The 254,895-nt window shown below is 34.3% G+C and overlaps 3 protein-coding genes and 1 long non-coding RNA gene across 12 annotated transcripts; 1 reads left to right on the top strand and 3 right to left on the bottom strand.

The window, feature by feature from the left end:
- Positions 1-7,630: 7,630 nt before the first annotated feature.
- On the bottom strand, positions 7,631-60,650 carry LOC105217886 (sodium/potassium-transporting ATPase subunit beta-1). The gene is made up of 5 exons (XM_011193125.3): positions 60,193-60,650; positions 58,108-58,314; positions 9,358-9,615; positions 9,034-9,296; positions 7,631-8,957 (listed from the first exon to the last, which is right to left on the bottom strand). The coding sequence occupies exons 2-5, from the start codon at positions 58,238-58,240 to the stop codon at positions 8,679-8,681; spliced, it is 933 nt and encodes a 310-aa protein (XP_011191427.1). The 5' UTR covers positions 58,241-58,314; positions 60,193-60,650; the 3' UTR covers positions 7,631-8,678.
- A 15,179-nt stretch (positions 60,651-75,829) lies between these two features.
- On the bottom strand, positions 75,830-99,096 carry LOC105217885 (sodium/potassium-transporting ATPase subunit beta-2). Of its 5 annotated transcripts, none has more exons than XM_029043807.2 (7): positions 98,945-99,096; positions 98,501-98,778; positions 80,094-80,234; positions 79,914-80,033; positions 79,541-79,833; positions 79,293-79,461; positions 75,830-77,686 (listed from the first exon to the last, which is right to left on the bottom strand). In XM_029043807.2, exons 2-7 carry the CDS (start codon positions 98,643-98,645, stop codon positions 77,583-77,585), a joined length of 972 nt encoding a protein of 323 aa, XP_028899640.1. In that variant the 5' UTR covers positions 98,646-98,778; positions 98,945-99,096; the 3' UTR covers positions 75,830-77,582. The 5 variants fall into 5 exon arrangements, with proteins under 5 accessions (XP_028899640.1, XP_011191420.1, XP_054082786.1 ...); XM_011193118.3 differs by having other exon boundaries at positions 98,872-99,003; XM_054226811.1 differs by lacking the exons at positions 98,501-98,778; positions 98,945-99,096 and adding exons at positions 86,731-87,110; positions 91,805-91,955.
- Positions 99,097-110,899: 11,803 nt separating this feature from the next.
- Positions 110,900-209,029, bottom strand: LOC105220054 (ADAMTS-like protein 1). 5 transcript variants are annotated; one of them, XM_054226629.1, is made up of 20 exons: positions 208,881-209,029; positions 207,438-207,872; positions 190,354-190,426; positions 177,764-177,868; positions 176,248-176,579; positions 175,250-175,415; positions 168,383-168,527; positions 163,448-163,577; positions 160,815-160,917; positions 160,211-160,306; positions 156,201-156,386; positions 155,796-156,076; positions 147,711-148,879; positions 147,512-147,590; positions 146,172-146,274; positions 145,019-145,153; positions 123,697-124,191; positions 123,123-123,494; positions 122,880-123,030; positions 110,900-121,172 (listed from the first exon to the last, which is right to left on the bottom strand). In XM_054226629.1, the coding sequence occupies exons 3-20, from the start codon at positions 190,402-190,404 to the stop codon at positions 121,048-121,050; spliced, it is 4,224 nt and encodes a 1,407-aa protein (XP_054082604.1). In that variant the 5' UTR covers positions 190,405-190,426; positions 207,438-207,872; positions 208,881-209,029; the 3' UTR covers positions 110,900-121,047. The 5 variants fall into 5 exon arrangements, with proteins under 5 accessions (XP_054082604.1, XP_054082606.1, XP_054082607.1 ...); XM_054226631.1 differs by having other exon boundaries at positions 145,019-145,150; XM_054226632.1 differs by having other exon boundaries at positions 176,248-176,567.
- LOC128920126 (uncharacterized) lies at positions 187,926-188,314 on the top strand. Its single transcript, XR_008470255.1, has 2 exons — positions 187,926-188,072; positions 188,127-188,314. It is a non-coding gene; the product is annotated as an uncharacterized LOC128920126 (long non-coding RNA).
- Positions 209,030-254,895: the final 45,866 nt, after the last annotated feature.

The raw sequence follows: 254,895 nt of genomic DNA, 5'->3' as shown, positions 1-254,895 counted from the left end.
GTCCAAAAATGAAAGAAATCGGATAGTAACCACGCCCACCTCCCATACATAGGTTAGGTTGAAAATGACTAAAAGTGCGTTAACTCACTAACGAGAAACGTCAGAAACACAGAATTTCACAGAAATGATAGCAGAAGTAAGCTGCACTCAGATCTTTTTACAAAATGGAAAATGGGCGTGGCATCGCCCACTTATGGGTCAAAAACCATATCTCAGGAACTACTCGACAGATTTCAATGAAATTCGGTATATAATATTTTATTGACACCATTGACATGTGTGGAAAATGGATGAAAACGGTTCACAACCACGACTACTTTCTTTATAACTCAATTTTGAATTCCATCTGAATCCTTCACTTTATAATATATACATTAGGAACCAATGACGATAGCGAAATAAAACTTTACACAAATACAGTATATGATCTGTGGCATCACTTGTGAAAAAATTGTCGAAAACGGACTATAACTTTTCAAGGCCCCAGATATCGAACATGTTGAACTTAGCGCCTAAGGTTAAATTTTAACCGAAAATATGGGTAAATCTCTCAGCTAATTTAATATAATTCAGAGGAAATTGTTTTCTTCCAAAAATTATTAAAATCGGGTCACAACATCTCCTAGTTCCCATATACCTAATTATAGGTTTTTCAAAAATTCGTTGGGCTTTATTACTCATATATGTATTGGTTAATATGTGATATATCTTAGCAAAATTAAGTGAGCGTATAGTGTTGGATATAGTGTCCCTTGCTGGTGAAATTGAATGAAATCGGTTCAGGAATTACCTCAGCCCTCATACACTATATATAACGATTTTCGTTATTCTATTAAACTTTATGCCGAATTTATGGGTAAATTTGTGCGTTATCTTAATAAAATTTCTTCATTAAATTGCGAGAGTATAAAATGTTCGGTTACACCCGAACATAGCCTTTCCTTACTTGTTTAATATAATATAAGAACACATTTAAAGTTATGTTATGTGATTTTAAGTTAATTCGAAAGCAAGTGTTTAAAAAGTATTTTGAAGTATCACGAAAGTATATATATTCAACTCACTTAACTACAGTTCACACTCTTTTTATGTAAGATCCTAACCACGTAACTTTTAGTTAGTACTATAAAAAAGATAGGCGATAAATATCTGACCGAAATATAATTTATAGAAAATACTTTAAAAGACAAATATATTCCTATTTGTACGATAGTGATTTTAGATTATTAAAATAATAATTAACAATCACACCACTGTATAACTAAGTGACGATGAAAAGTACTTGAAATAAAATATATATATATGAAATTAATGTACTTTAAAAAAAATTAGTTAACACATGTTGATGATAACGGTGAAATATTATAACCAAAACTGTGAAAATCATGTTCTAATTTAAAGGCTTTAAGTAATTATAAATAGTAATGTTTAATTATTGTAATTATACTGAAATAACCTAAAAAACAAAAAAAAAAAATATCTTTTGTGAGCCACGCATAGGCCTACGTAGAGTTCCAGTGGTACTTTAAGTATTACTTGATAATCTCCTTTTTTAAATACAACAATGCACGCTGAAGTAAATGGAAAGGCTTCTCCTAGTTCTTTATATATTGAGTATATAGAGCTATTTTCGACGACTTCGTTGACTAAGCAAATATATATCGCGGAAGTTAGAAATGAGTTTTGCAGGATACTGGATCCATCTGGATAAATAAGTTAAACTTATCTTTAAAAAAAATATTGTAATAGGTCTATATTTCCTTCAACCATCCATATAATGTCCTGTAGTTAAATGTTAACATTAAAACAGCTTAAGTCGACTTAAACTAAACTACCAATCAACTAAAATTTACTTCAGCGTGTATAACTGTATGCAATTAATACCACAAATGATATTGTAAAAACAACAATACCCTTAACCTTAGCGCGTAAAAAACCAAATATCAAACAAATAAAAATATCCTGTAGGTTTTCAGGTTTTAAAATTTTATTTTTACGATATTGTACAAATAACATGAATTGTAATTTTTCAAATTTTTGAAATAACTAAATAAATATTTTACTTAATTAATTCAAATAAACTATTGTGGAATTATTTAACATTATTTAACTGTAGTTGTATGTATATTTGAAAATTGCATATTATTGATTTATAACAATTTAATATATTTGTTTCGCAATATTATATGCGCTAACTGCACTTAGTGTGTATAAATGTTATAAATTAGCCGGCGCTGCACACTTTATTTATTTTATTATTTTTATTTTATGTTATTGGTGTTGCCAGATTTTTGAAAAAATGAATAAGTAATAATTATTTGTTTTAAAAGCTATTTAATATTACAAGTAAAAGCATATTAAGCAGTTTTGAAAAGTAAATTGAATATAAAACGAAGAAATTAAATTACCTGTAAATATAAAATAATGCAGAAAATACTGTGGTAATTGTAAACTAAATTATTATTTAAGTAAATTGCTGATATTTTTTTTTCAAAGAAAAATTTTATAACTTTGCTTCCACCGTTTTTTTGTAAATTTAAGTTTTTTTTGTATAAAAACGGTTACAAATGTCGAAGAGCTTCAGCCGCACTTTTCTTGGAATTAAAAAAGAAAAGCAGAATTTCCCACAAAGGTCGAGAATTCGACTCACTTTTTGAGCCATTTCATAATATTTTCAGTTGAGAATAAGTTTGGGATGCAAACAGATCTCTACAAATATTTTTTTGGTATAATATTGACACAAATGTCCAAGATCGATAAAAACGATTTAATTGATTTAATCGACCAGTGCTTGACCCTAGAGACATTCCCGCAAATGTCGAGAATTCGGCTCAAAAAGTGACATTTTCAGTTGAGAATAAGTTTGGGATGCAAACAGATCTCTACAAAATTTTGTTAGGTTAATGTTGACAAAAATGTCCAAGATCGATATAAAACGATTTAATTGATTTAATCGACCAGTGCTTGATCCTAGAGACATCTATTGGAAAACGGCGGAAGTAAAGTTGTAGACCTAATATATAAATATTTTTAAACAAAAAATTTAATAATTTAATTAGTTTACATTTTTTAATTAAATTATTTTTGTTAATTAGTAAATTATTTAATTAGTAATTTTTTAATTACTAATTTATAAAAATAAAATAAAAAATAATAAGTAATTAAAAAATTTATAAAAATCAATTAGTAATTAATTGAAAAATTAAAAATAAATTAGTAATTTATAAAAAAAATAAAAAATTAAAAAATAATTAGTAATTTATTAAACAAATAAAAAATTAATAAGAAATTAGTAATTAATTGAAGAAATTAAAAATTGTGAATTAATAAAAACATAAATATATATAAGTAAATAAAAAATAATAATGATTAATTTAATGATTAATTAAAAAATTAAAAATAATTAATTATTTATAAACAATAAAATAAAATAATAAAATATATGAATTAAAAAAATTAAAAATGGATTAGTATTTAATTTAAAAAATTAAAATTTATTAGTTAAATGGCAATTAATAAAAATATAAAAATAAGTAAGTTAAAAAAAAAATAAAAATTAAATAAGAAATTATAAATAAATTAGTAATTTATAAACATAGAAGAAAATGTATGAATTCAGAATTTTAAATTGATTTAGTAATTAATTTAAAATATTAAAATTTATTAGTTAAATGGTAATTAATAAAGAAAATAAAAATATTACTAATTAATTAAGAAATTATAAATAAATTAGTAAATAAAAAAGAAAAAATAAAATATGAATTAAAATAAAAATGAATCTAAATAATTAAAAATAACTAATTAATTGGTAATTAATTAAAAAATTAAATATGAATGAGTAATTTATAGAAAAAGTAGTAATAAATAATGAAAATAAAAATAAATTATTAATTAGTTAAAGAATTAATTCTTCTTCTTCTTAACTGGCGTAGAAACCGCTTACGCGGTTATAGCCGAGTCCACAACAGTGCGCCACGCATCTCTCCTTTTGGCGGTTTGGCGCCAATTGGTAATACCAAGTGAAGACAGGTCCTTCTCCACCTGGTCCTTCCACCGGAGTGGAGGTCTCCCTCTTCCTCGGCTTCCACCAGCGGGTACTGCATCGAAAACTTTCAGAGCTGGGGCACTTTCATCCATTCGAACAACATGACCCAGCCAGCGTAGCCGCTGTCTTTTTATTCGCTGGACTATGTCTATGTCGTCGAACAACACGTACAGCTCATCATTCCATCTTCTGCGGTATTCGCCGTTGCCAATGTTTAAGGGACCGTAAATCTTCCGCAAAACCTTTCTCTCGAAAACTCCTAGTGCCGTCTCATCGGATGTTGACACCGTCCACGCTTCTGCACCATAAAGTAGGACGGGAATGATGAGGGACTTGTAGAGTTTAGTTTTTGTTCGTCGAGAGAGGACTTTACTTTTCAATTGCCTACTCAGTCCATAGTAGCACCTGTTGGCAAGAGTGATTCTGCGTTGGATTTCAAGGCTGACATTATTATCGGTGTTAATGTTGGTTCCTAGGTATACGAAATTATCTACAACTTCAAAGTTATGACTGTCAACAGTGACGTGGGAGCCAAGACGCGAATGCGCTGACTGTTTGTTTGATGACAGGAGATATTTCGTCTTGTCCTCGTTCACCACCAGACCCATTCGCTTCGCTTCCTTATCCAGGCGGGAAAAAGCAGAACTAACGGCGCGGGTGTTGTTTCCGATGATATCAATATCATCGGCGTACGCCAGGAGCTGTACACTCTTGTAGAAGATTGTACCTTCTCTATTTAGCTCTGCAGCTCTTATAATTTTCTCCAGCATCAAGTTAAAGAAGTCGCACGATAGCGAGTCACCTTGTCTGAAACCTCGTTTGGTATCGAACGGCTCGGAGAGGTCCTTCCCGATCCTGACGGAGCTTTTGGTGTTGCTCAACGTCAACTTACACAGCCGTATTAGTTTTGCGGGGATACCAAATTCAGACATCGCGGCATAAAGGCAGCTCCTTTTCGTGCTGTCGAAAGCAGCTTTAAAGTCGACAAATAGATGGTGTGTGTCGATCCTTTTTTCACGGGTCTTCTCCAAGATTTGGCGCATGGTGAATATCTGGTCAGTTGTTGATTTTCCAGGTCTAAAGCCACACTGATAAGGTCCAATCAGTTTGTTGACGGTGGGCTTTAGTCTTTCACACAGTACGCTCGATAGAACCTTATAAGCGATGTTAAGGAGGCTTATCCCACGATAGTTGGCGCAGATTGTGGGGTCTCCCTTTTTGTGGATTGGGCAGAGTACACTGAGATTCCAATCGTCGGGCATGCTTTCTTCCGACCATATTTCGCAAAGAAGCTGATGCATGCACCTTATCAGCTCTTCGCCGCCGTATTTGAATAGCTCGGCCGGCAATCCATCGGCCCCCGCCGCCTTGTTGTTCTTCAAGCGGGTAATTGCTATTCTAATTTCTTCACGGTCGGGCAATGGAACATCTGTTCCATCGTCGTCGATTGGGGAATCGGGTTCGCCATCTCCTGGTGTTGTACTTTCACTGCCATTCAGCAGGCTGGAGAAGTGTTCCCTCCACAAACACAGTATACTCTGGTCATCAACCACTAGATCACCGCTGGGGGTCCTACAGGAGTGTGCTCCGGTCTTGAAACCTTCAGTTAGTCGCCGGATCTTTTCGTAAAATTTTCGAGCATTACCCCTGTCGGCCAGCTTGTCAAGCTCTTCATACTCACGCATTTCTGCCTCTTTCTTTCTTTTTCTGCAAATGCGTCTCGCTTCCCTCTTCAGCTCTCGGTATCTTTCCCATCCCGCTCGTGTTGCGGTCGATCGCAACATTGCGAGGTAGGCAGTCTGTTTTCTCTCCACTGCGAGACGACAATCCTCATCATGCCAGCTGTTTTTTTGGCTTTTCCGAAAGCCAATGGTTTCGGTTGCAGCTGTACGTAAGGAGTTTGATATGCCGTCCCACAGCTCCCTTATACCGAGATGCTGATGAGTGCTCTCAGAGAGCAGGAGTGCAAGTCGAGTAGAAAATCGTTCGGCTGTCGGTTGTGATTGCAGCTTCTCGATGTCGAACCTTCCTTGTGTTTGTTGACGTGTGCGCTTTTCTACACAGAGGCGGGTGCGTATCTTAGCTGCTACAAGATAGTGGTCCGAGTCGATGTTGGGACCACGAAGCGTACGCACATCAAAAACACTGGAGACATGTCGTCCATCTATCACAACATGATCGATCTGGTTGCGAGTGATTCGATCCGGGGACAGCCAAGTAGCTTGATGGATTTTCTTATGCTGGAATCTAGTGCTACAGATGACCATATTTCGGGCCCCGGCGAAGTCGATCAGCCTCAGACCGTTTGGTGATGTTTCGTCATGGAGGCTGAATTTTCCGACTGTTGTGCCAAAGACACCTTCTTTACCCACCCTAGCGTTGAAATCGCCAAGCACGATTTTGACATCGTGGCGGGGGCAGCGCTCATATGTACGTTCTAGGCGCTCATAGAAGGTATCTTTGGTCACATCGTCCTTCTCTTCCGTCGGGGCGTGGGCGCAAATCAGCGATATGTTGAAGAACCTCGCTTTGATGCGGATTGTGGCTAGACGTTCATCCACCGGAGTGAATGCCAGGACTCGACGACGGAGTCTCTCTCCCACCACGAATCCCACACCGAATTTACGCTCCTTTATATGGCCGCTGTAGTAGATGTCACAAGGACCCACCTTCTTCCGTCCTTGTCCCGTCCATCGCATTTCTTGGATTGCGGTGATGTCAGCCTTTACTCTTACGAGGACATCAACCAGCTGGGCAGAGGCACCTTCCCAATTAAGGGTCCGGACATTCCAGGTGCATGCCCTTAAATCATAGTCCTTTATACGTTTGCCGTGGTCGTCATCAAAAGGGGGGTTTCTCATCCGAGGCCTGTGTTTCTTATTCACTGGTTATTCGTTTTTATGTGGTGGGTCCCAAGCCCTACGCACAACCGCATAAGCGGGATTCGCCTTCTCACTTTAGCTCGCTTCCAGACGGATGTCTGTTGGCTACCCAGAGGATACTTGGTCTAAGACCGGAAGTTGTGAGCTGCTTGAGCCACATGTAAAAGAATCGTTCCTGGCCACTCCCAAGTGAATGGCAGTCAGAAACTTTCCTCACTTACGTGAACTTCTACATATGACTCCATCCTCCAGTCAGAAACTTTCCTCACTTACGTGAACTTCTACATATGACTCCATCCTCCTAATTAGTAATTAATTTAAAGCATTAAAAATCTATGAGTAAATAAAAAAAATATAATCAATTAAAAAAATAATAATTGAAAATAAATAGTTAAAATAATTATAATAAGTAATTAAAAAATTGATAAGTAAATAATTAAAAAAAAATAAAAAATCTTTATTTAATTTTGTTTCAAACTAAATTTAATTAAATTAATTAATTATTATTTTTTGTTTAAAAATGTTTAACCAAATTTTAACACCTTTAGCATATTAAATAAAAAAAAAATTAAATTAAATAATTAATTAAACAAAATTATTTTTGTTTTTAAGAATTAAGAATTTTTTTTATTTCAATTTCGAAAAAAATATATATTTATTTATAACATCACAATGTAGTAAACAAAACAGTTCAGTTTTTAGATTCAGTTTTTTTTTAATTGTTTTTTATTTTATTAATAATTAATTTACATTTTTTACATACATACATAAATACTCATAAATTCAGCTTAGAAAGTACATAATTATTTTTGACTAAACCAAAAATAAGAGTTAAAAATTTAATTTATTTATTAGCAGCCTCTCACTGCTGTTGGTGTTTGTTTTCGTTTAAGTGTGGGTGTGGGTTTCTGTTTGTGTTTGAGTGTGTGTGTGTATGCGTATGGTACGGAATTCGCAAATGCATACACAAAGCATGCAATTGCGTATAAAGATCGCTAAAATTATCTACAGATAATTATTACTAATTTTAACTTTTATAATTGTAATCAACTTTTATGTTTCTTTAAGAATATTTTTTGTATTTGCGTATGCGAGTTTTAATACAATTTGTTGTTGCTTGTAAAATTTGTAATTTTAGAAAACAAATAATACAATACAATGCAGTATGTATGTATGTATAAGTGTGTGTGTGTGTTGGCGTGAGCGCATTTTTTATCTTTTTTGTTTTTAAGCTGAAAAATATTTTTTACTTTTGCATTGATTTCTTTTTTGCGCACATACAAAATTTTGTTATAATTTTTAACATTTTTACAATTTTTTTATTTTAATATTTTTTGTATTTTCTAATTTTGCTTAATTTTACACTTTTAACTCGCTTGAATAACTTAAAATTACAAAAAAAAAAATACATAACATTTCACAATTCTTTTGCTACTCACAAATTTTCGTTTACAAATAAATTTGCTATTTAACGATTTTAAACGATTCAATAATTACTTTATGCTCACTGCAACAACACTTGCGACGTTTTGAAAAAATATTTTCATTTCTACTTTTCTATTAATCTTTTGCTCTTTTTTGTTTTAAACTTTTTTTCTTCCTTAATTTGCAAAACTATTCTTCATCAAAGCACTCCCTCTCTCTCCTCCGCTCTCCTCACAATATTTCTCAAGTCGCTTTTATACTTTACAAATCTATTTTTTGTAGCTTCTTATTGTTGCTGTTGCTGTTGCATATATGCATCACAACATTTAATCGACGAACAGCTGGAAGGTGACCGAACCAGTTCGTGCATTCAAACTACCGCTGTAGATGATATTCTTAGCCCATGCGCGGCACTCGATATTCACCAATTGATTTTGTTTCACTTTTTCGAATTGAACAGCAATCAATGGACTAAGATAGCCAGGTTGGTTGAGGTAGGGGTAGTAGAAGGTGGGGAAGCCGCGGCTGGGATAGTATTGCATTTCGCCAACACTCTCCTCATCAATGGGGTGCAGACCCTTGCAGGAGACCCAAATTTGTTTGCGCTGCGTGGAGTAAGAGAAGAAAATATTAATTTCAAATTTTGTAGAATTTAAATTTTTAGGTTAGAATAAAACTCACCTCAATCGCGGTTAAATTGCCAATATGTTCCTGGAGATCGGCAGGCATTTCTTTAGGCAGATCATTGACATCTTCAAAGAACTCGGGCACCCAGTTGAAAATTTTATTTAATTTCAAGAAAATGCAAGGACGTCCATTTTGATAACCGTAACCAGTTTCTTTCGAGCATGGGCCAAAGTTGTCCACATCAACAACACAGACCTTATTGGCGCCAATTGTCTGATTGAAATTGCAGAATTTCTTCTCACCGGTGCTGCGGTATTCTGAAACAATAGATTTGTTATTTAAGAATTTTTTAGATTTTTTAATGTATCTTAAACTTACTATCCAGAAATTGATCCACCAAACCAGTCCAATAGGCACCCTCTTTTGGCTTCTTGGTATCGAATTGTATCACCGAGCCGCGTTCAGTTTCCTCACTCAATGGCCGAAAACCCAAACCGGGATTTGTGCCAATCAATGAACTTTCCAACTTCCAAGTCGGTTCTTTGTCGCTTAGAGAGGCGAATAGACCTTGCATGCAGATGGCAAATAAACCGGCGAGCACGATGTAGAAAATGGTGTAGAATAGCATCAATTGACCTGGAAGTACAGATGGAATATATAAAATTAGTTTAGGTTTTTAAATAACATAAGTTATTATCTTTGAAACTCCGTCATATATTTAATATTGGTCTTAGTACTTGGTTTACTTGTCGGAACTAACCTTAGGCTCCTCAATATAATGCCCCGATAGGCCATAAAAAGTAATTTGACACATCGGAATCGGTAGCGACTTCCTTAACCAATTACCATGTCTAAATTAGAAACGGTCTATACATGTTTAATATCTCCATATATGAAGCTATACAAATCTAATTCAATTTCGTCGAATAATTTTTCCTTATCTATCTGTGTATGAAAAATGGACAAGGGCGCTTGTGAACTACGCCTATCTGCCATATAAATTTTTGCTGTATTATGGAGCTGCATAGGTATTGATAAAGCTATTGGCCAGAAACATGGTTTCGACGTATATTTTTTGTATTTAATTAATGTATATCAAGATCAACAGGATCCAGCGGAAGCCTCACCTATCTGCCATATAATTTTTTTGTACAGTGATAACGCTGACATTTGTTAAACTATTGGGCTGAAAATTGGTACTGTCGAGTATTTTTATACTCTCGCAACAACAGTTGCTAAAGAGAGTATTATAGTTTTGTTCACATAACGGTTGTTTGTAACACCCAAAACTAAACGAGTTAGATATAGGGTTATATATACCAAAGTGATCAGGGTGAAGAGTGGAGTTCAAATCCGAATGTCTGTCTGTCCGTCCGTCCGTCCGTCCGTCCGTCTGTGCAAGCTATAACTTGAGTAAAAATTAAGATATCTTGATGAAACTTGGCACACTTATTTCTTGGCACCATAGGTAGGTTGCTTTCGAAAATGAGCAAAATCGGACCACTGCCACGCCCACAAAAAGGCGAAAACTTGAAACACATAAAGTGCCATAACTAAGTCATAAATAAAGCTATGGAAATAAAATTTGGTATGAAGGATCGCACTATAAAGGGTCATATTTGGATGTAATGTTTTTGGGGAAGTGGGCGTGGCCCCGCCTCCTACTACGTTTTTTGTACATATCTCTAAAACCAATAGAGCTATATAAACTAAACTTTCTGCAGTCGTTTTTTTAGCCACTTCCTAATACAGTCCAAAAATGAAAGAAATCGGATCATAACCACGCCCACCTCCCATACAAAAGTTAGGTTGAAAATTACTAAAAGTGGGTTAACTCGCTAACGAAAAACGTCAGAAAGACTAACTTTCACATAAGAAATGGCAGATCAAAGCTGCACTCAGATTTTTTTACAAAATGGAAAATAGACGTGGCATCACCCACTTATGGGTCAAAAACCATATCTCAGGAACTACTCGATCGATTTCGATGAAACTTAGTTTGTAGTAGTTTCTTTACATCCCAATGATATGTTGTGAAAATAGGCCAAATCGCTTCACAACCACGCCTATATACCAGAACTTTGAAGACGATCTGAATCGTTTACTTTACAATATATAAAGTAAGCACTAGTGAAGATATCGGTGCAGAACTTTGCACAAATACTATGTTAGTAGTGTGGCAGCCCCATTCTAAAAATCGCCGAAATCGTACCATAGGTTTTCTAGGCCCCATATATCGAACACGAGGACCTCGGTGCTTCTAACCTAATATTAGGGTTTCCAACTTTCAATGGACTTTATACAATATATATGACGAATATGTGGGTCAAATTGTGTATTATATAATATAAATAAAGTTAAATAAATAAATTGCGAGAGTATAAATTACTTGTGTATATCAAAATAATGTATCAAAATATGAGCTTGATCGAATGGTAACCACGCCCACTTTTCATATAAAGATTTACAGTACCAGGGTTCCTTATAGAAAAATCCAATGATATGGACCCGAAATATGTTTGAATGAATACGAGATCAATTATAAACCAGCACTAGAGCTCTGTTTCGACGAATATTTTTTTTACATAGTTATTGGAGGTATTTAACGATTTACTTCCAGAATATATGCAGAGAGGGATACTAGCGAGGTTTGGGTTCCGCAAGGTAAATTTCTAGTTGTAGTGGTTCTGAATGAATATCTCCTTAAGTTGTATACAGTTAGTTAGATAAATTGATCTCAATACTTCTCTATCGAAATGCCTCCTTCTTGAAAATATGGTTAAAGCACCCTGGTCTCACTCACTTAGTCATTTAGGAAAGCTCTCTTCTCGAAATTAAACCACTGAGTGGTGTTGTGATGTACCCAAACAGTTTGGCGATCTAGCGTTAGTTTATTTTGTTATCATATAAAGTTCAGTTTACCTATTCCGACTTATATTCTAACTACTCAATATATGTGAACTGGTCTACGAAAAGGGAGCTAACGTGCGAAAACTAGTTTTCTGGGAAACAGCTGTTAAAAATAAACAACTCTCATCTTCCATCCGAATCAACTAAAAAGTGAAAATTGATTTTTTGACACCTAAGCCCCCTTTCCGAAGACCAGGTCACATATAATATATTTAAACCGCAAATTATTAAATTGTAGAGTACCTGAATTCATTTGCAACATTGTTATGATTTATGTCTGCGACAACTACGTTGAATATTTGCTCATATTTGCGCATTTAAAATTAATATTTCAAAAATGCTATATATACATTCATATATTTTTTATGAATTTGTGCCATTTCACAGTCACAACGGCACTTTACATTCGAATTTAACTTAGTGGTTTTTATTAGCTTATATACTTATAGACTTTTGTATATTCTTATAATGTTGTTCTTGCTTATTTATTTATTGTTGTTGTTTTTGTTGCGTTGTTGCTTGTAATCTGTCAATGTAATGCACATGAGTTATTTGTAATCACAAGTGAGGTGTTTACTTCGCAAATGAAACGTGTGCACGGGCGTTTTATGCATAACAGACGACAGTTTCTTGCAATATTTTATAATGACAGCAAACTTAGAGAATGCAGTCAATAAATATTGTAATGCACATGTGACATTTATTTAGTTTTAAATGCAGATTGAAGTGTATATATGTATGTTTTGGTATGTACAATCAATAGCGCTCGTATTGGCGTAGGCGTATACGTAACAAAATATTTTCTGTACATATACAAATTTATATCATGCTACATAATAGTAGTAATATAAAATCTCATATGCGGTTTTTAGTTGATTTCCGCTATTACTCATGAAATATTCAGCGCTTTTAAATAAATATCTGTCTACTTGCAGTGTTTGCAAAAATATCAGACAATTGCTTTTCATTGTCATTTTCATAAGTTGAAATAGTCAGTGAGAGCTGCTAAAAAGGTCGTGCGGCTGTTAAATGCTCGTAAATTACTAAGTGGTTCTATTTAAATATTTATTATTTATCATTAGTACCGTAAAATAGCGGAAAATGAGAAAAGCTAGCAGAAATGCTCATAAACAAACTTGAAACAAGTAAGGAAGGGCTAAGTTCGGGTGTAACCGAACATTTTATACTCTCGCAATTTATTTATTTAACTTTATTTATATTATATAATACACAATTTGACCCACATATTAGTCATATATAGTGCATAAAGTCCATTGAAAGTTGGAAACCATAATGTTAGGTTAGAAGCACCGAGGCCCCCGTGTTCGATATATGGGACTGCCACACTATTAACATAGTATTTGTGCAAAGTTCTGCACCGATATCTTCACTAGTGCTTTCTTTATATATTGTAAAGTAAGCGATTCAGATAGTCTTCAAAGTTCTAGTATATAGGAAGTAGTCGTGGTTGTGAAGCGATTTGGCCTATTTTCACAACATATCATTGGGATGTAAGGAAACTATTACAAACCAATTTTCATTGAAATCGGTCGAGTAGTTCCTGAGATATGGTTTTTGACCCATAAGTGGGCGACGCCACGCCCATTTTCCATTTTGTAAAAAAATCTGATTGTAGCTTCCATCTGCCATTTCTTATGTGAAATTTAGTGTTTCTGACGTTTTTGGTTAACTCACTTTTAGTAATTTTCAAATTAACCTTTGTATGGGAGGGGGGCGTGGTTTTTATCCGATTTCTGTCATTTTTGGACTGTATAAGGAAATGGCTAAGAAAAACGACTGCAGAAAGTTTGGTTTATGTAGCTCTATTGGTTTGCGAGATATACACAAAAAACCGATTTGGGGGCGGGGCCACGCCCACTTCCCCAAAAAAATTACATCCAAATATGCCCTTTCATAGTGCGATCCTTCATACTAAATTTTATTTCCATAGCTTTATTTATGGCTTAGTTATGGCACTTTATGTGCTTTCGGTTTTCGCTATGTGGGCGTGGCAGTGGTCCGGTTTTGCTCATTTTCGAAAGCAACCGTCTTATGGTGCCAAGAAATAAGTGTGCCAAGTTCCATCAAGATATCTTAATTTTTACTCAAGTTACAGGTCGCACAGACGGACGGACGGACGGACAGACAGACAGACATTCGGATTTGAACTCCACTCTTCACCCTGATCACTTTGGTATATATAACCCTATATCTAACTCGTTTAGTTTTGGGTGTTACAAACAACCGTTATGTGAACAAAAGTATAATATTCTCTTTAGCAACTTTTGTTGCGAGAGTATAAAAATATGTGCAAGATGTTTACAAGACTGTGTAAAGGGTGTCTTTTTAGGGAAATATATTTTTTATTTGTTATAAAAAGACAAGAAAAGACATGGAAGATATCTTAAAAATAAGTCTACTGGCTGCAGATGATTTGAGGATAAAAACTTGAGTGATAATTTTCCATCTATACTATAACTCAAAAAAATGACCCTTTATATACGTAAACTTGCTGCAAATATGTTTTTTACTCAAATTTTTGCTAATTAAAATAATTTCTACTTAAAAAGGTAAATAAATATTTATTTAAATATACATACATATGTATCTACGTCAATATTCTCTACAACTGCAAGTAATCACTTCACTCATCCTCATGTGTTGTTGAGTGTTGTTGTTAAGTAGTAAAGTACATAAATTAAATGTTGTCGAGTTAAAATAGCAACAATAAGGCGTTGGCAGCAAAACGTGCCATGAATCAATAGTCAAGTCACTTTACCACACATTACTGTAGACATTTTATCACAGGTAAATGGAAGCCAAATCATTTAACCGCACTTTAGCTGTACTTACACGTATACTTGTATATTTGCATATATGTGTGGTAAAAATAAACGTATACTCGCAGTACGGTACTTGTTTTCTTACACATATTCAGATTTATAAGCATTTTTACACATTTAGATATGAGTTGCTAAAGCAACCGCATTAATAATTACTATGAAGCGGGATAAATATTTTTAGAAAAACCCTTTTTAAAAATAAAAAAACAGAGCCGAACTAATTTTTGTATTTAATATGAATAGATTGCCAAAAAATTTCAGAAATATTAGAAATATATTCTTTTTTGATCAACACGTGCCGAACTAATTAACATTTTCTGTGGCTGGCTCTCGAAATAATTCGAAGAAAATAAGTAAAAAATAAAATATTAATGAACTTTTGTAATGTTAATTATTTTCATTTAATTTCCTTCTTGATGCAAAATACCCTTATAAGAGTTTGGTGGAGCCGAGTTTTATCCACAACAGTTCAACTAAAATGTGTTAAATCAGTTCATAAGTCAGGTCGAGATCTTTTTCTGCCTTTTCAGACCTATTGGGTTTCTTCACAATAATGTACGTGACATCTCTTTGGAAATATCAAAAGGAATCTCCTATAATTTTTTAAAGACATATGTTTAGAAATATTAAAAAGATTTTCTCTACAAATATATGAAGAACTTCTTATTGAAAAAAATCTATGTAGATATCAGCTCATTTTTGTTCTATTTTATTAGGTACTTTTCGCTCTGTGTATAATACTTGTCAAAGGCAATTTTATCAAATGGAATTGAAATTGAGGTTCATATCAGATTTGTGATTTTCATTAATATTTTTTTATCTATAGCCCCATTTTTTCTTATATTGCAAACAAAAATAAACACCAAATTGGATTTTCTCCGTTTCAAAACCAATGATTCACTAGTCACCTTGAACTGGTAAACCACAAAATCTATTTTATTTTCGTCTTGAATACTGAGATTATTTTATATTGCACAATTGAATATATTAAATGCAAAAAAAAATATGTTTACATACATATACAAGTATATATGTATAGTATATGCATAATTACTGCTTTAAATATATATTTGCATTGTTGCGACAAGTAGTTTAGCCACTTTTTCTTTCAATTAATTAAAATTATATGCACCGAATGTTGTAGAACACAACAAAATTCTACAAAATATTTCGCAATTAAAATATTATAAATACAAGAAGGGTGCCCTGAAGGAAAATAATGATAAAATTGCAGCTCAATGTCTGGTGCTACCTGTTATTTAAGGGAATCCCAGGTAGAGCAAAAAACAAGATATTTAATCTCACGATTTGGTGTTTTCTAAAATACTTTTACTTTTATTATTACTTAATATATTTATTATATATTTTATTTATATTTTCTTGCAGCCGCTTATTTTTAGCAAAACTAAATGTCACTTTTGAAGCTTACAAAAATTCCTACTATTAAATTTTCGTCCACAAAAATTAGAACAACTTTTAAATTGTATGTATATGGATCATATATGATTGTTTCAATACAAACTATGTACCTCATTATTATAAGCCATTTAAAAAACAGCTGTCTAAATTTAATTAATTATTTTATAACAAGCAATATTTGTAAACAATTAAGAGTTTATTTGTTTTAAAATAATTTTTTGCTTAAATACTTGTCTATGTTTAAATAGTTTAAATTTCACAGGCGAATAAGCAACACCTGTATTTGCAAAAATTTATTACTTTTCTTTCTATGAATATATTCATATGCAAATTCAAGTTTAGTCACGTACTTTCTATGTATTCAACACACTTTTAATTTGTTTTACATTATTTCACCTGATTTTTGTTGCTTTTTACATTAAAAAATATAATTTATTTAAATTAAATAGCAACATATATAGTATATATTGCCTTTAATATTCCTTTTCTTCATTTAATTGTTTCAACGCAACATTTGCTCTAGCAACATGTGTCTGCATTGTTTCACAACAAAGTGTTTGGCGCACAGCTGTCAACACGTCACTTTAAACAGCAACAACTTGCTGCGTGCGATCAGCTGTTCGGTTTATTATTGAATTAACTCTGCTGTTGAATTTTTGTGGAACTTTTGTGCAGTGAGTTTAGAAAGTGTAAAATAAATGTATTTTAATAAAAGTGAAGTGTAAATATTGATAGAAAATGTTATATGGGTGATGTGAGGAGATGGGAGAGTAAAATATATGTGAAAAATTGTGATAAAATGGTTGGTTCATATAAAAGTTATTGGGATTCGTGGAGCTGCAGCTCAGTGAAGAATAAATGCAGGAATAATGTGAAAGAGCGATAATGATGATGGTTTATAGTACAAGGTATTCAAACATTTTGGTATTTTAGATCCAATGTAGTTGTTTTATTAATATTAGAAATGTTGTGATGACAAGTGTTGGGCGAGTGGAACTGTGAAATGGTGCGTCAGCGCCACAGCCAGTGATTACGGTTCTGGAGCGTAAATAGCTAGATTAATATCATAAAACAATACTTCTGTGCATTATTAAGAGCTCGTAGCAGATCTATAAATAGTTAAGGCAGTAGTCTGCCTTACAGGCTTCAAAAAATCGATTTTTTTGTTTTGTTTTAAATCTCTTCCAAAACTATCCAAGAATATGTCTTTAAAATTCCGGAGGGCAATTCGACATATTTTCGAAGCTAGAGCAGTTTTAGTGGCCGAGCGTCGAGCAGGTGCGAATGCGCAGGCAGACTTTTAAAGCGCGTTTTCTCGAGTTTTCATTTTCACAAGTGTTAGAAAACGGTGCCGGCGATAGCAAAAAGAATATATGTCCGATCGAAAAAAAAACAAAGTGATCTAGCTTCAGTATTAAATTACCTTCTATTTGAACTAAAAAAGTTGGACAAAAGTATTATTTAAACTACTTGTTTTGTAACTTAAAGTCAATTTTTTTCTTAAAAAAGTTAATTTTTTTTCAGACTTCGAAAAAACTTGTAATTTTATAACTTCTTCGGTATTTTTTTAGTTCATAAAGAAAAGAAACTTATAAAAATTAAAAAAAAAATAAATTGGTTCGACTGTTTCAGATGCATCGCACGACCTTCATCACCGGCACCGATTTACAAGTGCAGACTCCAGGCGCTCCAGAAAAATACTTACAGCTTTGAAAAATACTTACAAATTTCAATATTTTTTAATAATAAATATTGTTTTTTAAGCCTTAGATATAGTACACTATCGTCTTAAAATTCCGTTTACCGCAATCATTTCCTTCCCTTTCAAAAAAATTGCTAAAAAACGCTTTTTTCGCCTTACGAAGGCTAAGCAGACACATAAAATACAGAGTTTTTATATATAGAGTTTTTTATTATACTTTTCGTATAAAATACAAAGGGAGTTTTTTATTTCACTTTTCCTGAAAAGATAATTAAACTTAATAATCTTAAATTCTGAAGAACAAAATAAAACAAAAAATCTTAACTAGTGTGAGTACAAAGAATAAATAATTCAGTTGATTTTTCGAATGTGTCTTCTGGTCTGTGAATTAACATAGCGAGACAGCAGCAATCATTTATTCTACATCAACAAAATTATACTGAACGCTCACCTTACTAAAGTTCAACGTTTTTTTGTATTACAATAACAAATTAAACATGTATTTAGCTAAAATTTCATTTGTAAATATATATGTAAGCCAAACCAGTTTTGTCCGGGATTTTTTGTGCAACCAATACTTTTGTAAAGTGCTGCCTGTACAGCCACAAATTTAAGCCAAGCTCAGCGCAAATAAACGAAGTCAGCACAGTTTTTAATACAATTGTATGAAGTTCTGTATACGATAATTTATTTAATATAATTTTTTTTTGTCATTTATTAATGTTTTTTGTGTGTTGCTCTGGAGCGAATTTAAATAAAATTTTTAGGTAAATAAATTTTTCAATGGATTCTGTTTCTAGGTAATATTACAAAGAAAATAAACGCAAAATGAAAAAAATCCACTTGGCGCTTTTTTTGGCAGCGAAAATAAGATTTTGATGTTTGAACAAATCTGGTAAATTGTGCACAATTTGCTTACGCACGTGCTATTTGTTTCGACCCATCTTAATCTTAATAATTGTGGACCCGCTAGGACAACAGAAAATTGTTAAAAAAAACATCAGAAGCTGGTGCTCGAAAGGGAAAGTTTTTAAACATTCTAAGTTCTTTAAAAATTGTGTAAACCCACCACACTTTTTGGCGAACGATGATAAAGAAGTGCTACATGTCATCCCTCCTCCAGAATTACACTTATTATTAGGTGGTGTTAATACTTTATTCAAACATATGATGTTGGAAAATGAAAAGGTCTGTTTACAATGGACCAAAAAATGCAATGTTGAACGTCAGTGTACATATGGATCTCCGACTTTTGCAGGTAAAGCGTGTAAAACTTTATTAAACAAGATAGACGTATTAGATGGCATGAAATATTTGAGTTTGCGCAAAATATGTTGACATGTTTCGAGCATTGAAAAAAGTTGTTGACGGGTGCTTTTCAATCGAACTAAATTTCATTTTCAAAAACATATCGACGCTTTTAAAAAGAGTTACGAATCCCTTGTAGTTGCAGTTACACCAAAGATTCATGCCATATTTTACCATGTATCAGAATTTTGTACGAAAACCAATAAGGGATTAGGATACTTTAGCGAACAATCGCGTGAGTCTGTTCACGCTGATTACAGTAAAACTTGGGAAAGGTATAAAGTCCTAAAGAGTCATCCTGAGTACTCCAAAAAATTATTACGCGCAGTTTGCGATTACAATAGTTTGAACTTGTGATTAATATGTATGTGAATACTTGTGAAAAATAATGTAACTTTGTTTGTATTTTTATACTCTAGCAACAAATGTTGCTAAAGAGAGTATTATAGTTTTGTTCACATAACGGTTGTTTGTAACACCCAAAAGTAAACAAGTTAGATATAGGGTTATATATACCAAAGTGATCAGGGTGAAGAGTGGAGTTCAAATCCGAATGTCTGTCTGTCCGTCCGTCCGTCTGTGCAAGCTGCAACTTGAGTAAAAATTAATTAAATTAAATACCACTGCCACGCCCACAAAATGGCGAAAACCGAAAAGCGCCATAACTAAGCCATAAATAAAGCAATGGAAATAAAATTTGGTATGAAGGATCGCACTAAGAAGGGGCATATTTGGATGTAATTTTATTGGGGAAGTGGGCGTGGCCCCGCCCCCTACTAAGTTTTTTGTACATATCTCGCAAACCAATAGAGCTATATAAACCAAACTTTCTGCAGTCGTTAGCCACTTCCTAATACAGTTCAAAAATGAAAGAAATCGGATAATAATCACGCCCACCTCCCATACAAAAATTAGGTTGAAAATTACTAAAAGTGGGTTAACTCATTAACGAAAAACGTCAGAAACACTAAATTTCACATAAGAAATGGCAGATGAAATCTGCACTCAGATTTGTTTAAAAAATGGAAAAAGGGCGTGGCGTCGCCCACTTATATCTTAGGAACTACTCGACCGATTTGAATGAAAATTGGTTTGTGATAGTTTCCTTACATCCCAATGATATGTTGTGAAAATAGGCCAAATCGCTTCACAACCACGCCTACTTCCTATATACCAGAACTTTGAAGACAACAATATATAAAGTAAGTACTAGTGAAGATATCGGTGCAGAGCTTTGCACAAATACTATGTTTATAGTGTGGCAGCCCCATTCTAAAAATCGCCGAAATCGGACTATAGGTTTTTAAGGCCCCATATATCGAACACGAGGACCTCGGTGCTTCTAACCTAATATTATGGTTTCCAACTTTCAATGGACTATTACAATATATATGACGAATATGTGGGTCAAATTGTGTATTATATAATATAAATAAAGTTAAATAAATCAATTGCGAGAGTATAAAATGTTCGGTTACACCCGAACTTAGCCCTTCCTTTCTTGTTATCTTTTAAGTTGCGTTACATTATATTACATTGTAAAAAACACTTCAATAAAATATATTGATAATTAAGAGATTTTGTTCATAATACAGTTAGTCTAGAAAATATTTAATATTTTTGTTAGTAATTCATTTTCTTGATTAAGTTGGTCCTAAAAGTCGAAAAATGATAAAACTTTCTAAATTTTCAGAAAAACATAATTACTACTACAAACAAGCTTTTTTTGACAGCTGACATTTACTACTTCCAATATATACTGGAAACTTTTGTTTTAAAATGCATTGCTAGGGTGATAATATTATTTTTCAAAAGAAGCTGTAGATCAAAGTTTGAAAATGAAGCAAAAAATCTTATTTTCGCTGCCAAAAAAAAAAAGCGCCAAGTGGATTTTTTTCATTTTACGTTTATTTTCTTTCTAATATCACCTATAATAACAGAATCCATTTGAACATTGTATTTACCTAAACATTTTATTTAAATTCGCTTCAGAGCACCGTCCATTATATGTAGACGAAATTAAAGTTGTAAATCATCCTTGACTTGCAACAACACGTGTTGTTAATGAGAAAGGTTTTTTTATCTTACAAAAATAAGGAAATAAGCATATGCATATATAGAAACTGACAACCTAGCATTAATTTGAAGTTAGTGATTTGTAATCGACAATCAATTAATCAGCGTCAATGCAATACTATGCCGTACTATTTTCGTCTCATTAATGTATTGAAAACATTTTAGTGCGTCCAAAAAATGAATTACCTATCTCTGGTTGGTCTGATTTTGTTTATAAATGCCGCTTACAACCATTACTCCTACTATAAGCTAATTAGTTGTTTCTCGTGAATATTTTGTTGCCTTTGAACATTTAACCCTTACCTAGAGCAACTCAAAATGGCTTGTGTGCGTAAGTCACACATTTCTGCTGAAACAATGAAGTAACATTAACTTATAGAATTGACCATGAAGTGTATACAATTAGATTGCATAAAAGCCACAAGCAAGCGAGTCAGTCAACAAACAATGGAATGACGTTGGCTTGCTTACCTATTGAATGTAGCTAGGTACGTGCCACACATGAGAAATGTGTCTTTTACTCAGAAGCAACCGCATACATCTGTATGTATATTTTCATTATTTATATACGTGTATATCGCCACATTTGCCATGTGGTGTGACCTCGTTAGTCACTTTACGCATCGTAAAGGATATTTGTATCCCAGTACAGTGAAAATATACCTACACACATACGTACTACTATATTATGAGTGTAGACCCTGAGGGAGAGAGCGCAAGTTGTGCCTTTGTTGCTTCACTGACACCACCAATACGCACCGGGTAACAGCGTCCAAGGCGCCAAAGTGTCGTTTAAATGATATTCTAAAAGCTGTAAAGCAGCAAAAATGTGTGTGTCTATATGTATATATTATTACGCATGATTTGTACCTACAGCGCGGAGACGTGGCTGAAGTTGCAAAACAAAGTGTTACATTGAAAGTACTTAGTGGCATTTGATTATGAGCTAATGTGTCCTGGTTGGAAATATATTGTTATACTAATAGGTATACTAATTAACTCTGAGAAAGTTTGTAGGTGACCTATAAGATACTAATGTATTAGTGCTGGAGTAAATATTCTTCATAACGAAGAAATTTTAGGTTCATTAACTGAAAATAGTAATTTATTCGAAATTACTTTTTATTGTCGTAATAGTTTTATCAGCACAACTTTGGATAGTCAATCTATTAAAAGCATCTCCTCTTAGATGACATCCTCACTCACACCAATCCAATATTCCTAAGGGGGTTAAAGCATGCTTTTATCAATGCTGGTGGGGTCAACGTACTTCAACGCACAATTTTTGCGAGTGAGGCAAGGACACTATCAGCTTCATTAACTTACGTATTACAATACTATTCTTTTTATAGACTTTAGCATAGTCAAGTAGAGCAATAATTTAAATGCCGCAAAAGTTTTGATTGCCTAGAAATTAGTTGATTAATAAATGGTATTTAAGATTTATGAAATTACTTAGTGGGTGAGTTTGGATTATATTAAGGTATATGCTGTGTACAAGTAACGTACACATAAATAATTTCTCGGCTCTTAATATCTTAGCACAATAAGTAGGAACAACTAAAAGCATTCAATCACTGCCAATATTTATTTGTCAGTTGGCTCCACCTTCAAAAAGTTGTGTCGCATTTTGATACTTACACTTATATAATAAGATATATATATTAACGGTTATGTTGAATGTAGTAAAAAATGAAGATAATTCTGTTATTGGGGTTAGGTGGAAAATGGTTAGCCTTGGATAAAATAATTCACCTTCACTCATAATATGAACTCTGAACTCATGAATCATAACTCGAAGAAATCAAATTCAACGAAATGTATGATCTTAACATATTTTAAACAGAGTTGCCAATTAGTACGAAATATGGCACCGTGCACGTGCTATCAGTTTGAAGGTTAAACCAAAAAGAATGATTTATTGGCATATAACAAATTAGTACAATAGCATAAAAGATAATACAAAACAAAACGTCAAAATGCATGGTTGCATTAGTAATCAAAAACTTTTAAGCTTTATGTGGTGTTGCCACAGATTGATAGTGCTGTCCTTGGGTGTTAGGTGTGTTCGCGTACTATACTGCCACAACCAGCCCCCCTTTCAATCTGTGTGTATTTACAGACACAGACGTTTAGGGAATCGAACTCTTCTTCCCAGGCGAGTTGTGGTTTTTACTTGAGAGTCGCTGATCTCAGCTGGAGTCGGCCCTGCGTTCTCGTCGATAATGTTGTTGTCGTCGGTAAATGCCGCTTTCAGCCTGTCGATTGAAATTTTTCTAATTTTGTTTCGGATGTCCAGCGTGAAATATTTCGGATGACGTTTTATTACTGTGAATGGTCCGTCATACGGCTGCTGCAGTGGTGGTCCCATTGCGTCGTTTCGCACGAAGACTTGCGTACATTGATGGAGTTCCTTTTGTATGAATGGTTTTGTTTTTGTGTGGTGTGCCGTTTGCGTCGGTCGTATCGATTCCATTGCATGTCTGAATTTTTGAACAAACTCTGCTTCGTTTGGGTACGGCTTCGGTTCGGTAAAAAAATCTGCTGGTAGTCGCAGGCTTTTTCCGTAAACTAGTTCCGCTGGTGTTGCCTGTATGTCCTCTTTAAATATTGATCGAAGTCCAAGCATGATGAGCGGTAACTCGATTGCCCAGTTTCGCCGATCTTTACATTTTAGTGCTGCTTTTAGTGTACGATGAAAACGCTCAACTAAACCGTTGGCTTGGGCATGATATGCGGTTGTGCGGAGGTGACGTATACCTAGTCTTTCGTTGAGCTGCTTAAAAACTTGACATTCAAATTGTCGCCCCTGGTCCGTTGTAATTTTAGAAGGTACACCAAATCGCGTGATCCATGTATCTATGAGTGTGGTGGCGACAGTTTCAGCCGTTATGTTCTTGATAGGTGCTGCTTCTGGCCATCGCGTAAATCTGTCGACGATCGTTAGTAGGTATCGGTAATCGTTTGAAGGCGGTAGTGGGCCGACTATGTCGATGTTAATATGGTCGAAACGTGACTCTGTGGTATCGTAACGTCCAGGTGTGGTCTTGTTATGCCGCTGAATTTTCGATTTTTGGCATGGTATGCACTGCCTTGCCCAGGTTGCAACGTCCTGGTGAATGTTGGGCCAGACGAATCTTTGTTTGATGAGTCGGGTAGTCGCTCGAATACCAGGATGTGCAATGTCGTGTATAGCGTTAAAAATTGTTTTGCGACATGACTTCGGAATGTAAGGTTTGCATTTATTGTTTGAGATATGGCAATATATCTGTTTTGCTGAATTGAGCACGGGCATCTTAGTCAAAATTATGCTGTAGCGGTCGTTTCCTTGAAGAATGGATTTCAATTCACTGTCCGCATTCTGTTCTGCCGAAATGACCTCGTAGTCGATAGGTTCGCGTTGCATTACATTGATGCGTGAAAGGAAATCAGGAACTGTGTTTTCTTTACCCTTTACGTAACGTATATCAGTCGTAAATTGGCTGATGTAATGCAAGTATCGGAGATGTCGTGGCTCTGCCTTTTCGGGTTTCTGTTTAAAAGCGAAAGTGATTGGTTTGTGGTCGGTGTAGATCGAGCAACATCTACCTTCGAGTTGGTCGGCGAAGTATTTAACGCTTTTATACACGGCGAAAAGCTCTCTTGAGTATGTACTCCAATTACGTTGAGATGTTGTTAACTTGCGGGAAAAAAATCCTAGGGGTTGCGCTTCGTCGTTTTTTATTTGGTGCAGCACGCCTCCGATACAGTTGTCTGATGCATCGACTGATAGTGTGAGTTGTGCGTTTTCTTGTGGATGCGCAAGCAGGGTTGCATTGGCTAATTTTAGTTTAAAATCGTTGAATGCTTTTCGCGACTCTTCGGTCCATTGAATTTTGCGTTTGTCGTTTTTGATGTTGCCCGGAATAAGCGCTTGCAGGATATCTTGGGTACGTGCGGCGCCGGGTATAAATCTTCGGTAAAAGTTGATAATTGCTATGAAACGTCGTAGGTCCTTTGCGATGGTTGGTTCCGTGTAAGCGTTTATTGCCTCTACTTTTTCAGGCAGTGGCAAAATATCGTTGGGTTGACTAAATGACCGAGATACCTAACGTTTGACTGGCCAAAAACACATTTATTGCCATTAACGGTTAAGCCGTTTTGCTTTAAACGCTCGAACACAATTCGAAGGTGTTGCTTATGTTGAGCTTCGGTGCAGGACGCGATGCAGATGTCGTCTAGGTATGGTACGACAAAGTCTAATCCTCGAAACACACTGTCGATGTGTCGTTGAAATGTTTGGCCCGCGTTGCATAACCCAAATGTCATGTATCGAAATTCGAATAAGCCGAACGGAGTTGTTATGGCCGTTTTTTCGATATCGTCGGGATGCATGGGTATCTGGTGGTACGCCCTTTCTAGGTCGATAGTGGAAAATATGCTTTTGCCCGCAAATACTTGATGAAATGTCTGGATATTTGGAATGGGGTACCTGTCCTTTTCGGTGACGGCGTTTAGTGCCCTATAATCCCCGCACGGTCTCCAGGTATTGTCCTTTTTAGGGGCCATATGAAGTGGCGAAGCCCATTGACTTTTGGACGGCTGGCAAATACCCTTCGCCATCAGGTATTCGAATTCCGCTTTGGCGGCTTTTAGTTTTTCGGGTGTGAGGCGACGTGGTTTTGCGTTCACTGGTGGACCGCTCGTGACGATGTGGTGGAACGTTGCAGTTTTGGCAATACGTTTATTAGGTGACGGTGCGAATAGTTCCTTAAATTCTGAGAGTAATTCTGTGTATTTGTTTGTACCCGTAACAAGTTTAATGCCAGTGGTAGCTGTAGCTCGCGTTATACCATATGTATGTAATCTCGTCGTTTTATCGATTAATAATTTGTTTTTTAAGTCTACTAGCAGTTCGTAGTGCGCTAGGAAATCCGCGCCGATAATTGGCGATTTTACGTCGGCTATGCAAAATGTCCATTCGAATGGGCGACGGAGACCGAAATTTAGTTTAAGAGTTTTCTGTCCGAATGTTTGTATTGGCGTTCCATTCGCCGCGTAAATTGACTGGGTAATCGTCGGTTTATGCGTGTTGTTTGTTGCGGTTGCTGGGATCACCGATATATCTGCTCCGGTGTCGATGAGGAAATGTTGATTGTCGTAAACGTTTTTTATGAAAAGGCGGAGGTTGTTGTTGCCGTGGCCGAGCTGGCAAGCGCCTCCAATGGCTTGAGCTCGGGGTACTAGTTTTTTGGGTCCTCCTGTGTGCTGCCGGCCGTACGGTCAAACTTGCATGGTGGCCTGCACTTACGAGCGCTCGCTCATGTGTCGTGGTGTTCGCGACTTCGTGAACCCGATCGTGTAGGTGTTGGTCTTCGTTGGTTGTCGCGGCGTGGCCATTTGATGTCTCGGAGATCCCGTGAGAGCACATTGATCTGGCGTTGCATTTCTAGAATTGCTTGACTTGCAGGTTCATTGCCGGCGCTTTGCTGTGGGTGTTTGTTTACTGTCTGCTGAGGGCTTTGTTGAACGGCGTGTATGAATGAGTTACTGTCTTTAGTAGCCTCCATGATACGATCGGCCATTGTTGCTGCGTTGACCAATGTTATGTGCTCGTCTGCGGATAGAATTGCGCGTATTTGTTCAGGCAGATTCCGGAGCCATAACTGCTTTAGGAGCTCGTCTGTAACCGGTGTAGCTGCGGCCCTTGTCCGCATTTCGGCTAACAACTGTGACGGTTTGCGGTCACCGAGTGATAAGTCGCTGAGGAGTTTTGTTAGTTTGGTCTGTGTGCTATCGGCAAACTCGTTAATGATTCGAGCCTTTAGGTTTTCGTACATTTCGTTGCGTGTTGGTGGATTGGTACGGAAATCAGCTAGTTTGTACATAACGCGCGTAGGAAGTTGTCCAATTATGGTATAGTATCGTTTTCTGTCGGACACGATACCTGCCGCTTCAAATGCCGCCTCGACTTGCCAGAACCATAGGTCGGTATGTTCCTCAACGAAATCTGGGAGCTTAACTTTCCCTTGGTCCAGCGTGTCCACCCGCATTGGTGCCTGTTGCTCTGGAGCCGGTGTCTCTTGCTCGTCGTTGAGCATATTTTTATTTTCGAAAGATTTCTCACTTGTGGGGGTAGCCAGTATGTTCTGCCGCTTCGTCGGGGTCACCAGTATAGCACCGTGCACGTGCTATCAGTTTGAAGGTTAAACCAAAAAGAATGATTTATTGGCATATAACAAATTAGTACAATAGCATAAAAGATAATACAAAACAAAACGTCAAAATGCATGGTTGCATTAGTAATCAAAAACTTTTAAGCTTTATGTGGTGTTGCCACAGATTGATAGTGCTGTCCTTGGGTGTTAGGTGTGTTCGCGTACTATACTGCCACAGAAATATACAAAGTGAAAATCATGTGTAAAATATTTGTAATGCTACTGGAAGATATCTTGAATATCAAACACAATGAGTACACTCCACAGAGAGCGCAGTCCGTAAACGAGCCGAATTGCCAAGTCATAAAATAAGGTTCCAAACTGCCTATATGAATGAACATGGGAAATAAAGTTAATGTCAGATCAGAGGAATGTACTACAAATTGATCTATGAAGGAATATTATGGCAAGTATTTCTCTATGACTGGTGAGTGTAGGCAGATTTATAAGTTTTAGACGACTAGTATATGGAGAAGGATTTGCAATCCCAAAGTAAACATTGCTTTTGAACGTATTCTTATTTATCAGAATGGATTTGGTAACTAGGGTTCCTAACTACGGAGCTATACTATTAGGTCTTTATCTTTGCTTCTGTCGTTTTTTTTATACTCTCGCAACAAAAGTTGCTAAAGAGAGAATTATAGTTTTGTTCACCTAACGGTTGTTTGTAAGTCATAAAACTAAACGAGTTAGATATAGGGTTATATATATCAAAAAAAAAAAAAAAAAAAAAAAAAAAAAAAATGTAAAAGTGGGCGTGACCCCGCCCTCAAATAGGTTTTTTGTATATAACTCGCAAACCAATAAAGCTTTATAAATCAAACTTTCTGCAGTCGTATTTCCTTATACAGTCCAAAAATGAAAGAAATCGGATCATAACCACGCCCACCTCCCATACAAAGGTTAGGTTGAAAATGACTAAAAGTGGGTTAACTCATTAACGAGAAACGTCAGAAACACTAAATTTTACATACGAAATAGCAGAAGGTAGCTGCACTTTTTTTACAAAATGAAAAATGGGCGTGGCATCTCCCACTTATGGGTCAAAAACCATATCTCAGAAACTACTCGACCGATTTCAATGAAATTCGGTATATAATACTTTCTTGACACCCTGATGACACATGTGAAAAGTTGATGAAATCGGTTCATAACCACGACAACTTCCCATATAACTCAATTTTGAATCCATCTGATTCCTTCACTTTATAATGTATACATAAGGAACCAATGAAGATAGCGGAATAAACCTTTATACAAATAGTGCATATCATCTCTGGCTTCAATTGTCGAAAACGGACTAAAACTTTTCAAGACCCTAGATATCGGACATGTTGAACTCAGTGCCTAAGGATAAATTTTAACCGAAAATATGGGTAAATCTCTCAGATATCTCAATTTAATTCAGAGGTAATTGTTTTCTTCTAATAGTGTGTCTCTGTTCCAAAAATGATTAAAATCGGATAATAACATCTCCTAGCTCCCATGTACCTAATTATAGGTTTTTCAAAAATACGGTGGGCTTTAATCTACATATATGTATTGGTTAATATGTGAGATACTATATCTTTGCGAAATTAAGTGCTGGTGAAAATGAATGAAATCGGTTCAGGAATTACCTCAGCCCTCATACACTATATAGGACGATTTTCGTTATTCTATTAAACTTTGTGCCGAATTTATAGGTAAATTTGGGTGTTATCTTATTAAAATTTCTTCAATAAATTGCGAGAGTATAAAAAGTTCGGTTGCACCCGAACTTAGCCTTTCCTTACTTGTTTTTGTATAAAAACGATTACAAATGTCGATGAGCCTCAGCCGCACTATTCTTGGAATTAACAAAGAAAAGCAAAAGCGAGAATTCGGCTCGAAAAGCGACATTTTCAGTTGAGAATAAGTTTGGGATGCAAACAGATCTCTACAAATATTTTGTTGGGTTAATGTTGACACAAATGTCCAAGGTCGATATAAAAAAAAATCGATTTAATCGACCAGTGCTTGACCCTAGAGACATCTATTGGAAAACGGCGGAAGCAAGGTTGTAGACCAATAGAATATACATAGGTCTCACCAATATAATAAAAATATTTTTTATAATATACGGATCTCTACATTCTTGGGACCAAATTTAACAAAGCTAAGGACATCTTTTGCTGCTAATATCCTTGCATTAACCTGAAGATTAAAATTAAGTTTAAGGTCCATGGAAACTCCCGAATCAACAAAGCTAAATACTTACTCTGAACTAACATTTTGTATTACATGGGAAGAAGGGTATACGAATTCACTTGAAAAACACATAGGTTTACATTTTTAAGATTCAGTAGCATATGAATACTGTCTCACAAAGTAGCTAAATTATTAAAGTCTATTTGCAAATCATTAATTGAAGTAAGGAAAGATCTACCCGAATCTACATATCTCAGTTCATATTATATTTTCATAATAGCGTTGCCTACGGCTTAGAAAAAAATATTATAACTAACAAGTACATTTAATATCCTGAAAATCTATTTAAGGAAAAGGTATTCAATAAAGCGAGGAAATTTCAACAATTTTTTTTTTATGTAATAACTTTTCCTGAAAAATAATTTAGATGCTCCAAGGATATTATGAGTATTTTAAGAAGAAATATCAACTTGATATGTTCCTGCCGCGTTTTTGCGATATATTTGGAACATTTCAAGGCATGAAATTTAATTAAAAAATATTACGCATAGCAAATGAACATTTTCATTTAATAGGGTTGCCATCAATATTTGTAAATTAAAAATATTGGAAAATAAAAAAATAAGTCACATTATCGACTAAAAACTTTTTATAAAATCAAATTTCTAAAGGTATATATCAAAGTTTGGATATCAGCATAAAATAAGCAATATTTTTTTATATATTCATTTAAGATTTTAATGGTATATTTTAGTGCTTTTAATACCGTTTAAAAGCGAGTAATGTTTTCTGAAATATCGCTCAATCATTTATTAATTCTTAGAGTTCTTATACTCATTTCTATGTAAGTCAAGATTACACAAACATTTATATAGAATTGCATGCATCATTAGCCAATCAAATTTTGACGGATTAATTTGGCAACATTTGGCAAAAAAGTTCTACATAAAGGAACACAAAAAAGGAAAATATATGCAAAAAACTCAGGAAGAACAAATCAAATTTGTAGGTTAAACGCACCCCCCCATACACACATAAAGGTGACTATCCTAGTTCTCCTTATTAGATATACGCGCATTTTGCGCTGTGATGCCTGTTTATTTATTGGGAAAATGTGCGCACATGGCAACATTGAACATTAAATATTTGTATAGGACACATACAATTCTATGTTTGTTGGTTTTTGTATGCGCTAGAATTAAGGATATGTTTACGAATAAAGAATTGTTCGAAAGTTTTATATTGATGACGTAAGCTGGCACTGCAAGGGAATGCTAAGTTCGCAATGTTAACGGCGTTTCTGGTTCAATTGAGTTCCATACGGTTGCTTTAAGCGCTAAAAACGGGGAGTGTACACAGTGTTAATGACAGCTTGTGTAAAGGAGGACGGGGGTTTATGCGTACATAGGTGTGTATTTTATGTAGACCACAAAAGTGAACACACTAACAAACAAATGCGGCGAAAAAGTATTAAATTACATGCACAAAAAGATCGATTGCCTTGCCTTAAATACGCACAACGGAACAATGCAACAATAGAAATCCGCTTTTAGGCGCTTTAAAGCGGGTTTTTTTTATTTCGTTGCTACACAAATGAGAGTGTTTGTAAATCTCCAACGTCCATGAGCGTCAATCAGTTGCGTTTTTTAGAAAAAGAGGCAATAATTAAGCATAATTGAAAATTAACATCTGCGAAATTAGCGCATAGCTAATAGCAACAACAACAACCTTTGAAAACCTGCAAAAAATCTCAGCATTCCAATGCTTGCCACCATATCACACACTCTTGCGGTGTGTCACCAGTGCGCCGCCGGACGCAAGTAATTAACAGCCATTCATTTGTAGCGCTCCATTGAAACACATACACACAGTGTGTCCATCTAATTGTCATACTAAATAGTATCAGTGTCATCAGTCAGTGTTAATCACACCACACGCCGCTGAGGTCAAAGTATAAGGCAAACTTCAAATGAAGCTTTTTCTTTGTTTTTTCTTATAGCAAGTTCAAGCCGTCCTTAAGCGGTTTAATGCAGCTTAAACTCGCACAGGTAAGAACAAGTTGGTTAACTTGTAAATAATATAGGCCAGTATATAATTAATGCCGCACGATTTGTGTCTAAGGTTGGTAGGGATAAAAGGCCTCAGTTTCACTGCAAATACAAAAAGCAAACACACGAAGCTTTTTTATGACCTTAGAAAGCTAAGCGAGCTGGAAATAAATTAATATGCGTTTGTTTCTCATATTTCCGAAGAAATGCTGTGTGATAAGAAGTTGCTGCATTGGGTCGTGACGCACAGTAAACCAGTTTCTCGGTTTTTGGTAAGTAAGCAAAAAAAAAAAATAATAATAATAAACCAACGAATATAAATATTAGTTTGTCATTGTATTTCATTAAAAATTTACATATATTTGGGAACACTTTTATGACAATCTTCGTGACTTTTTATTTAAAAATAAAATTTACATATTTTATTCAACTAACTAATTGTGTATCTAAACATATTAATTTGGTTAGAGTTTAGTGTTGATTTTTTTCGTTTGAGTTTTTGGCTTTTAAAGCCATTGTTTTTATTATTGTTTGCTTTGAACATTTTCGTCACAAAAAAAGAAAAATCCCCGCTAATTGGTATAAACTATACATACATATATATTAGTTATTATAAAGCTCTTCTGCGCTCTCTAAATAAAAATTAAATAGGTTACGTAAATGTATACGAAATGAAATTAAATAATTTAAATTTTTATCAACAAGAAATATTTAATACAAACTTATTTTTAAAATAATATAACAAAATCGTATTTTTGAGTTTTAAGATTTTATATGTTACGAGGTGTGTTCAGAAAATAACGGGAAATTGAAATTTTTCAATTGTCCAAAAGTCCAATTGTCTAAATTTTATTTCTATTCTTTAACCGCTAATGCCTAAGACAGACATATGGTTTCTGTACTACGATGTGTACTACAATAAAAGCTGAAGAAATCATGTACCAGCATACTGACACACATGTAGTATGTTTACATCCATCAGCTGATACAAATTAATTCAAGCAAAATATAATTATAAATAACAAAATATAATTAATAATAACAGAAAATTGATCCTGACTTAGTTATAACTTCAAGCAATCTTAAAATATTATTGTCTATTATAATTATAATATTACAATTATTACATAATTTTCACATAATTTTTTAAAATTTTGTTTTTTGATTTCAGTTTATTTTGAAATTAATTTATTTTCTGTACGTCAAAATGTCAGAAAACATATGATTGTGGCAGAAGAACTTAAAAGATTCGGTGTGTTCAATGCAATCCATTGTAGTACACACAAAATATCAATGGTTTCTAGAACTCAATTGTTGTACGGAACACCATTTGCTTTCAAACAAAACACCGGTGATACACATATGGTTTCTGAAGCAAACTACAATAGGTACTACATGTCTGTCTCAGGTATAAGGTTATATGTGTATTTTTGGCGATTTTCGTTTGTTAAAAGCTTAGGAAGAGTAAGTAAGGAAGTAGCTTCTTCGTGAATTCTTGGCTAAAAACAATACTGTAACGATGCTCCAACCTATTTATGCGCCAGACATGGTTCCATGTGACTTTTTTGATTTCCAAAAATTAAGAGAATCTTAAAGAGTCGTCATTTCGCAAGCATAAAAGAAATCGCTGAAAGAGCTAAAGGCTATCCCCAAAATCGAGTTTTAGAGGATTTTAACGATTGGAAGAAGCGCTGGAATAAGTGCATAATATCGAATGGGACTATTTTGAAGGAGGCATCATTAATGTGGATGAATGAATAAATATTATTTTCAAAAAACGAAAATTCCCGTTATTTTTTGAACATATATTGTATACATATTGAAATACAGAAATATTAAAGAAAGTGTTCATATTTTGGTTTAATAAGTGTATAAATTTATTGGTAAGACCATATTGCCGAACAATTACATCGCTTTTATAGTAATCAATCTCGTCAAAAATTCTGATAGTTCACATTCGTATACTCTTCAATTGAGAACTAACCGCAGGAAAATTTTGCTTATACGCTTTATAATTTTCAAAACTCTTTATATAACCTTATAAAATCCTTTTCAGTATTAAAATCAAGGTATATATATCATTTAGTTAACATAAACCTGCCGAGAATTTCAAAAACTAATCTTGTCATCGAACGAACTTGTAATTTATTACAACAATTATGTGCTCAAAGCACATACATAAATTTGTTCTCAATATCTTAAAACTATATCACCACTGAAACCTTCTTTTAAAACATAATTTCATAAAAATTCTAATCTACATTGTAAAATCAACGGCTTGTTGCCAACGGCTGTAAGTGCGCAGCCACTATACAAATCGACGTCAATGACAGCAGATAAAATATCATTAAGTATATTTATTTAAGTTTTATGCAATTAAAAAATTTAGTTAGCGCGAAAAAGCAACAACGACTGATTTGTTCAGTGAGCAAGTGAATAATTGTCAGCGTCGCGCTCTAATGACGAATACATTGAGCGCGCATGCTGCCAGCTCGGTTGCATTGTTTCGTCTCTCTAATGAATATTCTTTTTATTGCTCTTTATTGTTTCATAGAGTCTGTGCTGTGTGTTTAATTTAATTTATTCATTGCGGTTGACGATTAGCGTCGATTAAGCGTTGACTGCTTGATGTGGCGGGCGTTTGATTTGCGCGTTGTGGGCGGCATGGTGTGTGTGACGCAGTTTTTATTTATCGAGTTTTGTTTTTTGGTTTTATTTTATTTTATTGTTTTCTTTTAAATTTTAATTTTTTTATTATTTTGTTCCTTTCTGTTGCGTTTTTCAGTTCAGTTTCATGCAAATGCCGTTACGCTCTTCAATTTGCCAATACCTAAGCAGTTAATTGAATTTCTTTGAGTGCCAGCAAAGCATTTACTGATCATCTGTTACGTATGCATTTGTTATTTTTGTTTTCTTCGCTTGCCTTTTTCTTATTTCCATTTTCTTTAAACGTGACGTTCTGTCCACCTCATCACGCAATGTGTTACAATTTTGTTCAGTAGTATCTCAGTTTGTTCAATTAGCATATTGAAAATGTATTCGTACTACAGTGGTGTACAGAAAAATTGTGACTACTAAGAATCTGAATTCAATTATAAAATTTTCTGAATTTTTTATACGTTATTTATCGTTGTAGTTGGTTAGGTCTATAGTAAACTTTTAGTTCATTAGTAAACTTTTAGTTCATCAAAACTTCTTCAAAAGACCAAATAGAATAAAAAAATATATTAATTAATTAATGACAGAAATGAATTCCTCCAGATTTTACATGATCTACAAAGTAATTTCTTTCCATTCATAATTAAACTATGTACAAATTTGATTCAAACCTTGTGTAACACTGTGAGAAACCGATTCTATATTACTCCACAGTAAAACTCACACTTCCATAAATATCGATGAACTGTTATATAAAATTGATTAATTGCAGAATATTCTCCGAATTTATGAAGGGTTCAACTTTGCTGGGCTTTACTGAAGATCTCTTAATTATAGAAGTTACCTATGATGACAATGTTGATGATTCTCATTTTTGTCCATAATTAAGATTGTCTATATGTCTAATGGTTAATGTCTTTGATATTTTACATTAAGTGGGTCTGATCGAGAAGTTAGAAAACATAGTTTAATTAATCCAGCTCATATTAAGTCGTGTTTCTTATTCCTTTCCTTTTGTATAGTATTGAAGTAGAAGAGTTTGAAGATGAATATTATATGGAGAAAGAGGTATCGCAAAATCAAGTGGCCGCACTTTAGGCATCATTAGTCTATTTGTAGCCATACTTCGAAATACTTCATAACGGATTCATTATAGCTCCATTAGGGTCAAATCGATATTTATATTATAAAAAGAAGAGAAAATAATTAATATTTTGCTGCCTTAAGCTTTTGTATATCTCATTGGTACATATATATCGAAAAACTCGAATTCATAACCTCATTTTCTCTATAGACACTTTACTGTCCTCATTTTTGTACCCGCCACTGTAATCACTTCAATGACGTGTGGCGCTACGACGTGTGTTCGCTGATTAATACCTATGAAATGGTATTTTGCATTTAGCTTGTTAGCAATTCGAGCAACACTTTATGTGCGTGCGCACAAAGAACTAGTGGTGAGTGTGAGAGATTAATGTGTGAAGAACACATATGAAGACATATGTATATTATGCAAAAAATGTATCTTTAATAAAAAACTTATAAATTAAAAAAATAAAAAAAAATATATATTTTGTCTTTAATTAAAAATTTAAAAATAGAGAAAATTAAAATATAATATTTTAGATTTTTTTGTAGAGCTTTCTGTTAAATCGATGTACTTTAATAATAAGCGTTACACTTTTAATTATAGGCATAAGGAAACACCGTTAAGAGTGCTCCATAACTGTCAATTGCCAAAATTGCATAGATATTTGTATCGAATTTACGTCTCTCCTTGCTGTAATATACGTTTTTGATTAATTAGCGCTCATCCATTTTGGCTACCCTTCGAATAAATTACTCTACTGACTTACTTGGCTGATTAATTCTTTATTTGGCTTACGTAGAAACGTTAATATTTTCTATTTTGTTGATTCTCGTAAAATTTCTTTTGCCATATCAATGTTAGGCCGCTACTTAGCGGAATTCTTGTTTTCTTTTGTTTTTACTTCGATGTTTTTGTTGCTTAAATGGCATATTGTTATTGTAATTGCGTTCGTAATTAATAAAGGAGTGCTCTGAACGTCATTGAAGGACTTGAAGTATAGATTGCAGTGAAATTTTTTTTTATATATACAAAAATACATATATAGCTACATATTATTATAATTTATAAATATTTATTTATTTATTATTATTTATAAATAAACGTATTTTTTTTTAATTTGTAAACTTCCGCATTTTCAGTTTAGTAAAATAAACATTCCTCACTTTCGTGAACACCCATATTATAATATTTCCGCCACACGGCACTGCCAACGTCTCAGCCTTCATTTGACCTTGAAAATTTCTTTACTACACTTTAGTATTTATCAGTGCATTATCAAATCTTCAATTACAATATTTATTTTTTCCATACATATACGCTAACGTAAACAAAACTCACATAAACACCAACAACTGCATTGCATAAACGTATGACTTTACAGCGGTAAGGAAAAAGAACAAGTGTTTATAAATTATTTATTGTTGAATAATGGAATTTTAGGTGGATATTTTTATTCTTATTTGATTTGAATTGCTTGTGTAAAAGAAATATTATAACAACAATGATTATGATATGACATATACTTAACAACCATAAAATAAAGTGATGACTGTGATAGTATAATAATATGCGGTGATTACATATGTATATATCGCTGTGTAGGTGCCGACAGAAATCTAAAATATTACCATCGCGAAGTGAGAGGAAAACGGAAAATTGAGACACAAGTGTTGGAAGTTTTCCACTACCGACAATGTTTAGTCAACTGAATACATATGTGAAAGTATACCCAGTAGGAAATTCTTTGGTAGAAAACAACTCCACAAACTAAAAATACATGAAAATTCTTTCTAAATTGTATTGAAATAATTTTTAACGATGCTCAATACTAGAGTTGATAAGTATGATAACAATAAGCCCAATTTCGAAATTCGAAGTCGAATTTTCGATTTCGAAAAATTAAGAAAATATTTTTTTAGTTGTGACTCAACCTATTGAAAAAAATGGTTAAGTCCCATATCCAATATTTATTTTTAGTATTTGTGATAAATTAATGACCTCAAAAATTATAAAAAAAAAAAATTATAATTTTAACATTGGCTAAAAAATGTTTAAGAGGAAAATTTAGCGCCAGCTGTTCCTACATTTTTTTTGATCGATATTAAAATTACTATTACGAATTTCGAAGTCGAAATTTTCGATTTCGAAAAATGAAGAATTTTTTTTTTTATTTGTGACTCAACCTTAAAAATAAATACTTGAGTCCAATATATATTTTTGGTAGATTGCATAATTAAATGACCATAAAAAATGAAAAATATATATATAAATTTTAAAATTAGCTGCCAAGTCTTTAAGTGGAAAATCTTGCAACAGCAGTTCTAAATTTTTTTTTAAGTAATACAAAGATATTATAGAATATTTTACTTAAGATTCCACGGTTGCATTAATAAATATGTATTTGTGTAAATGTTTGTTAATGGAAAAACAAAGCATTATTATCATCACAGCAATGTCAATATAATAGACTCAATGTTTAAGCAGCCAAATGACTAGTCAAATGCTGTCAGCTTGTTGTCGCCGATTTGGGGACTTTACACAAATATCATACATACATACATGCAGCATACAAACTGAGCTTAGCTACGCAAAGTGACGTTGAACTTGACTGCTCATCAGCGAAAGTGCAAGTTTTGTTTTCGCTTTTAGTGATTACATTTGAATTTGAATAATGAGGATGTGTGCACTTATGTTCTTGTGTATTAAGAATGGAAGAATTATTAGAAAAAGACAAAATTTCGTATTTTTTTAAGTAGACTGTCTGGTTTAATACCATAGAATATTTATTCAAGTGCATACGTTTTCCTTGTATTACTTTGAAAATATAATGACAGGGCACTTTAAAATTATTTAAGTGAACTAAAATTCCCACGCCAGAGCTGATTTCATTTAAACTCTGGAGAGTGAAAATTTTCCCTTTCGATAGAATCTAATTAATTTGCTCAGAAATTACCTCAAAATTTGTGTTTAGTCACGGTCTACATTTTTTTATTCTAAAAATAATTTAAATCCATTAAATCTCGTTCAGTAGCAATTGCTATTCCATTATATTAACATTTTTCAACGTATTTTTATTAAAATAAAATCGATCGGAGAAGGTCTCATTTTCATCCAAACCATTCCTCTCCCATTCCTTTCAGACAACTGAAATTCAAAATCACTTTTTTAGTGTCCGATCGAAATCGAATATTTGATCGGGTGTGAATTCCATAAGGATTTGTGAAAATTGTAAAAGTTAAAGCAGAAATTATTATTTATTGTACTAATTTAAATATTATTGCACTTTTTGAGACTGTAACCAATATCAATTAAATTCTTGGAACGGCTAAGGAATATAATTTCGATAAATTATTTTAGTATTTAGAACTTTCTTATTATTGGGAAGTCTCTTTTTGATCATAGGAGATACAAGTTTCATAACCTAATTCAACAGCTCCATCCCATTACTTTGTTTTAGAGCCATTTGACAGGGAAATACATTAGTTTGTAATATCCTCAATGAAAAGCGCTGAAAGTTTGACAGTTTATGACGTCATTTTAGCGGATCATTACATTTTTTTTTTAAATAAATGGTACGCGAAGACAGAACTGAAGGCAGCTCACAAAACGACACGTATCTCAAACTCTTATGAATATTTTGACATGAAATTTGACATAAATGTGACTGACAGTACTACCAACCTAAAAAAAAATAATTCTTCAGATCCTTCGACGCGCGCAGTTTAAATTCAAATGTCACCTTATTTTTTGTGGACAGAGTATAATCGAATTTTATTAATTTTTCTTCTCTAATTTATTCTCTTCGAAGCTCTTTAGAAAATAAAATATAATTTATTAATTTATTTTTCTTCAATTTTATTATCATATTCTTGGAATTTACTTGAGTATTAACCACTTATTTACAACAAACAAAAGCAGTGCTAATTCATATCTCGCTAGAATTTAATTGTGGTCAATTCTTTATTTACATTTTTCACTGGAACTGCTGATAGGCTTCCAAAGAAGGTGGTTGCGTACTCACATTTATATACATACTATATATGTATGTATGTATGCATAACTTTATTAGAAATTTTGCAATTTGCAGGCGTGAATGCGTATTTAAAACCGGTTTATGGCACATAAACGTGTGCTCCCGCTCTTCTAACTAACAATAATAATAAATGTAAATAATAATGTGTTCCATAGCAGCTCTAACAGGTTTAGGCCGAACTTTCCTTCGTAAGTAGGAATTATTTTTAAGACGCTCTGGATGCATATTTAATGGAGGAAAGCATTATTACTTGTTATTCGATTATTATAGCATATAAGAATATCTGGAAAGCATTATTTGATTCTATAATAATATTTAGAAATTTAATTTCACAATTTTCTTATTTTTTAATATTTAATTCCCAATCCCGATTCCATATAACTTATTAATCGGCGCGTATATAAATTATCGCCCACAACTGTAACAATAATAAATATGAGCGCTAAGCTCTGCCAATGTTTGCCTCTCATCGCGAAAGTAAGCAGTCCGTCAGGCATGTCCAAATAATTTACATAAAATATTAGTATAATAATCATAAACAAAAAATAGGTGTTTAATACCCGTGTATATATGAATAAGTTACTGCTTATCGCTTGAAAACCGCAACTTTTCAACTCAACTAATAGTAAACAGTTGTGATGGCCAAGTACATATAATTTAAATATAATTATTATATACATACTTGTCATATTTTATATATATCTACATTGTACATATAAAGTGTATTACAAACAGAACCGGCGAAATTTGGAGTGAAGTAGTGCAAAGTTCAACTGTTAGAATTTCGACGTGAATAACTGCTAGAGGTAAAAAATGTGATTTGTGTTTTACAACTTTTCGTGAAGTTTTTGGCACCAAATCTATTTATATTTTTTTGGTAATTTTCAAAAAAAAAAAAAATCCTGAGAATTTTGCATATAAACCAGTTGAGAAGTTTGGAAAAATCTTAAATGAACGAATAAAGATTTTTAAACTGTTCTAATTGAAATGCTTTTAGCTTTTTTCGAAAATTTTCGAAAACGATTTTTTTGATTTCCGAGAGTCTTACATACAGTTGAAAATATCTCAATTTTTCACAAAAATTTAAAAAAAATTTAAATTTTCGAAAATTGTTTTTTGAAACTCCGAGAGTCTTGCCCAGTCGAGTATTTTAAAAACTCTTAAATGTACAAAAGAATTTTGGTCATAGAGATTTAGGTATTTCTTTTATGAATTTCAATCATATTCGAATGTTTTGAAATTTTCGAAGTCAACAAAGTACATCTGTTTGAGTATTTTTCAATAATTTTAATATGAAGTAATGCTAGGAAACACATTTTTTGATAGTCGAAAGTTCGAAAATTTTAAAATTCAATTTTTAATATAAATTTTATGATTTCGAAATCTCAAAAGCTAAGCTTTATTTATAAATATAGTTGAGAAATTATTTAGTTCTACTCAGACTGCAGATTTTAGTAATTAGAATCATGAATTCGTCGAAAAACTTTAAAAAATAATTATTTAAAAAATGTTTTATATTATTTATTCCAAAAATTTTGAAATTTTCGAAATATTTTTTTTTTTTGATTACTCGCTAATACGTCATTGCGAGTAAACTTTCTCTCAAGACTTTCAATTCTGTCAAATAATAATATTTAAATTTGGAATGAAAATGTTCAGAGTAGAAATACTTCGGAGAAATATTTTCTTCAGTGTATATATCGTTCTTACAACTATTCTGATATTTATTAAACTAAGATATGCGAAATAAATTTATTTTGTTTTACACTTTCTAATACTTACTTAAACGAACTTGAACTTGAATTTGTTGTGTCGTGAGCTCTATCGATTGACTGCAAATAATTACAATTAGTTTAAACATTTTATCACTTTGTCAACGCCAATCAAATACTTAGCCACCCATCAAAGCGGAATTTCATAATAACGGGTGATTTTTTTGAGGTTAGGATTTTCATGCATTAGTATTTGACAGATCACGTGGGATTTCAGACATGGTGTCAAAGAGAAAGATGCTCAGTATGCTTTGACATTTCATCATGAATAGACTTACTAACGAGCAACGCTTGCAAATCATTGAATTTTATTACCAAAATCAGTGTTCGGTTCGAAATGTGTTTCGCGCTTTACGTCCGATTTATGGTCTACATAATCGACCAAGTGAGCAAACAATTAATGCGATTGTGACCAAGTTTCGCACTCAGTTTACTTTATTGGACATTAAACCAACCACACGAATGCGTACAGTGCGTACAGAAGAGAATATTGCGTCTGTTTCTGAGAGTGTGGCTGAAGACCGTGAAATGTCGATTCGTCGCCGTTCGCAGCAATTGGGTTTGTGTTATTCGACCACATGGAAGATTTTACGCAAAGATCTTGGTGTAAAACCGTATAAAATACAGCTCGTGCAAGAACTGAAGCCGAACGATCTGCCACAACGTCGAATTTTCAGTGAATGGGCCCTAGAAAAGTTGGCAGAAAATCCGCTTTTTTATCGACAAATTTTGTTCAGCGATGAGGCTCATTTCTGGTTGAATGGCTACGTAAATAAGCAAAATTGCCGCATTTGGGGTGAAGAGCAACCAGAAGCCGTTCAAGAACTGCCCATGCATCCCGAAAAATGCACTGTTTGGTGTGGTTTGTACGCTGGTGGAATCATTGGACCGTATTTTTTCAAAGATGCTGTTGGACGCAACGTTACGGTGAATGGCGATCGCTATCGTTCGATGCTAACAAACTTTTTGTTGCCAAAAATGGAAGAACTGAACTTGGTTGACATGTGGTTTCAACAAGATGGCGCTACATGCCACACAGCTCGCGATTCTATGGCCATTTTGAGGGAAAACTTCGGAGAACAATTCATCTCAAGAAATGGACCCGTAAGTTGGCCACCAAGATCATGCGATTTAACGCCTTTAGACTATTTTTTGTGGGGCTACGTCAAGTCTAAAGTCTACAGAAATAAGCCAGCAACTATTCCAGCTTTGGAAGACAACATTTCCGAAGAAATTCGGGCTATTCCGGCCGAAATGCTCGAAAAAGTTGCCCAAAATTGGACTTTCCGAATGGACCACCTAAGACGCAGCCGCGGTCAACATTTAAATGAAATTATCTTCAAAAAGTAAATGTCATGAACCAATCTAACGTTTCAAATAAAGAACCGATGAGATTTTGCAAATTTTATGCGTTTTTTTTTTAAAAAAAGTTATCAAGCTCTTAAAAAATCACCCTTTAGAATCAATAGTAGTTTACATGCTAATACACGATAGCACCCCTCACTTGTCGCTGTCTTAACATCATGTTCTCTGTGCTATTAATCTGCATGCGTGTTCGTACAATTCCGTTACACTAACTATTTAAATTCACTTAGTAAGTAAGTTACTTTAATGCGCTGACATAATTAAATCGAATGGAATTGTTATGTGGACTACATGCATACATATGTACATATATACCCTCGACTTTTGTATATACGTATGTATATAGTGGAAAATGCGACCTTCCCTGTCTAAATGTATGTTTTTTTTCAGCAAGTTTTTTGCAGTAAGCTTTATATAGTTTTCAACAACAACACTTTTATGCAAAATGAATTGCAAATAACAATTTCTATGTACTTTTATATGTATTCTATGTATAAGTATGCGTATACGCATCCAAATCGATCGCGTCTATTTGTTTAAACAATCGATCGATAAACGATCGGTGTGAATAGAAGTGCAAAAGCTTTTCAATAACGCAACGTCGTCATACGTTCGGCTTAGTTCTGATGGCAAATTAGTATTTATTTAGAGCAAAATATCTGCCTTAATATACACAAATATATTAAATACTTAATACGCTTAAGCATATTAAATACTCATAATTTCAATTGTGAATACAATTTTTAACGTTTGTTAATGTAAATATTAGTATAAGTACAAACGTGCTTACTAATATCATATTAAAATTATCCCTATGTACATAAACATATTTGTATAAAATTTTATGAAACGATTAGTTTTGATAACGATAATACCGTGATAACGTCAACATTCCATATCATTCGCAATGTCTTGCGCTTTGTTAGTATCGAAATGTACACGTTGAGTTTTGGTAATAACGCATAAATCCATTACAACAAATGTGTTCGATTCGTCACCTGGCCGTTAGTTTTGTTTGAAAGCTGGGCCTTTAATAGAAAACTTTGCTTTGAAAGTAACACAAAGTTCAGCAGTTTAATTCAGCACAAGATAGTATATAAGTCTGTCTTTTGAAGAACATTAAACAAAGTGATCGATAAACCCAAATTGACTAAGAGCCTAAAATGGAAAAAATATTTTTATGAAACTCGTATAAGCATTATTGACATTATAAGAATTGCCACCTTAACGAATGTTACAAGCATATGAATAGATCCAATATTCCAATATCAGAACAGTTAGACGAACAAATCGAATATTCGAAGCACTATAATCATTACTGAACTTGATCAAATGAACTTGTAAAAAGAACATAAAATTTTAATTAAAGTCAAATATAGCGATATTCGGGTACCAGCTAACTCATATTTGGAGATAATTTACAGAATTGTGACCTTTAAACGAATTTTTCGATCCACTATTCGAGTATTACTGGAGTTAGAAGGAAAAAAACGTATATTTGTATGTCGAAATCATTATTGAAATCAAGATGTTTTGGAAAACTTCTTTTGTTTCGAATTTCGAAAAATTATGGTTAATGATATTCGAAAATACGTAAATGAATCGCATATTCGAATATCCTCTTACTAATATAGATTATTAATAGATTGGAATTATATTATTGGTAGATTGAAATATCGAAAAGATTGCACAAGTAATTACTGATTGGTTATTTATGGATAATCACATATTCGAATATGCCCGATAAAGGGATAAAAAGCTATCTATAAAACAAGTAAGGAAGGGCTAAGTTCGAGTGTAACCGAACATTTTATACTGTCGCAATTTATTTATTTAACTTTATTTATATTATATAATACACAATTTGACCCACATATTCGTCATATATATTGTATAAAGTCCATTGAAAGTTGGAAACCATAATATTAGGTTAGAAGCACCGAGGTCCTCGTGTTCGATATATGGGTCCTTAAAAACCTATGGTCCGATTTCGGCGATTTTTAGAATGGGGCTGCCACTATTAACATAGTATTTGTGCAAAGTTCTGCACCGCTAGTGCTTACTTTATATATTGTAAAGTAAGCGATTCAGATAGTCTTCAAAATTCTGGTATATAGGAAGTAGGCGTGGTTGTGAAGCGATTTGGCCTATTTTCACAACATATCATTGGGATGTAAGGAAACTATTACAAACCAAGTTTCATTGAAATCGGTAGAGTAGTTCCTGAGTAGTTTTTGACCATTTTGTAAAAAAATCTGAGTGCAGCTTCCATCTGCCATTTCTTATGTGAAATTTAGTGTTTCTGACGTTTTTAGTTAATGAGTTAACCCACTTTTAGTAATTTTCAACCTTACTTTTGTATGGTAAGTGGGCGTGGTTATTATCCGATTTCTTTCATTTTTGGACTGTATTAGGAAGTGGCTAAAAAAACGACTGCAGAAAGTTTGGTTTATATAGCTCTATTGGTTTGCGAGATATGTACAAAAAACTTAGTAGGGGGCGGGGCCACGCCCACTTCCCCAAAAACATTACATCCAAATATGACCCTTTATAGTGCGATCCTTCATACCAAATTTTATTTTCATTGCTTTATTTATTGCTTAGTTATGGCACTTTATGTGTTTTCGGTTTTCGCCATTTTGTGGGCGTGGCAGTGATCCGATTTTGCTCATTTTCGAAAGCAAACTTCCTATGGTGGCAGGAAATACGTGTGCCAAGTCAAGATATCTTAATTTTTACTCAAGTTACAGCTTGCACAGACGGACGGCGGGCGGATGGACGGACGGACGGCCAGACAGACATTCGGATTTGAACTCCACTCTTCACCCTGATCACTTTGGTATATAAAGCCCTATATCTAACTCGTTTAGTTTTGGGTGTTACAAAACAACCGTTATGTGAACAAAACTATAATACTCTCTTTAGCAACTTTTGTTGCGAGAGTATAAAAAAACTTAAATTTACAATAAAACGGCGGAAGCAAAGTTGTAGACCTAATAATTTTTGTTTTTTTTATTTGCAATTTTGTTACGTATAATATCTCAAAAATATTCTCAGAAAATTTGAAGTTGATCCGATAATTACTTTTCGAGTTATTCGACACATAACAAAGGGCACTCTAAAATGCTAATGTGAAACTTTAAGTGAGTTTTATTCGAAACTATGTTTTTGAACTGGTGACAACTGTAACTCGAAAACCGTTCAGTAGATTTTAATGAAATTTCTACAGTTTTTAGAATACATAATAATCCTGGGCCTGATCGAAGCTTTTTTTGTTTTTCAAACAATTTCGATTTTTTTAGACCAATTAACTGTTGGTTTTTTTCCGAAAATCTAGAAAAAAAGTTTCTGAGGCCGCCATTTTATTAATTTTGAAAAATAGCAAACAAAAATACCGAAAATTCTCATCTGTTCGTGTCTCTGACTACCCCTAACCCCTCAAAGCTACTAAAAAATGTATTAAAGTAACTTAACGAAGTATTCGCTTATGTGTATTATGTGTATTCTTACTGATAATCACTTCCAAATAAATCCATCATGTAATTTATTTATATAACTCAAAACTTAAATAGCACATTAATGTGTCTAGTTACAAAAATATACAGTTAAATCAATCTTTTACCAAATTATGTAAATTCATATAATATATAATTCTGTATGTTTATTTGCTACGATTGCGTTCATCTCAATTGGCGGCTGCCTAAATTTATATGCTTATTAATATTTAACTTGAACTGTCGAATTTGTGCCAATTTTCTTTCCATTATTTCTCTGGTTTTTCTACCCCACACCAGTTTTCCGTACGTCATAAGTGGGCGGCGTTTTTTGTTTGCTTTTGAAATCAGCACATCTCCAAACTGTTGCTAAGTTCAACGCACACTTTGTTTGGCATTGTACGCACCAGACATGTGTTCATCTACATATGTACATATGTAAGTCTAAATGTATCTGATTTTCAAAAATATACATATATATGTATGTATACACTTAAAAATTGTATGTGTTTTGTATGTCGATGTGCCGAATTGGCGTTTAAATGGGAGAAAATAATAATTACACATTTCTATTTTTGTATTGAGAGGTTAGATGTTCGAAGAAAATTTTTTGTGGCGGAAAGAAATTACATTTTTTACGGAAGAAAATTTTATGGAAAGCAAAAAAGTTTTAGGAAAATTAGAAAAATTGTTTTTAAATATTTTTAAAATAAAAATATTTTCCATTTAAATACCAGAAAATACAGAATTTCAACTTTTTTTTTCCATATTTATGCTTTTGTAAAATTTTCAAAAAATGTCTGAAAGATTTTTTTTGATAATTATATCATTAAGCTTTGTTCTAAATACTTGTTAAAAACTAACATCTCCCGCTTTTACTATCATGTCACTTGGCCGCCTTTCAACGCCACAATTGACGCCGTTAATCCTTCAGATGAGCGCGATATTCCTTGTTTTATGTCGAGTTCAAAGGACCTTAAATGGAATAATGCGCGTATAAATCTTCACACATTACTAAATACAACTAGTTCATACTGCGAACCAATGCATCTACATAGTTATTCGCAATAACCGTTGTTTTCATTCGCGTACATTGCACCGTGCATTCGCCGGACGCATGTACAATGCACCAGAAACCTCAACAAAGCGATGCCATGCGAAAATATCCTTGACACGCTCAGCACATAGCCATACGCTGTACTCATTTAACGCTAGTAAATGAAATCATGAATGGGGTTGCTACTGTGCATGTGGCCTCAGCGTGCACTTAACCCTTCATACATATCTATCAATATCTATATACATTCGAAAAAAGTTGCACTATATGCTGCTCAGGGCTAAAGCGTCTGGTTAATGTTTTTTGGAATTTACGTACACTCGTTAGCGACGTGTCTCAATTTGTTTTTGGCGTTCGTTTGTCTTTTATGCTGTAAATGCCATCAAACAAATTCGTTTGAGACTGATTGGATTCTACAAGTTTTGAATTTTGCAGACTGCATCAATCATTAGCCATATGTTTTGAGGTTTTGTTCTCATAAAAATCGAGTCTGTTGTTGTTCGAATTGTTCTCTTGATCCTTCATTCGAAATATAGTGATTATCTAGAGTGAACATTCTTCATCAAATTTGCACTACTCTCAAATGGAGCAATTATAGAGTGTATCATACGGTTGACCTTCACAGTTCTTCTTTCCTAAAATAAGGTACTTTACTCTATTCTAAAGAGCTTGATAACTTTTTAAAAAAAAAAAACGCATAAAATTTGCAAAATCTCATCGGTTCTTTATTTGAAACGTTAGATTGGTTCATGACATTTACTTTTTGAAGATAATTTCATTTAAATGTTGACCGCGGCTGCGTCTTAGGTGGTCCATTCGGAAAGTCCAATTTTGGGCAACTTTTTCGAGCATTTCGGCCGGAATAGCCCGAATTTCTTCGGAAATGTTGTCTTCCAAAGCTGGAATAGTTGCTGGCTTATTTCTGTAGACTTTAGACTTGACGTAGCCCCACAAAAAATAGTCTAAAGGCGTTAAATCGCATGATCTTGGTGGCCAACTTACGGGTCCATTTCTTGAGATGAATTGTTCTCCGAAGTTTTCCCTCAAAATGGCCATAGAATCGCGAGCTGTGTGGCATGTAGCGCCATCTTGTTGAAACCACATGTCAACCAAGTTCAGTTCTTCCATTTTTGGCAACAAAAAGTTTGTTAGCATCGAACGATAGCGATCGCCATTCACCGTAACGTTGCGTCCAACAGCATCTTTGAAAAAATACGGTCCAATGATTCCACCAGCGTACAAACCACACCAAACAGTGCATTTTTCGGGATGCATGGGCAGTTCTTGAACGGCTTCTGGTTGCTCTTCACCCCAAATGCGGCAATTTTGCTTATTTACGTAGCCATTCAACCAGAAATGAGCCTCATCGCTGAACAAAATTTGTCGATAAAAAAGCGGATTTTCTGCCAACTTTTCTAGGGCCCATTCACTGAAAATTCGACGTTGTGGCAGATCGTTCGGCTTCAGTTCTTGCACGAGCTGTATTTTATACGGTTTTACACCAAGATCTTTGCGTAAAATCTTCCATGTGGTCGAATAACACAAACCCAATTGCTGCGAACGGCGACGAATCGACATTTCACGGTCTTCAGCCACACTCTCAGAAACAGACGCAATATTCTCTTCTGTACGCACTGTACGCATTCGTGTGGTTGGTTTAATGTCCAATAAAGTAAACTGAGTGCGAAACTTGGTCACAATCGCATTAATTGTTTGCTCACTTGGTCGATTATGTAGACCATAAATCGGACGTAAAGCGCGAAACACATTTCGAACCGAACACTGATTTTGGTAATAAAATTCAATGATTTGCAAGCGTTGCTCGTTAGTAAGTCTATTCATGATGAAATGTCAAAGCATACTGAGCATCTTTCTCTTTGACACCATGTCTGAAATCCCACGTGATCTGTCAAATACTAATGCATGAAAATCCTAACCTCAAAAAAATCACCCGTTATAAGCTAAAATCCATCCATATTATATTGGCATCGAATTAGATTCTAAACTATGTCCTAAGAGTTACGGGATCACAACGTTCGGATTCATATTAAATTAATTTATTCACTATTTTGAGGTTATCCATGAAACTCGTACTCAGGTTAGCTATCGAAATCAAAATCACTTATGTTATTATTATAACTATTCAGTATCATTAGTTACTATGATACGGTCACAGATCTTGGGACAGTCGAGGCTAAATTGATTTAAAGTAAAGGAGTTGTAATGATATTTTTTATTCAGTTTACAACAACAACAATATATTTTTAGACTAGATAGATTTAAAAAACCTTCGGAAGTGTTTTAATACACTTAAGACAGAGTAGAATTCGAAAGAGGAATCATATTATTCTTTCATTGACGATTTAGTCTAAACTACACCAATTATCTCTCCAAATTATGGGTCTTGCTATATTTTGGCAACTACATTAGTATATTACGATAAATATAAAATAGCCCGTCTTCAGAAAATTATTTAAACTACTCAATCCTCAAGTAGAGGCAGCTTACGGAAAATGTGTCGAAGAAATTTGATTGATAGTTCTCAAATATTTTGAAACGATCTTTGAAAACTTTCGAAAGTTGAAGTTTCGAAGCAATTCTACTTGAAAAACACTTTTCTGAATATCGTCAAAAAAGAACTTTAAATTGAAACAAATTACGAGCTCTACGCGAGTGTTTAAAAACCCTCGAGCGAATTCAATGCTATGACGAGTAACTTCAAATCTGGATCCATGGGTTAAATATTGTGATTCCAGTCGATCAATAAATCAAAAATTTTCAATAAAACAGACTTTCGAAAAAAAAAATCAGTGAAACGAATGGACAATATCGGGTAACCAGAATTTTGTTGGTATTTAGATATATAAACCAGTAGTACCCAAATATAGTCTCACAAATCTTTATTTATGCTTGAGAAGTATATATATATTGGCAAAGGCCTGCCTCTGAAACCCAATCTAAATTCTTCACACACAATAAATTGCATTAATAATGTGCTCCAAGTGTCAAACGAACCATAACCGTAAAATGTATATTTCCTTTTAGTTACTTCATTAACAAACACATTCATGTATCAATAGTCAATTACTAACGCCAGTCGGTGGTCCTTTACCACAACCTGTGACCCATTGGTCCTTATGATAATAAACCAGCATTTTATAGACATCAATCAGCTTTTGAAAACTGAAAAAATATAATCAAAGTTGCTTGCTACAACTTAAGTCAACAAACAGCTGTCCCACATGTCCTCGCACTAATGACCACTAATCAGTGATAATTTTCCTACACCAATGACTGGCCTGAGTCATCAACTGAGTGAGTGACTGTGTAAATATGAGTATAAATGCCATATTTTTGTTAGCGCAACATACGGTTAATACATTGACTTGGATATTTATTTGTCATTCAAGGCGATTTGTCACTATTATTGTTAATGTTGTTGTTGTTTTTGTTGCAGGCGCGTTCGTTATTGTAGGCTGACAGGTGAGGACGAGGTGCGCTGTGTATATACTTTCACTATTTTCACTATAATACCTTTATATATACATATATATTTAACTGTATGTATTAAAAAGTGATATAGTAATATAATAAATAGGCAAGTCCTTGCAAAAATGTCCTGGCGCTCATATTGCATTCGCCATTCTCCAACTTGGCTGCACTGTTACAGCAGCACTTGTATTCAGTGTCGTAGTGGCGTAGTAAAATAATTTACGTTCATGAGTACTGCACATCTGCTTGTGGGGATGTGGGTGCTTGTGTAGCTGTACTCAAGCAGGATATGCAAACGTTGTACAGTCCCGCCAAGACAGGTTGTTAACCTTTTGGCGCATGTCTACAGCAGCATTTTGTTCGTACAACAACAGTAACATAGTTCATAACAGTGAATGTTAATATTAACAGCAAATCTTTACAGTAAGAGTTAATGTTAACAGTAACAGCAAATTTTGTTATTAACAGTCACTCATAGTATTCTTCCCTCACTTCATTTTCGTTGCATGCAAACGTTTTTGACACGCTTTATTTTAGGTGCGCCACCACCCACTGACCCACACCAACGCTAAATTAGTTGCTACCTTGTAACCTCATATATTTTCATACATACAAATGTACCTGTTCTAAAATTCTTACACGCTGACCACCTGCTTTCATGTTTTCCTATACACAATGTGAAAAAAAAACTATTTGAGGACACTGCCCTAATTTTGAAGCCACATTGATAACCGCATATGTGTCAAGTTTTTTGTTTACAAAGTTTTGTATTGCTCTTTTACTACATGATAAGGAAGTTGGTCGGTTATTAAAGTGACCGCAGAGTAATTGCGTGTTACATAAGTAAGAGTAAAATTTTTAATTGTGAATGCATTCCACAACTTGTATGATTTTGATATAAAATTCTTTGTGGTTTATAAACCTCAGAGCCATTTCTCTAGTAATTAAATTAATTTTATTATATTAAAATATTTAATAAATTAAATTCAATAATTCTGTAAAAATGAAATTAATACATTTAAATTTGCTTAAGATTTCTTAAAAATCTGTTGATTAAAGAATGATCCTCAGGATTGAATGAAGAAAAAATATTAAAAATTTTTTATTATTTTTTTTAAATTTTTAGGGAAAAAGTCAGTCATTTCTATGAAATTAAACCAACGGGAAGCACTTATTGTTTAGTGTCATAGTTGTAGAATTTGTTGTATCGGCATAAAACATTTTACAATTGGTCTACAACTTTGCTTCCGCCGTTTTTTTTTTTTTTTTGTAAATTCAAGGCTTTTTTGTATAACGGTTACAAAAATATTATTCAAATATTGGCCGTCGCTAGCAACTACTTTTGACCATCTTTCTGGCAGCATGCGTATTCCGTACAAATGTCGAGAATTCGGCTCAAGAAGTGACATTTTTTCAGTTGAGAATAAGTTTGTGATGCAAACAGATCTCTACAAATATTTTGTTGGGTTAATGTTGACATAAATGTCCAAGATCGACATAAAACGATTTAATCGATTTAATCGACCAGTGCTTGATCCTAGAGACATTCCCGCAAATGTCGAGAATTCGGCTCCAAAAGTGACATTTTCAGTTGAGAATAAGTTTGGGGTGCAAACAGATCTCTACAAATATTTTGTTGGTTAATGTTGGCACAAATGTCCAAGATCGATATAAAAAGATTTAATCGACCAGTGCATCATTTGAAAACGGCGGAAGCAAAGTTTGTAGACCTGTAGAATTTTAAGGAATGCTGCCGATTGGCCAGTACTTGACCGAATTAAAATCCGCCTCTGTTTGCTTGAATATTCATAAAAGTAGTCTAAAAACGGTTTCTATAAAAAAAAATATTTTTTATTTTATTTAAAAAAATACAAATTTGTTTACTAAGGCAAGAACATAATTATAAAATTTAAGGAAATAGTCTATAGTCGATTTTACTTATTTTTATTACTTTAATAAATATTATTCGCACACCATTCACAAATTTTTAGAAAATGGCGGAAACAATGAGCAGAACTCGTACGAATTCAAAGAGTATCCTGCAGCTACGTTGGCTGAACTTTTTAATTGTCCCATCATCTAGCTTTGAAATGTCGCTAATATTAATTTTCATAATATCGATTTTTAACTTGGAAAACATACTTTAACCAAGCATAAATAGCTTCTTCTTCTTCTTGACTGGCGAGTCCAAAACAGCGCGCCACGTATCCCTCCTTCTGGCAGTTTGGCGCCAATTGGTTATACCAAGCGAAGCCATGTCCCTCTCCACCTGGTCCTTCCATCGGAGTGGAGGTCTCCCTCTTCCTCGGTTTCACCAGCGGGTACTGCATCGAATACTTTCAGAGCTGGAGCACTTTCATCCATTCGAACAACATGACCTAGCCGGCGTAGTCGCTGTTTTTTTATTCCCTGGACTATGTCTACGTCGTCGAATAACACATACAGCTCATCGTTCCATCGTCTGCGGTATTCGCCGTTGCCAATGTGTAAGGGACCATAAATCTTCCGCAAAACCTTTCTCTCGAAAACTCGTCCACGTTTCTGCACCATTAAGTAGGACGGGAATGATGAGGGACTTGTAGAGTTTAGTTTTCGTTCGTCGAGAGAGGACTTTACTTTTCAATTGCCCACCAGACCCATACGCTTCGCTTCCTTATCCAGTCTGGAAAAAGCAGAACTAACGGCGCGGGTGTTGTTTCCAATGATATCGATATCATCTGCGTACGCCAGTAGCTGTACATAGCTAAAAATAGCTAAAATCATATAATAGTACCATAGGCTTGGCAGAGCCCTTCTGAATTTGATTAAAACAGTTCATTACATTTTTTCCAACATTGTTAAAGTAATCTCGTAAAGGAGATCTCCTTATACATTCGCTCATATAAAAAATATATTCAATATCTGTTTTATGTAAAGAAAAAATAGGTTTGAGACCCTGTCAAGAAAGTTCAACTATTTAGATCCACTCTATAAAAAAGTTCAGTCGCCAAAAGGTTCTCTAGACGTTGGATCGTAGCTTTAGAAATATTGCTATTAAAATATCATTGTTACTAGGGAAGTTCTCAAGGAGAAAAATTAACCTTAAATAACTTATCTACTAATTACGGAGATTACGGACAAGCCGAATTTTGTAACTGGAATACAAGTTCATTAGCGGTCTCAGGGTTATCAAGTGGACATATGACAGGTTCTGCGGTCTGGAGTCAACTTTAAAACCTGAAAATTTATCGTACAATCTTTGTAGAATAAAGATTAATTTCTTGGCTTTCTTAATTTCCACGTTAGAGTTGACTCTATTCTTTACACTATTATTTTTGGCGTCCTATCAGAAATATCGATTTATAAGAATTCCTCTATGCCACTAGTCAAACAAAACAGTCATAATTTAATTGCAAAACCTTTGACTAGGTCATATGCAAAGCTAGTGGGACATACATAATATGTATAACATATCCACTTGCATACATATTTACATGCATACGGCTGTCTTGTCTAATGACAACACCTTGTGACTTGTGTCCATGGCCAGTCGTTAGCCATAGTAGAGTACATGCCTGCTTTGCGTGTCGCCAAATGGACTTGGAAACGTCGCTGACGACATCGGACGGGCTGTTATTTCTTTTTTTTTTGTACGCGCCGATAAATGACTGGTCAAGTGGACTTAAGGCATTCATATCACCGGCTTTTGCATGCCGTCTCCTTCCTTATGACATATAAATGTATATATAAATGTTTCGTTACTGATAAAAGCCAAAGGGCGGCCAACCCATACCTCAAGCCTGACAACTTGTCGGCTGTCCAGTGATTCATAGGCTATTCAAAAACGCGCGTCAGCGTTACACACCCGCTTTTGTTGCTGAGCATAAAGCGCTTATGTTTGCATATATGTATGTATGTCTGTATGTATTTGTGTGCAATTACTCTACTTTGCTGTTATGTTGATTTTGCTTTTGTTAATCGACAGTAATCACTCGACTTGTGGCTCCACGATGGCAGATAACACGCATTGCAACTAACAAGCCATGTGCTATGGTGACTGCCTGAGCGGTACATGTATATTTGTATGCATTTTCCGCTATCATTTCCTCATGTCATCATGCGCTCAAACAGTCATTCATTCACACAGATGTGTGGTGTGTCGGTGTGTCGTTGCAGCAATCCATCAATCCAGCCACATCTATCAAAACGATGTTCATGTAAGTGCTCGCCCTTTTGTCGTTGTCGCTTCGTGCGCGTTGAATTTCCTTATCAGCACTTTTGATAATTTTTCGCTTCACTCGTAATTATTTTATTGTTTCCCGCCCTGCACCCATCGTCATATAGTGTGTTCCACGAGAGGCGCTTGTTTTAGGGAAGGCAGTGCGGTTGTATTGAATTTCTGTTGATTTAGTTTATAGTTTTTGCTTTTGTTGTTTTGGTTTTAAGTTATTGTTTTTGTTTTTTTGTTGTTGTTTTTATTTTTGTTTATTATTTATTTATTTTCCCATACATTAGTAACTCTCTTCGTTTTTGTTTGTATTTTTATTGTAACCCTTTCATTGTGGTTTGCATTTTAATATTTTTACTGTTGCCAAGTACGTTAATTATAAAATCGTTGTTGTAGTTTTATTTGTTGAATTAATTAGTACACTTGTAAATCTATTAGTTGATTTCACATCTCAAGCCCGCATGTTGGTAGTACTGCATACTGCTACATATGTTGTAGTGTTTGCACGATATGCATTCGTATGAGGAGGCTACGGTATTGTAAAATTGTAAAACCCCAACTGGAAGCAGACTACTTTGGGAATTATAAATTTGCCTCATATAATTTAGTTTATGTTTTAAACCTAAAGCTAATTGTTTATCTAATTTTTTCTGAATTTGAGAACAATCCAGTGAGAGATCTAGAGTGATCCAGACATTTTCAGTTTTTTTTTAAGTTCCAATTTTGAAGAACTTATTATACCAGTAATTTTTAGAGAATTACTTTGTTTTTAGTCAAACTGAAGCTATCATAAATCCCAAAACATTATTCCCATTTTCGCAACAGTACGTACCCCATATCACAGTACGGTAAAGGACTCCAATAAATATTATAAACCATCTTAAAGGATACTGACTATCACGAAACCATATACAATTTGAAAGACAAAACTATAGCTAATACCCAACAAGATGCTCAAATTAGAGTCGGGATTTCATATAGAAAAGATTTCGATATGCCTCCAAAAATAAGAGAATATTATTGGGCTTCATAATATGGCGATAAAATACTTTCTGAATTTCGATTTTAAGAGTGAATAAGTCCTAGATACATACATATATAAATGTAATTTACAGTATGAGATCCTACATTTCTGCCAGTCAAATGGTAAATTAGCTCATGACTGCTGAATGATAGAAATTTAAGCTGATTTCGTGATAGAAATTTAAGCTGTTATTCAGTTGGTTCGGTGTTTCAAAAAGAGGGGATAAAGTCGAAAGCATAGAATGTTACAGTATTGGTTGCTTTTTTATACTATATTGCAATATCTACAGTCTCCTATTATATTAAAATATCTAAAATAAAATCAGTGGCGGACCCGGAAAAAATTCAGTTATTATAGCACACGTTTTTTCCGTTTTGTTTTTTTTTTTTTTGTGTATTTTTTCCAAAGTATGAATTTGACGTTAAAAAACTCGAGAAATATTTTCTTTTTATGAAAGGGTGATCAACTGTTCAGAACAAAACTTTCTTGCGGAGGTGAAAATGTGGAAACAGCGAACTTCAGGCAAGCATTTTCAAAATGCTCTCGAAGCTTTAGAAGCTGTGAACAAAACGTCTTTTGGGAATGTTTTCAAGATTTTATGCATATTGGCGTTATTGCCTGTTTCAATAGCATCACCGGAAATAAGTTTTTCAAGTTTAAAGAGAATTAAAACCTATTTACGAAATACGACTGGTCAAGATAGGCGTAATGGTCCTATCATCAATGAATATTCATAGGGATATTGATCTGTCAGTTGATGAAGTACTAGAAGAATTCTTTCAAAAACCAAGGAAAATATAACATGGAATGTGAGATACACGGGGTCTCAATCCTCAATTAATCATCCGAGCTTCAGCGATACTGCTTGTACAAATGTAGAGAAAGTTCGAATTATAGGAATAACAACAAAAATCTTGTAACTTATTATAATTGCTTATAATTTGATGTGATTTTTTTGATCAATGATCAATAATCACATTCCAAAAACCCCCCGTGGAGCCGCCACTGAATAAAATATATAATTTTTATTCTCCTAAGCTCTGAAGAAATCTCCAAAAATTTTAAGTATCGAATAATTTTACATTTGAGTTAAGCGAAAGAGAGAGTTTCCTATCTGGAAAAGTTTTGTTTTATATATAGTTTCATAAAGAAATGAATACTCTGAGCTCTCTTTAACTTTCAAGTATAATATAAAATTTTGGTTTTCATAAAGTGACTTGAGGGAAGAATAACTATGAACTTTTATCGATTTTAGTCAGTTCCTTATGGTATTGTATATCTCTCCATAATTCGAAGCTTCAAAAGTCAATGATCCGATCGTAAAAACAATGTTTTGAAACAAATAGCTATAACCTCCAATTCTATATTATTTCTCCTCGATTTTTTCCTTTTAAACGTCATAGTATTTCTCCAAGTCATCGGAGTAAAAAATCAAAAATGTGCATAACTAACTAACAGCGATTATTAATTTTCTAGAGCTATTCATGTGATTCAAAAAAATTATGTCTCGAAATTTCGGGATTCAGCAACATTTACGGGATTGAAAATATGTATTCATTTGCCACTCGATTTCCTACCAGGTCATCAAATAAATGTGTACATATGTATGTCTGACTATTGAAAACTACAGTGTTTTCTTATCTGCTTCTATAATTTTTACAAAAGCGACGATAATAAATTTGTTGTATAGTATATGTACATATGACTATTATTACACGTATGAGTATGTATGTGATATTTCTAAAGACATGTGTGGATGCCAAGCAATATACATATATGTACATGTGTCTAAAACCACCTACATTTGTTTATATTTCCACTGCATTTTACGGTATATTATTTCCAAAGTAGAAACTAATATGAATTCCTCATATTCGTAAGCTTTCGCTTTACATGACATTAGCAAAAGATAATATGTTGCTAAGCGATTAAACCATTTATTTACATTTTCCTCCATTTATTTGCACTTTGCTAGGCATAATCTAGATAGTAAAAGTTTTAAAATTATTTGATTAGTTTATCTCATTCCATATTTCAAAACATTGTATACTAATTAATTAGTTTAAAAGCTTGTTGCTCTTGTTGTTGCTATTTAGTTAAAATGTATGGCGATGACAATTGGTTAGTTCTTGCGGGAGTGTGGTAACTCCCAACCGGAGAATTTCATGTTATTGTTGTTTGTACTAAAACTATTAGCAAATTTTTGTTATTGTTGTTCTATCAATAGTTAAAATTTCTTTCTATTTACTAAAATATTTACTTACCCCAACTTTTGGGTGTACGTCCAAAATAGGTGCCATCCTTGCTATTGTGGATAATTTCCATGCATGTCTGCTTCTCTTTGGGTTGTGGGAATTGGAATTCCGTAACGGCATTACCATTCTTCTTTGTCGACATTTTGTTTTTGTACGCGTTTATTTAACTAATCACACACAAAATTCGTTAGTTGTTGGTGTTGTTGTTGTTGTTAACTAGTAGCACGATTTGTAGTGTGAAAGGATATGCCACAAACATACGAATTTAGATGAAGGCAAAAGGAGGAAGAAAATAAAGAAACAAAATATGAGACCCTTGTAAATTTTTTCTTCTCTTCAGCTTACTTTTTTGTGTTCTTAAAAATATACCATAAGTGGTTAGAAAACATTAACGGAATTAATAGAAAAAATTTTTAAATTGGGAAATTAAAAAAAAAAATTCGTAAAAAAAATAAAATAAAAATTAAAATTAATTTTTTAACGGTTTTTAAATAAAAATTTTTTTAATATTGATTTTATCTGTTATTTTTCATTAAACTATTAAAATAATTTTTTTTAATACCGAAGTGTCTTTATTCAGTTTTTTATTATTTCCTTAATCAAATGTATTTTTTTGAACTTAAAATTAGTTTATAACAATTTTTGTTGTTTATCTTTTATTTTAAACATTTTTTTTAATATAATAATGTCCATAAAAAAATATTTTTTTATCTTTTTAGCTGTTCATAAATTTCTGTTTGCCTCTGAAAAATTAATAAATTTAACATTTTTCTTAAACTGATTTTTTTTTTTGTTTTTATATAATATTGTATTTTATTATTTTTTTATAAAATTTTTGTTTTCGTAAAATTTGTGTTAATTTTTTTTTTAATTAACATTTGCTGTAAATATTTTATTTTTCTCTGTTTTCATAAGCCCTTCCAAAGTTTATTTTTGAACTAAAAAAACAGGACTTTTAAAAATAATTATTTTTTAAATTTTTAATCTTTACACATATATATATGCATATTTTTTACATTATTAAAAAAATAATTTAAGATGTATAAAATTATATTCGATCCCAAATAGAATTTGAATCATAATTAATTTACATTTTTTTTCATTGGCAACACCTTTGTTTAAATATTTTTTTGTCGTCTAATAATTTGCTTGCAATAAGTTTTAAATTTTTAAAATAAGAAACAAATTTTTTTTTTTTTAATTTTTAAAATAAAAAATATTAATTTTTTCAATTTTTAAAATAAAAAAATTATTTTTTCAATTTTTAAAATAAAAATTTTTTTTTTTTTTTATTTATAAGCGAAAATTTTTATAAATAATATATACAATAATTTTTAATATTTTTATATTTGTATGTTTAATGTAAAAAACAATTTTTCAACAGCACTCAAAGTAATTCTGCAGTATTTTTTATTTTTATTTTATATATGTGTTGTAGTATTTATATAAAAGCAATGGCAGGAGTTTAAAAATATTTTGAAACATTTTTGAAAAATTTTATAAATTTCAATTATATTAAAATTTGTATTTGAATATTTTTTCTAATCCTTTGGAAATTGTTATTTTCAAATACTTGTTTATGTTTCTTCATTGGAAACAAATTTTAATTTCTTTAATTTTTTTTTAATTAAATTTAATTTTCAAGTACACTTCCTTTCCACCAATAATTCATTAAAATTAAAAAAAAAAAAAAAACTAAGTATTTATTTTTCTTGCGCTCAATTTCAAATATGAATTTTCGCAGTTCAGCTATTTTTGCACTCTTCACAAGTCTGTTTTCCTGTTTCTCTTATTTCTTCAACTGTTTTTATGTAAATAATACAAGCACAATAATATCGAAAATGCGAATGAACAATAAAACCACAGGCACATAAGAACACCAGAGAAAATGCACACAAACAAAACAAAATAACACAAAAACAATATAAAAAAAATTTAAAAATAAATATCGCCGCTCGCACACTTCTTTTGCGCTTTTTCAAAGTGAAAACCAAAGCAGAATTATTTTCTCGCCACTTTTTGTTTAAGAAAAATTCATATTATTTTATATAACCATTTTGGTAATTTCGAAAACTTATTTTTAGTTTTATTTACTTGGCTTTTTCACGGTTATGGCAGCGATATATAAAATCAAATTTGTAAAAATACAAAAGTGATTTCGTTGTAGTTGTTGTTATTGGTGCTAAAATATTTTAGTACGTTGTGTATATTTGATTTCTATTTATTTTAATTTTTGAACGTCTGCGAGCTCGCGAGTTTTCGAGCTACCGCGCGTACGTCTAACACGAACCGACAAAGATCACTGACTGAACTGGCTGGTCGCGCGTATCCGTCGTATAGCACAATCGAATATATTGTATATTGTTAGTTGAACTCAACGCTACTCAATGCGACTCCAAGCGTCTCGCTGACACTCTGCTGTGCGCCTTTGTCGATTGCTGCTTTTAATGTACGCGCGCCGATGTCTGAAAGTGCTTCGTATTCGGTTTTTTGGGATTAAGGCGGCGCGAAGATGTTGCGTAGTGTCGTATTAAATGGATTCCGCGGTGTGCAGTTCCAATGAGCCACGATAACTGACTACTAGCTGCCAGACGACATGCACTTACATAGGTGTGTTGATGATAATAACGTTGATTGCCAGTCTGTGCGTCGTGTAAGCGACCTGTTGTCCGTCCACAGACATACCTAGACAATGGCACAACAGGCCGGAGACTATAAACTCTGTTGTTGCGGCGCGTCGCGTCGCAGCTAATGATGTTTATTGGGGAGCATAAGAGTCCGCGCACTATGCGATGCTTTGCAATCGTTGGAGGTGATGGCGTCGGCGTAAGCAACAGCTGTTGATACATGCACACAAAGAGAACTCGTATTGTTGATAAACTCAAGAACTCACCAATGCCCTGTTGGTGAATACTCTACAGTTGCTGTTTTGTTGACTGCGCTGTCGTTACGCAGATTACTGTGCAGCGAAAAGCATTAAGCGAGCACCTCTGCCCTGCTAGTAATCAGGCAGAACGATAGAAGCTCTGCTCAATGGCTTCTTTGGGACTTGCGGTGGTACAGTGGGACGTTTAGACTGAATGCGTTGTGAAAACATTAGTTATTAGTTCTGCGCCCTGGAGCAAAGATCTTTCTTTGGTCCAAATAGTTCTTTCTGTAATGGGTTTAAAGTTTTTATGAGTCTCAGAAAGGAGCACTATATGCGATCTGACCTCTAATAAAATTACGATAATTTCATTATAATGTATCTGAAGTGTGATTAATTTGAGTTCTCGGACTTGTATCTGTCCTCTATAAAGTTTGAACCGTATTATTACAGAACTCTGTTACAGGCCCACGAGTCCTCCAACTTTTGCCGACAACTGATGTCGAATTATTATGGTTTCTGTTTCCATAACTTTAAAATCTGATAAGATCCGATACCCAAAGGCTTACTGGTTCTTTGAAAGCTTACACATATATTATCTGCGGAACTAAATTTTGGACCCTTATTACTTATTAAGCTACATCCAATATGAACAAGTTTTTTTTGTGCCTCAAATAGTTTTTGGGGAATACTAGAGCTGTGATAATCCGCTGTGGAATAGTTATTGGACTTGGAACACTTATGGAGACCCGATTTTCTTGTTAGCAAAGATTATGGTTTATGACTTTGAGATCGCACATTTTGCGAGCTGATTAGGGACTTGGAAATAAGATATTTTGGGAGAAAGTTTTACGAATTTCGAAGTACTATGATTTTTTAAGAACCCAATATAACTCTGAAAAAATTGTTCTAAGATTTTCTCTAACTCAGCTAAATTTTAAGTAAATAATACTTTAGTTCCACACACCGTATTTGATTCTCACTTTATTTCTCTGCTCTAGCAACAACAGTGCGTCGTCGTCGGCTTCGCAACTCAGTTGGCATCGGTCGTCGACGTAACGCACCACCCGCTGTGCGCCGAGCCGTCAGTTGGGTTGCAGAGTAATGTGTAAGCGTATCTCCCTTGCTCCACTTTACTATGCGTACATGCCGATTGTAGTGTAGACTCAATGCAGTCGTACACAGTGCATATGGTAGGGAAATACAAACAGGTTGTTTGTATAAAAAGAGATAAGTCGAAATTATCATATTTAGAATACTACTTAACAAACTTTATCGGAACTCAAACACCATCGTTAGTTTTAATGTAGAAACCGAGAGTTAATCTTTTACACTAAACATAACAATTCTGGAAGAGATTGTATGCTACAATTCGCGAATTCACTCTGTTACTCTGATATATTATAAAAAGCTCAAGGAAGACTACGAATTTTGACCGCGTCGTTAGCTTTGGCCAAGTTAGAATGGATTCCGAAGAGTGGCAAATGGGTTTGGTTTGGAACGAGACCCATAATTGTTCTCAATTCTTGATTGGACGGATATAAATGCGGGTCCATTCCGGTTACGTAAACGCTTTCGGCGAAGGCCAGAATTATATTAATGGGCCACAATATTTATTAAGATCTCAATAGTCTCCTCACAATCTTCAAATTTCGACTTTCCCAATGACTCATCGCTAGGTAATTCTAAAATTTTGTTTGTGCAAATTTGCAACGGAACGGAATTTTCCCGTAATTGCTTTGTCTGCTCATCGTACAAACTTTTACTTTTTTGCTGTCGCTATTTAATGTGGAATGTACTTAATTTATAGAATTAACACTTCCGATAAGCTGAGAATGTGCATGCGCTACAATCTTTAACTTCAAACGCACAGCAGCGACGCAGCAGATAATACCGAGTTAGACCATAAGTAGCCAGCTATTGCTAGTTATGAACGGCTCTGAACTTGGACGTCATTACAAAGTCGCAGCTGCTTCCTCCACAAACTAGTCGTTCGAGTTCCGTGTTATCTCTTAAATTGAAGTAATAATCCATAGAGTTCACTGATTATCACTGCAGAATGCCCAGTAGTGCGATAATGACGATTAAGTGTATTACATCTGTATTTACATGTGGTACATATGTAGTAGTTTCTTACAGACCTCGCGGCATTTTTATGAGCGCCTTCATTTTGATTTAATTTTTAAGATTTATTAAATTATACACATGATCACTTGAATGCGTCTGAAGTAAATTGAAGATAATCATAAAGTGTACTGACGCATACATGAACTAGTTGGGCATCACTTAGTAGCTTAAGTATGCGGCTGCCATTCTGTAGAGTTGAGTTCGAAGCCAAGTCGGCGTATTCATATGTATATTTAACCTGAAATTATGCTTCTTAAAAATTATTTCTCAGAAATTCTTTCATGGGGATAGTTGAAATCTTAGATTGTAGTGTACCAACAAAAACTATATAACTTATTGCGGGAAAAGCTTGGCCCAATATCTGCCAATATGTAATTCTATTACTATGATAGCTACATATGTGTATACTTGTATATGCGAGTGGTAGGGAGTAATGACTCAGAGGCAAAAAATGGCAACAAAGTGGTGAACAAATCTACAGATTGGCTGTAATTTAGGGGAGTCTCGGGCGTAAACGAACAAAAAATCTAAAAACAAGTGCATTCACCTGACTCTTTAATAAATATGTACATATTGGGTCTTGTGGGACATTCAATTCATTTTACGGAGAGTTAGGAAGCTAGACCTTGCGAATATATTTTTATAATTTTATTGGATATTTGATAACAAACCAGTCAGTCTGAGTTAAATATGGAATATCACATGTGTAACAAGTAAGGAAAGGCAAAGTTCGGGTGTAACCGAACATTTTATACTCTCGCAATTTATTGAAGAAATTTTATTAAGATAACGCACAAATTTACCCATAAATTCGGCATAAAGTTTAATAGAATAACGAAAATCGTCATATATAGATATGAGGGCTGAGGTATTTCCTGAACCGATTTCATTCAATTTCACCAGCAAGGTACACTATATCCAATACTATACGCTCACTTAATTTTGCTAAGATATATCACATATTAACTATGATGCCACAGATCATATACTGTATTTGTGTAAAGTTTTATTTCGCTATCGTCATTGGTTCCTAATGTATATATTATAAAGTGAAGGATTCAGATGAAATTCAAAATTGAGTTATAAAGAAAGTAGTCGTGGTTGTGAACCGATTTCATCCATTTTCCACACATGTCATCAGGGTGTCAATAAAATATTATATACCGAATTTCATTGAAATCTGTCGAGTAGTTCTTGAGATATGGTTTTTGACCCATAAGTGGGCGATGCTTGATACCACTCAAATGATTGTTTTTTCGTTGAAGTAAACTCCTCAAATCAAATTTATTTTATTCTACATTTAACTGTCAAATGTAGACTTACCATAAGTTAGTGCCCCTCTTAACCTTACACGAATATCGAACACGTGTATGTAAAAAACCAAAATATGAATCTTTTAGAAATAAAGAATATGTGATGATCTAGAGGTGAGGTGATCTAGAGGACTTTAATTTTGATTTGAGTTTAATTTTAAGAGTATGCAAGTACTTTCTGATGGATTATATGTATGTTTTGACCAAGTTCTCGTTTTTTTTTCATTCTGCCGATTATGGATTTGAGATTGTTCATTGTAGTGCTGGGACTTATATTATAAATAATAATTATATTTTGAGCAAGCTCAACTTTGAAATTCGAAGGTAAACACTTCGATTTTTGAGGTTAACTTCGGAATTACTTTTTTCAACTACGACTCAATATCTAGAAAAATTCTAATACCCAGAAAAAATTTGATTTTGTCATGTAATGTTATCAATCTCTAGAATATCAATTAAAATAAGATTCACCAATTTCGTTCACTGGGTTGTCTAAAAATATTGCCTTTAAATCGAAATCAGTTTAATCGAAATTCATTTCACTTAGGTAGATTTATTTATGTTACTTTTTGTTTTTGTAATTCACCTGTTCTACCCGTTTGTCAAGCAGCTAATTAAAAGGGATTACCCTTTAAGGAACTCACACAAGTTGCACACGCACACATCAACTTGAGCTGGTTTAGCGTTCAACTCCATATACTCGTATGGTACACATGCAATAGCTCCAATCAGCGTCTACCTGTACGTATGTACATACATATACACATAATCCAAGTAGAATAGCACGAAGACAGTGTTCAAAGGAACGCTTACACTAAATCTCAGCGCAGTCTATCGACCAGCCGGTTTATAACAGTTGTGTCAACCGGTTTGAACCAACATAAATCTGCATCCGAGCGGCTACGTATTAAAAGGTATGCAAGTACTCTCCATTGGCGCATCCCGCCCCAGCCGCCGCCACACAGCAGCCAAGCGCTACAACCGCTTGAGTTTATACACCAAATTAACTAGTCTGCTGCATGGATCAGCTGCTATTGTTGTTGCTAGTTTTTGTATACAAAAGATATTATACAATAGGTATGAAAGATATATTTTGTTGTTGTTGTTTTTGTTGAGTTTTTAAACATTCATTTTTTTCTCATTTTCATTCTTGAAGGCGAACAATTAAATGAATTGTCTGTGATTTCACAGTTTTTTCCTTTGAATGGTATTACAATGTCAATATTTTTTTTTTTTTTTTCATTTTTGTTTTACTTAAAAAGTAAATCACGCTAAATTAGTTGCTTTAATTTGCATTTTAGTTTATGAGAAAAAAAGTCAATATTTTGTTGTCGTTGCTCATAATGCGGTTGACACTCTATTTAACTGGTAATGTCAGCCGTAACCTGGTAATGATTGGTTTCATGCCACAGATTAACATTTAATTGCATTGATATCTCGATTAGGTTGATTCCAGTTTTTCACGGGGGGAAAGTGATGCTTGCAATTGCAATGTGTTTCTCATTTCACTTGTAGTGAATTTAGGCATTTTAGTGGCAGTCGCTGGTGTGTCGTGCAAAAAGTTCTTTCAGGCAGTCAGTTCAACTAGGCGCCGTTTGTGAGTTGTGTAGTGTAGATAACTGTGAATTATTAAAAGCTGAGTAGTATTCTTTTTATTTTAATAAAAATTTAGTTAATTTTTTTTAGTGATATTTGATTTTTGGATTGATGGAAAGGTGAGTCCATTTTTGTATATCTTTTTGAAAATTATATCTTGTATATAATATATATAATAATATTGATTAATGAGTAGATAATTTATGTAAGTTAGACAATTAATGTTGCTTTTGTTTTAGAATGTTCGATCTGGTGTTTAATATGACTGGGTTTTTGTTTTATCAGTTTAGATTATATTGACAATACACATATATTCTTAATTTGTACTTATCTTTTGCCTATTATTAAAATGAAAACTTTTTTTCTCATAAGGGACTGACGATATATGAAGACGCTGTTATTTTTGTAATGTCTATACGGTTTAATGTTGCAACAAACTCTCAACAGAAATAGAGGTGTGTTAAAAGTCTAGATTTGAGTTTAAGTCATTAGTGCCTTGTGAGGATTCATTAGTCGGTTTCGAACATTAAAGTCATGTATGTATAGGAAAGGGTTAAACTTGTTCTAGAGAAGTCAGACCACATTTACGCTTATTTCATGAACCATTTCAAACTCCACAATGTTTACTTCTAGAACGTAACTTATTGGAAGAGAATTTGTGAGTAACCAATCGATAGATTATGGATTCTAAGAAGATTTGTTTGGCGTCAAAGACTATGCTTTCGACAATCTACTGTTATTCAGAGTGGTCAACGATAAATTGTCAATTAAAACTGTAGCTAGTTGTAGCAATAGATATAAAAACAAAAATTTCGTCCAAAGATGATGGGCTATATTTTTATTATTCATATAAACATTTTGGATTTTGAGAAAGGGGTATTCTTCTTCATCAAATTTCAATTATGTATTTGGAAAAAGTTTGGTTTTCTGCCTTATATATTTATTTGAGATATTTCTTGACGGTTGGTGACGATGTAATTAATTATTGATTTAAGACTCCAGAGAACATTTTTTTCACATATAGGGGACTCTTCGAAAATTAAAATTTTAAAATTTCGTCCAAAGTTGAAACTGTTACCATACAATGTGCTATATTCCTATTATTTATTTATAAATTTTGGATTCAGACTAATGTTTTAACTGTCGAAGTGTTTCATTGAGTTTATTTTTCAAATTGCAATTACTTGGAATAATTATGCTCTGGTGCGTCATCATCCATAAACTTTGGTTTTCTGCCTCATAAATATTTTTTTTAAGTAATTAATTTTTCCGACATCTCAGTTGATTTAAGGTTCTAGAGAAGATTTTTTCACATATCATTGGATACATGACCTAACGAAGTCTTAAACCTGGACAGCTTATTACCATTTGATATATTGTTGATCTGCTGCTAATTCGCGTTGTTCCAGAATACCAAAAAAGACCTAATTTATAAAAAGTGTCTAAGTCAGCTAACTATTTAACACTGTGCATAAGTACGGTTTAAAAATGTGAAGGCAATCCTCTCTTTTCAATAAATCAACAAAATAACGAAGTTTGATTATAGAATTCTTACCGACTGGTACCAATAAATATTGCAGGTTTGACTAATGGATTTTGGAATTTAGTAAATCATAAGATCTTCTTTGACTTGTATTATTATTATTTCGTGCTTTAGATATTAAATGGTTGGTAAATCTTTCGAAAATCAGAATTGTAATTTGCTTCTTTTAGATTGCTTATCTTTTTATGACATGCGTGTCTAATATTTTCAAATTCAAAGCTTTAGCAGCTATAATCTTCAACCCTTAAAAACTTGATATAAGTAGATGTTTCAACACTTTTATGCATATGTAATTAAAATGAATAAAATATTGAACGAAAATCTTCATTGCTTTTTATATAATTGTAGATACAAATCTGAGGTTTTGTTAACCATCAAAGTCATAATTTAAGAATATATAACACCTGCTCTTTTAGACAACAACGAACTGTGATTAACAACAATCACAAAACACGTGGTAAAAATAACATCATTTCAAGTAAATAAATAATATCATATTTATAGGAAAGCTCATATACTTAAGTACTTGAAATGTACTGGTTTTCACCACAAAATACTTAACATTTCAATAACACTGAATGAGTTGATTATTTCATGCACAAATGAAACAATTGTGAATTGAACTACCGTCGAACTGTATTAAATGCCGATATAGGGAGACTTAAGACTATTTTTTACACACATAAATAAATTTGATATATGTACATGAATAAATCATATACCAATAAAGGTATATATAAATCAAACGAAATATTTTAATTAAATTACATCTATCTGAATAATAGAATAAATATAGTTTTGAAAAGGCAAATAGGCGCTCCTTTTTATCTATTATTGTAGACATTTGGTTTTTTTTTTTGGAAAAGTACTTCAGTTATACATAACTTCATGTCAATATTATATGGGAGCATATACTAACTAAGATTTGGACTAAATTCTCTTCATGTTGACTGGATATTAACTTATGAATGAATGATTTGTCGGAAGTTAAATTTTAAGGGAAGGTTTATAATTTCTTCTTTAATCTTAAATCTCAAATAGCAGAGATTGAAAAATTTAGACTTATGGTCACTCATTCAATCACCTAAATCTAAATATATCATTATGATATATGGGAATAGGGAATAAACACAGAAAATACATTTGAATGAAGTTTCCTGGACCTTAAATGCGAACAGATATATTTCAATTACATAAGTAAATATTCGAATAGCAATTACCCGCCTGAAGAACAACAAAGCGGCAGGGGCCGATAGATTACCGGCTGAGCTATTCAAATACGGCGGCGAAGAACTGATAAGGTGCATGCATCAGCTTCTTTGCAAAATATGGTCGGAAGAAAGCATGCCTGACGATTGGAATCTCAGAATCGCCTATAAGGTTCTATCGAGCGTACTGTGTGAAAGACTTAAGCCCACCGTCAACAAACTGATTGGACCTTATCAGTGTGGCTTTAGACCTGGAAAGTCCACCATGGACCAGATATTCACCATGCGCCAAATCTTGGAGAAGACCCGTGAAAATAGGATCGATACACACCACCTTTTTGTCGATTTCAAAGCTGCTTTCGACAGCACGAAAAGGAGCTGCCTTTATGCCGCGATGTCTGAATTTGGTATTCCCGCAAAACTAATACGGCTGTATAAGTTGACGTTGAGTAACACCAAAAGCTCCGTCATGATTGGGGAGGACCTCTCCGAGCGTTCGATACCAAACGAGGTTTCAGACAAGGTGACTCACTATCGTGCGACTTCTCTAACTTGATGTTGAAAATAATAATACGAGCTGCAGAGCTAAATAGAGAAGGTACAATCTTCTACAAGAGTGTACAGCTGCTGGCGTACGCCGATGATATTGATATCATCGGAAGCAACAACCGCGCTGTTTGTTCTGCATTTTCCAGACTAGATAAAGAAGCGAAGCGTATGGGTCTGGTGGCGAATGAGGACAAGACGAAATATCTCCTGTCATCAAACAAACAGTCAGCGCACTCGCGTCTTGGCTCCCACGTCACTGTTGACAGTCATAACTTCGAAGTTGTAGATAATTTCGTATACCTGGGGAACAGTATCAACAACACCAACAATGTCAGCCTCGAAATCCAGCGCAGAATAACTCTTGCCAACTGGTGCTAAAGTCCTCTCTCGACGAACCAAAATCAAACTCTACAAGTCGCTTATCATTCCCGTCCTGCTTTATGGTGGAGAAGCTTGGACGATGTCAACAGCAGATGAGACGACACTAGGAGTTTTCGAGAGGGAAATTTTGCGCAAGATTTACGGACCTCAGAACATTGGCAACGGCGAATACCGCAGACGATGGAACGATGAGCTGTACGAGTTATACGACGACATTGACATAGCTCAGCGAATAAAAAGACAGCGGCTACGCTGGCTAGGTCATGTTGTCCGAATGGACGAAAACACTTCAGCCCTTAAAGTATTCGATGCGGTACCCGCCGGAGGAAGCCGAGGAAGGGGAAGGCCTCCACTCCGTTGGAGGGACCAGGTGGAGAGCGACCTGGCTACACTTGGAATCTCCAACAGGCGCCGAACTGCGAAAGAAAGAGAGGAGTGGCGCGCTCTCATCGATTCGGCTATAACCGGCTAAACGGTTGAACGCCAATCACATTCATACATACAAGTAAATATTGTCGCGCTATATAAAACAGTATAAGTATTGTGAGGAATTGCCATAAGACTAAAAATTATCCAAAAAAATGTATTTCAACTCAAATGATCATTAAACTAAACTAAAGTCTATAGCTAACTTAATATTGCCTCGTGTTGGTCAATTAGCAGACTGCACCATTTTGTATTTTGTTTTGTTTTTTTATTAACGTCTACTCATACTTACAGTAGTTAAAATTCCAATGTGTTAGTAAAAATACATTTTCATTATTTATTTGTAAGAATGTATAATGTTAGTAATATATTAGTAAAATTTATTTATTGTTATTTGCTTTGTTATACAAGTACACAAAAAAGTATTACCTCGTAAATATATTACTTGTATCTTTGAAAATGCTAGCGAAAAAATTGGTGTATATTAGTATGAAAACTTGTTGGCTTATAAAAAATGCAAATTTTATATATTAGTATATATTCTATAATTGTATGTATATATAATACTATATTAAAAATAATTAAATATTTTTCGGAGCGTTGCTGAAGAACTATTACTTGTTTTGTGTTTATTTGTGTGTTGACAACCATTTTGAAAATTATTTGGAACGATGTCTTGTTAACTTATGGACTTTTTATTAAAGAAAAATTAAAAAAAAAAAGTTTGTAAAATAGTCACATAAAAAAATATAGTAAAAAAATAAAAAAAGAATTAAAATAAAATTTTTTAGCTTTATGCTGATCTTTCCTTATTATTGCATAATATTATTCATACTTTAAAATTGGTAAGAAAAATTACGTAAAGTTTTGTGAGATCATATTGTATTTTTTCATTGAGCAAATTGGCTTTCGTTTTGAGTGCAAAATATAAATTGCTTTAAATTTTTTTAACTTTTCTTCGCTATGTACTAATGTTCTTTTTTCATACTCGTCATCTAAGTTTGTCTATATATACGAAAAATAGTTACACTTATTTTTCATTATTCGAAAACTCACTAATGTTTCGTGATTACTTAGGTAACAGCTAAATCCGACAAGAGCCTATTTTTATAATATAAACAGGCAACATAATGCATTTAAGATAAGAGCTGACTTTAAGGCGTTCTTTTTTAAAAAACTGACTTTAAAAATCTTTCAAGTTTTACCACTTTCAAAACACTATTGCAAAGTAAATATAGAATATTTTGAGATTCATTAATTTACTAATCGGAAAGATTTGAGTTTTTCAGCACCAATTTCAACGAAAATTATTTGAGACATACAAATACCATATTTGATTAAACGCTTGATCCAAGTTCGCATTATGTCTCATATTTATATTTATTCGGGTAACTTTTTCGACAGTTGTTTGAACCACAATCTATGTCTAATGTTTTCTATGAAGTAATTTGAAGTTTTCAACCTCAACTCAAATCAATAAATATTTTTTTTCAAGTATGCGTTATATTTTTTTCCAAATGCTTGAGCTCGTCTTAAAATCCGTCGATTCCCTATTATTCTGTTTAGCTTTTGGTTTTATGTGATTTATGCTATTATTGTTATTTACTACACAAAAAAAAATGTACTTCTATTTTTTAATTCTATAAAAATTCCATCAAATATAAAATGTAAATGTTTGAGCATGCTATGCGAGATTGCAATGTATATATATGAGTACTTACGTAATAGTGTATTATTAAATAATGTTACACTTTGAACATTTATTTTGTGGTTTCCTTTGATTATAATTTGTTATTTAGAAATTCTATGTCTCACCGCTTAACCACTAGAAATTATGTAATGCAGTAAGGCTTATATAGTAGATATACATATGTACATGTTATTCTTTTAGCTACAGAGTTAAATTTAAAATCGTTTATGTAGAATCAAGAACTCTGACGGATTTTGTTTTAAATGGTGTATTGAAAAAAAAACTTGAAAGAATACTAAAATAAAATATAAACAAGTAAGGTAAGGCTAAGTTCGGGTGCAACCGAACATTTTATACTCTCGCAATTTATTTAGAGATTTACCTATATTTTCGGTGAAAAATTACCCTTAGGCACTGAGTTCTTCATGTTTGATATCAGGGGTCTTGAAAAGTCATGGTCCGATTTTGACAATTTTTCCACAAGTGATGTCACTGCTCAAATACAGTATTTGTGTAAAATTTTCTTTTGCTACCTTTATCGGTTCCTTGTGTATACATTATAAAGTGAAGGAATCAGAAGGATTCAAAATTGAGTTATATGGGAAGTAGGCGTAGTTGTGAACCGATTTCGCCAATATTCCACCAGTGTCATCAGGGTGTCAAGAACGTGTTATATACCGAATTTCATTGAAATCGGTCGAGTAGTTCTTGAGATATGGTTTTTGACCCATAAGTGGGCGACGCCTCGCCCCTTTTCCATTTTGTAAAAAAAATCTCAGTGCAACTTCTACCATGTCTTATGTAAAATTTGGTGTTTCTGACGTTTTTCCTTAGTGAGTTAACCCACTTTTAGTAATTGTCAACCTAACTTTTGTATGGGAGGTGGGCGTGGTTATTATCCGATTTCTTTCATTTTTGGACTGTCTTAAGGAGTGGCTATAAAAAACGACTGCAGGAAGTTGGTTTTATATAGCCCTATTGGTTTTCGAGATATGTACAAAAAACCTATTTGGGGGCGGGACCACGCCCACTTCCCCAAAAAAATGACATCCAAATATGCCCCTTCATAGTGCGATCCTTCATCCTAAATTTTTCATAGCTTTATTTATGGCTTAGTTATGGCACTTTATGTGTTTTCGGTTTGCGCCATTTTGTGGGAGTGGCAGTGGTCCGATTTTGCTCACTTTCGACGGACGGACAGACAGACATTCGGATTTGAACTCCACTCTTCACCCTGATCATTTTGGTATATATAACCCCATATGTAACTCGTTTAGTTTTGGGTATTACAAACAACCGTTATGTGAATAAAACTATAATACTATCTTAGCAACTTTGTTGCGAGAGTATAAATATTGAATGCAAATATTATATAAGTCTCATGGTCTTGATTTAAAATCTTGGGTTAAAATATGACAAGAAGCTTCACTTATAGCGTTCAACCTTCCTTCTGGTTACGTCAAATTGATGAGTGAGTTTTGGTATACAATTAGTGTCTCAACAGTCCATTAGTCTTTCTGATCATAGTAAAACCTTCAAAGAAGCTATATTTGTTGCATAACACATGTTATATATGTGTATTTCTCCAATTTACGGAAGTTTGAATGATTAACGGTGTAACCTAAAAACAATACAATTAAAAAGTGGTAATAGTCCGTCGGGCTTCTCGACATCTAACTATAAGGTTTCTGTTAGTATAACAATGAATCTGAGTAAACTCAATTCCTGTTTGACCCAAATTGCAAGATTTTTATTATCTATATATCTATCTTTATAGTCGAGAATTCAAAAATTATCGCTCACGACGAATTCCAATAATCGTTGATCAAATATTAAAAATGGAAACGGACTTAGTTGCCTTTATGGACACTAATGGATTAAAATCATAAAATCCTGACTCAATCGATTGATAACTGTATCTTAATATACATATATGTATACGATTTTCGTAAGTTTTCATGACGGAAAACTCTCTATACTTCTGAGGAGCATAATTGCTTTATCCGAGTGGATCAGACACGTTTGGAAAATAGTCGAAAGACTTTGGCATCGTGCTTTGTTAAAAAATTTACAAGGAACCGGGAAAAGTTATATATTTTCGTGTTCTTCATTTGCAGTAGTATTAATGGGAACAGTAATAGAACTTGTAATAGAAATAAATGTTATACAAAAATTAAGATAGAAAGGGTCACTGGATCTTTGCCCATCCCAGCTCAGTGAGAGTGGTCGCTGTCTATCTGCATAAATAGTTTTACCTCCGGATATTATTGTAACTAAGAGTGAAGAACAATTTATTGAAGACCTATACAGATCGGCATCTTTGTTATAGCATAAAATTAATAAACTACTGAATCTCTGCCGTTAGGATTTCAACGAACAGCAAAATTTTTTAAATAGACTAAGATTAACTAAAGTGAGAAAAATTAATATTTTGCCGGTAGAAAATATTGCTGATCTACTGACTTTCAACAAGGTGTAACGAAGTAACGATCACCAGTGGTACAGAACGTTTAAACCATTAGTGCTACATTCTATTCTCTCAGAATATTTTTATCAAGAAAAACTATGAAAGAATGCGTAAACAAAAGCCCAAAACCTTCAATTATAGCGACAAGTTTCTTTTATGAAGGTTTGTCATTCTTTGCGACACATTCAAGTGATCATAAAGTGACGTAATTGAGTATCGTCAATAATTGTGTGGCGACAAGTGTGTGTGTGTTTTTTTTCAAATTTATGAGTGCCTGCAGTTGATTATATTTATCTCAACTATTATGTTAGATACTACAATTTTCATAAATAGCTTTTTTCATGTGTTAAAAAAGCCTTTTCGTAAGGCAACTTCACTGGGCTCACAAGTGTATTTATTGTTGTGGTGTATGTTATTGTCATAACCAGTGTGAGCTGCTTACGTCGTTTGTGATTTTTATCTTGTTGCCGGTTATAGGTACTCCATACTGATTTCATTTTCGATCCAAAGCTTATCTTATCAATATGTAGAGATTAGTGAAATTAATGAATTGCGTAATTGAGACAAAAAAAGAAACTCATAAGAATATATGAGCAAAAATAAATTAAATAAACAATTACCAACGGCTCTTTTTGCCGACTTTATATGCTTCATTATTTGTAATAAGATTTATAATTTTAATGTGTGGATGTGAAGTATAGATAAATGCTTGTAGCCTTGATTTTTTTGTGACTATCTGAAGTAGATACCTTTGTTGTTGTTGTTGGCCTTCAATTGTTTTATTCGTTTTCTTTACAATTTTTCCTTAATTATTTATAACTGTTTAACTTACAATACTTGCTTGTCAATTAGTTACTTCAATTATTATTATTTGTTGTTGTTGTGGTTTTTTATTTGGATTGAACTACTTGTACATTGCTAGGTGTATACTTATTTACCGCTAACTTGTCTGTTGCGCTCTCTTGGTTGTTGTTTGTGTTGGGTTGGCTTGTTGTACGGCCTGTGTGGCGGTTGTTCGTTTTATATAGCATTATTGTTGTTTTTTTTTATTTTAAAACTAAGCAAATTAATTATTCGTTTACAAAAGCAAAATTATGACGCGCTGACATTACAGTTATCTAGGTATTCATATATTTATATTTTTTCTCGTGAGTGTTTTCAGAAGAACTCTCTCGATTTACAAGCTTTTCTTAGAAGAAAAATGTGTTTACGGACATTGAAAAATATTTCATTCAACAAAGAAAATATTATTTTAAATTCATTTTGTTAATTTATAAGCAAAGTTTAAGCCTTGTGATAAAGCTATATTTATTTTTTAGGAATCTATTTCACGACTTTGTATCTCAAACATCCCTTGAAATTTTTTTTTTAATTGTCAGCTGATTATTGGGATCTTGAGAATATTTGTAAAAATATTTCGTAATTCCGACATTTTTCAAAATTTGAATCTCATTTTTTTTTACTGAAAATTTTAGTAAGAGTAAATTTTAAATTTAAAGCCTATTTTTAGGCGCAATAACCACATTTTCAAAATAAATTCGGGATTCCAACTTGTTTTCCAAATTTTAAATTCGTCTCTTTTTATTACTGAATATTTTATAAAATTCATATTTAAAATTTTCAGCCTATTTTGAAGAGCCTGATCACTTATGAAATTCATATCGGGATCCCGAAATTTTTCATAGCATTTTATTTTGAAAATTATCGCTCTACCGTATGTGAATGGTCCGTTCTTTGCACTATGAATCAAAATATAAAATTTAGAATCTATCTTCAGGAGTACGACCACAATTACAAATTCATATCGAGATCCCAAAAATTTTCAAAGCCGAAATGGTCCATTCTTTACATTGAGAATCAAAATTTAAAACTTTGAATATTTCTCCAAGAGTACGACTACAATTTTAAATTCATTCTGGGATCTCGAAATATTTAAAGACCAAAATCTCGTCGCTTTTTATCACTGAAAACTTAAAATGAAAAATATTAAATTTTTAGCATAATTTTAGCAGTAAGACCTCAGTTAAAAATTCATATCGAGATCCCGAAATTTAAAAGGAAAAATATTACATTTTTAGCATAATTTTAGGAGCAAGACCTCAGTTAAAAATTCATATCGAGATCCCGAAATTGTGTATAGAATTTTATTTAGAAAATTATCGCTGCCAAATAGTTTATACGTGAGTCCCAAGTGCATTATACTCATCTAAGTAGTGCAGAAAATTAATTTCGAGATCCCGAGGCAAAAAATCGGATCAGCTTATTTTTGTAAATATTAAAAATGTCCAAAACGATATATTTAAACACGCCAATTTTAACATATTCAGCACTTTCATAATTTTCACTTAGCAATTCCCTTAAAATTTCCTGACAAATGAAATATTTTTCTCGCATGTAAATCGTCAATATATTTAGCATACTTTTATGCGTGGCGAAATTATGAATGGCAGTTAACTTAAAATACAATACAAGAATATGCAACCTTTTTGTGGGTGTGTGTCTTGAAATATACTTTGGCTGTGCATTTGGATGAGTGGTCTCCATTAAAGTATCTACTTTCAGAACAGTAATGCCTTGTAAGTTTGTATTAATTTTCTGTATGTATATATTTGCCAGTTACATATCTATATATACGATTAGGACTGTACGTTTTGTCTAAAAGAGGAAAAAGATTGTCAAATATTTGCACAGTTGTTGTTATTCTCACATTTGTGGCATATAAACACTTCTGTGTATATACCTATGTATATTTGTATGTTTGTAGTGGTTCTAAAACTGTTTGCAAAGTGTACTAAAATACATACATTTGGTATTATTTAATGATTATTTTACTATAATTCGTTCACTTTTTGCTTTTCAACTTACACATAGTTACATATTTATATATATATTATCTGCTTAAAAGCTAAACAACGACATCATACAAACTAATAGAAATGAAATTTTTAAATTAAATTAAATTAAATGAACAAAAAAGATTAGCAAGCAATTTACATAACTATAGAACCCAACAAATTGTCTCGTATTGCTTTATACTAAATGGTACATAGTTGTGTTGTATGTAGGTCTGTCTGTATACATATGTGGGATTGTTGTAGTGCTAATCGTTCGACTGCATAGCTCCTTGGTATATAATAAATTTGTGTTGATTTAAATTTTCTCTTTTTGTATGTAGGTTTTGTATGTTTGTATCTGTGTGTATACAATATAGCTGAAAAATCTATGCTGCTCGTGTTATGGCATTCATTCAAATTGCCGGCGCGCCGCTTTAATGTTTTAGTTGTTATTGTAAATATCAAACATTTTCCCCACACTCTGTTAATCGATCAGCAACTCGAAGTGCACGGAGCCAAGTCGCTCCTTGCGATCGTGTAAAATGTTGCGTGCCCAAGCTTTGCATTCGATATTGATGATGATGCCACCTGGAAAATGGTAATTGATATTAGTTTGTGGTAAGAAATTGCCATTTTAAAAGCTTAGAGTAATTTTACATTTATCTAAAATGTATAAAAGATAATTAGGAGTCTATAAAATGTATTTACTAATAAAAATATAGTAAAATAGCCATTCACTGCCATTTGGTCGGCAGTAGAAGCTTTGGAGATGGACTGTGATCTACTTGAATGAAAAAGCATCTTAGTATTCACTTGACACTAGTCCACCTTTCGTCTAAAGTTAGGTTCGGTTGGGTTGATCTCCACAACTGCAGACAGTCTAACTTAGATAGCTTCGACTGCCCTCTATGGCATCCAACTATTCCTAATGGATCGCCAAGACCCTCATGGTTCGTAAAAGTGCAAGATCAAGGTTTCTATTGCAAAGTTCTTAAGTCTTCTAATGACGTCACTTCGCTGGTTTCACAGAAGGTGTGCCTATCGAGTCGTTTTAACCTTGGTCTGGCGAATCCTGGACATTAAAGGAGGAGGTGCTTTGATGATTCCTCTTTGTCTTCCTCCAAGCAGCTTTGGCAACTTGTGTCTGCCTCGACTCGGCCTAATTTCTCTGTATGTTTACGTACTGAACAATGACCAGTGAGCACACTAATGATTGCAACGAGATGATCTAAATTTCATCTGTCGAAAATAATATCAGCTCAACCAATATTATATTATTTAGAAAATTATAAGGGTCCGATCCAATGTAATATAACGAAATATACCATTGATTCTACACGATCTTTTTAACCTTTGTGAAGTATTTTCGCTAAATATTGTATATATAGATATTTGTCTCTATAGATTTCAATTCTTTTCATCTATTTTTCGACTATTTTCAACCTCCAGTCTATTATTCCAATAATGTATTTTCCACCAATCGATAAAATCTAGCTCTTACATATTATTATCAACAGCACGTATAAAGTACAATGTACATTCTGGTTTCTCTTCACATAAAACCTCTGAGAAGCTTTCAGTTTGTTTTCCTAATAGCTAGCACAGTTCTAAGAGAAGTTTTTTATTATAGAATTCCAATATGAGTTCCACGTTAAGAGCTTTTTAGAAAGAGCTTTTGACATAACCTTAAATTATATCGTGACTAAGTTTTAGTTCTAGAGTCTTATTCAGTTTTCAGAAGCTCTAATAAGTATTATCATAGCTTTAAGGATTTAAAATCGTCAACAGATCTAGACATTAAAGTTTAAATAGGGTCTGTTTTCTGGTTTACAGACACTGAAGTATAAAATTGCTTTAAAGGATAAATAAATTTGAACCAGATGTTTTCATGAATACATCTGTCGAGATCAGTACTTCGAAACATCGTTCCCATAATTGGTCGCAAAGTTTTGATACAATTTTTTTTCTTTAGTCATGCTTTGTGACATAATTCTTCAAAGTCCTCCTTATTTTGATGAAGTTAGGATTATTTAAACTCCTCATTGCCTGAGCGAACTCGTTGAGTAGCTTTTTTGCAAAGTTAGTGTTTCACTCTCCAAATCACTATCGATTTATAAAGAAATATGGAGTTCTCGAATCCAAGTAATACAATTCAAGCTGTAAATAACATATCTCTATAATATTCAACACATACGCTTCGGCCGCTCGAAGTGCACAGCTACGAGTGGACTAAGATAACCCTCGGAATTCTGATAAGGATAGAAGTAGCCGGGGAAGCCACGAATTGGCAAGTAGTTGACCGGACCGACGTTCTCTTGATCAGCAGGATTCTCGCCTTCGCATGAGACCCAAATTGTGTTTAACTAAAATAAGAAAAAAAAAAACAAAAGTTAGTTCAGTAATTTCTAGTACTATAAAAATAAATATGTAAAGTGCTTATACCTTGTGCCTTTGCTTCTCTTCAATTTCACCAATATAAGTTTTCAAACTGGTTGGCATATTCTCGGGCAAGTCGCTGGAGCTATTATAATACTCCGGTTCCCAACCAAAAATTTTATTCAATTTCAAGAAAACACATGGTGAACTCTTGTGATAGCTGTAATTGTTTTCCTTGGTGCATGGATCCCATGTTTTAATATCGACATCGCAAACTTGTCCCTTTGGTGGCGGTTGATTGTAATCACAATTGTAGATGTTCTGACCACGACCCGGTGTTAGGCCAGGCACTTTGTAGACTGCAAATCAACAAGATTTAATAACGGTTATTTTAATAATTATTAAAGTTAATATTTTAAAGTGGTAACTGCATACAAACCTGCCAAGAACTCATCCAACGAGTCCGTCCAGTGTTTGTAGTTCTCATGTTGCGTACCCTTGTACCAAATCAATGTGCTCTCAACATTGTCCGATGGTGGCAGTGGACGGAAACCAAGACCTAGAATGTATTATTTATTTTAGACACTCATTTAAGTTTAATTATAATGTGTTAATTTACCTGGATTTGTGCCAATTATGGATTTATGCAATGTCCACTTGGGTATACGTGGATCCAGTGTTTGAAAGAACACCCACATGCAAATGGCCACCAACGCGGCCAATACACCATAGAAAGCTGTGTAGAAAATACCGATCTTTGCTGTAATAGAGAGTAGAAAATAAATAAATAATTAGTTTACTATTTATTGTTGGTATTTCAAATGTAATGAGCGTCAATAAAAATCGCTAAAACCTCATAAAACGCACGCTAAAGCCCCTTCTGCTCAAATGTGGCACTAAAACTAATGATCTTCTCGATCATTTGTGTTTAACAAGCGTTCACAAATTGCCTCTATTTAATTATCAACACTGCGTTTGTCATACATGACGTCTCTTACTTTTATTTATTTTTTATTTCAGCGGCACATAATTGCTCGTTGCTACTGTTCCATTGTTCACAAAAGGCTGGGCATTAATCAATGAATTGTATGAAGTCGATAGGGTTAAATGAATGATTCATTAAAACTGAGTCTGAGCATTGCAATAATCATAATTACATTACGCTGTGACACTCTTGAGTTCCAACTGATCTACGCGATCTTTAAATGTGACTAATTTAATAGAAGGCTTATTGCTTGTTAAGCTGAGTTGAATGAAGTGAATATGAATAATGTGGAAGTGAAATGAAAGAGCTTTGGGTACTTAGATTGCAAAAAATATCTTGAGAGAGTGCACATACAAATGAGAGCACAATCTACTAATAAGACTTGTAAGAAAAGTCAGATGAATCTTATAGACTAAGAAGAAAATATGGACATAAAAAGGCAAATATATTCTAACTATTTTCGAATATGCTTAGACATATGAGAATAGTACAAGAATAGTTAGGCTAGGTTAAAGAATATATAAAGATCTATGGAGATCTAATATGAATGAGAATTAAAGTATATTTTTTCCAGTTTTTTAGTCAGAGTTTAGTACAAGAAAAGTTAGGACTTAGCTAAAGTTAAGAAAACTAAATTCGGTATATACTCATAAAGACAGTATATACGGCATATACTTCCAAGACAGTTTGTATTCGCGACATTTACTGTTAGTTTGGACTCACTTGGCAGCTAAATATGATACATGTATAATGGAAATGACTTTTGAATTAAATGGTTTCTCCGATCCATTTCCAAAAACTTAATTATCATAATCAGTTCTGTTGAAAAGAAAAGAGAAGAGAGATAATTGTTCTAATATCTATAGAGAGAGGTCTAACCTACGTTGCACATCAACTAGGACAGCTTTTTTCTTATTTCGTGTCCATTGTCAAAGTTAATGGAACTGTGCGGACGGGCTTAACGAAGAGACATAAAGAATAATATGGACTTGTCTGTTGAAAAGAGAATGGAGACAATTTTTTGTAGTATAATAACTGGACTAAGAGATACACTCGAGATTTTAGAGAACTTTTTTCTTTTTTTCTTTTCTCTCTCTACTTATTCACATTTTCATATAAAGCTAGGAGCAGTACATGGATTCAATTTTTTAACTCTAAATGCATTTTTGGGTAAAGGGGTATTTAAAAATTTATATTGAATGTTTAAATCGGTATTTTGGATGTTTTTTTAACACTCATTCACAAAAAGATTAAAAAGGCTACTCAAAATTAATAATCTATAATATCCAATATATAGTATAAACTCTTAATATTAGAGGGCCTCTCAGAGAGGGTGATGAGTGGCTTACCCTATAAAGTAAGTGAGACACATTTATTTAAATACAAAGTATGAAATAATATAATGAAATAAATTTGCTGCTGGGTCATTTGAAGAGCGCCATCCATAAATAACACACGTCGTGTTAAATGACTCAAACTGTTGATGCATATTTCTCACTCACTTCTACTCATATGTAGTACACACTCACTCACATTTGAGTTGCAGCGGTGATAAATCACTCAGCATGTAAGAAATTTACTGCAAAACATTACTCAAATACTACTACTCCGGTATGCGGTCGAAATTGTAATAAACAAAACTGAATCGTACACAACTTAACCTCAATGAAAGCGATTCAGGCCAACAGCACAACAACGCCAACGACAGTTGTCGTCTCCGTCTAACCGGCATTGCAAGTGACGCATGCTGAAATATGACAAAAACAGAAATTGTGTTAAATTTGAAATGGAAAAAGGAAGGAGCACTTGCACTTTGTATGAATTGTGCAGTGAGCAGGAAGTGAGCGTTGAAGCTACGAATGCACCAAACACAACTTGGACGCAACGTTTGCGCTTGGCTTACTATTTCTGTGCTATTGACCGCAGGAGGTAGTGGAGATGCAGAGAAAAACAGACTCACACATATACTCTCAAAAGACAGAAATGTTAACTGAATTGGAAACCAGTGCAGACCAAGCAACCACTGTGCACCGTTACGAAGCAGTTAGTTTAGGTGTTGGCTCAAACTATATATACACACACACATACACTCATAATCACACCATTTTATTACGCTATTGATATAAACAAAAATGCCTGTATTTCGACACAGGTAAACAAACAAACGAAAATTGGTATGAGGCGAAAGGCATTTCTGGTGGAATGAGTAAACGTGAGTAAATGCCATCAAAGCGACATTAGCGCGTAAACAAATACTTGTGATAATAAATAATTGAATGAAAGGAAAATACACAAAGTTTACTTTGACAGTTGTCCGCACTTTGAGTACTGTTTACATTGCGCGACGTTTGACATTTACACGCAAAGTTGCTTAGGTGCGCAGACAGCCATATGCCTCAATATATATTTTTGTACAACGGCAGGTGTATGGCAGACTCACTTTTGCTGGCATTTGAGCGCCAAAATGTGCAAGTTGCAAGTGCATAAAGATAAATATGAAAAATTAAAGAATCACCAACATCTCTGTTGCATGCTTTCGTTCATCTCACGGTTCAAAATGCTCTCGCTTTGCCTGCTGCAGCAGCTCTGTGCTCAGTGCATCGTTTCTCATTGGTTTTTTTCGCTTTCTAAACACATCTGTGGCAGATATTTATGGCTTTTATTTTACGGTATTTTTAGCTGATGCCAGGAAGTGTAGAGCGTACAAGAAATAAATATCGAAGCAATGTCTGACTGCTTCAAATTCAATAGAATACTCGATTTTTAATGATTAGGAAAATATAAAATAATTAAATTCGAATGAAAAGAAAAAATTCTCTCTCGGAAAACAATTTTTATCCCGTTATCTCAATCACAAAACAAAATTTTCGATATGAAAAATTTTCTGAAACCTCTCTTCCTACCTATAAAGATGATTTTCTCAGGAAAATAATATTTTGTATTACGAAATATTATAGAATTTTAAAAAATATTCTAAAAATTTACTCGAAGAAAAATCATATAATTAATAATTAATTAATTAAATAATTAATAAAAAACCAAACCACATCGATTAATATGCAGATCCCTGATTATTTCCTTAGAAATATTGGCTAATATATTGAAATTCTTACTCCAATCTGAAAACTCAATATTGAAATATCAAAGAGATCTTAAATATGAAACGGGAATTGTATGGATGTTAATTTTAAAACCTTAAAATACATCCCTCATAGTATAGACCCTATAATAGAGACATTTAAATATAATATTATTTCTTGCTTTCATTCTAAAAACACTATGCAACAATTTAAAGTTCTTGACGAGTTGAGTTGAGTTGGACTAAAAGTTCTGCATCCGTAGTTGGAAGACTTTTTACTCATAATTTTTTGAAAATTTTTGTAATCATCAAACATGATGTTTTTCAGTTCCAATCACACTATGTATGATAATTTAGAATTTTTAAACCCATTTGCATTTTCAAGACAGTTTGCTCCTAGTGATCTTTACAGTGAGACATACTCTTAAAATATAAGGTAGCTCCGAAAACTTCATTTAAAAGAAGATATACCGGAAGCAAGTGCATCAGTAATGTCCACATAATTCTACAAAAATTTCGTAAAAACGAGTAATTTCTGCAGTTTTGAAGTTCAAAATAGTCATAGATTTATAAAACTAAGAGAAATGTTGCAAAGAGAATTCTAAATAATGTAATTGTAATAGAACCATATATAGATTTCCGTTTATCTTTCGATAAAACATTTAGATGAACTTTGTTGGGGTGTAGTAGTCGAATTCGGCCTCCATATGTTACCCTACTTGATCTACTCTCTCTCTGCTTGAAGTACTTAGAATTTCATAACTCGCTTGAATACTTACATATATAGTATATATTTCTATATTTGTACTGTGAAATACAGCATTTTTCTGCAGAAACAATTAGTTCTAACTAATTAAGGCAGTTTATAATGAAATGCACGTGCCGGCTTGTAGTACACGCACACACATATATACATCTAATATATTATTACTAATAAAAAAAAACTATTTACAACAATAACAATGCTCATTATTTACACGATCACGAGCAAAATTTTATGCAAATTTTAATATTTCTATTAACCAATTGGCAAAGCTTTTAAGCTGCAATAATTATCTTCACTTTCTTTGGTTTTTATGCCAATTTTCACAATCTTACATGTAGGTACATATTCTATATCTATCATCTATATTTAAAGTATTCTAATATTTTTGGCATTTTATTTAGCAATTAATGATCATTTGATGTCACGCTGTTAATAAAGATTACATCATTTCATATAGCCGCCGCGGCAAAAGTGTAATGAACATGATTTTGTTCATCTGTGTAGTTCAAGGTGAAAATTTCGTGAATATATGTATTTATTTTTAACCAAATATGGTTTCTTTAATATACTGACGCAAATGAAAATTATGTAAAAGCTTTGACTAATTGGGAAATTTTACGTTTCTCGTAATTTTACAACAAAGCTAAAGGTTTGCAAATGTTTTGTGAAATAATTTTGTGGAAGTGAGCTTTATATTTTCAAATCAGATATTAAAAAATATGCATTAATTTGTTCTTAAATGTCTTCTCAAGATATTACATCAGGTTGTTTCTGACTCAAGACAATACTTTTCGAATAAGTTTCATTTGGATTAATAAATCTATCAGTTTTGTCATATTAATATATTCGATATAACCAATATCGTATTTAGTATAATATATGATAACTGTAAGCGAAATCAACTATATGAAAATAGTCTGTTCAGGCGAAGTTTAAAAACTCTATATAAGTCAGCAATACTAAGTATTATTGGAGTCTATACTTGGTCATTCGTATAAATACTTAAATTGTATTCTATATCTAAAACCGATCGAAATGGCTGGATTATAATATTATCCTTTCTAGGCTCGTTTTCGAAAACTTTTTATTCTAGCAAATGGTCCAAAACTGATGGTATGTATATATAATATATATGATATATATGAAGAACGCCCTCTCTGAGAACATTTCAACATATAATCTTGAAAGTATAGGATGCTTTGAGATTCTTAATTAGAATACCAAAAAAAACCAAAATCTGAAAATCTTTTTGACTTGGTAAAATAAACCCGATGTGTTTGAGAACGATTATAAAAGTAAAAGTGTTTGTTCTTATTTACTTTTCTTTGAGAAATTGATTCTAGACAAGCAATTGACAATTGTTTCTAAATCGATTTTTAAAATATTTGTGAATCTAAAAATCAGTTTTACTTTAGTAAATCGGTAGTTTTTGAAAAAGATTATGATAGCATGGCTATCCTAACTAAGTGATAACCTCAATCACCGTAAATATCTTATAAGTATAATTTATTTTAGTTTTGTAAATATGCTTTAAGGGGTTATATACAGTTAGAATTATCAAAAAATCGATTTTTTTATTTCATTTTCTTAATGTACATATATTTAAGAATACACACAGAAATCGTTCCGGTGAATATTTTCAAAGTTACAAGCAAATGAAAAATTTTAGAAGGCGTTTCAGAGTGCTTGGAAGTACAAGGTCCAAACTTTAAACGCGTTTTTCTCAAAATGGTATTTTCAAAGTCGGTGACCAACATTACTCGAAAACGGCTAGACCGATTAGTCTCAAATTTTAACACGACCTTCTTAAATATATTTTTTAGTAATTGATCGAAGATTTTTTCTCTCCGATAAATATTTTTTTTTTTTATAAACAATTTAAGGCCGAAATTTCCGTGAAAAATCGATTTTTTTTTTTTGAGAAACCGCCATTTTGTCAAAAAATTTTATTTTGCTTATTCCTTCGATTAATTACTAGATTTAACATTATTTTAACGAAATCTGTTTGGTTTTTTAATTTCGGATGATCCAGTTCCGAGATATAGTGGTCACCGCAAAACGTCTTTTTTGAGAGGAGATCCTGGTGATCAGCTGTAGCTCTTTTTCAAATAAATATTTTTTACTAGTACCTAAGTCTTAAAAGATACCATAATATGTGTTTAAGTTTTTGGATCAATAAATTCAAAAGTTTTCTCAGAAAAAATTCTGGAAAATTCACTTATTTTCGGCCGTCTAACTGTATATAACCCCTTAAAGGTATAATCATTCGTCATTCAATCTTCATTTGATCGATTGTGGGATTTTTTTAACAACCCTACGACCAGTTGTTATTATGTTCCATATTATATATTTTATAACAATTCTATAAATGAAGACCTACGTCTCTAGTAGGTTCCTATTTTGTCGTTTTTCTTTTGAAAACTTACCCCACGAGGCGCGATCACGTCCCATTACAGTACCCTCCTCTGAATTGTACAGAAATTTGCTCATTTTGAAGGGCTCTGCTTTACGTTCGTGGAAATCTATATCCATATTGGACATTTCCATAGGCTGTGGCTTAGACATTTTGAATTGCTGAATTTGTTATTTAACGCTGATTTGAAACTCTTTAGACTAAACAAAACACTTTTTGGAATTGCGAGCTTGCAGGTCGTCTTTAGTGATGTCTTAGCAACTTTTCACAAACACAGAGACACTTTTTCAGAATTTCTATTATTTTCAGTATTATATATGTGTTTATATTTACTTTTCCGCACAAGAGTTCGTTTTATTTATAAATCCAATGACTTATGCAAGTCTGCGTCTCCTATTGCAGTAAATGAAGAACATAAATAATGAAGTAAGAGGAAAAAAATAGATTATCACAAATATTCCATTGCATTAGCTTTTAATATTTCCGCGATGGCTGTTGGTTCGACCGAAGGCTACACACACTAGGAAGCTGAATAGTCAGCTAATGGTCTTCAGAGTCTTAACGCGAGGCGCTTGTAAACTTTGACAACAACAATAACACACGACAAAATGCTTTTTCACACTTTTTCCTTTTGTAATATCACACTTATACATATGTATTTATATTTACATCTGCACATATGTATGTGTATGAGCGCTGTCTACCGAACTTGCCGCACCGTCGTGTATACGCACCGCTACTACCGAACTGGGCTTCTGGCGCGATTTTCGGAATTATTAGCGGCGTACCACTGATGTCGACCGTTGGCAATCGTCGGTATAGAAATAATTCTTCTGTGAAAGTGAGCGTGATGTACACTGCGTCCAAGGCGTATGCCTTGGTGTGGTTTTGAATATTTTTGGCCGTGAATTTGCTTAACAATTGCACTTTTGAAAACCACATTGAACGTGTGCACTTCGAAAAATGCAAGCAACAGTGGCGAACAGACGCTGCCGAAAATGAAAAAAAAAAAACGAATACAATACGCGGCGTGTGTTGTAAGTTGTTGTTGGGGTGTTAAGGAAATAGTGTGGTGGTATAAATATTTAGCGTTTTCATAGTTTGGCAACGGTACTGTGTACTCAGTGAAAATGTTGGAAATGTTTTTTGGGTTTTTAGTTTTACTTTTGTTTTAGGGGTATTCATTTACTGAAATATTTTACTTTTGATTTCAAATATTTTTTTTTTACATATGTACGTACATACATATTATAAATATAAATATTTTTATTTTAGTAAAATTATTTTTCACTAAAATTATAATAAATTTTTTTTTATTGAAGAAGAATACATTTTTGAACTTTATTGACTTTTGACCTTCTAGGCACTAAATTTTTTTTTTAATTTTTTATTTCATATCAAAATTATTTGTATCATTAAATATTTATTTTTTTTATTCTATTTTATTAAATATAAATTTGTAGTTTTCATATATTATATTGTTTATATAATAAATTTTTATTTTATCATACTTTGGCATTTTTAAAAATTATCATCTATATTAAAAAAAATTGTTTTAAAAATATTTAATTAATTTTTAATGTTTTTGTAATTATTAATATATACGAAATTATTAATTATTATTATTTATTGTATTTAAATTTAATTAAATGAAATACTCTTTGATGTATTTTTTACTGTTATCATTAAAAGTTTGGCTTTTTTTGTTCGATTTGTATTTTATTTTATATTATATACATAGATATGTATTTAGGCCTGTATCTTATTCTGATTAATTAATTTTTTATCTTTATAATTATGTAAATTTTAAGTATTTGTACTAGAGATTTTTTATTAGCAAATTAATATATTAGGTCTACAACTTTGCTTCTGCCGTTTTCCAATAGATGTCTCTAGGGTCAAGCACTGGTCGATTAAATCGATTTAATCGTTTTATATCGATCTTGGACATTTGTGTCAACATTAACCCATTTGCATCCCAAACTTATTCTCAACTGAAAATGTTACTTTTTGAGCCGAATTCTCGACATTTGCGGGAAATTTTGCTTTTCTTTTTTAATTCCAAGAAAAGTGCGGCTGAGGCTCATCGAATGCTTTCGGATACGTACGGTGAGGCTGTCCTAAGTGAAAGAACATGTCGTGAATGGTTCCAACGTTTTAAGAATGGTGATTATGAAGTCGAAGACCGTCACGGTGGTGGAAGGGAGAAGATTTTCGAAGATGCAAGTGAAACCATCACAAGAGATCGATACCGAACGCAATTGATGCGTTCGAGCCGAGCACTAAAAGAAAAACGACCACAGTACGAGGAAAGACACGATAAAGTCATTCTCCTGCATGACAATGCTCGGCCTCACGTCGCAAAGGTGGTCAAAAAATATGGGAGATCTTACCCCCGCCGTATTCTCCAGACGTTACTCCATCTGACTACCATTTTTTCGATCTATGGCACACGGTCTAGCTTACGAGCACTTCAGTTCTTATGGAGAAGTCAAAAATTGGATTCATACTTGGATCGACTCGAAAGATGAGGATTTCTTTCGTCACGGAATACGCATGCTGCCAGATAGATTGTCAAAAGTAGTAGCTAGCGACGGCCAATATTTTGAATAACATTTTTGTAACCGTTTTATAAAGTAAAGCCTTAAATTTACAAAAAAACGCCGGAAGCAAAGTTGTAGACCTATAATTAATAGAGTTACTAATTTTTCATTAATAAAAATAAAAAAATAATTTTTTCTCGTTTAACATTATTTAATATAAATTAATTGAATATTATTTTACATATATTTTACGTTACTCAATACTTTTTTTTAAATTATTTTGAATAATTAAGTTATTTTAATTGCTAAAATAAAATTATTTTACATTTTCTAATTACTTAAATAAATTTTTATATTTTTATATTCTCAATTACACTGTCCAACAGCATTTTTGGAAAAGAATAGCGACCCTATAATTTTGAAAGGGTATGTTGAGTAGATCATATTTGTAGAACAAACTTATGGTCCAGCACGTCTGAGTTTTTTTTACAGTGGGTCAGTACCGCCTTTGTACCAGGTCAAAAGACCACTTTCGCAAGTAGTACATACAGTTCTTGGTATCCAAGCTTCACATAAAAATCGTGTTCCAAAGCAAAGAAAATATGGTTCTTCAATTGTAGGGAATATCTTTCTTCTGCTTTGAAGGTGCGTAAAATGTCCACAAATAAAACAAAACCAATCTCTTAATTTGCAAACAGAATCCGCCATGCTTATTTAAGCTTTAATTCTTTTTTATATTAATTTTAGTAAAAATCACACCCGATATGTACTGCTTAGTAAGTCAATTATGCTTAATTTTATCACATCCGATTTGTAAGTCAAAGCTGACACGCGAGAACTCAGTGTTTGGCCCGGACGAACTTGACGACATTTTCACCTACTTTGTTATGTTGGCGTGTAATTTTGTCAATTAATTGTAAAGAGCTGAAATTTTCTGAAATTTTCCGCCAAACATTTTCGTAGAATATTTTAATCCTTAAATGTCCTTTTTTAAAGGATATTTTTTGATTTTCTCGAAAAAAGGGTCAAATTGACCCATAAAGAAACCAGTTAAAGTGGCAAGATCTTCCACAAAAATAATCCTCATACAATTCCACAATACAACTCTGACCATAAGAATTCTATCAGACATTAACTTACAACATTTTTTTCATATAGTATAATACTCCCTTCGACCAAAAAATGAAAACTTTGACTCACTGTAAAAAAACTCAGACGTGCTGGACCATAAGTTTGTTTTACAAAAATGATCTACTCAACATACCCTTTCAGAATTATGGGGTCGCTATTCGGTTCCATTCAAAAAGTCTTCATTTGTTGGACAGTGTTATCAGTTGACTTGAAATATGTTTTTTATGAAACTGGTTTCAAAATTTTTTTAAATTAATTTTTTTCTTATTATTATTATTTTCTTTGTATTATAATATATATATCATATTGATAAATCTATTATTATATTTTACTGTTAAAAATAAAAATTCGTAAATGAGTTATTTTTGATTATTATATTTTTTAATATTTTAAAAAAGTTTTGCATTTTATTGTACTTTTTAGTTTTTTATCCAGACAAAAAATGTATTTTGTCTAAATAATTTTAATATTTTATTAATGCGATTTTATGCCTTTTTTTGATTCAATGATAGGTTAAAATTTAATTGTTTTTATTTTTTTATATTTTGTTCATGGTTCATGCCTTATTAAATTTAATCATACATACATACATATATGCATATAAAGATTTATATATTTATATACCACTACTTTTTTATTATTATTTTCCTGTATTTTTTGGAGTATTTTTTCGTCATTTTTTCATGCCTCTCCCCATTTTTTCCCACTATATATGATTAACATTCATTATTTTTAAAAATTTCGTTTGTTGACATTCCTATGTATAGACAGCATTTTTTTTCTTTAGAATTTAATATTAAACAATTTCTATGCGAATTGCCAAATATTATCACGTTTAACGGGCGTTATCACAACTTGCGCTCAGTGTTAGTTAGTCATGCTCTTTGTAGACAAATAACAAGTCATTTGTCTCAAGCCCAAACTAGCGAAGTTTATACATAAGTAAGTGGCTTCAAGACAACGGCGAGAGCGCGCACCAAATGTTACAACCACACCTTTTTTTCTTTGAAGTTTTCAATTCACGTTCGAACGAACAAATGAGGTTTTGGGTGTGTGTAAGTGAGCTACCACTGCTAGGTTGGCTAGCTGATTTTTAAGTTGAATCACAGAGCACAGAGATAAAAAAAAACATAGAAATTGCTTGAATGGCGGATGTTTTCTTGGAATTTTAATTATTTATTTTTATTTTACAAAACAGTTGTTATTATTTGTCGATTTTATTGCATTTTTCACATATTTTTTGTATTTCGAACTGATGAATCAACACACTACCGTTCGTTTTCGCACCAATTCAACTCACTAAGCCAACTCTCCCGCAAGGTAAAAGACACACTGAAAAACGTGTCGTCGTCCACAACTCACTAAGGCGGCAAAGCAGTCGAACAAGCAGCTGCTCTGCGTTGTATTTCTTACTTTTTTGTTTTTGTATTATTTAGCTATTGAATTGATGACGAATGTTGAACGGAAACACGCTTAGAGTGTAGCTTGCGTGCGCGTCTCAAAACAAATGCTCAACTGTGACTGAAACTTGTCTCTACTATTGACTGTACGCCAACTGTATGCGAGCAGAGACTGTGGCATGACAGAGACTCAGAACACGTTAAAAACGGCGACCAAACAACCAGTCAACCTAACCAACAAGCCCAGTCACTAGCAAACAATCAACGAACGAACCAACCAAGCGATCAACAAAACTCAAAAACACGCTCAGACGGCTTGAGCGCTCGCATTTGAGTGCGAATTGTGTTGAACTAACGCGGCGGGGACCCACCCTTTCGATTGTGTTTAGCGATGTTGGCGCTAAAAGTGCGCGCTCAGTAGTATGAGAGCGGTTTCGCATTTGTTTTGGTTTGCCGCGGCAATAACTTCAAATTTATTTTGTGTTTTATACGAAATTTTTTTATTATTTATTTTTCGAATAAATTTTGTGGTGCCAGCAAGCTTAATAATATTATGCTTATGCATATTTGTTGTACACATAGCTACAGGAATTTGAAAATAGCACAATTATAGGCAGTAAATGAAGCGTAGATATTTTTGTATGTATTTACCATGAAGCTGAGTAACAGTAGTCAGTCAGTCAGCTCGCTAAATATTTCTGTACTCAAGTATGTCTGTATGTATGTTTGTTTGTATGTGTAAGACCTAACATCTTCATTTCGCATACAAGCAAAAATCAGAGCAACAACAAGAAAAGCATAAAAATAAATATTGTACCATAACATGAAGCTACTCAAAGAAGTGGGACACCTCATACATATAAACATACATACAAATATAAATATGTATGTATATGCAAGCACATGGCCGGGTCACTTGCTTGCCCGCCTGTCTGTCGGCCTCTCAACCACCCACTCACTCTATTTATGCTGGCGACAAACTGCTGTTGTTGCCTCAGTTCAACTCAACATTTTAGTGCTTGACTCCACTTGGCGTCTTCGAGCTACTACAAACATATAAATACGAACATTCATACAAAAGTATAGATATATGAGTCTTTAGTAATGGTTTTTGTTCCAGTCAGCATCGCATTGACCCCAATTTGACGATGAACATGCTAACAGCAGCACTAACACAGAGACAAATGCATATATATATATACATAAACAGATATATGTATGTATGTATGTCTTCTTCTTCTTATGCTTCTGTGCCAAAATAACTCTACAACAACAGCGGAAAAAATAAAGAAATAAAAAACGTAAAAAATAAAGTGTCATCGACAGCAACAATTTCGCTTGCGGTGTTTGTTGCATTCGCTGAGCAGTCAGCTTTTTGTCGGCGCCACTGCAGACGTAGAAGTTATGTTGCAGTCATTCGCAAATTTTTACGCTACGAAATGGTTTACTAATACATTGATACATCTTATATGCACACAATGATCTATATGTCGGAGTTATATTTGTAGTTGCTAATTACATATACACGTTTATTTACTAGGGTGAGTTGCTTCGGTTTCTTAATTTCGTTGTTTTTTTGGTGAAACTCTAATGTGTTGCGAAGTTTCTTCTACTATATAGTGGTGTGCATTCTAAAACCTCAAGCTAAAAATAGTTTTAAAAAGTAAATATTATTATCCAGGTCTCATAACATTAAGGGAGGGCCGTTGAGTTTACTTTCTTTGGTGGTAACTTCTTATTGGAAATATTAAATTTGTTGGATTTCCTGTGATTCTCAATTTTCCAGTAGGGATTCACATTTAATCGCTATGTCATTTATATTACGCTGAGATGATTATAAGCATTTATTGGGCTTATTGGGCTTATTGTACTTAGCACCACACGGAGAGCTGAGTGTGTTTTACAAATTCCAATACTATCTTAAATTGAGTGTATTTCTATATTCTAAGCTTTCTTGGATTCACATAGATTATTGATTGTTTTGGAGTCCTGAGGAAGTGCCCAATCGAACAAACAAGTGCTATAAATCAAATATGCCGACATGTACGAACCCTCTTTTTCATTTCAATAAAATTTTGTGATAAGAAAGCATAGCCTAAACCTTAGACCACAAGATTAGAATACATATTGAGATTGCACAGCGACCTAAGGTCTATTGTGCCCTCTCCAGTTATCACAGTAAACCATCTAACACCGTCACGTTAAGAAACCTTAACAGCTGATGGATGCGATACTACTTCTTTGGGGATATAGAGCCCCAATTGTCTGACCTCTTTTCTTCGCGTTCACCAGGCAGTCAAGGAGTAATTGCTCAGGTGTATTCGCTACCAGATCGCAGAATCGGCAAAGATCCGACGAGTATATTTCCAGTTTGTGCAGATTACACCGTTGTCTGCAGTGGCCATTATAGAGTGCCACTAGTCTCAGCTTGTTACTGGAGAGCACAATTAATTGTTTGAATCTTTTCAGATTGTAACTTCTTTAGGTGCAAGGAAGTGAACTTTAAACTATATTTGATGCAGTCACAAGTATTAATACAATAATTTGCTGTAATGTAAACGAATTTAATATTGACACTCTTATAAGTTTTGCTCTCAATTTTCACATATGTAGTAAATCGAAGAACTAGTGTTCTCTCCGTTTAATACTCAAGTTAAAATAGTAAGTTAAAGTAAGTTAAAGTTAATAACTTAAAATAGTTCCCATTCAATATTATGCACTTATGTCAGAGCTTCTTCCAATTGTCGAAGCACTTCTAAAACTCGATTTTTGGGATAACCTTTGGCTCTTTCGGCCATTTTTCGTATGATTGTAAAACCTTAAGTTTTTGGAAATAGGAAACAGTCACATAGAGTCATGTCTAGCGAATATGTAGGCTGGGATATAGTTACAGTATTCCTATTGGACAAGAACTCACGGAAACCAATGAATCCATAATAGTTTTGCAAATTTAGTCTCTGTTTAGAACGATTTTCAAATACATCGCACACACCCTAGTACCAATATTTGATATACGTATCTCACACATCCATTGCCGCTACTTGAGTACTTGGTTTAATGCAACAAAATATGTCAAATCGCGGAACAGCGCGCAAAATGCTCTCTTCATGCCTTCCACTTAAGTGCTACAAGCGAAAAACCAACGAGTCATTTATGGTGGATGATCATTTCCATAAAGAACAATAAAGAAGAGGCATAACAATGAATCAACAATTAAACACACATACACACACACAACACAACACAACATTACCTCTATGCATGTGTACCTGTGTACCTGATGGCTTTGGCAAATTTTACGCGCCCATTCTTTATTGCTTTATAACTCAATCTGTTCCTTCAAATGCGCTCATTCGTTGCGCTACTCCAGCGTTTCTGCTCAAATTTGAGTTTCTTCCTGTTTTACTAACATACATACATATGTACATATGAGTGCATTGCTTTTTCCTGTTATTAAGGGTTGCATAGTGTACAGCATGTCTGTGACCGTTGCTCCGGGTAAAATCTTCCACGCACACAGTCACTTGCTGTAGTAAACCACCACTACGCTTGCATGAAGACTGCAGACTGGTGTGTATCAGCGAAACCATAACACAGTTATGCAGTTCAGGTGTGCGGGGAGTGTTGCTAAACATATCCGAAATATGTACCAATATACTTGTCTACTTGCAGCGCTTATAGTATACACATAGTTCAATGCACTTAACTGTGCGTATTTTATGCACCACTGTATGTGCACTGTGAAAAATTATTTGCTGACGTTGCAAAATGAGTTGCAGTTTGTGCGAAAAGTATGATTTTCGAAATTTTATACATTTGCATAGATTGTATGAATCAATAATTGAGGTATTGAAATTCAAATTCGTAGGTTTCTGTTGTACTATAAAATACTCTACTCTCCTACTACAAAGATATCAATGAAATTTTTTATTCCTTTGGCCAACACCGATGGCACCACGGGCACGCTTGCTGAAGTCCAGACGCTGAACTCAATTTTCGACGGTTTTCAAGCATAAATCGGCCGATACTGTTGCAATTTAACGTTCGATATTCGTACGAAGTTCATCAATCGTCGTTGGCTTGTCGATATAGACCATAGAATTGATGTAGCCCCACAGGGAATAGTATAACGGTGTCAAATCGCACGACCGAAGCGGTCAATTGACTGGTCCATTTCGTGAGACAAACTTGGTTTTCAATAAATCGATTCTGACCTTCGCTGTGTGGCTTGTGGCGCCGTTCTGTTGGAACTATATATTGTCCATGTCCATATCATCCAATTTGGGCCAAAATTATTATTATATCATCATATTATTATCACTGACCGGTAGCGATTCCCATTCACAGTAACGTGACGGTCTTGGTCATCTAGAAAGAAGTACGACCCAATGACGCCGCTGGCCCATAAACCGCACCAAACCGTAATTTTTTCGGGATGCAATGGTGACTCATGGAGTACTTGAGGATTGCTGCCCGACCAATAACACATATTTTGCTTATTGACGAAGCCATTCAGTCAGACCCTAAATTGAACGTAGCGCTCTTAAAGTTGAGGCCACTGACTCGAATTTCGGTAAATTAAATTTTAATAATCTCGACTCGTTGTTGGATCGTATATGTTTCCATGGCAAACCTTACTGAAGAGAAATGTCAAAAGAACAAGAAAAACTATAGCGTCGTTTGCTGTCCCTATCGGTCTACTTTTGAAAATCCCTCTATTACAGACCCACACTGAATGCTGACCAAGCTCCATATCTACGCCCATATCATAGTTTTCAATTCAAAATTATACTTTTTCTAAAAGCAATTAATTCAAGATATTTTTATGAGACATTTTTCTAACAGTTAAGTGGTATATGAAGGGAGAAGTTGTCAATGCGCGTGAAATGTTTGCTGTAAAGCTTACGTTCTCATGTAGTTACATTGGCTATGTTTGCCATTTGAGAGGGAAATGGGCTATTCCTAAAGAATAATAAAGCATTTGACATAATGCCTAATATTGGTTTGACAAGGGTACAACAATTTAGCGCTAAAAACTATCGACTCTCTTGGAATTGGGATTTAGAACCCACAGATGGTTCTTAAAACAGGGCGTTGAATTGGTTTCTTAGAACATGGAATTGGAATAGACCATGAAAATGGATTTGACATGGAAACCAATAAGAGACAGAATAATAGATAGAAAGACACTTAATCTATATATGTCTCTCTCTCTCTGGTTTCTATGTTAAATTCATTTTCCTGTTCTAACCGGAAGGAAAATTTATTTGTAACGAAGGGAAGCCTTTATTGTTCGTCTCAAAGTCAACTTAATACTTTTGAATGCCCCTATTGATGGGAACAAAATTTGTCAAATAAAATTGTACTTTGCTTGTTTATATCTTTCAATTTTTTGAGTTAATAAATTTGTTTAATAATGCTACTATAGTATTGACATTTCAAATACAATTTACATAAATATCAACTGTGCTAATATGATACGCATATTAGTTAGACACAATACCAAGTTTACGAATATCCATTCCATAATATCATAATCAACGACACACATATTTAGTCTGGAATTCTCAGACAAATTTTGCGACTTAGAAGCTTAAATATATAGGGTGTTCAATATGTAAAATTGTCAAAATTAAATTAGAGGGGAAATCTTGTAATTTGAAATGAAATTCTTTGAAAGGTTTTCAAAAATAACGGGAATTTCAATTTTACAATTTAACAATATTTTTTCATTCGTCATTAATGTTGTCACCTTATAATATAATAGTATTATGCACTTATGCCAGCGCTTCTTCCAATAGTCTAAACACTTCTCAATCCCGATTTTTTGCTTTTGGGTCTTTCAGCGGTTTCTCGAATGCTTGAAAAACGACGGTCCCTTAAGGTTCTCTATATTTTTCTGAAATAGAAAAAATTCACACGAAGTCATGTCTGACAAATCTAATCTGGAAGCTACATTATTGTTTTTGGACAAGATTTTACTAACAAGCAACAAATTGTGAGCTTTTGGGAATAAAAAATCGCTAAGCTCTGAAAAGCACGTCTCATCATATGGGATACTATAGACAAAGTAGCAATGAACAGTTGCAAATTTTTTCGTACTTCATATTTATATCAACATAATAAATTAATAAAATTAAAAAAAATATTTTAACAATTAGACTTTTGGACAATTGTAATTCCCCGTATTTTCTGAACACGCTTGTACAACGGACTGATCTTGAGTTGCATAAACTAAGATCGTCAAATTGAAAATCACAACAATAAATTAAAAAGCCCTTTAATATAAAAAATGTTTTCTGTGAATTTCTAAAAACTATATGAGTTGGTCTCGATACTATTCAGAAGAGATCTGCTACTATTTAGAACTACTCACTTACATTTGTCCTCTAGAGAATGCGTATCCTGTAGGGATGTTTAAGCAACCACATCCAGGTTAACAGCTTAAAATGCTAACGTTCTACTTCTGTAACTACCAGTGGCGTTTCTCTAAGGATAATAACATATTGAGACCCTTACCAACATTTAAAAATTCTTATTTTGTTTTCATCCGATTGTTTATTTTTTTACTTTGAGAGATTATTCAAAACATTTTTTAAGTTTCTAAGTTTTAAGGTTTTGTAGAGTTGTTTACTTTAGCTCATAAAAATAATTCAGGTTCTCAGTTAATATTTCTAGATCTTTCCATTAAATTATTTTAACTACTCACCCCAACTATCCACTGTACGGCCACAGTAGGTTTTTTCTTCAGGATCATAAATCACCTGTTTCCATGAACGCGATTTCGGGCGCTCTGGTGGACGTGAGTAGTAATGCTGGAAAGCATCGATCGATTCTTCAGCGGCTGTTGGCATACTGACGATTGTATCAAGTAGTTATCCTTGTTTCAAATGTAAACGCTGTGGTATATCCTTTAAGAACGTTTAAGGACAATCACGTTTCTCGTAACACTCACGCGATTTCTAATGCGATATATTTACTTGTATCCTGTAAGGATAACTCAATATAAAATCTAGATTTTTTAAAATCGTATTCACAGCCTAAAAATTACGTAAGTGTTTAGCATATGAAAGCACTTACAAATTAACACTGCCAATTGAAATCACAAAATAAAATCACATGAAACTGATTACCGTAACTCAAGACACTTTACCGTTCGTTTGCCGACATCCGCCACAGTCTCGCAAGTGCGTGTTTCTTAGGACTCCACGCTTAAACGAATGATCATAGCATCCCAGTCTGGATGCAAACTACAGCCTCAATCTATTGCATTCAACCAATCAAAAAAATAAATCTCTTGTTGCGCGGTGATTATGTGTGATTACCGCCACCGCTGACACCGGTGACACTTTGCGTTCGCTGCGTTGGCGTTGACTGTGCGCCATGAGCGGGAATTTGGAGCTGAAGGAATTATGGTGGGACGCCGAAGATCACTCAGCACTTCATTGACTTCTATGGCTGAATACGGTTGTAGGGCTGTGGGTCGACATAGACGCCATGGTCGTGCCGCAATCAGCGCTTAAATTCATAAATATATTATATACTACACTCACTTGTGTGAAAAATTATAGTTTTTTGTGTCTCGCTTCTACAAAAGTTAAAGTACCATTAAACTATATAAAATCCACAATTTGTATATCGCATTATATAAGTACATATGTATATCTGTGGGTAGCTTTGAAGGCAACCAATTTAGCTGTGGACTATATAATAGACTGTAGATCAACGCTAAACAGCACCTTAATTTTTAATATGTACTATATACAGATATTACTACATATATACCTATATTTTATAATATTAGAAGCGTGGACGCGTGTTCAACCTGACAGAATGCTATATATCAGTATAAAGACGAAGACACTTCTAAATCTATGTGAATTTTTTGCTTAATCAGAATGGATTCGATGTCATTTTTTGATTAATAAATCTTATTTCTGCCTTAGTTCACTGTATCAATGTTAGTTAGCTTGTTTGACGCTTACGTCAGCATCTTAAATTGTTCATCACTTAAATGGTTCCTGAGTTCAGTTTAAATAAACTGAATTTTTGAGTCTAAGACAGCCAATTTGAATATGAATATGATATATATTCGAAATCTATAATAATTCTAGGTTATACAAAAAATCTCTTCATTAATGGTCATTATTCCAAATTCTGACACAGATGTATAAATACCCTATAATATTAGATTGGCAAATATCCTATATATCTGGCAATCCTATACATCTTTGAAAGGTCTTCATATAAACTACAAAGCGACGTTATGCATGATTAGTTTGGATATTGCGTTCAACAGTTATATACGTGTAAACTTGGAGTCCTCTAACGTCGAAATTCGCGCTATTGTAAAGTTTTCCTTCGCTAAAGGCAAATCCGTTAGAGAAACGTCCCGTGAGATAAATGGTGTTTTGGGGGATGGTACTCTATCCCTTCGAACTGCGAAGGAATGGTTTCGACGATTCAGAGCGGAACGACAACATGGATAAGCCAGACGGCGGAAGACCTGTCACGTCGAATACCGATCAAATCATGGAAAACATCGAGTTAGACCAGCATGTGGCATCTCGTGACCACCATATAGTCCGGACATAGCGCCAAGTGATTACCACCTGTTCCTGTCCATGGCGAACGCCCTTGGTGGTGTAAAGTTGAACTCAAAAGAGGCTTGTGAAAACTGGCTGTTCGAGTTCTTCGTAAATAAGGAAGCTTCTACGAGGGGGGTATTATGAAGTTGTCGTCTAGATGGAAACAGATTATCGAACGAAACGGCGCATATTTGAACTAAATCCCATCACTGTAACACTTTTTATAAAGCATAGAATAAAGAGCAAAAAAGCGGAAGATATTTGCCAACCTAATACAAAGAAAATTTTATTTACATTTTTTGATTGAAGCGAAAATTATACAGCCTTGAGACATAAAAAAATCAAAAAACCATGACAGTTAAAAATAATATCATCACTACTTCTTAAGCCAAGATAAGTCATTAAACAAGAAATAAATCATCTTTTCGGAATACATTTAAACTATAGAGTGATTCTCATAATGATTTTTCTTCATATCTAATTTCGTCAGAAAATTTTTATCCGATCGATAATCAAGTTTAACTTCGACTTCTGAGAGTCGGAAACTCCAGTTGCGATCACTGGGAAGTAAATGCGTTCTTCTACTACTGGAAGAATTGAAATTGGAATCATGAACTAATCATATTACTCATGTTGTAATCGATCTTTTGAATCTGTTTATTTAATCAAGATCTCAGGGTCGACACTTAGCGAAGTCTTAATTTCGATTTTAAGTCATAAGACTTCATTCCAGGGGGTCATGTTGAATCCAGTATTTGATACCAAACAAGCTCGAAACTTATTGGGGAATAATTTCTGTCACTACAGTAATAAATATATGAAATTCTATTACCATAAATTAACATAGACTTATAAATACTCCTACACTCACATGCTAACTGTGAATGTCATAATTAGAATTTCACATTTCACACAATTACAACTAAGTACACTTGAGACATTAGCATAGCATTAGAAGACATATGAATTTTAATTATGTATGGGTACATACATATGTACAATATTACTATATACTAAGCATCTTCTACTTGTCGTCCATTTATATTTAAGCTCGACTCGACTCGACTATCTGTACCTCAATGAGCTATGAAATATTGCTTCCTCTGACACTGAACTTTATGAATTGTGCTAAAGTGATTATCTCATATAAAGAAATGTAACTGTAAATGTCATTTTAGTCCAATGATATCGTTGTATGCTAAAAGCTAGATATGTATATATGTAAATATTTTATCTGTGGAAATGTTTACCTTACATACACAGTGATATTTGACATTTCACAGAGGTATATATACATAAGTACAATAGCACATGTGGTTCATGCCACATGCCGCTTCGAAATTAATTAATTGAGTATTAAGTTGGCGGCTTTGAAATTTGTGTAGACTGTCTGTTGTAAGGATGCTTGTGCTTTGCTTTTAGTTAGAGATAATAATGACAGTTACTTACGAATCACCTGTATTATATTGTTTTACTCATTTTTAGTAGAATCGTTATCGAACCGTTTTCTTCAAGGTACAATTAATTTTTTTTTTTAATTTTGTTCCGTACCTTCTCTTTCTAAAAATTCTCGTCCATACGTTTGTAACTAGTCCTCTCTAAGATCTATGGAGAAAAAAACTTATTTGGATGGCGTAGCAGCCTGCTTTTGTATTATGTCTTCACTTCTTCGACACAATATATAATATCCAGCTTTATAATACCTATGTCCTAAATGAAACGGCCTTCCAAATTCGAAATGAACATTAGATATTAGATGTAAATTTGACTGAGAGAATCCAAAGATATGGTGATTCTACTGGTTGGCAAATATCTCCGCTTTTTTGCTCTTTATTCAAAGCTTTATAAAAAGTATTCAGTGATCGGATTTAGTTCAAATATGCACTGTTCGTTCGATAATGTTTACATCTAGACGGCAACTTCATAATACCCCCTCGTAGAAGCCCCCTCCTTATTTGCGAAGAACTCCAAACAGCCACTTTTCACAAGCCTCTTTGAGTTCAACTTTACACCACCAAGGGATAAAACCTCCCATCCGAGCTCCCGTAGCTTCTGACTAGTCATCTACAAAGTGCGTGGTCTGGCGTTGCCCTGGTGGAACACTACACCGTTCGTGTTGGCCAATTCTGTACGCTTCTGTTCGATCGGCTGCTTCAAGCGGTCCGGTTGTTCGCAGTAGATGGTAGAATTACGCGTCTGGTCATATGGGAGCAGCTCATAGTGGATGATACCCTTCCAATCCCTCCAAACACACAGAAAAACCTTCCTGTCCGTCAATCCCGGCTTGACCACTGTTTAGGACAATTCACCGGCCTTCGACGACAACCGTTTTCGGTTGATATTGTCGTGTGTGATACATTTTTCGTCGCCAGTCACCATCCGCTTCAAAAATGGGTCGAGTTGGTTCCGTTTCAGCAGCATATCACAGGCGTTGATTCGGTCCAGAAGGTTTTTATGCGTCAAATTGGCACCCAAATATCAAGCTTTTTTGTGTATCCAGCCTTCTACAGTTGATTTAAAGTGATTTGGTGACTAACTCTCATCTCCTGGGCGATGTAACGAGATGCCACGACCGGTCTTTGATCGGTATTCGTCGTCACAGGTCTTCCGGCGACTAGCTTATCCATGGTGTCGTTTTCTGAATCGTCGAGACCATTCTTTCGAAATTCGAAGTGATAGAGTAGAGATATTTGTCAACCTAATATTTTAATATCATATATCCTTTTGACAATTCTTTTTACTACTTCATGGTATTTTTTCCATTTTTATTTCATATATTTTATCAAATATTTTTGTTGTATTTCTTTTAATTGTGAGGAATTAACTAAAATAACTGTAAATATTTATTTTTCTCACACTTTGATTGATAGGAAACGAGTAAGCGCTAATTGGCCACTTTGACAAATCAGTGCACTGAAATAGGAAGCAACGATGCAAACATACCAACATACACCAGTGCAAATAAAAGAAAGGGAAATTCTCTATCAAATCAAATGAAAATCAATCGATTGGAAACGTTCGTTGCAAATGTGATTTTTAGCAAAAAGCAGCATGAGCTTCTGAATGACCACACGGTTGCAAATAACGGCAAAATCCAGCGGAAGGAGGGAGGAGCTGCTGGGAAAGCTATGGGCATAGTCTACATATGCACATACATATGAGTTTATCTAACTCGGAGCAGGATGTTGCTCATACGTCTAGTATGCAGACACGATGATGCTAGCCACCAGTGCGGGGTAGGTATGTTAGCACAACGATTGTGTGGGCGTAGAGCTTGTGAGTCGCTAATTGTAGATTTGTGGTTTTTTTGCTTAGCTGTATATAGTTCTCATGTATGTGTTTGTGTGTTCGGTTTTCATTTGGCATTTGTCCGCGCTTTTTCTTTTATGCACGCTTAGAGTCAATCAACGATTTCCTGTGTGCCGCAAGTCTACTGCGCCGCGCTACCGCAATTGCACACACACAAACATATATATAAATATCATACAAATATACTATATACAAATGTACTTATGTGTGGACGCTGTGGAAAGTGCGGTCAGCGGCTGCGCTGTGCTCTGTGACGTCTATGCAACGCTAGATTATATTGTGGAAAATTTATATTGCCACAGTTTGAACGCTTCAATAGTCGCAACTAGTTGAAAGTGTACTATATATGTCTATATGTGTGTATATCAGCCGCTCAGTTGGTCAGCTATTGAATTTGTTGCTAAATGCAGCTTCAAGAACAATCATCCACATGGTGCATAGTGAAACAGTCTAACCGAAATGTTAGTGATAAAATTGTATGCTTGCAAGCAAATGCAAATGCAAATTGCCGCCTGCCTCATCATGTTGATCGTATACTGCAATTGGCTACGTCAAAGCGTATTCTATATTAAAAATTATGTTGAAATATAAATTTATGTGTAATATGTACATATATATGTATGTCTGTTGGTTAACCTTCATTTCCATTCAAGTGCTCATGCACTTAAAATAAAAGAGCTTTCACAATTCTGAATTATGGCGCTGTGAACGCTGCCATCGATTATTTTTTTATTTTATTTGTGGTTAGATAATTCGAAAGCAATTAAAAACACTCAAAAAGCGATTGATAAAGCTCATTAAGGGCTCATTAAGCTCACTACATAACTGAATATGGCATATGTAGTGTTCGATTCTCTGCTCGCTAAATTTACGCGCTGTTCACTTAACAAAAGTCTTACAGGGAAAATCAATAAGAAACTTAACGAGTTGAATTTGTTGCGAGGTAGTATGCAGGTACCTGATTAAAGTTGTATTGCCGCTTTCTTGTTGAACATATTTTAGACCAGTTTTAAAATTAACAAGTAAGGAAGGGCTAAGTTCGGGTGTCACCGAACATTTTATACTCTCGGAATTTCTTTATTTAATTTTAATAATATGACAAACAATTTGACTCACATATTCGACATTTGGTATAAAGTCCATTGAAAGTTTGAAAACGCTAATAATAAAATTTGGGAGCTAGGGGAAGCTATGACCCGATTTCACTAATTTTTGGCACGGAGACATATTATTAGAAGAAACATATTCTATATTCTGAGAGACTTACCTATATTTTCGGTAACAAATTTGTTAGAAGCACTTAGGTCCTCATATTCGATTAATAGGGTCTTAAAAACTTATGGAGCGATTTCGGCGATTTTTAGAAGGGCGATGCCACACTATAAATGCAGTACATATTAGTGCAAAGTTCTGTTTCGATATATTCACTAATGCTTACTTTATATATTGTAAAGCAAACGATTCAGATCGACATCAAAGTTCTGGTATATGGGAAGTAGGCGTGGTTGTGAAGCGATTTGGCCTATTTTCACAACATATCATTGGGAAGTTAGGAAGATATTATGAACCGAATTTCATGGAAATTGGTCGAGTAGTTTCGGAGATATGGTTTTGGTATACAATTTTGAGTGCAGCACTTCTGTGCCATCTTTATAATGAAATATACGGCTTCTGATGGTTTTTCTTACTGAAAGCATTTTTAGAAGTTTTCAACATAACCATGTATGGGAGGTGGCGTATAATCCGATTTCCTCCATTTTTGGACTGTATAAGGTAGTACCTAAACGACTACAGAAAGTTTCTTTGATAAAGTTTTGGTAGTTTACGAGATATGTACAAAAAACTTAATAGGGGCGGGGCCATGCCCACTTCTCCAAAAAAATTACATCCAAATATACCCCTTCAAGGTGCGATCCTTTGTACCAAATTTTCCAACCTTCCTATGGTGCCAAGAAACACGTGTGCCAAGTTTCATCAAGATATCTTAATTCGTATCGAATCGAACAAACAACTGGTGTAAATGAAATAAATTGGTATAATCAAATAGAGCTAGAACAACAAGATGTGAGATACCACTTCAAAGAGGCTAGAAGGGGTAATATTGAATGCAGTATGATTTTGCGCTTTCATCATAGAAAATTTCCATTCAGGTGAAAAAGAATTTATTCGTTAGTATAAAGATCCGTTTAATTGGTTCGAGTATCCAATACAGTATATTATTTCATTACAGAGGGAATAGATCAGCTAATACACCAGTAGCAGTTAATGGCGTCCCAATTAATTGAATAAAACTATACGACGAAAATAAAACGGAAATAATTTTTAATTTTACTACGAATACATTAAATTAAACTGATCTTCTGCGCGACATTAGATCCGAATCATTCCTACAATATAACCATGACAAACCATTGAAAAACCTTCGGCTTGAAACATCACAACCATTTGACATTTCAGACGGTCAAGTGCGCCAACTATAATTAATGATCTGCAAAGGGGTTGCTGTCGAATATCAGTTGTCGCTAATCTGCCACAACAACAACAATTGCATTTGCATTAAATTGCAATGCTACTAAATTCGAATTGAACGCAGGTAAAATTGTATTCAATTGTTTTGGTTGAACAAATCGCTTAATAAGCGTTGCGCTGCGCTGCATACCAAAGCAGACAATTTAAAATCACAATAAATGCGGAAATCATTGCAACTACAACTTTCTACAGCTAATTTCACTAATGAAATTGTGACCTTTCGCAAATTGCAACGCTGGTGAAATTGAAATGTATGTAATTGTATTAATGAATGAAATAGTGGATTAAGGGGAGATTTCATTTTAATTGGGTTTGGGTACCGCATGATTTGTCGCAAAAAAATCTTCTGGACCGAATCAACACCTGCGATATGCTGCTGAAACGCAACGAACTCGTCCCATTTTTTAAGCGGATGGTGACTGGTGACGAAAAATGGATCACATACGACAATGTCCAGTGAAAACGGTCGTGGTCAAAGGCCGATGAATCGTCCCAAACAGTGGCCAAACCGGGGTTGACGGCCAGGAAGGTTTTGCTGTGTGTTTGGTGGGATTGGAAGGGAATCATGCACTGCGACCATATGGCCAGACGCTTAATTCTACCATTTACACGCGAACAACTGGACCGACGCTTGAAGCAGGCGATCGACCAGAAGCGTCCAGAATTGGCCAACAGGAAGGGAGTAGTATTCCGCCAGGGCAATTAAAGTCATTCTTATTATTTTATTTCAGAAAGTTTCAGTTTATACAATCAAAATTTTTCATAGAAACTCTCTCTAAAATGTGACTTTCGTTAATTGAACTCCAAGCCACCATTTTGTATCACAAATACAGGTCTAATAAAGCCTCATTGACCTTTTTCATTTTTCCTAGAAGAAATTGACAAAATTAGGCATTTTTAAAGCTATAGAAGGGTCTAACCGCTAAATAAATAAACCCGTATTAATTCTCAAATATTATATAATATATTCTCTTTCTATCTTCACTTAATTAACAAAAGGCTACCAACAAATGCTGAGTCGTACATATGTATGTATGTATGTACTTTGTAAGAACAGTTTTAATACTTCTGCACATCAAACTGTTCGCCATTACTTGATATTACTTCGCCTCCTAAACTATTATGACATACATTGATATTCAAACTATACGCTCCACACAAAATTTGTTTGTCTCTGAAGTACATATAGCAATAATCACATTTTAGTTTTTCAAAACTTCAGTTACTTACTGCTGCCACATGGGCGTCTGGTAGAAATACGAAAGAGCGGTTACTAGCGATTTCGCTGATTATGAAGAGTTCGCTCACTCGCTTGTGCAATACAAAAATAACAACGAATTAATACGATAGGGAGAATGAATGTTTGCGACCAATTTATATTCTAAATATGTAAAAGCATATTTATAGTTTGCAGTATGTACATATGGAAATAGTTAAATTTATTATATTATATAAACTTATAAAAAATATTTCATAAATTCTATTTATTTTCAGAAAAATCATACTCAACTAGCACTCAAAATAATCTGGTCCATGAATTTAACACAATTATATTAAATTGAATAATTTTTTAAAGACATTTTTGGAAATATGTATTTTAATTATAATTTATTTACAAATATGTAATTTATACAAATTAATCAATTATTTATTTAAATTATTATTTAAAAAAAAAAAATAAAATCAAAGTTTATTTTGAGTTGGAGTTCTTTTATATCGTGCGTGTGGACGTTACTGATTGGGGGATGTACAGTACGAAAAGTAAGTATTTATCTGTTTCAAATTGCCACACTAGTTTTAGTGCCACTGTAACAAATTTCCACTTTAAATTCCGGTTTGTGTCAGCACTAAATAGCGCACATTTCAAACTGTGCGGCTATAAATATTCCAACTAATTGTTTCGGCGCCACTGTGGCATGCGCCTACAGTGAGGCAACGAATTTTATATTTTTCAGAAGTGCATCCACCTGCTCCCGCATTTTGCTCGCTTGGTAGAATGGAACAACGGCGAGTTTTGATAATTTCGCGTCGAGTGCAGCATATGCGTGTGTGTATGTGTGCGCATTTGGTTATGGTACTAAAGTCTTTAATTGCAGTTTTTACAAATATTACGACATTTTGTTGAAAAAAATATAATAATTAAGAGAAAAAAAATATGAAAAATATAAAATAAAGGGACATAAAAATTTATTAAAAATGCCATGTTTATAATTAAATAAATATATTTTATTTTGAATTTGATTTACTAGTAATTATTAAAAACAAAAATTGTTAAAATATGTGAAATTAGTTTATACAAAAAAATATTTTAAGTAAATAATTTTATTAATTTCATTTATTTAAAGATACAGTGGAACTTCTCTAACTCGAATCACCATAATCCAGAAAAAAACTTCAAGTTATAGAAATTTTGATCAATACATGAATTTTTCAAAAAGTGGTAAAATATAGATTTACCCACAGTTTGAGTTATTTACTTCGGAAAAAGTTTTATGTACTTACGTTAAAACATGTATTCTGTAATTTTGTTTGTCGCACTTTGCTTTTGTTTGGCTCTTGACGTCTGCATCTCATGCCTTTGTTACACGATTTATGAAATCCATAAGTGCAATATCAATTTTTTTGGTCGCCTCCATACCAATATAAGGACTCCTTTAAAATTGTTCCTTGATGGTTAAATTTTAAATTTTATATTATGGCCTGGTCGAAAAATTCGATTTATGGAAGGAAATTTGTATGAAATTTGACTTCTATTGCCAATTCAAGAGTTCGAGTTATAGAAGTTTGAGTTATGAAAGTTCCACTGTATTTATGTGATTTCCTTAAATAAAATGTAATATGTTAATAGTATATGAAATGAATTTTGTTTTCAAAAGTAAATAAACGTATTTTAAAACTTTCTTTATATTAACTTACTTTGTATGTATTTTATATTCTTAATACCCTGTTTAATACCATCCATTTAATTAAAAAACATATTTTTTATTTTCAACTTTTTCATAACTTTTTGCTTTATTTATTTGTAGTTTTATATGCATTTAAATGCAAACATAAAAAATAAACTTAGTTCCAAGAGAAATAATTTTAAATGTATATTTAGGTATATAATAATATCATTTGTTTAGTATATAATATTTGTATACAATAATAGTAATAATAATCGCAATTATCATTATCATCAGCATTGGCTGCACATCAAACCATCAATTTATCACTTAACTATTAAGCGATTATTTCATATTTTTTGTTAATTGTTTACTTTTGCTTCGTTTGTTAGCTTATAATTGATTTGCTTATTATTATTTTTCTTTTTGTATTACGTTGTCATATTTGTTATTTTTTTATTTTTTGTTGTAATTTTTGTGTTTCTAATTTTTATTTAATTTTTTTTCTATTTTTTATTATTTTAGTTATATATTTCAGTATTTTCTTATTTTATTTTTTTTTTACGTTTATTTTTGTGAGTTTTAGTTTTTTCTATTTTTAAATTTTTATATTATTATTATATATATTAAATATTTATATATATATTTCGGACATTTTTATACTATTTACTTATATTATTTATATCCCTATTATTTTTCTTTGTTTTTAACACTTTTCTTATTTATCTATATTCCTCTATATTATTTATATTTTGTTTCCTTTTCTTTACTTCTGTTTTTAATCTTTTTCATGCTTTAAATTTTTAATAACTTTTTTCATTTATTTATAATTTATTTTTGTATTTTGTAATTTGTATTTTTATTTTTATTTTTATTTTTAATTTTTTTTTATTTTTATTTTATGTTTATATTATTATCTTTCTATTATTTATTTTCCTTTCGTTTTATTTTTCATGTAGTCTTCTTATTCTTATCTAATGTCTTCCGCAATCGTTTCGTAAACATCTAAGACACCACTTATGAGAACGATTTTTTTTCATTGTATTTGTTTCTGCTAGCATAGAATTTTGACAAATATGCAAGTATTTTTAAAACAATAAATATAACTACACATTTTTTTTTAAATTAAGAAAATGTTAAGAATTAAGAAAAAAAGTTTTAGAAACAATTTTAAATATAGTTTTCAAACTATTTTACATTTTTGAAATAATATTCAAACATGTTTTTAATTAGTTTTGAAATACAATTTTAATAATTTTTAAAATTTTTTTTAATAAATTTTAAAAACATTCGTTTTTTTGAAATAAATTAAAAAAAAATATGTTTTTGCAAAAATTCTGAAATTTAATTTTAAGAATATTTTTATTATATATTTATCTATTATTATTTTTATACTATTTTTTTAATTTGTAAATTTTTTTTAATAATATTTTTTTACAATTAGTTTAAAAAATATATAAATAATTTTAAAAGCATTCGAAAGAATCTTTGTTATAATTTTTAAACAATAAGATTTAATTAATTTTAAAAAATATTAAAAAAAAAAAATAAAAAATAAAAAATATCAATAAAACAATATTTTTTAATAATATTTTTTTTTTACAAAAAATTTAATACAAATGAAAAAATAAATATTTTTATAAATTTCATTGAATTTTTTTGTAATGTTAGTTCTTCGTTTAGTTTTTTGTTTACGTTAAAAATTAATTTTTAAAAATATATAAATTTACACCATTCGCTTAACAACATGAATGAGAATGTATGTCTGTATGTATAGTATATCAGAATTTTGTATGCATAAGCTTTTCATTACGCTTACATCACTTTCCAGCTTAAGCGTATAAAATTGAAAATATTTCCAAATACAATTTGTTTTTTTTTTTTTTAATATAAATATTTATGTATGTTTGTATGAATTTATAGTAGTAAAGCCACTTGTCCAGAGCATATAGTAAAGTATGTGTGTAAATGTGTACGTATGTATGTGTGTGTGTGTTTTCAATTATTTACGTTATAATTAATATACTAATATTTTATTTCAATATACAAATTACCACTTTTTATGCAGTAGAGTAATTGCAAAAAAAAACTATAAAAAAGGTTATAAAACGTACTTTTTTTCAAAAGTGTGCCTCTTAATTTGTAGCCATAGCAATATGCGTACAATTTACAGTTAATTATCTGGTTTCATTACCTTGTAACTACAATAATTTATTTAAATTTACACTTACATTGAGTAAATTGTTACTTTTTGTGTGTTGTTGTTGTGATATTAATAATTTAACATATTTGATTTTTACCCTCATTAAATACAGAGAGCGGCGAACAGTTTTTTTGTTGTTGTTATTATATACTTGATTTTATATACAAATATTAGCTTACAGCTTTTTTTAAATGGCTACATACACGTGTATTTATGTAATAACAGCTCTTGCATAGTGATTTTTGTTATTTTTTTGTGGCAAGAACATTGAACTGTGGCATAAGTCAGTTTAGTGCAAAGCATTTCGTATTTTATTAAAGCATTTTTTTTAATGTTTTTTGGTTTGGAATTGCACAGACAGGCAGACATGCATACTGGTATATGTATATACGTGCATATGTATGTAAGTGTGTTAATTAATTGCTCTACAACGTTAATTGGCAGCTTTAATTATGCTTTGATTATTTCATTGGTCGGTTCCAAAAATGAGGAAAGAGAAAATAACTGAAAATACAAACTGGAAAAGCTCTGTTACTCTGGATGAACAACACCTGAACACCGAAGACTGCAATCTGTCATTAAATAAATAGTCCTTAGGTTTTGGGTATCTGCTGACAGTTGGCATCATTAACTTCGAAATTATCGATAAAATAGTCTAAAATAGAATTAGCAATAACACTATGTACTATCATTGAAATTCAATCTTCAATCAGTCCTTCCAAAAGGTATTATATTGGTTGAACAAACAAAAGTAAAGTAATTACACTCTTCCACTAAATCGCTCTAGCTGTGACTATCTCACTCCTGCTCCTATTAGTCTGCATCTCTTTCTATTATTCTTTCTATTTGTTATTCTTTTCAAGAAAGAAGAGATTTAATAAGATAGTCATATAAAGAATTATAGCTAATATATAGAAAAAGGAGAAATAAGAAGAAAATAGCGAGATAAAGAGAACGAAGAAGAAAATAGGGAAATTCTTTTCGTAAACACCATCATTGCGGTCCTATTACATCTGATCCCAGTCGATCCCATGACAAGATCTGAAACTCTCGCATGGAATGCATCATTTCAAACAAAACTCAGAAAGAGTTTACAAATTTGGCAACACTGCTATATTTAAGACAGTAAAGATAGTTCTGTAACAGAAGCTAGGAAACACTAAAAAATATACTATTAAAAGCAATTTATACTAGTTTTCCAATGTAAAATTTGATATATTCATTATTTAAACAGTTCAAATGACTTCATTGAGGAATTTAATTGGCGTTTGGGAACAGAATCAGAACTAGAGACCGACCAACTAATTTGCCTTGGTATCGGCCACCAAATTCAGCACCGGGATCGATATCGGCATCGGCCATATTTGCACGATTCTTAGCCGATTCTATCTACTCTTTTGGGATCACACTAAAATACATCTTTTTTACTTCTTTGATTTCTTTAAAGTATAAAATTTGAATTCTTCCACTGTGATTCACATTTGACTAAACTAATAATGCATCACGATGATAATTTAAGTCTAGTATAAAGAAATTCTTTAATTTTGCATTAAATTGAAGGTTTTATTTAGCACAGCTAGAAAGATTCGATTCGATTCGGTTTTATTTAACAACTTGTAGAGATTTTGAAGATAATGTCATAAAGCCATTATTATAGAAGCATTAGTAACTAGGAGAGTCTATTTTTAAAAGTTCGCCATAGATAGGGCCACGTAATAAACGTTGTTTACTTATTTTGTGATGTTATTTGTCTTTCTTTTTTTTTGTTACTATAGTAATTTACTAAATAACGTTTACTAAATAATCTTCTGCTGGAAGCCGAACCGCCTCCCAGAGCCATCAAGAGTGCCTTCTTGAAATGCGTCGACGACTTAAAAGTCTATACCGACAGGACTTTGGACGCGACTAACTATAGACAAGCACTGAACGCCATTCACAGAGGAGCTATTATCACCTTCATTGACTCCCTACCCGTGAATGGCGTACTTGGTTGCCTCGCGAAACTAGAGTGACCTTTGCGCAACTTCGTTTTGGATATTTTAGCAGACTAAACTTCTACCTATCCAGACTAGACCCTGACATACTCAACATATGTCCTGCATGCAAAGAGTCCCCACATGACACTAACCACCTCTTTGCATGCCCCTTAACCCTACTCATCTAACACCCCTTTCCTTTTGGTCCGACCCCATCGAAACAGCTCGTTTCCTGGGCCTCCCGTTAGATTACTTCGATGACAATTAGGTTAGGCTCGTAACCGCTACAACAACAACAACTAAATAAAGTTGTTGATGAAAGCATCGGCATCGTTATCGGCCAAAAATTTGGTATCGGTCGGACACTAATCAGAACTTAATATTTTATTATTACATTCCAATTGGTCCATAAATATGTACATTGTGATTTCGAAAGTGTGACAAGGAAAACCGAATGATGTTGAATTATTTTAAAAGCAAATTTAAAGGGATTGAAGAATTATGAGATATCAACGTTTTCTGGACTATAATTAAAAAAGGCGCTATTGGCTGAGAAAATATGCACTTCATTCGAAAAACTTTATCCAATAAATCGTCTTCGAACTAAATTATCGAAACTCGAAATTAAACTTAAAAAGACATTCAAAACTTTTCGATGTTGAGTTTTATTAACAAGTCTGATTTGATCCTTGTGGTAAAATGTTAAAGAAAATATCGTAAAAAAATATAATAGCATAACTTGAAAATTATGAATTTCAAAATTATTTTTTTGAAAAGGAAAATTTTGTATTTTTCTCATTTATATTTCCATTATTAAACTATTTGAGCATTATATTTATTATTTTTTTTTTTTTAATTTACACTAGTAAATGCATCTGATTTAGCAGCCTGTAAGCGTTTAGCCACTACATGGTCATAACCATAGCACATTTAGGCATTTTTGCTGTGAATATTATACATACATATATCATATTTATGTATATTATATATTTATTTATAATATTCCAAACTTATTCAAATACTTAAGTCTATGTTATATATATATATATGTATATCTGATTCTATTTACAAATTGTAACATTGTGCATGTGTTAGTTATAAATTTGTTTAACTTTATTTGAGTGCTTAGCGAAGCTCGCAGATTTGTAGTGAATATTATAAGTATGTATGTATGTGTGAGTATGCTTGGGTTTGTTGTTATTTACGGTATCTCAATGCGGTTTTGAAATTTGTTTTAACGATTTCTAGTTCATTTCATACTGATTTACTGTGCTTTCATTTATTAATGCGTATGGTGTAGCTGAATGCATATTTGTATATTTAGTTGATTTATTTATATATATATAATCTAGTATATATATTTATTTTATTATAGAATTTTTATTTCATTTTTCATTTTATAATTTTATTTTATCTATTTTTATGCTTGACCTGTTTGTATGTTCCTTTATATGCAACTTTAATTGCATGCTGCTGTTGTTGGTAATTAGTTTTAACTATTCCATAATCTTTACTCGTTGTTTCTTCTTAAAATAATCTATTTTCTTCTTTATTTTCTAACATTTTCCACTTTAATTAGCGTTATTAGTCTTTCGGTTCAATCTTTGCTTCCAAAATTTCGTTTGTCGTTTGTGCCATTAGCTCACTTTTTGCCGGCTACTTCTTTAATTACACTTGCAATTGCTAATTTTTTAGTAATTATAAGCACACACAGACACACACATACCAACAGATGCGCTATTTTTAATGTGTGTGTTTTAGTGTTTTGTATGCTTGCGTATTTCCTTTCAAAATTGTTGTACAGTAACAGCATACATATGTATGTACTCATGTATGTATGTATGTATATGAATGCATGTGTATGCCGATTTATATATTTGTATACAACAGTATAAAAAGTATGCACACACACACTTGTTGTAGAGCAACTCAAAGGACTTTTGCAATTACCTAATGGCCTTTAACTGTACATTTACGCTACGCTAACGGTTTGACTAAACCGTTTTATTTTCCGTTTTTCGTATGCGTTCTCTGACAATTTAAATATCTGTGTATGTGTGTGTAATTTTATGTGTGACTGTTTGCATATGCAAATTTTCTTTGGGTAAAAATTTTGCTCACGAGTGCGTCAAATGCTGCGAATGGGTAATTCCAGGAAAAATATGTGTATTGTAAGAGTATAAAAAGTCTGAAATATTATTTTGTTTTTATTAGAGAGACATGAAAGAAAGTATCAACTTTTTTTTTGGGAAAGACATATACATATTTATCATATGGAAAGTGGACTCTTAGCATGGAGTGTAGGAGGGCTTCTATTATAAAATGGATGCTCAGTAAAGTTTTTATATATTATTTGAAAGCAAAAGTCACAAAATTTTGCTAGGATTTAAGGAGTATTGTTTAATTAGTGGGTGGTATCTGATATCTGTATTATAGATTTCAGAAGAAAAAATTAAAAAAAAAAAATTTTTTTTGTTAAAAAATAAATAAAGTCGCATATTACTTAAGGGGTTATATATATTGAAATTGGTAAAAAAATCGATTTTTTTTTTATTCTTTTATCTTAAACTATACGTTCTTAGCGAAGTTATATATAGCGTTATGCATTCTCCTCCGCTACACTAGATAAAAGTGTACTTGAAACTTTTAACGAGATTTTTTTTTCCGAAAACCTCGTTGCGGTGACTTGGATTGCCGAAGGAGTTTTCAAGCGATTTCATTTTTTTTTAATTGTTCGAAATGTATTTGCTGTGTCTTTGGAAGATTTAATTTTTTCCCAGTTTGCAGAAAACAAAGTTTCTCGTTTCAATGAATCGTTCACCACACCACAAGTCCCTATACAAACGAATTTTGTTTGGTTTTATGCTTTCAGTTCAACAACATCGGCCTGTATTTCGGCTAAAAGTGTTTTGGATGTTGGTGCCAGGACATAAAGGCATTGAAGGCAACGAGATTGTGGACGAAATTGCCAAGAATGGTGTAAAACTGTCTTCCGGAAATACGATGATCTGGACAGGGGCATGACAAGAAAAATCTTAACACGTTGGACAAATATACCGGGGTGTAAAACCGCTAAAGCCATGTGTAAAACGGTAGACCAGAAGTACACCAAACCCATACTGTCACTCAAAAGAAGGTACTGTAGGAGTTTGGTGGGAATACTCACAAGCCACTGTCTGGTGGCGGCACATGCCTACAAAATGGGACTTACAGATCGAGATGACTGCAGGAAATGTCAAGAGCAAGGTGCAATAGAAACAATGAAGCATATTATGTGCACCTGCCCTGCATTGTCAAGGCAACGACTTCGCTACTTGGGGCCCTCACAATATGAGAATGTGGGAGAGGTATCGAAAGTAAAGCCACAAAAACTTTTAAAATTAAGACGGCGCTTCATCTGGTATCGCAAAGGACCTAAATGGTCTATGTGTGGCGTATGGGCCTACCAGTATAACCTAAGCTAATCGTAGTCACGGCAAAAGGCGCGTTTTGCGTAAAATGTCATAATTATTAGTATTTTTTATGTTCTTGGGCTGACTTTACAGATTAGACATTGTATTATGCAGTTCTTGAGTTTGTCATTGAAACACTGTTTACTTTTTAGGAATCTCCAATTGAAGTAAAGTGTTTTCGGCCCAGCAAGTTGCTTCTTTTTTGGCTTCGCGGCTTCAAACAAGAACTTTTTTTTTCAAAAAAATCTAGGGAGGTAGTAATAAAAATTGTTAAAGGTATTCAAGGAAGTGTACACTAGTTGTATTTTGACAAGCAATATCATTCACAGAACGTACCCGGGGCTTAACACGAACAAAGAACGTGAGCTCGACGGCATACTACAGATGTTGCTACAATAATAATTACAAAAACAGCCAAATAAATCAGTATTTAAAGTTTCCTCTAAAGGATTTGTCATGGAATAACCCATTTGCTTCAAAACTCGTGCATTTGGTACAGAATGTAGGTATATGTGTATATGTGATTATTGTAGTTAGTATGTAATTAATTCAAAACGTGTTTTTATTCAAGTTTTTTGCAATTACTTGAATATTTTAATATTTTTACATTTTTCAATATCAACTCACATCACTTTAGCAAGTGCAGTAATCTTCCAACGCAACATTGAGCTTATCTATTGTGACTGTTTGACATAAACGTAACTTTTTACTTCCATTACATTTTATTTTCATTAAATTACTTAATTACATTCAACAACAAAACGCGTTAACTCGTTATTTGCATACATACTAACATACATATGTGTCAGTACTTCTAACTAATTACATTTATGCACTCACGTCACGTCTTTTGTGGCAAATATTCGCGGTAAATTTCTTTATTTGCTTTCATTTAACTTTTTGTTTTGCTTTGCACTTCACATTGTTGTCGTGGTTTTTCATATTGTGCACAAGTAACACGCAACGAAATGCTTTTTACAGGCACACACACATATATTTGCACACCAATTCACACGTATACACACACTTAATTGCTTTATTCTTTAATTATTTCTTCTCAATTTTTGTTTTTTGTATTTTCCTCGCACAATTTGCATCCCATTCGCACACACAATCTTCCATTTAAACCTGATTAACTTTTTAATGCCTTTTTGTTTTAATTTAATTTGGTATTGTTACTTTTTGTCTGCAGTATTGTATGCATATTTCATTGTCATGCATTGTCCTTAAGCGCGTAAATGCTTAAATCCTTATTTAATAATTAAATACATACAATATTAATTATAACTGTAGCACTTTGTATTGACTAACTTTTAATTCGTTGAGCTTGAAAACGTATTTTACACTTAAGTCATAATGAAATAATTTCAAATTTGTGGAAATTAATTAAATCATAGGCTTAGCAACTATAGATTAATTTTAAAGTACCACAAAATTAATAAAAAATATTTAACTTAATGAAATGTAATCGTATTATTACATGTGAGTTGAAAAGTGCGTATCCTTTCACAGAAACCCCCATTTTTTATTCGAATTTTCATTTTATTATTTAAACCAGTTTTCAACGAATGGGACATTCTGTTTAGAGCGATCTACTTTGTTTTTGATACCATTTTTATAGAACGATTTAACCTTTTCGTCTAAATATATCTCAATCTGGAAGCAATTTGAAGCTCAATATTCTTTGATATCTTTACAGTTCTCTCCATCCAATTGTTATTACGACAAAGTCGATTTTTTTCTGTGTATTGGAACAAACTAATTTTTTCCAGGAGATTTAGTCATATGGAAAATAACTTTATTTTTCGATTTTCGAATTTTGGCTTCTAAATCGAAATATTTGTATTCGAAATTCGAAAAAAAACTTTTCAAATATTATTGTATTATATAGAATATGGGTACTAAAATCTAAAATATGGATATAATCTAAGCTTTCCTCTAAATTAAATGGTGTGTAAATCTTTTCGGTTAAGCTTATGTGATAGATTGTATGAAAGTTCAAAGTATGATCTTCGAAAAAAGACGTATATCGAAAAATACTCGACCCCATATAACATCTATCATATAAGCTTGACGTAAAAGTTTTATATACCATTGAATTAAGAGGAAAATATAGAACACATCCAAAATTTGGGGGTTTTAGTAGCAATATCCTGTAATTTATAATAATTTGTTTAAAAAGTAATTTTTCGGAACTTCGAATCCAAATATTTTTATTTGGGGGCTAACTTTGAAAACCGCCTAATAAAATTTTTTTACTTATGACTCAATCTCCCTAAGTTGGATTGAATTTTGGGTCCGTTACGGTTACATATACCCGACTTTTGTGGGAACAGGTCATTGGACTTATCATCATCAATTTACTACTTGCTACAATTTAATATTTTTTCTGGGTATTGGAACAAACTAATTTTTTCCAGGAGATTTAGTCGTTAGTAAAAAAATGAATTTTCCGATTTTCTAATTTAGGCTCCTAAATCGAAATATTTGAATTTGAAATTCGAAAAATAGTCTTTTAAAAAAATTATTATTAATTACGGAATATAGCTACCAAAAAAAATCTAAATTTCCTCTCAATTCAATGGTGTATAACACTTTCGGTTAAGAATATATGATAGATGCTATGAAAGGTCAAAGTTTGATCTTCGAAAAAAGATGTATATCGAAAAATACTAGACCCCATATAACATCTATAATATAAGCTTGACGAAAAAGTTTTATATACCATTTAATGAACAAGAAAATGTAGATTATATCTAAATATTAAATTTTTTAGTAGCTATATCCTGTATTTAATAATAAATTTTTTAAAATGTACTTTTTTGGAACTTCGAATACAAATATTTTTTATTTTGGAAGTTAACTTCGAAAATCGATGAATACAATTTATTTACTTATAACTTAATCTCCCGGAAAAAAAATAATTTGGTCTAATACCAAGTTGGGTGTTGTACAGTGTTATTATTTTATCGGCAGAATATATTCCCCAAATAACTTTGATGAAGGCTGCGGGGTTGAAAGTACTAAGTTGGATAAAAATTTGGGTCTGGTTACATAGACCAGACTTTTGTGGAATGCTTAACCCATTATCATCATCATCGCTTACTAAAATTTACTTCTCCAATAATTTCAGTTCCTTGCTGGAGTTCGCTAGCATTGTAGTTGTAGCGCTTCAGCGTCCTGGTCCACCGCAGCATTCTATCTAATTCTGTTTTTTCTGCTTCTGCTCAGCAGAATTTGCCTAGGAGAATAGTATTCGTCGGCTCAAAAAGGCTCAAAATGTCATAACTCACAAACCAAGTGTACCACTGGTGAAATGTTTTCGCATATTACTTTAGAAGATTAGGTCTAACTGCAAAACATGTAGATTCAATACAAGTATCACTCACTCAACATTATGAACTTTTCAACCTGTCTGGCATTTCCTTCGAAGTAGTAATAACCTATCATACAGTTATGCGTTTAAAATTACTTAAAACCGAAAATAAATCTTTAAATACCTTAAGGCGGCTGCTTATATCTAAATTACGCTAAAATACCAAATAATTTTCCTCATTAAAAATTATATTGACTATTTACACAATCGCTTTGCATCCTTAGATTATTATATATTTTGTAGGTATTTATGTATTAGTGTTTGCCACAAATCAGATGCGTGCATTTAACCACAAATACAACGTTTTCATATTTTCTGGTGCAATTTTATAAATATATATTTGCTATGTATGCATTTTGTATGCAGCTACTGCCACATTATAAGCGCCTTTGTAGCAAAGTATGTGTGTTCATGCACTTGAATTATTTTAATTTGTATGTGTTAGTATTCTTTTGTTACCTCAATATGTGTCTGTCAGTTCGCTCTGGCTTTATTTGCTTATTTCTTTTGTTTGGTTGTGTTTTGTTGTTGTTACTGTAAGTCGATTTGCATACATTAACTTATAGTTAGTTGGTTTTTATTTGCTTTTGCATTTGTTATTATTATTTATTTGCCTTCATTCAATTCATTTGATCGCGCTCATTCAATGCACTCAAATATTTATTTGATAAATAATTGATTATTGCGCAATATTCATTTGCTTGCTTTTTGGTTTGCACAGTGTGTTTGTCAGCGATTTTAATAATCTTTCTCGTTTCATGAGCTCTTTTAGTACCGTTATTATTATTATTTTCACTTTATCTCAATTTTGAATATTCACATTTATTTGCTTTTCGATGTGTAGTTCGAGAGCTCCTATTGTATGTGTAAGTTGTTTGTGCTGTTGTATTTATGCTTTAGCTTTGCTTTTGCACTGTACCTTCCCAAGATTGTTGTTGTTAATTGTAATATTCATTGAATTTGCAGGACTTGCAGCATTTCTCTTGGTAACGATGCAATCTACACAAACCCATCGAGCGTACATTGCGGCAATAGCGTGAAGTGTCCTTGCATTGATCAAAAGCTGGAGATTTAGAGAGAGTGAAAGCAATTTTATTGAATGTGAAATAATTTAAAGAATACAATTTTCGATTAGAATAAAGAAATAAGTTTTAGTTTTTGAATTTAAAACATCTATACAAAAGAAATACGTTAGGATTAGCTAATGTGAAGTTGAGAACATTGAACTAATTGCTTCACGATATCGTAATAACGGCTTTAATAGTTAGTTTGGGTTGAGAGACTCTATAAGTTATTTAAGGAATGAGGTGGGTGGAAGAAAATACCTTAAAGGATTTCGAAAATCCATTCATTGTCATCCTAATTCAACAGACAGTTAGTCTATATTGGTTAATTGAGCTATCGACAGCGCTGGAGTCAATCAATAAAGGAACAGCAAATTATATACTAGAGAATAATTGAAATCTAGCTAGTATAAATGGAAAGCTTAGGATAATTTTTAATCAATCATATCGAGACTCTTAGGTTAGGTGAGTTTTGAAGCCTGACCATGGAGACAAGTGTAAAGCTGTATCCTATTTGGACCGCTCAAGGCGCCGGAGTATTGTGATGCCAAAGAAGAACTTTATGTAATACCGAGGCGCTTTGAATCTATCTCAAATTTTATGAGGGGTCGGTTGGTTCTTTAAAGGTACGGGGATGTTTAACCTCAGTCTAGCGAACAATGGACAGTGGAGGAGAAAATATCTTAATGTGTCAGTTTACGTCTGGCAATATTCCTAATCTTGCTGCATATATGCCTATTCCGCAGTATCTAGTGAGTATTGGAACCAAATACCCTAATCAAAAAAGTCCCTTAGTCCTGACCTAAGTTGTTCAGTTGGTTCCAGAAAGGTATAACTCCCGAGATGTTTAACCTAAGTCTTGCGAACCCTGAAGAGCGGAGGAGTAAATGAATGACTTAATCTGCCTCTCTCCATTTAGCTATGGCAGTTTACGTTTGACAAGATTTCTAACCTCATCGCATATTTGTCTATTCCACAGTATCCAATTAGTATTCGAAATAGGAATATTTTTTAAGAGCAAGTAGTTCAGCTGACCTATTTCGTTATACTCGGGGTCGAAAGGATCTCGCAACCGAGTAAGTTCGATGTTGTTAACCAGCATTTACTGAGGCATTATAGCGCAATAGGGCAACGGATGCATGGCTCGTTCCTAGTCTGATGACTTAATAAAAACATATAGACTATAATCTCGTTTATCGCAAAGAAGGCCCTTAGTCCTGACCTAAGTGGTTCATTTGGTTCCTCAAAGGTATAACTACCGGGATGTTTACCCCAGTTTTGCGAACGCTGGAGAGCGGAGGATTGAATGAATGACTTAACCTGCCTTCCTCTATTTAGCTATGGCAGTTTACGTCTGGAAATATTTGTAATATCACTGCATATATGCCTAATCCGCAGTATCTAGTGAGTATTCCAACTATGAATCGTTTTAAGAGCAAGTAGTTCAGCTGACCTCTTGCGTTACACTCTGGGTCGAAAGTCTTTCGGAACCGAAGATGTTCGAGGTTGTTAACCAACGCTTACCGAGGTTCGTTTGATCTAGCGCTATAACGGAACCACGGCTCTTTCTCAGCCTGATGACTTAATAAAAACATACAGAACCAGAATATCGTTTATTGATTTCATTATAAAGGGAAGCCCTAACCTCAAACATCAATTTCTAATAGATATTATATAATAAAATGTATATAAGCTACTGAACTCACTTTTTGCAAAGCATGGCGGACTCTTGCACACTTTCATAACGGCCGGACGCGGTTGATGGCGACAAGCATTGCCTGCTGGTCGGCGCGTGCCATACCAAACACACTGTAAAATGCGGTATTTAATACCCTGGCGACCGCATTGCGCATTGCACTGCAGCAGAGAAAAGAAAAAAAATCAAAAAGTAGGTAAATAAAATAGAAAACGAGATGGCAGTGCCAACACTCACGCAGACACACACTTACCTCGGACCATGGCTCCACACGCCAAACACCCTTGCAACGCTCACTATAGCACTCCTGTCGACTAATGGGACGCTGTGACACACTGCAGGCGGCCGTCGCCTCCGTGCCATTCGCAAAGCGGCATTTAACCTCACGCTTTTGTATGGCTGTATTGCGGCCAAAGCAACGTGAACGCTGACACAGAGACCACTCGCCAGTCTCCCAACGGGCGCACTCCTCCTGACCGCACATTTCGAACGTGTCGGGCGCGCTTAACCCGTAATCCTCGCAATACGCACTGTCAACCGTTTCGATGTCCGCTTCCACGTGTGACTCCAACGCGTTGTGTGTGGGCGTGTGATGTCGCAAACGCAGGCAAGTTATGGAGCGACGCTGTGATATGGAAAATGGTTGTTGGAAATATTATAAAAAAATATTTGTTGAATATTTGTTTGATAAAACTAATGGACGGTTTAATAGCAATACAAACAGTATGTTGATTGTTCATCCGTATACAGCGCTTCATACCTTGTCTAACCTTCATAATATCGGCACATTGCCAAAACTATTGAAATACAAATTGTGCAACACTTACCCGCAAACCAGCGCCGCCCGCATTGCCGCACCTCTCCGAGCACTCTGACCACTCGCCGATGCGCCATTCGTACGTGACATGGTTGCTCGTGGCCACCGTAGCTGACTCCAGCTCGCCCTGCTTCTGCCATCTGGCGTGCGGTGAATGTGGTGAGTCGGCCTCGTATGTTGCGCCAATGGCTTTACCAATTGTTGACTGTGTTGTTGGTGTGCTAGTGATGTCACTTGTAGGGTCTGTTGCTTCCGGTTCGTGCCAGTCATTGCCGTCAGTGTTGATGTTGCTGTTGCTGCCATCATTCGTGTCTTCTACAGCTGTAAGCGATGATGAGTCGAATGCATCTGACGTTGTAAGAGTCAATAGGTCTTTAGTGTCGATTTGTGGTCGCAACGGCTCGTCCTGTTCGAAATTTTCCAAATCGATGCCGAATTGCAAACCCTTGTCGAGCAGTATGTGTTGTCCTCTCGAATTGCCAAATTTCTGAAAAGGCCACAAATGCTGCGGTGGCGAATATTGCGGATGGGAATGTAAGAAGAGAGAGAAAAAAATAAAAATAGTAAATCGGATTAGCAAAGTGAGCGGCTTGAAACTCTTTTTTGGATATTTTGGTAGCAAGCCAAGTGGCCTGTGTATAAAGTAGCAGTAAATCGCCAGAAGCTGGTCTAAGCACAGACTCAGCTCTCATGCTTTAAAGTGTACGTGCGGCATGCAACATAGTCAGTTTAAGCGGAAAGCAAATATATATACGTGTAAGTATAAATTTGTGTAGTTGTGTAGATGTGTATCAGTATATGATATGATAGCTTGCCATTGTCTACAATTCTTATTCATAAATATGTATGATATAATATATATGTTCATACAAAGATACATAGATTACAGGCTAAGTTGTGGTCGCCCGCATTGTAGACGTTTTGTTGACACAGCAGCCGTATTGGCCCACATTCCTTTCTTTCAATCACCCTTTCGTTCTATATTCGCTATTAGATGGCTACTTCGAAACCTCAACTTGCATTTGTGTGCTTGTTTGAATATATGCTACTTGCTCATCTTCTACATTCTACATCTCTCTTACTAACCGCAATCGCTTTTTCATTATACATTCACCCTTTCTAAGGCTTTTCTTGTCTTTCTCATGCATTATCTGCACCCTTCTTTCCACATAAATTTCTGAAGTTTATCGCCTCCACTACCGCCTGGCTGACCTCGAAAAGCCATAAGCCCAGTTTTCGGCATTGTCCAACAGTCTTTACCACCAACACAACATCGAAAAGAATATACTACTAAAATATATTCATATATACGAGGGCTGCTATATATATTTCTGGCCTAATAATGAAAATAGGAATATTTATCAACGAAAATGATTTTATTGTTTTTAAAAATATTCTCCATCAAGATTTATACACTTTTGCATGCGCTCAAACCAATTTTCGAAGCACTTTTTTTGAGCCTTTTTTTGAGCGATTGTCAAATTGTGCGGGATCCAACGAGAACAAACCTTTTTTACGGCCAGGTGTTCATGCAATATCGAATGTATGCTGGTGGGAGAAATGCATAGGCGTGCCTCTATCTGAAGGTGTGTTACATGACGGTAGTGCATTATCAGTTCACGTACGGCATCGATGTTTTCTGGCACAACGGCTGTTTTTGGACGACCTTCACGGAATTCGTCTTTGAGCGAACGTCGGCCACGATTGAATTCGTTGTACCAGTTTTTCACAGTGCTATAGGATGGAGCTTCATAGCCATTCAAAGATTTTAGTTCATCGATGCACTCTTGTCGCGATAATCCACGTCGAAAGTTGTGAAAAATGATCGCACGAAAATGTTCACGAGTTAATTCCATTTTTTTGGCCGAGATGAATTTTTTAATTCCCTGTAAATAAAACAATTCACGTCAAACTTTCCAATAAAAATGTCAGATTGCACCTGGCAACACTTAGTGTTGCCTAGGCCAGAAATATATATAGCAGCCCTCGTATATCGAAACAATACTATGACACTTCTGGTATAGGACTCGTTTGTTTCCCACTAATACGAAGTGTACTGACAGGCTCAGCAAAATGCCGACAAATCCATTACAATTGCACGAACTCGAGGTTGTTTCCGTTTTGCAGCAGTTGTCGTTGAACTCTCGTGACTAAGAGGTATTATATAAGAGTATTGCTGCTGCAGGCAACTGATCTATGTATGTCATAAATATTCCAGCTTTTTTAGGCTAGGAAATAACACCATAAATAATGAAGATATATGAAATGATGCTAATCGTCAATGGATAGTATGAAAAAGCTCTCAATCAGAACACTGGTCACAGTCATTAATGAACAGTACCAGTGAAACATAAAAAAAAAAAAAACAAATAATAATAATGCTAATATTGAGACTCGAACATCGAACAGGAAAAGTATCAGTTAGATGACTAAATATAGTAATAACATGAGCTTAATGGGTGAAAGCTTCTAAAAAGCTCAATCAAGTGCTAATTTATGAAATAGCAATGCTGGGTGTTAGTGGAGACCACGCACACTTCTCCAAGAATTTTAACCACAAATGTCTTTTCATACTGGGAACCTGAAATATATGGGCGTAGCAATGGGCCGATATCGCCAATCTGTACTACCTCACTTAATCAAGTTCTTCTAAGTTAAGCTTCTACGGACACAGGAATAGAGAGACAACCGGCTTTAAATTCGTCTAGTCACTTTGATATTTTGATAAATATAACTATATAAATAAAAAAGTACGAATTATGGAAACTTTAATTTAATATTTCGTTGAAAAATATTCTCGACTTTTTTGCTAATACACTTAGCTGTTTATACCACAGCCACACATATATCCACACACATAAATTTATATATGCATTACAGGTGTGACGCAGCCGATTGAAACTGACGATGATGCCGAAGTGGCTTTAGTTGCCGTCATCGTCATCGCTATACTTCCTGTTGCTGCTATTGGCATTTTGCGTGTACTAGCACGCTTCAATCGCTTAATGTGTAATTCAACATTCGAGAGATAAGTAGAAGCAACACTGGCTGCCACACTGTGTACCTGGCTCTGGATAATATGCTCAAAGTTTTATGACGTTTTCCAGTTCGCGAATATGCGAATCGCAATCAGACTACAAGAAGTGCATTTGTATGTATTTATGTGCTAGCATGTCTTTGCATATGAGTGAATGAAATGTGCTTTGGCATTTACGAAATTGCGTTTTGGTATTTAACGTTTTGCACATTTACTTGCTCGCGCATGAGAAATGGTAGTGGATTTAACATTTAACAGTTTGGTTGGTGTTGAATATAGCAAGTTTGTCCATTATGACATTTAAGTTATAAAATGATGATTTTTAAGTAAATGCATCATGGTGTATGAAGAATGAAGATATTGAAGTAGAAATATTAGATTTGCTGAAGTACTGTTGAAAGAATTGTTAAGAATAAGAAATAGCAATTGTTGTTCAGATACATAAAATATTCCCTTGTAGGCGAATACTAGTTTGTCTCTTCAGTGCTATATTGTAAAGATTAGGAATCTTTCAAAGAAGGAAACATTTCTATAAGTGTCACAAAATTATTTCACATATGTTGACCACTTTTCTAACACCTCGGAAATGACGTCGAGCTGACAAGTTATCAGTCTGATTGATCAGAACACTTTGAACACTTTTCATAATAACACTAAGAGGTCACTTGATACCGACGAGCCTAGCAGTAAAACAGTGACAAAATGATATATACCTAACATAACACCGGTGAACAAAAAAATATTGTTTTTTGGCTTTCTGTTCTCATGCTTGGCTTCTGATTATGGACATTGAAAAACACTTAAATATTAATCTTTAGTTCTTTAAGTTTGCTTTGGGCTGTTCTACATCGATAAGTATATTTTAATTTATTTCAAAAATCAAAGATGGCAGCACTTTGATTAACCCGAAAGTAAACAGTATTATTATTTGTAAGAGGCACATTAGTGAATGCTAACCATTTTATTATAGCTATAACAACAATATTAGTGTATTACTCAGTTAAATGGCATCAAGTCAGTGTAAAAATGATATTGATTCATTCAGTTTTATTTGCGGTGAATTTATTAAAGTTAGAAGTAAAAAATTTGCTTTATCAACAAATTTGAAACTTTGCGAAGCCGATGAAGCCTATTTTAACCTAAAAGTGAGTAATCAAAATAATCTATAGTGAAATTGTAGAAAAAATATAAAAATCAGTAATTTCTGCTTAAAAATGGAAAAATTGCTCTAATTTCTACGAAAGCAAACTTTAACCAGAAAAAAATTGTTTCCTTATTTTTGTCATAACATGTAGATGTCAGACCCAAAAATCGTGTTGACCGGTGTAATATATTTCTCCTAAGATTTGTTTCAAATCTTAAAACCACAAAATAAACTACATCATAATAAATCAAACGTCAATTGCAGAAATAACTTGCCTATTCCTAAAACACGTTTAAAATTATTCCTAAAACGTTTAAAAATAAGATTACAATATTTTTCCAAATTTTTTCTCGTATGGAAGTATTTTTGAAGATAAACTCTGACAACATGTCAAGATAAAAAACGTATCTGTTCAGCATAAAATAAATGGAAAATGATCTATATGGACCGCTGTGTTTAAATGCATTCGTTCATATATTTGTATCTAGAGAATATTTAATTTTAATTTTAATTTTAAATCTTCATTTGAATTTTTATATATTTATGTCAAGGCAATACATATGAGGCATATATGTATTTGCCTCAGCATATTAAAACAATTTATATTTGTCAAAATATTATCTAGCCTTTTTACCACAAATTACTTATACACCAATTAAAATTGTATGCACTAATTAACACGGCACCAAAGTGGTCTTTAAGAAAAAAAAATTTAAAAATTTAAAACTATTTTAATTAATTAGAGTTAAAAGCTGAATATTATATTTATAATAGCAGATATTTTTTAATGAGCAATTATTTTGGAATGTGAGAAATTTCGCACATTTTATGCGCTAATTGGTGAGTATATACATTTTTTTAACAATAACAAATAACAGAAAAGGATAAAATATTCATATTTTACAAGTGTATGTATATAGATGCATAATAATTGATGTGGATCACACTGCGTATAAGTAACATTTATTGGGATTGCCAACACTAGAGGCAGTTGGTAGTTGGTAGACCGCCTGTGTTAGTTAAATGGCAGTGGCCTACTGCTGCTATGCTCCCCCCACATACATATGTACAATCACACAAACTTGTGAATTTGGAAGTTAATAAAATAATTGAATTGAGGTTACGACTCGAGGTGACACTTAGGTAAAGCCAAATATGTTGATAGAATTATTTGTGTGCTACGTACATTAAGGTTAAAGTTTTTTGATAAAGTAATTTTCAGTGAGTATAACACACAAAAGAAATTTTTATGAACTTTGGAAATTTAACTTTATAATAAAAAGATCTAATGAATGCAATATTTATTTTAAGCCCACAAAGTGTGAAAATTTATTAAATATTTTTTCGAATTTAATATCAAAAATCAAAATTTTCTTCATGAATTTATTAAAAAAAATAACTATTTTTTAGAGATAATCATGCACATACTAGTTATTGCTATTTTTGAATCACTGTGATTTTGTACTGCTATTGCGATCGCAACAAAAAAAAAAAACGAATTTATAAGAATTTTTACTCCACATATTATTTTTTTAATTTTTACATTTACATTTTTATTAATTTTAACAATATCCACAATTTACCTGCCTTTGTAATCAGAATTAACTAATTAATAAATATAATGTACCCAATATTTATTAATCAGTTAATTAACTGCTTTTGTAGTCACCGTACCCAAAATTATCAAAATCGGAACTTATATTGCTACTGTGATCACTGTACAGTGATTGCTATTTTCTAACTGCTATTGCTACAGTGATCGAATTAGAATTCTCTATAGCTACTGTGATTGAACTCAAATTACTGAACTGTAATTGCGATTGTAAATCACTGCTATTTTAAAAATTTATCGCAGTTGCTATATGCGATTTTTCAATCACAGTGAAAAAATTACCGCAAGTGAAATATAGCTCATCACTAGCACATACCCTAACCCTCACATACTCGCCCGTATCCACTTATATGAAGCAATGCGTGTATACATTGTTGCCACGGTGACCACTGCCACGCAGCCAATTGCATGTACACCACTTGAATTCATCAATTTGCATAGCTCGTTGCGTTCGGCAAGTGCCGATTGCTGTATTGCGAATGAATGAAAATTATTAATAAATTGTGGCCGACGCTTGGCAGATAGTGATGTGCTCATGCACATACGCGTATGATGTAGCAGGATTGATTGCATACATTCAGGCTCATAACATCCCACATACATATATATAGTTATATGTGTGTGTGCCAGGTTACATTTACAGCGGCATGTTTATCGGCATGCCAAATGGCTTTGTATGTGCATTATACCATGCATCTATTGATGTTCACTTCCGTTTCCGGTTGTATAGCATAACGTATGCTTGCATGATTTTTGGCCAATAATTGGCATAATTTTTGGACACATAAATACATGAATATAATGTGAATATGTTGGCGTAAATAAAATCTAGGCAATTTTTGACATATTTTGCAGATTTCCAGTGATTAAATTATAGAAATTTCATTGTGATTGTTTTTTCTCTTCCTTTAAAATTTGAAAATGCATACAAAAATATTTCTAATATTTAAATTGGTAAATGTGTTAAGCTTTAATGACATTTATGGCATACATATTTTCTAAAAAAAATAAATTGTTCGAAATACAGTGGAACTTCCATAACTCGCATTTCTTTAACTCGAAGATCTCCATAAGTCGAACTTTTGCACTGGCAATAGAGTTTAGAAATCAAATTTCATTCAAATTTCCTTCCATAACTCAAACTTCCCTAACTCGTTTATGTTTTAATGTAAATTCTATAACTCGAAGTCTCTCTAACTCGGAGTTTTTTTGTGGATTATGGTGATTCGAGTTAGAAAAGTTCCACTGTATTAAAAACATTTCAATTATATTTGAATCACTTCACTTCAGAAATACTGGCGAATCGATCATATTAAGTCTACAACTTTGCTTCCGCCGTTTTCCAATAGATGTCTCTAAGGTCTAGCACTGGTCGATTAAATCGATTTCTTTTATATCGATCTTGGACATTTGTGTCAACATTAACCCAATAAAATATTTGTAGAGATCTGTTTGCATCCCAAACTTATTCTCAACTGAAAATGTCACGTTTGCGGGAATGTCTCTAGGGCCAAGCACTGGTCGATTAAATCGATTAAATCGTTTTATATCGATCTTGGACATTTGTGTCAACATTTGTGAAAATGTCACTTTTTGAGCCGAATTCCCGACATTTGCGGGAAATTTTGCTTTTCTTTTTTAATTCCAAGAAAAGTGCGGCAGAGGCTCATCGACATTTGTAACCGTACGGCGGAAGCAAAGTTGTAGACCTTATACAATTTGTATAATTTGACAAAAAGACTGTCATAATATATAAATAAAGAATAATAGCGTGAGGTTATACCATTTTTCATTGTGATAATAAGATAACACAACTCAATTAGTAGAAGAGGAGTTGGTAACCGAAGCCACTCTTTATAATTTTTTTTTTATTTTTTTTTATTTTTGGAAAAGATCTCAGTTCAGGTAATTATAAAACTATGAATTCAAAACTATTTTTGCATTTGTTACACGATACATATTTTATCGCCCGAATAACATGTCATTACTTTTGAAATTGAATTATTGGCAGCAGGAGTCGAAATATAATTAAATGCATAAACCATGGCCAGTTGGCAAACTGTACTTAACAAGCAAATGCATGCAAAATCAATCAAGCGCAACTATTTTACAAATGCATTTTGAATAATGCAATAAACAATTCAACTGGCCAAAAATAATTGCATAAATAGCTGAAGGCAAGCATATCTAAATTTATATGACCAACGGTTGTTAGAACACACATATGTATGTAGATAGAAGTAGGTATGAAATCAGGCGTCATGAAATTCGTTTGCACAAATATTGCAGTGGCTTAATTAGTAGAATAGTAATATAATATCTGCGAAGCATACATTTGTAGATGCATATATGTTGTTGTATGTTTGTATGTGAGTGTAAGCAATTGACTTGGTATATGTGTGACTTATGCTCATGAGTAGCGCTACAAATGAGCTGATCACAATTACAAATGCAGTTATGAAATTCTAACAATGTTATCCATTTCTACAGATAGTCAATTCATGATAACAGCACAATGGTGTAGACAAACACACATACATATGTATAGCTAAACTCATACAAACTCACACACAATAGGTCGAATGCTGCAAGGCTACAAGCTGAATGTTTGTTGAGCTTTGATCGAAACAATTGGCATTCTAATAAAGTTTACAATCAAAACTAAACGCAGTGAAGCTAGCGTTAGCGCTTAATCAGCTACAACAATGCAATTTCACAAATGCCCACATTGCAGTTGATTTGATTGTTTGGGCATATGCGGAGATCGGAGTCTGCCTCATATATGCATACATATCTATGAGGATATTTGTATATGCATGTATGCGTGTGTGTTCAATTGCAAATGCAATCATGAATTATTACTAGCTTTTATTGAAGCATTATCGCTCATTGTTTGTGTTGTCCACAAAGCTCAACTCAGCTGATAAATGTATACAATTATCTGGACAGCAGTTGTTGTTGCTATAGATAGAATTGCTGCTGTCCCCATATATACATTATAATGTACAAATATTTCATATTCATACTCTCTTCTCACCCTATGCTTCATCTGGCATACATTCACTAACACTTTCATTTAGGTACCATGTAGTACAATTGTATGCATTTTCCGTCAAAATCCAATCGCTCACAATTTCTCGGCTGCCAACTACTAATTAGATTTTCGGAATTTACAACAGTGAATTAATGAAGAAACTAAATTACATGTATCTGGTCCTCGAATGTAATTTGCTTTGTTTGTTCTTTTGTTTATATTAGTTGACATTTACTGGAGATATTATTTTAATTATATGGCTGTAAATTTCTTAAATAATTTGCAATACATAATACAACGCTCGTATGTGTACATAAATACATATATGTATATGTAATATGAATACTTGAAAATGATTGAATGAATGGAAATGAAACAAAAATCATGTAGTACGATGACAGATGATATTTAATAAATTTCTCAATACGAGGGCTGCTATATATATTTCTGGCTTAGGCAACACTAAGTGTTGCCAGGTGCAATCTGACATTTCCATTGGAAAGTTTGACATTTTTTAGCATAACATCACTCAGAACGTTTTGTCATTTAATCGTGAATTGTTTTATTTACAGGGAATTAAAAAATTCATCTCGGCCAAAAAATGGAATTAACTCGTGAACATTTTCGTGCGATCATTATTCACAACTTTCGACGTGGATTATCGCGACAAGAGTGCATCGATGAAATAATCAGCATACATTCGATATTGCATGAACACCTGGCCGTAAAAAAGGTTTGTTCTCGTTGGATCCCGCACAATTTGACAATCGCTCAAAAAAAAGGCTCAAAAAAGTGCTTCGAAAATTGGTTTGAGCGCATGCAAAAGTGTATAAATCTTGATGGAGAATATTTTGAAAAACAATAAAACCATTTTCGTTGATAAATATTCCTATTTTCATTATTAGACCAGAAATATATATAGCAGCCCTCGTATTCATACAAATAATTTAAGGATCATTTTATATCTGAAAAGAAAATTCGATCAAAAGAGTTGTATTGAAATTAACACAGGGTGTGCGCTACAGAAACGTTCGATAATTACTTGTGAAAAAAGAAATTATAGTAGTAAGAAATGAATGCAATAAATTTAAAAGTTAATTTGAATATCTAATAAGATTTTATGATATAGAAAAAAATTAAAAAAAACCAAACCTTTTGAATGATGAATTAAAAAATAATAAATACACCTGTTGCGAGTGTCTACTGGCAACTGATTGATACCAGTCGATCAAGTCGATTCTTTTTTCATTTGGTATTTTGTAACTTTTTGTAAAATGCACTGATTTTTATATTCAATTAGTAAAACATTTGAATACAATAATAAGTGAAATGCAAATTTATTCTGAATTTCATTTAAAACTGCTGGACTAGAAAGCAATTTAATACATAAAATAGAATATTTGAATGTTTCTGCATATTTTAAAATAAAATAAGCTTTAGCTCGTATGAACGACAGTATTTGTAAATATTTATAATATAAGATTGCCTTATCATATATACATATACATATACACACATATGAGTTGCATTAATAGAGAGCATTTTCATAATATTGATAAAAAATGTATTTAAATTTATTGCATTTGATTTACTTCATTCCAAGCGCGCAAATGAGAACAAACCAAAACATATACATTAACATATATTTATATGGAAGCGCATAACTTCATAAGCCCGTTAAATGCGTTTGACATATGCATATGGCGTATTATCGCTAACGACTTAATGAATTATGTGAAATAATTATTCATTGTCACTGGCGCTCAAAGGATGAATATATTTTCGGTGTTATTTTAAAATAATAAATAAGGCGTTATTTATACTACTTTGTAGATACTTGTGGGGGAAGCACCGTAAAACAATTTATATTCACCGAAGCGCATTTTGATACTTCATAATTGCAAAGCAAGAATTTTAATTCGAAAGCTATCATTAAAGGCTATATAAAGTAGTAAAAAAGGCTAAGTTCGGCATAAAGTTCAACAGAATAACGAAAATCATCATATTTGGTATATGAGGGCTGAGGTAATTCCAGAACCAATTTTACTAATTTTCACCACCAAGGTACATATATGCAAGACTATATGCTCACTTAATTTTGCTAAGATATCTCACATATTAACCGATTTATTAGGTATTAAGCTCATAGTATTTTTAAAAAACCTATAACTTTGTATATGGGAAAGTTATAACTAGTGTCCGACCGATACCAAAATTTAGGCCGATGCCGATGCCGATTCTTTCATCAACAACATTTTTTAGTAAATTAGTATAGTAACAAAATAAAAAAAAGACAAATAATATCACAAAATAGGTATAACAACTCAATTCATATGTAAATATGAAGTTGTTTAGTGATTTAATTAATAATCAAAACTAAATAAATTATTATTATAAGATATATGTTGATAGAACAAATAAGTTATTCGCGTTTTCTCAAAGCGAATCTGCAATCAGCAATATAGCTTTTTTCCTTTAAGGGGGTATACCGGTGTGACATTTTCAAAAAATCGATTTTTTATTTTTTGCTTATTCGATAGTTTATAATTTCAAAAATATCCTGTGAAAGGTAAGGTCTTATCTTGAATAGTTTTTGAATGGCAGCGTTCTAAAGAGCAATCGCTCACATGTATTAGCCGCTATAGTCGAACCTTTAAACGCGTTTTTCTCGAAACGACTTTTCACAAAATTACTGACATCATAACTCAACGAGATATTGACTGATCAACCTCAAATTTAAACTGAATGTTCTTGAATATATTTAATGTACAATTTGGCATTTAAAAAACGACCATTTTTTACCTAAAAAATCGATTTTTTTTTCAGAACTACGCCATTTTGTTAATGTTTGATATCTTTCAATAATCGTAGGTCATTGTATAGGGAATATATTCAACTTTAATAATCTTTATAAATTTTTGTGTTTCAGTTACTCATTCGGCCGGAATCATGTCAGCAGTTGGGGAACTGTTTTTTTTTTGGCACCTCCCAAGACAACCCATAACTCCTTTATTTTTCCAAATTTTTGTGAAATAAAAATCTTAAAATATAGTTGAAAGTACACCTTATTATGTCCAAAAAACTTCGAAACATTCGACCGAATACTTTCTTTAAAAAAATTCACAAAAATCGCCAATTTTTCATGGGTTACACTGGGTTACCCCTTAAGGACAAATATGAGCATTAAGGCCAATATTCGAAAATAGTAGGTCTAGTAAAAAGAATCCGTTACTTTCAAAGAGATGACTTTTGTCATTTATATCTCACATTGTGAAAGGCGGCAAATAGTGATAGTGACTCAATAGAAACTTCGGAAGCTTGTTTGGGAGGTTATTTTCCATGCACCATATTATAGTCCAGGCCAGCACCAAGTGATTATTACGATACCCTGTCTATGGCAAACTTTTAAAAATAAATTAACCTAGTTACGAATGCTTCTATAATAGTGACTTTATGACATTATCTGCAAAATCTCAACAACTTTAAACAAAACTGTACATATTTGACATAAATCGAATGTTTCTAGCAGTGCTAAATAAAACCTTTCATTAATGCAAAATTGTTGAATTTCTTTATACTAGACTCAAATTATCACCATGATGAATTGTTAGTTTAGTCAAATGTGATTCACTGCATTTTATATGGTAAACAGAAGAATTCAAATTTTATGCTCTAAAGAAATCAAAAAAGAAAAAAATGTATTTTAGTATAATCCGAAAGAAGTAGAAAGAATCGGCTAAGAATCGGCCAAATATGGCCGATGCCGATACCGATGCCGATGCTTAATTTTGTGGCCGATACTGGCCGATGCCGATACCAAGGCCGATTAATCGGTCGGTCTCTAGTTATAACCCGATTTTAACCATTTTTGGTCAGAGACACTCTATTCGAAGTAAAAAAAGATTCCCTCTGAATTACATTAAAATAGTTGAGAGTTTTATCGATATTTTCTGTGAAAAATTGTCATAAGGCACTGAGTTCTTCATGTTCGATATCACGGACTTTCAAAGGTTATAGTCTGATTTCGATAATTTTTCCCATTCGCCATTATCATCATTGCTTCCAAATGTATATATTATAAGGTGAACGAATCAGATGGAATTTAAAATTGAGTTATATGGGAAGAAGGTTGTGAACCGATTTTGCCCATATTCCATCGGTAATATCAGGATGTCAAAAAATATATATACTATGATAATATACCAAATTTCATTGAAATTATTCGAGCAGTTTCTGAGATATAGTTTTTGACCCAGTGTTCATGCCACATCCACTTTTCACAAAAAAATATACAAAATTTGCTAAGCACAACTTTAAAAATCTTGGCAAGTCTGATAAACTGGGAATTAATGTAATCGATTAAATCGATTTAAAACGATGGAAACTAAAATTTTTTTTAATAAATTGTTATATTTAAAATTGATTAATTATCGATAATTGTAAGTAGTATCGATAATGTAAATTGATAACTAATCGATAATAATTTTATTTAATAGATTTTTTAATCGATAAATCAATTTGTTTTCAACAACTCAATTACAATACTGCTATGAAATCTCTATGAAAACAGAAGCTCAGTTACAAATATCCCTAAATACATTTATTTTTGTATAACCAATTAGTATTAAGTATTTTAAGTATTCCATTTCAAATATTCCATGTTAATGATAATAGCAGCTGCTATTTAAAATGTTTGCCTACTATCTGGTTAAAACAATGAGCCGCTGATAGTTCAAAACCAACACACTTAAACGGAATGACAGCGTTGCAACAAAATGTCGCTTAAAATTTAATTGATGTATTTTTTTCTACTTTTTCACATTCACAAACCAGCAATACACGCGCATGCGCAACTCATTAGAAAACCACCAAACAGCATTCAACTGTGTTACATACAATTGCAGTTAACAATTAAATTTAGTGCTTTTCGCCGCAAAGGCAATGTAATTGTCCACTCTAATTGCGGTGGAGTGGCGGTGCGGCGAGGGATGCTGTGTACGTGCATAGCTTTATGCAAGCGTACACGAGCGAGTGCTCAAAAAGCAACATAGAAACTGGGCTAATGTGTGAACGTGTATGTGAGGCCTACAAACCATGATAATCGCTCTTGCGCGTACACATTTTATTGTTTGTGTTGGTGTTATTAAGCTGCATAGAAGCTTTCTTCTTGTTGTTGGCGTGCTATATTTTTGCTTTCTTCGCAGCTTTGGCAAGAGTAAATTGTGCGCGACAAGGCCACGTTATATTAGATATTTTTTTAAGTGTGTAGGCTTTGTTTTTGTCTGACAATAAAATGTTCAGAGTATAAATACATACCTACTCATGTGTATATATTTTTTGAATTTATATTTCCATTCAAAAGTACACGGCGTATACGTAACTAAAGAGAAACTCATTCGGACCAACATCTCATATGAGTAACTTTATAAAATTTTCTTGCGGTATTTAGATTTATCATACAATATTTTAAACTGACTAAATTTCATGCAGGCATGTCTGTTTGTGCATCTTTCTGTATATGCATATGTGTGTGTCTGTGAGTATCTCTCTTAAATATACTTATATTTATACTTAAAGAAAATCAAGTGAATTTACCTATGAAAGAAGTTTTGTAAGCGTGTACATGTTGTATTTGTAAATCATTTCAGTTGTGTGCATGTGTGTTTTACAGTTGTAGCCGCCCAATATAGTATATATATGACAGTTGTTATGTTGTCCAAATAAATACACAAAACGTACACTCATATTTATTATTGTTTAGCAAGAAACAGTGAAAATAAAAGTAGAGAAAGAAAAACAAAACAGAAACGGAAAGCGTTAGAAAAATTGCGTCACAACAACAATTGTAGTTTTTATTTTCATTTTCATTTCTATTTTCATTTTTATACACTCTTTGTTGCTGACTATTTATTATTGGTATTCTGTGCATTCATGCTCGAAACATTTTGTTGTGGTTGTTATTTACATCGTTTGTTGTTATTGTCGTGCCATGCAAATATGCTAGCGAATGTCTATCCCCCTCAACAACATGCAACTCTGCCAACTAACCTACCAATTGCACTGCATATTTGACATCGCTGTGCTTGGAAGGCAGCATGCGCCTGTGGGTATGCCATTATTTGCTAACTGGTGCGCAAATATTATTCTTTTCATTTTCAACTATTCTGCCTAGATTTAGTTTTGTGTGTTTCAGTGCAAGTTTTTGTTTTTATTTGCATATTTTTCATATTTGCAGTTTACAATTACAATACAACAATTGCTGTCGGCTGAAAAAGATTGTATGGCATGCACGGAGTGAGTGAGTTTTACAGACTTTTAATTTTTATTTTTTATTTTTTGCTTTAGAAAAGTGTGCAAATTAAATGACCAGAAAATTAAATTAAATAATTGTGTGTCAAATGAATTTGTTCGCTGCAGTGCTGACATGCGAATTAAGCGTCGAATAAATTATATGGAAGTATTTGGAAATGATTGTAAATTTTAAATAAATTCAGCATATACTACGTTTATGCATCATTTCTACTCGGTTATATTCTACATGGTGGAGGATGGAGTCATATGTAGAAGTTCACGTAAGTGAGGAAAGTTTCTGACTGCCATTCACTTGGGAGTGGCCAGGAACGATTCTTTTACATGTGGCTCAAGCAGCTCACAACTTCCGGTCTTAGACCAAGTATCCTCTGGGTAGCCAACAGACATCCGTCTGGAAGCGAGCTAAAGTGAGAAGGCGAATCCCGCTTATGCGGTTGTGCGTAGGGCTTGGGACCCACCACATAAAAACGAATAACCAGTGAATAAGAAACACAGGCCTCGGATGAGAAACCCCCCTTTTGATGACGACCACGGCAAACGTATAAAGGACTATGATTTAAGGGCATGCACCTGGAATGTCCGGACCCTTAATTGGGAAGGTGCCTCTGCCCAGTTGGTTGATGTCCTCGTAAGAGTAAAGGCTGACATCACCGCAATCCAAGAAATGCGATGGACGGGACAAGGACGGAAGAAGGTGGGTCCTTGTGACATCTACTACAGCGGCCATATAAAGGAGCGCAAATTCGGTGTGGGATTCGTGGTGGGAGAGAGACTCCGTCGTCGAGTCCTGGCATTCACTCCGGTGGATGAACGTCTAGCCACAATCCGCATCAAAGCGAGGTTCTTCAACATATCGCTGATTTGCGCCCACGCCCCGACGGAAGAGAAGGACGATGTGACCAAAGATACCTTCTATGAGCGCCTAGAACGTACCTATGAGCGCTGCCCCCGCCACGATGTCAAAATCGTGCTTGGCGATTTCAACGCTAGGGTGGGTAAAGAAGGTGTCTTTGGCACAACAGTCGGAAAATTCAGCCTCCATGACGAAACATCACCAAACGGTCTGAGGCTGATCGACTTCGCCGGGGCCCGAAATATGGTCATCTGTAGCACTAGATTCCAGCATAAGAAAATCCATCAAGCTACTTGGCTGTCCCCGGATCGAATCACTCGCAACCAGATCGATCATGTTGTGATAGATGGACGACATGTCTCCAGTGTTTTTGATGTGCGTACGCTTCGTGGTCCCAACATCGACTCGGACCACTATCTTGTAGCAGCTAAGATACGCACCCGCCTCTGTGTAGAAAAGCGCACACGTCAACAAACACAAGGAAGGTTCGACATCGAGAAGCTGCAATCACAACCGACAGCCGAACGATTTTCTACTCGACTTGCACTCCTGCTCTCTGAGAGCACTCATCAGCATCTCGGTATAAGGGAGCTGTGGGACGGCATATCAAACTCCTTACGTACAGCTGCAACCGAAACCATTGGCTTTCGGAAAAGCCAAAAAAACAGCTGGTATGATGAGGATTGTCGTCTCGCAGTGGAGAGAAAACAGACTGCCTACCTCGCAATGTTACGATCGACCGCAACACGAGCGGGATGGGAAAGATACCGAGAGCTGAAGAGGGAAGCGAGACGCATTTGCAGAAAAAGAAAGAAAGAGGCAGAAATGCGTGAGTATGAAGAGCTTGACAAGCTGGCCGACAGGGGTAATGCTCGAAAATTTTACGAAAAGATCCGGCGACTAACTGAAGGTTTCAAGACCGGAGCACACTCCTGTAGGACCCCCAATGGTGATCTAGTGGTTGATGACCAGAGTATACTGTGTTTGTGGAGGGAACACTTCTCCAGCCTGCTGAATGGCAGCGAAACTACAACACCAGGAGATGGCGAACCCGATTCCCCAATCGACGACGATGGAACAGATGTTCCATTGCCCGACCGTGAAGAAATAAGAATAGCAATTACCCGCTTGAAGAACAACAAGGCGGCGGGGGCCGATGGATTGCCGGCCGAGCTATTCAAATACGGCGGCGAAGAGCTGATAAGGTGCATGCATCAGCTTCTTTGCGAAATATGGTCGGAAGAAAGCATGCCCGACGATTGGAATCTCAGTGTACTCTGCCCAATCCACAAAAAGGGAGACCCCACAATCTGCGCCAACTATCGTGGGATAAGCCTCCTTAACATCGCTTATAAGGTTCTATCGAGCGTACTGTGTGAAAGACTAAAGCCCACCGTCAACAAACTGATTGGACCTTATCAGTGTGGCTTTAGACCTGGAAAATCAACAACTGACCAGATATTCACCATGCGCCAAATCTTGGAGAAGACCCGTGAAAAAAGGATCGACACACACCATCTATTTGTCGACTTTAAAGCTGCTTTCGACAGCACGAAAAGGAGCTGCCTTTATGCCGCGATGTCTGAATTTGGTATCCCCGCAAAACTAATACGGCTGTGTAAGTTGACGTTGAGCAACACCAAAAGCTCCGTCAGGATCGGGAAGGACCTCTCCGAGCCGTTCGATACCAAACGAGGTTTCAGACAAGGTGACTCGCTATCGTGCGACTTCTTTAACTTGATGCTGGAGAAAATTATAAGAGCTGCAGAGCTAAATAGAGAAGGTACAATCTTCTACAAGAGTGTACAGCTCCTGGCGTACGCCGATGATATTGATATCATCGGAAACAACACCCGCGCCGTTAGTTCTGCTTTTTCCCGCCTGGATAAGGAAGCGAAGCGAATGGGTCTGGTGGTGAACGAGGACAAGACGAAATATCTCCTGTCATCAAACAAACAGTCAGCGCATTCGCGTCTTGGCTCCCACGTCACTGTTGACAGTCATAACTTTGAAGTTGTAGATAATTTCGTATACCTAGGAACCAACATTAACACCGATAATAATGTCAGCCTTGAAATCCAACGCAGAATCACTCTTGCCAACAGGTGCTACTATGGACTGAGTAGGCAATTGAAAAGTAAAGTCCTCTCTCGACGAACAAAAACTAAACTCTACAAGTCCCTCATCATTCCCGTCCTACTTTATGGTGCAGAAGCGTGGACGGTGTCAACATCCGATGAGACGGCACTAGGAGTTTTCGAGAGAAAGGTTTTGCGGAAGATTTACGGTCCCTTAAACATTGGCAACGGCGAATACCGCAGAAGATGGAATGATGAGCTGTATGTGTTGTTCGACGACATAGACATAGTCCAGCGAATAAAAAGACAGCGGCTACGCTGGCTGGGTCATGTTGTTCGAATGGATGAAAGTGCCCCAGCTCTGAAAGTTTTCGATGCAGTACCCGCTGGTGGAAGCCGAGGAAGAGGGAGACCTCCACTCCGGTGGAAGGACCAGGTGGAGGAGGACCTGTCTTCACTTGGTATTACCAATTGGCGCCAAACCGCCAAAAGGAGAGATGCGTGGCGCACTGTTGTGGACTCGGCTATAACCGCGTAAGCGGTTTCTACGCCAGTTAAGAAGAAGAAGATATTCTACATGGGTAAAGCCTATAAGCATAAACGGCAAATACTTTACTCAAGATAAATTCTGAATTGAATTAAATTGAGGGCTGCCACGTATTATAAATTTTGATAGAATTTTTGGTAAATAATTAAATTTTTAGTAAGAAATTGGCATTACGGGAACCCTGTATATGCAATTTGTCAAAACAATATACACCGCTGCTGAGTAAAAACAGATATATGTCCGTATTTTCCAGATATAAGGGGTGTGCGGCATAAATCGGTTGAGAAGTCTTCGGGCAGAAATGCACGAGCAAAACCGACCACTGACCGACCCAAAAAAACTCGTCGAAGTTTTTGCAAAAAACCGGATTTCGCTACACCATCTGACTACCCACAGTGCCACGGGTGGGCCACAAAAAAACCGGTGCCAAAAAGTAACCAATAACTGGTTACTGTAGCACTACACAGTACCAGCCGTTTGCCGCAAAAATTCGGTAGTAAGTGGGGTAGGGGTTTTTATAATATTTTTATATACTCTCGACCAGTTTGGATGACTTCTGTTCTAAGAACACCCGAAATCTATATGCGTCTATCGCTTTGTGGACTTTTTCTCATTTATTATTTTCTAGGAGATGACAAAACCTATTTTCTACTAAGAAAGAGAGCTAATCTTATTATATGTATATCAGGTAATCCAAGTAGAGGTATTCTTTTCAATAACCTTTTTTTGACAGATCACGCGAGAGTCCTTACAAGCTGTCATGTTATTTTTTTCAGTATTGTTTAACATTTCATCATGGAAAGACGTTTACTAATTGATCAACTTTATTATTATACGAAAATTCATGTTCTAATATAGCAGTCGTACACGAAGACCGTGGCTTTTACGTCGAGATCTTAAATTGAAAGCGTACAAAATACGACTTGTGCAAAAACTAAAGTCTATCGACCTTCCCAAGCGACATCGCTTCGCTCTATGGGCACTTGAAAAGTTCCATGAAGATCCGCTGCTTTCAAGGCAAATTCTGTTAGGCATGAGGCCCATATCTGACTCAATGGCTGTGTAAATAAATAAGATTGCCGCATTGGACACGAAGAGCAATCTGAAGTGATTCAGGATCTGTCATTTCATCCAGTTGTTTGTGGGCAGGAATCAAAAATGATGTCAATGAGAACGTATGCGTCTATGGCGCCCGTTATGGCGCTATGATAACCAACTTTTTGGTGTGTGAAATTGAAGATCGGACCTCGGGGATATCGCATGAATCAACAGATTTATTGAAAGAACACTTTGGTGAGCAGATAGTTTCACGTTTTAGGCCGGTCGATTGGCCATCAGTATCGTGTGACGTTTTCCTTTGGGGATATGTAAAGTCTAAAGTCTATGCTGATAATCCCGCTTCGATTCAGGCCTTGGAGCAAAACGTGTCATTTGCCAGTTATCAGTCGAAATTATCGAACGAGTCATCAAAAATTGGACTCAACGTATGGACCATTCGAGACGTAGCCGCGGCCAACATTTGAAAGTGGAAATCTTAAAAAATAAATGCCAAATGAATGATAATAAACATTCCCCATTCAATTTGAATTTTCTGTTTTTTTTTTTCTTTAAAAAAGTAGGGAACCACGAAATGGATCACTCTTTGGTTATTATCAAAGGCAAGACACATGATTTCGAAATAATAATTACTTTACGATTTCCTTCGTAAAATACGTGAGTCTTCGTTTGATCTGTACACATTAATTATATCAAGTCAATATATCGGAATATTTTCATGAGTTTGATTCCAGAGAAACGATCTCTCAAAGAACCCTATTTTAATTTTAATGTTGAAAAATTAATAGCTAGATAAAATAATTTTGCTTATATAAAAAACACCATCAAATAATGAAACTCATGCCAAACTTTACACGAATTTCCAAAACAAATGAACTATTTCAAACTAATAAACCATTTATGAAAAGTTTGATGCAAAAATGTTTGGAATTCAATTAATGGACAATGAAAGAACGAACCAATGAATAAATGAAGAATATGTACACAAAAATGGCGGCGAAAAAACGAAACAAACACAACAAAGCAATTATTGCATGCCAGAAATTAAACAAACAACCACGTGTTAAATCAACAACAACAAAAATATTTTTAAAACGAAATTGAAATTGACAGAAGGCAAACACTTGACGAAACAATCTCTATTTAATAACAACAACAACGATGAATGGTACGATATGATGGCGCTAACTATGCACAATGCAATGTGATTAACAGTACAACAACAACAACAAACGATTGAGCGAGTGTGTTAGAAAATGAGTGAAGAAGAAATAAAACAAACGAATGAATGAACGAACAAACAAGTGAACGCAACAACTAACAAACAAACCAACAACAATAATTTTTTTTTAACAACAGAGTAAATTTAGCAGAAGTAGTGAGTGGAAAAAGAATGACCAGCGAATAACAAGGAAAACAGCAACAATGCACTAAATGTCGCAATGTGCGGTGTTTACCCCTTTCTTCCTATGTTGACGGCTAAACTGTCAGGCAGACGCAAACAAGAGTCGGAGAGAGAGACTTGTCTGGCTGCTTGCCTGACAGTTTGACTGACAACTGTTGGTTACTTCTTTTCACACTTCTACTACTTCTCTATTTCACTCTACTACCACGTGAACATTTTCCGTTTCGCCCACTACAGTTGTTGGATCAGCTCACCTGCAAATTACTGAGTAGCGCCTGGAAGTATGGCATCGCTAGTAGAACATTGGCACGACTGCCGCCATTGGTGGCGCTTGTGGATTTCGGCGCGCCACCACCATCTTCGCCGACCTGCTGTACTAATTGCGACTGCTAAGCGATGTTGCGCAATTGAAAGGCATACGTCGTAGGTGATGAAAGCGCCGAAAGTGAGCGGAAGATATAAGAAGAATAAGAATATAAGCAGTTAGTGTGAGTGAAGGTTTGGAAAGTACATATTTTGAGGCGTTTTTGCTTATTTTAAACAAATGAAGATGGAAAAGAACTGTTAAAGAATGATACAAAGACACATCACGGTACATGAAAATCTGATTTTGAGTTTGAAACGGGAATTTATTTCACTCTTTAAATGTACAAAAAATAATGGAAAATTACATGCATTCGAAATGAGAAGAGAAAAACCAAATAATTCGAAAACCAATACGAGTCAACAACTCGCTAGCCATCAAAGTATAAAAAAATAAAGTAGAGTCTAGCAAACAAATTGCCTTTTCCTGAAACAAAGATACAATAATAACAACGAAAACCAAAACAAAAATGGAGTAGAATTTACAATTTCATATTTGAACGCTGACAACAGTAATAGTGTAAAATTATTATTTTTTCCATCGAGGATGCACTACGAAGCGTTTGTACTCGCCGCCCATGTAAAAAGGATACACCCTCACTAGCTGGCACGCTGCACACACATGAGCTGCAATAACTGTATTGACAAAACTTGATTATAAAAGCAATCCTGCATTCAACAATGCGGGCGCTTCAGTTGTGAAATAACAAAACCGAAAAGCGCCAGCAGATTTCAAAGCACAAGTGCACCTAAGGATTCAGCACACAGAACAACCAACTGCTGAACAACCCCACAACACAAAATTGCATTTTAGAAGCTTTGTTGTAAATATAAATAAAAATATCCGTTTGCATCTCTCTAAGAACACACGCCGCATTAGAACTACACTGTATAGTTGCTTTTCCAGCTTGGTGTGTCTTTTCGTTGGTTCTTGTAGCTTGAAGCTGAAGTTATTTGCTCTTGCGCTTCTAATTTTTATTTGTCCACGATTGCATATATTTGTTTAAATATATAAGAAATACTTAGTAATAACTGTTGACTCACCTCATTCTCCATGATGTTGCCATCCACATTTTGTGCCTGCTCATTTTTGGAACGTCGATTGCTTTCACGTGCGCCTTGCTGTTTGCGACGAGTGCTTTGAGAGCTGGAAATAGTGAAGATTCAATAAGATATATCATTTGTTACCAAAATATTCAAGAAAGTACTGTTTCTTCATCAAAAATATAGTTCCAAAGCCGATAGTGTGCTATAACATCTGTAACTCAAGATTTATAATTTTATTAAGACTACACACTACCCATATTCGGAATAAAGTCCTCGGGAATATCGAAAATTATTAAGCATCATAATCAAAAATCATATAGCTTAAGGAAGCTGGGATTATTCCTGGACCGATTTGTTTCGAAGATTTTAGGTTCACTTAATTTTGCTAAGATATCTCTCATAGAAACCGATATATAGTATACGGTTTAAAGTCCACCGGATGTTTGAAAATCCGTATATGAGGTATATGGGGGCTAGAGAAAATATTGACCTGAATACCCCTTTTTGACTTTATTAGAAGAAATACATCTGGTTTGAATTTCTTTAAAATATCTAAGAGATTTACTGATATAATCAATATAAAATTAGATAAAAGCATTCAGGTCCTCATATTCGATATGTGGGGCCTTGAAAAGTTATAGCTAGATAAACAATGATACCTACTAAAAGCAGAGCATTTGTGAGAAAAACATACGAGCGCAACTAAATAGTAAGCAGAAGCGAGGCGAAGCCATGAAGCTGTGAGTTGACATGATTGGTGGTTGAAAGCGAGGTAAGAGGTGGTAAAAAGTGACAAAGCGGAAAATAATATTTAGAATTGTGTGCTTTGAAGTCAATGATTTGAGCGCCTTGTATAGGGTTTGAGATTAAAAGTAATAAGATAATACTGTAAATATGGAATAAACATACAGACTTACTATCAGGTATAAATATGTATATGTGACAAATACAAATCTGAGAGCTCATGAAATCGCACAAGTGCAAATCTATTGTATTGAAAAGGATCTGCTGTACAAAGGGTATATGACGAGCGCACTTGTGGACTTTGCTGAAAGCTTCATGCTCATACCATTGTATAGTAAAGTAGAAGAAGCTTCGTTTCTAGATATATACTTGTGTTTGTGTTGGAGTGAGCCATGCTTGCCATTTTAAATGTCACAAAGCACAGCTGTTTCTCCTCTTGTTAAGAGGTGGCAAAGGTCAATTTCGTGTGAAGCAACTTACTAAGCACACATAGGCGCGTACTCATATACATATATTTGCTGTCAGTTTGATGGCACATTTAGGTATAAACCAATTTAATCAATATTTACTCAAATTTTAATTCAAATTGTTACCTGTTTGTATTTCCTTCAGCTGTGATCATATCGGCAGAGGTTAAAGCTTCTGTGCCTTCACGTTCATGAACAAGACGTTCTGGAAGAAAAAAACAGTCAATGTTATTGTTATTATCTAAAGGATTATCATCAAGATTTCCTAAACAGGATCATACTAAAAATAAATATATTATAGTCTCTACTTCATATCTTCACTCACCCGATTCCTGCATTTTTAGCTCCTCAGGTTGTTGTCCCGGTTTCGCCTTCACATCAATAGTGATTTCTGCCGAGCTGTGACCCGCATGACAGGAGTACACACCAGCATCACGGAATGTTATATCCAAAATACGCAGAGCACCTTTCTTCGATATTTTGAACTTACGTGAACGAGCCAAAGGTTTGTGATCCTTACTCCACTTTATCTTAGTGCGGTTATAACGTTTAACGGGACATTTGATTTTCACTTGTGTGCCAAAGAATACGACACCGGCACCACCCACTTTCAGCGTAATCTTTGCCTTTTTCGGATCGTGCTGAATATACGATGAATTGCTGACTTGTATGATCGGTTTTGGGTCTTCCAGTGGGCAGGGTTTCACATTACAAGGTTTCTTATCTGGCGGTTTGGCGCTCGGACACATCGATTCGGGTCGTTCGATCTTATGCTCCTGTGCCATAATCTGTTTACACTCCACTTTACGGTCCTTGATGCCATAACCGCAAGTGTGTGAGCATTTCGACCATTCACCTACCTCCCAGCGTACGGGGCAGTCGAGCACATTGCAATATTGGCGATCGGCTGGTGGTGGTTGTGGACACATACTATTCGGTACGACCATGGTATTCTCGCCACCACGCGTTACCTCGTGTATGCACTGCACTTCGCGTGTCTTAATACCAATGCCGCAAGATTTTGAGCAGGGTGTATAGTCCGAATAATTCCAGCGCGGTGGACAAGGTCGATCGTTGCAGGTGCGCACACGTGCTTCAGGTTTAGTCTCGGGCGTACACAAGAATGGTGATACTACGCGTCCATTATCTTCGCGCACACAATTTATTATCAGCTCTTCAACGCCGCCCAAGCAACTGGCACTACACGAGGTGTAACCCTGCTCACGCCACACATATGTTTTACCCGGTTCGGAGACGCCCACCTTGATGGAGTCGCGTGGATATTGATCATCGTAAGCGTGTGAGGGCAGCATACACGGCTCCTCGACACAACGCTCCACTTCATCGTGTGGTTTGACGCCTTCACATAACGAATCGTTAACGGTCGCAATGGTGCGTGAGTATTCGAGAAAGATTTTGCAACGATAAATTCGACGCCGTACGCCCTCACCACAGGTTACGCTGCACGGTGACCATTCGTTGTCTTTGACGAAGCTGAAAGTTAAAAAAAAAAACGAAAAACAGTGATACAGTAAATTTTTAGAATACAAATTAAGAATTCCGGGTCACCGCGGAATCGCTGGAAACTGTAAAGCAGACGAGCTTGCAAAAGAGGGTTCCCTAGCAACATTGAAATCGCAGTGGAAGTGAGTAGATGGTCCACTTACGCTAGAGCGCTGGACACACTGGCTTCGAGTGAGCTCACCTCGTTAGGCACATCTTCGGCGAATCCAGCGAAGTGACTGGAATCAGTTATTAGACAACTTAAGAACTTCAAAATAGAGTCCAAACGTTTTCTCGAATCATAATGGTCCTGACGATCCGTCAGGAGTATTTGCGTTTCACAAAGGACAGTCGAAGCTGTTGATGTGTGCAGTTGTGAAGATCTTCCACTTCACCTAACCTGACCTAACCGGTATCCTACAACTTCCTGTGTAAATTATTAACATCAATGTCGATAACCATATACTGAATACAATATAGGGTGGGTGGAAGCCTGCTAAGGTTGAAAGTCTCAAATATTGTATGTATGTGATTGGCGTTCAACCGTTTAGCCGGTTAGAGCCGAATCGATGAGAGCGCGGCACTCCTCTCTTTCCTTCGCGGTTCGGCGCCAGTTGGAGATTCCAAGTGTAACCAGTTCGCTCTCCACCTGGTCCCTCCAACGGAGTGGAGGCATCCCTTCCTCGGCGTCCTCCGGCGAGTACTGCATCGAACACTTTCAGAGCTGGAGTGTTTTCGTCCATTCGGACAACATGACCTAGCCAGCGTAGCCGCTGTCTTTTTATTCGCTGAACTATGTCAATGTCGTCGTATAGCTCGATCATCGTTCCATCGTCTGCGGTATTCGCCGTTGCCAATGTTTTGAGGACCATAAGTTTCAAGTATCAGTTTTAGTAAAATTATTGGCACGGGCTTATTATTTATAATTAGAGAATGTACTTCTAATTACCTCCTAAGTTTTCTTCAACATATATGCACGAAAATTTTAAACACCTATTGGAGTAAGGAAAGAGCATCTCAGTTCTTTCATACCGAATCCATACAAGGCCAAGGGAAGGACCGCAAGATCGTAATCGAAATCGAAAAACAAGGAAACCAATAAACGAAATGACTCCACGTCCAATGGGACTGAATATTCTTGACCTGAAGATATTAAACTCTTTTTATTGAGAAAAATGTCATTTATATTTTATGGACGCAATATAATATGTTACAGAGAGTGACTGATCTCGATATATGTAAGTTAAGTGGGTAATAATAGATTTCATTTCATTAAGCTTCGCAAAATGTATGAAGCACCAAACCTTGTAAAAACACGTATTCTCATTCTATTGTCATCCCACTTAAATGTCGAGCTGACTTCTTTGTCACTTAAATCGTCCATTAAGTTGAGTAAAAATTATGCTCACTCGTTTGTTATTATTATAGTGAATTTGTAATAAAAATCTGAATTATTTCATTTCATTTCCACAAAAAATAACAACGAATTGTCACAAATTATTTTGGTTGCCAACAAAAATGTTATAAAATAAAAAATATTGCTCACATAAAAGTAAATGCTTGTAGCTGGTGCCAAGAAGTTAGCTTGAAAGCGCTGAAACTCAAATATGTTTACAATGAAACAATTGTATAAGACACACTCGTACTTGCCTCAATACTGAAACAGTAACGCGCTTGGTGGCGACACAGCGACGCGCCACAAAGTCTGTTCTATGCAATGCCTGCTGTCAGCAGCGAATAAACTGGCAAATATCTTTGAAATAATAAAAATGTGAAACAATAACAACAACGACTATACTACAACAGTTTATTATCGCGTTGGAATTGGCATACTCCAACAGCCGCATATGTAAGATCTCAAGGACGCTGGCTGGTGATGCGAAAGCCGATTAGGCACAGTGATTATGAGAGGGTGGAATGATAGATAAAATTTTAAATAATTCAGGGAATTTTTGATAGAATACGGAAAAAATATTACAATTTTAAAATACAAATACAAATGAATAGAGTTGTCATAAGATTGGAAAAAATGTAGTCCAAAAATGTTGTTGTAAAACCTAACTAACAACTTCTAAAATGCATGGACAGATTATGACTCGGTTCAGGATTATTCAAAATAAATAATATTAATTTTAAATTAAATATTTTTATTGGACGATGGGATGCAGAGTACTGCTTCAAGAGAAGCATTCTTTTAGGAACCATTCTCTAAGCATATTTGGACGCAAATTCCATACATTTTCGAAAACTTTGAAAGACTTTGCGTCCGCCGTTTTCCAATAGATGTATCTAGGGTCAAGCACTGGTCAATTAAATCGATTAAATCGTTTTATATCGATCTTGGACATTTGTGTCAACATTAACCCAACAAAATATTTGTAGACGTCTGTTTGAATCCCAAATTTATTCTCAACTGAAAATGTCACTTTTTGAGGCGATTTCTCGACGTTTGCGGGAAATTTTGCTTTTTCTTTTTTAATTCCAAGAAAAGTGCGGCTGAGGCTCATCGACATTAGTAACCGTTTTTAAACAAAAAAAAATTAAATTTCCAAAAAAAAAACGGCGGAAGCAAAGTTGTATAATAAAAAAATCCGAATTAAAAAATGCAAATCAAAACACGAAATCTCACTTCACTTCACTCAAGTTCAATTTTTTGTTTAAATTATGTATGTTCGCCCCACTGTGCAAAAGCGCTCAGCGCCAAAAAGCCGACCTATTTTTTTGCTTTGCGCACAAAGATATGCTTCATTGTTGTAGGATATACGGATTGTGAAGCTGTACAGAAGGCCGCAGAAGATGACTGCGATTAGGCTCGAATAAAGCGCACTGCAGTAGAAAACAATGATGCCAGACAGTCGGCCAAATAGAGCTAAGCAGATGAAGAAGATGTAGCATATACAATAGGCATGGGTAGAGTAAAAACCAATAAGTGTGAGGTTGGCACCAAATTGACCGCCGACAAAGAGGCCGCAAAAGCCTAAGCTGGCAGACACGGACAATAAATGCTTACAAATAAATTATTTTGTCTACTCACAACAACACACAGCTAAGGTATTATATATAAATGTAATCAATATTATTTAGATTCAAATTGTGGGGGAATATAAGAGAGTTGATACGGGTGACCGTGTAGAACAGAAGAACTTGTTTGTTTGTGAGGTTTAGTTTGTGTGTTTTGTGGTTTGTTCCTTTGGCGGCAGCTGGCAGCAAATAATGAAATAATGGATTGACTATTGATGACAAATGCCGTTGCCTGCAAGCAAACGACAATAACAACAACAACTTTAACAAATAAAGTAATAAAATGAGATTACTAAAACTTTTGCTTTAATCATTCAATTTTTTTCTTGGTTTTCATGTGGCTTCCTGCCACTTCCGCTGGAAGCTTTTACAAAACTCAAAGCAATATTCTCAAGTTATGGAGAAAAAGACATTAGGACACAACTTGACAAGCTGAGGAAGGCAAAGCAACAACAACAACAACAATATTTTTAATTGCTTTCATTTGTCAATTAATTGAATGTGATTTATTATTATTCTCACTTTTTCCTTTTAATTATGTTATTCATACTATAAGTGGGTCAGCGAAGCAATGCAGCTGACGAACTTCTCAAACACAGGAATAAAATAAAAGTAAATAATAAAAAAATAACGGTAAAATTTACAGCAAGGAAAATTACATTTCTTGTCCCAATTATTGTGTCCGTTTAACTGCAGGAAATGTCACGTAATAAAGCTTATCAGCAACACTTGATCGCTTCCGAGGGGGAACGCTTGGTCAATCACTATAATAATGCGACCACCATCATTTTGTGCTTGAAAAACATGTTATGCTCCGTTAAATAAATGTTTGACATTAAGTACAAGTTCTTTTGAGGCCATTAGTGGCGCCGCATTTAATGTGCTCAGTCATTCCATATACTGGCGCACTCATTGACTGACCCACTCACGCTTTGGAGCCTTTGAGCAAATAAGCGGTCATTTAATGTTTACCAACGTAATTCACCATCCTGTTTACCACACTGTCATCAAGCAAATGCGATAAAGCTCGCCATCATCAACGAGTTCCGCTCGTATACTACATACATTCGCTCTAATTTATTGTTTTGTCTGTGGTGTTGGGGGTGTTGCACAAAAGTAAATATAATTTCTATGTTATTACTTCGAAATTTCCACTCATGTCAAATGTGCAATAAAATTTTTTCTCGGTTTTTGGGTGAATTTAGTGTGTTACGAGTGTAAAAAAGTAAAAGTATTAAACTTTGTACTATAGTAACACCAGATGATTGAAAAATTGTAACTGTAAAATAGTAGAAAACTCTTGCAAGAGGTAGAAAACTAAATATTTAGTACACGGAAGAGTTGAGTGCTATAAAATAGTTATGTCATCTAGACGCCCAATATCTGTATGTTCCTTTTGCAGTGCTAAACTTTTATCAACTCGATCTCAGAAGAGAGCTTAGTAATATGACCGAATGGCTCTAAATGCCATTTTACACGTCGCACCTGTTGATATCGCGGGATCGCTGGTAACTGTATTGCGGACAAGCTTGCAAGGGAGGGTACCCTAGCTACATTGAGGTCGGAATGGTAGCGCATGGTCCACCTGAGCAAGAACGCTGGACATGCAGACTACGCATGAGTACCAGTACTTGTGCAGTGGCGAGGTCCTTTTGGTCCTCTGTGGAGCGTAAGCGGTCCTTTCAACTGCTTTCTCTGGGCAAGGTTCATCTCAGCGCCATCAAGGTGTACTTACTGGACATTGTCCAATGGGTACCCATGCGGTTAGACTTGGGATCGATGCAAGTTGCCAAAGCTGTATGGAGGAAGGCGAGATGGAATCATCTAAGCATTTCCTACTGCATTGTGCAGCTTTTGCCAGACTGAGGTTGAAACACCTCCGTAAGCCCTTTTTCGGCGATCCTAGCGAATTGGCTAGAATCGATATTACCAGTCTTAAGAAATTTATAACGGATTCCAAGCGATTTGCTGAATCTTAAAGGTCTTTGATCCACAGGGAGTTTTATTGGTACCACAATGGACAGCGCCAGGCTGTCTAAGTGAGATCTTCTGTAACCTAACCTAGTATGACCGACATTACTATAACAACTAAATGAAATCAAAATCAAGCAATTTTCTCACATATTTAGTTACAAAATCATATCAGAGACTGGTATAATAATAAGCAAACGTAATTGAGAACATATCGTAAGATCAGTCTATTATCCATACTTCATATTTTATCGGTTTGGTTTCATTACTCAGTCGTATATTATTCAGGGTCATGCATGCATGCTCCACTAAGCAAGAAGTGGATGTCATAGTCGAAAGCTTTAAGTACGAGCCTACTCGGAGGATCTTGTTTACAAATCCATAGTAAAAGCCTTTTCGCACAGCCAAATTAATTGTTCAATTAAAATTTTGATTTAGAAAACCAGTTTTTGTTCTTCACACTGCCGGCTGGCTACTGGGTAACCGATCACCTGTTATACATTTTTGTTTTTGCTTTTCATAAGAAGTTGGTAAGTTTCATTAGCTGATTGCTATTTTATAGCAGCGACATCTACCTTCGTGAACAACAACTAGCAGACAAAGAACGTATATATAATTACAAATACGGTCTCAATATACGGTCGCAGAGTTGCATTTCATTTTCAAGTCGATTAAAATTCAATTAAAATTTAAAGTATATTTCTATTTTGTACGGTAAATCGATCTTAGACAGCGTTTTAATCGAGCAGAGGCCGGTTAATTGATCAATTAGCTCCTGTGCGAAAAGGATATTAGTCATAAGATATCTGTGGATTTCTAGGTGAAAGCTTTCTAGATGAAGAGTCTACTCGGAGGATTGTGGCTACGAATCGATGCTAAGACAAACACCTAAAGTACACTATTTATAAAAATAATCTAAAAGCGATCGCTTTTCAGCAGGGAAATCCAAGCAGGAGAGGGTTTTACTGACATAAAAAGTGAACTGATATAAACCTTAAGGCGTTAGTGGATTTCTTAAAACAAGTAGGCGGAAAAATTCCTGCATCACAAATATAAAGAAAAGTTCAGTGAAGCACAAGAACAAACATTAACAAAAGGTGTGAAATAATGATATAAGATACATATATGTACCAAAATGAATAGCTCAGTATACGGAAGAAAGTTAATTTAGTGTTAAAGAAAGTAGAATAACCTCACGCATATAAATAAGTTTACTATACATTCACACGCAGATAAACACAAGCATAGAAAACTCCTAATGTGCTTCTACTGACTATTCCATAGAATTTGTTTCTATAAGAGTAATGAGAATGTTGACTAACGCACAGGTGATTAAACGATTAAGTGTCTGGTATTCTGTAACGATGAAATGAAGTGGAAATAGAAGCCCGTAGAAGCGTCTACGAACGCTAGAGAGGGGAATGTTGTAAGCATGTCTGCAGTAGATGTTTATCCGTAGAGACAAAATGCCAGTGCGTTGCGTAAGGCGGACACTTCTGGTGAGTCAAGTAGAGTCTAATACCGATTATGTTACAGAATGAAGCTAGATTACCGCGACTGGTGAGTAATCTTGTACAGAAGAGTTTTGTAAATACCTAAACTTGTCCAATGCAGACAGTTCGACAAAGCCTGGGTTGGCACTGAGGGAGTAAAAAGTGTTAGAAAGTGAATAGCAAAAGGAACTCCGCAGGTGACAACTACGTAAACCTTTATAAGCTTGTCAACATTGAGGGTAATGTTTAGAAGTGTGCATGTCCATAAGGCGCATAAGTACGCCTCATTTACCGTAAGAATAGGTTTAGACAGGAATGAGCTGTTTTACTGTCTGGCAGTACACGTGTACGTAATGTAAATCTTTTGTAACTATTTGTATTCGGTGGTAACTAAGACTAAGACTATTCATTCATCTACTCACCTTGGATCGCCGGCAGGCACCTCCGACTCCGGATCCGAATTACTATGATAACCATAACCGCCACCGCCACCAGTAAGGCGCTCGGCACGCGGTTGCTGTGGCTCTTCGTGATGCAGATGACTGACCGAGCGATGTGCGTACTGTGGCGCAGACTCATCGTGATAAGTCACCAAGCCGGCATCACCATTACTCGAATCGTCAGTGCCCTCCTCAACATCATCCACATCCGCAGAATCGTCATCATCGTCGTCGTCCTCTTCATCGAGATCACCATCATCGGACTGGAAATGGAAAGTGAAATATTCTTTTAGTTTTTTTTTTCAAATATTAGCTTGCCTTTTTAATTACTTAATGCTCACTTTTCATTTTATTATTTTATTTTTCTTAATAACATTCATTACTTACCGAAGCTAGTGGTCCACTGCTGCCGAGTATAATCGTACCGCCGCTACCGTCACATGAGACCCCTGTCGAGCACTGTTGCACCGATATGGGCTTCGTAAGTGGGTCGCACTTGGCGCTGTGTCTGCCATCGTTCGATTTACATTCAACTCCACGCATTTGCAAGCCTTGTCCACAGGTTACCGAGCACTATGTGTGGGAGCAAAGATACATAGAGATATAAATATGAAAGTGCAAGCCGCAGGGCATTTCGAAATAGTTGAGTTGTGGTAGGAGTGCCGTGGTTGAAGTCAGCAAATGACAGCATATTTACATATTTAAATACCATATGGAGAGGTATTATTTTTTGCAGGATACCACCACACGTGAGATAAAACGTAAATGACACAAAATGATAAGGAATTATAAATTATTTAAACGCGTTTGGCATTAAAAAGTGCATAGAAATGTGTGTATGTATTTTAATTGTATGGTGGGTATATAATTACGCTTGACATTGTAAAAAAGGCAAAATTGTATGCAAATTCGTATAACGCGGGCGCCTTAAATGCCAAGAGTGACAGACAGAAAAAAGATACACACTCGTTGGTATTTTTTTGTGCCCAGAATCACATTTGCATTAAAATGTAAGTAAATACAGAGTTGCCATATTATATGGAAATTTATTTAATAAATATACATAGTACCCAAATTCAATGCTAGACAATTTACTATTTAATACTTTTTAGTAATAAATATATTTGCCGCGTATTTTAATTTAATATATAAAAAACAAGTAAGGAAGGGCTAAGTTCGGGTGTAACCGAACATTTTATACTCTCGCAATTTATTTATTTAACTTAATTAATATTATATAATACACTATTTGACCCACATATTCGTCATATAAATTGTATAAAGTCCATTGAAATTGGAAACCCTAATATTAGGTTAGAAGCACCGAGGTCCTCATGTTCTCTATATATGGGGCCTTGAAAACCTATTGTCCGATTTCGGTGATTTTTAGAAATGGGCTGCCACACTATAAATACAATTTTCACAACATATTATTGGGAGGTAAGGAAACTATTACAAACCAAGTTTCATTGAAATCGGTCGAGTAGTTCCTGAGATATGGTTTTTGACCCATAAGTGGGCGACGCCACGCCCATTTTCCATTTTGTAAAAAAATCTGAGTGCAGCTTCCATCTGCCATTTCTTTTGTGAAATTAGGTGTTTCTGACGTTTTTCGTAAGTGAGTTCACTTACTTTTAGTAATTTTAAACCTAACCTTTGTATGGGAGGTGGGCGTGGTTATTATCCGATTTCTTTCAATTTTGGACTGTATTAAGAAGTGGCTAAAAAAACGACTGCAGAATGTTTGGTTTATATAGCTCTATTGGTTTGCGAGATATGTACAAAAAACTTAGTAGGGGGCGGGGCTACGCCCACTTCCCCAAAAAATTGCATCCAAATATGCCTCTTCATAGTGCGATCCTTCATACCAAATTTTATTTCCATAGCTTTATTTATGGCTTAGTTATGGCATTTTATGTGTTTTCGGTTTTCGCCATTTTGTGGGCGTGGCAGTGGTCCGATTTTGCTCATTTTCGAAAGCAACCTTCCTATGGTGCCAAGAAATAAGTGTGCCAAGTTTCATCAAGATATCTTAATTTTTACTCAAGTTACAGCTTGCACAGACGGACGGACGGACGGACAGACAGACATTCGGATTTGAACTCCACTCTTCACCCTGATCACTTTGGTATATATAACCCTATATCTAACTCGTTTAGTTTTGGGTGTTAAAAACAACCGTTATGTGAACAAAACTATAATACTCTCTTTAGCAACATTTGTTGCGAGAGTATAATAATATTCATTTTCCACTTTCTAACTCTATCTAAAAATATTGAAAAGTCAGAAATGTCTCTCAATTTAATTTTATCTGAAACTATTGAAAAGTCAAAAAGAGTAAAAAGCTGTTTGTTCAGGTAAATTTAACATTCTAATAGCCTTTTCACACAGGAGTTAATTGATCAATTAACCGGCCTTTGCTCAATTAAAACGCTGATTCAGATGTATGGTAAACAAAATAAAATTCTACATTAATATTTAATTAAATTTTAATCGACTTGAAAATGAAATGCAACTCTGCGACAAAGACCGTATTTGTAACTATATATACGTTCATGGTCTGCGAGTTGTTGTTCACGCTACACGACGGTGGATGTCGCTGCTAAAATAGTAATCAACAAATGAAACTTACGAACTTCTTATAAAAAGCAAAAACAAAAATGTGTAACAGCTGATTGATTATCGAGTAGCCGGCAGTGTGAAGGCCAAAAACTGATTTCACAATCAAAATTTTAATTGATCAATTTATTTGGCTGTGTGCACAGGTTATAAGGAGCGGTGAGTGAGGTTATTATGGAGCTGAAAAATTGTCAAAGGACAAAATACAAAAATCGCGTAACATAGAATATTGTATAAATACCATAGGATACTTTTAGAACATTTTAAATCATTGGAGTCGTTCGTTCCGAGGAGCAAGTTGTCTTGAAATCCAGATATTAATAATTATTAAATGATGCCGATTTTATGTTAGGTAGAAACTATGTTCAAACCTAAGTAAGGCATAAAAAATAATAAAAACTTTTCACATAGTCCCACTTTGTTTTATAAGCTTAGTCAATACAACTATCAAATGATTGGCGGTCGGATTTTTGGTATTATTCTCATAGGTCGAATTTATTTTTGTAGAAATTAGTCTTATTTAATCTAACTCTTTACCGCTGGCAACTCTTTTCCGTAACAGTAATCAAGTCGTCTACACTGCACGCAAAGTGGTTCACTTATACTCACACGCTAAAGCATATTATTTATGCAAATATGTTTCTACGCCTGAAGAGCATTAAGTCATCACAAGCCAAATGCGATGAGGGTCTAAAAAGGATGCGACGCTGGACTTTTTTACACGTCGCTGCCTACCAAGTGCGAAGATGCAGATGCGGCAGAAATAAACCGCCTGGACTTATGTACTTAGATTGTTGCGTTAGGTTTATACATACAAACATAAGTAGGTGCTCATGTGGATACAAATATTTTGAAGCACACCGAGTCATAATCGAGCGCACATGCCGAGATTTAGCAGCTTTCAATGAAGTTGGTTGTGCTTTCGCGTACGCCGTCCCAGAAGTTTAATATAACTACAACAAACCCTTCCCTCAGCTAACTGCAGTTCATCTCAACGAATGTTGACTACTTAGACTGAGACGTGCAAGTGTAGAGGTGTAGAGGGGCTTAGAAGAGGATTTGTAGGCACTATTAACTTAGCGTAGGCAGATAGTGCATTTTAGAAGCTCGTCACAGTCAGTCAATTTCGTCATCTTCATCTTCTTGTAGTTAAATTACGTCGATATTGTTGTTGCTTTTCGTGACTCTTCAGTTGCATTTCAGCTTGAGAGCAATTACGACGTAAGACACCGGCAAACGTTTAATATAAACATTTTCAGCGACTAGGGAAGTCTGACGGAGGCGACTCTTCGCCGAGTGCAAGTGAACTCTTTGAAGGAGTTGTAATAACGGGCGAGTTGTTTCAAAATTGCTGGATATGTGTGGTTGTTATAATTGATATATGCGTGTATAGAAAGTAAAGTTAATATGATTTTAAATTTAAATAATTTAATTCCCTACAAATTTTATTAAATAAAAATCTGTGAACTCAGTTCAAAAATTAAAACTTCGCTGCTAAATGATTTCACACCGCATAAACGCACAAGCAGAAATGACGTGAAAATAAAAGTTTCATACTAATTAAGGTTTAAACAGGCGCGAATGAAAATTTTACAACATAAAAGGAAAGGTGAACATTAAAAAATGTGAAAACAGTCAAGGGATAACCTCCAAAAATTAAACAGAAAATGAAATATAATCGGAAGCAAAAACCATCAGCAACATGACCGTCAATGCTTTCGCCTCTACCACAACAACACAAACACACACTGCATTACAATATTACTGGGCATACTCACTCCAGTCCATTCTTCCACCTCCCATGTTGGGCATTTCTCAATCATGCAGGGTTCCTGTGTGGCTGGCTTTGGCGTTCGACATCTCACATCCAGTACCTGAAACGAAGGACACGATGAGAGAAATAACAAAAACAAAAGCACTAAGTAAAATGTGGTTGCTGGTAATTTTACGAAATTAGTTAAGTTACCGCACAACAACAACAAAAGCAAAAGAACGTTATACCAGTAATGTGGGTGGGTGGATAAATCTACAGTAGCAATTATAAATACAATGATGGTCGTGCTGCTTTACGCGCGCTTCCAGCTGCGCACACAAGAGCTGCAAGCGCTTTTTGAAAGACTTCAAAACGCTCGAAATGTTAAGTTTATAAGCAATAAACTGTGGAAAGTGTATAAAATGTGGCAACACCGTGGAAGTACGCGCCAAGTACAGTGCATGTGAAAATGCGCCAAACTCGCTATGAATAATATTTAACATTACTTATTGTTGTTGTTGCATGTTGTTGGGCGTTTTTGCCTTCGTTTTATTTGGTAAATTTTATTGTTGTTGCACTCGCTTTCTTTCTTCTTTCTATTGCTATTTTATGACTCAATTTGCGCTTACCGTTGTCTTGATGCCATTATTCTCCTCCGCACACACCACCATACGCTCACGGTAGCCAGGTCCACAGAGGCGACTGCATGGGCTCCAGTCATCGGTGATCCACCTGGAGCGAAATGGAAATGAAATTAAAGCAAATAATCACTTTTTTCTTATAAAGCGTAGATACGAGGAGCTTGTATGAGACAATTCATATAAGAAGGTGGGTTGCGAGGTCACTTACAGGAATAGTTGATAAAAATGGTGGAATCTTATATTGTTCGAGCTTAAGGGGTTATATACAGTTAGAATTTTCAAAAAATCTATTTTTTTTATTTCATTTTCTTAATGTACATATATTTAAGAATACACACAGAATTTCATATCGTTCCGGTGAATATTTTCAAAGTTACAAGCAAATGAAAAATTTGAAAAGGCGTTTCAGAGTGCTTGGAAGTACAAGGTCCAAACTTTAAACGCGTTTTTCTCAAAATGGTGTTTTCAAAGTCGGTGAACAACATTACTCGAAAACGGCTAGACCGATTAGTCTCAAATTTTAACACGACCTTCTTAAATATATTTTTTAGTAATTAATCGTAGATTTTTTCTCTCCGATAAATATTTTTTTTTTTATAAACAGTTTAAGGCCGAAATTTCGGTGAAAAATCGATGTTTTTTTGAGAAACCACCATTTTGTCAAAAAATTTTATTTTGCTTATTCGTTCGATTAATTACTAGATTTAACATTATTTTAACGAAATCTGTTTGGTTTTTTAATTTCGGATGATCTAGTTCCGAGATATAGTGGTCACCGCAAAACGTCTTTTTTGAGAGGAGCTCCTGGAGATCAGCTGTAGCTCTTTTTCAAATAAATATTTTTACTAAAACTAAGTCTTAAAATACAGTTAAAAGATACCATAAAATGTGTATAAATTTTTGGATCAATAAATTAAAAAGTTTTCTCAGAAAAATTCTGGAAAATTCATTTTTTTTCGGCCGTCTAACTGTATATAACCCCTTAATACACAATTAACGGAAATTTATTTAACAAAGATCTTAACCAAATGTTCAAATGTATTTTCATTGGCACTATCGTTCTATATAAATTATTTGAGGAGCCATTTAAGTAGTTTATTGACTTAACCCATTCGATCCCAATGTACCCAATGTAAAAAACAAGAATTTTTTTCTGTACCCAATCGAGTACAATGGGATAGAATGGGTTAAGAAATTTGGTTTCTAGCTAAGTGTGGATCAAAATATCATTAGTTTGTTGGAACACTTTGTTGAGCAATTCTAGAAGTTGCTATTTTTAGAATTTTAAAGCGCAAACCTGTGACATTTTTTTCTCTGTGTACCTACACATAGTATATATGAATGAATATTGAAGAATTTGCAACTGACCCAGTGACCATAAAGTAGGTATTTACACATTACAAAAGTGGTTGCCACATATTTCTGCTAACTTTTTGTTTTTGTAAATTGCATTGTTGCAAAATACCTCATAGTTCTATAAAATTACGCACTATAGTGATACACCCATACGCTTGAATATGAGAACTTCAAACACACAAATACTAAACAATCAGATATGTTGTTGCTGACATCCAAAATAAGTCCATAAAACCAACTTGTATGCAAACGATTCATTAAATTCCGCTAAGAAAAATAAGTTCGGTCATAAAACTTTAGCGAAAGTGGAAGTGATGTTATTGTTGTTGGTGAAAGGCGCCAGTAGTTGAATAGTTTTTTCTCTTTGCTTCTGAGTGAGTTCTAGAGTTGATGAACATAAAAAGGAACCACTTTAACGCATTGCAACAACATGGCCAAGGCTAAATTGAGTATCTAGGTCGTCGGATTGGAAGAAATTAAGTAAAAAGTAACGAAAACAATGACAGTATGGCAAACGAAATGACCAGCGAATGTCGCCAATAATGTGAATATCTTCAGATAATACTAATTTTAATGGATGTCAGAGTTATTCAGAGTTGATGGGGCATGTAACGTTCTTTTTTTTTTTGAGTAGTCATTAGTGACCTTAAATAATGTGGGAATACTTTAAAGTACGAGGTGTGTTTAAAAAATAACTGTAATTTTTGTTATATAAAAAGAAATATTCCTTCGCCCCAATTAACGTTATCGCTTTCAAAATAGTCTCCATTCGTTTTTATGTATTTATGAGAGCTCTTCTTCCAATCGTCAAAACACTACTCAAACTCGATTTTTGGGATAGTCTTTGGCTCTTTCAGCAATTTCTCTTATGCTTGTAAAATGATGATCTTTATTTTTGGAAATAGGAAAAAAGTAAGAGGTATGCCTGGCCATACTCACATTCATGCCCATACTCATACACAAAATCACATAAATCAAATATCGTTTAAATCACTCAAATTTGTTATACTTTTCGGGTATTTAAATATTGAGATTTCAACAGAAATTTAAGCCAGTTAGCACGACCTCTCAAACTAAGTTTTGGCAAAAAATAGTAATAAAACTTACATAGATATTAAACACAAAATAATAAAAGAAAAGGCGCCAGCAAAAATGCCTCACAAAAAGGGTGGCAGTGGCGGACAGAACAAGGTAAACAAGCGAAAGTTTAAACGGACCGACAGACGAAGAAGATAAAAGCTAATATTGCCAATGGCAAAACTTACCTTGGTGGACAGGTGTGTGTGTTGCACAGCAGCACCGATGGTTCCGGCCGTTGGGGACCATTGCACATGGAGTCCTCGACTTCCACGCCAGTGACACGATTGCGACATACCGGTTGAGACATCTTATAGCCTGCGGGCGAAAAACAAAGAGAGAGAGTGACAATGAAATACACAGATAATAACTGTTAGTCAACGTAAAAAGCATAAAATGAAATTAATAAAATCTGATAAAATTGTAGATGTGTAAAATGTGAAAGGAAACATTAGTACATATACATACATAATGGGAAATAAGATGAGATCCCCTCAATCTTTTTTATCAATGAAAGTGTAAAATCGATGAAAAGAGAATACCCAGACAAAGCGAAAGTGACGGCAATAAGAATAGTAAGTAGAAACAGACAGTCACGGTACACGGGGGTGGCAATGGCGCCAAGTTGCAAACTTAAGAACTCAAGCAGACTGAGCGCCACATGCGACACGGAGGCACGCAGAGACAGCCAAGCATTAGCGGAACAGCACGCGTTCGTTCGCGACAACATTGGATTATAGAGTATAGGTAACAGAATAGCATATATTTGCCTATGAATGTATAAGTACGCTGATATACATGTATGGGATAGCTAATGCCCCGTTCCAGCATTTATCGGGTATGCAAGTGAAAACGAGAAAAGTCATCAAAACAACGCTGATGACACTCTCTAAGCAGATTTGCACAAATTTCCTTCCATTTGATCATTTTCACAGATTCAACTTGTAAGCCCAACATAATTTCAATCAATAAGCAGATGGTACCAGGCTTGGGGCTAAGCTCTTAGTGCTTCAAGAGCATAGAATTACACTATTTCTCATAGGCCCAGAGGAGCACAAATGAAGTTCAATAATGCATCTTGGAACCCGACAAATATTGAATCCACTGCCTAAGTTCTGACCGTAAATATAGCAAGTAAGGAAGGGCTGAGTTCGAGGAAGGAGACATCTCCTGAGAATTTCTTTTGAATATCTGACATAATTATCTATATTTTTGGTAAAATCATCACTGATGTCCTCTTGTTCGATTTCGGGGGCCTGGAAAAGTTTTAGTCCGATTTCGGTGATTTTTAGAGGAGATGTCAGTCGCACTGATCACTTTGTATGTATATAACATATGTAACTCGTTAAGATTTAGGACTTAAAAACAACCGTTAGAAGAACAAAACTGTTATACTCTTTATGCAACATGTTGCGTGTGAATAAAAATGCAAGTGAAGGCAAGATTTGAGAGAAATTGTATCTAAATAGAAAAACTTCAAAGGTGGCTCAAAATCTACTTTCAGTATTATATAATAGCTGAGAGAGACCCTAAATAAATCGATAAAGAAGTCTGAAAATATATCTACAAACTCCATGTACCGTTTGATAGGTCTTTAAACACTCTAATAAAGAACACGAAGCTATAAAGAACGCCGTTAACTATGTTGGTGACAGCCGAATATCCTCCCTTCAACTGCATTTATCAGTGAACACAGCTTAGAGTGACAAATTCAAATTACAACAATAACAAAAACGTAAATCCCAGTATCTGCGGGCAATAATCACCAAATGAGACACTCATTGGGTTTTTATGCTCCAGCGGCACATCCATGGGATTAATTAGAGCTTGTGAAAACCAAAACAGAAACAGAAACATAAATTTGCGTAATGGTAAGCAGTAAGGTGCGCAGTGTTAGTATGGAAGGAAACAAATAAATTCACTACCTTATTATGGCAGCGCTTTCGGCAGACTGTAAGCTGAAATTGTTATTGAGGGAGCTTTAGGGAATATCGAATGCGCGAAGGGAATTGACAATTTGCGTAAAGAAGCTAGAAATGTAAAAAAGTGAGTAGGAGTTGAAGCGACAAATCGATTTATGGCCCTATCAAGCAGTAGTAAGAAGATATATATGTATGTATACATATATGAAGAAACTGGAAGTGTTTATATAAAAGTCTCGATCACGCACGCTCTATAGCTCAATATGTCGTGACACATAAAGTTCGAGTTGACATGTAGACACTTGCGTGTGGCAAATTGTACGCAAGAACAAAGGAAAATCGCCATGAAATATGCAAAGAAAAATAGATTTATATACAAACATTATTCAACTATTATTACTTTTCTAAGCTACTTTAACATCCACTTGAGAGTCTTATTTTCTGTGCCTACACATTCCTGCGCATATTGCGTGCCAGCTCTTTAGCTGCCGCACTTTCCTTCCTTTTTTAATGCCTACCAATTGACTTTGCATTCGTTAGTACATTAAGCATTCGTGCGTAAGTCTCTTGTGCAGACATTTATTTGGCTGTTGTTGGCTTTGCGTTCACGTCGCACGTTGCGTATGAACAATCTGTAATGTTTGTGGCATGAGCAATGATTGATTTTCTGTGTGGCGATATCAATTACAGACAACTTACAATCGATTAAGAGTTGTTTCTAACATTCGACTAAATAATAAATGAATTAATGACAAAATGTCGTCCATGTTTGCGAGAGCTTGTCAGTATGCTCAGTAAATGGCCTCAACTATACCTTAGTACTCACTTACTTACATACAAATATAGAGAGCAGAGTAAATATCAACTATTCCGAAACTTATATACATACAACTTGATTTGAAATTAGTTTTTAATGATTTGTTCGTCTTGTCCACCTTTATGAGTGATGGCTATCATCCAAACAGTAATTTCTTTTAATTATTCCCTAATGCTTTGGTTGACAAACAAATTTGGACAACTTGAAAAGTCCATTTATCATACATTTGATTTATTTAGCAGAGCCTTTTTGTAGCGTTTATGAAAATACTTATTTGTGGTAGTAATTATATGTTTTTTTGTATGTAAACTAGTAAATAATGGGTTCACTCTGTCCATCCGTTTTCGTTGTACTTTTATAACTTAAGAACGGGATCCCCTATCCAAACCAAATATTTAGGCTTTGTTCGAACTATTTAGTAGATTTATGTGAAGTTTGCATAAAATAGGTCGAGGGGTTCTTCACTTATAATAAAGAATTGTTTTGTTTGAATAAATAAATTTTATGTAAAAATATTTTTTTTTTCTCAAATCTCTTAGAAAAAAATATCGCATTGAAGATGATAAAAAAAATTAAGCTATAATTTCAATCTTAAAATAGATATTAACTTCGATGACTTTGCTTTCAGATATCGGCCGCATTATTTATTTTAAATCACCAATACATTCAATAAGGGCGTATTTTTTGTCTGACTTTGGCCTTGTTTTTTTTAATATTCCTTAAATTCATCAGAAACGTCCACGATTTCGCAAATTTATATAATATTATTTATTATTTTTATTTCGAAATGGTTCAATTCCCATAATACATTTAAAAAATAAATTTTTTATTTTCATATATTCTTCTAAGTGATGTTGAAGTCATGGTCATCATCTAATGAACGCTATTGTTTTCCATAGGAATGGTAACTAATATTTACTTCGTTTTTATAAAAGTTGTATCTTCACATAACTGGATGAACAACAAAAAACTTTGGGTCTGATCTTGTTTCTCAAGAAGTCATAGCCTAAAACAGTGAGTTACACTATACGGCAAAATGTGTTTTTTACGGGGTATTGGACCACGACATTAGTAGAAAAAGCGCATTCTTCGATTTTCGAAGTAAGCTTCCAAAATCTAATTATTTGGTTTCGAAGTTCGAAAATAATTTTTTTTAAATAATTATTATTAATTCCATGATATAGTTACTAAACAATACAATAAATGGATATAATCTACATTTTCTATTTAATTCAATGGTGTCTAAAGTTTTTCGACCAAACTTATATGACAAAGACTATAAGATGTCCTGTATTTTTCGATATACATTTCTTTCTTTTTCGAAGATCTAAATTTGACTCTTCATATCATCATAACAGAAGCTCGGCTTACTTGTATCAGCATATTTGAGACACGAGACATTCACTTTCACACAATTATCAGGCGAACATGAAATACAGATAGTATGTAGAGGCTACTCAAACCAAATTTACGTGATGTGTTACAAGCAAAACCGTTTACCTCACCAAATAAAACATTCTTCTAGTTAACCTCCTTACACCATACAAAATCAACAATATCAGCCTGAACGTCGCGCTCTAACCACAATTCGAAAGGAAAATCTCAGTGAAAGTACGACGCGTACTTGAAATTTCACAGTGATTTGTTACTCAATACAAATCGACGCTGCGTCATACAGTTACGCAGTTAAGGAGCTAAAATATATGTGAAATATGCGTGTACGCGCACCGGCAGTTGGAAACACAATCCCTCCGGTACAGGTAAGAAGGGAAAACGAAATAAATTTGACATGCGAAATTTGCATTCGAACTTTTATCAGCAATGCTTGGCAGGTGGGCAATCAATGCTGTTGGGTATAGGTAGGTTGGGTATGTGGCGTTTTGCGGATTACAAACTGTACTACGACACGCGAGCGCGTGATTGGCATGAGTTTAGTTGTTTGCTGCCAAATGCTAGCGATCAATTTGAGCGTCTCACATTGAAGTGTCAAAACGCCTTCTTATGTAACATAGTAGACGGGGAAGTGGGGTCACCTTTTTACCTAGATACCCGTTCACGATATGTTTTGTGCTGTTAAGCTTGCCAAAAATAGGTGAAATACCATATGCCAGCAAATTGTACAAGCTGTGCGCAGTCTGTTTGCTGACACTTCCGTTGCTAGTACTACACTGGTGTCTTCGACAGACGCTCTTACGAATTTAGACATATTCAAATTTGTTTGTCTGTTTATTTATTTTATTGTCGCGATATTTTCGCAAACGTCGCTTTTTTGGCACACAGAGCGTCTGAATGATGGGGTCTGTTGTTTTAAGCTGTTGTATTATATAGTATTTTATGGGTGTATCTGCTATTGCTTTTATTGGTTTCTCTACGATATCACTTACCTCCGCCGCATGCCACCGAACACTGTGTTGCTGGCGCTGCCTCCCAATAGTAAAGTGGCTGCGAACAGGAGCTGCTGTCTCCACCACAGACGCCACAGCTGTCTATTTTCTTCGTCGAACCGATTTTTAAATCACAGCCGACGCGCTAAAAAGAGAGTAAGAAATTATTTTTAGTAATATTAAAAAGAATGTGAATTTGATTTTCAATATTTCTTAAGCAGATTTGTCGGTTCTCTTTATTGTTCAAAGAGCATATAGCCTTTTCCCACCACCAAATTAATTGATCAATTAAAATTTAGATTGAGAAACCAGTTTTTGCCCTTAATACTGCCGGCTACTCGATAACCGATCAGCTGTTATACATTTTTATACTCTCGCAACAAAGTTGCTAAGAGAGTATTATAGTTTTGTTCAAGTCAAAATCCGAATGTCTGTCTGTCCGTCCGATCGTCTGTGCAAGCTGTAACTTGAGTAATTATTAAGATATCTTTATGAAACTTGGCACACTTGTTTCCTGGCAGCATAGGAATGGGCAAAATGAGACCACTGCCAGGCCCACAAAATGGCGAAAACCGAAAACACATAAAGTGCCATAACTAAGCCATAAATAAAGCTACGGAAATAAAATTTGGTATGAAGGATCGCACTATGAATGGGCATATTTGCATGTAATTTTTTGGGGAAGTGTGCATGGCCCCGCCCCCTACTAAGTTTTTTGTACATATCTCGCAAACTAATTAAGCTATATAAACCACACTTCCTGCTGTCGTTTTTTTAGCCACTTCTTAATGCAGTCCAACAATGAGAGAAATCGGATAATAACCACGTCCACCTCCAATACAAAACTTAGGTCGAAAATTAGTAAAAGTGAAAGTTAGAAATTGGGCGTGGCATCGCCCACTTTTGGGTCAAAAACCATACCTCAGGAACTACTCGAAAGATTTCAATGAAATTCGGTACATAATGTAATATATGAAATTTCTTTGCCAAATTAAATGAGCAAGAGCCAAATTAAGATTATACTTAGATATAATATATGTTGGTGATGAAAATGAGTAAAATCGGTTGAGGAATTACCTCAGCTCTCATATACTATATATGATGATTTCCGTTATTCTATTGGGCTTTATGCCGAATATATGGGTGTTATCTTAATAAAAATTTAGTAATAAATTGCGACAGTATAAAATGTTCGGTTGCATCCGAACTTAGCCTTTCCTTACTTGTTTATTTTGCTTTTCATAAGAAGTTAGTAATCAATTAGCTCCTGAGTGAAAAGGCTGTTAATTGTAGGTAACAAATTAGAGCCAGGACGAAGATTCATGTCCTGTTTAGAAAGACGCCGAAAATACCACTTTTATGGAACGCTACACAGTGAAGGGAACTAGAAATATTTTTTTTAAGCATTTCATTACACACTTAAGGAAAATACCGAGGCAGAAAATAATCGAAACCATAAAAGTAAAAGAAAAACCAATAAAATATTTAACTTTCACGTAACAAACTCCGAACCCATTTGCCTTTCCCCTTTATTACAACACAACGCGTCCCTGGTGACCGAATTGCGAGCACGTGCAATTCCGGGAAGAATTCGTTGAGCTCCCACACATAACTTATTCACTTAGCAGCTTCGACAGGTGCAGGTGGTGGCAAAAGGCGAAGATGTAATGTTTCTACAAACATACATACAAAAGTATGACGTTGATTCCTTTTTATTTGATTTATTTCCGTGTTTTTTCGACACATCCATACTTGAACACACACATGTCGAACTTTTAAACAACATGTATATGCTCTACTAAGTATGTATATATACATATATGTATGTATATTTGTATCGACAGTGTTGGAAGGGCGAAAACGACAAGCCGCTGGCAAAGTTTACCGCAGACACTTGAGTTGTGCTTCTTTGTGTCGAATGCTATCATACAAAAGTACCGCATGACATATTGGCGTTTATTACAATAAATTGATGTATTTATATGTGAACAGATTGAAATATGATAACGCTGTGGAAAGGGGAGTTATAGAGAATATAATAAAAATGATATAAATAATATATTTAAAAAAAATATATATTATAATATTTTAATAAAATAGATGAAGTTACAACATTTGAAGAAGGCATAATGAAAAAAATAATATCGATCCTTTTGAATTCGATTTTCGTATTGACAAAAGAAGAAGTAAAATGTCTTTCGAAACTGAAATATATTTTCAAAACAGCAACTCGCTACATGGCACTCACTCGGAGTTAAATTATTATAACGGGTGATTTTTTTGAGGTTAGGATTTTCATGCATTAGTATTTGACAGATCACGTGGGATTTCAGACATGGTGTCAAAGAGAAAGATGCTCAGTATGCTTTGACATTTCATCATGAATAGACTTACTAACGAACAACGCTTGCAAATCATTGAATTTTATTACCAAAATCAGTGTTCGGTTCGAAATGTGTTTCGCGCTTTACGTCCGATTTATGGTCTACATAATCGACCAAGTGAGCAAACAATTAATGCGATTGTGACCAAGTTTCGCACTCAGTTTACTTTATTGGACATTAAACCAACCACACGAATGCGTACAGTGCGTACAGAAGAGAATATTGCGTCTGTTTCTGAGAGTGTGGCTGAAGACCGTGAAATGTCGATTCGTCGCCGTTCGCAGCAATTGGGTTTGTGTTATTCGACCACATGGAAGATTTTACGCAAAGATCTTGGTGTAAAACCGTATAAAATACAGCTCGTGCAAGAACTGAAGCCGAACGATCTGCCACAACGTCGAATTTTCAGTGAATGGGCCCTAGAAGAGTTGGCAGAAAATCCGCTTTTTTATCGACAAATTTTGTTCAGCGATGAGGCTCATTTCTGGTTGAATGGCTACGTAAATAAGCAAAATTGCCGCATTTGGGGTGAAGAGCAACCAGAAGCCGTTCAAGAACTGCCCATGCATCCCGAAAAATGCACTGTTTGGTGTGGTTTGTACGCTGGTGGAATCATTGGACCGTATTTTTTCAAAGATGCTGTTGGACGCAACGTTACGGTGAATGGCGATCGCTATCGTTCGATGCTAACAAACTTTTTGTTGCCAAAAATGGAAGAACTGAACTTGGTTGACATGTGGTTTCAACAAGATGGCGCTACATGCCACACAGCTCGCGATTCTATGGCCATTTTGAGGGAAAACTTCGGAGAACAATTCATCTCAAGAAATGGACCCGTAAGTTGGCCACCAAGATCATGCGATTTAACGCCTTTAGACTATTTTTTGTGGGGCTACGTCAAGTCTAAAGTCTACAGAAATAAGCCAGCAACTATTCCAGCTTTGGAAGACAACATTTCCGAAGAAATTCGGGCTATTCCGGCCGAAATGCTCGAAAAAGTTGCCCAAAATTGGACTTTCCGAATGGACCACCTAAGACGCAGCCGCGGTCAACATTTAAATGAAATTATCTTCAAAAAGTAAATGTCATGAACCAATCTAACGTTTCAAATAAAGAACCGATGAGATTTTGCAAATTTTATGCGTTTTTTTTTTTTAAAAAAGTTATCAAGCTCTTAAAAAATCACCCTTTAGTAAACCTAATACATATAGGATCATAACTGAACATAGCATAGCATAACGTGACGTAGTAAAAATAAAGCATATATAATATAAAGTCACATAGCATAAGCTTTTATATAAACGTGTTTAACTTGAGTCATAAATGAGCTCAATCTAACCTAACCTATTTCTAAACGAATCATACCGAAAGTGTCTCCTACATTTTCGCAACTAAAACAACTAAAAGCGTAGCCAATTAAATATTAATTTCAAAACTTTTTTACTGTAGTCGTAAATTTAAAAAGTTTCTCTTAAATAACAGTACATTTATACACATTTCCGGTAGAATTTACAATGGCATGTGCGAAAAGATATGTGACAGTAAACACGAAACGCGATGAAAGGTCGCAAACAGTGCTTTATTGCCATTCGAAAAGCACTCAAAAAAGACACAAGGACATACATAAAGGTATTACATTGGTTTGAGTGTACATTTGTATGTGTAGAGGTTGGAAACTATGTGAGATTGCGTGTAATGTTGTCTGCCAGTCAAAATTTATACGAGGAGTTGTGGTGTTTGTGGTTGAGAATGATTTATTTGTTTGCCTACAAACGAATACGTACAACGATTCGTTTACAACAATGCAAAATATTAGAGGAGTCAGTATTTTGTGTTTGAACTTCTAAACCGACTTTTTACGAGGTGAAAGTAGACATACATAAATAAATGCATATAAAATAGAATAAACTACATATCAATAAAAATAAAAATAAATATAAAAATAACAATAACAATAGAAATAGAAATAAAATAGTGAAATAAAAATAAGAATTCAGTAATCACTAACAATAAAAGCATGCCAACGCTCCACAGTGGTTCGGCTTGTATGAAGGTCATAAATACTCTCTGTTGAGATATCGCTATGAAATTTTCACCAAAAATCTAGAAAAATATTTTAAATATATATTAAAAAATTATATTATATTATTAATCGGACTGCTAGGTCCTATAGCTCACATAGAACAGTAATTGCTTTTATAGGGAAATGATAATGAAATACTTCTCATGGTCATAGTTGGAGCGGCAAAACTTTCAGTAAGGCTTTGTAAAAAATTAAGAAAGCGATACACAAGCTGAACATGATTTGTCGTTAAAGTTTCCCCATCCAACCTCCATATTCCACCTATAAAAATTATCCTAATATATAAAAATCCAGTGTCCGAATGATCTCAAAAACGAATCAACTGATATTCATGAAAGTTGGCATATACATGTAATTTCGTCCAACTTAGATGATAGGATAGTTATTATTCAAATTAATCGTCTCCACAATTAATAATTAACATTTTGTTTTACTTCTAATTTACAGTTACATAAATATAATATAAAAATTAATTGCTGTTCGTAAGTCTCGCAAAAAGTCGAGAACGGCCAAACTTATCTAGCTAATTTTAGTCTTGAAATATAGAAATAGAACCAATTTCACGCATTTTCACCACCAAGGTTAACAGAAATAGGGGCAACTTGGCAGCTGTTAGTAGGCAAACAAATGGCGCATTCGGCCTTGAAATTACTCCTAAATTGCAAATGAACGAAACACCAGTCGACAAAATCGCCAAAAATAGTGCTATAATGAAGATTTTCCAAATATTCAAGAAGTCGTTGGAGGTACTGCACAGGACTTTAAAAGATCTTGATTGTCGATGAACGTTTTTGGTGGAGCCAAGATTCTGTTAGCAGGTGATTTACGCCAGACTCTTCCAATTATTCCTGAATCAACTGTTGCTGACGGGGTAATCGCATGCCTAAAGTCATTTAATTTGTGGCGACACATAAAGTATCGCCAATGAACAACTAACATATGAGTGTTTTTGCAACAATATCAAATTGCGATTGTAGAAGCAGTAGGAAATGGTAGGGTCGCAATTGACACATCGATGGATTAATAACATTTCCAACAGATTTCTGTCCCTTCATTGACTCGAAAGAGAAGTTTTCCTGACATGAAACCTCAATATGATAACTATAAATGACTGATTGAATGCCCTGTATTGGTGGTAAAAAAACAAAGATATCGATGATCTACAAACCACGATGACGTGTAGTCAAATATCCCAAACTATTTAAAATAGCCTGTTCTATCACCACTCACTTTGCAACTAAAAGTAGTGTGAGTTGTCATCATGCTGCGAAACATAAATCGACCTCGAGTAATCAATATCGTCGCCGAAGCCAAGATTGGACCAACTTAATTTAATGTATACCTTAGCCACAACAACGTGTGGCCGGGTCTGCTAGTATCATATAACAAAATCATGTAGGAAGAAAGCAAATTATCAACCAATTTAAACAGTTCATTTTTTCACTGCCATTCAACAGCCATTATAATTAGAACAAAAACTTATAATGCCTCCTCTAGTAAACCGTACACAGATTGAAATAACGACGATTTATCCTTCTTTCCAAGATTTTTTAGCCCAATTATAATGAGTTTGAACTTAAAACTAGTTAATTCAAAGGGCATTATTATTTTGACGATTGCAAATACATCCGCAACTTTCTACACCTAACCTTAACAATTTTATTACCTAAAGACTCTGCTAATGCTATATAAAATATAATTAAAGGGGGATCGCGAGGGAACACAATTAAAACTTTATGTAAACAAATAGAAGACGCAAAAAAAATTAAAAAAATGGTTGATATAAAACACATATTTCACTAAAAACACAAATCACGTTAGACTTAATTAATTTCACAAGTTAAAATATATACCTTTAGCGTCAAAATCCATTAAAAATAATCTTGATTCGTTACCTGATCTATTACCAGAACAAATTGAAGTTCGCTGTTGCTGCGATAATAAAAAAAAATGTTTTGATGTGCTTTAAAAAAATACAGAAATTCATGCGTTTAACTCTATTTTTAGAAAGTACCGTTAGATCTTTAGGAAAACCCGGTTGGCAAATAGGATGTTTGGACAATTTAAAAGACATCTGTGAACATTTTGACAAAAAATCGTGAGATGGATTTTTTTGATTTTTAGCCTATGGCGTAACTTTACTCAATAACTTGGTTTTAATGTCAGCAAAATTGTATTGTATTGCTATTGCAGAACAGAAAGAATACGATCCGACATAATAAATTACATGCAATCACGTCATTGCCGTAATCATTAGCATTGTCACTGTCAGTAACTTAAATACATTCAAAATAACTCAAGTGGCTTTTGTTTCAGTTAAGGTTCGAAATGGTAATTGAACAACTTCATATAGTGAGAAGTCTTACATGCATATTTCAGTTTTTTTTTATTCTCACTCACCTGACACTTGCCCTGTATGCACATATCGAGACTGCCCGTTCGGCAGCGTGTGCCATCTTGTACGCGCGCCGACAGTTGTACGATTACATGATCGTCGTAGTGTTCGGGATCCTCAACACCCTCGGATGATGCGCTGTCTCCCAAATGTAAATGCGCTGGACGACCTCTGAAATTCAAAGTTAAATATGGGTTAAATTGTTTCTGTGATTAATGGTTTTTGGGATTGTTGTATGAAGTGAAAGGTAGAGTCCTCAAAAAACTTTGGAAAAGTTACTAAATATATATAATAGACACCTTTATCAAAGATATGTAAATAATCCTCTTCTGTCGTGGTATTTAGATTAGGATATTTAGCGTCGTATGTAGTCTAACACTGCCTCTTGACTTATTCACAGAATTACGGTTCGCGACAGATTACTCGTAACTTGTAGATATATTTAAAGAGATTAGCATCCGATATGCTGGATTAGTCCATCAGTTTCAGTTGAAATTAGATGTAGTCGTCTGGTATTAAAATCAATAGTTTTGGATTTTTGGAAAATGGTTGGCTCAATTGTTTGGTAAAAAAATGTCTACATTAAATCTCAACGGATACCCGATGGCATCACACCAGTTGATAAATGAGAGCATGTCACTCCTGCCAATGCCACTTTATTCTCACATCCCTTAGCAAAGCGCATCTAGTAGTTATGACCTATGGATCGCACGAAATCCATAAATACAGTTTTCTTTAGTGAACGCGATGAAATTGCTACAACTATTTTGCTAAACGTAACAGTTCTTACACACTCTCGATGCATGTCGTGTGCAGCTCGTGAAGGTCATAAATTTCAAGTAACTGACATTTGATTGTAACGCAACGTATATAAAAGGGAAATGAAATGGCGGATGCACTTATCGCCCAATGGCTACGACATTATTACATGTTTGTGCTTACACAATTGATATGAGTTGCATGTCCTATAAATGGTTGTTTCATATTGCATTACCACACTCACCTGCATGTTAACGCGCATGGCTCCACATAGTCGTAGTGCGGCGTCCACGTGTACAGTGTACCATCGTAGGGCACGTCATTGTAGGCGGCACATTGACGCGCACGAAAGTCTTGTTGCTCCGGACACGGCTGCATGTTACAGATGCGATAGCGTACGCTCTCGCCCTTGCAGCCGTTTGTGTTGTAGCAACGGCGTATTTGTTGCATTATGCCGCCATCGCAGGAACGTGAACAGGTCGACCACTCCGACCAGCCGGACCATTGGCCATCTTTGATGCCGGACGCTGATGAGACGATGCTACTGCTTTTGGCACGCTTTTGCTGCAACATGCACTAAATTAATATGGGAGAAGAGACAACAGCAAAAACAAAAGCGAAAAAAAACAAAGAAAACGAAAATACATAAATGCGGAGGCGCCAGCAAATAGGCTTCCTCAACTACATACATACATTAAATGCGGGTACTAAGACTTCAAGAAATAGCAGTGGCGTGGGAAAATATTTTGAAAAAATTTTAATTTGTATTTTATAAAGTTTATAGGTTGATCTAATGGCGGAATATATCATAAAGATGCTAAAGTTCGGTGGAACCTTATTACTGAGTCCAAGAAGCCCAACGATGCACTCGTGCCTGCAGGACCTTGGGATCTCACCAACTACGTAGAGCATAATGAACTTACGTGTAGCCCATCTGACCTAAAATATAACACTAGAACTCTTTCTCTTTCGTTAAACAAGGATATTCGATCGCTAGCTTAGCTTTGTATAAATATGAAATTTTCATTTCAGATCCGAATATTCATTGAAAATAATTTAGATTTATTTCAAACCGAGAATTCAAGAAAATACATGTTATTCATAGACATATATTTTACCCTATTATGCCTTAAAAATCCAGATGAATGGATCGCATAATGGACCGCATAGCAGTTATCTGATCAGCTATTCAGTTAACGAGTTAGCCTCGAGGAATAATGTAGTACTAGTATGGATTTCTTCACACAAAGGCATATAGAGCAATGCGATCTCTGGCTCTTTAGCTAAGATAGTGGCGACAACAGAGCCGTTAGGATCGGGGCCTTTTTTGTAGAAGAGTTTTTGTAGAAGAGAAGAGTTGTGGAAAGAAGAAAATAGAAGTTTGGATCCCTATTGCCTGCATATGATATATTTCACCAAACTAAGGTATTTGGTGCGTAGTATACTGGTCACTGTAAAGTAAGGGGTTTTACAAATAAAATGGGCAGATGCCTTACAGAATATTGTGGGTCTGCGATCTTGCAGCAGAGATACCAGAGCATCTACTCTTTGACTGTTGTTTATTAAAATTTAGCTCTACTTTTAAGGTTAGATCATATTAAAATATCGAAGATTTAGAAGACTTTCAGTTTTTAAACTCAAATCCACTATGAAACTCTAATAAATAGAATAAATCAGTAAGATGATCGCCACGCCACTGTGCTACAATAATAACCTAATACAACTAAATCTATATGTATTTATTAATTATTTTCACTCACTTCAAGTTCATTCTCCAAATCGGAGGCGGTGTTCCACGTATCATCGAAAGCTTGACTCGCGTTAAGACGTTTCGCCACGGATGTATTCTCAATGAAAATTGTCATCTAAAAAGAGAAAATAAAATACAAAATGCAAATTAGTACAAGAAATAGAGCAGAGTAAGAACAATAGTGAACGAAATTGTAAATTGAGCGCTTCTCCGCTACCAGCACACACAAACACATCGCATAGCAACTTAACGGATCTTATTGCCGTCATTGCGCCATAACCCTTACATTTATTGCGCTATGTTGGGCTTTAGCGGTTACCAATGTTGTTTTTTCGTACTGTTGTTGTTTTTGGTTTTAAGTAATTGATTTTTGTCACTCAGTAAGTCAGTCACGTTTGTCACATTGAAGTTGAGATAGAAGTAAGGAGGAAGCAAGGATATACGAATAAGAGCATGGGCGACAAGCCAAAGTTGACAGGAGTATAAACTGGTTCAGTTGGCTTGTTGGCGTTTTAATGCCTAATAAAACATTAACCCCACATCGCCGGCTGTCAGTGTTGCATGCAACGAGATGACTGAAAAGTGTGCACAAAACAAAAACAGGAAAAATAGGAATAAAATAAGCAAAAAGTAGCGTAAAACCAGCAAGGCTGGGAAATTTGAAAAAAAAGTTAAAGGTAGTTTGAGGAATTTAGGCTACCACAATTTGAAAAAGAAATTTATTTATTTACAGACGGAATTTTCAAGTTCATTACATAATCAATACATTAGCAAGTGGTGTCTCCTAATAGTAATATTCAAATCTAAGAATATATTTATATTCTATTATTCAGAATATTAACAAAATTACTTCCAGCCTGCTATCACTTCTATTAGACTCTTGCCAATAAAGTCATTTGCACCCCATTTGATATCAATTCAAAGTAAATAAGTTATAAATTATACACTCGCCGCAAGGAACTAACTTTCATATCAGAGAAACATAGAGCTCTGAACTCTCCACATTGTTTCTTAAATTATGATAAATGTTTATTTTTATGCAACAAGAATCAACACATTTCCTTAACGGTGAAGTAGGGCAAATTATGGTAATTGAAAGTAAAAGCCTAATAATGTTTCAAACAAAAAAAAAAAAAAAGGTTGAAGCATACATACACACAAAGCTCACTCATAATTTACGCGAGCAAAAAGACACATAAATGAAAGACACCAAGTACAAAATATGCAACAGTCAGCCATCAGCGGCGTTCTTTCACATTTCAATTCCACTCACGTCCTTGGTGAATTGTTATTTGCCTTGCCTGTGCTGGAAGCAAACGCTCTTGGACTACTAGTAGCAGTTCACTGATCATTCAAGCTTCCAGGCACTCCATTTGGTTGAAAACAAAAATACCATAAAAGTGGGTTGAAATGGCAAGAACAGTAACATTTACAACCCATAAATATTTGTTGAACGCGCTCGATTCAACCAGCCGAAGTGACTCCTCTGCTGCAGCGGCATTCAACATTGTTTGAAGAAAGGAAAATAAATTACTATTTAAGTATCCATTACAGAATTACCTCATTGCAAGAAAATAATGTGAAGAAGGCCTAAAGGTAGCGGTAAGGGAATTGGAAAGGAGAGGGATGGCAATGCATATAATAAAGCAAAAAATGTATGGCAATGGTGGAGTTCATTGTTCAGAATGATTCCAAAATTCGTTGAAGAAGTTGCCATAAATACTTATGAAACCTGAACCAATATTACTAACTAAATTTTATAATATCGACCCTATCCGTTTTAGGTCAAATATGTAAAGTTTTGCTCCATAACTTTTTGTCATTTTGAGGCAAATTTTTCATCAATAAATTAATTAGCTTTAATAATTATATATAGGAACTTTGTGACAGGTGCTGACAAAATCCTAACATATTCATATTCTTCATTTCAGTATATTATAACGGAGATCCAATTAGATATACTTTTTTCAATAACATTTTTTGACAGTACATGTGTGAGCCATGTTGTTATATTCAGTATTGTTTGGCATTTCATAATGGTCCACTTTATTACGAAAATTCTGTAAAGAGTGTGTTTAGCGCGCTTTGCTCAACTTATGGACAGCATAATCGGCCTACTGAGCATACTATTCGCATCACCATCACCCATCTTAAGATCCAGCATTCATTATTGGATAATATTCGACCGATTAGCCCACGTTCAGCACGCAGTGAAGAAAATATAGCAGCCGTAGCTGAGATTGTACACGTAGACTGTGGAGAGTCGATTCGGCGCCGTTCGCTGCAGCTCGGACTGATGTATGGAACGACTTGGCGCATTTTCCTTCAAGATGTAAAATTGAAAGCGTACAAAATAGAGTGTATGCAAGAACTGCAGCTGCCTGAGCTTCCCAAGAGACATCGCTTCACTCTATGGGCACTTGAAAAATTGCATGAAGATCCGACGTTTTCGAGCTAAATTCTGTTCAGCGATGAGGTCCATTTCTGGCACAATGGGTATGCAAACATGCAAAATTGTCACATTTGCGACGAAGAGCAACTTGAAGAGATTCAAGAGCAGCCATCATCCAGAAAAAACAGCGGTTTGGGTGGTTTGCGGGCCGGTAAAAGCATCGGTCCATATTTCTTCAAAATTGATGCTGGTGAGATGTCAATGACGACCGTTATCCCACCATGATAACCGACTATTTGATACCTGAAATTGAAGCTCGTGACCTCGGCGACATTTAGTTTCACCAAGACGGCGCCACTTCCCTCACATCGCATCAATCAATGCATTTATTGAGAGATCACTTCGGTGAGCAGAGAATTTCACATTTTGGGTCGGTCCATTGGCCAGCAATATCGTGTGATATCTCATCGTTAGACTTTCTCCTGTAAGAATATGTAAACTTTAAAGTCTATGCGGACAATCCCGCTTCGATTCAGGCATAACATCCAGTTACCAGTCGAAATGCTCGAACGAGTAATTGAAAATTGGACTCAACGGATCATCTGATGACCATCTGAGACGTAGTCGCGACCAACACTTGCTAGAGATAATCTTTAAAAAATAAATACCAAAGAATGTTCTTTCGAATGATAATAAACATTCCCCATTAAATTTATATTTTTTAGGGTTTTTCTTAAAAAGAGTATGAAACCTCGAAATGGATCACACTTAAAATCGTTTTACAATTTTGATTCATAAAAAGGGAAATTTTTTTTTGCAAAATTTGCTTTGAATTTAAATTTGCACTCGTTCTAGTTTAAAGATACTCTATTGAAAGCTTCTGAAAAATATGTGGCCATAGGTCATATTGACTGAGAAATGTGCCGAACCTATCGCATAATTTCTCACTTCAGCTGAAGTAGGGAAAAATTAACGTCAGTTAACCGTATGTATATGCATACTTATATTTATTTCCATATACTCGTGTAAACACAAGGCCATGGCATGCTGCCTATTTATTTTGTAGAATTATGGGCTAGCCTCTTGAAAATGTACCGAGGTCGATCCGCTGTTAGGTCTGCGGTAAATTTGTGTACATACATATGTGTATGTATGGGGTTGTAACTATGTACTTATGTTTGTATTCAAAAATATACCTACAACACTTTACCTCATTTACCACTTGGTAATTATTTATTTATGAGTTGGAACAGCTGCAATAAGTCATTTCGTATGACGCTTCGGCTCAGTCAAATGCCAAGAGTATTGGAGAATACAGAATGTGCTAAGAAGTTCAATAAATACAAGGTTGGTATACAGTTGTAGAAGAACATGAAGTACGAGTGGTAGACTCTTCAGGTACTAAAAAAGAAAGTGAATAGGAAGTGAAAAAAAGCTCTTGGAATCCAGAAATTACTATAAAACAGTACTTCAGGCTTACACAGTGTATGTGTATTTATAATTTTTTTCTGTTTCGTTCTATCTCCATTGAGTCTTGTTTGAACAAAATTTTCTACGAATGTGTCAGTTATTTATTCAAAAATACAGCAAATGTCAATGTGAGACGTACACGCTGTAACGAGGGTAAGAACACACTAAATATACATGCATCCGCTTTTAAATAGACAATCAACTATATGCTTGGCTTGCCGCCTATAAGTATGCAATATTAATGCACACGCGTTTGCTGCTTGTCTCTAAACAAATGAGGAATGGACGGAAGGACCTAGCGTATAATTCTGAGCGAGCGCATGTTGTAACCTTGACAAGGGACGAACTATTGGATGTATTACAGACATACATATACAAACCTACATAAATATGCAAATATGTTTGTAAGTTCACCTGGAAACAGACGAGAAATAGAAACGTTCAACATAGAAGTCGATATTATTTTGCTACTTTTGTTTTACCCACTCCGCACACCACCTGGCCCATCATTTTGATTGCCTTGCTTTGACAGCAAGGGTACCAAGGGTTGCGCTGTCTTTCAATCTATTTGACTGACATTACTTTGTCATTAATTTTCGATGGGTTTCACTTAAGTTTTGTGGGAATTTTGTTTTGTATGTGGCACGAAGTTAATGTAGACGGTTTCGAAGAAGCAAGCAAACAATATATGAATGTAGGCACAATAATTGAAAGCAATATAATAGCAATTCACACAATCGGGTAGTCGACAGTAGAACAGGAAAAGATATAATAAATACATAAATGCTTGAAAGATTGTCATAATCTATGCTATAATAGCTTTTAAGGGAAAGCCGTAGAGCATGTTAGCTTATTGCAAACATGGCGTGTATCTTTACTTAGATTGCTAAGAAATTAAAAAAAAAAAATTGTTTTCGAATATATCAAAAATAAGAAAACCTGACCTCAGTCGTGCTCGAAATCAGTGGTTTCTTCACGATCAACTTCTTCTAATTTTGATTGGTATGAACTGTGTAAAAACCTAAAAATTACAAGAACCTGTAAATATTAGGGTCTCATCGAATAGAACTTTAGGAAAATCATAGAACATTGAAATTTAGTACACAAAAGTGCTTCCTAAGGTTTTTATTGAAAGTGTAGAGCACGGAATCGCTATACTCTCCCTCCTTAAAACGTATATAGATGAGGGCGAACGTTCAAAACCCACCGGGTGTAAGTGACAGAACCACTGATATTTAGTGCAGAGACAACTTTAGAAGCCGAAGCTTATTAGAAATAAAACCATACTCACACTAAGACAAACAAAAAACAAAGAAAATGCAATTATACTAAAGACCTAACTGCCGCATTTACTATTACCGTTATTTAGTTAAAGTGCTTTCAGCATTTTGTCACCTACAATAAATAGTTGAAGTCACCAAAAGCGACCAGCATTCACGCCCCGCTCATAAAACTACTACAACAACAAAGACAACACCACTTCGACATTTGAGAGCCACTTGTACGCCTGTTAAATTGTCGGTGGACACCGTGTCTGCCATCAACCGACTACAAATGACCGAAAGTTAGTTGTTGGACAAGTGCTTCCTTCTTTGTTTGTGTTTGTGGGTTTGTCAGTGCATTCGAGTGGTATTAACTGCGCCACCAGACGTTCAAATCCCCAGCTTAAGTTCAACGCTTTGGCTCGTTTTTCACATTTTCTCATTATTTCTTATTTAGATTTACTTTTTCTGTGTTTGCCCGGTGCGAGAGTGCGAAAAGTGTGGCGGATAGAACTACTTTACATTAGCCGCTGTGCTAGTAGTCATTGGCCAGCCATGCAAATGAATTCTCTCTGACAAGTGAATACTTTTAAGCTTTGTTCTCGTCATACCGTCTCTGCAAACGCGGAAGATGTCATTTGTACCTCGGTTTTTTCCTTTGGTGCGGCTTGTCACTGAACAAATGCAACAGCAACAACAACAATAACCTTTAATAGCTATTAGGTTATGGGCACTTATGTCAGTTAAATGGCCTCGGTTTTGAGTAGTTGTTGGCAATGTTTTTTGTTGCCTCTATTTATAGTTGTGGGGGTGGTGTTTTTAATGCAATTGCAATTAGTTTCATCTCTAACGTCTTTTGTTAGAACTAAATATGTTTAAATTGCTTAAATAAAATAAAATAAATGAAAACAAGTAAGGAAGGGCTAAGTTCGGGTGTAACCGAAAATTGTATACTCTCGTGTGCAAAGCGTTGTTCCTATATCTTCACTAGTGCTTACTTTATATATTGTAAAGCAAACGATTGAGATCTACTTCAAAGTTCTTGTATTTGGGAAGTAGCCGTGATTGTGAACCGCTTTGAATTATTTTCATAACATATCATTGGGAAGCCAGAAAGATATTATGAACCGAATTTCATTGAAAATGGTCGAGTAGTTTCGGAGATATGGTTTTAAGTGGGCGGAGTGCAGCTCTTCTGTGCCATCTTTATAATGAAAGTTAAGGTTTCTGGAGGTTTTCCTTACTGAATTAAAGCGATTTTAGTAGTTTTCAACATAACCTTTGTATGGGAGGTGATCGTGGTTATAATCCGATTTCCTCCATTTTTAGACTGTATAAGGTAGTGTCTGAAGAAAATGACTCCTGAGAGTTTCGTTGACATAGCTTTATAGTTTATGAGATATGTACAATGAGCTTAGTAGGGGAGGGTTTAAGCCCTATTTCCAAAAAATTCAAATATGCCCCCGATCTTTTAATTTATGGCTTAGTTATAGCTCTTTATAGGTTTTCGGTCATCGCCATTTTGTGGACGTGGCAGTGGTCCGATTTCGCCCATCTTCGAGCTTAACCTTTTTTATAGTGCCAATACGTGTACCAAGTTTCATCAAGATATCTCAATTTTTACTTTACGAACAGACATCCGGATTTCAACTCTACTCGTCACCCTGATCATTTTGATATATATAAACCTATATCTGAATCTTTTAGTCTTAGCTTACAACTAACCGTTAGGTGAAAAAAACTATTATACTCTCTTTAGTAACTTTGTTTCGAGAGTATAATTTGAAGGTTGTATATTTCGGCAGTATTCCATAGTTTAGCATGTGAAGATGCACCGCCACGTTATGGACCTTATAATATTGATTAAGGCGAGTTACTTTGATGGCGAGGACATGTGGACATGAATTGAAATAATTTTAGAGAAAAACAAATCAGTATCTTGCTTTCAAATACTTTCCTATCACTGCTCCATCTCAAATATTTTAAATACAAAAAGTTCAACGAACTAAAAAACTGTTATAACAATTCTTCATACTATTCTCAAACTTGTGTAAACATTTTCCACACAATGCATAGGGATACTCGTATGTTACAAAGCTAGACAAAAGAGAAGTTTAAGTTCAAGTGTGTCGTTGCATTTTGTCGCTTTTGAAGTGGAGAATTGTTAAACATAGACGAACAGAACAAGTTTCCGAATTGGCATAAGCATACATACTCGCAGCAACAAACAAACCAATAAAGCAGAAACAATGCTTCGAATGCCACTTGAAGTTGTAAAGAGCAAGCAGCAAAACGACTGACGCATGCTACGCATTAAACGCACGCAACGCATATAAGTTTTAAAAGCGTTTTTGTAACGTAAATTTTTTGTGTTTCTTATTTTTTGTGACCTTCTAACATTAAGTGCACATCGAGAGTTGCCATATCGAAACATATGAACTTTAATGTTTCTAGTTTTTCATTATGCTTCTATATATTCATAATTAAGAGCGTCTATAAAAGCCAGAGCAACAGTACTTCAGCTACTTTATACAACTCTCAACACTTGGTTTTCAATGGTCCTCGACGAACAGACTTTTATAAGTGACTACTACTTTCCTAGATAACTTTTCTTTCACCCACTAAACTATGAGTATTCGAGTTGTTGTTGTGTTGGTATCATGTTCCATATATTTATTGTGAAATGCTTTAGTTTGCTTCAGGTTTTTGCATGTCAAGCAGTCATTAACTCGAAAGAGAGAATTGAAATAAATGTTCAACGGATAGCTAGACATTTTCGCACATCGCACAATATATAAATTTAGCTACTATTATTGCTTTAGATATTTAAATGTTTAAAGAAACATTCGATCCTATGTGGCTTTGTCATGCTATATTTATATATTCTCTGCTGCAGTTCAGTCGACAAATTTTACACGGGAAGTATTAACTGATAAATGCTATACAGTAATATAGTTCTGACAGACGACTAAGAATTTAATAAAACATCTGATCTCAACCGGTCTCATTTTACCCATCACGTCCTTAGAGCGTCTGCTTTTATTTTTCCAATAAACCAATCTAAACTCACAGATGATTAGAGTGTTAAACAGTATTTTATAATTTTTTTTGGTAAACTTCTGCTGCACAAACCATCGATATGTCTTAATGAAACGTTGAAACCCTACCTAGGAGAACCTTTTATTCAACTACTTCATATTTCATACAACAATGTGGACTTTAGATAGATTTATCTCTATATTTCAGTTTTGGTAGATGAAGATATGGAACCTTATCCCAAAACTTATTATTTGTTTCGATCTCAAGGAGAGTCCAGTTTACGTTCCAGTCCGGAAACATTAATTACCTGGATTAAATATAATTTTATAATATTTGATTTCAAAAAATTCTGATACATAACCTCATATACTTAGATACTTTAAAGTCTTTACCAGTTTAACACCTCTTAACAGACATTTCATTAAAAAGCTTTGCCAGTGTATTATTTTCTACTACTACTTTCCTGTAATTTTTCCACTTGTTGTTCACCTTTATTTCACACATTCTTTATTGTTCTTAGATCCACCTAGCTATTTATTCCTCTACACGAAAATCTGTTTCGTAAACACTGTTTGTTAGGGCACACACCCTGTCCGTGTAACATAATTCGTACTTTGTAACTTAAGGCAGGTGTGGATTTACTGAAATGGCATGCATACACGTACATATAGTGTGCATAATCATTTTATTAAGAACCACACTTGGACAAATTGGTTTTGAGATTAAATCTACGTGCAATCGTCAATAGTTTTAGCTCATTCGTGTTACGTGGAAACGAAAAGAGAAACAGAAAACGCAAATTAACTTTCACATATACATATGTATAAATAAAGCAAAGTGTGGTGGGGTAAAAAAAGGGTTTTCCTTGCTTTAAATTCAGTCAGGTGGCAAACCACCGGATGTAAGTTTTCCAAATGGAAAGTGAAATGGACAGCTAAGGGAGCACGTGCGAAATAACGATAAAAAAGGTGACTTAACCACAATTTATTGATTCAATAAAATATGCTATGGTAAAACAACCAGATTTAAATCACCGACAACACGAAAGCAAAAAAAAAAAACATCACACAAATGAAGAGGAAGAGGATACGGAAGAGCAAGTAAAAGCAACAAAGTTTTAGGTCAATGGGTTGCGCGCAGTGAAGTGTGCTGCTTAAATAAAGGATGTCAAAGGTGTTGAAAGCAGCAGTAATTGTTAATCTTGATTTGTTGCCATAACAGTGACATATATCTGTATGTATGTCTGTATCTGATTGGCATACCCTTTTGTTGAGCAGCTAAGTAATAGCTTTGAAGTAGCTCGCCAAGTGCTGTTTTTTCAGCTTTTAGAAATTGTTAGGGTCAATTAAAGATATTGAATTCAAAGAGGGTTTGGGAAAATGTAATATACAACACAGGAATAGCTTTAGAATTAGAGTGAATGAGAAAGCTACACTCAGATTTTTTTACAAAATGGAAAATGGGCGTGGCGTCGCCCACTTATGGGTCAAAAACCATATCTCAGGAACTACTCGACCGATTTCAATGTAACTTGGTTTGTAATAGTTTCCTTACATCCCAATGATATGTTGTGAAAATAGGCCAAATCGCTTCACAACCAAGCCTAGTTCCTATCTACCAGAACTTTGAAGACGATCTGAATCGTTAACTTTACAATATATAAAGGAAGCACTAGTGAAGAATAGTGATGCAGAAGTTTGCACAAATACTATGTTAATAGTGTGGCAGCCCCATTCTAAAAATCGCCGAAATCGACCATAGGTTTTTAAGGCCCCATATATCGAACACGAGGACCTCGGTGCTTCTAACCTAATATTATGGTTTCCAACTTTCAATGGACTTTATACAATATATATGACGAATATGTGGGTCAAATTGTGTATTATATAATATAAATAAAGTTAAATAAATAAATAAATTGCGAGAGTATAAAATGTTCGGTTACACATGAACTTAGCCCTTCCTTAGTTGTATATATTGTCATTACCTCACTTAATTAGAAATAAACTTCAGAACAAAAGATTAAAGATTTCTGACAGCTTATTTATATGTATTTTATTTCCGAATTTTAGGTGAAATCTTAAAATTTTTATTTTTTGCGAGAATTGAGTTCAGTTTTCCCTGATAAATTATCGTAATAAGCTCTCTAATTTGCTGTAAGCTTATCAGTCCTTTTTTGGTAATCAGTACAAATAATTCCTTATTTTCAGATATTATTCGTTCGTTAATAGTAAGGATCTATGTGGGATAATTTTTATTGTTGAATGTAATATCATGGCAAGCTGGCTGAATGAAGAGGGTGATCTGAAGATATCAAGGATGAAGTGGAATTAAAACTCTAATCCAGCTTTTTGATGTCATAAATATTGCCGTTGATGTGTTGACTATTTAAAAATGGTTTAAAAATGAAATTATTCCCACATTAGATAGAAGTGATTTTAGCTAATCCTTTTATCTATTTTGTCGTGTCTTAAACATCCTTCTTTCTTTCCGCAATTTTATATACCTCTACAAACAAAACACCTGGTCACCCTAAATATTACAACCCTGCTGTTTCGTCACGCTCTGGTGAAACCAGCCTGGTCAAAGTATACTATTCACTTTCTTCTGTCCTCCTTATGGCTAAGTTGTACTATTTAATTTCAGTTTTTGCTCTTTCTGCCGAATATTCCAGCACACGCATAGGAATAAGAAAAATTTGCTTGTTCCTTTTCGTTTGCAATTGCCGGACTAATTAATCATTGTGAAAAATTACGCAAATTGTTAAACAGCAAAGAAGCACGAATGAAAAAGAAAATATGAAGAAGGAAAAAATTCGGAAAAGGGCAAAAGGCAAGAAATGAAAAGTCAACAATTGAAAAGACAAAAAAGCTATCAATAACTGCGAGACAGAATTGGTGGACTTTAAGGAAACTGAAAAAATTTTCTACAAAAAAGTTATTTTTGTAAAAAATGGTTTTCTCTAATTATTGATGAAAATATACGAATAACTCTCGACGCTGAAATCGACTGGCCAGATCAATAGCACGAGCCTCTTCCGCAAAGATCAAGAGTTAAAAATTTGTAAGTTCAGTTTGTACATTCCATGAGAGTACCATACAACAGATGTGAATAAAGTTGTGATGGCGTTGAGGGTACACAGGTTAATTTGAATTTGGCTCTTAATAGCCTTTCGCACAGGAGCGAGCTCATTTATCAATTAGAATGCTTTTGCTCGATTAAAGCCCTGATTTAGATCGATTTACCACACATAATCAAAATCAAATTTTTCTACATATATTTTTAATCGAATTATAATCGAGTTGAAAATGCAATGCACCTCTACGACTCTGGAGTTGTTGTTCAAATAAATTTTTTAACTAATAAAATAGCAATCAGCTTATAAAACTTACCAACTTCTTATGAAAGCAAAATCAAAAATGTATAAAAGCTGATCGATCATCGAGTAGCAGGCAGTGGTTTATTATATAAAATTTTAATTGATCAATTAATTTGGCTGTGCAAAAAAGCTATAAGATATGATGATTATTTTGAAGTGTTTGTCAAAACAGTCATTATTAAGAGGATATATTTTCTGACTAATTTTAAAGTGACTGACTTTTGTGGGCATAAATACAAACTTATATGCTCCACTCGCTCAATTCCTTTATTATAACATTATTTCCTTCACTATCCGTTGGTGCTGCCTTGGTAGGCACACGAATTGCAATTTCCACATCCGGCAGCCGGAACAAATTACTATTAAAGTGGTAAAAGAAAGAGAAAGCAGCTAAAGCTAGTCAGTAAATACCGTTAGAACCACTAATAGAGAGATTAACGTATGAGGAGAGGAATAAACAAATTGTAGAACGCAATAGAATGCTCGAGTAAATCGCGGGTAGTTAAAAGCATTGAAAGTGAGCTAAAGGACAAGTAGGAGGTAAGGTAGAGCTAAAGTTGAAATGTTGTATGTGGCAGGCAAATAGAACCACTGGAAACATTTCTATTGCTGTTGTTGCTGGTTGCGAAATAGAATGGTAATGGAGTTGTAAACATTTGCTGCTGACAAGGCGCATGCAAACAAACTAACAACTGACATAGAAAACTACGGGCACCCAGACTTACTAAAGAATGTAGCAATTGTAGGCAATAGAAAAACTGCGATTACACAATAACAGAATGCTGCTTTAATCGTTTTTCGCATAATAACATTTGAAATTTTTTGCCGCTCACTTTGCCTCCCTCACCTTTTAGTATAACAATAAAAAAATTTGCCTTGTTAGCAAATAAATAAAAAGGTCTCGAATTGTCGAGCAATTTAACAACAATCACTGCAATTCAACACCTTGTTGCATATTTCAGCAGCTTATATGCTTCAAATATTTCGTTTTTCTTTGAATTATGTGATTGTATTGTAACTAATAGCATATAACAGTAGTTATTTGAATATGCACTTACCAATAGGATGACCCAGAAATGCATTTTTGTATCCATTATTTTTATCTGCATGGTCGTAGGATCATGATTTGCTCTGAAAATAGAAAGAAATTGATAATTATAAATAATTAATAGTTATAAAATTCTAACAAAGATTTCATTGAATGCAAGAGTATTTATTTATTAATAAATTTTCGCGTATTAAACTATTTTCTAAATATACAATTTTTAGTACAATTTTAAAATAAAAAAATCAATAAATTATCATATAAAAATTTTCCTGCTCAACATTCTTTGCTGTCATTGCGACTATAATTTTTCTCTACTGACTCTCGTGTTCAAGAGATTATTGAAATTGCCGCATAAAAAGGTGAAAAAATGCGCAAGCGACCACCGCAAGCAACTTGAATTCCTGATCAACAAGAATCTCCTCCACTTCAAGAAAAATGCTCATCAAAACCGCAAGTGGGAAAGATGCAACCTATACAACAACAATCGCAGAAATAACAAGTAAGGAAGGGCTAAGTTCGGGTGTAACCGAACATTTTATACTCTCGCAATTTATTTATTTAACTTTATTTATATTATATAATACACAATTTGACCCACATATTCGTCATATATATTGTATAAAGTCCATTGAAAGTTGGAAACCATAATATTAGGTTAGAAGCACCGAGGTCCTCATGTTCGATATATGGGGCCTTGAAAACCTATGGTCCGATTTTGGCGATTTTTAGAATGGGGCTGCCACACTAGAAACGTAGTATTTGTGCAAACTTCTGCACCGATATATATTGTAAAGTAAACCATTCAGATTGTCTTCGGAGTTCTGGTATATAGGAAGTAGGCGTGGTTATGAAGCGATTTGGCCTATTTTCACAACATATTATTGGGATGTAAGGAAACTATTACAAACCAAGTTTCATTGAAATCGGTCGAGTAGTTCCTGAGATATGGTTTTTGACCCATAAGTGGGCGACGCCACGCCCATTTTCCATTTTGTAAAAAAATCTGAGTGCAGCTTTCATCTGCCATTTCTTATGTGAAATTTAGTGTTTCTGACGTTTTTCGTTAGTAAGTTAACCCACTTTTAGTAATTTTCAACCTAACTATTGTAGGTGGGCGTGGTTATTGTCCGATTTCTTTCATTTTTGGACTGTATTAGGAAGTGGCTAAAACGACTGCAGAAAGTTTGGTTTATATAGCCCTATTGGTTTCCGAGATATGTATAAAAAACCTATGTGGGGCGGGGCCACGCCCACCTTCCCAAAAAAATTACATCCAAATATGCCCCTTCATAGTGCGATCCTTCATACCAAATTTCTATAGCTTTATTTATGGCTTAGTTATGGCACTTTATGTGTTTTCGGTTTTCGCCATTTTGTGGGCGTGGCAGTGGTCCGATTTTGCTCATTTTCGAAAGCAACCTTCCTATGGTGCCAAGAAATAATTTATATGATTCAATTTTAGTATTTATATGATTCAAATTTTTCAAGTGCATATTGAAATTGCCTCACAAAAAGGTGAAAAACCCACACCAAGCAACTTGAATTCCTGATCAACAAGACTCTCCACTTCAAGAAAAATGCTCATCAAAACCGCAAGCGGGAAATTTACAAACTTTACATAAACAATCGTAGCAATAAAAAAAATTATCTTAAGAAACGCACAAACCGAAGTTAAGTTCTTTTGTACATCATCCTTTTGGTTTCGCTCATTAAAAATGCAAAATTCTTGAAGTGTGTGCAGTGAAGGAGAGCAATACAATCCTTACCGAAAGCGGCTACTATAAATGTTTATACAAAATTACAAACTTTGCTTCCACAATGGTCTGTCAGAGTTTGGCCGTCAGTCGGTATGACCAGTCGGTGTAGGATTTTCGAGTGGTAAAGTTCAATTTCTACATCTATGAGAAACTTCTTCTGATTATTTTGAAATGTCATTACATTGAGAACTATTAAGAAAAGAATATGGTAAAAATTATTATAAACAGAATGAGTTGTGCATTAGCAACGGCGAATACCGCAGACGATGGAACGATGTGTTGTTCGAGTTATACGGCGAATGGACGAAAACACTTCTGCTTTGAAAGTATTCGTTGCAGTACTTGCCGATGGAAGCCGCGGAAGCGGAAGACTTTCACTCCGATGGAAGGATCAAATGGAAAGTGACCTGGCTTCACTTGGTGTTTCCAAATGGGGCCAAGTGCAAAACGTTGTGATTAATGGAGCGCTCTGTTGGATTCTGCTATAATCACTTTAGCGGTTCCACAATCATTTCGAAGATTACATATTTTCTAGCCTTAGACTTTGAAAAATCAACTTTTCTACGATTCTTATACATGGTTTGTTGGTATATTGCTTAATACTCATGTTGCATCAAAATAAAACACGTTTATAGTATCTACCATATTTGAGAGAGTATTACCTAGACCAGATCTGGTATAGTGACATAGTGTGTTCAAAAAATAACGGGAATTTTGTAATTTTCAATTGTCCAAAAGGGACGTCGTTTAACAAACACACTTATAGTTGAAATCACTGCAAGGTCCAAAGGCTATTCCTAAAATCTAGTTTGAGAAGTGTATTGACACATTAAGAAGCGCTGTTATAAGTATATAATATGTAGTAGTGATCTTTGGTACTTTTTGAGAGGTTCTTCCTAACATTTTGCTTGCTTCCGTGCCACTCTCAAATTACTACCAATTTTACTAAATCTACGTTTAATCAAGCCACATGCCATATATAACATGTGTCTATGAAACACTTGTCAAATGTCTACGATATAAGTTAAGCTCAGTGATTACAGTTTAAGCCAAAATGTCTAAACAGCCATATACTTATATAATGTAATAACTAAGTCAATAAAACTTTGGTGACTAAAATTACTAATAAATGCCACTAAACTGTATACATATATATGTATTACTCGTACGTAAGGTTATTGTATATTCTACTAACTCACTTCTCTGTGAGTGCGCTTCTTTCTCTCTCACTTAAGTATGCCGCTCAAATACCTGCTGGTGTCGATGTAATTAAATGTTCAAATGAAATCCGATTGTACTGCCTAATTGGCACATTGATAGTGTCGAGAAATTATCACGTGTCACAAATGTAATGAAATGAAAGCACGCAAATTGCGAAGGATCAAAAAATAGAAAATAAAGATAAAGAAAGAAGATAAAGAAATAAAGATATTATCCAATGCTAAATTTTGTGAGAAAATTTAGTGACATACACACACTAGAAGTCAACGACAAAACGCTTGGACTGTGCTCAAAACAGGATTTTGACATAGATTAAATTTCTAGATCGTCTTACTTTACTATTATGTCACACTGTGCGCCTGCGGTGATCTATGGACACATTACTGTTTATTAGTTATAATTACAACAACTAGAGGCGTTATGGCGGAACGGGGTTGCTTTTATTCGAGACAAAATTGACTTGCGGCTAGATGCGTGCACATCAACAAGACTCAAAAGTTTCTAATGACCATGAAGTGTAGCGCGAGAAACGCATAACACGCAAGTACTGGATATAATGCGTAGCACACACACACACACATAAATAGCTAGGAGACATAAACACACTGGTAATCTTATACTCACACATACTTACATACACTTCTGTATGAGTGACTTAATGTCACTCATACGCACCGTCAGCAGCGCAATTCAAAGTTTCAACGTTGCTAACGATTATATTTAAGTGAATATGTGTATATGTATGTATGTGATTGGCGTTGCAACCGTTTAGCCGGTTATAGCCGTGTATATATGTGTATATATGCGTGAAAAATCTTTGAGTAAGCAAGTGTGAGAACTCATGAAAAAGTGTCTAATAACCAATGCATATGCAGAAAGAAAGGAATTTGAGCATGCAATAGCTGGATATACTTAATATACACTAATTGACCTTCCATTGTGTTGGAAACAAAAGTAAATTTAACAGGAAGCAACTGCGTTTAATGCAAATGAAATTGCATAGCATCAAGTAAAGCGATAAATGTAAAGGAATATCCTTTTGTTAAAAATTTAGATTTGTTTTATAAAATATAAAATTTTAAATATTTTAAATATATTCATATTTTTTGTTCAACAATTACTATTAACTTTAATAAATCATGTTTGTAAAGACTAAAAAAATTATAAAAAAAATATTCAAAGATTTAATTATATATTACATTTAAAACACTATTTGTACGAGAGTTTATAAATCAAAATATTAGATACCTTTAATTTAATTTAATTTTAAGTAATCGAAAACACAGTGCTTTTAACTAAAATACTGAAACGTTTAAAATACTATGTATACCAGTGTAACCCATGAAAAATTAGGAGATTTTCATGTTTTTTTTTTCTAAGAAAATACTTCATCGAATGTTTCGAAGTTTTTTGGACGTATTTTGGTATATTTTCTGTTATATTTTAAGGTTATTTTTTTTTACAAAAATATTGAAAAATATGTTAATAAGTTATGTGCTGTCTTCGGAGGTGCAAAAAAAGTTCCCCAACTACTGACATGATTCCGGCCAATTGAGTAACTGAAACAAAAAAAATTCAAAAAAAGACTATTAGAGTTGAAAAAGTTGAAGGTATTTCCTATAAAGGGTGATTTTTTAAGAGCTTGATAATCATGTTCATCGGTTCTTTATTTGAAACGTTAGATTGGTTCATGACATTTACTTTTTGAAGATAATTTCATTTAAATGTTGACCGCGGCTGCGTCTTAGGTGGTCCATTCGGAAAGTCCAATTTTGGGCAACTTTTTCGAGCATTTCGGCCGGAATAGCCCGAATTTCTTCGGAAATGTTGTCTTCCAAAGCTGGAATAGTTGCTGACTTATTTCTGTAGACTTTAGACTTGACGTAGCCCCACAAAAAATAGTCTAAAGGCGTTAAATCGCATGATCTTGGTGGCCAACTTACGGGTCCATTTCTTGAGATGAATTGTTCTCCGAAGTTTTCCCTCAAAATGGCCATAGAATCGCGAGCTGTGTGGCATGTAGCGCCATCTTGTTGAAACCACATGTCAACCAAGTTCAGTTCTTCCATTTTTGGCAACAAAAAGTTTGTTAGCATCGAACGATAGCGATCGCCATTCACCGTAACGTTGCGTCCAACAGCATCTTTGAAAAAATACGGTCCAATGATTCCACCAGCGTACAAACCACACCAAACAGTGCATTTTTCGGGATGCATGGGCAGTTCTTGAACGGCTTCTGGTTGCTCTTCACCCCAAATGCGGCAATTTTGCTTATTTACGTAGCCATTCAACCAGAAATGAGCCTCATCGCTGAACAAAATTTGTCGATAAAAAATTTCGAACCGAACACTGATTTTGGTAATAAAATTCAATGATTTGCAAGCGTTGCTCGTTAGTAAGTCTATTCATGATGAAATGTCAAAGCATACTGAGCATCTTTCTCTTTGACACCATGTCTGAAATCCCACGTGATCTGTCAAATACTAATGCATGAAAATCCTAACCTCAAAAAAATCACCCGTTATAATGACCTCCGATTTTTGAAAAGTTTCAAAAATTAACAAAATTGCATAGTTTTGAAAAAAATTATAATTTTTTAATGCCAAATTGACAATTTTCAACGAATCAAAGATCGTGGGTCATTTTATAGTAAATCTATTCAAGAATACTCAGTTTAAATTTGAAGTCAGGAATTTTAAGAAATGTAGTTTCGAGAACAAGGCGTTTCAAGTTTAGACTATAGCGGCTTATGTATACCTGCGAGCGGTCGCTCTTTAGAACGCCGCCTTTCAAAAACTATTCAAGACACCAAGATTATCAAGATTTTACCGCTTTCACAGATTATTTTTCAAAGTATGAATAAACAAAAAATAAAAAAAAAAATATTTTTTTTGAAAAGGACGCACCTTAGAAAATATCAATTCAACATTTAAGACTTTGATGGGATATTTAAATATGAATTCCGGTAACTGATCAGCTGTTACACATTTTTATACCCTCGCAACATGTTGCACAGAGTATTATAGTTTTGTTCACATAACGGTTGTTTGTGTCACCAAGAAATAAAAGAGTTAGATATGGTGTTATATATATATAAATGATCAGGATGACGAGTGGATTTGAAATCAGGATGTCTGTCCGACCGTCTGTCCGTGCAACGGATAACTCGAGTAAAAATTAAGATATATTAATGAAACTTGGAACACATATTCTTTGGCATCCTGAGGAGGTTGCTTTCGAAAAGGGGCAAAATCGGTCCACTGCCACGCCCACAAAATGGTCAAAACCGAAAACCTATACAGTGTCATAACTAAGTCATAAATAAAGTTATGAAAATAAAATTTGGAACATATGATCGCACATTTGGATGTAATTTTTTTTAAGTGGGCGTGAAAAAAATAAGCTACAGTGATATTTTTTCACACAATGTAAGATGGGCGTGGCGTCGCCTACTTATGGGTCAAAAGCCATATCTCAAGAACTACTCGACCGATTTCAATGAAATTCGGTATATAAAACTTTCTAGTGTCGTGTAGCGTGAACAACAACTCGCAGACAAACAACGTATATATAATTACAAATACGGTATTTGTCACAGAGTTGCATTTCATTTTCAAGTCGATTACAATACAATTAAAAACTAATGTAGATTTTTATTTTGTATGCGAAACCGATCTTAATCAGCATTTTAATCGAGCAATGGCCGGTTAATTGACTAATTAGCTCCTGTGTGATTTTCCAAACGCATATTTTTTATTATTTTAAGACGTGAGGCTTTTAATGGACTATATATGAATGTCTCCATATCCTTCATTTGAATTATTAAAAGACAGAGGTAACTTTTGACTTTTAGTTTGTTGTCGAGTCACTGTCGTTTGCCATTGTTGCTGTCAAAGTTATGTGGTACGAAAGGAAAGTTAGTGTTAAATATGAAACAAAAGCATGCACACATCTATTAATACAGGAACATTACACTGTAAGTATAAATGTCTGTTAAACATTTCCGAGTGTATTTCTGTTCGTAAATGAAATGAATTTCATCCTCCTTTTAACTTGTAAATATAACAGTACAGCACTTCATTAACCGTAATATTTTATACAAACAAAAGAAAATATACAAGTGTCTGTTTGAGGGTGGATGACTCCACAGATTGTTTGCGAAATTGTCTTAATTAAATATTAAAAATGAAAGACGACAGGAAAATGCAATTTGCTAATGCAGTTTTTATTGGAACAATGACAATTTTTGTTTCGTACTGTTGAGTAAAGTGATTGCACATTGTAATGAATATAGGAAGAATATATAGGAAGAAGTTGCTCTGAGAATATAACAACAAAATTGACTTAAACTATATTAAAACAAGTAAGGAAGGGCTTAGTTCGGGTGTAACCGAACATTTTATACTCTCGCAATTTATTTATTTAACTTTATTTATATTATATAATTCACAATTTGACCCACATATTCGTCATATATATTGTATAAAGTCCATTGAAAGTTGGAAACATAAATATTAGATTAAGAGCACCGAGGTCCTCGTGTTCGATATATGGGGCCTTAAAAACCCATGGACCGATTTCGGCGATTTTCAGAATGGGCCTGCCACACTATTAACATAGTATTTATGCAAAGTTCTGCACCGATATCTTCACTAGTACTTACTTTATATATTGTACGATTTAGATCGTCTTCAAAGTTCTGGTATATAGGAAGTAGGCGTGGTTGTGAAGCTATTTTCACAACATACAATTGGGATGTAAGGAAACTATTGCAAACCAAGTTTCATTGAAATCGGTCGGGTAGTTCCTGAGATATGGTTTTTGACCCATAAGTGGGCGACGCCACGCCCATTTTCCATTCTGTAAAAAAATCTGAGTGCAGCTTCCATCTGCCATTTCTTATGTGAAATTTAGTGTTTCTGACGTTTTTCGTTAGTGAGTTAACCCACTCTTAGTAATTTTCAACCTAACTTTTGTATGGGAGGTGGGCGTGGTTATGATCCGATTTCTTTCATTTTTGGACTGTATTAGGAAGTGGCTAAAAAAACACGACTGCGGCTAATATAGATCTATTGGTTTGCGAGATATGTACAAAAAACTTAGTAGGGGGCGGGGCCACGCCCACTTCCCCAAAAAAATTACATCCAAATATGCCCCTTCATAATACGATCCTTCATACCAAATTTCACTTCCATAGCTTTATTTATGGCTTAGTTATGTCACTTTATGTGTTTTCGATTTTCGCCATTTTGTGGGCGTGGCAGTGGTCCGATTTTGCTCATTTTTGAAAGCAACCTTCCTATGGTGCCAAGAAATGTGCCAAGTTTCATCAAGATATCTTAATTTTTACTCAAGTTACAGCTTGCTCAGACGGACGGACGGACGGACGGACGGACAGACAGACATTCGGATTTGAACTCCACTCTTCACCCTGATCACTTTGGTATATATAACCCTATATCTAACTCGTTTAGTTTTGGGTGTTACAAACAACCGTTATGTGAACAAAACTATAATACTCTCTTTAGCAACTTTGTTGCTAGCAACTTTGTTGCGAGAGTATAAAAACACAGTCTTGTGTAGTTTCACGATATGACAATAAAACGGGGAAAAACATAAAATCCGCGTGATCGGCCCATTTTTTTCTTAGCCCACATATACTAAGTATGAGGATCTTAGTACATATAGCCTTTCGCTACATTTTGATTAGCTTAGAATAAAACAATTTCGAACTTGTTCTGGCAACAATAAGAACTGATATTCGATGATCTCTACGTATGTGATATAGAGGCTTTCGTTATTATGATTGACTTTACATATATCGTATTGGTCAATATGTAATACTTAAGTGATATCATATTCTTGTAGATACTACAGTTTGATTCCTAAAATGAGGTGTATTGACGCATATGCTTCCCCCATAGAAATATGTTGGTTACAGTGTGGTTTAAGTTGTCGCACAGTCATACCCATTTATGTCTCGCGATGCCTGCAGAAATTTGCATTAAGCACTAAGTGCCTACACACATCATGCCATTCCTGATTTAATTAATTAACTAATTAACCCCACAAATTATGCACATCGGATCTCACATAATGAAGAACAGGAAGATTAACGCGGATTGTGGAGATGGCGCTGGCGCAGAATGCAGTCAATCAGCAAAGCAAAGTGAACAAGTGCTTAATCGGTCAACCCCAACTAACTAACTACGCCAAAGATTTAAATTTTAAATGTAATTCAGTTACAGTGGAGGACAACGCGCATATAGGAAGAGAGACAGAGGCAACAACAATAGCACGCAATGAATTCACAAAAAAAGATTCTATAATAACGATGATTTAATTAATTATTGCAGACTTCTTATTACTATTTTGTGGGTGGGGGGTTATTGTTGTTGCTTTTATTACTGTTGTTGCAGCACATCAACGCTCCGATTGTTTGACAGTTTACAGAAATGCCCAACAATAGCAAATACAATAATGAAATAACAACAAATGGATTGTGCCAGGAGCAATGGATTATCCGCGACATGCAATGAAAAATGCAAACGAGGTGAATGGCAACTCTGCGCTAAACGCGCACGGTTGACTAAATGAAGATTGATGGACAGCCGAGGCCACAGCGCCAATTTGCAGACTTTCAATTGTGCTCTCCTAATTATTATGTGGCATCTTTTCACTCGTCGTACTTGCATGCCAGTATATACACCTATTTATATGTATGTATTTACCTTTTAGATATTATTTTGCACTTTATTTTGACAACGGGGTCAGTGGAGTGCAAATGTTTCTGACCGACAATCAAGTCGGTTGGGGCTTTCTGTAAATCAAGTTAGATTATTTCAACAAAAGTAACACTTGATATACAGATTTTAAATAAAGTCAAGTCATTATTTGTTTAAAAAGTGTAAATGAAAATTGATAAGATGTATTGAGAGATGACTCTGCTCTTAATGAAACAGCAGTTAATTAATAAAATAGATTTAGATATAAAGTTATATATACCAAAGTAATCAGGATGACGAGCGGAGTTCAAATCCGAATGTCTGGCTGCCCCTCTCTCAGTCCATCCGTCCGTCTGTGCAAGCTGTAACTTGAGTAAAAACTTGGCACATTTATTTCTTGGCACCATAGAAAGGTTGCTTTCAAAGATGGGCGAAATCGGACCCCTGCCCCGCCCACAAAATGGCGAAATCCGAAAACACATAACGTGTCATAACTGAGCCATAAATAAAGGTATGATAGTAAATTTTGGTACAAAGGATTTTTTTGGATACAATTCTTTTGGAGATGTTGGTGTGGCTCCGGCCCCTACTAAGTTTTTTTATATATCTCGTAAATTACTAAAGGTATATCAACCAAACCAACTCTACAGTAGTTCTTTCTAGGTGCTATTTTATTACAGTTCTAAAATGGAGAAAATCGGACACGCTCACCTTCCATACAAAGATTATTTGAAAACTACTAAAAGTAGTTCAGTAAGGGAAAACACTAGATACCTTAAATTTCATTATACAAAATTTGAAATAGATGTGGCTCCGCCCACTAATGGGTCAAAAACCATATCTCCGAAACTACTCGACCTATATCAATGAAATTTGGTTTGTGATATTTTCCTTGCATCCCAATGATATGTTGTGAAAATAGGCTAAATCAGTTCACAACAACTTATACATACCTATAAAGTAGGAACATATCGGAAAAGAACTTTTTATAAATACTGCATTTATAGTTTGGCATCGCTCTTCCAAAAATCGTCGAAATCGGACTATAACTTTTCAAGGCCCCATATATCGAACATGAGGACCTCAGTGCTTCCAATTTTTTTTTTTGCTGAAAATATATGTAGGTAAGTCTCTCAGATATTTTAAAGAAATTCAGTAGGAATATCTATCTTTTAATAATGTGTCTCCGTGCCTAAAATGCGTGAAATCGGGTCATAGCTTCACCTAACTCCCATATACCTAATATTAGGGTTTCAAACTTGACCTTATATATAGAGGAATATGTAGGTCAAATTGTGTTGTATTAATAAAATTAAATAAATAAATTTGCGAGAGTATAAAATTTTTGGTTATACCCGAACATAGTCCTCCCTTACATGTTTTTAATATTTAAAAAAAAATGTGAATATAGCTGAAAATGTACCTTATATGTCCAAAACACTTTGAAACATTCGATCGAGTACTTTGCTTAAAAAGAATTCACGAAAATCGGCCATTCGTACTTAAAGTACTTACGAGCAAAGACTATGATAAGCTCAAATATCGATCTTTTATTTGATTCGTCTTAAATACATTACATTGCCTCATTACGCGAAACCTTGTCCAACAATAATCTGTTACACAGCGCAATGTTGTATAGGAAAATCTTCAAATTAATTTATTTACTTCTCATTAGTAGGGGCGCTCGCAACAAGCATGACCAGCAATAAATAAATGAGCAACATGCAACATGTGTTTGTCAACGTACAAGCATGTTGAGGTTACCAAAACTCAAGGTACACAGTAAATTAGGCAAGGTGACTCTAATATTCACACAAGTGGTTATTTATATATACAATTACATGAAGTGTTTATATGTTCAAGGTTCTGTATATGAACGTTTACAAGTTTCTATTTTATTATATTTACATACGCTTGATTGAATTTATTTTTATGTGTAATGTAAACAAATATATTTATTTATAAACATAAATACATATGTATATATGTATATTGGTCTATGGTCTAGTCGGAAGTCTAAGCCTATACTTCATTGTTTGTGTAATCGACGTTAAACGATTTCCATACAGCAAACATATGGCTACAACTAACGCACTCAACTATTAACAGGCAAACATATTTACATTTGCAAGCAAGTGCGAGTGTGCAAAGCTGCAAGTAAGCTGAAGTTTATGCTATTTGAAGAGGCGACAGAAATAAGGAAGGAGGAGGAGAAAAACACAACAATCTGTTAACAACGAAAATGTCGTGAATTTAATTAGTCAGCAAAGGCAGCAGCAACAAAAAACAAAACAGCATCCAAACAGTATGTTTTGTACATTAGCAGCCCACACACATAAAGTTGGTTTGAAATTGAAAAGTACGCATTTGAAATCCAGTAAACACATACTCACTTCTCCACAAAACAAATATATGTATATGTAAACGAAGAAAACCGGTTAGAAAATGCGTGAAAATGTGCTATTTGTCGTTGCAACAGAAAATGAGAAAATAAAATGTACGAACGATGCAAGGCGGTGGCAAGTGGCAAGAACATTGGTACTGCAACAACAACAATAACAGCAACTTTGGCGACTACAAGCTGTGGCAAAGCAATGGAAAAAGTAAAAATTAAAACAAGTAAAAGTTTGCAGCTGTGACACACTTTGGTTTTATACAAGTTGCTTGTAAGGAAGCACACATGTCCTACATATACAAATAACAACTATACGATCATGCGAGGACATATGCTATACAAATATGTGTGAAAATGTGATGTGCATGTGTGCAATTTTGTCTGTAGCAACTTTATCCTTGAGCTTGAAATAAATCTTTGCACGGATTCGCAAGTTTCTGATACTCTGCAGTGATATGGCTAAGAGAATGTTTTGTGTAGAATTGTGACAGAGACTAGAAAAACTATATAAAGCGAAAATCATACAAAGAAACAAAAATAAAATGAAGGTGCGAAGAAGTCTCGAGCATCAGAGAGCACTTAATAGCAAATCAATATTTTCTGCAAGCACATTTGACAACGCTGTGGACTTTTTTGGTATGGGTATGGGGCAGCCTATGTTTAAAAAGGTATTAAAGGATTTTTCAATAGGACGCTGCAAAAGTAGACCGATAGGGACAGCAAACGACGCCATATTTTTTCCGTTATTTTGACATTTCTCTTCAGTAAGGCTTGTCATTTCATCATGAAAAGATCCAAAAATGAGGAATTTATTAAAATTTACCACCGAAATTCGGAGGCAGTGGCCTAAAATTTAAGAGCGCTATGTTCAATTTATGGTCGCCATAATCGTCCTGTCAGATCAACAATTGAGCGTCTGGCATTGAATTGGGCTGAGTAACAACTTGAAAAGGATCCGGATTTTCATCGAAAAATTATCTTCAGCGATGAGGCTCAGTCCTGGCTGAACGGCTTCGTCAATAAGCAAAATATGCGTTATTGGTCAGGTAGTAATCCACACGTTCTCTATGAGTCACCATTGTATTCTGAAAGAATTACGGTTTGGTGCGGTTCCGCGTCTTTGGGCCGTTCATCTTCTGTGATTATCAAGACCAGCACGTTACTGTGTATAGGAATTGCTTCCGCTCAATGGTAACCGAATATTTTTTGCCCGAATTGGATGATATGGATTTGGACAATATGTGGTTCCAACAGGATGTCGCCACAAGCCACACAGTGAATGTCACAATCGATTTATTGAAAACCATGTTTGGTGAACGTGTTATCTCACGAAATGGCCCAGTCAATTGGCCGCTTCGGTCTTGCGATTTGAGCCGTTAGACTATTTCCTGTGGGACTACGTCAAGCCTATGTGCTATCCTAACTAGCCAGCGAGGATTAATGAACTTCGTACGAATATTAAACATGAAATTACATCAGTATCGGCCGATTTAGCGTCTGGACTTCTGCAAGTGTACCCGTAATAGCCATGAGAAAGAAATCGAGTTCCATACATAATGACATCGAATGTGCTTTCACAGGAATAAAGAATTTTATTGATATCCCAAAACGTTTTTGTTTTATTTAAAATATTTAAAAAAACAAAGAATTACTATCTAATTAGAATCTAAGAATCTACTAAGTGGCAAGAGCACATATATTTAATATTGATCTATTATACATACAATACAATTAAATCTTAAATTTAGTACAATTTCGTCCAAATGATTGTCTAGAGTTAGTATTTACAATAAAAAGAAGAATATATATTTTTTTTGTACACTGAAATTTTGTACCCTCTTAAACAATTTCCTAATGCATTTCTTCTCACTTCCCAACCCAATCCAACTCTTTGCATTCTAATTGGAGCAACGGAAACTTCCGCATTTCCATCCGAATAAAATTCCATTTCCTCCCTACCAATCTTGAAAATCTCTCCAAACAAAACTTTAGAAAAGCTAAGAAGTTTCTGGCTAGTCGCTGCACGAAGCGAATTTTAAGCGCTACAGCAAACCGTGGCGAGTTAAATTAGTTTTAATTCGTTTTCCGCGGCGTAAACTTTCCGCGAAAGACAAATCAGTGGCGAAGGATAAACAAGAATAAAATACGAGAACAGAAAATTAAATTTCGCGCTAAATTGCGTGCACCACGGTATAGAGCAGTAGGTGTCTACTAGACAATAGATAACTCAGTATAGCCGAGAATATTGAAAATCTTTCCTTGTAGCAAAAATCAAAGGAATAGTTTTAAACAACAATTCACTTGAACACGTGCTCTGAGTAGATGTATGTACATATATGCGATAAGGGATTTGTAGTATTCTAGTTTAACGATTTCGCATTTCTACAAAAAATAGTAAAATTTTTGTTTTATTTTCTTTTTTTTTATGTCACGTTATTTCTTCTAATCGCTAATATTTGCACTTATTTATATTCCAAATATTTAACCATTGCAATTTCTGCATTGAAAACTATGTATAATGTCTACCAAAGCAATTTAATTTTCGTGCTGTATTTGTATTGCGGCGTATTTGGCCATTTGGAGTTGTTGCATCGAAAGCATTGCCAACGAAAGCTCTCGCTAAGGTAGTCGTTTGGCGGTCGTTGGCAGTCAGTCAGTTGTCGCAACGTGTCCTTGCCACTATTACCGGTAAATTGCAGTAGAATATTGCAGCCGGAAGCCGCTTTGTTGCGTAGGTATGCACATATATTTTATTACAGCCGGCTGCCGGATCAGGAAGTCACAGAAATTGATGCTATCCGTATGGTAATGCACAAGGTGGGAGAAGTGTTAACTATATCGTTGAACTAAATAAAAAAATGATTGTCGTTAGTAGGACCTTCCCATACAAAACTATCTTAATTGAGAAGTTTCAATCCAAAGCTTAATGAATAAAAAATATAGAATCTATAGAAGAATAAGAAAAAATCGATTTATCTCTCGCTGTTGAAACCGTTAATTTTATCGTCGAAGTATTTGACTGCTAACTCAAGAAGAATTTGATGTGCGAAAATAATAACAATGTTACAATTTAATGCCACAGATTATGAATCTAAAAGTATTTATTTCTAAACTTAAAGACAGAAAATAATAATTTAGGGGTTATACCAGTGTGACACTTTCAAAAATTAGTCCGTGCAACGGATAACTTGAGTAAAAATTGGGATATTTTGACGAAACCAAATCGATTATTTGTATATATCTCGCAAACCAATAAAGCTATATAAACCAAACTTTCAGCAGTCGTTTCTTTTAGCCACTTCTTAATATAGTCCATGAATGAAAAAAATAGCAGAAGGGAGCTGTACTCAGATTTTTTTACAAAATGGAAAATGGGCGTGGCTTCGCCCACTTATGAGTCAAAAACCATATCTCAGGAACTACTCAACAGATTTCAATGAAATTCGGTATATAATGTTTTCTTGACAACCTGATGACTCGTGTGGAAAATGAGCGACGACTACTTTCGTTATAACGCAATTTTGAATTCCATCTGATTTCTTCAATTTATAATGTATACATAAGGAACCAATGAAGACAGCGAATAAAACTTTACGCAAATAGTGCATGTTATCTGTGGCATTACTTGTGAAAAAAATGTCGAAATCGGACAATAACTTTTCAATCCCCGGATATCGAATATGAAGAACTCAGTGTCCCAAGGTAATTTTTCACCGAAAATTTCGTTAAATCTCTCAGATATCTCAATTTAATTCAGAGAAAACCGTTTTCTGCTAATAGTGTGTCTCTGTACCAGAAATTGTTAAAATCGGGACATAACTTCCCCTAGCTCTCATATAGCTAATTATAGGATTTTCAAAAATACAATGGGGTCAATTTAAGTGAGCTTATACTATGGGATATCATGTATGTTGGTTATGAAAATGAGTGAAATCGGTTCAGGAATTACCTCAGCCTATGTACTATATATGATGGTTTTCCTTTTTCTATTGGACTTTATGCCGAATGTATGGGTCAAATTGTGTGTTATCTTTATAAAAATATAGCAATAAATTGCGAGAGTATAGAATGTTCGGTTGCACCCGAACTTGGCCTTTCCTTACTTGCTTTTATTTTTCTTATTCGTTAGTTTATACTTTCAAAAACTTTAAACGCGTCTTTCTCGAAACGATATTTTTCAAAAGTTCTGACATCATAACTCAATGAGAAATTGACCGACCGATTCCAAATTGCAACTGAGTATTCGTGAATATATTTACTATACAATAACCTACGATCTTTTTGATCAGTTACAAATTATCTATTTGTCATTAAAAAACGACGCTTTTTTTCAGAATTATGCCATTTATGATATTTTCCAAAAATGGTAGGTCATTGTATAGGAAATAATTTCAACTTTAATACCTTTTTAAATTTTTTTGTATCAGCTACTCATTCGGTTGGTGAACTTTTTTTGGTACCTTCGAAGATAGCACATAACTCCGTTATTTTTCAATAGTTTAAAAAAAAAATCTTTAAATATAGCTGAAAATATACCTCAATGTCCAAAAAACTTCGAAACATTCGCTCGGGTACTTTCTTTAACAAAAATTCAAGAAAATCACCTTATTTTAAATGAGTTACACTGGTATAGCGCCTTAATGTATTTAACTGATTATAAAAATTTCATTCCCGAGTTTTTTTAAAGATCTAAAATCACATCTCGATAATAAGTTCATAAGCATTTATAGTGAGAAATTTCTAGTTTGTATTTTAGCACAAACTATTTTCATGTCTGTATGCTTGTCTAGAGACTGTATCTCGTTCAACACTTATTTATCTGATCCAGAATATGGAATATATTTTTCATCACTTGGTTAGTAAGTCAATTACTTATATCGATAAGTTGTACATGAAACGAGTTATTCTTTCCCTTTTTTTGGGAACGATATATGAGTAAGTATCCATAAATTATACAAATTTTTTACTATTAACCTTTCAAATTCTTCACACTTACACTCTCAATGCTTGAAGAAGATTATATCCAAGTTTTTGTGCAAAAAAGTCACAATTTTATAGAACTGTGATTCTTTGTTAAACCATGCACTATTTTATGCCACTACCAGAGGAGGATAGTAACATCCGGTTTTCCGTTATATTTACTTTACACTTCCACTTTTGGCAGTCGGTGTACTTTCCGGGTGCCGTTAGTTTTTTCTTATTAGAATTCAGTTTTAATTTTTACACTTTTGACTTTGCACACACTTCCAGCTTTATTGTTAGAGAAGACCAACTACTTGAAACTTTTTCACACCTTTTACGGCTTTGTTTTAGAAGTGAACAATTTAGTAACTTTTTTCACAAATCCTTTGGAGGATTTCCGCTTTTTTTGTAATTTCTTTTATGCCTAGCTTTTTATTACACTTTTACCAGCGAATTGTTATAACAAACACTAGATAAAGAAGACGGTTAAAATGAATAAATATAAGTAAAATTGCACTTTTTAGTATTATTTTTGTTGATTTTTCATGATTTTTGCAACGCTATTTTCGTTGGTTGCTCGCATTGCTATGTAAATACTATAATGGTCGCACATCTATACATTTATGCAAGAGGATGAAATACACTTTCACTGCACTTCCTTTTTCCGGCTTGTACTTCCACTGCACACAATAACAACAAGCACACACGCCACTACACTTTAGAACTTTAGACTTTATGTCGGCGTTATTGCCATGGCAAAGCAACTATTTGTTGTTTTTATTATTTTTATTGCTTGTTACTTAGCTTTGCAAGGGATTTGCGAGACACACGTGAATTACCCGCAATAGCACGCCACATGGCTACGTGTGTTTATGAAATCTGCAAACACCTAACAGACCACAATAAAAATAACGAGCAAAACAAAATCAGACTAACGGGGCATGCGGAAAGCAGACAACAAATAAATTTGTACGAATAAAGGATGCACTACACGCGTCACTGCGGCGCGACGCAAGGACACACAAGCGACGGCAGACTAGACACAACGCAACCCGACACAGTGCCCAGCATGGCCAGACGTAACGGCTTGAGACGCCAAGTGGCACTCAGCGAGTGGCTGAAATGCAGGTGTGTCTGTGTCTGACGCAAGCATGCGTTTCCTTGTATATGTTCAGTTGTATAACTTCGTGTGAATGGGGACAATGCAAGGATGGCGACAGTGTAGTAAATGTATGTCTGCCTGTTAGTTTCAGAAATTTTCTTTTTTTATTTTTTATTCAGCCGATTGAATGCCGGCGTTTTATTAATTTTATTAAATTGTGAACTTTTAAACACTAATTCTGAATTTAGTATTAGCACCACACTTGTAGGCTGCAAAGCCAACATTTTTCTATTGCATTCTATATAATTTGCAACACTCTTCTAATTCACTTTCACTGATAATATTTTCTTTAATTAATTCTAAATTAATTTTTACTTATTTACTCCTATATATATTCAATCATAAATGATTTCAATTATGAACTGCTCTCAAATACTATAGCACTATAGTCAGCGCACACAAACACGAGCTAACACACTTTTCCACCAAAAGCTAAACTATATTTAACGGCGGTCACTACGAAACTAACCGTCGTTTCGGCTCAAAAGCCAGCGCTAAGCAAAGCTAAATGCTCCACACACGCAATTGAGTGCATACGAGTGGAAATTCACCACACCAGCACGACAAGTAGTCACAGTGTAGTGAATACAATAGCGTGGGGCAGCCGAAGCGAGCCGGTTTTACGAAGCGCAACTCACCGATGGGTGGTTTGAGTCTATCTATCTATCGGAAAAGCGTAAATCTTGCTTGCTTTTCCATCGAAAAATGTTTCGTTAGTCACCCTTTATAAATTCAGTGAACTCTTGTCATAGTGGGAAAATAAGTTAAAGGCAACATGTTGCTGGCAACATGAGTGGGTAGAGTAATGATAGGTAGCTAGCAGCATGTTGCGCGCAATATGAATGAGTAATGTGATAAGTTGTGAGCTACATGTTGCAGGCTATATGAGTGATTAAGTTATGAGCAACATGACTGAATAATGTAATGATAAATAGTGAGCAACATGTTGCTGGCAACATGAGAGTAATGTAATGAGTTTATGTAATCAATAACATAAAATATCATAGCACAGCGAAGGTATATCAAAAGTATATATAGATAATATATTCGTAATAAATTAAAAATAAATCCTAAATATAGCGGAATGAACCAATATGTAATCGAAATAAATATATATTTGAGTTAAGACACATGTACATATACATTTATATATACCGATTTGTACAAAAATATTCAGATTATGTCACTATTATCGCGTACGCTTATCAATGCATAATCAATAGCTTTGCATGTTTAATCCAGGAATGCATATTGATTATAAAAATTATATATTTTAATTTCAATTAAATTTTTTTTTTGCAAACAAAATATAAATAAACAAGTAAACAGCGATAAGCAAATTTGACGCATATTCCAATTCAAATTCGCTATAAACATTTCAGCTCTGCGGACTTAGGTGAACGTAAATCAAAACAAAGCCATTGATAATTCCCATTCAATTCAGAACATAAGCAATCAGCGCAATTTTTTCACTTCTGACAAAAAATATATATGCATGTTATGTATTTACGGAATATTAAGTACGCAATTCATTAAGTGAACAACTACTGTTAAAATAGTTTTTAATTTTCAAAAAATATTGTTTTTTTTTGACTTGGTGATAACTACAACTCGAAAACCGGTCATTAGATTTAAATGAAATTTATTCAGCTTTTAGAATACCTAATAATCCTGCCTTAGTTTTATAAATAGATAAGCCTAGGCCTGATCGAAGCTTTTTTTTTTTAATTCGATTTTTTAAAACCAATTAACTGTTGATTTTTTCCCAAAAATCTTAACAAAAATTTCCTGGGGCCACCATTTAGTTAATTTTTGAAACAAAAACTTCGATCAGACCCAGGATTATCTATTTATAAAACTAATTTTTCTTATTCGAGATTCGATTGATTCTAGATGAATCTCCAATGATTTATGATCGTCCCAAACAAATAGCTATAACTTTGGAAATTATAATTTTTCTTTCGAATTGTCCTGACTTCAAGTCAAAACATTGTGTAGTAATGCTTTATTACTACTTTTGTAAAATAACATGATTCAATAGCAAACAAAAAAAACTACTGAAAATTCTAATTTTTTGGGTTCTCTAACTACCCTTAACCCCTTAAGCGTTCCAATCTGCAAATGAAAAATAAACTTAGTTGTTATCTTATAGGCAAGGGAGAGTTCGTGAGATTGAATTCACCAGACACTAAAAAACATTGATTTTGGAACTCACAAAATATTAAATTTTGTCATCGAAGTTCCCAGTTTTCAACGGCATTTCTTGAGGAAAACTTTAATGAATTCTGGCAATTATAGTCTTAAAAGATTTTTAAAGCAACCAATATTATTATGGTAACTGTAGACACCAGCGAGCATACAATTCTTTCTGAATGCTAAAAAGCAAAAATATAAACCAAAATCTGCTGGTGTTTCAATACGCATACTCTATTTACTATAACAAATTTTTGGCGAGGCATCCTTCTCGTTAGGCTAAATACTTCTAACATTCATTAGATGCAGCATTTTGTACTGAAATCACTCTTATATACGCGAAAAATGCAACAATGTGGCCAACCTCTGTGGCAGTTGTTGCACAATTTAACAATTTTTTTTCGCCTCCACAATTAATTGCGTTCATTTGTTGTGCATCCATTGTTCCATTAATTTTTCAAATTTCTCCCCAATTTCATTTATCCACAACAATTAAAATCGCTTTATTGTATAGACAATGTGTGAAAACGGATGTTTATAGCGAGCGAGCATGCAGTCAGTCTCAGCAGTAATAATTGCAGACAAGGGCAAAATGTAGTAACAATGAATAATAATTTATTATACAATAGTAAATATGATTATCATGGCATTTTGATTTTTAACTCTTTTGAGGGGAGATTATAATACAGAAAAAATTATTAAATATTATTATCGCTAAATTGATAGAGATGAACCAAGGTTGGAAATAGAAATGAGGAACTGCAGTTCGTACATCCTTGTGGTATCTTCTAGGGTTAGATATCCGCTAAAATCAATAGTTGAAGAACTGATGAAATATTCTTAGACTATAAAAAAACTACTCAGAAAAAAATTTGAAAGAAATTAATAGAAAGCAATAATATCGGAGTTGAGAACTTCTAGATCACAGCTGTTATATTGGGTACAGGATTGCGGAATCCGGATTAAATTTGAATTGATTTCCGCAACCGCCTTTCGAAATTGGAAATTCAGGATTATACCGATATAAGGAAGAAATTCTTTTCGCAATATGTGTTTCAACAAATACAAATACAGAATCAACCAGGTAGCCGTTAAAATCTTTGTTTTTTAGGAAATTTTTCCTACTGGGACGCTACAAAAGTAGACCGATAGGGACAGCAAACGCCGCTATATATTTCCCATATTTTTGCTTCTAGTGTATTCATTAAGGAGGACCAAATCTGTCTCTCCCACATCGTTCTCAAGCGTTGGACATATCTGTGACGTCGGTGTGGCGAATTTTGCGAAAAGATCTTGACCTGCATCTTTACTAGATCAAATTGAAGCAAGAACTGAAGCCGCTTGACCACCAGAGTCGTCGTATGTTCTTGAATTGGGCTGAGCGACAACTTGAAAATTAGCTGGATTTTTATCGAAAAATCATATTCTGCGATGAGGCTTACTTCTGCTGAATGGCTTCATTAATAAACAAAATATATGTCATTGGTCAGGCAGCTATCCACACGTACTCCATGAGTCACCATAGCATCCTGAAAAAATTACGGTTTGGTGCGGTTTATGGGCAGTATGTGATTCCAACAGGATTGCGTCTCAAGGTACTCATCGAATGTCACAGTCGATTTATTCAAAACCAAGTTTGGTGAACATGCTATCTTGCGAAATGGTCCAGTCAATTGGCCACTTCGGTTGTGACACCGTTAGACTATTTCTTGTGGGGTTACTTCAAGTCTATGTTCTATACCAACAAGCCAGTGATGATTGATGAACTTCGTACGAATATCGAACGTGAAAATGCAGCAGTATCGGCGGATTTATGCTTGAAAACCGTCGAAAATTTGGTACAGCGTCAGGAATACCTTTACCAAAATTAAAAAAAAAATGTTTTATTGTGTTATATGAAAACATCTCGCCTAATTCAACATAGTTTGAAATCAGGCCATTAGAAGTTGCTCTAAAGTGTGACAAGAAATATAAGCTATCTGCAAAACGCGTTTAACTTGTCTACTTACCATTAAGTTACTCCACAACCCATCACTTTTTACAGTAAGGGAGGTGCCAAATCCAGTAAAGTGAAAATGTACATACTCTCTCGCACGTACCACGTTGCATACATACCATCATATATAGATACGTGTGCATAAATAAAACGCTGCACTCACGTTTAATAATTCAATATACCAAGCCCACTTGAGCGCGAAAACGATTTCGAACACCAATTGGTTCTTGTTCAAACGAGTATAGTAAGCAAGCGCTTTCATACGGGCGCTTGTGGCATGCAACACCCAGCGACGTGCTATCCATCCATGCCACAGGTAAAAAGCATATAATGCACATCTTGTTGCTTTTGTTGTTATCCGAGTACATATATAACGCAATTTATGCGATACAATCAATCAACGATGGTACTAAAACAAAAAACCTACTTGCACTAGAGTATTATGAGCTCGATACTAATAGAGATAAATACATGTTAGTGATTTTCTGCTAATTGTCATGTAAATTCGAAAAAATTGCGCCGGTAATAGGTTTTCGAATTCTTCAGTGTGCCATAATATACACACCGAAGATTTCTGTAAAGGAAAATATTGAAAAAGATACAAGCGAGAATCATTGACAGACTCCAAGTGGGACTTATTTCTGGTCATTTCATGAAAATCTCTATTCATTACTGTCTCTGTATTTCAACAATGAGAGAAATAAGCGATCTCAGTTGGATCCATCAAGAGCTATGTAGAATAAATGAAGATCCATAGTTTTGAGGGAAGAGATTATGGATACGAAAATTGTTCTATTCCAATGATAAATTGGAAATGAATCTACCTGTGTAGTTATGACAATGCAGTTATTACATACATAAATAGAAACATATGAATTTGTATTACGAACCTTGTGCGACCTTGTTCAAGAGTATCATCATTCAGCGGTATATCATGCTAGTAACCAATTTGGTATTGGACGAAAAACGAACTACAAACTATACAAGGCTACAAACCATATTTTGTTGATGCTTTTTGGATGCTGTGCATATTTCATAAATATATGCATTTATGAGTGTAGGCCAATGCAGTTGTGGTGTGGTTGCAACAAAGCCCAGTACGCTTGCGTATAATTCAATTTCATGGCACTTTGGACCGACAAGGGTCAAAAGCAAGAGAATGGAAAATTGAGCTTGCACGGGTATTAATTGGTGAAATGGCAGTGATGTAGAGGAAAAGGGGATGCGAAAGAAATGGTGTTGCAAGGGACACATATACAACATGTATTATATATCAACGCGGTATGATATAAAGAGGGACACATGTGGTTTGACGAATGCATATATGCAATATCAGTGATCAAAATACTCGTAAGCCTGTATATAAAGTACGTATATGTGTATTTGAAGATAGCTGTACGAACGTAATTGGACCAATTTTGTAGCGACGCTAATGGAAGTAGGCACAAGTGGCAAAAAAAGGAGAGTAGCACTACTTTTCCAGTGGCTTTTTCACACATTCGCCTCTCGTTCCGTAGGCACTTTCACACACAATTTGACAAATTAATAGAGTGAAGCGCCAAATGTAGCCACTTCACTTAGGCCTGGACCACTATGTAGCAGCAAAACTCAACACAGATGGATGAGGAGGGGTGGCTAATGGAACAGAACTGACAGCCTGACTGCGTGGCCATTTGTCTGGCTCTTTGTCAATATTGTCCCGTAAAATGTATAGCTTTTGTGCGAATGCACTTTTGTGATGGGGTTCTAAGTTGAATACATTTCGCAACTCAGTGGCATGAATCTTGCAGCATCGATATGCGAAAAATAAGCAGCTTTAGCTACCACAAATTCCACAAAAGTTCATTAGTTTAAACATCAAATGACAGCTTCGCTTTTAATAAACGCGTGACATCATCATTATGCGAGCATATTACACTGCCTATTTAATTCTCGCCAATGTAATTGTACGGATGACTAGAAATACGACCGCATAACCAATTTACTTCCATGAAAAGTAGAGCGAACAACCTCCGTAACGAATCAGAACTGTCAACTTGGAAATATTCAACACTTTCGGCAATAAAAAGTCAGATTTAAAGCATTGAGTTTGAATGCATAGAAAACTTATGGTAAACCAGCTAATAAAGTAAATAAAAAAGTAAAATGGAAATTACAGTAGCGCTGTTAGCTGAAAGCGTAAAAGCCAGTGATAGCCACAGTGAGAGAGTGAGATGAGATTAATGCAGTTTCCTTGTAGGTCAGCAATTACTGGTTGACCGGACTGCAAATGACTGTAAGTCAGAGGGAGAGAGAAAGATATACTACATAAACAGAGAACGTCCGATAGGTTTTATTTAACGGCGGTGATGAGTCACTTTGACACCATAAAACTAGAAAACTTTGCTATAAATAAATACAAAATAAATTAATTTTCTCTCTTAATGGAAATTTAATTAAATATATATCGACTTTTAGGTTAAAATTTTTGAAAATCTCAAATCGTCAAGCAGCGCTTATGTGGTGGTATTGGATCGTTATTATTATATGCTGCATATATCATATAGGCTACATTATTATTTGTTGTTTAAGATTTATATACATGCAACGGTGGTTCTAAAGCAAAATAATATTTTTTTATTTTGCTTTTTTAATATAATGATTTAATATCTTTCTTCTTGTCTTGGGTAAACACTTGAAAATAGTTACAAGAATTATTTCAACGTTCTATAACCATATTAAAGCCTATATACATACTTCCCATTAAAAACCAATAAAAGAAATGTTTTCCTCCTTGTGGTAGCAAGTGGAAGTCAATGAACATTCATTATGTGTTACGGGTTCGTATGCACTGCATTTCATATCTCGTTAGAAATATATACAACAAAATGTCCCTCTTTCAATGACGCTTAACTCACACTCTATGTGTCTTATCAACCAGACCAAATCGGAAAGAAATGTCACTGAGGGTAAACATTACGATTAACCAAACAAAGAAAATCACAGCACTATAGTGATTACACGAAACATTAGCGGCAAGTAACTTGGTTTAAACATGAAGTGGCAACTTAAACCGACTAAATGAAGCTGAAAATCCTAGCAGTAAAACAGCCACGACAAGCCACAGAGTTAAGACACCCATTAACACCAATTAACCAACAAGTAAACGAAGACAAAAACAGCAACAACAAAAACAACTCGCAGAACCCCAAGCACATAAATATTGTATAGTATTTGTTATTTCTTTATGGTTTGTTTGTAATTGATTTTCAACCCCAAACGGCAATTAACGCCGTTGGTGTTTGATAAGCGAACGCCCTAACTCAGTTCGGTTCATAAGCCGGACTACCTCAGCTTGTTATAATACGTTGTGTCCGCTGCACCAAATGATGTAAGCAGGTATGCTGCGTCATTAAACATACACGTAGACTTATACACTACAAGTGTGTGTCTTTATGCGTTACAGCATGTGTGCGGTCGTGCGCTGAGGTGCACTGACTTAAGAAGAAAATGAGATATGTATGTAAATAAGTGGTGTCTGCTTGGTCATTGGCGCTCATTGAGTTTTCATCTAAATTGAATAATGGTACCCAGCTTATGTTAATTGAGTCGCATCGATATTCGTTCAGTTTTTTCTTTCTACTAATATACTTAAGTGCATAAATGAATAATACATTTGTACAATGCTCCAATTTTCCAACTACTGAGCTATTCACCTGAGTGACTAACATTTTTCTATTGCATTCTTTGAATAATTTATATGCAGCAGACAAATCGTTGTTGAGAACATATAAAGATTTATGGTTGTATGTTTGCTTATGGGTGTTACATATTTTTACATAATTAATGGAAATTAAATTTTTGTTGTAGTTGGCAGTAATGAATTTGTTAAGAACTATTGACCCTACTTTATGATAATAAAATTAATACTTGACTTGGTTCCTAAAAAATTTAGCCTCTAAAGCAATATGACTTAGTAGCCTTCTAGATGAATGAGTATACATTTGAAAAAAAAAAAAAATTATATAGAAAACTATTACGATTTACGCATCAACAGTACCCTTTTATTTAAAGTATATACTCATTCTGTAACCAATATGCCTGATGCCTGAATAAAGTCTAAAATAAACTAGGGAGCATGAGTATGGCCGCCTGGATGCAGTAGGACACAGATTGGGAAGCTTCAGAATTGTCGAAACACCGCTCTCCGGACAGCCACAGATTGCCTTTAGATGTCTCCGGTGAAGCACTTACACAATGAGGACCGTTTGCTACCTGTGAAGGAGCATAACGAAATGCTCTCATCCAAACAGTTTCTGTTGGGATGCTTTCGTAGAAACCAGAGCCATCAAGAGTACCTTCCTGAAATACGTCGACGACTTACAGGATTATACCGACAGGTCTTCGGACGCGACAAACTTTCGACAAGCACTGAATGCCATTCATAGAGGAGCCATTAACACCATCATCGACTCCCTTCCCGTGAATGGCGTACTTGGAGATACAACATTACCCAGCGCAGACACAGACCTCGAATTGCCTAGCCAAACTAGAGTGACACTCGAGCAACTTCGTTCTGAATATTGTAGCATCATTAAACTCCTAATAATCCAGACTAGACCCTGACAATCTTAACATATAATCTTAACATATATCCTGCTTGCAAAGAGTCACCGCATGACACTAACCAGCTCATTGCATGCCCCCTAAACCCTACTCATCTCACACCCCTTTCCCTTTGGTCCGATCCTATCGAAACAGTTCGTTTCCTGGGTCTACCGTTATATGACTTCGATGACAATTAGTCTGAGCTTGCCGGTTCAGGCAGGTTCGGACAACCGTTACGACAACAACAGCTTTCCTGAATAAAGAAAGATCTGACTGGTTGGTCAACAAAAAAGTTTAGGGTCTCGAAGATAGCGATAAATATTTAGCGAACATTTTTCTCACTTGGATTATCATATCATCTTTCATTTCATGGTTAAGCCCTTCTTTTGACAAAGAAATAATATAAACTTAGAGAATAAGTTTTGTTTAAGAATTAACTCACAATAACTATACTAACTAATATGTGTTACTATACTAGACTAAGATATGATAAGTGAACCCTTTATACTCTGTCTAATTAACGGCCTAAAGCTGCAGATATATTTCTGCACGATATAAACAATATGTGTAAGTGCTTATAACTGAAACTTATTTATTATTCTGCAACACTTATCCTTCATTATTGCAACACTTTCAATCCTTCGTTTTGCATAAATTTTAAGTGGCTATTGGCTTATACCCGTAACAAAGATTGTTAAAATCAAGCACAATATTTGAAATTACAAAGGAATATGTGTGAAAGTAAAGGTTCTTAAGGGTATCATAAGCAGTGGACACTAGAAGCCCAAACAAAGGATAAAAGAAGTGGAATTTGTGGTGTGTTTATGACTGAGATGACGTTTGAGAAAACACTTTAAATATGGGTTGTGCTTAACACTTTCTCCAAATAAAAGGATAACCAGCACACATGCTTAACTAAAGGTGAGTATATGGGCGTGTGTTTCGTTCGTTACAAAAGTTTCCGATTTAATTGTTAATTTTCTCTTATCAGATGTAAGTAAGTTCTCAATAATGCGAGTCATCGGCAAAAAAGATTATGCATACATACAAAGGCCAGCGACTTTCTGTTATGACCAAGAGCTTCGACTGCTTTTGACAGCAAAGAGGCGAAGTTTCATTCATAGCCACACTTTGTGGGCACTTGTGGGTGTGTTTACAAATTGCCGGCAGTTACTGCAATGTGTGCAACATGCTTACATACAAAGTAAGTACTCTCAAGTTAACGAGGATATGATATTTTAAAGTGCGCCGTATGAGAGCATGTGTAATGATCGGCCACACACACGTACGCTGTATATCTACTATGCTCACATGCACGTATATGTATATTTGTGAGTGTTATTATAAAAATTCAAGTGTTACACTTTGAGTGCACTCTATCAGTAAGGCACTGTAGGTGTGTGGCGGGCCACTGCTGGCGAAATAGCCAAATATGTCCACATTGCAGAACACTACTTGTCATAACCAGCAGGCGTGGATCCGACAAAACTTTCAAGTGCGGCAATGGATGTCAAAATGTCAATTACTGAAATGTACTTGTAACACTCGACGAAGATATTGAAAGCCAAGACTTACAGTCATGTGAGTATATGCATGTAGGCATGGTAACCCCTGTAGGAATCAAGAGATTTCGGAAACGCAAAACTCATACAGAGGTTCAGGGTCAGAATGACACACCTTGTGTATGTCATGATAACTGTTATGCTTGACTGTGGTACGTTTTCTGCGTTTTGATGTGCCTCATACTTTGTTGTGCAATATTTTCAGGGAAGCAGTAAAAAATTAAATTTCACAAATCGTTGCAATTTTATTCTGGAATTATCCTGTTTCTAGCTGTCAGTACAAATGTAACAACCCAAAATGTGAATGTTTGAATATTTGGATTATAGAGATTAAGTCATCCCATTCGGAGTGTGGGGAGTTTGTATAAGGAAAATATGACACTAAAAAATTGAAACTTCAGGCAAAATCCAACAAAGAGAGCCTGATATCTGGCTAGGGAAATGGTGAGTGGATTCAATTAATTGAACGAGTATTAGATAGACAGAAGATGAAATAATCACCAGATAAAAAAAAAGAAACAAGTTAGAAAATTATCAATACGAATTCATTCGAGAAGTTCTGGTTTCAGACAAGATGATATCAAGGAATTGGAAAGATAAGATAATAAATAAGCGCATTTGACCGACATTCCAATAGTCTTTAAATCAAGCACATTTTTAGTATGCAATGGTGTAATATTAAGGGAAAAACAGAATAAATAGAGTATAAAAATAGAATAAATAAAAATAAAAAAAATACAAGTGTGACACTTTCAAAAAATCGATTTTTTTATTTTTTGTTAATTCGATAGTTTATACTTTGAAAGCGGTAAGGTATTTTGAATAGTTTTTGAATGATTAGCATTCGGAAAACGACAATTTTTTCACCCAAAAAAACCACAATTTTTTTCAGAACTAGGCCATTTAGTTAATTTTTGATATTTTTCAAAAATCATAGGAAATTCCTTCAGCTTTAAAAACGTTTTTTGTAGTTTTTTGTCTCAGCTACTCATTCGGCCGGAATCATGTCTGCAGTTGGGGAACTTATTTTTTGGAACCTCCGAAGACAGCACATAACTCCGTTATTTTTCAATATTTTTGTAACAAAAACTTAAAATATAGCTGAACCTTATTATGTCCAAACAACTTCGAAATATTCGATTGAAAAAAAATCACAAAAATCGCCTAATTTTTCATGGATTACACTGGTATGAAGAAAGTATGCGAATATGATAGGTTCGTCTGAAGATTAATTGAAAATTAACCAATTCGGTCAAAAAAATTAAGAGGCGCGATGTAACTCATTAGGAATGGACGAGAGCTTAAGTAGCTGTAATTTAAAGGCTTCTCAACTCAATATAGAATTCAATAATACTAAATTTAATCCAATCCAACATAAATTTATATTTTTGACTCATTACATTGTACAATTAAATCTGATCAACAAGATGAACATTGAACAAGCATTAAACATTAAGAAGGAATAATAAACCGCAGCAAACGAAGCATAAAAGGAATATAAGAAGTAGTTTGAGTAACCAATAATAATACTGAAATCAGCAAAGCGTAAGAGACTGTTAGGCAGCGAGTAAGTGTGACTAAAGAACAAGGAAATAACAGAGATTCGATACACAGTCCAAACAAAGCGATGGAATGAACTGCATGGTGATTTCACAGATGCTCTCTTTACGAGTGCATACTTTACAGAAACTCCAAGTTGTGCCGTATAACTTTTGAGGCCTAGTTGTTGTTGCATCTAAGGTCAATGAGAGCTGTCGCCATAATAGTGCAAGATGCTATACAATTACATAAGTAAGTATATTTGTGAATAAGATTATGTAAATGTGTATGTCTCTGAGTTCATGTTTAACATTCCAAATGCATTTAGCTCTTCAAATATTCAAAAGTCATTCTATTATGGGCATGACTTTTAAATAATTTGTATATACTACAGAGTACAAAAAATTTTTCTGAAGCTATGGTATCGCATTTGGAGACTTGCCAGCGTCGCACAAGGCAACTACAGCAATGCTGTATTCAATTGGCCGACTAGTTGGCGTCTGCATAGCATTTGGCTGCCGTTGTGTCTCTCAACGCTGCCATATCGTCTGCAAATAAACAGCAAAGTGGCAACAAAAGATTTTCGGGTATCATCGAAATATTCAATGAAGTTCACATTTTCGACCAATTTGATGTCAAATGTATGCTTTGCTATATACAAGCATATTTCTACATACATACACAAGTAAATACTTAACGATATGAAGATTATGTGAAGCGCTGTTGGAATACATATTTTCAGATAGCTTTGCTTTTTAGCCTCATTTATTTATTTTTCTTCCGCAATTGGCTTGCACATGTAGTCTATTTCCTTCTTTTTAAAGCTTTTCGCATTTTATTATCAATTTTTGTTGTTGTTTTGTGGCCATTTGGCAGCTAAATATATTTCAAATCCTTTAAAAGAGTATGCGACAGAAAGGGTATAAAAAGAAAAAAAAAATTGCAGAGTTGATTTGTTTTGGTATTGGTTATTGGTTCTAAAAGGACTGATGTGAATTTGTAGCTCTCTCATGGTTATATGCACATATTGAGGAATTAGAAGAGTACAAAGTATATTTTATAAAAAGGAACGAGGCACTCTCTACAGCCTCGTTCAAATTCTCAATTATGAGTGAATATATTTTTACTTCAAGTATAGAGAAAGATGAATTATGAAGCAGACGAGTAAGAAGTTTAAATAATATAGTATATACAGTTAAGAGCTCATATGAATACGGACACGATATAAAAGAATGAACATCGCATGTCGACAATAAGTTAATTTAACGAATAGGAAGATCTTACTTACTTAGTACAGATATACTTAGTATTGATTAAAATAAAATCTCAAGTGGCCGCCACTTTCCAAAATATAATTATGGAGCTGTAGACACATAATAGACTAGACCGGAATCGTAACTCATACATACTTATGCTTATACTCTTCACATATATAGTCGAACATTTCGATAGTATTCATGGCTATAGCGTTACTGTTGAAACGTTCTTTGTGAAAATTTTTCTTTGACAAAAATGTTTCCCATCCTTGTATACTTCTAATGAGTACACTTACATATGCATATTTTTTCATAAACTTCGTTTCCCCATATCACAAAATAAACAATGCCGAAATGTCAATAAAAATGTCGGTCGTATATTTCAGCATTTCCATGGGCAAGGAAATCAACGTGAATCCATAACCATGATTTTATGTATGCCATTGTCATAGATACTATTACACTGTACAAACAGACATAATCCAATCATGCTCTTATTACATTCATTACAACAATCGAAATTCAGCTAACACATATTCGAGGATTTATTCAGGATTGAAGGACTATAAATATTTTTTATGAGCATTCAATTATGTGTTATCCTTTTTGCGGCGGATCAATATGCTGTGTGGGCGAAAAATGGAGACTAAACATGACTAGTAAGGTAGGCAGACAGACTGTTATATACAATAGGCAGTGAATATTGGGAAAATAAAAATATTTATGGCTGCTTACGCAAACAAATGGTCGTGCTGGTTTGGAAGCAAGGTCAAATTATACTCACTTTCGGTGGTTGAACGCTTATAAAGGGTGATTTTTTAAGAGCTTGATAACTTTTTAAAAAAAAAAAAACGCATAAAATTTGCAAAATCTCATCGGTTCTTTATTTGAAACGTTAGATTGGTTCATGACATTTACTTTTTGAAGATAATTTCATTTAAATGTTGACCGCGGCTGCGTCTTAGGTGGTCCATTCGGAAAGTCCAATTTTGGGCAACTTTTTCGAGCATTTCGGCCGGAATAGCCCGAATTTCTTCGGAAATGTTGTCTTCCAAAGCTGGAATAGTTGCTGGCTTATTTCTGTAGACTTTAGACTTGACGTAGCCCCACAAAAAATAGTCTAAAGGCGTTAAATCGCATGATCTTGGTGGCCAACTTACGGGTCCATTTCTTGAGATGAATTGTTCTCCGAAGTTTTCCCTCAAAATGGCCATAGAATCGCGAGCTGTGTGGCATGTAGCGCCATCTTGTTGAAACCACATGTCAACCAAGTTCAGTTCTTCCATTTTTGGCAACAAAAAGTTTGTTAGCATCGAACGATAGCGATCGCCATTCACCGTAACGTTGCGTCCAACAGCATCTTTGAAAAAATACGGTCCAATGATTCCACCAGCGTACAAACCACACCAAACAGTGCATTTTTCGGGATGCATGGGCAGTTCTTGAACGGCTTCTGGTTGCTCTTCACCCCAAATGCGGCAATTTTGCTTATTTACGTAGCCATTCAACCAGAAATGAGCCTCATCGCTGAACAAAATTTGTCGATAAAAAAGCGCGAAACACATTTCGAACCGAACACTGATTTTGGTAATAAAATTCAATGATTTGCAAGCGTTGCTCGTTAGTAAGTCTATTCATGATGAAATGTCAAAGCATACTGAGCATCTTTCTCTTTGACACCATGTCTGAAATCCCACGTGATCTGTCAAATACTAATGCATGAAAATCCTAACCTCAAAAAAATCACCCGTTATATGTATATACATATATTATTATGTGAATGTATATAGGATTACTCATTAGGGCGTAAGTGAAGAAAGGTTTTATGTTTATCGAAAATGATTCTCGTATTATATATTTTGACATTGTGGGGCGCCAGTCTTCAGTATTATGTGTTCTTTGCACACTGAACTTATGAAACATTTATTCATTCTATAAGAATCAGTCTTTATAGGAACACCTTTTATAATTGTGTCGTATATTGAGAAAGGCATTTACTTGTCATTTAAAGAGCATATGCCGTCACTATAAATATGTCAATCACATTTCAGTGTAAAACCCATCCAAAACAAATCCCTTCCAACAACTCATTGATGAGCCAAATGTCAATCATTTATTACAACATATCATTATGCTTCGCTGCTTTATTAAATTGTTGTTAGCCGAAATTGAGATCAATATGAATCGTATATTGTATGGGCGTCTTAATTCAGTTGTTACTTACATCGTGACACACACACATACATAGCTAAGTTAGTTAGTTAGTTTTGGATAAAGAGACAGACGAATATGTTATTACAGTTGTATCCACAACGGTAATCAGTAATAGATAACATTATTTTGAATGTATATAAAAGGAGAGAAAGTAGAGAACGTATCATAATTATGTCATTGAACTGAGAAGGTATAGGCATTGATAATGACGTCATATATTTCTTACAACTAAATACATACACAGATTTATAGACTCGCAATTCTCACGTTTTAAAAATGCCATAGACTTCAATGCATTATCAACATTATTTTTATACTCTCGCAACAAAGTATTATAGTTTTGTTCACATAACGGTTGTTTGTAACACCCAAAACTAAACGAGTTACATATACCAAAGGGATCAGGGCGACGAGGCGAGTCAAAATCCAAATGTCTGTCTGTCCGTCCGTCCGTCTGTGCAAGCTGTAACTTGAGTAAAAATTAAGATAGCTTAATGAAACTTGGCACACTTATTTCTTGGCACCATAGGAAGGTTGCTTTTGAGCAAAATCGGACCACTGCCACGCCCACAAAATGGCGAAAACCGAAAACACATAAAGTGTCATAACTAAGCCATAAATAAAGCTATGGAATTTGGTATGAAGGATCGCACTATGGAGGGGCATATTTGGATGTAATTTTTTTGGGAAGTGGGCGTGGCCCCGCCCCAACTAGGTTTTTTGTACATATCTCGAAAACCTATAGAGCTATATAAACCAAAGTTTCTGCAGTAGTTTTTTTAGCCGCTTCTTCATACAGTCCAAAAATGAAAGAAATCGGATAATAAGAACGCCCACCTCCCATACAAAGGTTAGGTTGAAAATTACTTAAAGTGCGTTAACTCATTAACGAAACACGTCAGAAACACTAAATTTTACAAGAGAAATAGCAGATGGAAGCTGCACTCAGATTTTTTTACAAAATGGAAAATGGGCGTGGCGTCGCCCACTTATGGGTCAAAAACCATATCTCAGGAACTACTCGACCGATTTCAATGAAATTCGGTACATAATATTTTCTTGACACCCTGAATCGATTCACAACCACAACAACTTCCAATGTAACTATAATATATACATAAGGAACCAAAAAGATAGCGGAATAAAACTTTACACAAATACTGTGACATCACTTGTGAAAAAATTGTCGAAATCAGACTATAACTTTTCAAGGCCGCGGATATCGAATATGAAGAATTCAGTGCCGCATGGTAATTTTTCACGGAAAATTTCGGTAAATCTCTCAGGTATCTTAATTTAATTCAGAGCAAATATTTTTCGTCTAATAGTGCATAACTTCCCCTAGCTCTCATATACCTAATTATAGGATTTTCAAATTGGTTCAAACTGTGTCTTATCTTAGTAAAAATATATCAATAAATTGCGAGAGTATAAAATGTTCGTTTGCACCCGAACTTAGCCTTTCCTTACTTGTTTAATTACTAATTATGGCTACTACCTAGAATCAATGCTAGCCACTTGAAGCCATTAATTGTAATTAATATCAATATAATTAATATAAATTGCTCTTATCAGCATTTATAAATATTTGCTCATTATTATATTTTTAAATAGCATACAAAAGCATTCGCCTCGGTCAATATGGTTAGCAAAATCGAGCTCCCACATACAAAAGCTAAAAAACTGACGCAAATGGTTCTAAATGTATATATAAATACGTGGCTCTAAAAATTCCCTTCTTTCCTTATTTATTATTTTGTTATTCTGTCCTGGCTTGTGGTACGTATAAGTATGTATTGCGGAATATTGCCGCACAAATCCCAGTTCATTGCCCTGATTGTTGAGTTGGCAGCTTAAAGCGACCGTAACGGTGGAGGGCTTATTGTATAATAAACGTAATGATAGCCTTACGAAGGACATGCCTCGAAACCGGCATAGCGGTTGCCCTACCTAAACGTTTCCGGAAAATTTAATATATATGTATATCCTTGCATTTTCCTATGGATTTGTATAGTATGTACCAATGAAATTGCTACGATTCTATTTTTATAGGGGAAATTATGTCTGAGCTTTTACAATGCTGGCAAATCGTGATTTGGTCGCCACATTTTCTAATTTCTGCAGTTCTTATTTATTTTCCTTTTTTATTTTCATTTATTTAGGTTGACTTTGTGGCGAAATCTTTTAGGAATTGAATTCTTATACTCCGATTTTTTGTAGACATATCAGTGATCATGTATATGCGGCATTAGGTTATTTTATACTTTCCTGTGAAATTGTCAATAATGTGAGGTCACTTGAAGCCAACAGAATTAGGTGAACAATATTGTGTGTAAACTATTAAGTTTTACTAAAATGAATATTGGAATTCATTGGTGTACTATAATAGTTGTAAAGTAACTGGTAGAAGGTAAACTATTTATTGAGAACTTATCACATTTTTGTATAACAGAGTATGGTCGGTAATCATATTTTGAGAAATTGCAGATTTCTCAACATGTTTTTCTCAATACATCGTTTTTATTTGTCAAGTGCTTTTTTTTATAAATGGTTTATACACAATTTAATTTATCACAAATTTTTGCTCTTTTTTATTTCCTAACAAATACTAATCTAATATACTAAGCAGAAAACCGATTTTTTATAGTTTCCAGAAGCTCGCATTACACATATTTTCACTCAACTTAGATTTATTTATATTTATATGCGTTTATTTAAAAAGTCCATTAGAGCATGCACTCATTCCAGTGCATTTCATTAAACGTCACTCACCTAGAACAATCACTAAAATTTGCAAAAAATATATGCAAAATGTGTACATTCGCTGAGCTAACCACTTGAATTATCATTACAATTTTAAAGATTTTTATTTTCAATTATTGTACTACTTCAGTGAAATTGCACTTAAAATTCAAACAGACAGTTGCATTGAAGCAGTACATGACGTATGAGTGACGAGTCAGTGAGTATATACTCACACCATTCAGTGCAGTGCAATTATGCAATGCATGTCAGCGAACAGCAGACGAAAGCGCGCCGAACCGCTTGCCAGTATGAGAATACTGCAGTCTCATGCTGCAGGAGTTTGCTGAGTGCCTACGAATTTAATTGAATTGTTTGGGTTTTGGGTTTTTTTTTTTAGTTTTACTTAACCGAATTTTCAAGTGAAAGACAGTAAACAAATTCAAGCGCAAACTAAGTGACAGAGTTGTGAAAGTGGGTATGAAAGAAACCCTTTTTTAAGTAAACAATGCTCGTAAATTATATGGAAGACTAAAATGTTTAATATAAACTTTTTAAGATGGTAATTCACTTTTTTCTATAAATGAATAAGAATATATAACATTCTTTGGTAGCTGAAGGTATCAATGGTTTGGCTTTTCGGTGGTTACAGATAGTATCAACCATCAGAAATTCAGTTTTGAAACGTTTTAAATAAAATTGATAGAATTCTCAAAGTTGAAGCAGTTATTGATAGTTTCAAAAATATCTTAAGGAGCTGAGATCTTTTAGACGTATATTTATATTTTTATTCCCTAGAATTGCTTAAACAATATTTTTGATTGCTAAGATTCCATAAGAATTGATATAATTTCTAGGATTTTTCAGAGTATTTCATCTCTTCTACTAATATATATTTCAGATTTGATTATTATCTTGGATAATAGCCTATTCAAGTTTTCTGAGTTAAATAAAGAACTTTAAAATCAATTTGCTTTGAAAACGTATCGTGAATTTCAAAGTAAGGCTTTTGAATCAATTCATTGCTCTAATTAAGATAATTTATTTACGCTAACTTATTTGACATACAGACAATCTCTTTTCTGATTCCACTGCGGTCGAGTATTTGTCAGAAATCATTTTAAATGTCAGGTCTCTGGGAATTACAAAAAAAATCATAAATATGTAACGACAGTTTTAAAAAACTACAGAGAGCGCCTACCTTTCGATGTGAAACTTGGAATTTCTCTGTTATATACTTGAATTTACAAAAGCAAGTAACCTAAAAAATATCTGTGAACGATGTGCGGAACTAATTCTATCTGAAAGTTGTATTCCCTTACCTCATGAGCACTTGAAGTATAAGGAAACTTTGCCAAGTGCAATAGCGGTCGCGAAGTGCGCCATTTGCGCGTAAATATGTATGTACTTATATAAGTATGTACAAGTATGTGTGAAGGGTATAGATGTACAAAAATTATATTTGTTCATGAGGTGGCACACCTGCCAGTTCTGGCTGCCTTGTTGGCAGTTAAAGGCACTTACATAGGCACAAACAAATCCCTCCTATGCTTGTCACAGCTACTGTTTGTAGGATTTTTTAGAGCAGAACATTTTGTGTTCAAACAATAGGCTGCACTTTACCCACGCGCGGTATTATTCAATTTTCATTTGAGTAAATGTGATTCAAACTTTAATTGAAATTGAAATAAAAACACATTGTTGAGGCGGAACGCGTGTGGCAGTAAGCATCAGTGAGCGAAAGCAAACTCCTCTGCGCAGAAGCAGTAGTCACACAACTTTTACTAGTAAGCGCCATCAAACAGACGCTACTTTTAGGTGGAGTAAATTACTAGAAAGCTGCATTTTGGATTTAGAACTTCTTCACAAGTGCCTAGCTAATGGTTCACAAGTGTTGTACATAGATGCATAGTTAGCTCACTGTTCCCTATTGTGCTTACTTTTACTATAAACGCAGCGTAAGCTACTAACAATAAGAACAACAATTTAAAATTTATAAAATTTTGTGAAACCTACTCCAGTTTTCAGGGCGCTAACCGACATTTTGTTTGCCTTTTCGCAGTGAAACCAGTATTTTCCTCCGGTGTATGCCGTTGCACTTCAGCAACTCTTTTTGTCTTTTTTTCCTGAAGCACGCCTAACCGCCAACACGGTACACCCACTATTTGGTGTATGTGGCTACTATTTTCATTGTTTTGGTTTCTAATTTTATATAAACTTGTGCGCACAAACACAATCTCACTTAAATACACACATGCCTACAAACATACCATACAAATTTTCATTCCTTCAACGCAGCATTGTTGTTGGCACTGAGAGCGATGAGTGCTTCAACTACTTCCTGTCGGCACTCCCAAAGCAACTCGACGACAACGCCCCCTTCACTGCAAGTCATATATGTTGCTAGATGCACAAAGCGGTATTAAAATATTATTAACTCCCTGGGAATTGCATAAATTTTCAACCAAATGTTTTTCATAGCAAACCAATATTCGATGGAAAGCGATATCGATTGATGGTGGCTGCTAGTTTCAACAAGACGACGGGCCATGCTGCACTGTGTTGCAAAACATTCAGTCTCTGAAAGAAAAATAGAGAGATTTTGTGAAAACAGTTGAGATTTGGTAGTCCGGACTCAATCCATAAACCCGCACACCAGTAACTCTTGATTCCATACAAAAATTAACTAAGACTTTAAGGGATACTCACTACATTTATTTTACACCAGCCACTCTCCTCCTCTTCCACTACTTTAATTGCAGACAAGCACCTATTCTTCCACTGACAACTTTATTTCCCATAAAACTTTCACCACTGTTATCCCACTTAATTTGTGAACTGGGAATCAGTTAAAATGTTTTGTTTATTTTTCTTACAACTTTTTCGAAATGTTCCTTTTTATTTTTAATATTACACGCCGGCCCTCCTACTACGATTTTCATTGTCGAACAACGCGTTTGATTGGCACATCCCACGGCAATGATTGATTATGATTAAAAGTAAGCGAGCGACTATGACGGCAAGAATACGTTGGCATAAAGGATAATGGGGGAAAACGGTTGGCAGACATAAATGAAAATTAAATTTATGAAAGAAGGCGAGCTGATCAATCATCCAAACCACTTGCCGTGCATATTCAATTATGGTTTCAGAAATATAAAATTTTATAGTTGCCTTCACAGGTGATTTGATTTGTCTGAATGAAACGGTTGGGTGGTGTGATAGAATATTTTATAAAAAAATATGCTATCCAAGTAAGAAAGGGCTAAGTTAGGGTGCAACCGAACATTTTATACTCTCGCAATTTATTGATACATTTTTATTAGGATAACACACAATTTGACCCATATATTCGGCATAAAGTCCAATAGAATAACGAAATTATCATATATAGTAGATATATGAGGGCTGAGGTAATTCCATAACCGTTTTCACTCATTTTCAACACCAAGGTACACTATATCCAAGACTATACGCTCACTTAATTTAGCTAAAATATATCACATATTAACCGATATATGTGGAACAAAGCCCACCGGAAGTTCGATAATCCGAATTTACGGTATGTGGGGGCTAGGGGAAATTAAGACCCGATTTTAACCATTTTTGGTACAGAGACACACAATTAGAAGAAAAAAATTCCCTCTGAATTATATTAAAATAACTGAGATAGTTACCGATATTTTCGGTTAAAAATTACCCTTAGGCACTGAGTTCTTCATATTTGATACTGGGGCCTTCAAAATGTATAGTCCGATTTTGACAATTTTACCACAAGTGATCCCACAGCTCAAATATAGTATTTGTGCAAAGTTTTATTTCGCTATCTAATGTATATACTATAAAGTCAAGGAATCAGATGGAATTCAAAATTGGAAAGTAGGCGAGGTTATATATAAATATTATATACCAAATTTCCTTGAAACCGGTCTAGTAGTTTTTGATATATTGTTTTCCGCCTATAATTGGGCGACGTCACGCCCATTTTTTAATCTGAGTGCAGCTCTGCCATTTCTTCTGTAAAATTTAGTGTTTCTGACATTTTCCGTTAGTGAGTTAACACACTTTCAGTAATTTTCAAACTAAACTTAGTACGAGGGCTGCTATATATATTTCTGGCAAAACTAAGTGTTGCCAGGTGCAGTCTGACATTTCCATCGGAAAGTTTGACATTTTTTAGCATAACATCACTCAGAACGTTTTGCCATTTAATCGTGAATTGTTTTATTTACAGGGAATTAAAAAATTCATCTCGGCCAAAAAATGGAATTAACTCGTGAACAGTTTCGTGCGATAATTTTTCACAACTTTCGACGTGGATTATCGCGGCAAGAGTGCATCGATGAACTAAAATCTTTGTATGGCTATGAAGCACCATCCTATAGCACTGTGAAAAACTGGTACAACGAATTCAATCGTGGCCGACGTTCGCTCAAAAACGAATTCCGTGAAGGTCGTCCAAAAACAGCCGTTGTGCCAGAAAACATCGATGCCGTACGTGAGCTGATAATGCAAGATACATGATACATCAGATAGAGGCATGCCTATGCATTTCTCCCATCAGCATACATTCGATATTGCATGAACACCTGGCCGTAAAAAAGGTTTGTTCTCGTTGGATCCCGCACAATTTGACAATCGCTCAAAAAAAGGCTCAAAAAAAGTGCTTCGAAAATTGGTTTGAGCGCATGCAAAAGTGTATAAATCTTGATGGAGAATATTTTGAAAAACAATAAAACCATTTTCGTTAATAAATATTCCTATTTTCATTATTAGGCCAGAAATATATATAGCAGCCCTCGTATGGGAGGTGGGCGTGGTTATTATCCCATTTCAAATATTTTCATAGTGCACGACTGCAAAAAGATTGGTTTATAAAGCTTTATTGATTTGCGAGATATATACAAAAAACCTATTTGGGGCGGGGACACGTTTTTTCGGTTTTCGGTTTTCATTTTCAGAAGCAATCTTTCTACGGTCCCATGGAACATGTGTAACAAGTTTCGTCAATATATCTTAATTTTTACTGAAGGTAACTGAACAAAACGAGAATATTGAGGCGGTAACATATCACATATGAAATATTCAATTTATTACGCGTATTAGTATGTGCACCACCCATTAAGTATCTCACATTATAAAATATGCATTGGTTTGGGGCTTGCGCACGGCAACTGCTTGTTTACCATGGCGTATGAGCAACGCCGTCAAACCCGGGGAAAACTTAAGAGATGGATAGGCAAGTATAAAGTGCGAAAATGTGCAAATTAAATTACTCTAACGTTGCTTTAGTATTTCTTTGTATCGTACAAAGAAAGCCACATTTCACTTGGAGAAAAAATGCTGTGGTCCCACGAGACACGTCGCCAACGCAACGTCACTGCCAGCAGAAACATATGCGTCGTGTGCGTTCTCGTATGAATTAATTAGTACCTGAAAGTGTTTGAGCAAATGTGAGAGGATGGGTGTGGGTTAAATTAATTATGGTGCTTGTGGTTGGCAATTTTATTTGACTAGGTAGATGTGCACTCGAACATACAAGTACTGCTGTGCTTGTGGGCGTTACAATGTAAACGCTTGTAACTGCAAATTTATTCTAAAATGGTACTTTTTTTCATGTAACGGTATTTTAAACGTACCTGCTCATTAAATAGTCGTACTGATGACTTGAACGGGTTGATATGTAATTAAGTTGGCAGGTGTGTAAACAATGTTTATGGAAGCGTATACTTACACACATATACATATATATAAAGCGTATATGTGTTGTATTACTTTGTATAAATATGCTTTTGAGTACGCGATAAGTGCACTTAACGTTAATAAATTTCTGAAAGGAATCACTTAACGGTGTGATGTGAAACTCATGAGCAAAGTAAATTGTCTACATCGACTGGAAGAAAAAAAGCTTTTGGATTTAAGACACATTTTTTGATGGGAAATATGATGAAATTATTGACATTATAATTCTGAATTTTTGGTGCGTGTGTGATCTTACTACAATTTACATGAATGTCGGTAACATGTATTTATTTCATCTTTATGCTACTACTTAATAGTGGTAAAGGATTTTTCAATAAGAGCGTTACAAAAAAAAAAACGGTTTGGGATATCAATTAAATTCTATATTTCTGTGAAAGTACATCGATATGCGTACGAAGTTAATCAATCGTCGTTGGCTTGTAGGCATAGATCATAGATTTGACGTAGCCCCACAGGAAATAATCTAACGGCGTCAATTCGTCATTTCGGGATAACAAGTTTACCAAACCTGGCTTTCAATAAATCGATCGCTGTGCGGCTTGAGATGCCGTCCTGTTGGTCCATATCATCCAATTCGGCCAAAAATATGTGGTTATTATTGGGCCGTAGCGATTCCCATTCGCAGTAACGTGCCGGTCTTGATAAACATGGAAGATGTACGGCCCAATGACGCCGCCGGCCCATAAACCATACCAAGCCGTAATTTTTCGGGATGCAATGGTGACTCATAGAATACGTGTGGATTGCTGTCTGACCAATAACACATGTTTTGCTTATTGATGAAGCCATTCAGCGGGAGTGAAGAAGAATATTTTTCGATTAAAATCCGGATAATTTTCAAGTTGTTGCCCAGCCCAATTCACGAACATACGACGACTCTGGTCAATCGGTTTCAGTCAATTTGACCTTTGATTGTTGATCTGATAGCGCTGTTAAAGTTGGGGCCACTGACTCCGAATGTCGGTAGTAAATTTTTTCCATGAAGAAATGGTAGACATTACTGAAGTCAAAAGAGCGGGTTGATCTATCGTTCTACTTTTGTATAGTCCTTTTTGAAAAATCTTTTATATATGCAGTTAATTACTATCAAGTAATATAAAAAAAAGTATTTATAGTATTTATATTATTAAAAAAGTATACTACTGAAGGGAAATTGGGGTAAATGGTGGAGTAGTTGAGGTAAATATTTTTTTTTTAATAAGTAACTTTAACAAATGATTAAAATAATTTTTATGAGATCCCAGTGATTGGAGATAATCTATGTGAATTTTTTCTTTACCTCGTAGTGCTTTTGGAACTTTTTATACAAAAAATGTATACAGAGGACTATTCCAAAGTTTAAAATAAACCTACGCACTCTCGTAGAGTCCTATATAGTAACTATATCCAATTAGGCGGATCAAGGACTATATGAGAGATAGGTTCTGCGAAAACCTTTGCAGATGCAGCGTAAAGAAAGAAGATTGATAAAAAAGAAAGCATCAAGCTCTAGATAAAGTAAGATAGATTTCAAGATAAAAAATGGAAAAACACCTTTTGCCCGAGTATTGTTTCCTCTGCGTACGAACACATTAAATTATTATCGATTGTTTTACAAAGCAGAACACTTCCGGATATCAGACTTTATAAGGTTCAACACACTTGTCAAGGGCTGCCGTCTGCGCTTTATTCTTTATATTACACACAATCAATGAAATGAATAAATTCATGATATCTTAATTTGCATCAAATAACACGGAAGACTTCGATCAACCAGACACAAATCTCAGCAGTTCTTGTTGGACTAGAGAATCAATTTAATAAAAAAGCAGAAAAGCGGATCGAGACAGTGTTTAAATGCAACAAAAAAATATATGAATATAAATATATGCAAATGCACTTAGGCATACATATGAAGATGTATAATTTTATGCCAAGCAAAGAAAATCTGTCGACAGAATAGAATGAAAATAAAAAAAAACAGTGCACCAATATTTATGTTGACATGTTAAATTGCACAGCTTTTCAACGCGCACATGGCAAACAAAATCGAAAAAGAATAGAAATTGCAAACGAATTCCAATGAAGAATCGGAACGTGCGTGTGAATTATTGAATTGTATAGTTAAAAGCCATGTGCCACATATAGAGTATGCGCCAGCTGAGGCGCTTGTGTTGTATCACTTGCCGTACATGGCGGTTGACATATGTACGATAAAATAAAATAAAATAAAATAAAATAAAATAAAATAAAATAAAATAAAATAAAAATAAAATAAATAAAAAAATAAAATAAAATAAAATAAAATAAAATAAAATAAAATAAAATAAAATAAAATAAAATAAAATAAAATAAAATAAAATAAAATAAAATAAAATAAAATAAAATAAAATAAAATAAAATAAAATAAAATAAAATAAAATAAAATAAAATAAAATAAAATAAAATAAAATAAAATAAAATAAAATAAAATAAAATAAAATAAAATAAAATAAAATAAAATAAAATAAAATAAAATAAAATAAAATAAAATAAAATAAAATAAAATAAAATAAAATAAAATAAAATAAAATAAAATAAAATAAAATAAAATAAAATAAAATAAAATAAAATAAAATAAAATAAAATAAAATAAAATAAAATAAAATAAAATAAAATAAAATAAAATAAAATAAAATAAAATAAAATAAAATAAAATAAAATAAAATAAAATAAAATAAAATAAAATAAAATAAAATAAAATAAAATAAAATAAAATAAAATAAAATAAAATAAAATAAAATAGAAAAAAATAAAATAAAATATAATAGAAAAAAATAAAATAAAATAAAATAAAATAAAATAAAATAAAATAAAATAAAATAAAATAAAATAAAATAAAATAAAATAAAATAAAATAAAATAAAATAAAATAAAATAAAATAAAATAAAATAAAATAAAATAAAATAAAATAAAATAAAATAAAATAAAATAAAATAAAATAAAATAAAATAAAATAAAATAAAATAAAATAAAATAAAATAAAATAAAATAAAATAAAATAAAATAAAATAAAATAAAATAAAATAAAATAAAATAAAATAAAATAAAATAAAATAAAATAAAATAAAATAAAATAAAATAAAATAAAATAAAATAAAATAAAATAGAAAAAAATAAAATAAAATATAATAGAAAAAAATAAAATAAAATAAAATAAAATAAAATAAAATAAAATAAAATAAAATAAAATAAAATAAAATAAAATAAAATAAAATAAAATAAAATAAAATAGAATAAAATAAAATAAAATAAAATAAAATAAAATAAAATAAAATTAAATTAAATACAATAAAATAAAATAAAATACATCATATTACTCCTCCAAAGATATGCACCTTCGACAACATTTAGCCTTATGTGGTATACTTACATAGCATAGATATATATATGTATGCTTTGGTTAATTTAAACGACTGCTCCAGCCATCCAGAGCAAGCTCGGCAACCGAAAGGCATAGATGTGTGTGTGTGTTGCATACATTTTACGCTCAAATTAAGTTTAGCCTTTTCTGTGTTTAACTGCCAAATGAAGCTCATCTGTGCGAAGCAGTTAAAGGAGCAGCAATTGCAGCAGGAGTTGCAATATAAATACTCAAGAAGCTTTCACTTGCAGGGTGAAAAGGTGATTTGATGCAAGTAATAGGAGAAACATTGTGAGAAATGTACAGAGTTTCGAAGATTACTTAAAAGTTGATCAGTAAGGTACAGAGTAGTGCTGACCGATATTGCTATTTTTAAATCACTGTGATTTTATATTGGTAATGCGATAAAAACTTAGTGAACTGTTATTACTATTATGATCGAATTAGAATCATTGAATTGCTGCGATCGAACAAAAGAAATGAACTTCTATAGCTACTAGAAAAATATCGTTCATCACTAGTATAGGGCTGAGAAGATTTTTTTTTTAAATTCTACCGAAAATGGGCAAGCACTGCCAACCGTACCGAAAACTGAAATATTTTTAGAATAGTTGTACTACACATATAATTCGTGGTCAGCAAAAGATCATTCTTAGAGAATTAAAAAAATTCTAAGTAAAAGGAAATTGTAATCCGTCGTGTGCGGACTGTTCGGTTTCCATTTTCCAACATAGCTCAACACCAAAAGCTGAACGCAAGAGACATTGTACTAAGGTATAAGGTGCTTATTTTCTGAAAAAAGATGAAATTTCATGATAACCTGTGCTAGTAGTTAAAATAAGATTATTCCCCTAAAATTATATTAACTTATTACAAAAAACTATTATTATTAAACCAATTTATGGATAGGAGAGCATAGCTTAGGTATCATCTGGAGAAAACAAATTTCTTTCTTTATATTTTCAGTGTAGTCGCAGCATCTCAAAGTGTGTATCAGAAAAATTTTAACGCGACATCACTCAACCATCAAATATCATCCACACATGTTTCGGCAACACTATGCCTGCACTTAGCTCCCGTATAATTTATGATCAGACACATGAGTATGAGCGTAGCGGGGTAACTAAACATATTTTATGCTGCTTCTATGAAATTTAAAACGATGTTTATACCGATGAATGCAACACATGCAACATCCGCGGAGAAACATGATTGGTGTGCATGTTTCTGGCGATGATGCTCATATATTTATGTTTATATGTATATACACATGTATATTGCTAAATATTCTGATGCGAATACTCATACCAGCACCACATCTTACACAAATTTGTCGTCAACGTAACGCACGTGTTGTTATCGTCGCGACTAACATATTTCCATGCTAAATTATATTACGGATTACAGAATATTACGTTATGATTATGATGTCACTTTAAAACGTTGAAAATCTAGCAACAAACGTAGTAGTTATCGCATAGCCGGCACAACAACATGTGCAGAAAACAGGGGTTTAAAGAAGAAATTTTTTTTTTGTAAACTACGTGTAGTAGACAACTAAGAACATAAAAGACCGCCTTGAAGTTAAAATGTGGTTCAGAACGTATTAGTTTGAGTGGAACTTACCAAGTTGGTTTCCGAATAAATTGTGATGCACTAAAATCTTGGAAAAAGCGCATACTATCCCTTTTCCTTTACAGTGTTTGAAAACCCGCTAAGTGATTGAAGTACTGAGCTCTGGTATAAAAAAGAGGAAAAACAAATCAAAACACACACCACTCGTGCATGAACTGCATGAAACTGTTGCTAATGTCCAGTCGGACAACTTAGACATCCTTCAATTTTCTTTAAGAAAATCCAACACGCACTCGGGTTAAAGAAGGCAGTAGAAAAGAAAAATATTCACGAAAGAATTTTAGTTTTATTTTGTTTTCCACCACACAGTTGTTGGTATTTTTATATTCTTAAATATTTTTCGGTAGAGTAGATGTATATTCTTCGAATGAAAAAGTTTACAAACCCTTTCAAACACGTTTTGAACCTAATTTTTTTCACAACAAATAGAATCACTGGAATGGCGTATAATAGACAAGCCCAAAGGTAGCTTTTGGCTGAATCTTAAAATGGCTGACGAAGAAGAGAAAAGCTTAGAAAATGTAATGGCAGACCAAAGACATACGAAAAGCTGTAAAATCAAATGAAGATTAATTACCGTTGAGCCCCGCGAAATTTATGGGTACACTGAAGAACTATGAAAATTATCACCTTTGTCCAGTCAACAGTCACTTTGGAGTCGTGACATTGGCATTACCAGTTAAAAAGGGATCCAAATGGACGGGTTTAGAAACCACAGCGAAAGTAATGCATCAAATTGGATGGGTTATATACTAATGTTTAGTATGGTTACCCACTAGGATTTAAAATACCACAGAAGGAACAGTCAAAAAGGTCGTTGGGTATTTCTTGTGCTATAATCTTGTCTTCATTGTCAAACGGTGAGTTTAGGAAAGGATATACTTTTCCCAGGTTTATCTGATATATTTTTATAAACAAAAATGTTCAATAATTCCTCAGGAATAGTACGAAGCTTAAACATTTCTTGCACTATTTTCAGCTAAGGATTACCAAAAACAACACATCAAACTCATTCTCTAAATAATTCATTCGATTCCATTTCCATTGCACGCAAACCACTGTTCGACTTAAGCTGTAAAAACAATTTATCGTTCAAGCGACTGCCCACGAAGAAACAGTAAATATTTACAAAGAAACCAACAAAGGAGATGCAATATCAAAAGAATAGCGCACCACAGTCACTACAGAAGCTAGAACACTTGTTCACTAAAAGCGCACAAAATCCAATATAATTTTAAGACAGATAAACCGTTACATACCAACATCGCACAAAACAAAAAAATCTCAAAAGAATGAGACAAACTAATTTCCACCTCCAAACGAGGAGGGAAAAAAGTTTTTATTTTCTTTGTCGCATTTTTTCGGTGTTTCGGTGTCAAGTATTTGTAATATTGGTGGCCACACACAATCGACCGCTGAGCTCTACTTTAAATTGAAGTTGAGGAAAAAAAAGGTGTCGACGGTGGTGAGTAGAAGCTGAGGAAATACAATAGTTATGGGTACATTTTATGTTTTAACTTTCTAAGCCACAAATTATGGGATCGCTTATTTAGTTGGATGGCATTTTCATCCAAAAGCAAGAAGAACAACAACTAATAAACAAATTACCGAACAAAGAGGGTACAAAACATTTTTATGTAAATATAGTCGCCACCGAAAGAGAGTGGGAAGCGCATGCAGCGATAGCGAGCCGATACGTTAGGGGATTTAAAAGTAATACCTGAACACACACACAAAGAAGATACATGAATAAGAAAGAACTCCGAATATTTCATAATTGACGTAATGGCCTGCAACAACAAACAAAAAACAACAACAAAAGTATTTTGGGATCAATTTCTTAAGATATACTCACAGCCAGTGAATGAGAAAAAACTTTGAACCGCACTAAATAAAAGTCGATGCTGCTTGTTGATGACGACAACGACACAGCAAGGTGATTACATTGATTATGTTATGTTCTGTTATGTTGTGCTGCGTTGTTAGCAAGTGAGTCATTGGCGATGATAGGCACGTTGGCGACATTGACAATGAGGGCACTTTGGGTATTTGTATTTTATTAGTTTTTGGATTCTCGAAACAATCAAGTAGAGTAGTAGACTTTGAGGTGCAAGCAATTTATTTTAAGCTACCGCTTTCGAGGCGGTCGTAAAGTACAAGGCAAATCACCATTAACTTAAACACAGGCATAAACATAATTAATCCAGTAGCCGAAAAACCTGAGCAAAAAATTACAGAGTATGTAGATGAGGGCTGAGCAATTCAATATATGCTTGATTGAGATGAAGTGAACAAAAATGTAGATGAAAAATTGTACAGAGTGATAATTAGAAAATATCTAGAAGCAATACATCGATTTAAGTTACAGCATCATAATAGATACTCCTTTGATGACTGAGGGTCGAGGTATCGTAATCGTATTACCCATACTGATACATAATTAGGAAGTGTAATTAGGCTCGAGTTCTTGAAATGGGTAAGAAAATTTAATTGAAATCAATGTTTAGTTCAAACTGAAATTATTTATATTGACAAAAAGAGAGAAGAAATCAAAAATAAAAAAATCAACGAATTTCTCAAGAAAACCTCAAGTTCTAATTAAATTTAGTTAAAAGCAATTCAAGCATTCCAGCACTCACACATCTAATGATGCTTAACAAAATGTTAACTTAACTTTTTCACAAGTCCATTAACTTCATCAACTAAATAACTAAATCAAGTAAAGCGAAGCAAACCAATAAAACCGAAACCAAAACAAATCGTAGGAGTAAAGTACCTGCGGCGAAACGAGCCGCCAGCAAGGAAGCAATAAAACTTTGAAAGCCACAACAGTCGATGGACAAGTCAAGCGAAAAGCAGAGAATTCGGAGAAGAAGCAAAATGGTAAGCATTTGATTGGACAACAAGTGGAGTAAGATGATAATCACAGAGTCGGGCAAGCAAAATGCCGCTGCAATATCGAATAGGCAACGGTATGGCAATGTGTTCGCAATTAATATGCCACATCTAGCATGCAACAACAGCAAAGTAAGGTGATGCAACACAAATTAACTAAATTCCACAAGCGATTGTTGTCAACAGTAATGACAATAAAAAACCAACAACAATAGCAGTCAAAAACCAACAAAGGCGACAACAAAATCAATTAAAGCGAACTGATTGACAAAATCACTCAAAGTGTCTGCACTCCACTGACCACAATCAGAGCTGAAGGCATAAATTAATGTTTCGACTCTACAATGATGGTAAAGTGACAGACAGAAATGGGTGGATACACAGATGAGTGTGAAAGGCTAGTTAAAAGTAACAACAGCTACTGCAGCAGTAAGTTTAAATTGAAATTGATCGATGTGAACTTAGTGGGATATGTGTGTAGATATAGTCAATCGCTGTATAGCAATTTCTGTACATCGAAGCACACTGTACGAAAATTTGAGATATAATTTTTTACCTAAATATTTTTTAATAATATAATATTCGAAAGATGTATCGACAAGTGGTAAAGCATGCTTCTAATGTGTCTATCTATACATTAACTGTCTCAATCTGAGAACTTTAATTTGTTGCATTTGATGGTTGAAAAAGATTATAAGTAAAGTTGTTTCAGAGAAGCTAAGAACATGAGATTGCAAGCGTCAGTCCATGCGTCCTTAGAAAAATTATTTCTTGGACTAATTTATCCTTTGCATATAACTGGAAAGTTAGATTATGTATACTAAGAATATAACAATAGGTTTAATTTCAAGTAACCGCCGTTTCGTTCGATAATTCTGCAGATGGTTTAAAATGGTTTGGTAACTCCCATTTTTTGGGCGATGTCACGAGATGCTACATGCCGGTCTAACTCGATTTTTTCCATGATTTGATCGATATTCGTCGTCACAGCTCTTCTGCCGGCTGGCTTATCCATGGTGTCGTTTTCACCCGTTCTGAAACGTCGAAACCATACCTCCGCAGTTCGAAGTGAGTACCATCCCCCAAAACACCATGAATCTCACAGAACGTTTCTTGAGCGGATTTGCCTTTAACGAAAGACGTCTATAACAGTTGAACGCAATATCCAAACTAATCAGGCATAGCGTTGTTTTGTAGGTTATGTCGAGACCTTTCAAAGATGTATAGTATTGCCAGATACGAGCTCTGTAGCGCTTTATACATAGCCGCGAAATTCAAAAGACAAAAACGCGAAAGGGAGATATTTTCCAATCTAATATTTAAATATTTATACAAGCTTGAATGTATACAAATAATCAAATATCTAAAATCAAATCGAAGAAACCTCAACAGAGAATTGCGTTAGTATCTCTTCTATAAAATTCATATACACACGAAAGTATATATAAACGTGGTCATTTGTTCTCAAATTAATTTACTTAGATCATTTTCAATAAAATCAAAAACTAAAAGTGACTATGTACTTATGCTTTTCTAAAACAAAATATGTACAACTATACACTATTTATTTATATATATATGTATGTACATATAAATTATAGATTTTGTGGACTCATCTATGCAAAGTGACAAAGGAAAAGTTTGAGTCGTAAGGAATAGCTAATGGCAATTTCCAGAAAGTCAAATATGTGCAACTAGCTTATGACAATCAATGAATGGACGAAGCAAGGCAAAATAGAAAGAGCATGACAGAAACGAACAAGAACCAATAGCGCCAAGGAGCGGTTCGTCGTAGAAATACAAACTATCCATGCAGCTGAAGATGCAAGTGCCACGCTGAATATATGAGTATATGTAGACTACCAAAGAGTCGAGCTAAACTCATGTGCTTTGTCAACCAAGTTAGAAGTAGTCGAGTGATTGGTAGCACGTTTTAGAGAAGGATAGTGATAATAGGGGATATGAAAGAGAGGAAGAAGATGTATCAAAGTTAGTGGGTCGATAAACTTAGTGCAACTTTTAATTTGTTTCCAAGTTCGAGAGTTCGCACTTTTTGCTAACAGCCATCACATGTCCTTGCCAGCATATATGCATGTGGTATAAGGGTCTTTCACACTAGTCAAAGAATATGAAGACTTTTACATTACTGAATCACATATATGTACCCTTCTCCGTACATATAAATTATTCACAGTAAGGTTGTACGGGGTTTCGAAATGGAATGCATTTTATTATTTATGAAGATATTTAAAATAATATCTATAAATATTTTCCACAATATCAGATTGACTATTTTAATTTATATTAGTATATAACTTAGCGTCGAGCTTCATAGGTATATAGTGAAACTTTCGTAAGAGAACCCCATTTCCACTCTTTGTCTTAATAAAACATAAGATATTTAAAACAAAAATGCGAAAGAGAGAGTAGCTCGACACTAATCCTTAAAAGAAATTATCCCGTATTTTATATCTACCAACGATCCTACGAAGGAGAAGGCGAAAGTTCAGATTGCTGGAAAGGATAGAGGATTAATATTATAATCGATTCGAGTATAAAATAATATACCTCTATATGTATGTATAAAAGCCACTCTACTTCCCTCAGCGCCCCTATTATGACAGTCAAAATAAACCGAAAGTAGTCGGAAAAGTTTTTCAATTAAATTTATGTGCAAATAAAATATTCAGTTCATAGTACACGAACTGAATGAGGCGACAAAGTAGAGCTTTAGAAAGAACTTAATACATACAGATATGAGCATACACAGATACAATACATATTTGCACTTATAGCCAATTGCAACAAATCAATACATAAGCAAAAATAGTAGTTGAATATTTACGTATGAATGTGCACGTTCAAGTCAGCTGACAGCTTAAGTTTGTTAAGTGCAAAGCGACAGATCAGCTTAAATGGAGTATGAACAAGATTTTGTAGAGTAAAATAAAAACAAATGCGAAGTAGTAAAGTGTTGCGCATAAATAAGCGATTGACCTACTTGAATCGATAATTGCTGACCACATATTTCACAAGGATAAAGGCAAGCAAGTTTCGTAATATTATTTAGGTCGGGTTCTATTTAAGATGGATTGGTGAATAAAGAATGTGGGCTTAGAGAAAGTACCAATAAATACTGTAGAAGGTTTAAAAAAGTTCCTACAAGATCCATAATCACATTATTAAGTAATAATACGAGTAGTTAATTAACAATTTGGAAAGATGAAAAAAGCGGAAAAAGCCAGAGGATAAAAACGCTGATTAAGATCGATTTACTATACAAAAAAAATCTACATTAATTTTTAATTGAATTTTAATCGATTTGAAAATGAAAAGCAACTCTGCGCATAGATCGTATTTGTATTTATATATGTGCTCTTTGTCTGCGAGTTGAAATTCACACTACACGACGTTAGATGTCGCTGCTAAATATAGCAATCAGCTGATGAAACTAACCAACTTCTTATGAAAAGCCAAAACACAAATGTATAACAGCTAATCGGTTATCGAGTTGCCGACAGTGTGAAGGGCAAAAAGTGGTTTCTCAAAGAAAATTTAAATTGATCAATTAATTTAACTGTGTGAAAAGGCTATAACCCCTAACTAAAATATATAAGTAAGATGATTAATTAATTTGGCTGTGTGAAAAGGCTATAACCCCTAAATAAATTATATAAGTAAGATTCTGATTTTTATGGAGAACTGATGCTCTCCGGGACCTGTGCTCACTATTCTGATACCACAAACAAGTTAAACAATAATTTGCTTCGTTGTTCTCAGTTCCATGCTGTTATAATTATATTTTGACAACAAGTTTTATACATACAACAACAAAAAATGCAATTCTATTGTTATGTCAACTATGTATAAGTGGAAAAATGGGCAATAAAAAATTTCCTTCTCATTTGCAAATGCAAATAATAAACTCTCAATATGCAGATAACTTGTTAAAAATAGAAATAATGAAAAAAATTATGAAAAATTCAAACTGCTGATCACATTGCGCTTACAAGCATCTGAGCAGCGGAAAGATTTAGAAAGAATGTCAATGGAAATGTCTTCACAAGAGAAAACGAAGCGTATAATCGAAAAAAATTATATGTGTTTGAGTGATTCAGTGAAAAGTTGTCGCAAGAATTTTACACACAATGTGAAAATTGCTTGTCGGAAACACACACATAGGAAAAAAATATACACAGAGACGCACTCGTTAAGCGCCGTTGAACATCAACACCAATGGTGAACAACATTAACAACAATAACAACAGCAAGATAACATTATTGCGAATATGACAATGCTTTGTCAGCAGCGTTGATAGCAAGCAATGAAAACTTCGTCATGTGCAACGTGCTGTGTGTGCGCCATGGCGTATACGTACTTTGAAATTTGTGATTTCATAACAATTGGTTGCGAATTGCAAATGCAATTGTCAGATGCATTGCTGCGTGTATTAGTTCCTACATTTCAGCGTATTTAGGGCAGTAAATGTAATGAAATTGTTTAATATTTAAAGGCAGAAAATGGAAGAGTTGGTTTTATGTGTATTCAGATATATTGGTAGTGTATGTCAAATTCACGTTTTAATGTAATTTATGAAACAAAAATAAAACAATAACGAAAACTTGAAAAGTCCTATATATAGACCAGAATACTTTTTTAAAAGTACAATATTTAAGTCAACACTAATTAAACATGTTTCGGGCGAAGCAGTGGTTTTATTTCATTACACGACCTATTAGCATCAAACAATCAAAGCATCTGTCTGGCAAACATAGCGGTGTTGAAAATATTTCTTTTTAAAAAATCCTTCCTCACACACAAAACAACCAGTAAGCCATATCGTACCTGATACATACACTGCGGTTGAAAGTCATACTCAATGGGACAAGCACGCATCATCATCAGCATCAACGTTCACCAACAACACATAGTGGGAATGTGGTGGCCACGAAGGCTAATGGATCGGCTGATTGCTGATGATGGCTAACCACTTGATGTGGATACAACAAACAATAGTTATTTGAAACAATTCAAACAAGTTGTATTTGTAAATAAATGTCAATATTTACAATAACAAAAACACACTCATACACATTGCAATAGAAAACTGAGCAACATAAAAACATTACCATTGCATTAGAGCTCTAACAAAAACAATGATCAGAGTAAAGACAGAACATAAATAGCAATAAAGTGCTTACTAATTACTCAGGACTGTGATGGAATTAGCTGAATGATAAAGCAACCAATTAACCCGATGAACGCCACAAGAAATTCAGACAACTGCGGCGCGTAGACTGATGTGAAATAAAAGTGAACAAGTAAGGAAAGGTCACCCAACATTTTATACTCTCGCAATTTATTGTTATATCTTTATTAAGTTAACACCCAATTTGACCCATATATTCGGCATAAAGTCCAATAGAATAACGAAAATCATCATATATAGTATATGAGGGCTGAGCTAACCTGAACCGATTTCACTATTTTTCACCATCAAGGTACACTGTATCCAAGATTATATACTCACTTAATTTTACACGCATATCTCACATATTAATTTGATAATCCGAATATAAGATATATGGGAGCTAGTGGAAGTTATGGTCAAAGTTCAACCGTTTTTGGTACATAGGCACACTATTAGAACAAAAAGATTCCCTCTGAATTATACTGAAATAACTGAGGGGTTTACCGATATTTTCGGTGAAAAATTACCCTTTGGCACTGAGTTTTTCATATTCGATATTCGGGACATTGAAAAGTTATTGTCCGATTTCGAAAATTTTTTCACAAGTGATGCCACACCTCAAACACAGTATTTATGTAAAGTTTGATTCCTATTTTGAATATAATTCCTTTTGTATATATTATAAAGTGAACGAATTATCTGGAATTCAAAATTTAATTATATGGGAAGTAGCCGTGGTTGTGAACCGAGTTTTCATGCGTATTATCAGGGTGTCAAGAAAACATTATATACCGAATTTCGTTGAAATCGGTCAAGTAGTAACTGAGATATAATTTTTGATCCATAAGTGGGCGACGCACAGCAGAAGAGAGTGTAAAATATTTCATGAATCACTTGCAGGATACTGAAAATTAGATATTTATTTGATATTTTATATTTTAGGAAGATAGTTCTAGCTCTCGACAAGAGATGGAGAGCTATCAAGTTAAAAGACGTAACTAACAGTATAATTTTATAGATTTTCATGGAAAGTTCATGAGTGTACGATTCTGAAGGACTTAAGGAATATTTTTATATCTTTCTTATACAACATACTATAGGGATAACAATAGGATCTAACATTGACTTCTTCATACTCTGATAATTTGAATAAAACTCCAAATTTTCTGCAAGTACAACTTAATTACAACCAAATGATAGATTCCTTTTGTAACCATTTGAGGGAATTATAAAACTAATGACGTCATGATATATTATTCAAACCTTTCGCCTGCAACTTAATTGTAGTGAACATGTAGTTCTCGAGTTGCGTTATTTAAGCGGCTATTGTCAACACTGGAGACTGGGTCAGCTGCACTGAGAATAACGCGCATACAAAGCAACAAAACAACTCTTCCAGCTAAGTGAAGCAAAGTGCACATAAATGGAGTGGAATAATGACTTGACATACGGGTTGCAAGTTGCCGATAAATTAAACATGACGCTTGTAGAATTAGGACATAGCGGCTACTAGAGTAGAAGGAATTAACTCGCTAAAATGAAAGCAAGTACCATTGTACTTTTAAATGACGGGCATACAATTGCTTAGTTACTCCATTGGCTGCTCGTCCGTTTGTGGAGGTGACAAATGCTGGAATTAACATTATTCATTATTTATTTTTATTTGTTTTTCGGTAATTTTTTAATACCTAATATTAGTATCAGACGTCTTCACTACTGTCCGACTTATTTCTCTTTCAAAAATGCCAATTTATTTTTTGTATACTCGGCCTTACCACACAAACGTAGAGCGGAGTAATTTAAAAAGAAATTAAAAGTAGAGAATTTTAATTAAACAATTTCCCTAAAAAATCCATGTTGAATACAAATGGTTCAACTCTGTTGGTCAGCGGCTGAAGCAGATACCAATTGCAGCAAGTCATATAAACAGTTAGCGGTGCGCTGTGGTGCAAATAAGCGGAGGCAACCGAGCTACCAAGCCAAAACAAAGACTTATGTACATGCACTTACCATAGGAAACTGTCCACTTTGTTCTTCCCTTGACTCCATGAAGAAAAACAACCACAGTCAGTGCTTTCATAAGGATGAATGAGCAAATGAATTGCGGAAAATGTCCCGGTACTGTTTGACTAAGTGATGACATCGTTTTCAGGAAAAACAAGCGTTGACCAAGCGACTGGCAACGTGAAGAAATAATAGAGAGAACGCTGTCGGCCTTTTGGCGAAAGTAAAAAGCACAAGATTTGACTTTATGACAGAGGGAACAAAGCATAACTTTTTCCTTTTCGCCATTTGCGGTTGAAATCAAATCCCTCCATTCAACGTTTTAAATTTTTTGGGTGCCAGGCATCGCTTTTTTGGCAGCACATACACGCACACAAACTCCCATACATGATAATGGATATTTCCGGTGGGATGTGTAAAGTGGCTGAACATACGCAGCAAAATTTACAGAAACTTATAGAGACGCGACAACTTAACTCCCGGAGTTAGCGCGCATTTGCTGGTGTGTTGGTGCCAGAACAACATCACGTAAGCCATTGATCAGATCTACGCGACAAGCATTACAATTGAATATTGGTGAGACCAACATGAGTGAACCAGACTCCAGCGACAGGACATGTAAGTACGAGTGAAGCCTCGGCCTTCGATATAAAAAATGAGGAGCAATCAATACGAACACTAGAAATAAAAGAAAAACTCTTCGGGAAACTTGACAGTATCACGCGTCAATTCGCCGGAGTTGGAAATGGAACTGAAGATGTAGCTGCCGTTACATTGTTGCCGTCATGTCATTGCCGGGTATCTAAGCAATGAAGTGAAAGTAGTTGATAATGACAAGCAAAACACCAAAAATAAAAAATTTAGATTGAGTTTTTTACAATACAATAACTTTAATGTGTAAATAGATTTCTTAGAGATTGATGGTTAATTGAAAATTCCACATTATAATTAGAATTTCAATAAAATGCTTTCATAGATACACCGTAAATGCATACACGAGGGCTGCTATATATATTTCTGGCCTAATAATGAAAATAGGAATATTTATCAACGAAAATGGTTTTATTGTTTTTCAAAATATTCTCCATCAAGATTTATACACTTTTGCATGCGCTCAAACCAATTTTCGAATAATTTTTCTGAGCCTTTTTTGAGCGATTGTCAAATTGTGCGGGATCCAACGAGAACAAATCTTTTTTACGGCTACGTGTTCATGCAATATCGAATGTATGCTGGTGGGAGAAATGCATAGGCATGCCTCTATCTGAAGGTATGTTACATGACAGTCGTGCATTATCAGTTCACGTACGGCATCGATGTTTTTTGGCACAACGGCTGTTCTTGAACGACCTTCACGGAAATCGTCTTTGAGCGAGCGTCGGCCACGATTGAATTCATTCTACCAGTTTTTCACAGTGATATAGGATGGTACTTCATAGCCATACAAAGATTTTAGTTCATCAATGCACTCTTGTCGCGATAATCCACGTCGAAAGTTGTGAAAAATGATCGCACGAAAATGTTCACGAGTTAATTCCATTTTTTGGCCGAGATGATTTTTTTAATTCCCTGTAAATAAAACAATTCACGATTAAATGACAAAACGTTCTGAGTGATGTTATGCTAAAAAATGTCAAACTTTCCAATGGAAATGTCAGATTGCACCTGGCAACACTTAGTGTTGCCTAGGCCAGAAATATATATAGCACCGCATGTACACACGTACACACAAGGACTTTAAATTCAACGCCATTTCATTTGACTTTTCCCCACTTTCGAGTTTACCAGAAGATACCAGGGGTGGTTAGACTGGACTAGATACAGTGCTTGTTCTACTAATGCGTTTGTGTAAGTATGTGTGTGTGTGTTATAGTTGTTCTGGTGCATTTGCATTCTGCTTCACTAGCACTCTAGTATCTGTGTCACAGTCTAGTGAACGTTATCAATGCACTAAATGTTGTATGAGATTCTCAAACTCTAGTGCAGAGTTGCCTGATTAGGTGAATATATAATATGTTCGACTCCTGTTGCATTTAAATATATTTTTCACCTTTTACATAAAACCATTATCATTTTTGTATACACATTAGGGAGGAGCACAGATGAATCATGGTTGACTTGTCATCTAGCGTTATAGAACCATTTTCCACGATCACCCTAATGAAAATAAATTTGAATTTTTGGTAGCTCACAAATGTGCGTAAGGGTGTATATATGTGAGCATAAAACCGAGCGGGGTATTTTTTTAGGCCACCACTATGGCCGACGTGAATAGCATCAATTAGTGTAATTAATTTTCGAAAATTGTAAAAGTGTCCATGTGTGTCTGTCTATCGAGGTCTGTATTCATATAGAGAAAGTGTTAGCAAACAACAACTGTGATAACGAGAAATATATGCCAAATTTTTTCGGCACGGCGTTATATCCTTTCAGAGATATGAACATTTAGTCAAAAAACCAGCAGCTCCAAGCGTTGAATTGCAAACTGACTGAAAGCCGAACTAAACTGACTTGACTGAATGACACTTTCGAAGGCAATATGCAAAAGTTATCAAATGGACCACCAACGCTCACGGTGTTATTTATGAAAAAAGGAGATAAAAAATGGGGTTATAAACAAACATACTGACATACATAGACATAAGGTCTCAGCGTGGAGGTGGTTCACATTTGGCAATCAGATTCATTCTGTCACTCCGGGGAAAGTTGTTGGAAGAAGGTAATCAATTGGAACCGCATGAAACAGCGGGGGTGTTACAAAAAGGACACCGGAGCGATGATTTCTTTTTTCGTTAATATTTTGTTGGTGCCTCGATACATTTTAATAGGAGTTTCGTAGAATTTTCACGATATTGAATGGCACTTCAGCTTCAGTGACATTTTGATCTATACTTTTGCTGATGATATTGAAAAGTTGTGAAAAATATGAGGAACAATTTTGTTTAAAGAATGATTTATCGTTTTAAAGAATCAGCGTTTGGATGATAGTTTCATTTAAGTATCGAGGCGTAAGAAATATTGAATCAATTAAATATGAGCAGTTCGGAGGAGTTCTGGAAAAAAGCAGGGGAGTTTTGGAGCGCTATTAAGATCTTTCCAAAAGGTCTTTTAGTTTGCTTACAGTTGTAGAGCTAGTATTATAATAAATTACGCAAATTTTTACCAGAAAAGATGTTAAAGAACTCTTAATGTTCATTGGTAGACAAAAAGAAAATAGAATTATCGTAATTTCAATGTACGTCTGTTGGCTCTGAAACATTTATACTTGCGGTGACAGAGTAAAAGATACCAAGTCCTACGCATATTCTTACAAAGTTGTGCAATTTTGTCCTTCTTCTCATTTTTTGCCGACAAGTCAGTACATTTCATTTACCACAATGAGTGCAACTATTTTTTGCTACTAATACGAATCTATTTACAACCACTTGCCATTGAAGATTACTCACAAGAAGTAGAGCTTGCTGTATATATGGGTACTATTTCTTACTAAGACTTCTACGTTTTATGAGTGTTCTCAAAAATATTCCCGTCTTCCGCAACTATGTACTTCTATTTTTTACTATTTTGCTTATCATTATTCACTTACGATTCAGGTTGGAGTACGAAAACTCATTGGCATTACTACGTTTACACTATAAAAATTACTTGGTACTTTTATGTAGACTGCCATCTTCTACTGCTTATTTACTGCCACTTTAAGTGCTATTGATTGCTGCAGTTTATTATAGAGTCCTATTATGCTATCCCTACTTGCACGTGGGTTGCATAATACTAATAGGGCAAGAGTGGGAGGGTTGGTATGAGACAAAGTACCTTACTGTTTAAAGGGATTAAAATACATTTTTGAAATTTAATCTAACCTAAAATACACTATTTAAAATATCTTACCATCATAATTAACCAAAATAAAATAAAATTCCACAGCGCAAGCAAGCTACATCATAATTAAAGGTTGACGTCCCATATAAGCTCTCAAGGCTATGAACATCATTTAAATTTTTAAAAGATATATTTTGCTTTTTAACATGTTAGCCATCACTCATTAAATGTCAGGCATTGTCATTTACAAGAAAACTCAATTTGAAACCAAAAATTCCAACGGGATTAGAAAGAGTACATGTTTGGCTATGGTATGAACTAGGATTATTAATTTCGCACAAAAATTAACAAAATGTCCGAAATTTTTTTTGAAAATCGCCTTTTTTACATCCACAAATCAAGTTGAAAAGTAAAGAAGATCTTCACCGATTAGATTTACCCTAGTTCATAACATAGCTATATATGTACAGAATAACGTATTGAAATTTGGAACCGATTGGATTAATAATTTTTGAGTAACCTAATGCGCCAGTCGTAAAAACACTGTTTCGAGAAAAACGCGTTTAAAATTTTGAGAAAATCTCGCCTTACGCTTCCACCATAAAGAGTTTTTGAAATTGTCAGTTGAAATTTTAAAGGAACATTGTTGAAAGTTATAGGTTCGAATTAAATAAAAAAAACGAATTTTTGAAACCGAGAAAGGGGGGGGGGGGGCTTAAATTCCTATAGCTGTATTCACCATTATGTATATTATTTGAACAATAATATTACATTTTGACCCATAAAGCAAAATCTAATATTCTCAAATATATTTCAGATCTGCAAGGGTATTGCAAATCTACAAAGCGCAAGTCAATACATTTCCAAAATTAATTCACTTAGGACAGTAATATAAGTGTTCTAACCTAATTCAAAACCAATAATGCAAAATTTTTTAGGGACATTAAGTCAAAACGAAAAGCGTAAAAAGTTGTGACCGCACCGAACCTGTGGAAATATTATAAAGCTAAGCAAGTAAAGAAGAAATGACACTTGAGTCCTTTTACTGTTACGCTCAGAGTCCTTTTACTGCTGTGACTTTAAATGTGCAAATGGCGAGCTGTTTATTCGCAAATAATGTTGTACACTATGTTGTTAATGCTGTTGTAAAATGCTTGTTATGCCTGTTGATGTTATTGCTGATTAGCTGGTAACGGTACTGTTGATGTTGCTGTTGATTTTAGTATTACTGTGGAAAGTTTGTTGTTAATATTCACTGTTGTTGTTGTTGCTGTACGCAAAAGTGTGACCAATTGGAAGTTAAACAAGTTTGCTAACCCAAGCCGTTGGCTATTGTCATAATACAAAGTTTTTGCCACTGTTGTTCTTGGCTTTTTCTTTTTTCTCACTTTCAACTGTTTATTGTTAGCAGCGCTTTCTGTTTTTGCATATTTTCCGCCGCTCTTCTACATTTTTCGCTCACTGCTCAAGTTAACAAAAGAAATCCCACACCTCAATCGAATTTCCTGAACCAATTTGTTTGCAAATCATTTTATCGAAGCGCAGTGCGAATAGAAAAATATTATCCGATTATCCTTTTTGCCACACTTTTCGCACACGCAACCAGTCCTTTTCGATGCCAAACCGAAGAGTCACTCAGTTCTTGGGTAGCGGTCAACGCCTGCCAGCGTGCGGACAACGGAGGTATCTCGGCAGTTCAATGCGCTTTACTAGCTGAATGCACCAAACCTGTGGGTAGTGAAGATTCGAGAAGACCAATGCGTTCAAGTACCAGATCTTAAATGTATGTGTGTATATATTTGTATGTCCTTTTCCACTTGCAGCTCTACGTAACGCTGATGGGTTGAAATGAACATTGAATTCGGGTTAACCGATTGGTTGGCTGCTCGTTTGTTGGCTATAACCTCACTTTTAGTCTGCGTATCTGTCTGTTTGACTGGTTGTTTGTCAGCCGCCAGCGCACACAATGCCTTTCAGTGGTGCATGGGTGATGGCAAAACTTTCGCAAAATTTGCATTTTCATAAAAATATGATTGCTGTGGTAGGCAGTATTGAGGTTGGCAGGCTTTTGAGTGCGTTGAGCGACATGGGGTGATATGTGAACAAAAAAGAGAAATAATGTGATAAAAGACCAAAAATATGAAATAAAAATACTAATAAAAAGTTCAGTTAAAAAGCAGCAGAAAAATAGGAAAACCAGTTTTCAGCTTTGAGTGACATGCGAAAAGGTCAGCAGTTGCTTCAGTATATATAAATATTACCATATAGTAGTAGTAGTCGACCAAAAGTTTAACAACGTTTGTTGTTGTGGTTGGTTATGCTCTTAGTTGGTTAAGGGTCACATGGACAATTTATCATATCATAGAAGTTAACAACTTGTACCTACACAAATTTGAACAGTTTTCTGGGCAAGTGATAAAGAACAATTTGACTTTGTGATTTACCAGCAGCAACATTTGGGTCGTTCAAAATATTGCTCCAATGCTCCTAAATTTACCAGGGAAAAAATTAAAAAAATATATAATATTAGCTTATGTAACCCTCATATCAAAATGACAAATCTTTAAATTCAACTGTTATTAAGTTTGAGAAAAACTGGACAACCTTAATGTTTTTATAATAGTTTTATGTAGACCCACACCTAAAATTTTATGTGTAATATTGTAGTTTTATTGCTTTTGTAATATTTTTTGTTTTTATGCCGCATTAACATCAAAGTAGCAACAACGCCAGTAAATAGTTGGGTATTGCCCTTTCGGTAGGACACAATACATATACAAAAACAACTTTTTATCAAATAGAAAATCATAATGGAAAATATGTAAATTTCTGCAAACCAAAGTTAACTACCTGCCACTTATGGACTTAGTAAGTTATGCTAAACAATAAATTATCAAGTGTATGATGGCTAAAAGCAATATTCTATATTGCTATATAGAAAGGATATATTGGGTTAGTTCACTTTACATAAAGTTATTTAAGATTTATTTGATTTTGAATTGAGGATAATAAAGAATTATATAGATAATCGGTATTTCTTAAATCAACATAAAATGAAAAATTAATCATGCATGCATTGCTTCGAGGATCCTTTGAGAGAAGAAACGTTAAATATAATTGAAATTAATATCTTTGTGCGGCCTTTTCACACAGCCAAATTAATTGATCAATTAAAATTTTGATTGAGAAACCAGTTTTTGCACTTTACACTGCCTGCTACTCGATAATCGATCAGCTGTTACATATTTTTGTTTTTGCTTTTTATAAGAATTTGGTAAGTTTCATTAGCTGACTGCTATTTTTTATCTATTGTCGTAGCGTGAATAACAACATCAAACTTAAATATACAATCTTTGCAAAGTTAGATTTCATTTTCAAGTCGAAAAGAATTCAAGTCGAAAAAAAAAATGAAGATTATTATTTTGTATGGTAAATCGATCTAAAACAGTGTTTTAATCGAGCAGAGACCTGTTAATTGATCAATTAGATCTTGTGTGAAAAGACTATAATAATGGAAATGAAATTATTGTAAATCGAGGGAGGTTGGAGG

The sequence above is a fragment of the Zeugodacus cucurbitae genome, chromosome 3 (assembly GCF_028554725.1).
Source record: "Zeugodacus cucurbitae isolate PBARC_wt_2022May chromosome 3, idZeuCucr1.2, whole genome shotgun sequence".
Classification (NCBI taxonomy): domain Eukaryota; kingdom Metazoa; phylum Arthropoda; class Insecta; order Diptera; family Tephritidae; genus Zeugodacus; species Zeugodacus cucurbitae.
Note: the sequence above shows the minus strand (reverse complement) of the source record. Positions and strands in the feature narration are given on the sequence as shown.

What these genes read in the sequence shown, in the direction of transcription:
- LOC105217886 (XM_011193125.3), bottom strand. Translation starts at nt 58,240, where the DNA reads ATGTCGACAAAGAAGAATGGTAATGCCGTTACGGAATTCCAATTCCCA. An exon ending in ACGTACACCCAAAAGTTGGG is followed by an intron (nt 9,616 to 58,107) that starts GTAAGTAAATAT and finishes CTGTACTTCCAG; the next exon opens with GTCAATTGATGCTATTCTAC. An exon ending in GGTGGATCAATTTCTGGATA is followed by an intron (nt 9,297 to 9,357) that starts GTAAGTTTAAGA and finishes CTATTGTTTCAG; the next exon opens with AATACCGCAGCACCGGTGAG.
- LOC105217885 (XM_029043807.2), bottom strand. Translation starts at nt 98,645, where the DNA reads ATGCCAACAGCCGCTGAAGAATCGATCGATGCTTTCCAGCATTACTAC. An exon ending in CCGTACAGTGGATAGTTGGG is followed by an intron (nt 80,235 to 98,500) that starts GTGAGTAGTTAA and finishes TCTCTATTACAG; the next exon opens with CAAAGATCGGTATTTTCTAC. An exon ending in AAGAGAAGCAAAGGCACAAG is followed by an intron (nt 79,462 to 79,540) that starts GTATAAGCACTT and finishes TTCTTATTTTAG; the next exon opens with TTAAACACAATTTGGGTCTC.
- LOC105220054 (XM_054226629.1), bottom strand. Translation starts at nt 190,404, where the DNA reads ATGCAGATAAAAATAATGGATACAAAAATGCATTTCTGGGTCATCCTA. An exon ending in TTCGGTGGCATGCGGCGGAG is followed by an intron (nt 163,578 to 168,382) that starts GTAAGTGATATC and finishes TTTCGCCCGCAG; the next exon opens with GCTATAAGATGTCTCAACCG. An exon ending in GTGTGGAGCCATGGTCCGAG is followed by an intron (nt 123,031 to 123,122) that starts GTAAGTGTGTGT and finishes TCTCTGCTGCAG; the next exon opens with TGCAATGCGCAATGCGGTCG.